At 41.1% G+C, this 229,718-nt stretch overlaps 5 protein-coding genes, 1 long non-coding RNA gene, 2 other non-coding genes and 1 pseudogene across 43 annotated transcripts; 3 read left to right on the top strand and 6 right to left on the bottom strand.

Annotated features, from left to right (window-relative positions):
* Positions 1-3,136: 3,136 nt before the first annotated feature.
* RBBP9 (RB binding protein 9, serine hydrolase) lies at positions 3,137-13,019 on the top strand. Its single transcript, XM_009436890.5, has 5 exons — positions 3,137-3,382; positions 4,575-4,617; positions 5,713-5,818; positions 9,296-9,381; positions 9,786-13,019. The coding sequence occupies exons 1-5, from the start codon at positions 3,284-3,286 to the stop codon at positions 10,010-10,012; spliced, it is 561 nt and encodes a 186-aa protein (XP_009435165.1). The 5' UTR covers positions 3,137-3,283; the 3' UTR covers positions 10,013-13,019.
* Positions 13,020-15,042: 2,023 nt separating this feature from the next.
* On the bottom strand, positions 15,043-32,609 carry POLR3F (RNA polymerase III subunit F). Of its 2 annotated transcripts, XM_003316843.7 has the most exons (9): positions 32,155-32,609; positions 30,663-30,780; positions 26,801-26,868; positions 26,252-26,319; positions 24,524-24,636; positions 19,516-19,659; positions 19,188-19,295; positions 17,879-18,070; positions 15,043-16,202 (listed from the first exon to the last, which is right to left on the bottom strand). In XM_003316843.7, exons 1-9 carry the CDS (start codon positions 32,214-32,216, stop codon positions 16,125-16,127), a joined length of 951 nt encoding a protein of 316 aa, XP_003316891.1. In that variant the 5' UTR covers positions 32,217-32,609; the 3' UTR covers positions 15,043-16,124. The 2 variants fall into 2 exon arrangements, with proteins under 2 accessions (XP_003316891.1, XP_054530809.1); XM_054674834.1 differs by lacking the exon at positions 19,516-19,659 and having other exon boundaries at positions 32,155-32,284.
* MIR3192 (microRNA mir-3192) lies at positions 28,999-29,110 on the bottom strand. Its single transcript, NR_106629.1, has one exon. It is a non-coding gene; the product is annotated as a microRNA mir-3192 (primary transcript).
* On the top strand, positions 31,860-119,203 carry DZANK1 (double zinc ribbon and ankyrin repeat domains 1). 10 transcript variants are annotated; one of them, XM_054674829.2, is made up of 21 exons: positions 32,064-32,727; positions 34,271-34,493; positions 39,426-39,579; positions 44,311-44,425; positions 45,843-45,939; positions 46,917-47,041; positions 50,585-50,670; positions 56,260-56,377; positions 65,962-66,075; positions 72,572-72,664; positions 87,032-87,154; positions 87,969-88,133; positions 89,706-89,913; positions 103,949-104,052; positions 106,029-106,103; positions 108,221-108,317; positions 108,758-108,858; positions 112,096-112,176; positions 112,727-112,854; positions 117,472-117,546; positions 117,998-119,203. In XM_054674829.2, exons 2-21 carry the CDS (start codon positions 34,385-34,387, stop codon positions 118,161-118,163), a joined length of 2,334 nt encoding a protein of 777 aa, XP_054530804.1. In that variant the 5' UTR covers positions 32,064-32,727; positions 34,271-34,384; the 3' UTR covers positions 118,164-119,203. The 10 variants fall into 10 exon arrangements, with proteins under 10 accessions (XP_063658591.1, XP_063658593.1, XP_054530804.1 ...); XM_063802517.1 differs by having other exon boundaries at positions 32,548-32,727; positions 34,356-34,493; positions 46,974-47,041; XM_063802520.1 differs by having other exon boundaries at positions 32,654-32,727; positions 34,356-34,493.
* Positions 78,207-79,672, top strand: LOC134809137 (beta-1,3-galactosyl-O-glycosyl-glycoprotein beta-1,6-N-acetylglucosaminyltransferase-like; annotated as a pseudogene).
* Positions 119,204-121,089: 1,886 nt separating the features above from the next.
* LOC134809189 (uncharacterized) lies at positions 121,090-121,792 on the bottom strand. The gene has a single exon (XM_063803169.1). The coding sequence runs from the start codon at positions 121,701-121,703 to the stop codon at positions 121,206-121,208; it is 498 nt and encodes a 165-aa protein (XP_063659239.1). The 5' UTR covers positions 121,704-121,792; the 3' UTR covers positions 121,090-121,205.
* A 17,277-nt stretch (positions 121,793-139,069) lies between these two features.
* LOC107969961 (uncharacterized) lies at positions 139,070-143,327 on the bottom strand. 2 transcript variants are annotated; one of them, XR_010154287.1, is made up of 4 exons: positions 143,295-143,327; positions 142,608-142,745; positions 141,117-141,216; positions 139,081-140,050 (listed from the first exon to the last, which is right to left on the bottom strand). It is a non-coding gene; the product is annotated as an uncharacterized LOC107969961 (long non-coding RNA). The 2 variants fall into 2 exon arrangements; XR_001712138.4 differs by lacking the exon at positions 143,295-143,327 and having other exon boundaries at positions 139,070-140,050; positions 142,608-143,019.
* A 12,412-nt stretch (positions 143,328-155,739) lies between these two features.
* LOC112206594 (small nucleolar RNA U13) lies at positions 155,740-155,839 on the bottom strand. The gene has a single exon (XR_002941011.1). It is a non-coding gene; the product is annotated as a small nucleolar RNA U13 (small nucleolar RNA).
* A 23,834-nt stretch (positions 155,840-179,673) lies between these two features.
* Positions 179,674-208,432, bottom strand: ZNF133 (zinc finger protein 133). Of its 25 annotated transcripts, XM_063803154.1 has the most exons (6): positions 208,081-208,164; positions 206,607-206,786; positions 190,868-190,994; positions 190,282-190,377; positions 189,928-189,969; positions 179,674-181,601 (listed from the first exon to the last, which is right to left on the bottom strand). In XM_063803154.1, the coding sequence occupies exons 2-6, from the start codon at positions 206,709-206,711 to the stop codon at positions 179,854-179,856; spliced, it is 2,118 nt and encodes a 705-aa protein (XP_063659224.1). In that variant the 5' UTR covers positions 206,712-206,786; positions 208,081-208,164; the 3' UTR covers positions 179,674-179,853. The 25 variants fall into 25 exon arrangements, with proteins under 25 accessions (XP_063659224.1, XP_063659227.1, XP_016792997.1 ...); XM_063803157.1 differs by lacking the exon at positions 206,607-206,786 and having other exon boundaries at positions 208,081-208,422; XM_016937508.4 differs by lacking the exon at positions 206,607-206,786 and having other exon boundaries at positions 179,674-181,598; positions 189,860-189,969; positions 208,081-208,174.
* Positions 208,433-229,718: the final 21,286 nt, after the last annotated feature.

The raw sequence follows: 229,718 nt of genomic DNA, 5'->3' as shown, positions 1-229,718 counted from the left end.
TGTACACCACCATGCCTGGCTAATTTAAAAAATTTTTGAAGACATGGAGTCTTGCCATGTTGCCCAGGCTAGTCTCAAACTCCTGGGCTCAAGCAATCCTCCCGCTTTAGCCTCCCAAAATGCTGGGATTACTATTTTTAAATTTGAAAGAGCTATATTGAGGTATAATTGATTTACCTTAAGCTGCACATATTTAAAATGTACAATTTATTAAGTTTTGACACCCATCACCACAATCGAGATAATAAACATATATATCACCCCCAAAAGTTTCATGCCCCTTTGTTAATGGTGGAGGGTGTCCAGTTTCTTAGCGTCTTGAACAAACAATTAGACAAAACGCACAAAGAAAGGAAGGAATGAAGGGTTTCATTGAAAATGAAAGTACACTCTACATTATGGGAGCAGGCCTGAGCATAAGGGCTCAAAGTCCCCATTATAGAATTTTTGAGCATTTAAATACCCTCTACTTGGGGTACACCCTATGTAAATGAAGAGGATGAAGTAAAGCTACAAAGTCATTTAGTTGGCCTACACCCTGTGGAGAGGATATTTCCTGTCATAACTGAAGTGTGAATCGGCCTTCTGTTCCCTGCCTCCAGACCCTATTTTCCTGGCTCATCTGCCCGCTGAGAGATGTGATCCCCATAAATCTTTATGGGAGGCAGAGGGACTGATGGTCTTTTTTCTGTAACTGCTTCATGCTGGCTTGGGGTGTAGTCCCTACCTACTGGTGATCATGGAACTCGCCCTGCTCTATCTAGTGGAGGCAGGGTAGTTTCTTGATGGCTAGGGGTGGCATCTTCACCTGGAACTGGCTGGAACCTTTGTTGCATGATCATCTGAAGCTTGATGGTCTCCAGACGAGAGGAAATTAATTTGGTTAAAAGATTTAATGGGAACTTCAGGGGGTGGATACCTACGCTGTCAGAGATGTTTGTTATAGAGATTCGCAGAAAAAAACACAAAACCTAGTCTGTTCTAGAATCTATGTTTCCTTAAAGTCTTAGCGCAAGCAACTCCATTTTGGTTTGGTTTGGTTTGTTGGGGCCTAATGCATGAGCTTAGTCCAAAACAATGGCCCCACAAAATTTTGTGGAAAAAATTCCCCCGGTTTGGTCAGGTTCTCACTTAGGTGAGAGTGTGACCAAAACTTAGGGCCTTAGCGCCACTCTCAGTTACCATCATTTTGGGTTTCGGTCTCAGCACATCATTTATAGGTTTTGGTGTTCTCATGGTTGCACATTTCTTTCAGCTTTTGTCATTCCAGTTGAAGAGAGAACATCTGACGTTCTAGAGATGACCACGTGCAAACATTTAAAACCTTTGAGAGAATACAGCACACCAGGGAGACTATTACTATAAATATTGGGAGGATAACACCAAGAGTTTGGGGTATGCTCCTAAACCCAAGGCCCCGATAAACCAAACCTCCTAAAATCAAATAGATCAAAGAATGAGCTAGATAAAGGGTTTACTCACTTGACTAAGCAATTTCTTTGTTAATCCTCTACCACTGAATTTCTTTATTTTTTTCTTTTTTCCTTTCTTTTTTTTTGAGAGGGAGTCTCGCTCTGTCGCCCAGGTTGGAGTGCAATGGCACAGTCTTGGTTCACTGCAACCTCTGCCTTCTGGGTTCAAGCAATTCTCCTGCCTCAGCTTCCTGAGTAGCTGCGATTACAGGCACCTGCCACCACGCCTAGCTAATTTTTGTATTTTTAGTAGAGACGGGGTTTTGCCATGTTGGCCAGGCTGATCTCGAACTCCTGACCTCAGGTGATCTGCCTGCCTCGGACTCCTAAAGTGCTGGGATTACAGGCGTAAGCCACCGCGCCCAGCCAATGAGGGATACATTTCTAATCATTGCTTCTTTTACTTCAAACCATGGTAAAAGGACCTAACAAATGATGCCTTTCTAGAAGAGTGAAGGCCTCCTGGCAATGTTTTCTTTAACCCATGATGTGGGTTAGAGGAGTGAACCAATGTTTTGTTTTTGACTGATTATGAAGCAACGCATGTACCATTAAAGTTTCTTACCTACTTCGGGCCTTCATCTTTTATCTATCAAAGTATAAGTTTATCCATGTATAAGGCTGGCTGCAAACTCCTTCACAAATAAAAGTATACCCCATAAGTGCACATAACAGACCCCTTTTCCACTTCTATTGTTTGTAGAGGCATAAGGAAGACAAAAAATATTGAAAGATATGAGTTTCATGGTAGTAGAAGTCTTAATCTGTGAACTGGGGAAAAGCTGTTCACATCAAGGATGCCATTTTCTTCTTGGGAGAAATTTCCCAGGGTAGCTTTACCTCAAAAGTTCCAATGGGTGCACTGTTCCAAAAGTGTGGAGGGACCCTTCTCATTTGCGAGACCATGAACCCAAAGCCCAAGGTCCTGAAGTTTTGTTGTAGTGTGGATGACAAGGACAGTCTTCTCCAATGTTTCCAGAAAATTCAAACCATAAAAAGCTTTCTTTACCGGGGGAAAATACACTGTAGCATAATAATCTACTGTTATAACATCAGCCCTCTTGCATGGGAAAGCTTTTATACAACCAGAATGACAAATTGGAATTCAAATAACAATTGAATGAAATCCCCTTACAAAATGTTTAAATGGCCCATCCGGTGACCAAATGTACATGAAGCTTTGATTGTCTTCCCAGGAATATGGGACTAAGCATTGGTTATAAACTATTTTAAACAACTTCAGTATCAGCTGGTTTAATATGAAAATCTGACGAAGTATTTTCTTGGTATTTAATTAAATTTTTGCTTGTTTTACTTGGGTTAGTAGCTTTATGCAAGGAAATTTCATTCAAAGCAATGAAAAACAACAACCAGGGCTGATACTGACTACTAAAAACTGTTTTAAAATCAGAAGGAAAAATAATATGGATTTCAGGCGTTCCCAGGTTATAAATGGGTTTTCTGTATGTTTGAAACCAAAAACAAACTTTCCTATAGAAATATCAGTAAATCTAGCAAAGAAATAACACACCCCAACCGTGTCATAGCCTGTCTTAAATAAGGGGAAAACACGAGAGCACTAGTAAGAGGCAAGTAAAGGGTGCTTTGCTTTACAATTGATGGAAGCTCACAGGCTTTGTTCTTGGCTGCCCCACGCAGCCAGCGGAAGGCAGGCCAAGGAGGAAAGAGCCCGGCCTCCCCGGTCCTCGCAACTACAACTCCCAGGATGCCGCGGCGCAGGCTCCCTGCGGGTGCAGGCTGGGCTCAGCTCCGCTGGACCCGCGCTGGGGAACTCTGGCCTCGCTGCACTCATGGCTTCTCCTAGCAAGGCAGTGATTGTTCCCGGGAACGGAGGCGGGGATGTGACCACCCACGGCTGGTATGGCTGGGTGAAAAAGGAGCTGGAGAAGGTAAGCGCCCAACGCCGCTGCTCCGTGAAGTCAGCCTGGAGGGAGGGACGGCGGGAGAGGACTGAGGGCTGAAGTTTGAATAGGTGTCTAATCCCCTCCAGCAAAGCCCTGTGTGTTTTCCTGCCTCTCCCCCGCTGCCTTCTCTTAAAGTCTGAGCTAGTGGTCGAATTTTGACTGGTAAAACTGCCTGGAAGACTTCTCTGAGGGCTCAGCCTTTAGAGTTAAAGGAACCCCTTTGAACTACCGAGGCTGAGCCCCCGAGCCCCGCCCCCCCCGTATCTGCTGCTGGTTCAGATTTGGGACTTCCCAGATAATTTTACATGTTCACTGCTCCCCGCTTCAGCTTTTAAAAAATTAAATATGCTATACTTAATATATACAAAGGATATACGTAACATGCGTCTACATTATGAGGCATAATGTAATGAATTACCAAACTAAAATCTGGGACATTGCCTATACATCATCTTCCAAACGACCCGTATGTCTGTCTACCCATTTCAGTCCCGTGCCATCCTGAATTTTTTCATCTGCTTCTCTTTTTAAAATTAAAGTACTTTTCAACCTATGAATATACCTTTTAAACAATAGACTGTTCTATTTGGCTTCTTGGTGAGCTTTATAAAAGTGGCATCTTACTGTAGGCTGACCTGTGCCGTTTGATTTTTATTTTTTAACCCTCTTCTGTAACCGGGCGGTAAGTCGGCTCCCTGGGTTGCTGTCCTCTAGAGCGGGTCTCCAGAATAGATTGCAGCGCTGTGGCTGAAAACCCTGGTCAGAGTTACAACCCCAAAGGTCAGGGCTGGAGCTTCTGAGAGTATGCTGTCTCCAAATTTCTGTATCACGTTCCTGTGCCACGTTTTACCTACTCCCTGGCACACAGTCTATTTGGCTCCAGGTCGGTCTGTCTAGAACACATTTGTTCATGCCTCTCTATAGATGCAGGCCTGTAGAGGCAAATATGGGTGTACAAATGCAGATATAGGTCTCTCTATAGAGATCCCAGAGCTGCCTAGATACAGAACTACAGATGGAGTTCATGCGAAAGGATGGTCACTTAACCTACTTCATTTCATAACACAAGTTAATATTGAATTGGTAACGATCATATCAGGTGCCTCATTTCTTATTGGCAAAGATTAGTTGTAATTAAGCTCTTTATTATAGCTTTTTCTCCCCCCTCATATCATAGATACCTGGTTTCCAGTGTTTGGCTAAAAACATGCCCGACCCAAGTAAGTTTTAAACTTGTTTTTAAACAGCCTCATCTTGTTGGGTTTTGATATTACCATTTTTGTGGTAGAGAACAAGAATATCATAGTGGAGGAACCAAAGATGCGTATATACCTAAGAAAGAATAAGGCAAGCAGCTTGGGGAGGAGGGTGTGAACCAAAAGCCATAGAAAATTCTAGTAAGGATCAGGAAAGCACCTGGGCATGGTAAAATTTAATTTTCAACTTTGCACCAACTTGATTTTTCCCTTCTATATGTCTACAAATATTTTCAGGCAGAATTTGTGGGTATTATACTTGAGGCATAGGTATAAAACTTTACAGCATCTGTTTGAGATCCTAATGTTTAAAAATGTCATATTGCTACTTTAGTTCTGGGTATGCCTATGACTTGTCTCAGGAATCCCCTTTTTGGAAAGAATGAATAAATGTGTGTGAATTTTAGAATGTTGCAAGAGTTTTTTTGCTTTTTTTTTTTGAGATGGAGTCTCGCTCTATTGCCCAGGCCAGAGTGCTATGGCGTGATCTCGGCTCACTGCAACCTCTGCCTCCTGGGTTCAAGTGATTCTCCTGTGTCAGCCTCCCAAGTAGCTGGGATTATAGGCATGTGCCATCACGCCTGGCTAATTTTTTTTGTATTTTTAGCAGAGACGGGGTTTCACCATTTGGTCAGGCTGGTCTCGAACTCCTGACCTCAAATGATCTGTCCACCTCAGCCTCCCAAAATGTTGGGATTATAGGTATGAACCACTGCACCTGACCAATAGCTTTTTTTTTTCAAGTTTGAAAGTTTACATTAAAATTTCAGAGTTATATTTTATTATTTCCTTAGTATTTTCTTACAAGAACATGGTAAACAAAAAAAAAAAAAAAAGAGAGAGAAAAGAAAAACTATTTACCAAAACTGTGGACTTGGGTCTTTCAAGTAGTAATACATAAATCTTTGGCTCTGTTAATACAGTCTGGTCTCCTGCTGTGGTCCTGCAGTTTTAACAGTTGTGAATTGCTGAATAGTTGCCTGTTTGAAAGGTGGGGCAGTGTTGGATTCAGACTACCACTATCAAATGACAGACTTTTTCTTTACCCTGAACCTTAAGTTACAGCACGAGAGAGCATCTGGCTGCCCTTCATGGAGACAGAGCTGCACTGTGATGAGAAGACTATCATCATTGGCCACAGTTCTGGGGCCATCGCGGCCATGAGGTGCGATCTTTGTTAAACTGCTATCCCCTTTGTGGGCTCCAGTCATGCTTGCTTGAGAAATACCTTGCGTATATCTTAAATTTCTGTTGCAGAGGAAACAGTGCTGACCTCTAAAGTGGTAACATAATCTGTCCTAATTTCTTCCTGGTTTTGCTAGTGGATTGAAAAAAAACAAAAAATCTGCTCTTATTGAGATGCAGTGATCCTTTTAAAGCATAAGTGGCTGCAAACCCCAGTGGCTTCCCATCAGTCAGCTCTGATTCTGTCTCTACAGACTCTCCTTCTCTCCTCCCAGCCAGGTTTACTGACCTCATTGCAGTTCCTGGAACATGCCAAGTACATGCACATCTTAGCCTGCTGTCATCCTTCTACCTGGGATACTCTGGCCCTAGACACTGCATGGCTTTCTATTCCCCTTGAAGTGTCTGCTCAAATGTCCCCTTTTGGTGAAGCCTTCTCTAATCACTCCATATGAAACGGCTTCCTCACTCTACTGGCTCCTATCTCTTTTATATCTTATTATCTGCAGCACTTTTTACCATCTGACATCCTGTTTATTTCTTGTCTGTCTCCTGCCAATAGAATGTAGACTCCATGAAGGCAGGGCTTTGTTCACTCTGGCACTGAAACCCCATTGCCTAGAAGAGAGCCTGGCATATGGTAGATTGTGTCTGCAGTGTTACTCACCTGCGAATCCCCAGTCCTTAGGATTCGTGGGCACATCCGTACTGCTCTCATTAGAATATTACATCTCCCCTTTTAGCCTTATAAGGCCTAGTGGGTAGGGACTTAGCTGGCTGAATAAGCTAAGTTTAGCCTATAAGCGTTGAGTTTCTTTCATATTTGCTAGGCAAAATGACAAAGGATAATAGTTTTTATTTGTCCCAAGCAGTCACTTAGGCTGTCACATGAATTGCATGTCAGGGAATCTTGCCAAATTTCATAACCTTTCAGCCACACTGATTAAAGTTACAAGAGTATTTCAGGATGGAGCTACAAAATTATGGTACACTCCTAGTGTAAGGATGTTTATATGTTGCCAGGGGTTGTCTGGAAAAGGAAGAACTCCTTGTATTATTGAATTCTGTTCCAACTCAAGGCCAACTGCATTTTTCTCAAGCCATTGATTAGTAAAGATGTGCCTGGTTTTAAAGATCCTTGAACTCACTGCAGGATTATTAGCAACCTTCTAAGAATTGACTTCTAAAGTTAAGGGAGGCAAGGAGAAAAATGGATGCCAAAACGATTGGGTTAAGGTTGTAGAATTTCCTATTGACAAAATCATAGAGGACTACCCTACAGATGACTCTAATCATGAAAGGGAAATCGTGCCTTTCCAATGGAGAAATCAGGTGGATATCACTTTAAGCAAATGATCAAACTTAATCTCACCAATAATAGACTGGCATCATGTGGCCCCTGATGTGATGGCATGGGAAGGACACAGCATCACCTATGTAGTATCCTTGCCAGAAATGTTTACCTCAGTCTAGTTAGGAGGAAACAGACAATCCTATTTAGAGGATAATGTACAAGACAACTGGCCTAAACTCTTAAACAATGTTAATGTCATTTAAAACAAAAAATTTTAAAGTGACTGAAGAGCCATGAAAATAAAATGCAGTGCATAATCCTTGGCTAGATCTAGGATTGTAGAATGTTTTAAAGGACATTTTTGGTACAGTTGGGGAAAAATGAATACAGATAATATTGCTGTATCAATGTGAAATTTATTGGGTGTAATAGTGGTACCATGGTTAAGGGAGTGGCCTTCTCAGGAGATACATGCTAAAGTACGGGTGAAATGTGACAAAATTAATGAATCTAGGTGCTTGTTCTTTTTTTTTTTTTTTGAGACAGAGCCTCCCTCTGTTGCCCGGGCTGGAGTGCAGTGGCACAATATCGGCTCACTGCAACCTCTGCCTCCCAGGTTCAAGCAAATCTCCTGTCTTAGCCTCCCGAGTAGCTGAGACTACAGGAGCCTGCCACCACACCTGGCCAATTTTTGTATTTTTAGTAGAGACGGGGCTTCACCATATTGGTCAGGCTGGTCTTGAACTCCTGACCTCAGGTGATCTGCCTGCCTTGGCCTCACAAAGTGCTGGGATTACAGGTGTGAGCCACCGTGTCCAGCCTAGGTGCTTGTTCTTTCAACGTTTCTGTAGGTTTGATATTTTTCAAAATAAATGGGGAAAAAAGTTTAGGCCCAAGAACAAAATACCAACCCTAACTCTTTCTTGGTACAAAGGCCCCTTGAAATTATTACTACTATGTGTCTTTCCTTATCCCAGTCTTTGCTGAGGGAGACTGCTCTCTGCAAATATAACTGTGGTTTTTGCCAATAAAGGAGACTCACTCTACTGGCTCCTATCCTCTTTATATCTTATTATCTGTAGTACTTTTCACCTAGATCTAGTCAATCCTAGATCTAGTCAAGGATTATGCATTGCATCTGACATCCTGTTTATTTCTTGTCTGTCTCCTGCTTACTTTTAATGGCAAAAACTGCAATTACTTTTGTACCAACCTAATAGTTAGCTGGGTGTCTACTTGCCAGGCACTGTAATGGGCACCAGGAACACAAAGATCAATAGGACTCATGCCTGCCCTTAAGGAGCTGACAATTTATTGAGAGAAATGTACATAAGACAACACAAATGAAATGAATAATATAAGGCAATGTGGAGTGTGTGGTAACAAAGGTACATTTCTGGTATTATACAGTGTTTCTTAAAATACAGTTCAGAGACCACTTGCATTAGAGTCATCTGGGTTGAAGGAGGGATCACGCCTTAAAATGCAGATTCTAGGCCTTAATGCCAACTTTCTGAATCAGAGACTCTGGGTCTGAGCCTGAGAATCTGCATGTTCACCAACCAAGTGACACTGATGCATACTAAACGTGGATGGATTACACATTTTTTGTTTATTGGGAAAGGTTTGCACAAGTTTCAACTACCTTGAAAAATGGGTACTGGCTGGGCGCGGTGGCTCACGCCTGTAATCCCAGCACTTTAGGAGGCCGGGGTGAGTGGATTATTTGAGGTCAGGAGTTCAAGACCAGCCTGGCCAACATGGTGAAACCCAGTCTCTACTAAAAATACAAAATTAGCTGGGCGTGGTGGTGCATGCCTGTTATCCCAGCTACTCAGGAGGCTAAAACAGGAGAATTGTTTGAACCCAGGAGGTGGAGGTTGCAGTGAGCCAAGATTGTGCCACTGCACTCCAGCCTGGGTGACAGAGTGAGACTCTGTCTCAAAAAAAAAAAAAAAAGAGAAAAATGAGTAGAAGCTCATCCAGTAGCCAGGGTTGGGCTTATAGTTCTGCAGTTTCCTTGCCATTTTTCACATCAACCTCAACAGCAGGTAGCACGTGCTTTCTGTAGGCTACCTCAAATGAGTTTTTAAGTAGTTTATTGACTTTTTGGTGATCAGAGGTAACATTATATATTAGCTGACATCATTTTTCTTTCTCCAGGTATGCAGAAACACATCGAGTATATGCTATTGTATTAGTGTCTGCGTACACATCAGACTTGGGGGATGAAAATGAGCGTGCAAGTGGTAAGTCCAAAGGTAGAAATCTGAGCAAAGCCCTTCTCTAGACATGGGGCTGTCTGTTCAGGTTGTAAAAACAGTGCTGCCTTTTAGATAAGCTAAAAAATTCTAATAGCATATGAGAAAGATTTACCACCTATCTTTGGATATAAGTTTGCACTTTGATTTCTTCCCAAGCTGTAAGTCTAGAATTGAACCCTAGAGGCCTGGTTTTAGTTGAACCATATACCACCTCTTCATGAGTAACTGTGGTATCAAGCCCTACAGATTTGAAAACAAAAGAAGTGCTTCTAACTCACACGGAGGCTCTGCTCCTTTGTGTCCCTATGTGGGTCGCCATTAGGTATTTTAGAATATCTAGAAGGGAGATTATCCATGGGCACTGAAAGATCATTTTTTTTTCCCCATAGGATACTTCACCCGCCCCTGGCAGTGGGAGAAGATCAAGGCCAACTGCCCTTACATTGTGCAGTTTGGCTCTACTGACGACCCGTTCCTTCCCTGGAAGGAACAACAAGAAGTGGCTGATAGGTTGGAAACCAAATTGCACAAATTCACTGACTGTGGCCACTTTCAGAACACAGAGTTTCATGAACTGATTACTGTGGTAAAGTCTTTGCTGAAAGTACCAGCATAGACTGTATGATTTCTGCTATTTTGCATCCCAATATAGGAGTAGAATAATATCTACTATCAGCTGATTACTAGACACATAGAACATCCAGTTAAGTTCCATAAGTGCCTGAAAAACAAACACAAGTTTCAACATTCAATCTAAGTTACAAATAGCATTTCCATTTTCCATAGACTCTAAAACTCCCCAAATTGCTATGAGCTACCACAGTATTTTCCTCATTTGATAAGAAACATAAGGACAGCTTAACTACCCTTCTCTATCCGAAGTGAGTCAGAAACAGAACCCAGGTTTCCTGATTCCCAATCCTGAGTAAAATTAAATAGGTTTTATGTATGTTGCAGGTATTGCACACTTTTCCTCTTTGAAATCAAACTTTTCTATTTCACTGGGGAAAGAAAACATGACTGAAAGTCCAGAGTGTTAGCTTAGAGCTCAAAATACTAGCTGCTGTTTCAAGCTGGCCCCGGACATTAAACTCAGACTAGGGCCTTCACCTCTGACACTTGCCCCTAAGTCCTTCAGACATGTTGAGAGAGACTGAGACAGGAGTCTTCCAGAGTCAGGCAGGAAGGAGAAGCACAGCAATATACATTCATAATATACGTACAACTGACTAGATTTGTTTGAGACAAGAGTGGTGGGATCAGAGCCATGTGGAGAGCTCATGGCCTGTCTAAATTGTTGCCATGTGGAAATGGGGCAGAGTGTTGCCAATTTTCTGATTTTTGTGTGGAAAAAAAATCTCCAAATTGTAGTTTTTAAATTTGGGGAATGCATATATATATATATATATATATATATATATATATATATATATATACACACACACACACACACACACACAATCCATATAATATACACACACACACACACACACACATACAATCCATATACATATGGAGTATGTAAGTTGGCAATAACAGTATACATCAAAAAATTTACAAACACTGCAAGACAAATAAAATCCAAGCCATCCATTTGTGACCACAGTCATAAGCATTCACTTAGCCAGGGGCTTTTAGATAATTATCTGTGAAGTCTGAGAAAAGACTAAGATAACCAAGATGAACATAATGTCAAAGGACGAAATCATGGGGACAATTTGGATTTTGTTCCAAAGACAAGTGTTTTTAAAAAGAACCTTTCCATACTTCATGTTCTGTTCTATAGAGTTCAACCTTTTAACTTCCATGGCCCTTTAGATCTCTTTCAAGCACATTCCATTTTCTTCTGATCATACTTCCTCAGAAAACCTTTTTTTGGCTGGGTGTGGTGGCTCATGCCTGTAATCCCAGCACTGTGGGAGGCTGAGGTGGGTGTATTGCTTGAGGCCAGGTGTTTGAGGCCAGCCAGGGCAACATAGCAAGACCCCATCTCTACAAAATATTAAAACATTAGCTAGGCATGGTGGTGCACACCTGTAGTCCTAGCTTCTTGGGAGGCTGAGGCAGGATTGCTTGAGCCCAGGAGTTTGAGCCTTCAGTGAGCTATGATCGCGCCACTGTACTCCATCCTGGGTGATGGAGTGAAGAACCTGTCTCTTAAAAAAAAAAAAATTTTTTTTTAATTAAAAAAACACACGCTTTTTCATTTCCCAACATTTTTTGGCTATTATGATCGCTATGTGTTACTTCAAATAATTTCCAGTGAATCCACACTTGATGTTGCAAAGCCTAAGTTTGCTGCAGAAATATAATTTCCTACACTTCATGCCTAAAGGAGATTCAGAGCTATCGCTCAAAACCAAAAGTCTTCGTTTTTAAATGTGCTTAGACAAAAAAATCAGGAAAGGTACCCTAATCGTTCAACAGCAATCATCTTTGGGGAATGGGCATTTTGGTAGGTACAGTGTGGTGGACGTCCTTATTATTATTTTTGAGACAGTGTCTTGCTCTGTCTCCCAGGCTGGAGTTCAGTGGCACAAATCTCAGCTCACTCTAACCTCCGCCTCCTGGGTTCAAGTGATTCTCATCTCAGCCTCCCAAGTAGTGTGAACTAAAGGCATGTGCCACCACGCCTGGCTAATTTTTGTATCTTTAGTAGAGACAGGGTTTCACCATGTTGGCCAGGCTGGTCTCGAACTCCTGGCCTCAAGTGATCCACCCACCTCAGCTGCCCAAAGTGTTGGGATTACAGGCATGAGCCACCATGCCCGGCCCCTTATTTTACTTTATCCTCCTGATTATTTGAATTTGTTACACTAAGCATGTATTTTATAATCAAAAATAATTAAGACTATAATCAAAATTAAGACTATAATTAAGATTATAATCAAAAATAATATTTGACTACTAAAAAGCAAATTATATAAATCAGTTGAATAATAATGTTGTTAAAGAGGCTGTTTAGCACTAATTTGACCAAATCTATAGTCAAAGTTTGATTCTACTTGAATTTTTTGGAAATTTGCTGTTGTGTTACTTATTCTTTGCCTTGTTCTCTGTGAAGTCCTTTCCTAAAAAAAAAAACTTATACAATTTAGTTCACAAAACTTTGTTGACCTCTTTCTCTGTAGAAATGAAAACTAAATATATATAATTGAGAAATAATTCTGATACTCTTCATTCCTATAAAAGTAATTAAGATAGACCTATAGGATTGTTGAACTTTGCTGCCAAATATAGTAACCAGTAACCACAGCTAGCTGTAAAATTGAAAATTCAGTTCAGTCAAACTAGCCATATTTCAAGTGCTCAACAGCCACTGGTGGCTATTGGTTACCTTACTGACCAGCCAATATAGGCTATTTCCGTCATTATAGAAAGCTCTATTGGACAACATTGGTCTAGGACATATATTTTGTATTTTCCCCTCACCCACCATCCAATAATGAGTAATAGCACAAAGTAAAAGTGACTTAATTTGAAATTACTTCTGTTTGGCTAGTTTGCTTGGCTGATCACCACCAACATCATAGGTCTATAAATCACCCAACTAAGATCAGGGGTGTTTCATGGGAAAATCCACACAAACTATTCATTAAAAACCATAGAGCCATGGACTGTCATTTCTGATTTCTGTTTGATTCTTTGTGGTCATCATTGAATATACAGGGCCCTCTATACACTCTGGGGAGTATCTATTCTCAGGTGAGCAAAATACCGAATACTGAATGGAAATCAACTGTAAGTATTAGGACTTCATATGCAACTTGAATTTTTGGTGCTGTCCGGAGTCTAGAGCCCCACAATCTGTTTTGGTTACAGTTTATCCCTGTAGGATAAATGATCCATTTAACTATTCATCAGAGGTGCTGTAATTTTAAATTGTCTCTTGTCTCCTTCAGTTAATTTTCAGAATTAAAAACATACTATGGGAAAAAAGCTTGAAGTTTCTCTTTATTGGTGAGGTAAGGAATACTTTTGTTTTAGCCATTGAATGTTAAGCTCTAAAAACCAATCTTTAGCTATAAAGACATAAGACAAAGTCTATATTTAAAACATATAAGCTGGTTTCTTCTCATTTCTAGCTCTCTTCCAAGTTCATTTTTCTTACTACATAAAACTAGTGCCTTTTTGATAGGCCAAGTCCCAGGAAGGACAGACATTGTTCCCAGATCCTTCATATATATATATATATATTTTTTTTTTTACAGTCCAGAGATCTTTTATTAACACTTATTATGCCATGAATTCATACGGAATAAGTTCCAGCAGCTCAGGCTCCTTCCCATTGGTTCTCACAAAGTGTGCTTCTCTGGGTGGAGCAGGCTGGCACTTCAGTTGAACCCAGGTAACTTTCTCTCTTTATTTTTTTTGGAGACGGAATCTCGCTGTCACCAGGCTGGAGTGCAGTGGCGCGATCTCAGCTCACTGCAACCTCCGCCTCCCAGGTTCAAGCGATTCTCCTGCTTCAGCCTCCTGAATAGTTGGGACTACAGGTGTGCGCTACCATGCCCAGATAATTTTTGTATTTTTAGTAGAGACAGGGTTTTACCATGTTGGCCAGGATGGTCTCGATCTCTTCACCTCGTGATCTGCCCGCCTGAGCCTCCCAAAGTGCTGGGATTACAGGCGTGAGCCACCGTCCCTGGCAAACCCAGGTACCTTTCTCTTTGGCTTCTTTTTTTTTTTCTGATCATTTTCCTCATGCATTTCAGGAAGCTATCTCGGCTCTTAGAGTGCTTCATGTGCTCAATATGCACATTAATGCTCTTGGCAAGAATATTGCCCTTGTTTATTTACAACAATGCCAACAGCATGCTGGGTAACACTGTAGACTCTTCCAGTTTTGCCATGGTAACACTTGTGGGGCATTCCTTTTTGAACAGTACCCATTCCCTTGATGTCTACAATATCACCTTTCTTATAGATTCGCATATACGTGACCAAAGGAACAACTCCATGTTTTCTAAAAGTCCTAGAGAACATATATCGGGTGCCTCTCCTCTTTCCGTTTGTGTTCATCATTTTGGCAAATTACTGGAAGATGGGGGTTCTGGCCAAAAGGCTGTGTATCTTATATATGTATGTATATCCAATACTTGAAATAATTTTTGTTACAAAGAGCTAGTGTCATCAAATGCTAATTCACAGAATGTGGCCTGAATTTTATTTTACTGATACCATTTATCTTAAAATAACTCTTCTGATATCCACTTAGAGCATCTCCAAACTGGTATTAGAACCCAACCCTCAGTACTAGTGGAGCCTGAATTCCTTTCCATGGGTCCCATGTTTTTGGCTTGGATACAGAAACTTCTAAGTGGAGCTACAAAGTGAAAATATGAAGCTGAAATTCTAAAAAGCCGCACAGTCAACTTCTGTGCAACAATACATCAAATAACCTAGTGTTTTCTATGTGGCTGACCATAGGAACTGAAAGTGTTATTAGAACTGAGGACAATTATAATGGCTTTCTGCTTAGACACATCACACCATGATTTAGAACAGAATAAGGAAGGGAAATAAATCTAAAACAGAGTAAGAGAAAAAGAATGTTATCCCCTCTCTCAAAATAAAGTGTGAATGGAGGGCATGGAGTATATTTAGTTTCAGTTAATGCTATAACAGAATACCATAGACTGGTGGTTTATCAACAACAGAAATTTATTTCTCACAATTCTGGAGGCTGGGAAGTCCAAGATCAAGGTGTTTACAGATTTGTTTTCTGGTGAGGACCCACTTCCTGGTTCGTGGATGTTTGTCTTCTCCCTTTCACATGGCAGAAGGGGTGATGGAGCTCTCTGGGTCTCTTTATATAAGGGCACTAATCCCATTCATGAGCGCTGTTACTCTCCTGACCTATCACTTACCAAAAGCCCCACCTCCAAATACCATCACATTGGAAATGAGATTTCAACATAAGAATTCTGGGGGCACACAAACATTCAGTCTACTGCAGACATTAAATAAGAATCTAGGGTAAATTCTAACAAAGAATACATTTGAGTTAAAGAGTGAAACATAAGACTTTAAGAAAGAAGGAACAGTGAAAATATTCTTTAGAATGAAAATGATAGTATTTATGTACTGAAAATATGTCCTTGACAGTAGTCAGTGGGTTTGAAGTAAGTATGGTAGCATAATCTCCTAAAAGAACATTTCTGATATAAAAAGGAATTAATATTGTGCGGAAAAGGCATGTTCCACTCTCCCCCAGTCATACCCCAAGTTTGCACTTTTTGCTATTCCTGCCTTTAACCACTTCTAATTTCTTTTCAATGAAACCACTGAGAAAGTAGGAAACAGAAATGGTGGTAGTGAACCAGATATAAAAAAAAACTTCCAATGAAGAACTTAATAAATAACTTTAAAAAGAACATTTTTATACTCTAGCCATTATCATAGTACTTGGTAAATACGGGTTATGTTGGCATCTTTTTCCTTGACCCATCAGAAGTCTTGAAAGATGTGGTCCTCCGGAGTTTCAAAGTGTTTTATTTATTGAAGAATGAATTTCACTACTAACCTTATTTCTTTCATACTCTACTGGCTATTTTACCAATATAAATTTAGTCTTCATAAATAAAAAAATGTTTTCATAGCAGCAAGTCTACGTCCATTATTGTGAAGTTTGCTTTCAAGGAGATTTCATGTTCCATCATGAATTAAATTATCTGCTCCCAAAGTAACTTCATTTGCAAAATGTCAATAAAGTTCATAGCTCTCTATTAAAATTCGAGCCACTCTGTCATGTAAATACAGTTAGATGGTGAAATCTCACCACCTTCGTGGCAGTCATCAAAAACCTTTAAAAAAGAAAAAAAATTATATTCAAATTAAAGTTTTAAAATATCTAAGACCCAACCACTTATTTAAAGCAAGATTAAAAACAAAACTTTCAAACTGAAAGGGACTAGGACTGTATTTAAGAACATATTATAGCCGGACGCAGTGGCTCACACCTGTAATCCCAGCACTTTGGGAGGCCGAGGTGGGCGGTCAAGACCATCCTGGCTAACATGGTGAAACCCCGTCTCTACTAAGAATACAAAAATTAGCTGAGCGTGGTGGCAGGCACCTGTAATCCCAGCTACTCGGGAGGCTGAGGCAGGAGAATTGCTTGAACCTGGGAGGCGGAGGTTGTAGTGAGCCAAGATCGTGCCACTGCACTCCAGCCTGGGCGACAGCAAGACTCCATCTCGGGGGGTGAGGGGGGAGCGGGAAGAACATACTATAATAGTGCCTGCTTTGTGATCATCAAGTTAGGAGTAGTAGAGAGGCTTTTTTTACTGTGGCATTAAGATGACCATGCTCACCTGTCTGCTGGGCAAAAGGCTATCACCAGGTAACACAGGAATATGGGCAGGGAGACCTATACATATGAATGACTTAATTTTGATTAACCAAATGTTTCATGTTTAGCTACCTTTTTGTGAAGGGTGCAAAACAGAATTCCTAATATGTTAGCCTTTTGTCTAGGGACTGAAACCAAGGCATAGAGAGCTTAGGCATATAGACAAAGGTTGGTATAATGAAATAAAACACACACAGGCTCATGACTATAAATGCCATGAGGACTGGGACAGTGTCTCTTGCTTTCTCTTGTATCCTTAGTGCCTAGAGCATAGAGTTGGCACTTACAATATTTGGGAACGAATGAAGGAGGAGTGCTGGGGCATGCTGCAGGGGAAAGACATGATCTCTGGGTTTGAATCCCGGTTACTTCTAAGCTGTATGCCCCTATGTCTTCCTAAGCCTAAGCTCCCTCACTTTTAAGGGGAAATAACACCACTAGCTTCAAGAACGTAAGGAGGATTAAATGAGACCGCCTATGGAAATCATCAAGGACATATCTGGCCCAAGGTAGGTTCTCAACAAATCTCATTTTCTGCCCTATTTAGGTGAAATGATTAGCCCTCATCAAAAAGTGTCCATTTCAAGGCCAAGAGCAGAAAACGCAAATATCCTTAATGTGGTTGTTCCAAGAAAGAATGTAAAGCAGGGGGCCGGGTACAGGGGCACATGCCTGTAATCTCAGCACTTTGGGAGGCTGAGGGGATCACCTGAGGTCAGGAGTTCGAGACCAGCCTGGCCAACATGGTGAAACCCCGTCTCCACTAAAAATAAAAAAAATTAGCTGGGCATGGTGGTGGGCGCCTATAATCTCAGGTACTCAGGTGGCTGAGGCAGGAGAGCTGCTTGAACCCGGGAGTTGGAGGTTGCAATGAGTCAAGATCATGCCACTGCACTCCAGCCTCGGTGATAGAGTGAGACTCCGTCTCACAAAAAAAAAAAAAAAAAAAAAAAAAGGAAAGCAATGATGTGTTCATTAAAGGTCTGTTCATCAAGGTTTCATGGAGGTTTGAATAGCTCTTGGTCAACCCTAAGAGTCTGAGAAAACTGGGCTGTGCTTGCTCTGTTTCTTAATGTGGCACTTGTACCCGCAGGCAGTCAAGTGTAAAGTGAAGCCACTTTAACTCACCGGGCAGAGTCCACAGGGTGCCCGGACCAAACCCGTGGGAGGGATGATTGGATTGACTGCCCTGTACAGTTTCATGTGTCCATCTACACTGCCAACTGTGCCTTCTTTTGCAGCAATAATCGTCATCTCCACTTTTCCATCATAAATGAGTGTATTCAGGATGGTTTCAATGTCTTCCATGGATAACTCTACCTAAAAAAGGGATACATCAGAAAGGACACAAGTAGGATAGGGAGACATCCACTTGGAGGTTGTTAAAAACAGTAAAGGGTTGCTGGGCGCGGTGGCTCACGCCTGTAATCCCAGCACTTTGGGAAGCCGAGGCAGGTGGATCACTTGAGGTCAGGAGTTCGAGACCAGCCTGGCCAACATGGCAAAACCCTGTCTCTACTAAAAATACAAGAATTAGCTGGGTATGGTGGCGGGCACTTGTAATCCCACCTACTCGGGAGGCTGAGGCAGGAGAATGGCTTGAACCCGGGAGACGGAAGTTGCAGTGAGCTGAGATCGCACTACTGTACTCCAGCCTGGGCAACAAGAGCCAAACTCCATCTCAAATAAATAAATAAAACAGTAAAGGGTCATAATTCTGCTGTGAAATGGGAGAAACATTATGCTGGGGTGGAGTAATTTAAAGCACAAAGAGGAGGAACAATAGTCCAAGTTAGCACAAACCACTGAGGTGCCAGGGACAGAACTCTAAGCTCATGCTGAGTTTGACACTTTCTGGTATCTTTACTTCCTAAGTAAAATCGAGAAATCTTATAAAAAATAACATTTCTTTAGCAGGAATTTATTGGAGATTTATAAAATGCTTGAGCAGAAAGGCTCTTTAGACATCAAATAGTCCAAGTTCCTAGTTTTTATGAGAAATCTGAGGCCCAGGAAATTAAAGTGACATGTCCAAAATGGCCACTTTGATTTCTTCACTGTGAAAAGCATCAGTGTCCTTAAAAAAAGAATTTCAAAAGGCTAGGGTACAGTGGCACTTTGGGAGGCCAACGCAGGAGGATCACTTGAGTCCAGAAGTTCAAAACCAGCCTGGGCAACAAAATGAGACCCTACCTCCAAAAAAATAAAAAAAGCATCAGTGTCCCAAGCTGAGTATCAGTTCAGACAATGCCCAATGGCAGTGACTGCCTTTGCCTAAGATACAGGACAGTATTTTCCCAAAGTGGATTCTGCAGAATGTTCGTAGCTATCATCTCAAAAAAAAAAAAAAAAACAATGTGGGTCAAATACATGTTTGGAATACATTGTATGTGACAAAGAATAAGTTTTAAAAAATAAGATGAAATTCAGTTCTGACCTTACTGATTCCCAATTCACAGATATATTTCCACACTTCATGTGATGAGGCAAATGAACTATTTCTTTGTATCATTGGGTTCTGTTTGCTTTCTCGTGCTGTTTCTGCCTATAAGGATTGAAACATAAGAAATGTAAATAAGAATATTGGTGTGTTTTCTGAATACACTTTATACTGAGTCAAACCAACAGCAGAACATATTTAGTTTAGTAAAAATTCCCAATTTCAGGTTTTTAATTCCTATAAAATATGATAAATAGATTAAAATCCTTTGTGAAAAACTTTTTACAAGAGGGTTTGCAGTGATGTTTCCTCAATCATACCTCACCTTGGACTGTAGGAATTTAAAACACTGTTGGTTAAGCACCTCTACAAATTCAGATTCAAAATCCTGGTCACTGTACCAGGCTCCACCAGTCACAGACCGGTCTGGCTGCAGGTTATAGAGCATATACACCTTCTTTTTTGAGGCCTAGGAAAGAACATGCACAGTTCATGTGTTTATAAGATAACAATTTCCAAAAACAAAAACACCTATATTTTGGAACAGTTTAAGATGTACAAAATTATTGCAAAGATAGTACACAGAGCTCCTATATACACCATGCTGTTTCCCCTATTTTTAACATCTTGGATTAGTGTGGTACACTTGTCACAATTAATGAACTAATATTGATAAATCATTACTAACTAAATGCCATAATTTATTCAGATTTCATTAGTCCTAATGTTCCTTTTCTGCTCCAGGATTCCATCCAGGACATCATACTACATTTAGCCATCTCTCTCAGGCTTCTTTTAGTTGTGACAGTTTCTCAAACACCGTATTTCTATCACTATGGACTCATGAGTATTTATTTTATACTTTGATTGACATTCAAATACTTCATTGTTATTCCCACACTGGAAGCTTTGGAATGCTTTGGGCATTGGAAGCTTTTCACTTGGTTCCTGTATCCCTTTGCTATGCTCCCATCGTGTGTGTGTGTGTATTTTAGCACTTTTTTTTTTCTTTTGGAGACAGGGTCTTGCACTGTCGCCCAGGCTGGCGTGCACTGGTGCAATCTTGGTTCACTGCAACCTCTGCCTCTTGGGTTCAAGTGATTCTCCTGCCTCAGCCTCCCGAGCAGCTGGGGCTACAGGCATGCGCCACCATGCCCAGCTAATTTTTGTATTTTTAGCAGAGACGGGGGTGTCACCATGTTGGCCAGGATGGTCTCGATCTCTTGACCTCGTGATCCTCCCGCCTCAGCCTCCCAAAGTGCTGGGATTACAGGCATGAGCCCCCGTGTCCAGCTATTGTAGCACTTTCTTACTTTCTAGCACTACAAGATGTCAAGAGCATTTTCTTTTCTTTTCTTTTCTTTTTTTTTTTGAAACGGAGTTTCGCTCTTGTTGCCAGGCTGGAGTGCAATGGCACACGATCTCAGCTTACTGCAACCTCCACCTCCCAGGTTCAAGCGATTCTCCTGTCTCAGCCTCCCGAGTAGCTGGGATTACAGGCGCCCGTCACTACGCCCAGCTAATTTTTTTGTATTTTCAGTAGAGATGGGGTTTCACCATGTTGGCCAAGCTGGTCTCTAATTCCTGACCTCAGGTGATCCACCCTCCTTGGCCTCCCAAAGTGCTGGGATTACAGGCATGAACCACCCTGCCCAGCCGTCAGGAGCATTTTCTACATGTTCATTTTATTGCATGATAGAAACCACGACTTGGGCACTAGATGTGTTCATTGCCATCGGGATGTCATCACTTCTAGGCCTTCTCAGTTGGCGGCACGAGATTTATGTGCGCATATTAACCCTTGTATATATACATAGCTATACTCAATATTTCTAAATATAACCATCTATATTATTTATATTAAATTACACAAGAGTCCATACTGATGTTTTCAAGTCTAATCCATTACTACATGGATCATTCTAACTTTCCTTGTTTGTCTGTAACTGCTCACTCCAACACTGAGGAACCCAAATTTCACTGGGTTGTAAACATGAAGAATTTGGGCCAGGCATGGTGGCTTATGCCTGTAATCCCAGCACTTTGGGAGGCTGAGGTGGGCAGATCTTTAAGTCTAGGAGTTCAAGACAGGCCTGGGTAACATAGTAAAACCCTGTCTCTATAAAAATACAAAAATTAGCTGAGCATGGTGGCACGTGCCTATAGTCCCAGCTACTTGGAAGGCTGTGGTGGGAGGATGGCTTGAGCCCAGGAGGTTGATGCTGCAGTGAGCTGTGATTATGCCACTGCACTCCAGTCTGGGTGACAGAGCCAGACCATGTCTCAAAAAAAAAAAAAAAAGAAAAAAATTTGGCTAGACTTTGTCCCTTTTTCCTAGGAAATAACTTCTACATCTTTGGAATTTCCCAATAGGCCTTGTTATTCATGGTGAATCCCTTAGATCACACCTGGGTTTATGCTAACAAGGTGACTCCTGATAGGACTCTAAATAGTTTCAGGATAGGAGTTGTCCATGCTGGAAAGACCAACCGCATGATTAGAGGGTTGGGGCTTTGGGCCACATGACATCAGTCCAATCTCTTGGGAGAAGAGAGGAGCTGGAGATTGAATTCACTCACGTGACCAAGGATTCAATCAATCATGCCTGTATAATGAAACCCTAATAAAAACTTTGGACAGCAAAGCTTGGGTGGGCTTCCAAATTTGGTTAATGCTTCTGTCATACAAAATAATTTCACCACCCTAGAAGTATTTCTCATGCTTCACCTATTCAACTTTCCCTACCATCCCTGCCCTCACCCCGATCTTTTTAGTCTGTCTAGTTTTGCCTTTTCCAGTATGTCATATAGTTGTAATCATATAGTATGTAGCCTTTTCGGACTGGCTTCTTTTACTTAGCAATATGCATTTAAGATTTACTCATATCTTTTCATGATAGCTTATTTCTTTTTATAACTGAATACTATTCTGGTTTGTCTATCCATTCACCTATTGAAGGATACCTTGGTTGCTTCCAGTTTTTGATTATGAATAAAGCTGCTGATTACGAATAAAGCTGCTATAAATATTCACGTAGTTATGTGGACATGAGTTTTCAAATCAGTTGGGTAAATACTTAAGAGCTTGACCTTTGGACAATGTGGTAAGACTCTGTTCAGTTTTGTAAAAACTGCCCAGTTTTTTAACAAAAGGACTGAAAATTTTGCACCTTAGCAATGTATGAGTGTTCATCTTGGTCTGTATCTTGTCAGCATATGGTATTACCAATTTTTAGATTTTAGCTATTCCAATAGGTGTGTAGTGGTATCTCACTATACTAAATTTTACTTTAATTTGCAGTTCTCTAATGAAAAATAATGTAGAGCATCTTTTCGTATGCTTATCTGCCATCTGTATGTCTTCTTTGGTGAGGTTCAGATCTTTTGCTCATTTTTAGTTGGATTATTTGTTTTCTTTGTGTGTTTTTTTTTTTTTTTTTCTTTTTTTGAGATGGAGTTTCGCTTTTGTTGCCCAGGCTGGAGTGCAATGGTGCAATCTTGCTCACTGCAACCTCTGCCTCCTGGGTTCAAGCAATTCTCCTGCCTCAGCCTCCCAAGTAGCTGGGATTACAGACATGTGCCACCATGCCTGGATAATTTTGTATTTTTAGTAGAGACAGGGTTTCACCATGTTGGTGAGGCTAGACTTGAACTCCTGACCTCAGGTGATCCACCCGCCTTGGCCTCCCAAAGTGTTGTTTTCTTATTGCTGAATTTTAGGAGTTCTTTGTATATTTTGGAGACAAGTCCTTTATCAAATATGTGATTTGCAAATATCTTTTAGTATGTAACTTGTCTTTTCATTCTCTTAACGTGTCTTGCAAAGCAGAGGTTTTCAAAAAATTTTGATAAACTCCAACTTATTAACATTTTCTTTCATAGACTACTATTGGAGTTATAGTCCAAGAATTCATTAACAAAGCCAAGGTCATGTAGATTTTCTATGTTTTCTTCAAAAAGTTTTATAGTTTTGCACTTTACACTGAGATCTAAGATTATTTTAACCCTTAAAAGGACACAGAAGTTCACCAACGGATGAATGAACAAAAGGTGATATACATCTATACAATGGAATTTTAATTGGCAATAAGGAGGAATAAAGCACAATATGGATAAATCTTGAAAACATCATGCTAAGTCAAAGTAGTCATACATAAAAGACTACATATTCTATTATTCCATTTATAGGAACTGTCCAGAATAGGCAAATCTATAATAAAGGCAGAAAATAAATTATTCGTTTTTAGGGCCTGTGGAAAGAGAGGCTGGGAAACAAATACTAGTGGCCACATTTGGGGGTGATGAAAATGTTCTAAAATTAGAACAGCGGTGATGGTTGCACAACTCTTAGCTTATAGTAAAAACCAGTGACTGTAAATCCAAAGATTTTACACTTTAAAAGGTTGAATGAATTCTGTGGTATGAATGATGAATTATATTTCAGCAAAGCTGTTATTAAACATAAAGATGTAGAAGGAAGACTGACAAAATGAGGCTACATGATAGGGTTTTATTATATGATTTTTTCTACCTTTGTATATATTTGAAATTATCCATTAAACAATGTGGAAGGGAAATGCTATTCTGATAAATAAAATCACTAACAAGCATCAAATTCTTATAAGTGATGTTATAATTCTTATAATTCTTGTTTTATTCAAAAATAAAAACTTGAAGCAACATATGTAAGTGGATATTTGAGGAAAGGTCTACTCACTGCCACAGACCTAACAGCTCTGAAATTATAAAATTTAAATTATAGCTGTAATTCTTATGAAATGTGTATTGAAGCAAACTTTATTCTAGGGGAATCTCAGTTCCTCTGATGTCTAAATCAGTGAGGTCAGGGGCAGATGTCCCAGAGGGAGCCAGCTCTGGAGCAGGGGTGGGGCAGGATGAGGAGCAGGAAAAACACACGTGTACTAGAAGAGAAGCTCCACCAAGGCAGGGATCTTTCTACGACTTGTTCATTAATGTATCCCAAGCACTCAGAACAGTGTCTGGCACACAGCAAACACTCTTTGTTGAATGAGAAAGCTAATATGTCGGGATAAAGTAAATTATCTTACACACCACAAAATCTAGGAAAAATGTTCACAGTTCCAAAGATTCTTCACTGAAGACAGTAAAGTAGTTTTAGATTTTTGAGTGGGTGAGTGAGACACCAAGAACTAACTGTGTAGGGACAAGTCTAAGCAGTATCTCCAAACCAATCCAACATGAGCTAAATTTTTAAGTCTTTTTTGACCAGCTGTTCTAAATCATGACATAACTTCAAGAATAAAAACTTGAAGCAACATATGTAAGTGGGTATCTGAGGAAAGGACTACTCACTGCTACAGACTTAACAGCTTTGATAAGCTTTTTACTTTCCAGATTCTTCAGAATTTTGTTGATTTCTGTTAATGGCAAATTACTTTTATAGCGGATATCTCTGCTCCATATTCCTATAAGAAAGTAAAGTAAAATAAGTTGAACTATGGTTTTCATGGATTTTTAATGTTATTCCTCTAACTTGTGTCTCATTCCAAAGCTAGCAGTATAAAGCTAACAGTAAAGAATGCTGGCTAAAGTAGCAAAAGTATGCTAAACAATAAATAAGTATAATGCTTTGTAAGACTTACTATAATGATTTATAATTTCTAACTAGAAATTTCTTGGAATCCCAGTGTGGCAAACTTTTAAAAAACTTATGGAAAGGGCTGGGCATGGTGGCTCATGCCTGTAATCCCAGCACTTACGGAGGCCGAGGCAGGTGGGTCACCTGAGCTCAGGAGTTTGAGACCAGCCTGGCCAACATGGTGAAACTCTGTCCCTACTGAAAATACAAAAATAATTAGCCGGGCCTGATGGCATGCACCTGTAGTCCTAGCTACTCGGGAGGCTGAGGCATGAGACTCGTTTGAACCCGGGAGGCGGAGGTTGCACTGAGCCGAGATCACACCATTGCACTCCAGCCTGGGCAACAGAGCAAGACTCCATCTCAAAAAAAAGAAAAAAAAATTATGAAAACGACGTTTTTATAATGGAAGGAAAAATCATGGATGCAATGGAATTTTATCATCTGTACCCTTATCTCTGTTTTCTGATATTTTCATTTTAGATTGTAAATGTGAAATACAAACTTAAATTTGGGTCAAGGTCAACTGCCATCCTCAAGTGGGACAAAAACACTCTTTAGATGAGTGTCTGCATGCATGTAATCCATTATTTATACAACATTGTATTTATGAGATGGAAAAGGAAGCCTAGGGTTCTTATGGCTGCTAAAAGCCCTGTGTGAGAAGCAATGATTTCTTTTTCAAAGAAGGAAATAAGTGTTATATATGGAAAGGGAATGTATGTAAATATTTTGCTTTATTTTCTTCCCAATGTAATGGCATATGAGATAGGAAGATTAAAAAATATGCAGAATGGCTTTCTCACAGGACTATTTTAAAAAATGTTAATTTTAATAAATATAAGAATTAGTTCTGTAATTTCAGATTACATCTTAGTTTTTCCAGCTAATATCAATGACTCAAATAGATCCCAAATTATTGTAACTTAGGATTGCAATTTAGATACAGTTCTTCAAGCGGGTAGAAGAGGAACTATAGCTGCTGAGGGACATCTGTTAAGATGCTGCTACACCACACCGGCTTTCCTTTTGGTCCTTGCAAAAACGAGAGGTGTCAGCATCCACAATTTATAGATAAGATAAAGAAACTGAAGCTCACAAAGTTTAAGTAACTTGTCCATGGTCATATAGCTAGAAGGTACAGATTTAAAAAAAAAACTTAAATTTTATTTATTTTGAATAGATAATACATTCATGTGACTCAGAATTCAGAAGTCTTTTTTCATCCCTGGACACAGCCCTCTAGTTCTTGTCTCTTTCAAGGCAACAACGGCCTTACTCTTGGGTGTCCTTCAAGCACATGCATGTTATATTTGTATGTTCTATTCCCTTCCTCAGTATACTCTGTCCACTGAGTTCTACCCTGGGAAGCTGAGATCTGGGTCCCTATATCTAGTTCCAAAGACAATGTTTTTTTTCTGCTTCATCTTTCACATGCTTACCTTTATTTCCTGCATCCTCTATGATTTGATATACTAGTTTTTCTTGGTTATCGGATCCCTTCATTTTACTGTAGTGGAATAAAGTAAAATTAGTAAGGTAAGGACTATAGGATAATCTAATAATCTACATCACTACTTAAACAAAATTAGCAGACAAGGTCACCACAGTGACATATTTACCAAAAGAAAGGCTTACCTTAAAAAGAATGAGACAGAGCTGTGTGTACCAACATGAAAAGATGTCCAAGATACAGTAAGTGAAAAAAACAAATTGCAAAACAGAATGGATAGCATGATTCCATTTTTGTTAAAAAAAAAAAAGAAAGATTATATATAAATATATAATCATCTATGTGTATTTATATATAGCTAGAAGAAAGGATATATACTAAATTATTAAGAGCAGTTACCTCTGGGAAATGGAATATATCATAGGAGGCAGGGATGATACACAGGACAGGTTTATGTAATTTTGTATTAGCTTTATTCCCAACACATACGTTTGCAAATAATAAACATTTTCTTAAAATTAAAAAAACAAGTACTTACCCAGCATTCTGAGAGTCCTTTATTCTATATAAAAGGCCCGTATTGCTCCTTAAGAGATCCAACTGACCCTAGTTTTTAAGACAGTAGAAAACAGGAGTCAGTTATTTTGGAGATATGTTAAATCAAATGACAAATGTTGATGCATTCTTTAACATTCTTAATTTTTCAAAACCTGCTCTTTAATCTCAAAATTTTTCAAAATATCACTAACAATTTCCTGTAGGCTAGATCTTGGCTTGGTTATATGATCAATGCATAAAAAATTTTTAAAAAGCAGCTTGAGAATAACAATCTATATTAAAAATCAATATAAATCCAAATTACGTATATAAAATAAATAAAAATATAATTTATATAAATAAAAAGTTGAAATAAAGACTAAATAGGCATATTCTGTTGCACAGTGAAAAATAAAATTTATAAAGTTAATGGCTGGGCGTGGTGGCTCACACCTGTAATCTCAGCACTTTGGGAGGTCAAGGCAGGTGGTCCATTTGAGATCAAGAGTTTGAGACCAGCCTGGCTAACATGGCGAAACCCTGTCTCTACTAAAAATACAAAAATTAGCCAGGTGCAATGGCATGCGCCTGTAGTCCCGGCTACATGGAAGGCTGAGCTGAGATGGCACCACTGCACTCCAGCCTGGGCAACAGAGCAAGACTCCATCTTGAAAAGCAAAAAACAAACAAAACAAAAAACAAAAAAAGTTAACAGTGACATTTACTGAAGTCAGCCAATGAATAAAAGGACTAGAGTAGTATTGTTTTTATATAGCAAATCAAAAGTAAAATAAAGTATGTCTGTCATGCTCCTGAATTTCCTTGGGTCCGAACTTAAGAGAACCCAGATAATTATACCACTAGGCTCTGGAAGTACTGGAAAGCCACAGTTGAGAGGGACGCTATTCCCTTGTTTATTTATGTATTTATTTAGAGACAGAGTCTCACTCTGTCACCCAGGCTGGTGTGCCGTGGCACAATCTCGGCTCACTGCAACCTCTGCCTCCCGGGTTCATGCGATTCTCATGCCTCAGCCTCCCAAGTAGCTAGCATTACAGGTGTATGCCACCATGCCATGCTGATATTTGTATTTTAGTAGAGATAGGGTTATGCCATGTTGGCCAGGCTGATCTTGAACTCCTGGCCTCAAGTGATCCGCCTACCTCGGCCTCCCAAAGTGCTGGGATTATTGGCAGGAGCCACTGTGCCCGGCCCATTCCCTTGTTTTAAAACAGACACTCATGACTTGGAAATGGATTTACATACTGAATGAACAGTGACACACTCCTGTTCCCTGACCCCACGAAGTGGCAAAGTAGGACTACAAGGCCCAATCCAGAGGCTCTGGTCATTTATCCAGCTTATGAATATTTACTGAATACTTGTACTGTGCCAGGTGTTATGATAGGTGTTTGGGGGAACAACATTAATTCTAAAAGGGAAACACACCGCTGACTTCAATACCCATCTGGTTGGCATTAAGATAGAGGTAAGTAAAGCCACCCTGAACTCCCAGATTGGGTACTCGGAGAACAGGCTGCGGCCCAACCTGGGGGGGTTCAGTGACTTCCTGGAGACAATGGCAGAGTTGAGTCCTAATGAGTTAGTCATCTGTAAAGAATAAGAAGAACCTTCTAAGCAGGGGAACAACATGAGTCCTGTGGCACGAAACAGCATGATGTGGCCAGAAACCAAAAACAATCTGCTCCTCCTGAAACCTAACTTTTGAAGTAGAGTGGTGGAGATGAGGCTGGTGAGCAATGCAGGGACTCAGTGTGGGAAACCCAGGAGTTTGAACTTGAATCTCCAGTATAAACAAATTGTAGGTGGTAGAGTGCCTTGGTCAGACCTGCATTTAAGACATATCAGGGGCCAGGCTCAGTGGCTCATGACTGTAATCCCAAATCAGGCTGGCTTCTCTGAGACAGATGGAGTCATGGAAACCAGTTAAGATGCTACTGCAGCTGTCCAGGTAAAAGCCATGAGCCTGAACATGATGCAGTGCCAGGGATAGAAATGGAGGGGGTGTGGACAGCAAATTTAAGAACTGTTTTTAAGAGCTAAAATCAGAAACATTACATGATTTATTAATAATCACTCCCTTTCTTAAGATCCTTTGATAGCTCTACTACTGCCTGCATACAACCTATAGCCAATAGGACTCGCAGTGGGTGGGTGGTGGCAGAGGTGGTAAAAGAGAGGTGCTGAAGATGATTTTCAGTCAGAAGGAAAGAGCTGAGAGGGCGATCAGAGGAAGAAAAGAACTTTTTCCACTGCTACAACCTCCCAGAATCCCTTCCTCTGTCTTTCCTAGAGCTGAACACCTTCACCACAGTGAAATAACTAGAAATCAGCAACATTCCTTTGTCCTTGGGCTAGAACAGGGGTGAGCAATCTGCTCCACAGCTTGTTTTTATAACTAAAGTTTTGCTGGAACATGGCTGTAGCCATTTGTTTATGTATCATCATCCATGGCTGCTTCTTGCTAAAATGACAGTGTAGTTGTGACAGAAATCATATGGCTCACAAAGCCTAAAACATATACTGTCTGGCACTTTATAGAAAAAGTTTGCCAACTCCTGAGCTAGAAAATTGATGGGAAAGGTTTAAGAAAAGATTCATCGGACCCCAAATCTCCACATCCAGAGCCCTTGGAAATCCAACAAGGCTAGTAGACTTAAAAAACAAATCAGTCATTCAGATGAGGCCTTGGCGTAGAACTCTTTAACCTAACTGCTACTAAAGCCAAACTGAAATGCTGTTAGGAAAAGGATGTTTTGGTGATGAGGGAAAGTAAGGGAGATTTAGAGCATCGGCACCACTTGGTGGGTTTTTAGACAGTCTTGCTTGTTTGTTTCTGGACAGATGGAGAATGGCTTCACTGATAAATTCCATTGCAATATCACTGGGGGCTAAGGCTGCACTTCCTCCCCAAAGCCCAACATTCTTCATTCAACTGGACTCATTCTTGCTTCCTGAAATGCTCAGAGTGACAATGTGGAGAATGAAACCCTGATGACCGGGCTCTGTGACAACTCATAGGAAAATCGGGGGGTGGAGGGGGGTGGTATATTTTATAGGAAATGGCCCAACACCAGCAGTAGGAAGCAAACAGAAGGTGAGAACAGACTAGGCCTATGTATGGCAGTGGCAATTAATAAATACAACAGTTATACCATAATACATTTATTTCATTTGTCTTATAACGCATAATTATTTCTTCTTTTTTCAATTCAGGTAGTTTGAGCTGTTTCCTGGTTTACAGTCTTATCAGTCAAACCTAACACACTTTCTCGTTTTATGACTGCTGTATTAGGGTTCTCCAGAGAAAAAGAACCAATAGGATACACCTCCCTCTTGAAAGATTCATCAGAAGGTATTTGCTCTGTGATTATGGAGGCTGAGGAGTCCCATCATCTGCCCTCTGCAAGCTGGAGACCCAGGAAAGTTGGTGTTGCAGATCAAAGGGCTGAGAGCAGAGAGCTGATGGTGTAGATACCAGTCCAAGTCTGAAGGTCTGAGAACCAGGAGTGCTGAGGGCACAAGATTCATAGCCCAGCTCAAGATTGAATTCAAAGAGTGAATTCAATCTTCCTCTGCCACTTTGTTCTATTTAGGCCCTGAATGGATTGGATGATGCTCACCCAACTGGACCCATATCTACTTTACTCCGTTCACCAATTCAAAATGCTAACCTCTTTCAGAAACACCCACACAGATACTCCAATAAAATATTTAACTAGATATCTAGGAATCCTGTATCTTAGTCAAGTTGACATGAAATTAACCATCACAACTACATAATAAAAACCAGTGATAATCAGCATATCAGTAATTATGCAAAATAGTTAGATTCACCTTACCATAGACAACAACCTATTGATGGCTACTGCCCGCTGCTGGGCTTCTATATGAGGCATTTCATTCTGAATTACTTGGTCTGTGATTCCATGAGGGAACTGGTGACATAATTCTATAATCCTAGAAACAAAGGTATTAATGTTATCCTTCATGGTTACCTGTTTCAAGAGACAGTGGGGGTAAAAATACAAGTAGAATAGTTTGAAATTGTGCCTTTTTCACATTTGGCAGACAATCTGGATTTCTGTGATGGTTTTGGATCAAAGCATGTTAGAAATTGAAGAAGATGATTTCTAAATACATGTTTACAGTATTATTGTTATTTAAGAATATTTCTTTTCCTCACTAATAAGAACTTTAAATTAGAGCAAAAGTCTAATGAAATCACAGAAAAAATATTAAAGCTGAGACTTCAGTTTTCTCGGGTGTAATAAGCATGACAAAGTTAAGCCATAAATCTGCAAGCTGGAGACAAATGCAGATGTTTCTGGTGGGAAGCCAAAATTTGTTATGACAATTCACCATAATGGGGCCTGTTTTTGGAATTATACCTACCAAACAAAAAAAGTCAAAATCTTCACCTAGTCAACATCAACAAATGTATTATTCCTAACAGTCTGAGAAAGTTGAGTCTTTTAAAACTACGTGAAAATCTAAGAGTGGCAGTGCCTCGGTAAAATATAAAACTGGGCCGGGCGCGGTGGCTCACGCCTGTAATCCCAGCACTTTGGGAGGCCGAGGCGGGCGGATCACGAGGTCAGGAGATCTAGACCATCCCAGACAACATGGTGAAACCCCGTCTCTACTAAAACATAAAAAATTAGCTGGGCGTGGTGGCGCGAGCCTGTAGTCCCAGCTACTCGGGAGGCTAAGGCAGGGGAATCGCTTGAACCTGGGAGGCGGAGATTGCAGTGAACCGAGATCGCGCCACTGCACTCCAGCCTGGCGACAGAGCGAGACTCTGTCTCACAAACAAACAAATAAAAATAAAAGTGGCAGAGGCTTTGGGTGTCCTAAAAGTCTTGAGTTCAATACTGCACTGAAACCACCTGGCTTAATGTTACTTCGTAATCTCCAACTGTGCCCTAACTCCGCCTAAACGTTTTGTCATAGACGTTCCCTTAGTGACAAGAGCGATCCTGGATCAGAACATGTATTCACAAGTGTTCTACAGGGAAAGAAAGCCGAGGGCTCCTCTCAAAGCACTGATCGCGTCAAAGTAGGAAGGCAGCACGTCATCACAACTTCCCCAAAAGTATCAGGTCAAAGCCAGCCAGCTACACAAAGCTGCAAGCTGTCAAACCCATTTTGAACTTCTTGAGTTCTGCTCTCCCAGGATGGGAAGGAACAAGTGGGTCCAGAACCCCGCAATCGTTTTCCCGCGTGCTCACCTAACCCGCTCCGGCCACTCCCAAGGGATCCCGGAGAAGGGGTCCAGCTGCCCAAATGACTGGGCGCCTGATGGAGTGCCAAGCCGGAGCCTCACTGGTTTACCTGTTTTCTATTTCGACCGGATCCGCGTCGGGCGGCTGCACCTTCACCTTCACCTCCGCCATGAGGGCGCAGTTCCTGACGCCTGGGGGGAAAGACGCACGGAGCAGCCCGATAGCAAGCCAGGGAACCCGGGGAACCAGGGGAGGATAGCGCTCTGCTGAGGGCGAGGGGCCTTCTTCCTCGTGTCGCAGCCGGTCCTTCCTTGCCTTTCGGCGGGAGGTGGCCAAGCCGCGCCTGCTCCGGCCCACTTACAGGCGCCGCTACAGCTTCTTATTCTTGTTTTCCAGAATGTCAATGCCCATCGGACGCACAAGCCTGGTTCCTTCATTCTGAGTTGGGAAACCAACTTTTAGCACTTGGCAACTCTGTGAAGGAATATTCTTAGATGCCTATGGGAAAGCACTGGGAAAGGAACTCCAGGCGGGTACCAGGCTCCCTGCGGAGCGGCAGGGGCCGGTCTAGTTGCTAAGAAGCTGAGTTTCCACCAATCATCTGCCCAGCACCCAGTGGGCGGGGCGCGGCTCGCAGCGTCTGTGGTAACCCGGGCGGCGGTGAAGGAGGAGGCAAGAGGCGGTGAGAGGCCGGCGGCAGGGTTGGGCGCGGCAGAGATGCATTAGGGGTCCCGATCCCGGGCCCCGCGGTTAGAGGAAGAGGAGGGCGGCTAGAGGAGGGGAAGAGCTTCCCTTACTCCAGCCGAAAGGATGCAGGTGTCCTTGGCAGCCCCTGATGGGCGGGGACAACCAAACGGGGTTCCGGATCCGGGCTGCGAGGGGGCGGTCCACGTTGGGAGAGTTGAGGGGTCTGGGGATCCTGTTGACTGCACGTTGCCATTTGGGCCTGGCGGATCCGCCTTTTTTCTTGATTCCCTTTGCGTGGGGCCCACTGGCCACCCCATCTTCCTAAGGGCAGCTGCTAGTTGACGCTCGCGAATTACTTCCTCTCCTACATATTTTTTATTTAGAATTTTTCAACTATTTTTATTTTATCTGCCTTTCACTTGAATGGAAATGCGACTATGGGCAAGTCTCAAGTCCAGCCACACTCCCGTAGGAGCTATTATTGTGCTGTCAGTATCTGTAGTTTATATTCTTGGCCCTAGATCCGGAACTATCCAACAAGGCATTAAGTTCACCCCTTAAATTTAGGTAACCCATTTTTGAGAATACAGTCTGTGACAAAGCTCAAACTGCAGACATGTTCAGATCAGCATTATTAGAACTGCAACAGGCAAAACTAAAAAGAAACTAGAAATAGCCTAAATGCCCAGCCACAAATGGATAAATAAGTACAGGGAAAACTAAATAATACAGTGAGAATGCAAGAAGTAGACTATAAAAATGGAATGAATATGTAGATTATAATTGGGCAAAATCTATGGATTATTAATGAAATTTGAAAAGGCAATACAGAGATGTAAATGGTTGTTGTGTTAAGGTGAGCGTTTTTTCCCCCTGAAACCTTCTGTGCATTAATTATGACAACCTTCCTCCCCACCCTCACCTCCAAAAAGACCAGTAAGGCTTTCATACTGGTAGTTAATTATTAATACCAGGATTTATAAATACAGTAGATGAAACGGGAGGCTTGTGTTTATTGGTCACTGTTTATATTCTTGCAAACTTCCTTTCCACTGAGAAGTAGTACTCTGCAGTCCTTCTAAAGTGTCTTTGCAGCTTTCAAATACTAGAACTGCTCTGGTGATAATGGCAAGGCTGTGAACCCGGAGCTTTCCCAAAAAAGTTAGCTCTAACTAACATTTTGTGGTACACACAGAATTACTTCTGTTCCCCTTGTATGATGACTTGCCCTGAAGCCAAGAGAGCTGACACACACCAGAGGCAGGAAAAGGCGATAATGATTTACAGGGAACTCAAGTCAGAGCGTTAGTGATAGTCTCTGTTTTGCCTTACTCATTTAATTTGCCCTTTTAAAGTAACTTCTTTCTTTTCCCCATCTCATTCATTCACGCTCCTTTTGCAGAAGTGAGGTATTTAGATAATCAAAACCCCACACAAGACCTCAACAGCAAATACAGATGAAATGTAATTATTATTTCAATTAAAAAGGGAATAATATTTGTAGTGTCACGTTAACAGTATTCTCTCGTTTTAACTAGTTTTGCTGCATTTAAATTAAGTGCTGCTCTTCAGCTTTTGTGTACAGCTATAAGTGCACATTGGAATTTATATATATATATATAGAGAGAGAGAGAGAGAGAGAGAGAGAGAAAATGACTGCTGGTTCAGTGTGTGTCCCTCAGATCATACCACTACGAGTGCCTCAGCCTGGAAAAGCTAACCATGAAATTGATAACAATACGCTTTTGGAAATGAAATCAGGTAAGAATCATATATGTTTGAAATTGTTTAAAATAACATTGTCATATTTCTTGTGTTATCTGGTTGCTGGTTTATCTCTTTGCCTGCTTTCTCACTCTTTGCTCAGCTTTTTGGGAAATTTGTAAAACTTCTAAAATTTGAAACAGTGCTGTACATTGATGGTTTATAGAGTGGTATACATTTAGATTAAAATGGTTAGCTTTGACCAACCTTTCATTTGTATAGTTTCAGCAATGTCTTGACTTACCTTAGCCAAGGTAAGACGTTCCAGTGGTGGCCGGGCGCGGTGGTTCACACCAGTAATCCCAGAACTCTGGCAGGCTGAGGCAGGTGGATCACTTGAGGTCAGGAGTTCAAGACCAGCCTGGCCAACATGGCAAAACTCTGTCTTACTAAAAATACAAAAATTAGCCAGACATGGTGGTGGGCACCTGTAATCCTAGCAACTCAGGAGGTTGAGGCAGGAGAATTGCTTGAACTTGGGTGGTGGAGGTTGCAGTGAGCCGAGATCGCGCCAGTGCACTCCAGCCTAGGCAACAGAGCAAGACTCCGTCTCAAAAAAAAAAAAAAAAAAAAAAAGTCCCGGTGCTTCCCCAAACTTTTCCAAAATGTTCATTATTTAGCTGGTATAATAAATTTGACCTACTGATACAGGCTTTCCAGTCAGACAGGTTGGAGACTTAATCCCTGCCTTGACAACTTCTAGTGACCTTGGGTACATTACTTAGCCTTTTTGAGTCTGTTTCCTCACTGTAAGACAGGAATAATAATATCTACTTCTTAGAGCCATTGTGAGGATAAATAGGTTCGTGTATGTATGAGGTGCACAGGGTTTGGTATATAGTAATGCGAAAATAAATCTCAACTCTAACTACAGAAATAAAGCAGTGAGGGCCAGGCCTGGTGGCTCATGCCTGTAATCCCAGCACTTTGGGAGGCTGAGGCAGGTGGATCACCTGAGGTCAGGAGCTTGAGACCAGCCTCCTGTCTCTACTAAAAATACAAGATTAGCCAGGCATGGTGGCCAATGCCTGTAATCCCAGCTACTCGGGAGGCTGAGGCAGGAGAATTGCTTGAAGCCAGGAGGCGGAGGTTGCAGTGAGCCGAGATGGCGCCACTGTACTCCAGCCTGGGAGACAGAGCAAGACTCCATCTCAAAAAAAAAAAAAGAAAAAGAAAAAAGAAATAAAGCAGTGATTGTATATCCTGCTAATACTTATTCTTCAAAATCTTAAATATGTGTGTATATCTACACATACACATATATATACATACACATATATAATTAACATAAGGAAGGAAAGTTTTACAGGTAAAACATATGAATAAATAGATGTGTAAAAAAGACTTTGAAATTCCAATTTTTGCCTTTTTTAAAACCAATTATATATTTTAATAACTGAAATGTGTACAAACTATCTGCATTTATGGTATGACCCCTGTGCTGCTTAGACCAAGAGTTCTAACTAAGCATATGTATTATTATCTGTGTTCTCCTTTAGCTTAAAAGCTGATACAATTTTTTAAACTGTCAAACCAAATTAAACATTTTAATATATGTGCCCATAATTCTTAGGAGAAGTTGGGTGACTATTGACAAAAGATGATATGAATGGTAGGGTATCAAAATTCCCTAATATGTAAATATCAAATAAATAAATAGTTTTCACAATTCAGTAACAAAAAGAACAGTAACCCAGAGGAAAAATGGGCAAAGGATATGAAAAGACCTTTTTTTGTTTTTTCTTTTAAAACTTTTATTTTAGGATTGGGGGTACATGTGCAGGTTTCCTACCTGGGTATATTGTGTGGTGCTGAGGTTTGGGGTATGGTTGAGGCCATAACCCAGGTAGCAAGCATTGCTGTAGGTTTTCAGCCCTCCCCACCCTCTGGTAGTCCCCAGTGTCTATTGTTCCCATCTTTATGTCCATTTGTACCTAATGTTTAGCTCCCATTTATAAGTGAGAACACGTGGTATTTGGTTTTCTGTTCCTGTGTTAATTCTCTTAGGATTATGACTTCCAACTACATCCATTTGCTGCAAAGGACATGATTTCATTCTTTTTTATCACTGCATAGTATTCCATGGTGTGTATGTACCACATTTTCTTTCTCCATTTCACCATTGGTGGGCACCTAGGTTGGTTTCATGTCTTTGCTATTATGAATAGTGCTGTGAGGAACATATGGGTGCATGTGTCCTTTTGGTAGAACAATTTATTTTCCTTTGGGTACATACCCAGTAATGGGATTGCTAGCTTGAATGGTATTTCAACTCTTATTTCTTATTTCTTTTTTCTTTTTTTTTTAAGACCGAGTCTTACTTTGTTACCCAGGCTGGAGTGCAGTGATGCAATCTTGGGTCACTGCAACCTCCGCCTCCTGGGTTCAGGTGATTTTCATGCCTCAGTCTTCGGAGTAGCTGGGATTACAGTTGTGTGCCACCATGCCCAGCTAATTTTTGTATTTTTAATCTGCCTGCCTGGGCCTCCCAAAGTGCTGGGATTACAGATGTGAACCACCGCGCCCGGCCTCAACTCTTATTTCTTTGAGAAATTTCCAAGCTGCTTTCCACAGTGGCTGAATTAACTTACATCCCTGCCAATAGTCTATAAGTGTCCCTTTTCTCTGCAACATCTGTTAGTTTTTGACTTTTTTAACAAAGGCCATTCTGACTGGTGTGAGATGGTGTGTCACTGTGGTTTTGATTTGCATCTCTTTGATGATTAGTGATGATGAGCATTTTTTCATGTGTGTGTTGGCCACTTGTATATCTTCTTTTGAGAAATAATGAAAAGACATTTTGTAGGAAAGGAAATATAAAGGTCTCTTAAACATATGAAAATATTTCTTCTCCTTACACTTCTCTCTGCCGCTTCGTCTGCTTGCTGAGCAGAACTTATCCCTGCTTCACCTCCAAGCACTTAATCACCACCTGACAAACTACATTTCCTTGTTTGTTTACTGTTTCAGTGTCCTTCCTAAAACATAATCTCCATGAGAGCAGGGACCATTCTAGGTACAGGGGATATGCAAGGAGCCCCTCAGATATACTTTTGCATATCCCCTATACCTAGAATGATGTCTGGTACATAACAGGTATTCAGCAAACATTCGTTGTAATGAATTAGTGAGTTTTACTCAAAATGCAAGAAAGATGAATTGAAACTACAAGATAGTATTTTTTTTAACCTAGGAAATTAGGAAAACTAAAAGAAAAATGGATAACACACTAGATGAGGAAGATTGTGGTCAAATAGGTGTTTTCATGCATTGCTGGTGGCAGTGTAAATTGCTTAACCATCCATGGAGGGCAGTTTGGAAATATTAATCAAGATTACAAATGCTGGCAGGGCACGGTGGCTCACACCTGTAATCCCAGCACTTTGGGAGGCTGAGTGGGCAGATCACCTGAGGTCAGGAGTTCGAGACCACCTTGGCCAACATGGCAAAACCCCGTCTCTACTAAAAATACAAAAATTAGCTGGGCGTGGTGGTGGGTGCTTGTAATCCTAGCTACTCAGGAGGTTCAGGCAGGAGAATCGCTTGAACTCGGGAGGCAGAGGTTGCAGTGAGCTAAGATCGCACCACTGCACTCCAGTCAGGATGACAGGAGTGAAACTCTGTCTCAAAAAAAAAAAAAGATTACAAATGCATGTATCTTTTGACTCAGCAGTAACTAGTTCTACATATTTGTCTTGCCCATATATTTACAGAAATAATTCTTTACAAAATTATTTATTATAGTGCTTATAATTGCAAAAGAAACAAAGAAAAGGAAAAAAGAAGACAGCCTAAAGATCCATGTGTAGGGAATTGGTTAAATTATTGTTCATCTATATAAGAGAATGTGGTGCAGCTATAACAAATAATGAGGAAGCTCTTTTTTTTAAAAAAATTTAAATTTATTTCCTAGGAAGCTCTTTATGTAACAATATAAGACATACTGATAAATGAAAAAAGAAATGTGTGGAACAGGGTATAGTATGCCATCATTTGTGTCAAAAGAGAGGGAGAAATTATGTACATAGATGCTTGTATGGATATAAAATATTTTTGAAGGTTACTGAAGATACCATTGATAACCTTTGGGAAGCTGGTGTCCTGGGTTGGGGGAGACTTTTCACTGTATACCCTTTTTGACCTTTTGAATCTTGAATCATGTTTGTATCAGTGCCCTGTTGGAGAGGCAAAAGAGCATAGTGGTTCAAGAGCAGGGGCTATGTATCCAACCTAGCAGAAGTCAAATCACAACTCCTCTATTATTTAGCAACTTTATTAATCTCTCTGGGACTCAGTTACCTCATCTATAAGATGGATGTAAAATAGGACCTACCTCATAGGGTTGTACAGATGAAATGAGCTCATTCATGTAAAGCACAATGCTGGTACAGAGAAAGAACTGCATTATTGCTATTACTATTCATTTCCATTATGTATATATAATAACCTATAGATCAGTTATTTAAGGAGATTAACACAATCTTAAATCACAACTTTTTTTTTTTTTGAGATGGAGTCTCACTCTGTTGCCCAGGCTGGAGTGCAGTGGTGCGATCTCAGCTCACTGCAAGTTCTGCGTCCCGGTTTCTGGCAATTTTCCTGCCTCAGCCTCCTGAGTAGCTGGGACTACAGGCACCCGCCACCACGCCCGGCTAATTTTTTGTATTTTTAGTAGAGATGGGGTTTCACTGTGTTAGCCAGGATGGTCTCGAACTCCTGACCTTGTGATCCGCCCGCCTCGGCCTCCCAAAGTGCTGGGATTACAGGTGTGAGCCACCTGCCTGGCCTAAGTCACAACTTTAAATCTTAACTTAAATCACAACTTTAAATCTTAAATCACACACTTAGATCTTAAACTGACCTATAGGCATTATTCAGGGACTTGCTACTTTGGTGTTAATTATAGTTATCCTGTTTTGGATTTTTCAGACACTCCAGATGTCAACATATATTATACTCTGGATGGCAGCAAACCTGAATTTCTAAAGAGAATTGGTTATGGGGAAAATAACACATTTAAGTATATAAAACCTATTACTCTGCCTGATGGAAAAATACAAGTTAAAGCTATTGCTGTCTCTAAGTAAGTTAAGAGCATGGTGATTAATTTAATTTATGATATAATAACATTATGTTCTAATTTTATTCATTTTTTCCTATCAGAATCAGTGCTGCATTAGAAGGACACTACTGAAACGTTATTTTAATTTCAGCATACATACGTAACATTTGTGTTTTACTTGCCTTTCATTGAGGCATACCGTAAGGTGCAGAAATCATAAGTATACAGCTCAGTGCAGTGTTATGTATATTAATACTGTTTTTATTTTAAATTCCACATTGGGGTTTCAGGAAGGAAGATCCTTTCCAGGGCCGGGGGCCTCTAAAGAGCTCCATCTGGCTCTGAAGAAAATACTGTGTTCGCGGAGTGGCTCTTTTATTCCCCGGGATGCAGCCTACAACCACCGCCGTCATTCTCGATTTCGTTTTGTATCGACTTAATTGGCCTTCAAAGCTACTGTCATTTCAACTTGTTGGACATTAGCTACCATACTTTTTTCTTTATCCTTTTTTTTCTTAATGACTTTTCCCCATTTTCAAATATAGAAACACTATTTAATTTGGCAACCTTCACCATGTGTTGTAGGCTAGGAATTATTTTTCCAGCAATGCAGGTTTGGCCACATTTTGGGAACATTTAAAAGCCCCAAACCAAATGCAGTACCTGGCTGGCCCAGGTACTTTGAAAGGACTCTAGCCCCACCCCCCACTGACTGAATTACTGCATGGCTTTTTGAGGAGAGCTGCACATTCCACAGCAAACATGATTGCCTTGGCATCTGAAAATTATAACAAATAAAATGAAACAAAACAACCCCTTTATGCACATTATTATTGTTTTAAAGTGTGTTCTGCAAATGGAGTATATGCACGTTATTTTTCTTTATAAAATGTTGTCACACTTGCCAGGCCACTTCTATCGAGGTAAGTCATCTCAATTATTAAAAATTAAGAACCTCAATACTCTGGTGGCCAAATGCTGTAAAGCAGGCCTCCTTAGAAGCTGCAAGTAGTAGTAAAATGAAGAGGCAATTTAATGACTGACTATGCAGTTTGAAGGAGTTAATAAGGCTTTCAAGAGAGAGTAAAAAATAAAGTCATTCTTTATGCCTCTCACTGTTCTGCTCTGTGCCCACTAAGTGTCTATTCTGAAAGGTGCTGTTAGTATTTCAGATGTGCTCAGCTTAGGGAAAACATTTATTTAAAAACGTTTGAGTTTTCAACTCAAAAGGTGAATGCCTTAGCTGGTTCCCCAAGGAAGGGCCAGCTGGGGTGGGGGAAACAACCTGGATCTTAGGGGGTGGAATAGGTGGATATGAGCCAGGCCTCTACTCATGTGACCTCATGTGGGGTTGTAAGTGTGTGTTCCAGGAGCCTCACGACCATCCAAGATTCAGGTGATCCCTGGATGGAGAGGCTTGTGATGCCTGGGAAGTGTGTGTTAACAGGAAGGACAATTGGATCTTGAATGACAGGCCTGGGGCCAAAGGTGAACATACAGATGAGATGGATGCTGAGGCGAATAAGTTAAGGAAGTGGTTCATCTAAAAGATCATCTATATCTGTAACCAGATTTATGAATCTGTTTAACATTAAACAACATAGAAGTTTTAAGCTAACTTTCTTGAAGATGGAGAAAAAAATTCCAAGAAATACACAATTCATCTAAATAGCCACTACCTATCTGTGAGTGACAGTATTTAGAAATAACATCTCAGCTTTCTGTGATCAGAAGACACTTGCATGTTCACTGGCTGGAGTGACTCATAGGTGGCTAAATTTCCCTGTTTAAATCTCTTCTTTAAAAAAAACAAAACAAAACCAGATTTAAAGATTCATAAATCTTCCCCTCTAAGATCCAGGGATACTTATTTACTTAAAGGTTCAAAAATTTTAAGAAATATAAAAGTTGGGCATGTAAGAAATCTGAGCAGTTGCTGAAGAAATGCTAATGAACCAGACAATATGTATTAAAGATCATATGAAAATCAGTAAGGGCAAAGCAGACAAAGAACACTGAAGAAAGAAGATAATTGGAAATATAAAAAGTATTAAGAGTCTGGCCAGGTCAAATAGAAACACTGGCTGTGGTAACCTTTGAGCCATAATCACATGGAAAGGATAGCATAGGAAAGGTGAGCTTTCAATGCATTTGAGGAGGGGTGAGAGTTAAACACATCAAATAAATCGCCAAGCGTGGTCATGATGACGTGGCAGAGGCTGCTGGATGTCCCCCAATATCTGTTTTTCCCTTTAATAATAGGGCCCATGATTTTTAGCCAGGCACATGGTTGCCTAGAAGATATTTCCCAATCCCCGTTGCAGCTAGTTAGAGATGTGTACCAGGCTGTGGCCAGTGGATACATGTAGAAGTGATGTGTTCAACTTTAAGATTGTGCGTTTAAAGAGAAAGGGTGGGCTTTGCTTCCAATTGGCTGGAATGTGGATGTGGTTGGCCAGTCAGGTTGGGCCATGAGGATAAATGCAATGTCGTAGAAATGATGGAGTAACCAAGTAGAAACTTGCTATCGTGCTCCTGTCACCATGACACCCCTATACCTAGCTCTAGACTGCTTATACCCTATTACTTCTGTCTTGTTTAAGCCTCTGTTTGTTTGTTTGTTTGTTCATTTGTTTTTTGAGACAGGGTCTTGCTGTGTCACCCAGACTAGAGTGTAGTGGTGTGATCTTGGGTCACTGCAACCTCCGCCTCCTGGGTTCAAGCAATTCTTGTGCCTCAGCCTCCTGAGTAGCTGGGATTACAGGTGTGCACCACCACAACCCAGCTAATTTTTTGTACTTTTGGTAGAGATGGGGTTTTGCTATGTTGGCCAGGCTGGTCCTGAACTCCTGGCCTCAAGTGATTCGCCTGCCTTGGCCTCCCAAAGTGCTGGGATTACAGGAGTGAGCCACCGTGCCCTGCCATAAAGCCACCATTGTTTTGATTCTGTGTTACAACGACCAAGCCTATATCTTGATAGACAAGGGACAAGTATCAAGCAAATACCTACAGAGAACATGATCAAGAGTACAGGTCATCAACAAGGCTGACAATATGAAGTGTCAGCAAGTATGTGGAGAAGCTGGACCCCTCAGCTACTGCTGGTGGGAATGTAAAATGGAACAGCCACAGTTTGGCAGTTTCTGAAAATTAAACACATACCTGCCATATGACCCAACAATTCCACTCCTCAGTATCTATTGAAGAGAAATGAAAATGTGTCCACATAAAGACTTATACATGAATGTTCATAGCAGCATTATACATAATAGCCCAAACCCAGAAATAATCCAAATGACCATCAGCTGGGGAATGGACATAAAAATTGTGGTATATCCATAAAATGGAATACTACTCAACAATAACAATGAACAAGTTACAACAACGTAGATGAGTCTCCAAAAAAAAGAAATAAATAAAAAATACAGACACGTAAGATGACCACATATGTATAATTACATTTATGTTAAATTTCTAGAAAAGACAAAACTATAGAGATAGGAAACAGATCAGTGGTTGCCTAGGAGGTTGGATAGGAGTGACTGCACACAGGCACAAGGGAATTCTTTTGGGTGATGGAAATGTCCTAAATATTTCCACTGTGGTGATACTCACAAAATTGTGTACATTACATTGACTGAATTCCGTTGAACCAGATACTTAAAATAGATGAATTTTATGTCATGTAAATTATACCTCAATAAAGCTGTTAAAAGATAGAGTATAGGTGAGCTACTGGTACTGAAATAACATCACCACTAGTTTTTAGTCATGGGCACTGCTACATTGTCTTCTTATGAAGCTCTTACTGCATCAGAGAACAAGATGAATTGTGAAATATTATGAATGAATGGAAAACATGATAGTATTTGAGTTACAGAATCTACCAGAGCAGCATATATTACACTGTCTACAGCTGAGACAGGGAAAATGCTCTTGATTCATGTGGAATGACCTAGGCAACACATTTTTTGTTTTAGAATAGTTTGAGCCTTATGGTCTGATATCTTTATGATGAATGTGGTAGATAGTCTTCAAAAATGGCCCCCAATGAACTATGCCTCCCAGAATTTATGCCCTTTTGTAACCTTTCTGCTGGTGTTGTGACTTGCTTTTGACCAATAGAATGTTTCAGAAATGATGCCAAGGACTTCTGAGATCACAAGAAGTATTGTAGTTTCTGCTTTGGTTTCTTGGGACAAAAACACTGGCAGGGGGTTGGGGTAGTCAGGTACTATGGAGGAAGTCTGACTACCTGAGGCTTCCATACTGTGAGGAAGCCCAAGCTAACCACATGAGAGAGAGAGGGAGGGACAGAGGGATGGAGATTGAGTGAGAGTGATGAGTGGCGAGCCCCTAACTGTTCCAGTTACCCCAGCCCAGGCTTTGCATATTTGAGAGAAGTCATTTTGAACATCCAGCCCAGTTGAGCCTTCAGTTGACTCCAGCCCTTGCTGATGTTTGATGGCAGCCACATGGAAGAGCTCAAATGAGACCTACCCAGTGGGGACCGTGAATCCACAGATTCATGTTTTAAGGCACTACCTTTGGGGTGGTTTGTTACATAGCAGTAAATAGCCCAAAAGGAAGGAGGTCAGGAAAGACTATAGAAATTACATTTGATTTCTTCAATTTGAAATACAATAAATTTGGTAGCTAGACTAAGGCACTTTAATAAAATCATCTTGTTAGCCACTTTTTAAAAAATCCTTGTGTAACACAGACTTTTTCTTTCTTAATAATAATTTTCAGAGACTGCAGACAGAGTGGCATTGTGACAAAGGTGTTTCACGTAGACTATGAACCACCAAATATAGTCTCTCCTGAAGACAATGTTGAAAATGTTCTCAAAGATTCTTCAAGGCAGGCAAGTAATGAAACTATAATCCATTCAGATTGTCACTGTATTTTGGTTCCTTCTTTCTCAGTGAGCAGATCTTGCCTTTTATTACCTTACCTCTGCTCACAGTCAGGTCCTTATAACTGAAGTCATTATCAACCATTGCAAAGCATCTTTACTGATTTCTCAGCCTTTTGTTAGTCTCCTATCCACCCTGAAGATGAGAGTTCCTGCTGAGCATTGGGGTCCATGCTCCAGTGTCTTCAGTGGCTCTCTCTTACCTACTGAAAAAACCAGAAACCTTTAGCCTTCCATCCAAGTCATTAGTTTCTGCCCTTGGTCAGCTTTTCCTGGTCTGTGAACCCCCTGCATATACTCCAACCAAACTGGACTGTGTTTGCTATGCCCTATCACTGCTATCCTGGCACCCAGGCCTTCTTTTATAAACTGCTTTGAGCATGTGATTACTTTGTTCCTTGTTTATCTTGCCTATGCATTATAAGCTCCAAGGTGGCATGGTTGCCATACTCATTGCCTTGCACAGGAGCAGGCAGGAGAGGGTGGTGAGTGTGTATTTGCTGAATAGATGCATTAAGTAGAAGTCCTCAGTGGGCATAGAATTCTTTTATGTTGAAATCTTTGTTCCCAAATATCTACAAAGCCTCCCCACTGTGAAGAGTCAATTAGATCCATCTGAGAAGGATGTGTGACGCTTCAGGCACTGGGTGTGAGCATCGATAAGAAAGATTCAAGGAGTTAGGCCAGAGGATGGGCTAGCCTACAGTAAGGCGGCCAACCCAGAGGTCTTGGTCACAGGGATGTTGTTGGGATTGACAGAGGAAGTTTATAGGGGTTTCACTTAAGCTTGACCATGAACCTGATGCTAGAGAGGAGGTTGGTAGATGCAGGCATGGGTGGGACTCAAGTGTGATCAAGGCAAGGATCTACACTGGGCAGGGGCCGCCTTCGGGGGCTAAGCCCACATATATCAGCAAGTGCTTAGGCTTGAATCAGGTGTGAGGGACCAAGTCCATGGAGAAAGTCCAGAGAGAAGAGTGTTTAAGGACTGTGTGTGGGCAGGTGGTGTGCAGAAGTCTGATTTTGGTCTGACCCTACCCTGCCTTTGCCCTCTGGACTTGGTGGTCCCTCTGTTGTTACCCAGACTCCCACGGTTGTAACATCCTGCCTGCATGTGCTGCTCCCTGCCTCCTGCCTTGGCCGCTTCACCTGGTGAGGCCTACATCCAGATGTGCTGCCAGCTGAGCAGCCCAGTCCAGATACAAAGCTGCATGTTTCCAGAATAAAGTGAAACGGGTCACTTTGTACAAATGACTGTAAACTCTTTCAAATAAGAAATGCACACCATGACACTTTCTCTATCATGCAGCTTTAATTCTCACATGGGAATAACCAAGTGATTGATATGCAATCTCTTCATTCCTAGGAATTTAAAAATGGATTTGTTGGATCAAAACTAAAGAAGAAATATAAGAACTCTGAAAATCAACGCAGCTGGAATGTTAACCTTAGAAAGTTTCCAGGTATGATGTGACAGAACAAAGACAAGGTTCTGTATTCTGAACCCACCGAAGAGGTTCATGGCATGTTTGTTGCATGTTTTCTTGTCTGGAGAAGTGTCGGAATAAGAAACACTGGGGCAGGAAAGTATGCTGTACTTTGAATTTTAATGACGTCCTTGCTAACAGCTTAAGATCAGGAAGGAGGATCAAGCAGTCCAACCAAGTTAAATTTCTTGACCCACCGCCGGGAGCCATGGGGGCATCTAACCAAAGAGAGGAAATGCTGGAGTTGTAGGGTTTGGGGGAAGGGTGGAGTTTGGGTGAAATATAAATGAAAGCAGAGTTTTGATAGTCTCAAAGCGAAGCTGGTCTGGGTGTGAAGGGATCAGCATCAGGTATGGACTGGGAAGGGGACCCAGGGTTCTGTTGCCTTAGAAACTACAAAGATACATGGGGAATACTGTGTTCAGAAATGATTATCTCTGCACCAGGGTTGGACATTGAAGCTGCTTCTCTGTGTCAAAGTGGCCTAGATTCCCCAGGCAAGAGTTGAATGTTTCGTTCTTACTGAGAATTTCAAACAGCAAAGTTTCTGATAATCTGTGATTTAAGAGAACAGGATTTCTCAGTGAGTAAGAAAGACAAGGCATGCAAAGAGGGGGCTGCTAACGACATTTTACAGCTGCAGTGTGTTCTTGGGAGATATGATATTTCCTGCTAACTTTGCAACTGGATTGATCTGTCTGTTTTCCCAGCCTGATGTGGAATATTGTAGAATGCAGCGGGGAAGATGATCTTCTCAGTCTGGGCTTGTTTTTTCTCTCTCACTTCTAATGCATTGAGTGTGTGGCGGGAGCTCTTTATATAATTGTTACTTCTAGGGAAGCAATGTGGTGACAGTGGTTCTTTATTAAAAGGTCTCCCACTGTGAAGATATCTTTGTGTGATTATGTATAATTACAGATGCTCAAAGAATAATGTTTTTAATATCATTGTAGACGTCCAGGTAGGTGAAAGAACTGACCCTAAAACTTTGAAAGATCTTCGCTTTTCAGAGAGTCCATTGGAAATCCCAGCTTATGGTGGAGGATCAGGTTCTAGACCACCCACCCGCCAGTCCCAGGTAACTTCTAAGGACAATCTTTAGGGTACTCAAATACCTCCTATATTTTTAATGCTCTCCATGAAATACTTTAAGACTGCACTTCCCCCACTTTTGACCATGTGCCAGGCACTGTTCTAGTGCTGGGAATACTGTGTTGGACAAGAAAAGTCCCTGTATTCATGGAGCTTACCTTTTATTGGGCTTGGGGGCAGACACATAATTTTAAGTAAATAAACAGAAAATTTAAAATGGTGGTAAGCGTCATGAAGAAGATAAAATGGTAATGAGATAGAGCAGTGGTTCTCAGAGGCGATCCCCAGACCTGCAGCATCAGCATCACGTGGGAACTTATTTGAAACGCACATTCTCAGGCCTGATGAGCAAGGTGGGAGATGAGGAAGAAGGTGGCTGGGGCCAGAGTATCTAGAGCTGTGGTTCTCAAACATGGCTGCACGTTAGAATCACCTGAAGAGCTTCAAACCAATCCCCAAGGTTTAGCGTCAGAAATTCTGATTTAATTGGTCTGATGTGGGGTTTGAGCATCGTTAAAAAAAAAACCACCCCTAAATGATTCTAACGGTCAGGTATGGTTGAGAGTCACAGATACTAGTCTGGCCGTAAGAAGTTTGAATTCTATTCTAATTGTAAGTGGTATCTGTTTGGCAAGCAAGACACAGTCCCATTTACATTTAAAAGTTTTCTGTTTGGCCACAGTATGGAGATTAGACCATGGAAGAGGAAAGGGAGAACATTATTTAGGAGGCTTTTGTTCCAGGTGAGAAATGATGGTGACTTGGACCAAGGTTGTAGAGGTGGTCAGGATAGGAGGCGGGCCTTGCTGAGGGATCCAACGGTTGAGAGGGAAGGGGAGGAGCCAAGTCTGCCTCTCAGGGTTTGTCCTGAGTATCTGGAGATGATGGTGCCATTGACAAAGCTGGAAAAGATGAGAGACGAGCAGGTGTCCAAGGGCACATTAGACATCCAAGTGGAGGTGTTGAGTAGACTGTTGGATGTGCAAGTTCACATATGGGAGAGGTCAGAGCTGGACATATGTACTTAGAAATATGGAAATATTCAATATGTTGATGGTATTTGAAGCTTAGGTCTGAACGAGATCACTAGTCAAGGCTGAACAGAAAGTGAAGAGAAGGAAAATGAAGAAAGTCCTCAACTTAGAGGTTGAGCAGGGGAGGAGGAGCCTGAAAGTAGAAAGAAAGCCAAAAGAATATGTTGCCATGGAAACCAAGAGATGGAAGAATTTCAAGGAGAAGATCATCTATGTCATATGTTACTGAAGGTTCTAATTAGATAAAGACAGACAATTGGAAATTCACATTGGCCTTGACAAGATAGAGGTGACTTATGACCTTAATAAAAGGCATATTGGCTGGGCGCGGTGGCTCACGCCTGTAATCCCAACACACTGGGAGGCTGAGGCAGGCAGATCATGAGGTCAGGAGTTTGAGACCAGCCTGGCCAATATGGTGAAACCCCGTCTCTACTAAAAATACAAAAATTAGCCAGGCATAGTGGCACGCACCTGTAGTCCCAGCTACTCGGGAGGCTGAGGCAGAAGAATCGCTTGAACTGGGGAGGTGGAGGTTGCAGTGAGCCAAGATTGCGTCATTGCACTCTAGCCTTGGCAACAAAGTGAGACTCCATCTCAAAAATGAAAATAAAAATAAAAATGAAAGGCATATCAGTGCATTCTTACTACTATAACACAAGAAAGATGCTCTTACACTAGTTGCCTACTATACTATTATAGTGCTTTGGTTTTTCAATGTTTATAAAATCCAATTTGGACTTTTGGCATCTAAGGGCAACCCAGGAGCCCTTGTTCTGTTCCTCCTATTTGAGTCCCAAGTTTAATGTACCTGGAGTCACATTTTCTGTGTAACCACAACTCCTTCTTGTGTGCCCATGATTCCATGGCTGCTCACACTTACCATCAAGTATAAAGGAGAAAAGCGTGGTTTCCAAACCCAGTTGCATATCAGAATCACCCAGGGACTGAAGGCTCAGTGTTGCTACATCCAATGAATTTGCATGAGAAGGCAGAAACCTACATCTTTATGTGTAATAACATAATTTAAAGTTTTGACTGTTAGTTCAAATTTTGAAACACTATGGGAGCCAATGCCAAATAAAACTCAATGGCAGGCCAGATTTGGCTAATAGACCACCACTTTGAGACTTCTGGTCTAGGTCATGTTATGTTTTTATTTATTTGTTTTTCTTTTTGTAGAGATGGGGATTCACTATGTTGCCCAGGCTATTTTTGAACTCCTGGCCTCAAGCAATCCTCCTGCCTCAGCCTCCCAAAGTATTGGGATTACAAATGTGAGCCACTACACTCAGCCTGGGCCATGTTAGATGTGGCACAAAAGCAATGAGAAACCTCTGACTGCTCCCTATTGCCTGCAGGATAGAGCCTGAAGTCCTAAGTTCAGATTTTTGAGTTTCCTAGAGATACAGTTTTTGAGAAAAATAGATGCTAAAGTTTGTTTATTTGTTTATTTATTTATTTACTTACTTACTTACTTACTTATTTATTTGAGACGGAGTTTCACTCTATTGCCCAGGCTGGAGTGCAATGGCATGATCTTGGCTCACCACAACCTCTGCCTCCCGGGTTCAAGCGATTCTCCTGCCTCAGCCTCCTGAGTAGCTGGGATTATAGGCATGCGCCACCACACCCTGCTAATTTTGTATTTTTAGTAGAGATGGGGTTTCTCTATGTTGGTCAGGCTGGTCTCGAACTCCCGACCTCAGGTGATCTGCTCACCTCTGTCTCCCAAAGTGCTGGGATTGCAGGCATGAGCCACTGTGCCCAGCTGAGTTTATGTATTTATTTTTACTTTTTTTTTTTTTTGAGACAGAGTCTCACTCTCATCCAGGCTGGAGTGCAGTGGTGCAATCTTGGCTCACCACAACTTCCGCCTCCTGGGTTCAAGTGATTCTCCTGCCTCAGCCTCCCTAGTAGCTGGGATTACAGGCACTCGCCACCATACCCAGCTAATTTTTTTTTGTATTTTTAGTAGAGATGAGGCTTCGCCATGTTGGCCAGGCCGGGATACTAAAGTTTTTAAATCCTAAAATCTGGTCTGTCTCATGGTAAATTCAGGTATCTTTTATTGTAAACTCTCATTTTTGATGAAATATAGATATATGATTGTGAATAGCACTTTAAATAATTTAGAAATGTTAGATACTAGAGTAATAATTACATTACTCATAATGATTTTTTATTTTTATAATTTTTTATTTTTATGGGTTCAGGGGGTGCAGATTTGTTACATGTATTGTATAATGGTGAGGTTTGGGCTTCTAGGGTAACCTTCACCCAAATAATGAACACTGCACCCAATAGGTAATTTTTCAGCCCTTGCCTTTTCCCACCCTTCCCACTTTTAGAGTCTATAGTGTCTATTATTCCTCTTTATATGACTATGTGTATTCACCCATAATGATTTTTAATGGAATTTTACTATACCATAGCATTTACCATGTTATTTTGACTATATGACTCTGTCTATATACCTATATTCTTAATTTTAGTCCCCCGGTTTTGCACACGTAAGCGGTCAGAAGTGTTTGACAAGCACGGAGATAATGAGAATTCAAAGGGAGACAGACTTTCTCAAGTAAGTATCACATTCTCTTTACTCTGTCTTAAATCCTACAAAGATACATCATGGTCAAAGAGAATTTAAAGATACGACATTTTTGCCCACCTCCAACTTTTTTTTTTTTTCGAGACGGAGTCTTGCTCTGTCACCCCGGCTGGAGTGCGGTGGTGCAGTCTCAGCTCACTGCAACCTCCGCCTCCTGGGTTCAAGCGATTCTCCTGCCTCAGCCTCCCGAGTAGCTGAGATTACAGGCACGCGCCACCACACCCAGCTAATTTTTGTATTTTTAGTAGAGACAGGGTTTCACCATGTTGGCCAGGATGGTCTTGATCTCTTGACCTTGTGATCTGCCCGCCTCGGTCTCCCAAAGTGCTGAGATTACAGGTGTGAGCCACCACACCCGGCCCCAACTTTTTAAATTAAATATTTACAGCCTGTTAAAAAGTATAATTGACATACAATAACTGCATATGTATTTAGAGTTCATTTGACTCTGTATGTATGTATGTATGTATGTAACCATGACACTGTCACAATCAAGAAAATGAGTAAGTTCATCCCCGCCAAAAATCTCCTACATTGTACCCTATTTGGTAACCCCTTCCTTTTACCCCCCCCATCACAGGCAATTATTGATTTGTTTCTTGTCACTATAGTTTAACTTGCATGTGATTCAATATGTCAACGAAGTGACTTAGTGTGTACTCTTTTCTGCTGGACTTCTTTCACTCAGCATAACTATTTTGAGATTCATCTATGTTGTTCCTTGTAACAAACATCCGTTTCTTTTTATTGCTGAACTACAGTCCATTGTATGGATATACCACAGTTTGTTTATCCATTCACTTATTGATGGGAATTTGTGTTATATCCAATTTTGGGCTATTACAGATAAAGTTGCTATGAACATTTGTACAAAAGTTACTGTATATACAAAAGTGATCCAGTCTCATATCTGGTCTCTAAATAAATAAATAAATAAATTGATAAAAATTAACAGATACAATAAAATAATTTTTAAAACCCCAAAGTCATTATGTATACACGTTTTCATTTCCCTTGGGGCAAATACCTTGAAGAGGAATATGATAGGTATATATTTTTTTAAGAAACTGCCAATCTGCTTTCCAAAGTGATTGTTCCATTTTACATTCTCACCAGCAGTGGAGGAGAATTCTCTGTATCCTTACTAACTTTTATTTTTATTTTGATCATTCTAATGAGATTGTAACAGTATCTCATTGTGGTTTTTATTTGCGTTTCCCTAGTGACTAATGATGTTGAGCCTCTTTTCATGTGCTTATTTCCATCCATGCATCTTCTTTGGTACAGTGTCCTTTCAAACTTTTTGCCTTTAAAAAAATGCATTAGAGGCTGGGTGCAGTGGCTCACACCTGTAATCACAGCACTTTGGGAGGCTGAGGTGGGCGGATCACCTGAGGTCAGGAGTTCAAGACCAGCCTGGCCAACATGGTGAAACCCCGTCTCTACTAAAAATACAAAAAATTAGTTGTGTGTGGTGGTGGGTGCCTGTAATCCCAGCTACTTGGGAGGCTGAGGCAGGAGAATCGCTTGAACCCGGGAGGCGGAGGTTGCAGTGAGCCAAGATTGTGCCACTGCACTCCAGCCTGGATGACAGAGGCATGTGCTGCTATGCCCGGCTAATTTTTGTATTTTTTTAAGTAGAGATGGGGTTTCACCATGTTGGCCAGGCTAGTCTCGAACTTCTGACCTCAGGTGATCTGCCCCCCTCAGCCTCCCAAAGTAGTGGGATTATAGGCATGAGCCACCACGCCCAGCCAAGTTGACGAAATTTTTACCTGTTTCCAATTTGCTGAGAGTTTCTTTTTTAAAATCAGGAATAGATGTTGGATTTTGTCCAAAGCATTTTTTCTGTTTATTGAGAGGATAATTTAGTTTTTCTTTTTCTGTTCATGTGGTGAATTACAATGATTGGTTTTCAAATGTTAAGTCAACCTTACATTCCTGAAATATATCTACCTGAAGTATTATCTATTTTATGTAATGTTGAATTTGATTTGCTAAAAGGTTTTAAAGAATTTTTTTTGCCAGCATTTGCATAAGGGATGTTGGGGGATTTTCTTTTCTTGTTAATGTCTTTGTCTGGTTTTAGTATCAGTATAATTCTAGATTCATAGAATAAGTTAGGAAGTGTTTTCACTCCTTCAACTTCTGAAAAAGTTTATGTAAAATTGGTGTTATTTCTTCCTTACATATTTGGTAGAAATTCACAAGTGAAATGATTAGATCTGGAGTTTTCCTTCAGGAAGATTTTTTTTCAGGAAGATTTTTAACTACACATTAGATTTGTTTAATAGATATAAGTACATTTATATTTATTAATATTTCTTTTGGAGTAAATTTTAGGTTTCATTTGTTCTTTTTTTAGTTTCTTTAATGGGAATATGAAGTTACTGATTTGAAGCCTTTCTTCTTTTCTAGCATAGGCATTTAGAACTATACATTTCCCCTGAATACTGTTTTACTTGCAGTCTCTGAATTTTGATATGTTGTGTTTTCATCTTCATTCAGTTCAAACAGTTTCTAATTATCCTTGTTATTTTGCGGGGAGGGCAATGGGTTAGTTAGAAGTGTTTTATTAAATTTCCAAATACTGGAGGATTTTCCTTGTATCTTTTGGGCCTGTCTGCCTTCTTTCTTTCCTTCCTTCCTGCCTTCCCACCCTCTGTCCCTTCCTTCTTTCCTTCCTTCCTTTCATCCTTTCTTCTTTCTTTCTTAGGGTCTCACTCTGTCACCCAGGCCGAAGCGTAGAGGCCCAATCATAGCTCACAGCAGCCTCAAATTCCTGGATTCAAGGCATCCTCCTGCCTCAGCCTCCTAAGTAGCTGGGACTATAGGCATGTGCCAGTACACCCAGCTAATTAAAAAACTTTTTTTTCTTTTTTTTTTGGCTGGGCATGGTGGCCCATGCCTATAATCCCAGCACTTTGGGAAGCTGAGGTGGGAGGATCCCTTGAGGCCAGGAGGCCACTTGAGGCCACTTGAGGCAAGGAGATCACTTGAGGCCACTTGAGGTGGGAGGATCACTTTGAGACCAGCCTGGCCAAAGTGGCAAAACCCCGTCTCTGCTAAAAATATACACACACATAAAAAAATTAGGCATGGTGGCACACGCCTGTAATCCCAGCTACTCGGGAGGCTGAGGCACAATAATCACTTGAAGCCAGGAAGTGGAGGCTGCAGTGAGCCGAGATCGTGCCACTGCACTCCAGCCTGGGCGACAGAGCAAGACTCTGTCTCAAAACAAAACAAAAAACCTTGTATCTATATATTTTTTTTGTGGTGGGGGTGGGGTTCTCACAAAGTTGCCCAGGCTGGTCTTGAACTCCTGGCCTCAAGTGATCCTCCCACCTCAGTCTCCCAAATTGTTGGGATTATAGGTATGAGCCAGTACACCTGGCCTGGTGCTTATGTCCAATTTATTTACTTTTGGTCAGAAAAGATATATGATTTGATTGGTAAATGCTCTGTGTACACTTTAAAAGAATGTGTATTCTGCCAGAATGAGTGTACTATAAATATCAATTAGGTTGAATTAGTTGATGGTATTAAGTCTTCTCTATCTTTACTGATTTTCTGTTTATCATGTAATCAGTTATTGAAAAAGCAGTATTGAAACATATGACTGTAATTATGAATTTGCCTATTTATTCTTGCATTTCATTTCTATCAGTTTTTCTTCATGTACTTTGATACTCTGCTATTAAGTACATAAACATTTTGGATTCTTTTGTCCTCTTGCTAAGTTGACCCTTTTATCATTATGAAATAAACTTCTTTAACTCTGTTAATATTCTTTGCTCAGAAACCTACTTGTTCTGATGTTAATGTTGTCACTCCTGCTTTCTTTTGATGTGTGTGTACCTCCCTTTATTGAATCTATTTATGTCTCTATTTAAAGCTGGTTTCTGGCTGGGCGCGGTGGCTCACGCCTGTAATCCCAGCACTTTGGGAGGCCGAGGCGGGCGGATCACGAGGTCAGGAGATCGAGATCATCCTGGCTAACACAGTGAAACCCCATCTCTACTAAAACTACAAAAAAAAAAAAAAAATTAGCCGGGCGTGGTGGCAGGCACCTGTAGTCCCAGCTACTCTGGAGGCTGAGGCAGGAGAATGGCGTGGACCCGGGAGGCAGAGCTTGCAGTGAGCCCAGATCATGCCACTGCACTCCAGCCTGGGCGACAGAGCAAGACTCCGCCTTTAAATAAATAAATAAATAAATAAATAAATAAATAAAAATAAAGTTGGTTTCTTTTCAGCAGCATATAGTTAGGCCTAGCTTTTTAAAAAAACCATACCTGACAACTCCTATGTTCTAATTGGAGTATTTAGAGTATATATAGAGTATTCTAACTGATACCTCAGTAAATATGAATTTTTTCCACTTTGGCTGGTGTAAGCATGAGCTTCCCAGCCCTGTGTGAATCCTGAAGACTGTTTTCTCTGTTACCCTTTGGTGTTCACTTTCTAACCTTGAGTGGTTTCTTCCATCACATGCACTCATCAGTAGTACCCAGGTGAAGACTTGAGGGTGACCCTCTGCAAAATTCTGAAGCTCTCCCTGCAGCTCTTCTCTGGTATTCTTTCCTGAAAGCTCCAGTTACCTTGACCTTCTGAGACTCCCAGCTCTATGTCCTCAATTCAAATCAGTGGAATGAGATAGTCAGATTACACTTCATGAGCTTTGGGTATAGAAAAGAGGGAACTGTTGTTGCTCTGGCGGGTGGGCCCATGCCAGACAGATGGTGAAACCTTGGTGCCATGGTACAGTAATGAAGGATTAAATAGGATAAGAGTGTGGGAATGATCTCAGCTCCAACGTGGAGACTAGTGTGGGCAACCAGGCAATCCGGTGCACAGTATCCAAGCCTTCTAGTTGCTGAGGAGCTGTTCAGATCAATGGGTCACAGGATCAGGAGCCAACTTGTCTGGAAAGGCATGGCAGTAGCAGGAAAGGAATTAGGGCAGCCTAATTCCAAGAATGCTCTCACTTTGGCAGATAGCCAGAACCCATTTAGATGAGTGGGAGCTAAACGATGGGTCCAGCTGCCTAAGAAATGGGGCCAGATGCTGCTGGGGCAGGGCCTGAGGACTCTAAGCTAAAGTGAGCAAAGAGAAAGGATGGGTTTGAGGCACAGGCAAGAAGGCCTGTCCCTCAGACTGGGCTCAATGGTAGAAAGTCAGAAAAACATAATGTAAAAATTGCTGGAATTCCCAGGGCTTACCCTCATACACATCAAATCCAATGTGACAGGACAAGCCAGAGCCCGAGCAAGAAGTGGGGCCAAGGCTGCTGATAAACTTCTTGCCATGATCAAGAAGTTATATGGACTTGGCCTACGCAGAAAGGGCACCAGAGGGTCCAGTTGCAAGGCCACTATTCCAATAAAATGACCAAATGACCTAGAGAAGTATCTCCTGTCTTGAACTTGTTCCATAGCCATTGAGAGCAGTCTGCTTTTGTTTTGTGTTTAAAACTGTTTGAACGCTTTTAGATTTTTATCAGTCTTCTTAATGTGGACCCACCAGAACATGGCCAATCGGGAACCTGTTTTGTTGTAGGTGTGCCCACTGCCTTGCCCCCCGGCCATCAGATCCCTTTGCTCGCTTCTGTCAAGAATGTGGCTCTCCTGTCCCACCCATATTTGGCTGTCGTCTCCCACCCCCAGAAGGAGCTCAGGTGAGCAGCAGAATTCTTAAAAACATCTTTCATTGGTTGATCTGATCTTTATTTGCAGCAGTAACACAGTGCTTGGTACACATGAACTGCACATATAAATACTTGTTGAAGAATTACTGGCTGATTGAACTCTTACACATTCCTACTTAAGCATGGAAAAACTTACTTGCAATGCTGTGTCTTTTGTGTGGCCTGCCAGAAACACGGGCTTAAAAAAGATTGGAATCTTATTGTTTTAATGAGGCACGCATGGATAAATAAATGTTTCCTACTCATTTGATAGCTCTGCTCATATCCTGGGTATAATAAGGAAATATATTCTAGAAATAAATAAAGAGAAGTACCAATTACTTTATGTCTCTATATATCTATATACCCATAAGATGCATCATTCTGTCCAAAGAATCTATAGATTGATCTGTATATTTAAATTTAAAAGCTTTGGCTGATTTAGGATAGATAATAATTGATATCTCACTACTAATTTTGTAGATAGTTAAAAAACATACCATACTTGGCTTGCTAAAAATTAAAACCTTCACCAAAATGTGTTCATCTTTTAAGCACTTGATATTTTGGGGATTTTTTTTGGACTTGGAATAAAGGGATGAAAATGAAATAAAGGGATCTGTGATATTGAGTGAAAAATTACAATTTTTAAGAAGATAGTTACTAAGAAAAAGTCACTAATTAAGTGAGTTCCAAGTCCAGAGTTTTAGATTGGAGTTATGCCTCAAGCAAGGGGTCAGGTAATAAATGGCTGTTTTAATATTTTTCTAATATATTGCTCAAGATTTTTGTAGAAGTTAATTTAATTTACTTCAGTGATACATTTTAAACTCCTTAAAGATTTTGCTAATATATAATGGCAGAATCTTAGGGAATAAGGGTGGGAGTCGATTTTAAATAAAAACAGACTATAACACCAAATTGGGCCAAATTCATTGATATGTTTGCAGCTTGTAGAGATTCTGGACTAAATATGTTAGCAAAAGAAGACGTTACAGAAAACAAAATATGAACAAGTCCCATTGGTTGATTTTTCTCTGTTTATACTAGTTGGTGCAATACCAAAATTATTTTCTACTTGCCTGGAAAGGGATTTTCACAACTAACTTCATTTTTACAGGGAGGAAAGGTTATCAGTGATTATAAATATTTAATATTATGAACTTTAAAACACCTAGATTGCCCCCCAATTATATTTCTATTAGTGCAACAATAGACTATAATGTATAACAGCTTTGTAATTTAAGCTAACAACCATTTATTGAGTACTACTGTGTCCTGCTCTGAGCTGGGCTTCTAGGATTCAAAAGGGCAGGATCGTACTTAGACCCATGACTCGGAGAGTCTCAGTAAAGAGATGCAGAGGTGTGTGCTCTCCTGTCTCTTTGCTCTTGCCATGTGAGCTAACCTGTGGGACACCCAGTTGTGCTGAACCCTGTGAATTTCAGTGTTGTCCCATGGATGCTTCTCAGTTCCACTGGCACCCCAGCCAGCTTCCCAGATAGTCTTTGGGGCATCCCAGTAGCAACTTTCCAGCAAGTTCCAGCCACATCTCTGTATCTGACTTCCCAACATGTTCTGCCAGTTCCCTAGATGAGGAATTCCTAATGAGTTTCATTGGATCCCAGTGGGTGGCTTTTTCCTTGCTGGCTCTGATCTGTGTCACCTCAGTGAACTTCTCTGCCATCCGGTGGGTGACAACCACACTCAATTCAATGAAGTCTGATTTCAGCCTTGGATGTGGGGCAAAGTAAGTGCCTCTTCCAAATTTGATCCTCCTTCGGCTCTCTGTCTCAGCCACAGAGGTAGGGGATCCTCCCTATGTTTGGAATTTCTGTATATGTAGAATCTGCTTTACCCATTAGTAGTTAATCCCTGGATACCAGTTAATAACTATTTATATGAACTTTTCCTGTTCAAATTAGTTGTGGTTTCTTTGTCCTGATTGGACTCTGACTGATACAGAATTGGTAGTGGGATTGGTCCCAGGAAATAAACCGGCAAATGGGATTTTGGAAGTGGTTTGGTCTTGTCCTTTACTTGGGAACAGTGCCGAGCTCCTTGCCAATGGGAAATGGGACACTGGTGATCCATAGCATGAGGGGGCATCACAGTTACTCAGGCTGTCACCTGTGGCTGATTGTGATGAAGTGCCAATTGAAGCAAGTGTCTTGAGTGGCCAAGTAACTGCTGCACTTGACTCTATGGCAGTGACAATGACTACAAAAACTGGTGGAGGATGTATTCTCCTGAGTCCATGGGAGCATTCACAGAAAGAAAACGACAAGCTCAGGACCTTTAAGTCATGGTGCGGGAACCAGAAGGCTCCTATGACAGCCCAAAATAATATACTTCTTGTAGCTCCAGGGTTATATTGATGAAAATCAAACAAAAATTATATTGTATATGTTGAGGACTTATAATGTCTGTTAAATTCACCTGATCACCAGATTTCTTATTTGAAAGTTAGGCCATTAATTGAGAAAGGATGGGACCCTGAAACTCAGAGAGAGATGGCAGGTGGGACCCAGATGAAACTGACAGTCTTGTTACCCTTGTCACTCTGTGCCTCCTGCCCAATGGATGTAGTTTGCCCTTATGTCTGAGGATGCCCTTCTGTCTGAGGATACCAGCCTTCATTTTCTTGAAATGTTTGTGATAACCTCACCTGGGCAGATGGCTTGAAAGGGGATGTTTATTCTCCTCACAGGGGGTTGTGGGTGGTTTAAACCCATCACAACCACCTGTTGCATTCTAGGGACCCAACCCAGCATGCTACAGGAGGACAGGTGCATGCTGTGATCCAGGAGGAAATAACTTACACACACAAAGAAGAGGAAGATTTTACTAATATATAGTGACAGAGTCTTGGGGAATAAGTGTGGGATTAGAGTTTAAAAGAAGACAATATGACTTGAAATTGGTATAAATTCATTGATATGTGCACACCTTATAGAGATTCTGGGTTTAATGTGTTAGATAATGCAGCTGCGGTGGCTATAACAGCTTGCTTGGTTGACTGCTTAAAGCTTGGCCTCAGTAGTGGCCTGTGTTTAATGAGATTGGGATAGCAGAAGTTTCCCAGGTATATCAGTTTGCTAAGGTTGCCACAGCAAAACCCCACAGACTGTGTGGCTTAAAGAACAGAAATTTATTTTCTCATAGTTCTGCAGGCTGGAAGTTTAAGATCAAGGCGCCAGCAGGTTTGGTTTCTGGTGAGGCTTCTCTCCTCAGCTTTCAGACGGCTGCCTTCCTGATGTGTCCTTACTTGGCCTTTCCTCTGGGTACACATCCCTGGTGTCTCTTCCTCTTCTTATAAAGACATCAGTCATATTGGATCAAAGTCCCACTGTAATGACCTCATTTAACCTTAATTACCTCCTTAAAGGACCTATCTCCAAATACAATCACATTGGGGGCTGGAGCTTCAATATAATGAATTCTGGGGGGCACAGTTTAGTCCCTAACACCCAGCATCATGTGGAGCAGGGAATACAGAGACTTAGGCAAATAGGAAAGTTGGAGTGGGGTTGATACCTGTGTCCTGCATCCCTAACTCTTACCTACGTTTCACAAGAAGGCCCAGAAGACACTTCCATCACTAAGATATCAAGGAATACATTAGTGAGAGGAGCAGCTGCATCCTTAAAAAGTTCTGTGGCTGCTTTCCTTTGTAGGCCAGATATGATCGTGGGGGATGCTGCTATTTAGATGAGCTCCCTGATCTCATTGGAGCTAGTGAGATCCCAGAGTAGCAGAAGTTAAGTGGCAGTACTTAACTGCCAAAGACAAGGACAGTAATGATGTTTCAGTAAGAGGAATCTGACATGGCATTCCTAGGAATGATAGATGGGCAGCCTCCTAGTGTATCGCCTGGTCTATATAATTGAAAAATGCTAGGTCATGTAGCTTAAAACTGACTTGAGTCACTGCATTGGAGCAACCAAGTTTCTCCCCCAGTTTCCAGACATAAATCAGTTCACAAATTCAGTCTCTTGATTTAAGGGGAGACTGGATCTCCTTAGGGAAGGACCCTGGAGCTTTGCAAGTACATATCATAAGTCTTCCTTGAACGCTTCCTCAAGGGGGCTTGTTGCTTTCAATTGAGTGACTGTGCAGTGGGGAAAAGGAAATGCCCAAATCTTTGAGGGATTTCTAGATACTGGCTCTAAATTCATGCTAATTCTTGGAGATTCAGAACACCACTGTGGTCCCCCAGTAAAGCTGGGACTTTAGGTGCACAGGTGATAGATGGAATCTTAACCTCAACTCTGACTTGTAGCTTTTGCTTCATGTATTTTGGGGGTTTGTTGTTATGTCCATGCTATGGATTGAATCTTTGTGTCTTGGCCAAAATTCATATGTTGAATTCCCAACCCCCAAGGTGATGGTGTTAGAAGGTTGGGTCTTTGGGAGGTAATTAGGTCGTGATGATGAACCCCTTATGAATGGGATTAGTGCCCTTATAAGAGAGGCTCAAAGGAGCTTGTTTGCCTTCCACCATATGAAGACACAGAAGGTACCATCTGTGAAGCAGAGGGCAAGCCCTCACCTGATACTGAATTCGCTGGCATCCTGATCTTGGACTTCTCAGGCTCCAAAACTCTGAGAAATAAATTTCTGTTGTTTACAAGCCACCCACTTTATGGTGTTTTGTTATCGCAGCCTGAACAGACTAATACAGTCATATACACTTATAATTGCTCTATCTTCCTGACTATTGACCTTCTTATCATCCCCAAATGTCTCTCTTTGTCTATGCTAATATTTCTTGTCTTAAAGTCCTTTATTCTCTGATATTTATGTAGCTACTCTAGCTCTTTTATGGTTACTGTTTGCATTGTAAGGCCTTTTCTATGCTTTTACTTTCAATCTATTTGTGTCTTTGAATTTAAGGTGTGTTTCTAGTAGACAGCATGTAGTTGGATCTTGCTTTTTTATCCATTCTGAATAACTTTGCCTTTTGAATGTGATATTTAGTCAATTCCTATTTAATGTCATTATTGATGTGGTTAAATTTACGTATGCCATTTTGCTATTTGCTATTTGTCTCATGGCTTTTTTGTTACTTTTTCCCTCGTTCACTGCTTTCTTTTGTGTTATTTCTTTTTTTTTTTTTTTTTTTTGAGACAGAGTCTCACTCTGTCGCCCAGGCTGGAGTGCAGTGACATGATCTCAGCTCACTGCAAGCTCCGCCTCCCAGGTTCACGCCATTCTCCTGCCTCAGCCTCCCAAGTAGCTGGGACTAGAAGCACCTGCCACCATGCCTGGCCAATTTTTTTGTATTTTTAGTAGAGACGGGGTTTCACCATGTTAGCCAGGATGGTCTCGATCTCCTGACCTCATGATCCGCCCGCCTCGGCCTCCCAAAGTGCTGGGATTACAGGCGTGAGCCACCGCACCCGGCCTTTAGTGTTATTTCTTTTGTGTTACTTTTAATGTGCCATTTTAATGCTTCTGTTGACTTTTTAATTATTTTTAAAGTTATCTTAAGCTCTAGAGATTACAATATGGACCTCAATTTATCACATTCTATTTTATTTAATTTTGATTTTTAATTTTTGTGGATACATGGTGTATATATTTATGGGTACATGAGATGTTTTGATACAGGCATGTAATATATAATAACCACATCATGGAAGATGGGGTGTATCACAGTCCATTTTAGAGTAATTTAACTCAATTCTACTGAAATATAGAAATTTCATTCCTTTCCTCTTTCTTTTTCTTTTCTTTTCTTTTTTTTCTTTTCTTTGAGACAGAGTCTCCCTCTGTCATCCAGGCTGGAGTGAGCGCAGTGGCACAATCTCGGCTCACTGCAACCTCTGCCTCCTGGGTTCAAGTGATTCTCCTGTCTTAGCCTCCTGAGTTGCTGGGATTACAGGTGTGCACCACCATGCCCAGCTAATTTTTGTATTTTTCATAGAGATAGGGCTTCACCATATTGGCCAGGCTGGTCTTGAACTCCTGACCTCAAGTGATCCGCCTGCCTTGGCCTCCCAAAGTGCTGGAATTACAAGTGTGAGCCATCGCACCCGGCCCCTTTCTTTCTTTTTCTTAACATTGCTTAAATATCATCCTCCTTTCTTTATCTTTTATGTAATAACCATAAATATTGCTTCTATATATGTTATAAACTGAAAAATGTGGTGTTATACAATCTTATGTCATTTAAAGAAGATGAGATAAAAGTTCTATGGAGTCATTTGTATCTGCCCTCATATTTATTATATCTGGTCTTCTCACTTCCTCCTGTGAACTCAAGTGATCATCTAGTGTCATTTCCTTTCAGCCTGAAGAACTTCCTTCAGTTTTTCTTGTAAGGCATGCCTGATAGCCATTTCTCTCTGTCTTTGTGTACGTCAGAATGTTTATTTTGCCTTCATTTTTGAAGGATGGTTTGCTGCAGATGTAATTCTGGTTTAGCAATTATTTTCTCTTTCAGCTCTTTGAATTTGTCATTCTACTGCCTTCTGCCCTCCCTTGTTTTTGATGCGTAGTTTTTTCTCTTGCTACTTTCAGTATTTTCTCTTTGTCTTTGACCTTCAACAGTCTGATTATAATGTGTTTAAGTGTGGGTCTCTTTGTGTTTGTCTTTCTTGGGATTGACTGAGCTTATTGGATGTGCTGAGTATTGGTTTTCCTCCAATGTGGGAAATATTGGCCATTGTTTCTTCCATTCTTTTTCTGTTCCTTTCTCTCTCTCCCTTACTTGTTGCTGTGCTTGATTTTGCCCCATAGGTTTTTGATGTTCTGCTTATTTTCTTCAGTCTTTTTTCTCTGTTCTTCAGATTAGATAATTTCTGTTGAGCTATTTGTTCAAGTTCACTGATTCTTTCTTCCGTTATCCGATCTGCTGTTGAGTCCCTCTGGTGATTTTTTTTTTTTTTAATTTTTTTTTTTGAGATGGAGTCTCGCTCTGTCCCCCAGGCTGGAGTGCAGTGGTACGATCTCGGCTCACTGCAAGCTCCGCCTCCCGGGTTCACGCCATTCTCCTGCCTCAGCCTCCCAAGTAGCTGGGACTACAGGCGCCCGCCTCTGGAGATTTTTAGAATTTCAGTTACTTTACTTTTCAACTCCAGGCTTTGACTGAATTCTTTTTTTAAAAAAATAATTTCTGTCTCTCTATTGTGCTTCCCTACCAGTCAGATCATTGTCATCATACTTTAATTTTTATCAAATGTGGTTTCCTTTAGTTCTTTGAACATTTTTTAAAAATAGCTGCTTTGAAATCTTTGTCTACTAAATCCAGCATGTAAAGGCACTCAGAGATAATTTCTGTGGACTATTGACTATTTTTCCTCTGAGTGTAGGTCACTTTATTTTTTGCATGTCTCATAATTTTTTTCTTGACTGCGTCAGGTAGTATATTCTAGCAACTCTGGATTCTGACTTTTTTCCCCGAGGTTTGTTGTTTTGTGTTTTGTTTACTTGGATTAAATCCTTAATGTCTGCCTCCCCTGCAAGGCATGGCCACTAGTGTCAGGCTTTTTACTTTAAAAAAATTTTTTTTCTTAATTAGAGAAGTAAATAAACAAAAGAATGGTTACTCCATAGACAGAGAAGCAGCTTTTTTTTTTTTTTAATTATACTTTTAAGTTCTGGGATACATGTGCAGAACATGCAGGTTTGTTACATAGGTGTACATGTGCCATGGTGGTTTGCTGCACCCATCAACCCGTCATCTAGGTTTTAAGCCCCACATGCGTTAGGTATTTGTCCTAATGCTTTTCCTCCTCTTGCCCCCTACCCCCAACAGACCCCGGTGTGTGATGTTCCTCTCCCTGTGTCCATGTGTTCTCATTGTTCAACTCCCATTTATGAGTGAAAACATATAGTGTTTGGTTTTCTGTTCCTGTGTTAGTTTGCTGAGAACGATGGCTTCCAGCTTCATCCATGTCCCTGCAAAAGACATGAACTCGTTCTTTTTTGTGGCTGCACAGTATTCCATGGTGCATATGTGCCACATTTTCTTTATCCAGTCTATCATTGATGGGCATTTGGGTTGGTTCCAAGACTTTGCTGTTGTAAATAGTAGAGCAGCAGCTTTTCCTTTCTCTTATATTTAAGCCTGATGTTTACCTTTGGGTCAGCATATCTTAGTGTTCAATTGGCCAGAGATTGTACACAGGCAGCTCCATCCAGGAAGGCCTCCACTCCCTGCTGATGGATCTGTGTGTTGGCTGGGTAACATTCAAACTCAAGGCTGTTTTCCAGCCCCAGCTTTTACTCTATGCCGAGCTCTCTTGCAGTTCTCTATGTGCAGTTCCCATCAGCCAGGGCTGTGTGGGTGGCTTGGGCCTACTCTGGTTTATGTTGCTTATGTGCATAGCCTCCTGTCAACTAAGGCTATGTGGAGAGCTATCAAGCCCCTATCATTGAATTACCTCCTGGAACTCCATGTTAAATCCTTGGCCAGTTTGCCAGTCAGTGCATCGATTACCCCAAACAGGCTCATTATCTCAGACTAGGGGACCACTGGTCTTCCTTGTTTGCTTGCCACCAAAATTGTCACCTTAACAGTGCTCTAAATCAAGTGATCCCTGCCCATCAGCAGCCACAAAACTTCTGGTTTTCACAGCCTGCCCTGCCCTGGTGGAACTACCACACTGACAGAGTTAGAGGAGGTGGGGGCAGCCCAGGCAACAACCACCCAGAGCTTAGTGTTCTTTTCTGCAGTTCAGTCATTTTTAGGAACTTCTGTTTGTTATCTGCCTTTCAGTGACATTCAGGGTGCTGAAGTGGTTGCTTTTTGACAGCAGTATCTGACTGTGTGATTGCTTTTTTTTTTTTTGAGCAGGAGTCTCGCTCTTGTCACCCAGGCTGGAGTGCAGTGACGTGATGTCGGCTCACTGCAACCTCTGCCTCCTGGCTTCAAGTGATTCTCTTGCCTCAGCTTCCCAAGTAGCTGGGATTATAGGTGCCCGCCACTACGCCCAGCTAATTTTGTATTTTTAGTAGAGCTGGGGTTTCACTATGTTGACCAGGCTGGTCTCGAACTCCTGACCTTAGATGATCCACCCACCTCGGCCTCCCAAAGTGTTGGGATTACAGGCATGAGCCACCGCACCCAGCCTGTGATTCATTTTTGGGGAAGAGGATTTATAGACCTCCTCATTCCATCATGCTACAATTTCCTATGGATATTTTTCTTTTTTTTTTTTAACATCTCTCTTTTCTACAATGAACATGTTTTTACTCTTAATAGGAATAAAATAATAAATGTAATTGTTATTTTATTTTCTATTATTTACTTTTTAATTGACACATAGTAATTGTACATATTTATGGGGTACATAGTGTTATTTGATACAAATAATGTGTAGTGGTCAAATCAGTAATTAGCATATCCATCATAAAGGTAATTATTTAAAAAATTGTTTTACAAAAACAAATCAAACTTTACATTCTTCCACCAAGTACTAACCAAGCCCGACCTGCCTAGGTTTTGAGATCAGATGAGATCGGGAATGTTCAGGGTGGTATGGCCGTAGACCAAACCTTACATTCTAAGATCTATTCATACCTTCAGTTTTTATGTGCAAGATAAACCAGACCTTTTCCTTGTGCAGATGGGCTTGTGTGCAGAATGCAGAAGCTTGGTACCCATGAACACTCCCATCTGCGTGGTGTGTGAGGCCCCTCTTGCTCTACAGCTGCAGCCACAGGCAAGCCTCCACTTGAAGGTAATGAAATGTGATTCTGTAAAAACATGAATGAAATACCTAGTAATGTTTGAACAGGTATATGTCCTTTTTCAGCTGGTGGGATGGGGTAACAATTTTTTTTTTTTTTGAGACAGAATCTTGTTCTGTCACACAGGCTGGAGTGCAGTAGCGCAATCTCAGCTCACTGCAACCTCCGCCTCCTCAGTTCAAGTGATTCTCCTGCCTCAGCCTCCTGAGTAGCTGGAACTACAGGCGTGCACCACCACGCATGGCTAATTTTTATATTTTTAGTAGACATGGGGTTTCATCATCTTGGCCAGGCTGGTCTCAAACTCCTGACCTCAGGTGATGCACCCACCTCAGCCTCCCAAAGTGCTGGATTACAGGCATAAGCCACCATGCCCGCCAGGATGGGGTAACAATTGATAAGCTAATATACATGAACAAAATCCATTCTATTTTTAGTAAGGTATGCTGTCCAAGAGTTTAATTTGCCAATAGGATCTATAATATTAAGAGAGATATGTAGGATTGTGTTCCCTGAACATGGATTTGGAGGGCAAATTGCACTACAGCTGGCAAAGACAATTTTTTACTTCATATATTTAAACTCCAACATTGCAGTTAGTATTGATTTATAATTTTGTCCTTAAAGTGGCTTCATACTTTTGTTTCCCTTATTTGATTATAGGTTCTTATTATGGAGAAAAAGAATGACTAGAATTAGTCACATGGAAGAAAAAGTTATGTATCATCACTTACATCCAAAAAACTTTGCTCAAAAAATGCTATCATACTGTGACCATTTTTTTGATAGAATCTTTAAACATACAACTAAATATTTTCTCCATTCTTCAATTTACAGTCCCATTTACTTCCTCTTTAATCCCAAGTAAAGGTCACTAGAGGATAAAATAGATTTAATAGAGGGAATTTGGGGAATTAAAAAACTAAGAATTTTTAGCAATAAGGGAAATGCATGGCATTATGTACAGGCCATAACACTCCTAAAATGGCCTTGTGGGTTGTATATGGGCAAAATGTATTCAGAGAAAAGATAAATCCACTTTTTCTTTCACCTTCAAGCTCCCTTTAGCGTGAAGAGTTCACAAGTGTACAAGGCTGTGTGAGCCTTCAGAAATGAGATTTTGAATAACTGGCCAGGCCAAAGTCAGGTAGAGGAAAATTTACTAATCTTTTTGTTCAATGACTATTTTCAATCTTAAGATGCTTAAAAAGCCACTGCAGGAAGCCACTATACAGTCCTGGAAGTCTGTCTCCAGACTTCTTATATATGGGAGAGAGAAATCTATTTTTCTCTTATTTAAGCCTGTGTTATTTTGGGTGTTCTGTCAAGCACAGCGAATCTATTCTTATTAATACATTTATTCAGGATGTTTGAAGATAATATCACTGCAAACTCTTTGGACTATTCAGAACAGGAAGAATAGGGGTAAGTGTTAGTTGTGACCCAAACTCAATATATATAATATCATCTTCAGTATTTGAAATCTAGAGTTCTTCCCATTTTATGGGAAGGCAGAAAGACACAAAAGTCCATGTAAGTAATTTTTCCCTTCAATTTGTTGTAAATCCTATATTGAGAATAAACACAGGACTTCTACAGTGATCAGTAGCATTAAATCCAGGAATGGCCTCTTTCTTGCAGGGCAATTTTTATAAGAGACATTTTTATAACATAATAAGTTATAATAGGAATAATTTTATAACTCATTTCTATTCCATAGGTGAGACAAAGTTAGAACATATAATGAGGAAATCAATAATGAATTCAAAGATGAGATTTAGAAAATGTGCCTCAAAACTTTGCAAGGAGTTTGGTTTTGCTGGGCTGCAACAATGCTGGGGTGCTGTGGGTTATGGGAGATGGCACCTTCTCTACCAGACTTTGTAGCTCAGATTTTTCCCTGTGGGTCCTGAAGGTTGAAAGTGGGGACAGGTTTTTAACCAGACTTGATTTGTAGAGAGACTTTTATCATCATAACCTCTGATCCTGGAGAGAAGTGTGTGACTTTTTATGCCAGACAATCACTATTACTGCTTCTGCTTACAGAAGGACATCTGTTTGGAAACCCTGGCCTGACAATGTTCATTCCAGTGCCTCTTCCAGATGTCATAAGGGTGACAGGTTTTGAGATGACATTCTCACCCAGACAGCCACCTCTGAAGTTGGTGGGAATACTCATGTGAACTGCTCAGGGAAGTCAGCAAGCCTTACCTCCCGGCAGGTGGCAGCATGCCATCGACAGCTCCCGTCCCCTTTCTGCGTTGGTCTCTAGCTCACTCCACTGAGTGCAAAAGCACCATCTGCGCTCTTCCTTCTATGATGAAGACAGATTCCATGGTAGTTGCAGTCTTGTGTGGATTTAAGGCACTGTTAATGCTGAGGAATTTTGCTCTATCAGATTTTTTTTTTTTTCTGCCGGGATTAGAACATACAGTAGCAGAAGTTTCTGTATTTGACCTCTGGCAAAGATACCTATTTCAGAATAAGAGAAGATTTTACAACTTATTTATTTAAAATAATTAATACCTAATTTTTTGTAACAAATGAAATAATCCAAAGATATACCAAAAAGTGTATAATTTCTTCACCCTACCTCCATTTTTATTTCTCTGAAATAACCAGCGTTAGCAGCTTAGAGTGTCCTTTTATGTATTTTTCTAGATTCACAGAAACATATTATGTATATTCATACATTTAGATTTGGTTTGGTTTGGTTTTTTAAACAAAATGAAATCATGTTATATACTTTTCCTCACAACTTAATTGTTTCACTTAACAAATGCATCTATGGGTCATTTCTTTTTTTATTTTTATTATTAATTTTTTTTGAGACAGGATCTCACTCTGTCGCCTAGGCTGGAGTGCAGTGGCACGATAATGGCTCATTGCAGCCTGAACTCCCGGGATCAAGTGATCCTCCTACCTCAGGCCCCCAAGTAGCTGGGACCACAGGCATATGCCACCACGCCAGGCTAATTTTTCTATTTTTTGTAGAGATGGGGTTTCACCTTGTTGCCCAGGCTGGTCTGGAACTCCTGAGCTCACATGATCCTCCCACCTTGGCCTCCCAAGGTTCTGGGATTACAGGCGTGAGCCACTGCACCTGGCCTCCATTGGCCGTTTTCTAAAGTTGAAAATTAATTTTAGCATCCCTGTTCACCAGAAGATGTTAACTAAAGACATTTATCAAGAAGAGCTACTACAGTTTCCTTTGGGATTTTACGAGCAACCTGCAATATACCTCCAGGACTTCAGTCATGTTTATGGTTCTTAGAATTTGTGAGGCTTAGGTCTGGAATACTCCTGAAAAGATCTGATAATTCCTGTGCCTGAGGCACAGGTGCCTTCAGTGAGTCCCAGCCTCTCACACCGTGATTTGGGGTTAAGGCCAGTGTAACCATAACTCCACATCAAGCAGAACTTTATCTTAGTCAGTTTTGAGATTAAGTTTGCAATGACCTACTAGTTTGTTTTCAATATTCTTCCTTTTTAATTGTGTCACTTAAAGCTTATTATCACTTGGGAGTTTGAAAATTGTTCTCCTCTTCCAACTATTTTAAAAGGGAAAGTTTTATCCCAGTGACTAAGTGGCTCTGTTAAATAGCTTAGAATCATTCAACTAGACAGTATGTTGCAAAGGCTGTGGATGAAATAGCAACTGAGGATATTGACTTTTTAAAAGTTCTCATCATAGGTGTTTGCCATCCCCATTAAGGACATCTGATGGTAGCCTCAATTCCAAATCACCTCCATAGACATCTATGAATTTATGAGTGTAGTGGATTGTGATATAAAATGATTTCTAACTGTGGGTCGTGGTCACTGCTCTAGAAAGAAGTGAGCCATGGCATGGTGTCAAAAGTCTCCACAAATAAAAACATGGAAAAACCTGTCAACCAAGAAAACTACGTTTAATAGACCTGATGCAGTAAGGTAGACCATCACTTAGACAAGTTCATAGTAGTATCTCAGAAGAAAGAGGGCAGGGAAAGGTATTTAAACGGAGTTAGTGCTGGACCCTAATGTAAACCATGGGCTGTGGGTGATAATGATGTGTCAGTGATGTTCATTGGTTGTGACAAATGTACCACTTGGGTGTGGGATGTCCATAGTGTGGGGGAGGCCGTGTCTGTGGCGTGGGACAGGGTATACGAGAATCTTCTGTAATTTCCACTCAATTTTGCTGTGAACCTTAAACTGCTCTAAAAATAAAGTTTAAAGTTTATTAATTAAAATTTTAAAAAACGGGGTTTTGTAAGGCAGGGCAGGGATTGGGCAGAGTATGCACTGGGCAAAGTTATGAGAAGCAGTTTTGGCTTATGAGCCCTGCAAGGTGAGGTCTTGAAGGAAGCCGCTGGACTTGAGAAGTAAGCAATTTTAGTTGTTCTCCAGTTTTCTCTTCCTAGAGGAAGTATTTTCTGTAGCACACAGAAAGATTACTTTTATTTGATCTCAGTATTTTTTAACATGGAGACAGGAAATTTGTCTCATTTCTCAATGGGTTTCACCAGATCTTTTCTGAGGCAACATCTTCAGGACAGTCACGGCCCTAAATCTCATAGATAAATGCTGGCCAATTGCTGATTATGCTGTGGCAACTTTAAGTAACTTTGAAGAATGTTGGTCCCCAGGGAGTTTCAGGAACCATTGAGAGCAAGAGTGTGATTCTTTGCCATTTTTAATAGCAGTCAGTTGGCCTCTGCCCTTTAGGAGTTGTTTAGATTGGCAACTGTGGTGCGTTGGCTCAGTGCCTAGGAAAACTTTGGAATCTTCCACTAAAATGGAGTTAACCAGACTTTGAAAGGCTGGGACTCCATAGAGCTACCTGGTGGTAGTGGAAATAAAACCCTGGGAGCTGGGCTTTCTTTTTCTTGATCATCCACTTTACCTGTATCAGCTTCTGAACACACTGTTTGATATATTAGTTTCAGGACACCTACGGACCACAGTGCTGGACTAGAAAGGAACACTTGAGCACCACTGGTCATTATCAATGGAAAAAGATTGTATCCTGAGAGAATAGTGGTCAGTAACTAAACGTGTTAGAAAACCTCTGATAGCTGAACTCCAGACTATTTTTACCATCATTTCTTTGTCTTTTGTTTTTCTCTGTGTTGCAGTGTAACCCCAGGGTCCTGGCTTAGAAAGTTGTACTTACGGCTGGGCACGGTGGCTCACGCCTGTAATCCCAGCACTTTGGGAGCCTGAGGTGGGCAGATCACGAGGCCAGGAGTTTGAGACCAGCCTGACCCATATGGCGAAACCTCATCTCTACTAAAAATACAAAAATTAGCCAGGCGTAGTGGCATGCGCCTCTAGTCCCAGCTACTCGGGAGGCTGAGGCAGAAGAATCACTTGAACCCGGGAGGCAGAGGTTGCAGTGAGCTGAGATCTCGCCACTGCACGCCAGCCTGGGTGACAGAAGGAGATTCCGTCTCAAAAAAAAAAAAAAAAAATTAAGTTGTACTTACCACTCTCTTTCTTTTTTCTTTTTTTGAGACGGAGTCTTGCTCTGTCACCCAGGCTGGTGTGCAGTGGCGAGATCTCAGCTCACTGCAAGCTCCGCCTCCCGGGTTCACACCATTCTCCTGCCTCAGCCTCCCCAGCAGCTGGGACTACAGGCGCCCACCACCACACTCGGCTATTTTTTTTGTATTTTTAGTAGAGACGGGGTTTCACCGTGTTAGCCAGGATGGTCTCAATCTCCTGACCTTGTGATCCGCCTGCCTCAGCCTCCCAAAGTGCTGGGATTACAGGCATGAGCCACTGCACCCGGCCACTACTCTCTTTCTTTGGCAGTCTTTTCACTTCTTCTATTTCTAAGTAAAAACTACAGATCAAACCTAAATTCATATTTAACATGAAGCCCCAGAGGGTAAACCCAAGTCCAAGAACCAGATTACTTGTAAACACACAGATAATCCCTTGCTGGTCTAGGGTCTTTCTGTTTACTGTTTAAGCCGTGAAATGGAACGTCTACTCAGTGTCACGGTTTTCACACTGGAGAAACACACACACACACACACACACACACACACACCCAACCTTACACATAACCAGTGCAGAATTTCCAACTTACCTTTTGAAAACCAAACGAATACTCTTTTCAGTGTGTTTGTTTGTTTGTTTGTGGTTTTGTTTCTTTTAAAACTACATTCAGGCTGGGCATGGTGGCTCACACCTATAATTCCAGCACTTTAGGGGGCTGAAGTGGGAGGATCACTTGAGGCCAGGAGCTGGACACCAGACTGGGCAACACAGTCGGATCCCATCTCTACAAAAACAAATGGAAAAAAAAAAAAAAAAAAAACCTACAGATATTTGTCTGACACTATTTACAGTAACTCCTAAACCAATCCAGTAGTCAGGGCCTGGGTGCAATAATAGGGCCTGTAGCTGAATGACTGACAGAAAAGACTGGTTGATGATTTCTTTGCACAGTTGTTTGCTCAGAGGAACATGTATGTCTTATTTTTTGTTGTTAAGGAGAAGGTAATTTGCCGGGCCTGTGGTACAGGAAATCCTGCTCACCTGAGATACTGTGTCACCTGTGAGGGGGCCCTGCCTTCATCACAAGAGGTAGGTTGATTGCATGTGCCAATCCTATATTTAGTGGCTACTATGTCAATGTTAATGATAATAGAGAAACAGAATCTGCTGAGGGGATTGGGGAGAGAGACCAAAAAAAGCTTCTCATGGTAAACTGAAAGCAAGATTTCCATATGTGGGGAGAACTTTATATCAGTACAAATTGTTTTCAAAGTCTTAACTTCAAGAGGATTCAGTAAAATCAATAATTTCTTATGATTTTGTTTAATAACTTTGCATGGGAGGCTGGCATTAGCCTGTGGGGAAGTGAACTCATTCACATTTCATTTACAGACAGGTATGTCTTTGTCATCCCCTCCACCTTCCCACACCCCATAGTCCATTGTCTTCGTTGACTCTGTATGCACACTGCTTTTTGAAATTGAGAACATTGTAGCCACCTATTTCTTGGGTTTCCTGCCAGCCTATTTTGAATGTTGAAGGGAAGAAATAGGAGTATATGCACTTTAAATACAGTGATGATCTATTTTATGTTTATAAAACGTTTCTGATGAAAATTAAAATTACTTCCAGGTGACTCTTGCTTTGTACCGGAAGAAGCTGGCACTTACTAGCCAACTTGCTTCTTTTGGGTTGCTGTGCATGTTTCCGATTGTTTGTGAGGTTTGTTCTCATCTCAGACAGATTCCTCATGAAACTGGACAATGTGGTTATTATGGTCTACAGCAGCAGTCCCCAACCTTTTTGGCACCAGGGACCAGTTTTGTAGAAGACAATTTTTCCACGGACCTGGTTGGGGGATGGATTCAGGATGAAACTGCTCCTCCTCAGATCATCAGTCATGAGTTAGATTCTTATAAGGAACGCGCAACCTAGATCCCTCGCATGCACGGTTCACAATAGGGTTTGCACTCCTATGAGAATCGAATGCTGCCGCTGATCTGATAGGAGGCGGAGCACTCACCTCCTCCTGTGTGGCCTGGTTCCTAACAAGCCACAGATAAGTACAGTCCATGGCCCGGGGGTTGGGGACCCCTGGTCTACCTGATTGGTATCAAATGGGTGTGTACTAGTTTCCTAAGCACCATCAACTAGGTGGCTAACAACGACAGAAATCTATTGTCTTACAGCTCTGGAGACTAGAAGTCTAAAATCAAGGTGTTGGCAGGGCCACACTCCGTCTGAAGGTGCTAGGGAATGAACAGTTTCATCTTCTCTCCCAGCTTCTGGTAGCCTCAAACTTCCCTTGGCTTCTAGATGCAGCACTCCAGTCTCTGCCTTTGCCATCCCGTGGAGCTCTCCCTCTGTGTCTGCCTGTGTGTGTATGCCACTGTGTCCAGATTTCCCTTTTTCATAAGGACACCAGTCACACTGGATTAGGGCCCACCCTAATGACCACATTTTAACTTGATTACTTCTGTACAGACCTTTTTCCAAATAAGGTCCCATTCTGAGGTACTGAGAGTTAGGACTTCAACTTATCTTTTTCTGGGCGACAGAATTCAACCTATAGCAGTGGAGTTGGACAAGATACCTTTTTTTTTTTTTTTTTTGAGATGGAGTCTCACTCTGTCACCCAGGCTGGGGTGCAGTGGTGCAGTCTCGGCTCACTGCAACCTCCGCCTCCCTGGTTCAAGCGATTCTCCTGCCTCAGCCTCCTGAGTAGCTGGGATTACAGGCACATGCCCTCACGCCTGGCTAATTTTTGTATTTTTAGTAGAAACGGGGTTTCACCATGTTGGCCAGGCTAGTCTCAAACGCCTGACCTCGTGATCCGCCCAACTCGGCCCCACAAAGTGCTGGGATTACAGGCTTGAGCCACTGCGCCCTCTGACAAGATACCTTTTAATGTCGTCTAATCACAGACAGTCTAAGAGTAGTTGATTTGAGGGAACTCCTTTTATTTCCAGCTTTATTGAGATATGATTTATATGCAATAAAATTCACCTATTTTAATTGTACAGTTTGATGAATGTTGGTAATTATATACAGCCATTTTAACTACCACCACAATGAAGATATTTAACAGTTCTATTTACCCTGAAAAGTTTTCTCATTCTTCTTTCTAGTTGAGCCACTTCCCTGGTCACCAGACCCAAAAAATACAGATCTGTTTTGACACTATGATTTTGTCTTTTATGGAAGTATGTAGTTTTTTGTGAGTGCTTCATTTCCTTCACTTAGCAGAATGTTTTTGAGGTTCGTTCATGTTGTTGCATGTATTGATTTTTTTTTTCATTTTGATTGTTGAGTACTATTCCTCAGTATGGATCTACTGGTTGATTCATCCACAGGTACTCATGCTGTTTCCAGTGCCGGCACACTATGAATAATGCTGCATTACATGCAAATCTCTTTGTGGGCATAGTTTTCATTTTCCTTAGGTAAATACCTACGAGTAGGATTGCTGGGTCCTATTTAAGCGCATGTTTAATTTTATAAGATACTGCCCTATATGAAACTGGAACCTTCATATATTGCTGGTAGGAACACAAGTGGTATACATTCATATATTGCTGGCATATCACTTGTGTTTCTACTAGCAATATATAAAGGTTCCAGTTTCTCTACATCATCTCCAACACTTGATATCACCTGTCATTTTTTTCTTTTCTTTTCTTTTTTTTTTTTTTTTTTTTTTTGTTGTTGTTATTGAGACGGAGTCTTGCTCTGTTGCCCAGGCTGGAGTGCAGTGGCACAATCTTGGGTCACTGCAACCTCCACCTTCTGGGTTCAAGCCATTCTCCTGCCTCAGCCTCCCAAGTAGCTGGGACTACAGGTGCCTGCCACCATGCCTGACTAATTTTTTGTTGTATTTTTAGTAGAGATGGGGTTTCACCATATTGGCCAGGCTGGTTTTGAACTCCTGACCTCAGGTGATCCGCCCACCTTGGCCTCCCAAAGTGCTGGGATTACAGGCATGAGCCACCGTGCCCGGCTGGTATCACCAATCATTTTAATCATGATATTCCCTTTTTACCATTTTAATGTATGTAGGATCTATTCCCCTCTTTCATGCCTGATATTTGTAATATGTGTGTTCTTTCTTTATCATTCCTTCTCTCTCTGTCTGGCTTGTAAATTTTATTGATCTTTTCAAGATCTAGCTAGATCTTTTCAAAGAACTAGCTTCTGGTTCATTCATTTGCTCTATTTTTTTGAATCCTGTTTTTTTTATTTTGCTCTTTATTTATTCTCTTTTCTTTGGGTTTAATCTGATTTTCTTTTTCTAATTTTTAAGATGAGAACTCAAATTATTCATTTCAAATTTTTCTTATTTTCTAACACAAACTATAAATTTCTAAGAACTTCTTTGGCAGCATCCTATGTATTTTCACTATAATTCAGTTTAAAACATTTTCTCATTTATCAATGATTTCTTCTTTGACCTATGACTTATTTATTTGATTCCAAAACATATGCGCTTTCTCTACTTATCTTACTCTTATTGAGGTCAAATTTAATTCCATTAATGGTCAGAGAGCACACTCTGTATAATTTCAGTTTTTTTAAATTAATGAGGTTTATTTTATGGCCCAGCATCTAACTTGGAAAACATATCAGGTGCATTTGAAAAGAATGTGTGTTCTGTCATTGTTGCATATTCTATAAATATCAATTAAATCAATGTGGAATGTTGCACAGATATTATATCTCTTTGCTTATTTTTGTCTAGTTTTTCTAGCAAATAATGAAAACGGGGTATTGGAAAGCTCCAACTATAGGAAGTGAAAGACTTGTACATTAAAAACTATAAAACATTGATGAAGGAAATTGAAGAACACACAAATATAGTAATGCATCACTTAATGACAGGGAAACATTCTGAGAAATGCATTGTTAGGTTGTTTCATTGTTGTGTTAGCATCATGGCATGTACAGTACTTTCACAAACCTAGATGGTATAGCCTACTGCATACCTAGGCTATCTGGTATAGCCTATTGCTCCTAGGTTGCAAACTTTACTCAGTGATCTAGGCACTTGTAATACAAATCACAAGGTGATAGAGGTTTTTGGCTTCTATAAAATATGATGGGGCCCACTGTCATATGTGGAGTTCATCATTGACCAAAATATCATTATGTCGTACATGACTATAAATGGAAAGATATCCCATGTTCATGGACTGGAGGAATTAATATTGTTAAAAAGTCCATAATACCTAAAGAGAGATCTACAGATTGAGTGCAATCCCTATCAAAATTTTGCTGACATTTTTCACAGAAATAGAAAAAAATCTTAAAATTTGTATGGAACCACAAAAGACCCTGAATAGCCAAATCAATTTTGAGAAAAAAAAAAAAAAAAAAAAAGAACAAAGCCAGAGACATCACACTTCCTGAGCTACTATAAAGCTATACAGGCTGAGTATCACTTATCTGAAATGGTTGGGACCAGAAGTATTTGGATTTTAGGTTTTCTGGACTTTGGAATATTTATGTATTTATAATGAGATATCTTGATGATGGGACCCAAGTCTAAACATGAAATTCTTTATGTTTCTTATACACGTTATACAAATGGCCTGAAGGTAATTTTATATAATATTTTAAATAACATAGTGCATGAAACAAAGTTTTGACTGCATTTCAACTGTGACCCATCACATAGGTCAGTTTGGATTTAGGAGCATTTTAGATTTTAGATTTTCAGATTAGAGATATTCAGCATATAGTAATCAGAACAGCATGGTACTAGCATAAAAACAGGCATGTAGACCAATGGACAAGAATAGAGAGCCCAAAAATAAATTCATGCATCTACCATCAATTGATTTTCAACAAAAGTGCCAAGAACACACAATGGGGAAAGGATAGTCTCTTCAATAAGTGGTTTGGGAAAAACTGGATATTTACATGCAGAAGCATGAAATTAGATCCTTATCTCACACCATATACTAAAATCAACACAAAATGGATTAAACTGAAAAACTTCTACCGGAAAACATAGGGAAAAAGCTTATGACATTAGTCTGGGCAATGATTTTTTTCGGATATGACCCCCAAAGCACCGGCAACAAAAGCAAAAAAATAGACAAACAGAATTACATCAAACTGAAAAGCTTCTGCACAGCAAAGGAAACAATGAACACAGTTAAGAGACAACCTACAGAATGGAAGAAAATATGTTCAAACCATACATCTGATAAGGGATTAATATCCAGTACATATAAGGAACTCAAACAACTCAATAGTAAGTAAACAAATAATGCCATTAAAAATGGGCAAAGGGAGCAGTCCTGCATGGCTTCTGCTAGCAGAAGCTGCATGGTAGGGCAACCTGCTGTGCTCTGGGGCCAGATGATGCTCCAGGGTGGATGAGGCACCTGCAAATCCAGCTGAGCATTGCAAGCCACCCAGGGAGAGATTTTTTCAAAAGCCTATGGGACATACCATTATTCCTGGATGCCTAGTACATTTAAGATGCCTGACAGCATGAAAAGTACTTGGAATAAGTGCAGGATGTCACCTGGAATCAGAGTCCTAAGTGATCTGGACTTTCCTTAATTCTAAATGCGGCATTCTTCATTTCAAGGTGCCTTTGAGCTTCTGATAAATGCAAACTGACAACCCTCAAGGCCACAATGGAGGGGAAATAGTTGGTGCTTAAAGCCTAGAAGACTGCCCTTAACCAAGCAAAGTCCCTGATTGGCATTTGAAATGCTGAGGCAGTTGCTGTGGAGGAGACATTTTTCTTATCCCACTAAATACCACTTTGTGGTTCTTATTTTTTCCCTAGTCACCTCCGTTTTAAGGATTCATCAAAAGCCCAAATCTGTAAGCGTCACATATGTGGAGCTTGTTGGAGAGAATCCTAGTGGTCATATTAATTGCACCAAAGTTTTACAGGGGGATGTAGATGAAATCCAAAAGGTAAAAGTTGAGATGCTAACAGTGAAATTTACAAAGTGCCCTTGGTGTATACCTGACGGCTTTATAAACATGACCAGTTATGTACTTCTTCATGTACTTCTTTCATCAAGAGATGTAGATATATTGTAGAACCCCTTAAGAAGGAAGAGGTGAGGTTTCCAATAGCATATTCTATACTGGTTCATTATAAAACTGAAATGCTTGACAGGCTCCAGAGAGCCATCTATATGCCTCAGAATTTCTATTGCATTCATGTGGACAAAAAAATCAGCAGATTCCTTTTTAGCTGTAGTGATGGGCATAGTGTCATTTCAGCAACATCTTTGTGGCCTGTCAGTTGGAGAGTCTGGTTTATGCCTTGTGGAGTCGGGTTCTGGCTGACCTCAACTGCATGAGGGACCTCTGCACAGTGAGTGCAGACTGGACGTACTTAATACATGTTTGTAGTATGGATTTTCCTATTAAAACCAACCTAAAATTGTCAGGAAGCTCAAGTTGTTAATGGGTGAAGACAATCTCAAAGCCAGGAGGCTGCCATCCAATAAAAAAGAAAGGTGGAAAAAGTGGTATGCAGATATTAATGGAAAGCTGACACACATGGGGACTGTCAAAGGGCATCCTCCGCTGGAAGCACCCATTTTTTCAGGCAGTGCCTATTTTGTGGTCAGTAGGGAGCATGTGGGGCATGTGCTAGAGGATGAAAAAACCCAAAAGTTTACGGAGTGGGTGCGAGGGACAGACAGCCCAGATAAGTATCTCTAGGCCATCATCCGAAGGATCGCTGAAGTCCCTGGCTCATTCGCCTTAAACCATAAGTACAAGTTGTCTGGAATGCATGCCGTTGCTAGGTTTGTCAAGTGGCAGTACTCTGAGGATGATGTTTTCAAGAGTGCTCCCTACCCACCCTGCAGTGGGGTCTCCATGCACTCAGCATGCATTTTCAGAGCCAGCAACTTGAACTGGATGCTGTGTAAACACCTATGGGTGCAAGCTCATACGTTCGACATGGATGTTGACCTCCTTGCCACCTAGTGTTTGGATGAGCATCTGAGGCATAAAGCTTTGGAGACTTTAAAACACTGACCATTATTAGCAATTTTGGGAATAAGAAGAAGGATGCACAAAATGCCCGCTATCTCATTCCTCTTCCTTGTCAATAAGCATCAGAAAAGTTGTTTGGGGTCCTATTTGGGGCAGGGACTTTAAGTTTTCATGTCAGAGAAGCTGCATGTTTTCTGCAGAGTACAATTGGCTAGAAAGGTGTTATAATTTCTACTTTAAACAATTATAAGGGCTTGTAAGGGAATTAAGAGGAAAAAACCAAAAAGATTGGTGTTTTTTTGTATTTACACCAATATCTATTTTTACCATTTCTGATGTTCTTTACTCTTCTCTGTGGACCTGAGTTTCTGTCTGGTATCATATCCCTTCACACAGAGGAACTCCCTTTATCACTTCTTAGAGTGCAGGTCTGCTGGCAGTGATTTCTCTTGGTTCTCTTTTACCTGAAAATGTCTTTATTTCAACTTCATTCTCAACGAGTATTTTTGATGGATATATAATTCTGCGCTGACAGTTATTTTCTTCCCGAACTTTAAAGCTGTTCCACACTCTTTTGACCTCCATGCTTTCTGCTCAAAAGTCAAATGTAAATCAAATTGACATTTTCACGTATGGGATGTGTCATTTTTCTCTTGCTGCTTTTAAGATTTGCTCTTTATTGTTGGTTTTCAGCAGTTTGGCTATAATGTGCTTTAGTGTGAAGTAATTCTGGTTGGTGTTCATTTAGAATCTTGTAGCTGTAAATTTCTGTCTTTCATCAGATTTGGGAATTGTTCAGCCATGATTTCTTTATTTTTCTACTCCACTCATTTTCTACTCTCCATCTGGAAGTCCATGTACACACCTGTTGAATTGTTTGATATTATCTAATAAGTCCCTGAGGTTCTGTTCTTTTTTTTTTTTTTTTTAAGATGGAGTCTCGCTCTGTCATCCAGGCTGGAGTGCAGTGGCGCAATCTCAGCTCATTGCAACCTCCGCCTCCCAGGTTCAAGTGATTCTCCTGCCTTAGCCTCCCAAGTAGCTGGAATTACAGGTGTGCACAACCAAGCCTGGCCAATTTTTTTTTTTTTTTTTCTTTTTTATTGATCATTCTTGGGTGTTTCTCGCAGAGGGGGATTTGGCAGGGTCACAGGACAATAGTGGAGGGAAGGTCAGCAGATAAACAAGTGAACAAAGTTCTCTGGTTTTCCTAGGCAGAGGACCCTGCGGCCTTCCGCAGTGTTTGTGTCCCTGGGTACTTGAGATTAAGGAGTGGTGATGACTCTTAACGAACATGTTGCCTTCAAGCATCTGTTTAACAAAGCACATCTTGCACCGCCCTTAATCCATTCAACCCTGAGTGGATACAGCACATGTTTCAGAGAGCACAGGGTTGGGGGTAAGGTCACAGATCAACAGGATCCCAAGGCAGAAGAATTTTTCTTAGTACAGAACAAAATGAAAAGTCTCCCATGTCTACCTCTTTCTACACAGACACAGCAACCATCCAATTTCTCAATCTTTTCCCCACCTTTCCCCCCTTTCTATTCCACAAAACCGCCATTGTCTTCATGGTCCGTTCTCAATGAGCTGTTGAGTACACCTCCCAGATGGGGTGGTGGCCGGGCAGAGGAGCTCCTCACTTCCCAGTAGGGGCGGCCGGGCAGAAGCGCCCCTCACCTCCCAGACGGGGCGGCTGGCCGGGCGGGGGGCTGACCCCCCACCTCCCTCCCGGACAGGGCGGCTGGCCGGGCAGAGGGGCTCCTCACTTCCCAGTAGGGGCGGCCGGGCAGAGGCACCCCTCACTTCCCCGACGGGGCGGCTGGCCCGGCGGGGGGCTGACCCCCCCACCTCCCTCCCGGAGGGGGCGGCTGGCCGGGCAGAGGGGCTCCTCACTTCCCGGTAGGGGCGGCCGGGCAGAGGCGCCCCTCACCTCCCGGACAGGGCGGCTGGCCGGGCGGGGGGCTGATCCCCCCACCTCCCTCCCGGACGGGGCGGCTGGCCGGGCGGGGGGCTGACCCCCCCACCTCCCTCCCGGACGGGGCGGCTGGCCGGGCGGGGGGCTGACCCCCCCACCTCCCTCCCGGACGGGGCGGCTGGCCGGGCGGGGGGCTGACCCCCCCACCTCCCTCCCGGACGGGGCGGCTGGCCGGGCGGGGGGCTGACCCCCCCACCTCCCTCCCGGACGGGGCGGCTGGCCGGGCAGAGGGGCTCCTCACTTCCCAGAAGGGGCGGCCGGGCAGAGGCGCCCCTCACCTCCCGGATGGGGCGGCTGGCCAGGCGGGGGGCTAACCCCCCCACCTCCCTCCCGGACGGGGCGGCTGGCCGGGCCGGGGGCTGACCCCCCCACCTCCCTCCCAGACAGAGCGGCTGGCCGGGCAGAGGGGCTCCTCACTTCCCAGTAGGGGCGGCCGGGCAGAGGCGCCCCCGCCACCTCCTGGACAGGGCGGCTGGCCGGGCAGGGGGCTGATCCCCCCACCTCCCTCCCGGACGGGGCGGCTGGCCAGGCGGGGGGCTGATCCCCCCACCTCCCTCCCGGACGGGGCGGCTGGCCGGGCGGGGGGCTGACCCCCCCACCTCCCTCCCGGATGGGGCGGCTGGCCGGGAGGGGGGCTGACCCCCCCACCTCCCTCCCGGACGGGGCGGCTGGCCGGGCAGAGGGGCTCCTCACTTCCCAGTAGGGGCGGCCGGGCAGAGGCGCCCCTCGCCTCCCAGACGGGGTGGCTGGCCAGGCGGGGGGCTGACCCCCCCACCTCCCTCCCGGACGAGGCGGCTGGCCGGGCAGAGGGGCTCCTCACTTCCCGGTAGGGGCGGCCGGGCAGAGGTGCCCCTCACCTCCCGGACGGGGTGGCTGGCCGGGCGGGGGGCTGACCCCCCCCACCTCCCTCCCAGATGAGGAGGGAGGACGCTCCTCACTTCTCAGACGGGGTGGCTGCCGGGCGGAGGGGCTCCTCACTTCTCAGACGGGGTGGTTGCCAGGCAGAGGGTCTCCTCACTTCTCAGACAGGGCGGCCGGGCAGAGACACTCCTCACATCCCGGACGGGGCGGCAGGGCAGAGGTGCTCCCCACATCTCAGACGATGGGCGGCCGGGCAGAGACGCTCCTCACTTCCCAGATGTGATGGCGGCCGGGAAGAGGCGCTCCTCACTTCCTAGATGGGATGGCGGCCGGGCAGAGACGCTCCTCACTTTCCAGACTGGGCAGCCAGGCAGAGGGGCTCCTCACATCCCAGACGATGGGCAGTCAGGCGGAGACGCTCCTCACTTCCCAGACGGGGTGGCTGCCAGGCAGAGGCTGCAATCTCGGCACTTAGGGAGGCCAAGGCAGGCGGCTGGGAGGTGGTTGTAGCGAGCCGAGATCACGCCACTGCACTCCAGCCTGGGCGCCATTGAGCACTGAGTTAACGAGACTCCGTCTGCAATCCCGGCACCTCGGGAGGCCGAGGCTGGCGGATCACTCGGGTTAGGAGCTGGAGACCAGCCCAGCCGACACATCGAAACCCCGTCTCCACCAAAAAAATACGAAAACCAGTCAGGCGTGGCGGCGCACGCCCGCAATCGCAGGCACTCGGCAGGCTGAGGCAGGAGAATCGGGCAGGGAGGTTGCAGTGAGCTGAGATGGCAGCAGTACCGTCCAGCCTCGGCTCGGCATCAGAGGGAGACCGTGGAAAGAGGGGAGAGGGGAGAGGGGAGAGGGGAGAGGGGGGAGGGGGGAGGGGAGAGGGGGGAGGGGGGAGGGGAGAGGGGAGAGGGGAGAGGGGAGAGGGAGCTCTATCTACCACACAGTCCCTTCACAGTCTCTGCACCAATCGGCCAATTTTTGTATTTTCGGTAGAAACAAGGTTTTACCATGTTGGCCAGGCTGGTTTCATACTCCTGACCTCAAGCGATCCACCTGTCTCAGCCTCCCAAAGCGCTGAGATTACAGGCATGAGCCACCGCGCCAGGCCTGTTCATTTTTTAAAAATCTTTTTTTCTCTTCACATTGTATGATTTCTGTTGATCTATCCTCCAGTTCACTTACACTTTCCTTTACCATCTCCTTTAGCTATTCAGTCCGTCTAGTAAATATTTTATTTTAAATATTATCTTTTTCTATTCCAGAATTCTCACTTGTTTCTCTTTTTATTGTTTCTATTTCTTTGCTGAGATTTCCTCTTTTTATTCATTGTGGACAGAATATGCTTTAAATTTCTGGTTTGCTTCTTTCAACATCTGATTCATCTTAGGATCAATTTTGTGTGTGAAGCACTAGTTATAGTTCGTTCCAGGCAGCACATTCCCCAAAAGCAAGCATATATATCATTGCCTACTAAAACAAAGCAAACAAATAACAAAATCCCCAGAGTAACAGAATCTAGAAAGTACCACACCTGAACATTCATAATGCTAGGGTACAATTTAAAATTCCTCAACATACTGAATACCAAGAAAAAAATTTGAGGGGAGGAGGGACAGAAAGTTTGGTCTCCATTCAGATATTTTATCTTTAGCTGAACTGCTTCAAGCCTATTCTGTACATATGTTGTTCAAGTATTGGTAAAAGATCTGAATACACAGAGAAGATCTTCTCTCTTGTTTCTTTCTGGGAGCTCCCTGCCTCTTCAGCAGCCAAATATTCCCCAGCTTCAGTTTTCTGGTTCTCTTGGCCAGAAATACTGCCTTGTGCCCACCGCTTCACATGCGCTATGTAGACTACCCTTAGCTCCAGGCTGAAAACTGTGACGATGGGAACTGACTTTGTATAACTCCCCTCCTGCTTGTATGTACTTGCTGCAACTCTACCTGCTTCTGTTCATTCTCTACTGCCTTCATGTATTATCAGCAGATTTTTTTTTTTTTTTTTTGAGACAGAGTCATGCTCTGTCGCCCAGGCTGGAGTACAGTGGCATGATCTTGGCTCACTGCAACCTCTGCCTCCTGGGTTCAAGTGATTCTCCTGCCTCAGCTTCCCAAGTAGCTGGGATTACAAGCATGTGCCACCACGCCCGGCTAATGTTTGTATTTTTAGTAGACATGGTGTTTCACCGTGTTGGCCAGGCTGGTCTCGAACTCCTGACCTCCAGTGATACACTCGCCTCAGCCTCCTAAAGTGCTGGGATTACAGGTGTGAGCCACCGCACCCGGCCTATTATCAGCAGATTTTATAGTTGTTTTTTGTGTGGGAGTCATTTATTATGGTCTAACGCTATCATTACCAGAAGGAAAAATCTGTAGTTTTTTTTTTTAAAAAAAGATGATTTCTGTTACATACGATGTGTTTCTTTTTCAGAACTGAGACTAAAAACAAACTAATGAGGTGTTGAATTTCATCAGAAAACACATCTATTTCCACATCAAAGCTGATGTAATTTTAGGGTTGTCTTTTGTTGAGAGTTGTCTATTAATGTGGTTTTAGACTTGATATCACTCTCTCATCATAAAATGACACTCTATAATTTTTTCCAAGGCACCAGAGAGAGTAATAGTGAGATTGGGAAAGCATAAAAATAGAAAACAGTGGAACTTCTGGAATTCTTGAAATATTCTTACAGATAGATTTCAGTAAATTGCCAGCAAAAGATTTTCTCAGACACCCTTTCCTCAGGCATTCAGGACTTCTTATGTAAATAATAAAACCATTTAAATTGATTTTGTTAACTGTCAGTGATGTAACTGTTTCTGGGTCTCATCTATCAACAAAACTATTTTCAGAACAATCCCAAAATTGAATTTGTTCTAAAAATTGTATTTCTATCTGAATGGTATATCAGAGCTTAGATGCCACAGGATAATACTTATCTCTGTAGTCCATAGAAGTAACAATGCATGTTCATTCTGATAGCTTTATGTCTTTTCTTTGTTTAGCAGCATTAATATGATGGGGTAAGATAACTTTTCTTTCTCTTCTTTTTTTTTTTTTTTTTTGTTTTTTTGATCAGTAAGACTACCAGAAAGATAACTTTTCTTTCTTTAAAGCAATGTTATGTTTAAAAGCCACTTGAACAGTCAGTACATTTCAATGAAAAGTCTGAAGGCTTTGTATTTAGAAACCAAGGTCAGCAACCTTTATGCCAAAATCCTGTTTTAAGAATAGGATAATTGAAATGTAAGTTCTGAAGCAAAAGTTTGCAGAGAATTTCTCTTTGATTTACCTGAAGGAGTTTCCCTCTAATTGCACAGAAATGAAGGCAAGCGCACACAAAGAGGCCCTCTGTTCTCGGGTGTCTGTGAATGCTGGGGGCTGATGTGGCCTCTCTTGGGTAGGTTTCTATTCTAGATAACAGAGCGGTCCCTGAAGCAAAACGGGATAGAGCTGGGCAGATAGAGTGAACTAAAATGTGTGTCTTTAGGGAAAAGTGCCCTTAGCAAATGTTTTCCCTGGTGTGTGCGTTCTTAGTATTGTGCCTGGCATATGTGGTAATACACATTCAGTTACCAATTGAATCAGTCATTCATTGACTCAGTAAAACCTTTTGAATGACTCCCATGTGCCAAGGTACCAGGACTGTCCTAGTCGGGGGAATAAAAGTGAAATTATAGTCCTTTCTCCTGAAGAAATCAGGGTCTAGTGGAAAGCAAGGTGGGACCGGAAGGAAGCTGGCCGGTGGAGCTGGGCCCTGTGCTAAGCATTCCTATCCACTTAACTGTGGGTAATCGTCTGAAACTCCCTACAGACCTGGGAGGAAGCTATTGTATTGAAGGGGCTGTATGGAGTCAGGGAGAGAAGCCAGGCTTTAGAGTCAGATGGCTCTAATCGTGCATCTCACCCTCTCTGTGTCCCCAAGCTCTCCCTCTGTAAGATGGGGACAATGACAGCACCCACCTCCCAGGTCTACAGTGGGACTGACGTGAGGGTGCAGGGCAGTGTGGGAATGGAGCCTGCACATGGTGGGTGGTCAGGTAGCAGCCACTGTGCTGTCACTCCCATTTGGGAAGTGAGCAAGTCTCCTACCAGGCAATAGTGAGGAAGCAACAGATTCAAATCTAGGTTTACCTAACATAGTCCCAGGAATTCTCACAAAACAGTTCTGCCTCTGTCCCCAATATAAAATAATTGTTCTCATGTGTCAAGAATGGGAAATGAAGTCACATTTTTCTATGGAAACCAAAACTCCAAAGGGTAGAAGATAAGCCTCAATCATGACCCCTCAGGTAGCTTAGCTCTCATCTTCCTTCATTAATATTGTTCTGTTAAATCAACAGTAGGGCTTGCTATCCCTGATATTAAAGATATTGAAAAATATTAAGATGTGCAAGGCACCAGTTTCATTGACTTTCTGTTATCTCCATGAAGGAATGTGAGCTCTATGTACTAATTTATTAATTGATGAAACTCATCATAGCTGTACTCCTTTGGGAAAAAACAAAACAAAACAAAACAAAAAAACACTGTATTTCCGGGGCTCATCTTGTCTGGGAATTTTTTATCTTTTTTGAATTGGGAGGGGGATTAGAGAATATAGTACTGATCCTGCCTTTAAATGCCATTTCATTCACCAGTCGATGTGCAGTGGGGATAAAGCCCCTCCTCCACCCACTCAGAAAGGGGGGACCATTTCCTGCTCTAGATGTGGTCGCTGGAATCTCTGGGAGGCGTCCTTCTGCGGCTGGTGTGGAGCCATGGTGGGTATTTTAAAACTGAGATTCTGTATACTGAGCACCTCACCACTGGCCTGGAGGGAGCCAGGCACTTCTTCCATGGCCTTGCAGAAATCACTTCTTGTGATTTCGCTACTGGTACCTATAACCTAAGAATCTGGAGATAGAGATAATTAATTATCTTACATTGAGAGCCATCTCTGATGACTGTTTTGACTTGCATTTCTTTGAGGTTAAACCTTTTCACTCATTTATTGACTACTGGCATTTTTTAAAATGAATTATGTCTGCCTGCCTTTATAATAAAGCACTCAAGGCTGTGTATTTATTTAAGTATCGCATGCAAATAACAAAAAAGTTTTAGAGTGACAGGTTAGTCTCCTCTCTCTCTAAGTCCCACAGTTCTCCTCTCAGAAGCAATTGCTCAGATCCAGTTCTTGGGATGTTCTTTCAGCTATTCAATGCATGTATAAGTAAACTGGTGCTATGAACACTGACCCAATTATTTTCACCTAGCAAGGTGTCTTGTTAGTAACCTCCTCATTCTTTTCAGTGGCTTCATAATCCATTGTTTGTATGTATGTACTGTGTTATATTTAGACCATCCCTATTGCTGGACATGTGTGTTGTTTTCAGTGATTTCTTTTAAAACCACAGTGTTTTAGGGGTTGACCTAGAGTACACTTCTTTCTGTACTTGTCCATCTGTAGGATAAATTCTGGAAGGTAGAATGGCTGGGTCAGAGAGTCTGGGCATATGTTAATTTGTATGGTATGAGAATAATTTACATGAGGAAATTATAACTCTAATATTCATCAAGATATTTTCTGTCCTCTAGCTCGGCATTCCTGCTGGCTGTTCTGTTTGCCCTAAATGTGGGGCCAGCAATCACCTGTCTGCCCGATTCTGTGGCTCCTGTGGTATTTGTGTGAAGTCCCTGGTGAAACTTAGCTGGGACAGAAGCCTGGCTCTAGCTGCTGAGGAACCTCGCCCTTTTTCTGAGGTGAGGCCTCCCCTGTAGTAAGAACTGGTACCCAGGAAGAGGCTGTAACTCTGAATGTGTGTGCTCCACCCTGTGAATCAACCCGGGGAAGAGACCCAAAACTTTTAGAACTTTCACATGGAATTTCAACTAGGTGTGTAAATAAATGCAGTCAATTTAGATTTTAAACACTCGAATGATTTCTTCAGAAATCAAAGATCTAAATGGGCATATTTGTGTGTAGTAAATTGAGGTCTATGCCATTGCATTTGGAAGGCCGTAGACATAATGCTACTTTAGTGGCTTTAAAATACATGAGACAGAATGCACTTCTCTTGAATTTCTTATGTAGCATTCTGAGAACTTTTCCTTCCCCTTTTTTATATTTTAGAAAGCTTAGGGTATATAAGATTGCTTTTGTAATTTATAACAGCTGGGAATAGTTTGAGGACAAATCTCACCGGGTTATTTTCAGAAGTACTTAAGCTCTAACAACTGGCTTTGTGTTAGATTTTTATAATTTTATACATTTCTCTAAGCTGGATAAAGACTTTCCATGTTTCTTCTTATCTCTTTATTATAAGAAGTTAAAGATTGATCATTATTAGAGGATACACTCAGCACTTTGTATGCAGTTTTAGGGAGTTCATGACCTTCTTTTTTTTTTGAGACTGAGTCTCGCTCTGTTGCTCAGGCTGGAGTGCAATGGTGCAATTTTGGCTCACTGCAACCTCTGCCTCCCAGGTTCAAGCAATTCTCCTGCCTCAGTCTCCTGAGTAGCTAGGATTACAGGCGCGTGCCACCATGCCCGGCTAATTTTTGTATTTTTAGTAGAGATGGGGTTTCACCATGTTGGTCGGGCTGATCTCGAACTCCTTACCTCGTCATCCACCCACCGTGGCCTCCCAAAGTGCTGAGATTACAGGCATGAGCCACCATGCCCAGCCGTTCATGGCTTTCTTAACCCAGTTTGAAAGATTTAAATCCTAAACTGCCACTAGCCCTTATTCCTTTGTGCAAATGAAACAAAGGTGTTCTTTTCTCAAGACACTTGACTGCCATCTATTGGAAATTGCTTGTAATATACTGGTTTCTCTACTAGAAAAATTACCCCAATACATATGCAAATATATGATGTTCACCATATGAATGGTACTACTTTGAATGCAGTGACGTTGTGCAACGCACAACCTTTCATGGTAGTCCTCTCAGGTCCCCAGGTTTAGATGCAGGAAAGTATGTTAGAAAAAATGTTGGTGACCAGTGGCTGAGTGTGGATTAGTAGTGAAGTCTATGCTCTATTGGATTACAGAGCTGAAAAGGATAGATATCTTCCAGGCATCAAGCAGGCCGGCAAACACCCCTTGATTTGCTGACTTTTAGATAATAAATGGCTAATCCTGGATCAGGCTGGAAGTTGCTGAGAAAGATAGGAGCAAGGAAGATGAGGCAAAGGCTGGAAAACCCTATTAGTTCAAAGTACACTTTTCTTGAGATACTTTTTATTCTGATTAGAGTTGTTTTCTATAAGTAAAATGCAAGATTGATTAAATTATATTCTGATTTTAAAAATGTCTTCTGCCTCACTCATAGCCCCGATGTGCCTGGCAGTCCCTGAATATTCCTTTGCCCAGATCTGATGTTGGGACTAAGAGGGACATAGGAACACAGACTGTTGGCCTCTTCTACCCATCTGGCAAGCTGCTAGCAAAAAAGGAACAGGAAATAGCCTCTCAAAAGCAGAGGCAGGAGAAAATGAGTGACCATAAACCCCTCCTCACAGCCATCAGCCCAGGAAGAGGTAAGGGGGAGGATGCCCTTTCTTCTGGTCGGGAGGGAATTCACTCTTTCTCTGAAAGAACATTTCATTTTCTCTTCCTTTTAGATTTATTTGTATGTGTAAGAAGTAAGTTTCTTTCTTTTCCTCTTTTTCAAGTAATTTTCTTTGTACTGGAAAAAGAAGCTCTTCCTGTAAGCTCCTTCTTAAACTTTCAGTATTCTGACGTTTTAGCTCATAGCCCTGCTCTCTAGTTCCTCAGTCACATGGCGCATGTGGGTTTCTTTTGTCGTGACAGGCATGTTGTTAGTGCGCAGTGCTATTGCTATCTGCCGTTATCCCTTTTTTTAATTGTAAAATTTAAATAACATAAAATTCACCATTTTGACTATTTTTAAGTCTATAATTTGGGCCAGTTGTGGTGACTCATGCCTGCAATCCCAGCACTTTGGGAGGCCAAGGCTGGAGGATCTCTTGAGTCTAGTCTGGCCAACAAAGTGAGACCCTGTCTCTACAATTTTTTTTTTAAAGCAGTAATTTGTGGTGGTGCATGCCTGTGGTCCCAGCTAGATGCTTCAAATTTCATTTTGAAATTTAATCTCTATTGTGGTGGTATTAAGTGGTGGGACCTTTTGGAAATTGATCATGAGGATGGAGCCCTCATGAATAGATCAGTGCCTTATGAAAGGGCTGGAGGGAATGAGTTAAGGCCCCTTTTTGTCCTTTGGCCCTCCCTCCATGTGAGGACACAGCATTGCCCTCCTTTGGAGGATGCAGCAACGAGGCACCATTTTGGAAGCAGAGAGACCAGGCCCTCCCCAGACACCTAACCTGCAGGGACCTTTATTTTGGACTTCTAGCTTCCAGAATGTGAGAAATAAATTCCTGTTCTTTATAAATTACCCAGTCTCAAGTATTTTGTTTATAGCAGCACAAATGGACTAAGACAGTTTGCTAGTATTTTCTTGAAGACTTTTGTGTCTATATTTATAAGAGATATTAGTCTGCAGTTTTCTTCTTTCCTTCTACTGTCTGTCTGATTTTGGTATCAGGATAATGGTAGCCTTATAGAAACACTTCTTTTTTTTTGAAGTGGTTATGAAGAATTGGTATTAACTATTATTTAAATTTTGGTAAATTACCTGTGAAGCTATCTGGATCTGATGTTTGTCTAGTGGGCAATTCTGATTACTCTTTACTTTTTATAGGTCTGTTCAGATTTTCTATTTCTTGTTGAATCAGTTTTGGTAGTTTGTGTTTTTCTAGATATTTATCTATTTCATCTGATTAATTTATTAGCATACAGTTGTTTGTGATACTCTTTTATAATCTTTTTTATTTCAGTAAAGTTGGTGATAACATCTCCTATTTCATTTCTAATTCTAGTAACTTGAGATGTCACTTTTTTTGGTCAATCTTACTAAAGGTTTATCAATTTCATTGATCTTTTCCAAGAACCAACTTTTGGTTTTATTGATTTTCTATTATTTTTATATTCTGTATTTCACTAAATTCCACTCTAATCATGATTTCCTTCTTTCTTCTTACTTTAAGTTGACTTTGCTCTTCTTTTCCTCGTTTAAGGTCAAAGATTAGGGGGATGATTTTGAGATCTTTCTTCAGAATGTGAACATTTGCTGCTATAAATTTCTGTTTGAGCTTTGCTTTCACTGCATCCCATAAGTTTGGTGTACCTTCATTTTCTTTCTTTCTTTCTTTTGAGATAGGATCTCACTTTGTCACCCAGGCTGGAGTGCGGTGGCACAATCATGGCACACTGCAGCCTTGACCTCCTGGGTTCAAGTGATCCTCTTCCCTCAATCTATTGAGTAGCTGGGAGCACAGGCACAAGCCACCACACCTGGATAATTTTTAAACGTTTTTGTAGAGATGGGGTGACACTGTGTTGCCAGTGTTGCCGGTCTCAAACTCTAGGTGTCAAGGAAGCCTCCCACCTTAGCCTTCCAGAGTGCTAGGATTATAGGCATAAGCCACTGTGTCCAGCACCATGAATCAGGGTTTTTTGTCCATTCTGACGATCCCTGTTTGTTTTTTTTTTTAATTGGATTGTTTCATCCATCTACATTTAATGTTATTATTGATAAAGTTGGACTTATCATTTTGCTTTTTGTTTTCCAAATGTTTCTAAATGCCTTTTTTGTTCCTCTGTTGCTCCTTTACTGCTTTCTTTTGCATTGCATATTTTCCAGTGTAACATTTTGATTTATTTAATGACTTTTTCACTACATACTTTGAGTTATTTCCTTAGTGGTTACTATAGGGTTTTCCTCATACATCTTAACAGACTATACTTCAGGTTTCTACTAAATTAATTCCAATGAAATATAGAAATTCTACCCCTATAATTCAATTCCCTCTTCCCAACTTTTGTGGCATTATTTTCTAATATAACATTATGTTTATGTTTACATATATGTTATAAACTCTCAAAACACTGTTACAATTATTAGTTATAACATGATGTCTTTTAAAAAAAGAACTATTATTTATGGCTTTTGTTATATTAGCCTTCTTTTCCCCCATTTATAGTTCTCTTAATTTATTCCTTTGGATTATTTCCTAAGCCCAATGAAGCTTTGCTCTTACTCACCTCCCTTTTTTTTTTTTTTTTTTTTTTTGAGACGGAGTCTCGCTCCGCCACCCAGGCTGGAGTGCGGTGGCGTGATCCCGACTCACTGCAACCTCCGCCTCCTGGGTTCAAGCGATTCTCCTGCCTCAGCCTCCCGGATAATTTTTTGTGTTTTTAGTAGAGACAGGGTTTCACTGTGTTAGCCAGAATAGTCTCGATCGCCTGACCTCGTGATCCACCCGCCTTGGCCTCCCGAAGTGCTAGGATTACAGGCGTGAGCCACCACGCCTGGCCTCACCCACCTTCTTTGTGTTGTTATTGGTCAATATATCTTATTTCTATATGTTATAGGCCAAACTTTATAATTATATTCATATTCATATTGTTTTACATACTCTCTTTTTGAATCTGTTGAGAAGAAGGGAAAAGAAATATGCATTTATAATGTCTTTTATAATTACATAATTACCTTTACTGGTGGTGATGGTGGTGGTGGTGGGGTGTGTGTGTGTGTGTGTGTGTGTATTCATATTACTCTCTAGGGTCATGTGCTTTCAGCCTAAAGAACTTCATAAGTATTCTTATAAGGTGGATTTGCTAGCAATGAATTCTCTGTTTTTGTTAAACTCTACTAGCTATAAGATTCTTGCTTTACAGTTGTTTTCTTTGAACACTTTGAATACGTTGATCTACTGTCTTCTGCCCTCCGTTATTTCTGATGAGAGTTCTGCTGTTATCATACTGGGGATCCCTTGAACCTTAGGAATCACCTCTCTCTTGCTTCTTTCAAGATTCTCTTCTTGTCATATTCTTTCAACAGTTTGATAATGTGTCTCGCTGTGGATCTCTTTGGGTTTATCCTACTTGAAACTTGTTGAGCATCTTTTTAAAAATTTTTTAAATTTTTTATTTATAAAGTTTTTGTGGGTACATAGTAGGTGTATATATTTATGGGGTACGTGAGATATTTTGGTAGAGCCATGCAATGCATAATAGTAACACTGATTGCATAAACAAACAAACTTGCAAAATGGAAACTAATAAAAACTCTAGATTTAATCCCCCCTGCTTTTTAACTTTTTGTTTTTTCTCTTTAGTGTTATTGTACTGTCTTAAAAAGTTGTAGTTATTATTTTTGATTGGTTCATAATTTAGTCTTTCTATTTAAGTCAAGAGAAGTTCACACACCACAATGACAGTGTTATGCTATTCTGTGTTTCTCTGTGTGCTTACTATTACCCGTGAATTTTGGACCTTCGGATAATTTCTTCTTGCTCATTAACATCCTTTTCTTTCAGATTGAATAACTCCCTTTAGCATTTCTTGTAGGACAGTCTGGTATTGACGAAATTCCTTAGCTTTTCTTTGGGAAGATCTTTGTTTCTCCTTCATGTTTGAAAGATATTTTTGCCAGACATATACTATTCTAGGGTAAAACTTTTTTTATTTTTTTCAGCATTTTAAATATGTCATGCCACTCTCTCCTGGCCTATAGGATTTCTGCTGAAAAGCCTGCTGCTGAAGGTATTGGAGGTCCATTGGATGTTATTTGTTTCTCTTCTCTTGCTGCTTTTAGGATACTTTCTTTATCCTTGACCTTTTAGAGTTTAATTATGAAATGTCTTGGGGTAGTCTTCTTTGGATTAAATCTGCTTGGTGTTCTATAACTTTATTGTACTTGAATGTTGATAGTTTTCTCTAGGTTTGGGAAGTTCTCTGATACTATCCATTTGGTTTTTTTGTTTGTTTGTTTGTTTTTTTGAGACGGAGTCTCACTCTGTCCCCCAGGTTGGAATCCAGTGGTGTGATCTCAGCTCACTGCAACCTCCACCTCCTGGGTTGAAGCGATTCTCCTGCCTCAGCCTCCCAAGTAGCTGGGATAGTGGGCGTGAGCCACTATGCCTGGCTAATTTTTATATTTATAGTACAGATGGGGTTTCACCCTGTTGGCCAGGCTGGTCTCGAGCTCCTGATCTCAAATGATCCACCCACCTTGGCCTCCCAAAGTGCTGGGATTACAGGTGTGAGCCACCGCATCTGGCCTGATACTATCCCTTTGAAGAAACTTTCTACTCCTATTTCTTTCTCTACCTCCTCTTTAAGGCCAAATACTCTTAGATTTGCCCTTTTGAGGCTATTTTCTAGATCTTATAGGTGTGCTTTGTTGTTTTTTATTATGTTTTCTTTTGTCTCCTCTGACTGTGTATTTTTGAATAGCCTATCTTCAAGCTCACTTTAATTCTTTCTTTTGCTTAATCAGTTCTGCTATCTAGAGACTCTGATGCATATTTTAGCATGTCAGTTCTATTTTCCAGCTCTAGAATTTCTACTTGATTCTTTTTAATTATTGCAAACTCTCTTAAATTTATCTGACAGAATTCTGAATTCCTTTTCTGTGTTATCTTGAATTTCTTTGAGTTTCCTTAAAACAGCTATTTTGAACTTTCTGTCTGAAAGGTCATATATCTCTGTTTCTCCAGGATTGGTCCATGGTGTCTTATTTATTTCATTTGGTGAGGTCATGTTCTCCTGAATGCTGGTGATGCTTGTAGATGCTCTTCAGTGTCTGGGCCTTGAAAAGTTAGGTATTTATTGAGGTCTTCACAGTCTGGACTTGTTTGTGCCTATTGTTCTTGGGAAGGGTTTCCAGGTATTCGAAGGGACTTGGACCCCAAGCCCCATAACACTGTGATTTTTGCAGACTTGTAGAGGTACTGCTTTGTGGTCTTAGATAAGATCCAGAAGAATTATCTGGACTACCAGGAAGAGATTCTTGTTATTTTCCCTTCTTTTTCCCAGACATACAAAGTCTCTCTTTGTGTGCTGAGCCACCTAAAACTAGGGGTATGGTGATGCAAGCACTCCTGTGGCCACCACTATTGGGACTGAGTTGGGTCATACCTGAAGCCAGTATAGCACTGGGCCTTGCCCAAGGTCCTTCCCTTCCAGGTGGTGAGTTCTACCAGGCCTTGAGCATGTCCACAGATGCTGTCGGGAGCCAAGGGTTAGAGTAAAAAAACATAATTATTTACTTGATGTTCTATTATATTGCAGCTAAGCAATCAAATCATAGAAAGTCTTTCCTGCTCTTCCCTCCCCTTTCCACAGGCAGAGGAACCTCTCCCTTTGGCCACCACCACTACTGGTCCACATGTCCACAGGGGATTCTGCCAGGCCACTGCCAATGTTTGCTTGAAGCCCAAAGGCTCTTCTGTTAGCTTGCGGTGAATGCTTCCAGGCCTGGGACTCACCCTTCAGGGCAGTGGGCTCCCCTCTGGCCCAGAGCAGATCCAGAAATCCTGTCCAAGGCCCTAGGCCTAGACTCGGGGACCCCAAGAGCCTGCTTGTTGCTCTCCCCCACTGTGTTCAAGCTGGTACCTAGGGTGCAAGATGAAGTCCCCTTTACTTTTCCCTCTGCTTTTCTCAAACAGAATGAGTCTTGCACCATAGCCACTACAACTTGGAATGTGCTGGGTCTTCCCCGAAGTTAGCACATATCAGAGCACAAGGCCCACAGCATACTCCCTGGGTATTGCTGGTGGTTATTTGGGCCCAGGGGCCCTTTAGTCAGCAGATGATGAATCCTGCCAGGACTGGGGCCTTCTCTTCAAGACAGTGAGTTCCCTTCTGGCCCAGGATTTGTCTAGAAATGTCAGCTGGGAGCTAGGGCCTAGAAGGGGGGCCTTACGGCTCTGCCTTGTGCCCTGTCCTACTGTGGCTGAGCTGGTATCCAAGATACAAGACAAAGTCCTCTGTACTCCCTGCTCTCCTCTCCTTAAGTAGAAAGGAGTCACTTTTGTTGCCATGAGCTGCACTGCCTGGAGTTGGAGAAGGGATATTACAAGTCCTCCTTAAACCATGCCAGCTGGTGTCTCCCTAGGTCACGTGCCACCCGAGTTTACTGCCTCTGAGCCTAGCCTAGCACTAGGAGTTGCCTAGGAATTTCAGTCTTTGTGTCCTAGACTGCCTTTCAAGTTTACCTATGATCCCAGAGCACCTCGGCCACCAGTGGCGAGGCTTGCTGAGAAATTCAAGTTCAGACCACTAGGATGAGCAATTTCCCTCTGGCTACGGTTGGTCCAAATGCTCCCTCCATGTGCGGGCACTGGCTGAGCCCAGCACGGCTTTATTTTCAGCTGTGACAGGGCAGTACCGAGTTCAGTGTACAGTCCCCCAGTCACTGTGCTCTCCCTCCCCAAAGTGCACACATTCTCTTTCCATGCTGTATAGCTGCTGCTGGGGGATGGGGAAGGATGGTATCAGTGATTCAAGACTGTCTCTCCTGCCCTTCTCGATGCCTCTTTCCACAATATGAAGTTAAAACTAGGTATTGTGATTGCTCACCTGATTTTTGGTTCATGTAATGGTGCTTTTCTGAGTACAGATAGTTGTTAAAATTTGGTGTTCCAGCAGGGAGGATGAATGATGTAGGCTTTTTCTGCCATCTTGCTCCACCTCCAGCTTTTTGAGCTTCTTGGATGTATAAATTCATGTCTTTTATAAAATTTGGGAAGGGTTTGGCAATCATCTCTTCAAATATTTTTTCTGTCCCATTTCTCTGTCTCTTCTTCTTGGGGGATTCTCATGTAGATGTTGGCATGCTCAATAGCTTCCAATGGGTCTCTTAGGCTCTGTTCATTTTTCTTCATTCCTTTTTCTCTCTTTTTTTTACGTTGTATAATATCTATTGACCTATTTTTCAGTTTGCTAATTCTTTTTTATCCTACTTCACATTTACTGTTGAGCGCCTCTTGTGAATTATCTATTTTAGTTATTGTACTTTTCTGCTACATATTCTTATTTGGTTTTCCTTTCATGTGTTTATTTATATTCTCTTATTTCAGGAAGAATTCTTCCTTCTTTTTTTATTTTTATTTTTTATAGGCAGAGTCTTGCTCTGTTACCCAGGCTGGAGTGCAATGATACAAATCACAGCTCACTGCAATCTCAAACTCCTGGGCTTGAGCAATGCTCCTGCCTCAGCCTCCCAAGCAACTGGGACTAGAGGTGCACACAATCATGCTTGGCTAATTAAAAAAAATTTTTTGTAGAGATGGGGTCTCACTATATTGCCCAGGCTGGTCTCAAACTCCTGGCCTCAAGCAATCCTCCCACCTCAGCCTTCTGAAATGCATCATAATTTCTTCTATTTTTTTTTTTTTTTCTAAGAGTCAAGGTCTTGCTCTGTCACCCAGGCTGGAGTGCAGTGGTGCAATTATAGCTGACTGCAGCCTCCAAATCTTGGGCTCAAGAGATCTTTTCATCTCAGCCTCTCGAGTTGCAGGGACTACATGTACATTCCACTACTCCTGGCTCTTCTTTTACTCCTTTTAAGCATGATTTCCTTTAGTTCCTTGAGCATATTTATAATGGCTGCTTTGAAGTCTTAAATCTTCAACTCTAGTTGCTATCACAGGCAGTTTCTATTGCATGTTTTTTCCCCTGTGTTTGGGTCAGAGTTTCCTGTTTCTTTGCATGTCTCATGATTTTTTTGTTGGAAACTGGATGTGTTAGATAATATATTGTATCAACTCTGGGTACTGACCTATATTCCAGGCTTGTTATTGTTATTTGTTTGTCTGTTTGTCTGTTCATTTTAGTGAACTCTATTTCACCCCCACAGTATGAAGCTTCTGATGTGACTCCATGGAGAGTGTAGCCTTGGCATGCACCCTGTCACCATAGGATGATGGTGGTTTGGCAGGGCTCTCTTTGTCTCTTTCCTGACCACACCTAGCCATTAAGCTCTGCTTATTGTTGGATGATTCCTGTATTGTTTTCAACCATGACCTGGGGCATAAATTGCTTCACAGACTGGTTTAATTAAATTTGGCATCCTTTACAGCAGGGGTGTCCAATCTTTTGGTTTCCCTGGGCCGCACTAGAAGAATTGTCTTGGGCCACACATAAAATACACTAATGCTAATGGTAGCTGATGAGCTAAAAAAAAAAAAAAAAAATCTCATAATGTTCTAAGAAAGTTTAAGAATCTGTGGCCTGGCGCGGTGGCTCACACCTGTAATCCCAGCAATTTGGGAGGCCGAGGTGGGCGGTCTCAGGAGTTTGAGACCAGCCTCGCCAACATGGCAAAACCCCATCTCTACTAAAAATACAAAAATTAGCCGGGCATGGTGGCAGGCATCTATAATCCTAGCTACTCGGGAGTCTGAGGCAAAAGAATCTTTCAAACCCGGGAGGCAGAGGTTGCAGTGAGCCGAGATCATGCCACTGCACTCCTACCTGGGCAACAGAGTGAGAATCCATCTCAAAAAAAAAAAAGAAAGAAAGTTAGTTTATGAATCTGTGTTGGGATCCATTCAAAGTCGTCCTGGGTCACATGTGGCCCATGGGCTGTGGGTTGGACAACCTGGCTTTACAGGGATTGTTTTTTAGGTCAGTGTTTGAATATTTTTCTTACCTCAGGAGGGCTCTTCTTAGCTGTTTATTTCTCTGATCCTCTGAGGTAAACTGGCTGGCCTATTTAGCTCATATCTCTAATGAATCTTCTAGTCTTCTTTTAACTGCTTTTTAACACACCCTCCATTGTTTTGAAAGCAGCCTTAGGCTTGAACTTTCCCACACTTTGTTGCAAATGAAGTCTGTTTCTTTGGGGAGAGATTCTGAACTCTGTTTTTTGACCTGCCTCTTCCCCTGGGCAAAATCTCTGAGCCAATACTCTGGATGGAGACAATGGCATGTTTTTTCAATGTGGCACCATTGCTTTAGGGGCTGGGTAAGCAACAGAGCATGTGCAGCTGTAGCCTTTGTTCTTCATGACTTGCTTCTCCCAACATTGGACTTGTGCTGAATGAGCCAGGAATAGGTGGTCTGGACCCCAGTATTCTCAGTGTCCCAGATCAAAGGTAGAACATCTATCCCATGAGTGGTAACTGAGCAGAGAAAGGGAGCCCCCATCTCTTGACCACACTTGGCCAGAACTTAGCCTGTGCAAAGGGCAATTGGGACAGGATGAGAAATACTGAAGTCCCTGACCTTCCTGGGAAGATACTACACCCCTTTGGGAACTCTGAGGAGAGGGAGCCCTGTGTACTCATCTGCACCTATATGGAGTGGAGCTGAGAAGATGTGGAAGGGAGTGGCCCATGGTTCAAACACCACAGACTCTCATGATTCTGAGTTTTGGTATATTTTCATTAAATGTGTATTTTCTGTATGGCTTTAGAACCATTTCTAGATGGCTCTAAAGTACTTGTGATGGATTTTGCTGTTTTTTTAAATAGTTTTGTTAGCAGTGGCAAATTCTTACAGGTCTGCAGCAACCTCAGTTCTTGCTTCCAAGAAGGAAAGAATTTGGCCGAGAGGCATGAGGCAGAGTGAGAGACTGAGGCAAGTTTTAGAGCAGGAGTGAAAGTTTATTGAAAAGTTTTAGAGCAGGAACGAAAGGAAGTACACTTTGAAGAAGGCCAAGCGGGTGACTTGAGAGATTCAAGTGTGCTGTTCAGCCCTTAATGTGGGGCTTATACATTGGCATGTTTCCAGAGTTTGCATTACTTCTACCCTGATTCCTCTTGGTGGGCTGTCCCCATGTTCAGTGGCCTGCCAGTACTTGGGAGGGACCACATGCACCGTATGTTTATGGAAGTTGTGTGCATGCTCACTTGAGGCATTCCCTTATCCATTGAGTGTTCCTAGAGAAAGGTCATGTACCAGTTAAACTCTGCCATTTTTCTTCTTAGTGCACATGCCTGATCCCACTCGTCCAACTCCTGAGATCTCATCGGGAAGCTGCTGATCACCAGCTTCAGGTGTCTTCTATCTATTGGGAGACCTCTGTCCCCTGGCACCAGCTGCAGCCAATTGTTATTTTAGAGAAAGTTTAACAACTGCCTGACCATCACCTGATGGTCACCTGACATTTCTGGGGGTTGGGGGAGCCTTTCCTGCCCTGCTCATGTCTCCTTAGCTACCTACTCTAACAATTTTACTGGGGAGTAGGTCCACTCAAATCCCTAGGCTGCCATGCCAGAAGTTGGTCATTCCCAGCTCTTCTTTGCCCTCTGGATGTCCTTAGTGGGAGTCAAAACCCAGCCCACAGTCTGACTGAAGTCTTCCAGATATAAATGTGGTATCAGACCTGTGGTAGATTGTCTGCAGAGATGACCAGAATCACTCCTCACATCCCTCCTGTCCTTAGGAGGAAGAGGCTGTTTCTCTTCCTTTGGAATCTGGACTGACCTTGTGACTTGCTTTGACATAGAGAGTGATAGAAGAGACGCCGTGATAGTTCTGGGCCTAGGCCTTACGAGAGCTGAAAGCTTCCACTTAACTCTCTAGGAAGTCAGCACTGTGTAAAGAAGTTCAGTACAGATTACTGAATTAGAAGAGATGCCACATGAAGAAGAACAGAGCACCTGAGCCAGCACCCAACCCAAAGACTCCAGACATTTGAATGAGTGCAGGTGAAGGCTGAGCCATCCCAGACAGCTCCCAGTAGTTTGTGCCATCTTCGCTGAGGCCTTAGCCTTGTGGATGAAATAATCTTGGATCCCATAGCCCTATTTGAGATGGCTCAACTGACACCATGTGGAGCAGAGATGAACCGTCCCTGCAGAGCATTGACCATATTCTTGACCCACAGAAGTATGGGCAGTAAAGTGGTTGATGTTTTAAACCACTAAGTTTTGGGGTGTTTTGTTTGGTAGCAGTGGATAATAGAAATAGGTTTTCAGTTTCCTGTAGCAGAAACTAGTCCCTTTGAATCCCCTTGTTCAGCCTGGGGACTCACAGTCTTACAATGACCCTTTCCAAAGGACTTCCTCACAAGGTCCTTACTCAGTGCTTTTTTGAGAGTTGAGATTTCATTTTAGAAATATACATCTAGGCCAGGCTCGGTGGCTCATATCTGTAACCAGAACACTTTGGGAGGCCGAGGCAGGCAGATCACCTGAGGTCAGGAGTTTGAGACCAGCCTGGCCAACATAGCAAAACCCCATCTCTACTAAAAGTACAAAAATTAGCCAGGTGTGGTGGTGGGTGCCTGTAATCCCAGCTACTCAGGAGGCTGAGGCAGGAGAATGGCTTGAACCCGGGAGGCGGAGGTTGCAGTGAGCCGAGATCATGCCACTGTACTCCAGCCTGGGTGACAAGAGCAAGACTCCGTCTAAAAAAAAAAAGAAGTATAGATCTATTGTATTGTAGCTTCTCAGTCAGAACCTCATTTTTAACATACTCCTACATACGTATTTATTTATTTTCATATTATCTGTGTCCACTAAGAATGTAAGATCCTTGAGGGCAAGAACTCTGTTCACTTCTGTATCCTAGCCCTAGAATAGTACATGACCAATAGTAGGTGCCCAGTAAATATTTGTGGGATAAATGGCTACTTTGTGTCAAACAGTGCACTAGGCTCAGTATGATCTCTAGTGTTGTCTCGATTACTCATAGTGGACTCTCCAGATGCCCTGAGCCAGATCTCAGCCTGCTTGTTTTCAGTGCAGCTGTGGTGGATGGTTTCACCCATCATTGCTAGCATGCCTCATCAAATGTGCCCCATTCTCTCTCTCGCTGTTTTATTTAAATAATTTTATCTCTCTTGACTTTGCTGCCTCCAACTTCAGAGCAGGAGAAGGCTGCCTATCCGTACACAGGTGCAACCCTGAAGCACTGGGAGTTGACACTACTTGGGCTGCCCTCACTCATGGGCAAGGGAGCCGGGGAGCAGATCCCCTAGCTTCTCTGTCCTTCAGCAGACAACTGTGAGACATGTTCTCCATGGTCCCTCATATCCCCAGCAAGATCGGGCCCCAGTTGCCCAGGGTATTAACCAGTTTTTAACGCATTCGTTCTTCCTTCCCTTCTTTGTCCTGCTCTTTATACGCCATCATTTGCATGTCCCACGGTCACCTTCCAAAGAAACCACCTGTCCTAAGTCTTTATCTCAGGTTCTGCTTTCAGGGGAACCCAAGTAAGAACACTTAGGTTCTCTTGTCACAATAACACATGAGGTAGGGGGTATTAGTTCCATTTTATTAGGTAAGAAAAGTAAGGCTTAGGGAGATTTAAGTGTCTGGCTCAACATCACTAAGCTAATAAATGGTAGATTTAGGATTTAAACGCAGGCTTGTCTGAACTCCAAATTATGTTCTCTTTCCACTGAACCATGCTGCATGACCTTGGAAAATCCCTCTGATTGCTTTCAGCTTAGTGTCTTCATTTGTTGGTGGGATCCAATGTGGGTTTGCAGAGTCAAGTGGCCACAGGGCACAGCAGGGGCTGTGGCTGGCTGGAGAGCCTGTGCCCTGTCCAAAGCAGCCAGCTGCTCCTTGGCCTCAGGTGGTCAGCCTGTGTGGGAAGGTGAGCCCAGTGCCCCTGCATCTTCCGCCTGCATATGAGAAACCGGGCATCAGACTCACGTGAAATCTCTCAAGTTTTAAATGGTGGCAACTAATTCAAATGTGTCTTAAACCCTATGCAGACTGGAAAGGGACCCAAGAGAAGTTTTTAGAGTGATGGAAATGTTTTATGTATTGATTGGGGTGTACACGTTTGGCAAGCCCCAAATGGTACATTTAAAATATTGTGTAAGGGCTGGGTGTGGTGTCTCACACCTATAATCCTAGCACTTTGGGAGGCTAAAGCAAGCAGATCACTTGAGCCCAGGAGTTTGTGACCAGCCTGGGTAACATGGTGAAACTCCATCTCTATAAAAAATACAAACACTAGCCAGGCGTTGTGGTGCATGCTTGAATTTCCAGCTACGTGGGCGGCTGAGGTGGGAGGATCATCTGAGCCAAGGGAGGTCAAGGCTGTGGTAAGCCATGATCACACCACTGTACTCTAGCCTGGGCAACAGAGTGAGATCCCATCTCAAAATAAATAAAATAAAATATTAGGTAAGTTATTGTAGGTGGGATAGAATCATAGAAAAAGAAAAGACCCTATGTGTGGCAATCAAAATATGTTCTTTTAAGTTTCCTTTTTTTTTTTTTTTTTTTTTTTTTGAGATGTAGTCTTGCTCTGTTGCCCAGGCTGGAGTGCAGTGGTGCAATCTCAGCTCATTGCAACCTCCGCCTCCCATGTTCAAGCGATTCTCCTGCCCCAGCCTCCTGAGTAGCTGGGACTACAGGTGCACGCCACCATGCTCAGCTAATTTTTATATTATTAGTAGAGGCAGGGTTTCACCATGTTGGCCAGGCTGGTCTCGAACTTTTGACCTCAAGTGATCCACCTGCCTCGGCCTCCCAAAGTGTTGGATTACAGGCGTGAGCCACCATGCTCGGCCTCTTTTGAAATTCTATAATAGTCTATGATTAATTACATGTAACAAGCAGTTATGGAGGAAAATGGAACTTGTTCCAGAGCATAGTTGAGGTTCACTAAGGAAAGTCCATCACAAAGTTTGACAAAGGAAATTAACCTCTCTGAGAACATATGTTCCATGCTATCATTTTTCTTTCTTAGTCTCAGGAGAATCATCCAGATGGCGGGGTTTCTCTTCTTTCTTAGGGTACTGGAGAAGACAGCTGGATCACATCTCTGCTCACCTCAGGTGTTATGCTCAGAACAACCCTGAATTCCGGGCCTTGATTGCAGAACCCAGGATGGGAAAGGTGGGTGAGATGAAATTTCCACTCCACAGGTGTCCACGGGATCAGGCTGAAGGAACCCTCCATGGATTTTGCCTGAAACTGCATCTTGCCTCGCTCCTTTCCCTTTCCTGCTCTGCTTTCTACACTTTCTTACTCTTCTGCCTTGTGAGCTCTGCTCTGATAAATCACTTGCACATGAATATTGTCTCAGAGTCTGCTTCTGGGGCACCTGACCTAAGACAATAAGATTCTGAACATCTCATGCTCAGATGTCACATTGGAAATTCGAACAGTCAGAATGAAAGGTCCCAGAACAATTTAATCCATCCAGATCGTGCACTTAAATCATACACTGTTAATATATAGCAATAGTAACATAACAGCTGCCATTTTACGGTGCACTCAGCATCAGCATTGTATTCATCATTCTTGCCTTCACAGCAAACCTGCAAGGGAGGTGTATTACCTTTGTGATCACTTTAAAAAAAATAACCACAAATTCCTTGACTGTCTTCCCCTCAAATGGTAGAATCTGTGTCCCCTCACCTTGAATCTGGGCGGGTCTGTGACTGTTTGACTAACGGACTATGGTGGAAGTGATGCCATGAGACTTCCAGGGCTTGGCCACATAAGGTCATGTGGCTTTCTCTTGCTTGGCACACTCACCTCCAACACTTCTTGGAGCTCAGCCACCCTGCTATGAGAAGCCCAAGCTACATGGAGTGGCTGCATGTAGGTGCGCCAGCTGAACCCAGTCCTCGAGTCATCTCTGCTCATGAGCCACATGAGTGACTAGACTCTAGATGATTCCAGCCCCCAGACATCCAACCACCTCTAGCCATTTGAGTCTTCCAGCTGAGGCCTCAGACATGTGGAGCAAAGACAAGCTATCTCTGCTATGCCCTCTCTGAATCCATAGCATAATAAAGTGGTGGTGGTTTAATGCCACTAAGTTTGGGGTGGTTTTTCACACCGCAGTTGATAGTCAGAAGAAGCCTTATTTGACACCCAGGAATTTTGAAGCTCAGAGAGGTTTGGTGACCTGCCCAAGACTACACTGCTGGGTCTCATGGGGTTCAAGATTTGAAGCAGATCTGTCGGACCCTGTCAGAGTCCCATGTCCTTTCTTTGATACTACATTGCCATTATAAAAAGACAGCTCTGTGAGAGGACCTTTCCTCTGTTTGTCGCAAGACTAGAAGGAACTTTATGAAATAGGCTGTGTACTCTTCTGCTGCCAAATAGGCCAACATCAAGACGATCTCATTTTCCAGTATTGCCCAATTTCCTTTGATAATCTATTTTGGTAGTTTATGAATTTCTTCAGCCTAATCCAGAGATCTGCAAACCGTGGCGGTTGAGACAAATCTGGCCCGCTGCCCAATTTTATAAATAAAATTTTATTGGATCACAGCTGCACCCATTCCTTTACTTATGTGGCTGCTTTGTGCTATGACAGTAAAGTGTTCACAATACAGAACATATGGTCCACAAGACCTAAAATATTTACTATCTGACCCTTCATGAAAACATTTCTTGTCCCTTGGCTTAATCTAAATTCCTATTGCTACTTACACAGAAAGCTGCTCAACTGTGATACTTGTCCCTTAATTACCAAGCCCTGTCCCCGCCCCCTACCAGGATACCTTTTCCAAGGTGATAACATCTAGTCATGTAGTTTGATTAAAGTGCATCTCTTGAAGAATGCATAGATTTGGATCTTGCCTTTTTATTCAATTTGGCAGTCTCTTTAGAGTAGTTTATTTATAATTAGTAGAGTTTAGATATGGTTGGATTTGGATCTGCCATTTTGTTCTTTGTTTTCTATTTATCTCATCTAGTTTTTGTTGCTCTGTTTTTCTTTTCCTACTTTCTTCTGTGTTAATTAAGTATTTGGTTAAATTTAGAGTTTGACATCTCAGAATTTGTACACTGTTACTTAAGGCAATGAGTCCCACACCCACAGTTATGAATTCTCTCTACAACTCTTTTAAAAGCTTATCTCTGCTACTGTCCACGAAGATGGTTGTGAAGTTAGCATCAGACTGAATTATAGTCAAGTCTCAAACAAGGTGAGTAAGCCTCCAGAAGTTATTCATTTGAGAACTGACCAATTAGTAAATTGAGACAATTTATAGAAATGCTGCTGTGTAATCCATAGAAAGGAAAAGTTTCACATATTATGAAATGCTACTAGAGGCAAGCAATTTCACAGAATTAGATAAACAAGTTAAACCTCAGACAGGCACATGAAGATATAGCGAGAACAGGAGTTGTTCTGTAGTTCTCAGGCTTATTCAGACTCACTGAAGTCCGATGGCATGTCTGTGATATAATTGATTTGGGGAAAGACTAACAAAAATATTTGCTGATATGCCCTTTGGACGTATTTTCTTCTATAAAATAAACCAAACTTTGTGGCCATGTGTCCTTGATCTTCCCTTTTATATGGTGACGGGGGCATTGCCACAGAGCCTGTAAGTGTGTTTCAAACATTAATTGATTGACATTAGCAGCTTTAGTTTCACTGGACAAGAAGTCAGAATAATTAATTAATCAATTGAGAAGCCAAGGAAAAGGAGGGAAATTAACATTTATTAGGCCCTGGCAAGGTGCTAATGGTGTTGTTGAAATTGGGATAGAAGCATGGGCCCTGTCTAACTCATGGGGAGGCTGGGAGTATCTAACGAGCTAATGCACATGAATGTGCTTTGAAACCAAATAAAGCACTAACTGCTCTTTTTAATTGTTGCGGCTAGAGCAGAGCTTGGGTCAGAGAGGAACTTCACGGGAAGGGAAGTGAGAGAAGCAGGTCAAGGAAGGGGAAGGGACTGAATGAGCAGGTAGACAAGAGCAAAGTTGAGCTTTAGCCTGATCCAAGGGGAACTCTGGAGAATGAATTAAACCACAAAGTTGTCCCCAGTTGAGGCAAGGAGGAGAGGGAGCATAACCTCTAGGGCAAAGCAGCATCCACCTACTGAGGGCACTTTGCTGGGGAAGGAGGTCCAGCAGTAAGCTCTTAGCAGCTACACAACAGCTGGGGTGAGTAACCTGGCCAGCTAGTGGGAATGGGGCAGGCCACCAGCAGCACCTCCAATGTGCTAGCTATCTCACAAGTAGAATTGGAGTAACTGTTCCCAGGTCATTGTTTTGTTTTGGTTTTGTTTTGTTTTGTTTTGAGACAGATTCTTGCTCTGTCAACCAGGCTGGAGTGCAGTAGCACAATCTTGGCTCACTGCAAACCTCCCCCTCCTGGGTTTCAGCAATTCTCGTTCCTCAGCTGCCTGTGTAGCTGGGATTACAGGGTCACGCCACCACACCCAGCTAAGTTTTGTATTTTTAGTAGAGATGGGGTTTCACCATGTTGGCCAGGCTGGTCTCGAACTCCTGGCCTCAAGTGATCACCTGCCTCAGCCTCCCAAAGTGCTGGGATTACAGAAGTGAGCCACTGCACCTGGGCCCTAAGTTTAATAAATCTTTTCTTAGCCTGCATGTTCTAGTGTTCAGGAAGTAGCAGGCTCTTCCCTGGGACAGGAGCAGGCAGCCACGTGAGGGTGCAGGGGGATCAGTCCGGGTGCACACAGACTTCTGTGTCTGGCCTCATTATATAGACGCCCATTTTACTGCATTTTGCTTTCACGACATGCCATTGAGGTAGGTCATATTATTTCCACTTTCCAGGTGAGGAAACTGAGGCTCAGAGAAGTTAAGCAACCTGCTTCTTCCAAGGGCACTAAGTTAGTAAGTGGCAGACCCAGGATTCACACTTGGCAGCCTGAGACCTTCCCATCATGACACCCTAATTCCAAGACATTGAAGGACTTTAGGCAGAGAAATGACACAATCACTTATAAAGGATATAAAGGTGACTGGGACAGCCACATGCAAGGAGGCTGGCAGACCCCTGTTGAAAGGCTATTGTGATGGTCCCAGTGTGAGACGAGGGGGCTGGGGCTTCAGGGAGGGAGAGGAGGAGGGGCCAGACTGAGCCGTGGGTAAGGGGCAGAATGGACAAGGCATGCTGGGGAGGTGAGGAGGAGTCAGGAAGGACATCCAGGTCTCAGGCTCCACTCTCTGGGTAGGTAGAGCTGTACTTAATAAGGAGGAGCAGGTTAGAAGGGAGATCCTTCTTTCTAGTGGGACAAAGCAGCCTCATCATTCATGGTGTTTAAATGTTTTCATTGGCCAGAACCTTTACCTGAACAAGGCAGTGAATTTCAGCAATCACCTTCTGAGCAGTGCTGCCGAGGGTGATGGGGGGCTGTGCGGCAGCAGGTCCAGCTGGGGTGAGTTATTCCCTTCTGGCAATTTTAAAACAACTGACCAGGAACACATGGACTTGGCAGGGATAGCAGAGAATTGCTGAGTTTGACAGCCCAGTCACAGATCTTGCAGTTATGTTCCAGACGTTTTATTTCTCTGGCTTCTCTGAAGTCAGAGATGAGACTTTTGAAGTCCTTTACAGGGCTTGGGGGAATTCATTTGTGGGGTGCACTTTTGGACCTAAAAACTGAAGTCCCTCTTTTCCTCTCCTTCCCACCCTTCCTCTGGTTCCTGCACAGGGGAGTGGCTCCAGGAGTCTCTCCTGCCGGGTTTAATCAAATAGAAATTTCTGTGATAGCCATTTTATCCTCTGACTTTTGAGGGACGTGGAAGTAAGAAGTAACTGTTTGTGTGGGGAGTTGGGGGAGGGGCATCATTTTTTTCCCCAACTGTGTCATTTCAGTGAGTGACTACAGCCAGAGTACCTCAGATACTATTGAAAAAATCAAAAGGATGAAGAATTTCAAGACCAAAACTTTTCAAGAAAAGAAGGAGCAGCTTATAGTAAGTGTCTTTTTTGGTCCTTGTGGATGTTGTCTTCAGCCTGTGATTTTCAGGTTTTATTCTGACCTTTTTTAAAATGGAAGAAGAATTTCTCATTTTCTGTTCCTTTTTTATGAGGTTTCTCATGGCATCCTTGTCCTTTAGACTTCTTTAAAGTATCTCAAGATTATGAATTAGAGTTATTTCAAAGTTCCCATCAGTTTCCTGAATCATCTCTGTGTTTCCTCTGGGGTCAGTTCTGTCTGCCTATCTTTCGACTTTGGTTTGCCTCAAATATGGAACCTTGGTTGTCTGGTCATTTGACAAATGAAGACTAGTTGGGTAGTGCAGATGCTGGCATGGTGCCCAGCATTAGGATGGACCCTGAAGTCCCTGTGTGAGTGGACGGGCATGTCGTGGACAGACGTCCGTGGAGGGAGTGTGGGCAGGGAGCAGGAGAAAGCCTTCAGATCCCCTGTGTTGCTGGTGGGAAAGGTCTTCCTCTGGTGGTGAGGGTGTTGGTGTGTGAAGCGCTTTCACGGGTTTCAGCTTGGGATGAAGCTTTTTTCCTTCCCCTCTACACCCTCCCCTGTGTCTGTCATGGAGGTCTAGGCTCTGCCATTCTCCTTTCTTGGGCCCCAGTGCACCAAGTAGAAGCCTTTGTTGGGCAACTCTTATGCTTTCTGCGAAGTAGTTATCAGGGCAAAGTGCACAAGCCTCCTGCCCTTCTTACATGGGGAAGAAGGGGTAAGGCACTAGCGATCTCAGCTATTCACCACGGAGCCCTTAATAATCTACTCATGCATTCAGGCTACGCCCAACACCTAACCTCCATATGGATTAATTTAAGCTTCTGCAGGGCTCCCCTGGAAAGAAAACACTCCTACCTCTGGTATCTTCAGCTGGATTTTTGTTTGTTTGGTTTGGTTTGGTTTCCCTGTCAGATTTCATCTACTTTCAGTCTTCTTGGAATTTCTCAAAATTACTAATTCACCGATGGTCAGTACTGTTTTAGAGTTTCCCACATCTTTTAGAGTTTTGTGTTTTAAAAATATATGCCAAGAATAATTCTAAAAGGAGCTTTGGAGAAAAGGGCAGTGGATGCCACCTGCTCCATCCCCAACCTTGCCTTTTAATTGGTCCTCTTTGGCTACAATACAAAGAACAGATGTGATTAGCAGCAAGCCCCAAGGCCTGGGCCCAGGTCCGAGCTGGACACTTGCATGATGCCGTGTGCTTCCCTCCATGTGTGGTTCCAAGGCCAGGCCCTCAACGCCGCCTTGTCAGTGCACTAGCTGCCCAGCTTGCATCCTGATTCCTCTGGAGGCAGGGACTCTGTTCTTTATCTTTTTGTTTCTTCTACCACATGCTTTGTATGTAACAAACACCAGTACATTTGGAAAGAATATGTTAGAATTGTTTTAACTTTTGTAGTTTAGGATTTCTTGTACTCACCACCTTCTCCCAGTTTGAAATATTGTTATTGAGTATAAAAGCATAGAGTTCCATAAACTGAACAGCTTACAATTTGGGAGACTCTACCTATTTACTCTGTGTATAACCTGAATTTTCCACTGTATATGGCTTTTTTTTCTCATTTGCACTTAGGGGATAAGTATCAGAAGCTGTAACATTTGTTCACTCATTCAGTGATTATTTTTGAGCACACATGTACCAGGCACTGTTCTACGTGTTGAAAATAAAACCTAAACAAAAGACGTAAAGGTCTCACACCTCCTGAAGCTGACATGCTACTGCATTCTAGTACACATTTCCATGAGGAATGGAAATCATGTAAACAAGTGCTCCCCAAGACCCCTGCTGGGGGTTTACTGATTAGAGTACTTGGTTCTAAGCTATTCATCAGTAAGATGGGGACAGCGAGAAAGGAGGCAGCACCGCCTGAACCAGGCATCATCTTCTGAAAGGCTCAGAGGCCTTGACCAGTGTCCTCATGGCCATGGCTTCACAGGAGCAAGGACAGGGAAGGTATTATTTCCACTTTACAAATGGAAATAGTGGTCCTGTGACCACCCCGCAGCCATGCCTGGGATCCAGAGGCAGAAACATACTAAAAGCAATGTCTCTTGCTTTCTTAACAGCTTCCTTCAGTCTTTCAGCATTTGAAATTCTTTATATATAAAGATGAATGTATGGCATTTAAAAATACAAAAAGATAAGTTACTCAGCCAGGCCCAGTGACTCACGCCTGTAATCCCAGCACTTAGGGAGGCTTAGGCAGGCGGATCATGAGGTCAGGAGATCGAGACCATCCTGGCTAACATGGTGAAACCCCATCTCTATTAAAAATACAAAAAATTAGCCAGGCATAGTGGCATGTGCCTGTAGTCCCAGCTACTCGGGAGGCTGAGCAGGAGAATTGCTGAAACCTGTGAGACGGAGGTTGCAGTGAGCCAGGATCGTGCCACTGCATTCCAGCCTGGGTGACAGAGCAAGACTCCATCTCAGAGAAAAAAAAAAGATCTTGAAATTGCTGAGAGCTTTTTCTTTGTTTTGTTTTGTTTTTTGAGACAGAGTCCCACTGTGTTGCCCAGGCTGGAGTGTAGTTGTATGATCTCCGCTCACTGCAACCTCTGCTTCCTGGATTCAAGCGATTCTCCTGCCTTAGCCTCCCAAGTAGCTGGGATTATAGGCAGCTAACACGCCTGGCTAATTTTTATATTTTTAGTAGAGACACGGTTTCACCATGTTGGCTAGGCTGGTCTCAAACTCCCGACCTCAAATGATCTGCATGCCTTGGCCTCCCAAAGTGCTGGGATTACAGGTGTGAGCTACTATGCCCCGCCTTTTTTTCTAAAGAAGAAGTCAATTTATTGGCTCATTCATTCCTCAGGGGAGTATATTTTCTGAACTGTCATACTTCGGCTGACCTTGAACACTTTATAAAGTATGCAAAATAAATTTTAGGATTCACCTGATTGCTTTTCCTAGAGCTAGTCATAATAAAACTAGTGTGGAGTTTCTGGGTTTTGTGAGGTTTCTCATGGCATCCTTGTCCTTAATATAAAACAGTGTCCGTGCGGTAACCTTGCCTGAAGCAAGGTTTTGGAGCAGCAAGATTGATATTAGATGTGGATATCTGTGCTGTGGGCTATTAAAGACCACTCACACACTCACACATGCACACACTCATAGTCACCTGTCCTTGTGACTTAGAATTCAACGTTGGAAAGAAAGTGTTTGCCTTGAGTGAATATTTTGAAGTGGGGGAAATGACCACATTCTGTAATCCTGCAGCCTGAAAACAGACTCCTGCTGAAGGAAGTCGGACCCATGGGGGAAGGAAGAGTCTCTGTGATTGAACAGCTGCTGGATGAGGTAAGTGTTGCCAAAGGAGCCAGTCTCTCTGAAGAGTTCAGCCTGGCATTCCACCTCTGTCTCCTTCAGATGAAAGTTTTGTTCAATACTGTGAAAATTACACTGCCCTTTGATTAAAAACCTGGGATGTAGTGAATGGCTAGTCAAAAGCTTTATATTAATTGTTCCCTGTTGCTAGTTTTTATATCAGAGAAAATAGGCAGAGAAGCACAGATGAGACTAAGGAACATGCATGAAGCTGGATAGAATCTCTGGCCCGTGACCCCATATTACCTTTATCCTGGGTTTCCTAAAGAAGCAAGGTTGTCAGGGTGCCTGCCCTCCCCTCCCCGCACATGTGGGGAACAGAAGTTTTGTCACCTGGGTAACTTTGTAGCTCTGTTCATCGTAGGTCAGGTCTTGAGGTTCCTGATTCTCCTCTCCTTTGATCTGAAAGCACTTTAGTTGCATCAGCTCTGTAAAGGACATCTGTTATACTTCATAGGATGGCGACTGGATGCTGTTGAGTGCAGGGTTTTTTGGAGAGTTTGTCCTTTTCCATTTGCTGCAGGGAGCAGACCCCAACTGCTGTGATGAAGACAATCGACCCGTCATAACCGTGGCTGTTATGAATAAGCACCATGAAGCGATTCCAGTTCTCGTGCAGAGAGGAGCAGACATCGACCAGCAGTGGGGGCCGTAAGTGAAACACATTGAAAGGAGAGCTAAGGTAGCAGCAGGCTGACTGCTTGGAGCTCCACTGCAGCAGAAGCGGTCTACACACACACCCTGTTCAGTTTCAGCCACTTTAACCATTTTAACCTATTTCAGCTTTAATAAGAGGCTTAACGCCTTCTGTTTTCCATAGCTGGGTAAAGCGAAGTTTTAAAAATGGACTGTTGGGTTGCCTAATTTAGTGGCTTTTATAAATGATGATACATTTTGTTAATGCATAAACTTATACTGTGTGGGGCCAGTAAATCCTTAGCCCTTGGGGTGTTAATCAATGTTTTCATCATGAATTGAGAAAACACCAAGGGAAGACAGACTTCAGTGTATTCCCCATGAAAATATCCCCATGAAGTTAATGCAGAAAGAAAATATCATACGGTTGTCTCCAGATCTCACACCACTGCAGAGGAGACTGGTACATCTGAGGTCACCACATGGTCTCCTGCTGCCTTGCTTTCCCACCCGTGATACAAAACAGAAAGGTACCAAGTCCTGTTACTTACTCTCCCAGTCTTGGTCCACTCCTGTCCGATAACCTTCTCTTCTAGCCGTGTGCTTCTGTTGTTCTTTCAAAAAGTACTTTGAAAATATGGGGTGAAAATTCCTTGAGCATGAGTCATTCATGTTAACTGCTCATATCTTGCCGACCACGTTGTTGAAATGAGTCTTCTAGGGACATCACAGGCATCTAACACTCCTACCTCCTGAAGTCTTACTAAGGCAAGGTCAAGGTCTGTGTCAGTGGAACATTCTGCTGTGTACTTCATGCTACCACAGAGGCCAAAATTTCAGTAGCTTTGCTTCTGTTATTCTCTGTTTCAAAATTGTCTCTAGTGTTAGTGTTCAAAATATAATCCTGTTAATTTTTCTATATGCATTTTACTAATGTCTGCATTTTAATAGTTTCTGCCCCCCTTTTTTTAGTTTTATTTTACAGCAGAATGTTTGGTGTGTTGGTGTAAAGCTTCGATGCTTGGAATTTATTTTCTCAAGTTTTCTTAGAGTTTACTGTGTCAACTTATTTATTTATCCCACACTGTTGTATTATTGTCATTATTAATAAAATGGTGCTGCCTTGTTTTGTGTTAAGGCATATTTTATATTTTTATAATTCAGAAAAGCTTTTTAAATAGCATTTAAGTATGTTTGTGGTTGATACAGAAATTACTTGAGCGCATTTTGAATTGAAGTGTAAGCAGCGTGAGTCCTGGCTTTATGAAGAGTCCAGCTAAGAGGAGGAAAGTGCCCTGGGCATTGAACAGATTGCCTTTTTATTTTGCTGTGCCTCAGCTTCCATGTTTGCTTCACCACCATTCTATAAATTGGTATTTATCCACATGTGATCTCATTGCATGTCTGTAAAGTCTGACACTGCGGTTATACCTGTCTATCTGAATGGTGTGTAATAGCCTTTGTCACCCCCCTGCAGGATCATGGTGACTGTGGGCAGTATGTAGCTCACATGGTTGTGGGGAGGAAAGCTAGAGGGTTGGCCCTCTCTCACATAGAGCGCAGGGATCTCTTCTTCCTTTCCAGTGCATGCCGGTAGAGGAAAGTAGCATTTCCCACTGAGAGCCACATTCTGCCAAGTCTGGTTTATATCTGTTAGTTTCAAGAGTTTGGGCCGGGATCAGCCCAGCCTCTGCCCCATAGCTGGACCTCTGTAGACCCAGGAACATGGCCTCAAAGTTCCATCCATCCTATTGCTTTTAGGCATAAGTCATCCAGAGATCTGGTTTTACTGTAAAAGAGGCTCAGCGAGTTGTTCCTTAGCAAACAAGAATTAAAATGCTCTCTCCCATCTGAGCATGTATGGCTAGTGGAGCCTTGGTGGTCTCTTCACCAGGTAACTTCCATTAAGTAGCTTGGCAGGTGGCAGAAAGCTCTTTCCTAATTTCCTAGTTCCATGTTTGTATCATTCCTACCAGAATGAACTCATATTCAACAAAAGGGAATGGCCAGGAGAAATTCACACCCTCCACCAAAGCTCATTCCTCTTACTAGCAGATTTCAGAAACACAGATTCAGGATCTCACTAGGTGAGAGGCCCAGAGAAATGCTGTTTGCTTTTGGACAAGAGCTGCCCTTCCTCACTGCATTGGCGATTCCAAACATGCCATCCTCTGGCTCTGCCCCAGTAGCCAGGTGAGGAAGATGCAAGCATCAGTCTACTTCTTAGAGGTTCAGCTGTGGACATTTATTCCATTAGGTAGTTTAAGGAGAGAATGTACATTAATCTACCATGATACTTAGATTTGAGTAAATAGTTTGAATTGTTTGTATATGAATAGTAAAGTTTCTTTAAAATACAAATTCCATGGCAGAGTCACCATTCAGCATTTTCCAAAACTGAACTGTGGATACATAGGAAATAGCCAGCACACAAAATCTAACCACCAGCAAACCCCCAATGCAATACATAGAATGAACCCTCTGCTCTCAATATGGGGAGAATTGTGAAGAAAGATCTTAAGTCTACTTAGGAGATGTGGCAACCCTATGAATATATCCCAGTTCAAATGGTGAATGCTTTATAAAGGCCCAAGGAACCATAGGGGTGAAGTGACAGACAGTTAAGCTCTATGCCACCAGTGAGGAAGAAAGGATGAAAGATAAGGAGGAAATCAGTCTTTTCCAGACTAATTCCAGTTAAACCTCTTTCTTTTGTAAACTGCCCAATCTTGGGTATGTCTTTATCAGCAGTGTGAAAATGGACTAATACACTGGCACACAGCATAGCCCATGAACATTCTATGGCAAATTCTTCATTTGTGACCTGTTTGTTTGTTCTTTCTGAAAGCATTTATCCTTGATGTTCTGAAATTCCACAAAGGTATTTTTAGATGTGCTGTTTTTGATTCACCCAGTTGGCCTTTTCAATTTAAAAAGTCTTATGTTTCTTTAGGTTAGGAAAAATTTGTTCTATTATCTCTTTGGCATTTTCTCCCCTCCATTTTTCTATTCTCTTTCTAGAACTGTTAGTTGGACGGCGGACGGCTTGAATTAACTCCCTATGTCTGTCTTTCTTTTCTGTTTTTCCATAGTTTCATCTATCTTTTTCTCTTCTGTCTTTCGAGAGATTTTCCTAACTTTGTTGTCCATTCTTCCTATTGAATAATCGTTATTCTTTCTAGGAGCTGCTTTTGTTCTGATTGTTTCTTTTTCATAGTCTCATACTTTTGTGCAATATTATCTTGACTCATTCTGCAGATACCAGTTAGATTTTTGTCTTGTTTTAAATTCCTTGTGTTTGTGTATCGTGGTTTTCTCTTTGATTCTGCAGGTTTTTCTCAGATGTCTGTGAACCTTTGTTGTCCATTCACATTTGAGAATGGAGTTTGGGCTACATGACTGGTAACTCTGTGTATAAGAGAAGGGCTTTGTCAACCAGGAGGCTTTCTGGGTATATGGAGCTACTCCCAGGCTGGGACCCCTGGGTGCCAGAAAGTGAAAAGCTTCCCTCTGATTCTCACCAGTGGTTCTCTTTATCTTCATCAGAGAAGAAGCCACTCTCCTTTTTCTCCATAGGGATCAATGCATGGCTGCAGGCACATCTGCAGATGTGGGGGATGAGGGTGATGGCGTCAAAGGAAGGAGCAGGGGCAGAGAGAGTTCAGACCGTCAATGCCTATCTCATTTCTTCTTCCAGTCATGACTCCTGCCCTCCTTCACTCCCGCCACCTCTGCATAGGAGCCTTTCAGGAGTCCTGGCGCCACCCCAGCCTCCATTTCAGTTGCCCACTCCTCCCCTCACTAGGTCAAACCTGACCAGGAAATACGGAGAGAAACCCTGGCATTGCAGCAAAATATGCTGTGTCTGACCTCTCAGGCCTGCCCCCTGGTTTCTAAGATTGGTGTTTATTTTCATATCATGTAAGCCCAACTCACTGGAGCCAAGGTCATTTTCCCCACACAAAAATAGGAGCTTCAGCCCTGAGAAGCTACTATCGTGCCCAAGAGGTCCAAGCCAAAGTTAAGACTGTGTCCTCCCAGCACTTTGGGAGGCCAAGGCAGGTGGATCACGAGGTTAGGAGACCGAGACCATCCTGGCTAACACAGTGAAACCCCGTCCCTATTAAAAATACAAAAAAATTAGCCAGGCATGGTGGCATGTGCCTGTAATCCCAGCTACTTGGGAGGCTGACGCAGGAGAATCGCTTGAACCTGGGAGTCGGAGGTTGCGGTGAGCCGAGATCACGCCACTGCACTCCACCATGGGTGACAGAGCAAGACTCCATCTCAAAAGAAACAAGACTGTGTCCAATATGTTGCATAAACTCTTGCAGGCAATTTAGAACAATGGTATTTATTAGCATTTATTAAATCAACTACCAACCATATCCTTGTGGGTTTCTCACATTAAAAAATGAATGTGTTTATAACCTTTGCACTATCTAGTATCAAAGCTTACCCTCCATCACAGTATTCCTCCAAGAGAAAGGCAGAGAGAGGAGACTCAAGAGGTTTCCCAGGTTAGTTAAGTAGGTCGGTGAGCAAAACCAGGACCTTGGGTCACGTGCATCCTCTCCAGTTTCCTGATGATGCTAACTAAGGATTTATCCAGGATTTTTTCCCCCTCATTAGGCTCAGAAATACAGCTCTTCATGAAGCAACTCTGCTTGGCCTTGCAGGAAGAGAGAGCATCGCCACTTTACTGGGGTATGTCCCCTGGCCTCTGATGGATACTTTTGAGGGCCACAGGGATCTCCCTAATGGCCTGTGATGATTTTAAGAGGGGCCTTGGTTCCTGAATTGCTGTCCCTGTCCATGGGGACCACCATCCCACCATGGCTTCCGGGGCACTGAGGGCTTTTCAAAGCGCAATGAAAATGTTGCCCCCATTAAACACACTCAGTTGTAGGACTTTAATGCAATGGGAACCAATGGCCAGGATTAGCAATTGGACATTTTGAAATCACAGAGCCTCTTTAAAGGTTTCAGGGTAGAGCCACCTCTGAGAACTGAAGTCACTGTGACCTCTTGGGGAGAGGTTTGGGGAGGTGGGACCAGGAGGGGCCCAGCCTGGCCTCCATGGTAGGGTAGAGTCAAGCTCTTAGGGTCACATGTTCAAGTCCTTCAGTGCACCTCCATTTCTCCATTTCCTTTGCAGATGCAATGCAAGCATCCAAAAGAAGAATGCAGGAGGCCAGACAGCATACGACCTGGCTCTGAACACTGGAGATGACCTTGTCACCTCACTCTTTGCTGCCAAGTTTGGCCAAGGGCTTGAGGACCAACTCGCTCAAACTAGGAGCCTCAGCCTGGATGACTGTTAGACCTGAGGCCTCCACGGGACTTCATTTAAGAATATGTGCATGGCTGGCACAGTGGCTTACGCCTGTAATCCCAGCACTTTGGGAGGCTGAGGCTGGCGTTATCACCTGAGGTTGGGAGTTCAAGACCAGCCTGACCAACATGGAGAAACCCCGTCTCTACTAAAAATACAAAATTAGTCGGGCGTGGTGGTGCATGCCTGTAATCCCAGCTACTCGGGAGGCTGAGGCAGGAAAATCGCTTGAACTCGGGAGGCGGAGGTTACAGTGAGCCAAGATCGCACCATTGCACTCCAGCCTGGGCAACAAGAGCAAAACTCCATCTCAAAAAAAAAAAAAAAAAAAAAGAATATGTGCAGCTCTGGCTATTCTTTAATCATGTCTTTCTGAAATGTGTATTTGAGATTAGAAATTGAGGTTGAGAGGAACTCAGGAGATTTTTTTTTTTAATCATATGACAGTATAAGCCATCAGTACTAAATGGACAGCTCCCAGTATACTGTGGACTGTGATAAAATGAATGTATGTTTTTTAATGGTTTATTGCTGCAGGTTTTTTGTGTATTTGATTTTTAGTTTTTAACTTATTTTTCAATAGGTAATAATTGCATGTGGTTCAAAGCTAAAAGGTATGAAGTATTATGTAGGGATATGTCCCTCCCATCCTGTCCCACAGCCACCACCTCTCTCCTCAGCCAGCAATGACATCAGCATCGACTTGCCTTTCCCGGGGTTGTGCAGAGTTAGATATGCACATACATGTGGTATAAGCACATGTACAGAAGAGTACACATAGAATATAAACGTGTCTGTAGCACATATATATTCTTTCCCCTCTTTTAAAACAAATGGTAGCAAACCAACCACGCACTGTTCTGTATCTTGCTCTGTTTGCTTGATACATCTTGTAGGTGGCTCCTAATTACTATGTAAAGATTGACCTTATTTAAATTTTTTTTGTTGAAATCATCAATATTCTCATCATTATGGTGTGTTCTTTGATTGACAAATAGCTCTCAATAAACCACTTACAAGAATGTGTAATTTTGACTCGTTCCTTTCTTCACGTCATTATTTTAATCTTTGGGTGGTAATGCTGCAGTTGTGAAGTCCCTAACTAGTTTGTGTTAACATAAGTAATAGAATATTTATTAATTTGCTATAATTAATTCAGCACAATAAGTAATGGGCCTTCTTGAGGTGGTTACTGTTATCACCACCTGCTGGGTGGTGATACTTCCCTAGACTGGGCAGCTGCCTGTGGGAGGACAGAGGGTGCAAAGTCGCGGGAACACAGGCCCCTGGGCAGGCGCCGGCACTGCTCCTACCCCTATCAGCCCCTCAGCCACTCGTGTAAGGGAGACTGCTGCATGGTGGCCAGTGTCCAGGGAGACTGGGGAGTGTGATCATCTGGTCTGGGGCCTGTGGTGGTTTGCCCTGTGTCAGCTTGGCTGGGACTACTTTGCCCAGAATTCTCTTCCCTTATGGTTCTCTTCAGGGTTGGCCCCAAGAAAAACTGCATGAGATTCAGAAGATAGAAGAAAAGCAACAGCAGTCATGCTTGGATGGTGGCTATAGGGCACCAGGTGCCTCTGCCACTCACATCCTGTGTGAAGGAAGGGATGGAAGTGCTTGCCACCGCCGAGCAGCAAGCCCTGCCTTTGGGATGGAAGAGGATGGATGTTTATTGGGATCAACACTTGTGAAAAGATGTGCAGAGGGAGAAGTCAAGTGGGGGGTAATGGGGTTCAAGGCCATTTTCCCCAGACCTCAGGGAGCAGGGAGGGCCTCATGGACCCGTGGGTTCTAGAAACAATCGCCTTGGGGTTCTTGGTGGGGAACTTTTGTGCCCTGAGTGCAGGAACCACGCTTTCAACGCCTCTTAGGTTTTCCACACTCCCTCTTGGAGGATTCTACCTTCTGAAACCAAGAGAACCTTCCAGTGCCGGCTGGCCAGACTCAGGGATCTGTAAATCAGGCATCTGACGTCTCATGCTAGGGTCCTTTCCTTTCTCTAAAGCTCACAGCCTACATTCATCACCCTTGAATTTCACTCTTTCAGAATCAAACATCCGTTAAAATAGGACTAAAAAGTGAAAAGACAGCCTAATATTTAACACTTTCTGATGAAATCCTACAGGGTCATATAAAATGTTCTATTAATATTAAAGTACATATTTTTGGGAAAATTAAACACATTTTAAGGCAGAACATTTCTGATGTCAAAAATCATGTTGTTTTTTGTCCTTTCTAAAGCTTTCTTTTTCTTTTCCTGATGACAGGGCTTGTTGAGGGAACAGAGCCACTTTAAGTGAAAGGGAATGAGATTTTTAAAAATTTTTTATTTTTTAGAGACAGGGTATCTCTCTGTCACCCAGGCTGGAATGTAATGGTGTGATCATGGCTCACTGCAGCATCAAACTCCTGGGCTCACGTGATACTCACCTCAACCTCTGGAGTATCTGGGAATTACAGGCACAAACCACTGCCCTCAGCTAATTTATTTTATTAAAAGCTTTTTTTTTTTTTTTTTTTTTTTTTTTTTTTTGGTAGAGACAGGGTCTCCCTGTGTAGGCTGGTCTCGAACTTCTGGGCTCAAGTGATCCTCCCACCTCAGCCTCCCAAAGTGCTGGGATTATAGGCGTGAGCCACCACGCCCAGCCTGGAACAAGGAATTTATTAAAGGAGTTAGACTCTCTTCAGTGCTTGAGCTGGTTAGTTTGATGGTGGGCCTGAAGATGCTGTACCACAGCAGGGCTACATTCAGGAAGTACAGGTGAGCGTGAAGGGGACGAGCAGGGACAAGCTGGAACTCATGGGGACACATCTCTCTCCTCCACCCTCATGGTCACAGGCAACTTGCAGGAGATGCGCCCTTTCCCATGAAATTTGCCCCAGGCTGGGCTCTCTAGAAGCAGATGCCAAGACAGTTTGGGATGGAAGAGGATGGGTGTTTATTGGGATTAACACTTGTGAAAATATGGTGGAGAGGGCAGTCAACTGCTATGTGGCCCAAGAATGCCTCAGCCACCAGGTGGTGCTCCCATCAGCCAGAATTGCCCATCATGGTGTCCACTGTGCTTTTGTAGCCCTCTGGCAGATGGGAGCTTCCCCAGAAGGGACGGGACCTCAGGCAAGGCAGCTCTCTGAAGTTGCTGATAGCTGGAGGCCACCTGCTGCCGCACTCGCTACAGCCAGGGCAGCAAGCCCTGCCTGGAAAGAGGATGTGGGTGGTGCATCTCTGCCTGCCATAAAGCTGCCTAGGTGCCTGACCCAGGCTGCAGGACAGCTGAAGGCAGAGATCGGGGGGAGCTGGTGAAGCCACGGGCCTGGCTGCTTCCCACACCTGCCAGATGAGCCAGGGGTTAGTGACTGTGTCTTCCCTGGATCTGGTCCTAAGGCCATGTCCTCTCAAGGCCTGGTTGCTCTTCCTGGAGGGGCCGTGTCTGCTTTGCGGCCTTGTCCTATGTCCCCAGTGGACTTCAGTGGGCTGGCTTGCCATTCCCTCCTTTCCACTGAGGTGAGTGAGTTCCCATGCACTCATTGCCCATTTGGGTTTCTTCTATTTTTCTTATTGGCTTAGAGAATTTCTTTACATCCTCTTGAATCAGAGCATCTTCTAGAGTCCAGACAGTGCTGTCCAATAGAAATACAATCTGAGCCACATATACAATCATAAATTTTCTAGTAGCCATACTTCTAAAAGTGCAGAGAAACAAGCAAAATTAATTTTACTGGGATACATGGACAGATACTTTTCCAAAGAAGACATACTTGTGGCCAGAAAGCATATGAAAAAAAGAAAAAGCTCAGTGTCACCAATCATTAGAGAAATGGAAATCAAAACCACAGTGAGATACCATCTAACACCAATCAGAATGGCTATTTTTAAAAAGTCAAAAAATAACATGCTGGCAAGGTTGTGGAAAAAAGGGGATGCTTATACCCTGTTGGTGGGAGTGTTTAACCGTTGTGGAAAACAGTATGGTGATTCCTGAAAGAGCTAAAAATAGAAATACCATTCAACCCAGCAATCTCATTATTGGGTATACACCCAAAGGAATATAAATCATTCTACCATAAAGACCCATGCATGTGTATGTTCATTGCAGCACTATTCACAATAGAAAAGACATGGAAACAACCTAAATGCCCATCAATGACAGATTGGATAAAGAAAATGTGGTACATATACACCATGAAATAGACTATGCAGCCATAAGAAAGAACGAGAGCATGTCTGTTGTGGGAACACGGATGGAGCTAGAGGCCATTATCCTTAGCAAACAAACACAGGAACAGAAAACCAAATATCACATGTTCTCACTTATACGTGGGAGCTGGCCAGGCACGGTGGTTCACGCCTGTAATCCCAGCACTTTGGGACGCCAAGGTAGGCAGATCACCTGAGGTCAGGAGTAGAAGACTAGCCTGGCCAACATAGTGAAACTTCATCTCTACTAAAAATACAAAAATTAGCCCAGCCTGGTAGTGGGCGCCTGTAGTCCCAGCTACTCAGGAGGCTGAGGCAGAATTGCTTGAACCCAGGAGGCAGAGGTTGCAGTGAGCCAAGATCTTGCCGTTGCACTCCAGCCTGGGCGACGAGAGTGAAACTCCATGTCCAAAAAAAAAAAAAAAAAAAGTGGGAGCTAAATTATGAGAACAAATGGACACAAAAAGAGGGACAACACCAGCCAGGCGCGGTGGCTCACGCCTGTCATCCCAGCACTTTGGGAGGCCGAGGCGGGCAGATCACGAAGTCAGGAGATCGAGACCATCCTGGCTAACATGGTGAAACCCTGTCCCTACTAAAAAAATACAAAAAATTAGCTGGGCGTGGTGGCGGGCGCCTGTAGTCCCAGCTACTCGGGAGGCTGAGGCAGGAGAATGGCGTGAACCTGGGAGGCGGAGCTTGCAGTGAGCTGAGATCACCACTGCACTCCAGCCTGGGCGACAGAGTGAGACTCTGTCTCAAAAAAAAAAAACAGGTTGGGGGACAACACCCACTGGGGCCTCTCAGAAGGTGGAGGCTGGGAGGAGGGAGAGGGTCAGAAAAAATAATGATTGGGTACTAGGCTTAGTACCTGGGTAACAAAATAATCTGTACAATAAACCCCCATGATATGAGTTTACCTATATAACAAACCCTGAACCGAAAATAAAAGTTTTAAAAATATTTTACTAGAATAAATATTATTTCAACTTATAATTCATCTAAATTGTTAATGCAATATTCTATATATTTTATGTTATTTTTTCACACCAAGTCATTGAAATCTGGTGTGCATTTTATCCTTATAGCACATCTTAATTCAATTCACCACATTTTAAATGCCCCCTACCTGCACATGGGGGTTGGCTACAGCATAGTTCTAGAACCTTCTACCTATGTAATAACACACATCGAGGTCATTGCATTCTGATTCCCACCCCGCTAGGATACTAGCAGCGCAGATACGCTCACTTGAAGCTTGCATCTCTGTGGTTGGTGGGTTTTCCATGTTTAATTCAGAAGAGTTCCTCCCCATCACCTGTGCAAGGCCACAGCTCCAGGTGCCATGGTCAAGGTGCCCAGTAGGATAAAGAAAATTTACAGGGTCATTTATTTCTGTTGTCTCCAAGACATCTCTTCGGAGGACCTCAAGAACGCACATCACTTGCTTCTTTTCCAACTTCTATTTCTGACTGCTTCGGAGCCAGGTTTTTGCTTTTTCCTGGCCAAACAGAAAATAAAGAGCATCTCTTGGATTCTCATCCACCTTCCCGTTCTTCAAGTAATTGCAAACCCAGCCTCCCTTTGTGGTTTTCTAAGGGTATGGTCTTGTGGGAACATAGAACAGGCAAGGTAAAGTGACTCATTCTCTACTCTCCCCTCCTTTTCATTGTAGATCCCAAAAAGAGAGCCAAAAGGCCACATATACCTTTGTCCCTCAATGAACAGGAAATGAAGTGTGTTACCTTCTCAAATGCACACACGGATGCAGTTAACTGCTGTGTGTTTTTCTGAATGGAAGGAAGAGGGGCCTGGGCCCACAGAGCCATCTGGGAGCCGCTTCTGTGATGGAGAGGAGTGCCCAGGTGGCTGCTGCTTCTGCCTCTCCTCGCTGCTGCTTCTGGTCCTGCTGCTGGAGGCCAGATCTGGGTGAACTGAGTGCTGGGAATTCAACCCGGAATCTAGATTTAGACTGCTAAGTATGTCCACAGAGTTCCCGAAATACATCAGCACCTGCTTCTGGAAGGCAGAGCATTTGGACATTCCGTGGGAACGCTCCTGAGATGTCTTGGTTCTTACTTGAATTGCCAACAAAAACACAGTTCCATCTCTCACCTCTTCCCTCTCCTTCCCCCATCTCCTTCTTCATCCCCTCTCCCTCAACTGGTTTTTCTACCCATTTCCCCCAAATCCTTACCTAACCCCAAAAACTCCCTCTATGTGCAATCCCTTTCCTTCTGCCAGGTCCCTGCTTTCCTGTCCACATCGTCTCTTGGCCTTTCTTTCTCTCTTGGGAAGTGATGGAAATGCATGGTATTATTTACCTAAATTAATTGACTCAAAATTTCCCTTTCACTTTCAATGAACCCTACTCTTTTAATGAAATAGTGACATTTTCTGTTTACCTAGACTACATAAATTTTACTTGTTGTATTTCTGTTAGTAAGGATATAAATCCCCTAGCTTTAATAGAACGTTGTAATTATAAATAAAATACTAGTTATTTTTAAATCTTTATGCATAAAACTAGAATAAAATTTTTATAGTGAAAATTAAGAATAACATTTTGAATATTATACAAAAAGTGGAAGTCCTATTTCTGTGGCTCTCATAATCCCCAGCAGTAACCACTGTTAGTGGATGTGCTGGCCGGGCGCGGTGGCTCACGCCTGTAATCCTAGCACTTTGGGAGGCTGAGGCAGGCGGATTGCATGAGCCCAGGAGTTCGAGACCAGCCTGGACAACATGTCGAAACCCCGTCTCTAAAATAAAAAACAGCGTATGTGCAGGCTTTGGAAACCTTTATCTTTCTCTGCAATTTAACCCCATATAAAATATATAGTTTTCTTAAAGTTTGAATACAATGTAATTATTCTGTAATTGGTTTTATTCATTTATACATCTTGGGGACCTTTCCATTATTTGTGAATTGACTAAATTCTTTTTAAGTGTTTTTTTAAAAAATATAAAACATAGACATACACCATTATTATTTTAACAGATTAACAGAGCTAACCAACATTTCTAGTCATGTGTCAATATTTTGTGAAGACAGAAGAAAGTAAAATCACTGGATTTAAGACTATGCATATTTTGAGTGTTGAAAGATATTGCCAAAATTTCCCTCATAAGAGTTGACAGTCCCACCAAAGTATGCCTTTCTCCACACCTCCCCAATTTTGCAGATCAAACACACATCATTGCCATTAGTTAGTTTATTTATTTATTTTTTTGCCTGTTCCTGATTTCTTATTAAGACTATCTCTTCCTGGATTAAGCGTTGGTAGGTACTTCCATGACTCACTCATCCATGTGCTTTGCCATTTTTTATTGGATAATTTCTCACGGGATAATTTCTGTTGGATAGTTTCTCATTGCTATAATGTCAGATTTCTTTACATATTCCTTACATATTCTGGATAATACAGGTGTCTTGTCCTTCTTGCCTTTTCTTTATGTATATTGTATACCGTCTAATAAATGCTTTATAGATTTGTTTTGTCAAATATTTTAGTTTTTTTAGGACTTCTGAGGTCTTTGACTTGCTGAAGTTCTTCACTATTCCAAAATCAAAACATTTTCATCTTATATTTTCTTCTAATATGTAAATACTTGTCTGCTTTATTTAGCTTTTTAGTTTATTTCCATTTATATTTCTAAAGGATACACGGACTGAAGTTTACTTTTTCCCAAGTGAGCAACCATCCCTTGTGCCAATACAGTTTTGGGGTCACTCATCTTTTCCACACTAGTTGAAAGGCCATCTTTATTTAGCATACCCTGAATTTAGCATACCCTGAATTCTCTTGTGTACAAAGGTCTGGCTTGATTATTGCAAAATGCTCTATAAATATCTTTAAAGTAGTCACTCCTATTGTCCTGCTTCAAAAAATCCTCTCCCTCTCCCCTCCCCCTCCCCCTCCCGTCTCCCGTCTCCCCACGGTCTCCCTCTGATGCCGAGCGGAAGCTGGACTGTACTGCCGCCATCTCGGCTCACTGCAACCTCCCTTCCTGATTCTCCTGCCTCAGCCTGCGGGTGCCTGGGATTGCAGGCGCGCGCCGCCACGCCTGACTGGTTTTCGTATTTTTTTGGTGGAGACGGGGTTTCGCTGTGTTGGCCGGGCTGGTCTCCAGCTCCTAACTGCGAGTGATCTGCCAGCCTCGGCCTCCCGAGGTGCCGGGATTGCAGACGGAGTCTCGTTCACTCAGTGCTCAATGTTGCCCAGGCTGGAGTGCAGTGGCGTGATCTCGGCTTGCTACAACCTCCACCTCCCAGCTGCCTGCCTTGACCTCCCAAAGTGCCGAGATTGCAGCCTCTGGCCGGACGCCACCCCGTCTGGGAAGTGAGGAGCGTCTCTGCCTTGCCGCCCATCGTCTGGGAAGTGAGGAGCGCCTCTTCCCGGCCGCCATCCTGTCTAGGAAGTGAGTAGCTTCTCTGCCCGGCCGCCCATCATCTGAGATGTGTGGAGCGCGCCCTGCCGCCCCGTCTGGGATGTGAGGAGCACCTCTGCCCGGCCGCAACCCCGTCTGGGAGGTGAGGAGCGTCTCTGCCCCGCCGCCCCGTCTGAGAAGTGAGGAGCCCCTCCGCCCGGCAGCTGTCCCGTCTGGGAAGTGAGGAGCGTCTCCGCCCGGCAGCTGCCCCGTCCGGGAGGTGGGGGGCAGATCCCGCCCGGCCAGCCGCCCCGTCCGGGAGGTGGGGGGGCGCCTCTGCCCGGCCGCCCCTTCTGGGAAGTGAGGAGCCCCTCTGCCCGGCCGCCACCCCATGTGGGAGGTGTACCCAACAGCTCATTGAGGACGGGCCATGATGAAAATGGCGGTTTTGTCGAATAGAAAAGGGGGAAATGTGGGGAAAAGATAGAGAAATCAGATTGTTGTTGTGTCTGTGTAGAAAGAAGTAGACATAGGAGCTTCCATTTTGTTCTGTACTAAGAAAAATTCTTCTGCCTTGGGATGCTGTTAATCTACAACCCTACCCCCAACCCCGTGCTCTCTGAAACATGTGCTGTGTCCACTCAGGGTTAAATGGATTAAGGGCAGTGCAAGATGTGCTTTGTTAAACAGATGCTTGAAGGCAGCATGCTCATTAAGAGTCATCACCACTCCCTAATCTCAAGTACCCAGGGACGCAAACACTGGGGAAGGCCGCAGGGTCCTCTGCCTAGGAAAACCAGAGACCTTTGTTCACTTGTTTATCTGCTGACCTTCCCTCCACTATTGTCCTATGACCCTGCCAAATCCCCCTCCGCGAGAAACACCCAAGAATGATCAGTAAATACTAAAAAAAAAAAAAAAAAAAAAAAAAGAAATTGAAAAGAGAAAAAAAAAAATTCTTTACTATTCATAGATTTTCTCCTCTCCACAAACTCGAATTAGTCTATTAAAACTCTTAAAATTCTTCTTTAGATTTAATTGGGAATATCATGGAATTTAGACATATATTTGAGGGAGAATTGAGACTCTATTAATCAAAAACCATGGTAATCTTTCTATTTATTCTTGACTTCTTTTATATTCTCAGTAAAAATGTTAATTTTCTTCCTGTAAACACTATGTGTTTTTTTGTTCAGTTAACTTTTAGGCTCTTAATATTTTTGTTGTTTTAAATAGTATTTCCCTTAGTGATGTTTTCTTTTTTTTTTAATTTTTAACTTAGTTTTTTAAAATTTAACTTTTAAGGTCAGGGTACATGTGCAGGTTTGTTGTATAGGTACATTTGTGTCATGGAGGTTAGTGTACAGATTATTTCATCACCCAGGTATTAAGCCTAGTATTCAACAGTTTTCCTGATCCTCTCCCTCCTCCCATCCTTCACCCTCCAATAGGCCCCAGTGGGTGTTGTTCCCATCTATGTGTCCATGTGTTCTCATCATTTAGCTCCCACTTATAAGTGAGAACATGTGGTATTTGGTTTTCTGTTCCTGCATTAGTCTGCTAAGGATAATGGCCTCCAGCTCCATCCATGTCCCTGCAAAGGACATAATCTCATTCTTTTTTATGGCGGTGTGGTATTCCATTGTGTACATGTAGCACATTTTCTTTATCCAGTCTACCATTGATTGGCATTTAGGTTGATTCCATGTCTTTGCTATTGTGAATAGTGCTGCAATGAACATATGCATACATGTGTCTTTATAATAGAATGATTTATATTCCTTTGGGTATATGCCCAGTAATGGGATTGCTGGGTTGAATGGTTTTTTTTTGTTTTGGAATCTTGCCTGGACTGGAGTGCAGTGGCACGATCTCAGCTCACTGCAACCTCTGCCACCTGGGTTCAAGCGATTCTCCTGCCTTAGCCCCCAAGTAGCTGGAATTACAGGTGTGCGCCACCATGCCCTACTAATTTTTGTATTTTTAGTAGAGACGGAGTTTCACCACATTGGCCAGGCTGGCCTCGAACTCCTGGCCTCAGGTGATCCACCCGCCTTGGCCTGGGATTACAGGCATGAGCCATCGCGCCTGGCCTGGTAGTTCTGTTTTTAGGTCTTTGAGGAATTGTAACACTGTCTTCCACAATGGTTGAACTAATTTACACTCCCACCAACAGGGTATAAGCATCACCTTTTTTCTGCAAACTTGCCAGCAGGTTTTTTTGTTTTTTCTTTTTGACTTTTTAAAAGTAGCCATTCTGATTGGTGTTAGATGGTATCTCATTGTGGTTTTGATTTGCATTTCTCTAATGATCATTGATGTTGAGCTTTTTTTCACATGATTGTTGGCCACATGTATGAAAAGTGTCTTTTCATGTCCTTTGCCCACATGGAATTGTTTTTTCTTCTTGTAAATTTATTTAAGATCTTTATAGATGCTGGATTTTAGACTTTTGTCATATGAATAGTTTGCAAAAATTTACTCCCGTTCTGTAGGTTGTCTGTTGACTTTGTTTGTAGTTTCCTTTGCTGTGCAGAAGCGCTTTAGTTTAACTAGATCCCATTTGTCAACTTTTGCTTTTGTTGCAATTGCTTTTGGTGTCTTCATCATAAAATCTTTGCCTATTCTATGTCCAGAATGGTATTGCCTAGGTTGTCTTCCAGGGTTTTTATAGTTTTGGGTTTTACATTTAAGTTTGTAATCCATCTTGAGTTCATTTTTGTATATGGTGTAAGGAAGGGATCCAGTTTCAATCTTCTGCATGTGGCTAGCCCATTAAGCACCATTTATTGACTAAGGAGTCCTTTCCCCATTGTTTGTTTTTGTTAGGTTTGTCAAACTCAAATACTATCAAGTTTTGACTCTATTTTCTCACCTGGCTCCTTGCTGAAAACTCTTTTTTGGTGCTAACAATTTTCTGAAGTTTTATAATTACTGAGAAAGTAAAAATTAATTCAGGCTGAGAAAGTAAAAATCAGTCTGGACTTTCGTCAAGCTGGGATAACAGACACAGATAAAGCCAGCTGCAAATTTAGAGCAGACGACTTGTCTTCTGTGAACAAGCCACAGCTGTGAAATGCCATTAACAACCCTCTCTTTGAGTGACTACTGGTTTCTTACTATGGAGGAATTTTGTTCTCAAAAATTATAGACTGCCAGGAGCTTTGCTATTTGAAATTAAATCAGTATGAATGAAACATCCCACTCTTGCCTGGGGGATCGAAGTCACTTTGACACAGAGAAGCAGCCTCAATTTCCAACCCTGGTGCAGAGCTTCAGCACAGAGGTTTACAGACACAACTTTTTACATCTCTTTTAACTTTGTAGTTTCCAAGAACATAAAACCCTGGGCCCATTTTCCAGTCCAAACGTGGTGATGACCTTTTACATATAGCTCTGCTTTATTCTGAGCCTATCAAAAACCTGTGTGTTTAAATTTTGACTAAATTTCATCCTTCTTGAGAGTCCTGGAATTACTAAATCTTTTCCTTTGTTTTTCCTGTGAATGGACTCCTTGTTGCAATGAATCAAATAAACCTGACTTTGTGAGACTACTGGTTAGGCTGGGACACTGCTTTAACTTTGTTCGTAAATCATCTGAAAAAATGAAAAAAAATACATGTTGACTCTTGTCCATTTTAATATCATGCCTCTCACTTATCTGTAATCCTGGAAGCACTACAGCTTCTAGTATATCACTAAATAGAAATAACGGGCATCTTTTAACTAACTCTTAAATTGTATTATAAATATTTCTAAAGTTACTTTAGTAGAATGTTATTCAAAAATTCTGGTAAATACTTTTTTTTAAAAATTATTGTGACAGAATCTTGCTCTGTTGCCCAGGCTGGAGTGCAGTTGTGCCATCTCAGCAAACTGCAAGCTGATTTTTGTATTTTTAGTAGGGACGGGGTTTCATCATGTTGGCCAGGCTGGTCTTGAATTCCTAACGTTAGGTGATCCACCCACCTAGGCCTCCCAAAGTGCTGGGATTACAGGTGTGAGCCATCACACCCAGCCTCAAGTACCTATAATTTTGTTGTGGTAGGAACATCTAAAGTCCACTCCTAGCAATTTTGAAATATACAATACATGACTATTAACTATGGTTGCCATCTGTGCAATTAATCACCAGAACCTATTCCTCTTACCTACCTGAAACTCTGTAATCTTGGACAAAAGTCTCCCTTTTCCCCATCCACCTCTGCAACCTCACACCCTGGTAACCACCATTTTACTTTATTCTTCTATGAGTTCAACCTTTTTTTTTTTTTTTTTGAGATGGAGTTTTGCTCTTGTTGCCGAGGCTGGAATGCAATGGTGCAATCTCAGTTCACTGCAACCTCTGCGACCTGGGTTCAAGCGATTCGCCTGTCTCCAGCCTCACAAGTAGCTGGGATTACAGGTGTGCGCCACCATGCCCTGCAAGTTCAACTTTTTAAGATTCTACATATAAGTGAAATCACGCAGTATTTGTCTTTCTGGGCCTCGCTTAAGGAAATTATTATTTTTTGTGTGTAAATTTAAGGGATACAAGTGCAGTCTTGTTACATGGTTATATCGCGTAGCAATGAAGTCTGGATTTTTAGTGTAACCATCACCCAGATATGTACATTACACCCACTAAGTAAGTTCTCATCCTTCATTCCTCTCCCATCCTCCCACCCTACTAAGTCTCCAGTGTCTATTATTCCACTCTCTATGTCCGCATGTACACATTATTTAGTGTCCACTTAGAAGTGAGAACATGAGGTATTTGACTTTCTGTGTCTGAGTTGTTTCACTTAAGATAATGGCCTCCCGTTCCATCCATGTTGAAGAAAACGTGATTTCATTCTTTTTTTATGGCTGAAGACTATTCCACTGTGTGTGTGTGTGTGTGTGTGTGTGTGTGTGTGTGTATCTCACATTTTCCTTATCTAGTTATCCATTGAAGAACACTTAGATTGATTCCATATCTTTGCAATTGTGAATAGTGCTATGATAAGCATATGAGTTCTGGTGTCTTTTTGATACAATGATTTATTTTCTTTTGGGTAGATACCCAGTATTGTGATCACAGGATCAAGTGATAGCTGTATTTTTAGTTATTTGAGAAATCTCCATACTATTTTCCATAGAGGTTGTACTAATTTATGTTCCCACCAACAATGTCTAAGCGTCCCTTTTTCTCTGCATCCTTGCCAACATTGGTTATTGTTTGACTTTAACTGATAGCCATTCTAACTGGTATAAGGTGATATCTTATTATGGTTTTAATTTGATGATTAGTGACCTTGAGCATTTGTCCATATACTTTTTGGCTATTTGGATGTCTTCTTTTGAAAAAATGCCTATTCATAGTCTTTGCCCACTTTTTAAAAAAATATTTGACACGTGTACTTTATTTTATGCCAATTCTACCTCAATAACACTGCTTTTTTTTTTAAGATATGGGGGAACCTTAAATATATATTGCTAAATCAAAGAAGCCTATCCGAAATGGTTACATACTGTATAATTACAACTATAGGACATTTTGGAAAAGGCAAAACTATAGGGACAATTAAAAGATCAGTGATTAACAGGGGTTCGGGGGAAGAAGAAAGGGAAGAATATGTGGATTACAGGAGATTTTTAGGGCAGTCAAATTAGTGTATGATATTGTCATAGTTGACACTTTTTTTATTATACTTTAAGTTTTAGGGTACATGTGCACAACATGCAGGGTTAGTACATATGTATACATGCGCCATGTTGGTGTGCTGCACCCATTAACTCGTCATTTAACATTAGGTATATCTCCTAATGCTATCCCTCCCCCCGCCCCCCACCAACAACAGGCCCCAGTGTGTGATGTTCCCCTTCCTGTGTCCATGTGTTCTCATTGTTCAATTCCCATCTATCAGTGAGAACATGCGGTGTTTGGTTTTTTGTCCTTGCGATAGTTTGCTGAGAATGATGGTTTCCAGCTTCATCCATGTCCCTACAAAGGACATGAACTCATCATTTTTTCTGGCTGCATAGTATTCCAAAACAATAGCAAAAACTTGGAACCAACCCAAATGTCCAACAATGATAGACTGGATTAAGAAAATGTGGCAAAATCTTTGCCCACTTTTTAATAGAGTTGAGAGGTTTTTGTTGAGTTGTTTGAACCTCTTGTAAATTCTGGATATTACTCTCCTACTGGATGTATAGTGTGCAAATATTTTCTCTTGTTCTGCAGATTGTTCAGTCTGTTGATTATTTCTTTTGCTGTGCAAAAACTTCTTAGTTTAATTAAGTTTCATTTGTCAATTTTTGTTTTTGTTTCCTGTGCTTTTGATGTCTTAGTCAGGAATTCTTTGCTTTGACCAGAAAAGTTTTCCCTAGGAATTCTTATAATTTTTTTAGTTTCTGCTTTTATATTTAAGTCTTTAATCCATCTTGAGTTTTTTTTTTTTATTTTTGAGGTAGGGTCTTGCTCTGTCACTCAAGCTGGAGTATAGTGGCAGGATCATGGCTCACTGCCATCTCAACCTCCTGCCTCAGACTCCTGATTAGCTGGGACTATAGGCTTGAATTTATTTTTGTATATGGTGGGTATTAGGGAGTCCAGTTTCATTCTTCTGCATGTGACAATCCAGTTTTCCCAGCCACATTTATTGAAAAGGGTGTCTTTCCCCCCAGTGTATGTTTTTGTCAACTTTGTCAAAGATCAGCTGGCTTTAGATATGTGGTTTTATTTCTGGGCTCCTATTCTATTCCATTCATCTGTACATTTATTTTTATACCAGACCATGCTGTTTTGGTTAGTGTAGCCTTGTAGTATAACTCAGGTAATGTGATGCTTCTAGCTTTGTTCTTTTTGCTTAGGTTTGCTTTGAATTCAGGCTCGTTTTTGGTTCTAGACCACAAAGACAAGCAGATTAAGAAAAAAAAAAACCCACAAAAAATACTAGATAACAACATTATGTCAGGAATGAAACCTCACATATCAATATTAATGTTGAATATAAATGGGCCAAGTGCTCCACTTAAAAGATACAGATGGGTAAAATAGATAAGAAAAGCCTGCACCAACTATATGCTGCTTACAAGAAATTAACCATACTGATAAAGATGCTTATAAACTGAAGGTAAAGAGATGGAAAAAATATTCCAAGCAAATGGAAATCAGAGGTGAGCAGAAGTAGCTATACTTGTGTCAGATGAAATGGACTTTAAATAAAAAACAGAATAAAAAAAGACAAAGAAGGTCTTACATAATGATGAAAGGATCACTTCAACAAGTGGATAACAATCCTAAATATATATGCATCTAACACTGGAGCACCCAGAATCATAAAACAAATATTACTAGACCTAAAGAAAGAGATAGACAGCAATAAATCATAAGCTGTGGGGAGGGGATTTCAATACCCCACTCACAACACTAGACAGATTATCAAAACGGAAAATTAACAAAGAAACACTGGACTTAAGTTGGACTTTAAATGGACCTAATAAACATTTACAGAACCTTCTACCTAACAACTGCAGAACATAAATTCTTCTCATCGGCACATGGTACATGCTCCAAGATAGACCATGTGTTAGTTCATCAAACAAGTCTCAATAAATTTTTAAAAAAGAAATACCTAATGTAGATGATGGGTTGATGGGTGCAGCAAACCACCACGGCACATGTATGCCTATGTAGCAAACCTGCATGTTCTGCACATGTATCCCAGAACTTAAAGTATAGTTTAAAGAATTGAAATCGTATCAAGTATCTTCTCAGACCATAGCAGAATAAAACTGGAAATCAATACCAAGAGGAACTTGTGAAACTACACAAATACCTGAAAAGTAAACAACACATTTCTAAATGATCTTTGAATTAATAATTAAATTAAGATGGAAATTTTAAAATGTTTTGAAACAAATGAAAATGGAGACACAACATAGTAAAACCTCTGGAATTCAGCAAAAGCAGTGCTAAGAGGAAAATTTATAGCATTAAATGCCTACTTCAAAAAAATAGTTCACTCTGTAATCCCAGCACTTTAGGAGACTAAGGCAGGAGGATTGCTTGAGCCCAGGAGTTTCAGATCAGCCTGGGCAACATAGCAAGACCCTGCCTCTAAAAAAAAAAAAATCACGAATTAACAACCTAGTGTCACATCTCAAGGAACTAAAAAGAGCAAGAACAAAGCAATCCCAAAGCTAGCAGAAGAAACAAAATAACAAAGATCAGAGCAGAACTAAATGAAATTGAAACCAAGGAAATTATTCAGAAGTAGAGAGGTATTAGTTCATTCATTAATTACCTTGATTAAAAAAAAGTTTAGCAGACATTAATTCAATATTTATTTATTTTAATTTTTATGAGTGTCAGTTCCCAGGCCCCTGATTTAATGGGTGGTGATAAATGGCTCAGTTTTTAAATTATTCCTTCCCAATGTAGTGAGAGCCTCAGAAATTTTACTACTGATCCAAACAATACTAACAATTTTTTTCCTCTCCACCCTCAACCTCCACTTTCTCCCCTTTATCTTGCCTCTCCTCAGCAGAAACTTCCTCCCTGCAACCCCATCAAACAGAGAAGAGAAAAAGGGGAAATTTGGGATTTGGGGAAACCTTTCCCAAACATGATTAAATCTCCAGCAGGGAGAGGCATTCTTGAACTTGATTTTATATAAATCAAGCTTGATCCACACTCAAGCTTGATCCACAATCCCACTGCCAGCTGTTGTGGTGTTTTAATTATTTCTTCTTGCTAGTTCCAGCCTCAAATGTTCTTTCCCTTTTTCTCAAAGCATGAAAAAAGAAACTGATGAAATCTGGGCACTTATTCTTTCCTTTTCTGAGTAATGCCAAAGACTCTCCTTGACTAAACTTTAGTTAGGCTCATCTAAGCCCTCTAGGCCTCAACCTTGGCTTTCGTCCTTCTTGGGCCTGCATTGCTGAGTTTTAGTGAGAATCTTGCTAAGTCAGTTTAGAGAGATATTCCCCACCCCTCATACCTGATCACTCTCAATATCCAATCAAATTCCTCATCCTCCAGCATCCACCCCAAGTAATATGTGATTATCCTGGCCTGCCTTCAGCAAGAATCCTATTGAATCTGTTTAACCAGGAGGCCCCTTTCCTCTGATGTCTTCTTAGGAATTTCCCGTCCACTGACCTCCACCCTGCTCCTGGCTTATTCCCACTTATCCTCACTGTGTTCAGAATTGAGTCCAGTTCTACAGTGCGATCTCTCTTTCCCTGTTGCAGTCCTGAAGAAAATCTGTTTTTACCGCTTTAACTACTGTCCAGCTTTGGTTTGCTTTGCCGGTATGTAGTTGTTAGGGAGGAGTCACCATTAGAGGGACATTCATGTATTTTGTTTTAGTAAGTGTGTTCCCTCCCTCAGTTGTTTTCCCTTCAAATTTGGGGAAGTATTAGAGATTTTTAGAATTTGACCTTTCACATTCTTCCCCTAGGCTGCTTTGATGAGGGAGGTGACATGTTAGCCTCATGGAGTATGAGACACATAATTTCTAAAAATGTCTGTTTGCCTCTGAACACCTCCTGCTCTAACGTTTGAATAGAGTGGACTTTTTTAAAAATAAAATTGTATTAGATTTAGTGGGTGGGGGGGAGCTGGTTTGATGCCACCCTCTTACCCCAGCAGCCCTATACACTCAGAACATCTAGACTCTTCTCTTACTGCTCCAGCTGACATTTCCACCAGAGCCTCCACAGCTCACCCAAAGACACTCCACTTCAGAGACGCTATACCAGCAGGGAAGTTGCCATCTCTGTTCTTTCTCTATCCAGACCCAGGCCTGGCAAACAATAGAAGGTCAGTATATATTTAAGCATTTATTGCTGCCTAACAAATTACTCTAAAATTTAGTTGCCTAAATTATAAAAAATCATTATCTCAGTTTCTGTGGATGAGAAATTCAGAAGCTGCTGAATTGAGTTGTTCTGGTTTGGAGTCTTTCATAAGTTTTAGTCAAGATGTTGGCAAGGGCTTTGGTCATCTGAATGCTTGGCCAAGGCCAGAAGATATGTTTCCAAGAGGACTTGCTCACATGGTGCTGGTTACTGTCAGGAGGGCTCAGTCCCTCCCAGTGTTGACCTCTGCATGGGCAGCTTGAGTGGCATCACAACATGGCGGCCTGCTTCCCCTCAAGTGAGCCATCCTAGAGACAGCAAGACAGAAGCCTCTTGTGTTTTATCACTTTACCTTGGAAATCATCAACCATCATTTCCACCATATCCCATTGTGGTCATCTCTATTCAGCTGAGAGGCAACCACGTGAGGGCACACATGCCAGGAAGTAAGGATCACTGGGAGCCATTTTGGAAGCTGGCTACCACAGTGAGTAAATAAATAGAATGAATAAATTGGAGTCAATTAGTAGATTATCTAGAGAATAAAGGGTTTGCATTCCATGGTAATTATCAATAAGCTTCAGAAAACGTGGTTTTTACTTTTTCATAGTCGACTACCTGAAACGGAAAGTTATTATGTAGATAAATATAAAAATATAAAAAGCACATAACAGTAAAATGTATAAGTCTGTGTCTCTCCCAGCACTTTCATACTTCACACATGGCAGAGAGAGTGGAGTAGGAATTAGATGAGATCTGAGAATATCGGCCAAGGCTCTATGGACATGCACAGAGAAACGAAGCTTCACATGAGGTTTCCTATTTTCCTCATCCTAGCCCTTCCGGCACCTCACCCCAGGCACCACACCCCTCTTTTGAAAAGCTGCTTTAATTTCTTGTTTTTTCTTTGCTGTTCCAACCATATGTGCCCTCTCTTATTTTTCCTTCAAACTGGGTATACAAAGTGGTAAAGCCCAGATGTGGTTGGCAGAATTCGAAGATGCCTCTCAATGAGTCACACTCATATATATCCCTCCTCCCATTCCTTCTTTTCCATGAGGGGCCTGTGAATATGAGATGTCATACCTGTGAGTAGGTTATGTTATATGGCAAAAGAGAAGGGATTTGGGGCATAAAGCGAGTCCATAATCAATGTACTTTAAGTTAATCAAAAGGGAGATTATCTTGGGTGGGCCTGACCTAATCAGGTGAGCCCTTTAAAGGGGCATCTAAGGATTGGAGACTCAAAATGCTGAGATTATCTTCTGTTCATCTTGAAGAAGCAAACTGCCATGAGTGTAGAGGACTACGTTGCAGCAACTGCCATGCGGCCTCTAGGAGTTGGAGGCCTCCATTCTATAACTGCCAGGAACTGAATTCCACCAACAACCAGTGAGCCTGGAAAAGAATCTCGAGCTCAAATGGGATCACAGCCCCAGCCAGCACCTTGATTGCAGCCTGGTCAAACCTTAAGCAGAGGACTCTGCTAAGCCATGCCCAGACTCCTGACCCACAGAACCTATGAGATAATAAGTGTGGGTTGTTTTAAGCAGCTAAGTTTGTGGTAATACGTTATACAACAATAGGAAACCGTGAAGAACCATGGCTCTTCAAAAGGAGGTCTGTGTAATGCGTTTTGTCAATAAACTTGATTCCATGTCAAGAAGTTGAGAATCTTGTTTTAGAATGTGGAACAACCAAGTCACAAGCACATGCTTTAGTCTTGTTGACTTTGCAACAAAACTTTCATGATCAAGGAAGTAGAGAGAAGTTTCTGCCAAGAGCAAGAGGTCCACGTGACCTCTCCTCTTGCAGGCCATGGTGGAAAGGGGGCTGTGGTTGGTGTATGTTCCCTTGGACCCCCTCCTGCCTGAGGGGTCTGAAGACACTGGATTCCTTTGCCTTCCACCAGGTAAAAAGTCCTGCTCAAACTGCCTCAACCAGTCACTAGCGTTCACTCCCTGCATGATGAGATAAGCATCTCCCTCTCTGCAGCATCATCCTGCACCTCCAGGTTCAGGCCTGCCAGAAATCCCTGCATGTTTTCAACCCAGCTGAGGAGCCACTTCCTCTGCTGAAGTTATTCCTCTAGCCCTAAGTCCTGTCACTTTCCCTGTGGCCAGGGTTGCAGCATGTGAGAGTTATTGGGTTAGATCATGGGTCCCCAATCCTTGGGCCATGGAGTGGTCTGTGGCCTGTTAAGAGACAGGCTGCACAGCAGGAGGTCAGCAGTGGGCAAGTGAGTGAAGCTTCATCTGTATTTACAGCTGCTCCCCATCGCTTGCATTACCTCCAGAGCTCTGCCTCCTGTCAGATCAGTGGTGGCATTAGGTTCTCATAGAAGTGTGAATCCTATTGTGAACAGCACATGTGAGGGATCTAGGTTGTGCACTCCTTATTAAAATCTAATCCCTGATGATCTGTTACTGTCTCCTCTCACCCCCAGATGGGACCATCAGCTTTCAGGAAAACAAGCTCAGGGCTCCCATTGATTCAACATTAAGGTAAGTTGTATAATTATTTCATTATATATTGCAATGTAGTAATAATAGAAATAAAGTACACAATAAATGTACTGCACTTGAATCATCCCAAAACCATCCCCCCACAAGCCCCTGCACCTGGTCAGTGGAAAAATGTCTTTCATGAAACTGGTTCCTGGTGCCCAAAAAGTTGGGGACTGCTGGCTTAGATAACTTCCACCTCTAGGCGTGGATCAACACTGCACAGTTCCTATCCTTAGTGTGAGTTAGTGTATAAATCAGTGAACTTATCACTTTTACTTCTTATGTTGTCTTCTCTTGCCTAATACCTTTCGCTCCTACCTTGGTAGGCTTTCGTTTAACTTTGCTGTGTCTCCACGAGCTCTGCTCTCATTCAGATGCTGGCCTCAGGGACATCCAGCTCTTCTCTCTTGTGCCTCCAGCTGCCCCAGTGGACTTCCCCTCCACGCCAGCTGAATGCCTGAGCTCTAGGAACCTGACCACTATCTTTGTAACTCCTGACCCTGTACCTGCTCAGGCTCCCATCTGCCCTCACCGGTCTCAGCCGGGCCCTGCGCTTGGTGGGCATGAGCCTCCTTCCTCATGTCCTCGTGCCCTGTGTCCTGCCCTTCTCTGGGTGGCCCGCGATGTCTTCCTGAGAAATCCAAACACCCTTCCCGACTTGGCTGGCGACTCCGTGGTCCCCCACGTCCCAGCCGTCACTCCCCATGGTGACTGTACCTGGGTATAAAAAAGTTCCCCAGGGATGTGCTCTTTACCCTGACTAATGTGAACATGGCTGCCTCTGCCTGTTTGTCTCCACCACCCTGCCCCGAAGACCAGATGAGGGCTTCCCCTCTGTGTGCCCCAAACCACCTCTAGTTCTCCCTCCAGCAGAAACCATCGGTCCGGGTAGTTCTTGCCTGGTCAGATGCCATCTTCCCAGAAGACTGAAAATATGTTGGTGTGGAGTCTTATGTCAAATTCCAGTTCCTGGCACAAAGTAGATTATCAGGAAATAATTATTGAGAAAATATACTGTGTTTTTGATATGGGCAAAAGATTTTCTAGCCAAAAATCAGGCTTTGCAGCAGGGATGTCTCGGCTGTTAAGCATGAAAAAACACATAAAAACAAATCTGATAGTTCTGATGTAAGATTGTAGATAAAAATAAAAATACTTATGCCAGTTAAATTAGGAAATATTTGGGTATCAACTGCTTATAACTTAAAATTTCAAAATAAATATTTAAAAATTCAAATCATATCCTGGTTATGTGGGCTTTTGTGTTGTAAGGTGGGTAACATTGCAGGATGTGTTGCCTCTTGGACACATTTGTAGTCATGAAAACATTTAGGTTCATCAAGTTTTGACCGACTAAATGATTTACTATTTCTCCTATTGAAATAATTTGTGTAAAACATTACATGTTTATTGTAAGAAATTAATGCAGAAAATTCAAATCAAGAAAAATTACTGAAATATTGTCCATACATTATTAATTTATTAAAGGTCTCTGCATAGACTGTTTTACATAAAGACTTTACAGGAAATCTATTTTATTGTTAAAAAAAATCCTGATTTTAATCCATGTACCAAGAAACATGTTACCTGCTGTGAAAGCAGGAAGCTTATTTCACCTCCTTCTCCTACTCTCTTCTTAAATTCCTTAATATCAGGACCAGCATTAAATGGAAATGATGCAATCTAAAGGTATTTAGTGTGTGTCTATTCCTTTGGAGGTAAAGGAATAAAATGTGACCTCTATGCATGAGGATTTGCCGTGACACTGAGAGAGAGAAGGAATTAAGTGCACACACCTGTCAATCAGTGTTTGTCTTCTGCCTAGTGGATCATGAATTGGATCATCCCTAGGGGAAGGATGCCCAGATTAACATTATAGCTAAGATCAGGTACCTTTGTCCTTTCAGGCTTTTGGTATTGCATGTAGCTTTGACCATCCCTCCCTTTGTTTGAATCCTTACAATATTCTTTCTTAGTCTGTTTTGGCTGCAAAATACTTTAGACTGTGTAATTTACAAATAACATTATTGCTCACAGTGATGGAGGCTAGGAAGTCCGAGATCAAGGAAATAGCAGATTTGGTGTCTGGTGAAGGTCCATTCCTCATAGTTGACACCTTCTACCTGTGTCCTCACCTGATGGAAAAGGCAAATAAGCTCCCTTAGGACTCTTTTAGGAAGGCATTAATCCCATCCATGAGGGTGGAGTGTTATGACTTAATCACCTCCCAAGGGCCCCACCTCTTAATACCACCACATTAGGGATTAGGTTTCAACGTATGAATTTGGGGGGCTGTGATCACAAACATTCAGACCATAGTAAATATCTTTTTAAATATAAGACCTGGGCAAATAGGCACCCAAATGCAAGATTATTTGCACAATGGACAGGCCTCTCTGTGAGGTCTAACAAAAGCTGGAAATTCCTTCTCGAGTTTCTTCTTATGTGTCTTATATTTTACATTTAAAAGTTCTGAAAGAAGAGCACACGATAACTTTGCATTTAATTGAAGTGTGCATTATGCCCAGTGGTGCTCACCTTTGAGCCATGTTGCTGATCTGCTTAGGTGATAGCACATCCAACATTATTTTTCCATGCTTTTCCTTTCTCTAGGGAAGACAGCAAGTAGCACCATGGAATTTTACTGTTTTGGTATTTATTATGCTCTCAAATCATTGCAGCCTTGTATAAGCAAGTGTGTGACTTTTTCCTCCAGGGAGGTCACTCAGAGGCAATGGCAAAGGGAGGCTCTGGGGCCCAGCACACTTGCTGCCTGGCTGCCTGAGTTCATCCCCTCAGCGTTCTCTGCTATGCTGTGTCAGCAGGTGAGCTCTAGTCCTGAGGCCCTGCCGTGTCACCTCTTCTCTGACTCAGCTGGTCTCACCCAACATGCCCAAGGATCCTCCCTGACAGTCAGCCCAGCTCTCCCTCCTCCTCCCATTCACATCCAGTGCCCAGCCCTGTGGGTTGCATCTCCTCAATTGTTCCTGGATCCTTTTCCTCCTCTTTATTCCTACAACAGCCACCTTAGACCAAGATCATCTCTTGCAGGTTTGATAAAATCGCCACCCTACAGATCTCCCCAACCCTGTCCTTGCATTCCTCAACACCATCCTTTCAGAGCTGCCGGAGTGGCCTGCACAGAGGGGACCATGACAGTGACGGCTTAGAAAGTTTCTGTGGCCTCCCTCCACTTGTCAAGAAAGACAAGCCCCTCAAAAGGCCTGCCTGGGCTTCACTCAGGCTTCTTGTCTTCCCTTTGCCCCAGGATCCTGTAGGGGCTCACATTCAGCAAAGCTGGAGATGTGTCTCCCCATAAATACCAAGCAGAAGCTGGAGGCCTGTGTGCAAGATGTGAGTTTACCCAACTCCGATCCAACAGCTGGTCACAAGCTAGTGAGAAGAGGAAAAGAAAGCAGATCTATGCCAAATTCAAGCCTTAATTTCTCAGCTCTCTTAGAAATCATATTTATTTCCTGGTTTCCAGAAGCTGGGAGTCACTATGTCAGTGGACTCATTTACTTACCTATCCAAGCCCTGGAGGAGAAGCCTGAGGCTGGGCAAGCTGGTGGCAGTGTGGCTGCAGCTCATCAGACAAGCCACCAGGTGCCATTCACACAGAGTTGGGGTGGCTGAGGATGGAGGTCTTTATGTGTCAGATTTACTATAAATGTAAAAAAACCCCACTAATGTAAAGTATTAACTTATTAGATGTTCCAAAAATATGTATGCTAAGCATCAGATTTTTTTGTGTGTGGAATGACTATTGGAGTTCCAGGTTTTCACAGTGGTTGGCGCAATATTCATTCTGGGAAGACAAGCTGCTAGCCCTGTTCTGCCTTTCTGTGCTTGTTCGTGGGATTTTGACATCCATTCACTTTTCAAAATAATAACACATTTATAGAGCACACGCTGAAAGTGATGTACCATATTAAGATATTTCCAAATAGTTTTCTTGAGGATTTAGGGTGTTATGTGATGAATAATAAATGGAGAAAAGGAATTTTGACATTATGCTACAGTGACAGAAAACCAAGCTGCCTGGGTTAAGTTAGATCATCACTGGAGAGGCTTTTTCTCTGAAAACTGTTCTAGTGAGTTGCCAAAAATGGCATGAGGATATTAGGTAGAAAACATTGTTTAAGGACTTCTGCAAAGTAAATCCTTCAAGTCATCTGTAACTTAGAACATTTTTACTTAAAATGGTGCTCACTGTGGTTGGTTTCCAGAGCAGCCACAGATGTCTACTCCCATGGGTCACCTGTGCTTATGTGTTCTAGAACCTCCTGTTTTAAGTCATAATATACCTAGAAGTCCCTGCATTCTGAGTTCCGTGCAACTAGGGTACTAGGAGCACAAATGCTCCAGTGTGAAACTGACTTCTCCTGGGGATGGTAGGGCTTCCTCTGTGGTCCAGTAATGGTGACGTCCCTAACTGGCAGCCTGGGCCCCAGCGTCAGGAGTTGGGCTCATGGTGACACAAAGGTAAGTCTCTCCCTTGCTGGAATGCATCCTTGTCTCATCTTTCTCCAATTTACCACTGCAGGGAGTCCCAGGAACTCACTCCAGTTGCTTTTTTCCGTTGTCTATTTTTAAATGCCTCAGAACCAGGTTTTTGCTATTCCTTGGCCAACTACAAAATTGAAGAGTTTTTTGGTTCTCTCCAACACGCCAGCACCTCAAAAACATTCATAACAACTTCCTGAAGGTTTCTTTTACATAAAAGGCATGGACGAGCCATCCTTTCTCTGCTCATCTGTCTTCATTTAGTCCTGAAGTGATAGACAAAAGCATACAGATATTTTCAGGCTTTCCTTAGACAAAGAACAGACAGTCTTCTGCCTTTCCAGGAAAGAACTCAACCCCAGAAACTGATGGTTGTTTTGTCCCAGGAAAGAACAGGTCTCTCGGGAGCGGTGCTGGGGCCACGGAGCAGCATCCCAAGGAGAGGAAGGAGGGACCATGTGCTCTCTCCCTCCACCTGTGCCCCATGCTTCTTTCCTCTTCCTCCTTTCCTCCTAGGTTGAAGACTGTTTCTTGGTGAATTGGGAACAGGGAATTTGCTGGTAGTGAGAGATGGTAACTTGGGGGTGGCACAGGACTATCATTACCCATGGCTGGGCAGACTGTGTGTTTCTTCAGGGACAGCTCTGAAATACCTTGAGCATCTAAAGACAAAGGAAGCCTAGAATTGAACACATTTCTTAAAACATACATAAATTTATCAAGCTTTTTATTAGGATACACACCCAGACTGACATGTTTTGGCTAGGGCCTAATAAACATCTCCATGGAATTCACTAAATATTTCAGACTCTGCTTTGCCCCCATGTGCCCTAAATTTCCCTTCGCAATCTCCTACCCAACCTCCTTCCTCTAGACTACCTTCATCCTCCTGTTCATCCTCTGGTCTCCAGTCTCCATGTCCTAACCTTCCCTCCCTCTTCCTCCCCCAGCCATCACCTCCTTTTCCTCTCCTATACCCCTCCCTCACCCTCTTTTCCTCTCCATCTTTCTTTTTTAAGAAAAGAACATTGCTATTTACCTTAATAAAGGGACTAATTGCCTTAATGTGTCCATATCTCTTTTTCAGTAAAGACTTCATATCAATGTTTCATGGAAAGACCTCTTGTTTATTTAGGGAGTATGAATTTGAACTGGCACTCTCAGTTCATATGGATATAAACTTGCTAGATTTAACAGAAAAGATATGTAAATTATCCTATTTGTTATCTTCATTTCTATTTTCACACAATATAAAGATCCACAGTAATGAAATATATAAAAGCGTATGGTGCATAGTTTTATGCCTGGAACTCTCACTAATCTCCCCCATCCACTCACCAAAGGTAACAACTAGAAAGTTTTTAATTTTCTTAAACCACATGGACATAATTAAATATATGCGAATGTGGCTGCCAGATGTGATGTGCTCACCAATATGTCTGTTATATGTAATATGACTGATTTTGCTCAGTGGCTGGTGGGCCTTTGTGCATAATCAGTATTATTAGTAAGTCGATGGCTAGCGAACAGGAGATTGTTAAGTACAGGCACTTACTCCTTGGGTTAGGCTGTTCTTTTGTTGCTAAAAAGAAACACCTGAGGCTGGGTGATTTGTAAGGAAGGAGGTTTAATTGGCTCACAGTTCTGCAAGCTGTGCAGGAAGCATGGCAAAGGCATCTGCTCTGCCTCTGGTGAGGCCTCAGGAAACTTTTACTCATGGCAGAAGGCAAATGGGGAGCTGGTATATCCTATGGCAAGAGCAGGAGTAAGAGAGAGTGGGGAGGTGCCACACAATTTAAACAACCAGATCTCTGAGAACTCACTCACCCTCATGAGGACAGCACCAAGCCATTCATGAGAGATCCACCCCCATGATCCAAACACTTGCCACCAGGCCCCACCTTTAACATTGGGATTCACATTTCAGCATAAGATTTGGAGAGGACAAACATTCAAACTATATCACCCCATTCTCAGTGACACTGCTTTGGCTAAGGGGACTTGGGAGTTATTTCTCAGGCTTTGTTCTAAGAAGGACGATATGGAGCAGGTGGGCAGGTTATTATTTCCCCATGCCTTGCTATGGAATGGGTAAAGGAATTTACCTTATTTCCGTTAGGGTGAAGCCAACTTCCTTACTGTTGTCCTGTCCACATGCTTTGAGGTGGCCCAGAGTGTCTTGGTGTTTCCCTCTATGCCTCTGAAGCCCTTATATCCATACTAAACTTTTAAAAAAATCACTAATCAATCTCTTGTTATAGGTCTGTTCATATTTTCCATTTCTTCTTTTTTCCAATTTGTAAAATTGTAGTAAAATACATACAACATAAAAGCTACCACCTTAACCATTTTAAGTGTACAAGTTAGTGGTATTAAATACATTTATAAAGTTGTGCAACCATTACTACCATCAATCTCTAGAACTTTTTCATCTTGTAAAACTGAAACTATGTACCCATCAAACATTAACTCCCATTCTCCCAGCCTCCAGCAACCACCATTCTACTTTCTATAATTTTGACTACTCTAAATACTTTATATAAGTGAAATCATACAGTATTTGTCTTTTGTGATTGATTGACTTTTTAAATATAACCCTCATCTCACATACATATGTAATATATGTATGTATATATATACATATGTGTATATGTATATATTATTGTTGTTTAATTCTTATTTGAAAAATAGAATTATGATACATATATACCTCCCAAATATAATATTTTACATAAAGAACAAAGACTTTGATAGAAAAGGGTAATTTCAATTTCTTTTTGTTTTTACTTTTATTTTAGGTTCGGGGTACATGTGCAGGTTTGTTATATAGGTAAACTCGTGTCATGAGGGTTTGTCATACAGATTATTTTGTCACCCAGGTACTAAGCCTGGTATTCAATAGTTATTTTTTTCTGACCCTTTCCCTCCTTTCACCTGGCTTTTTTCACTTAGCATAATGTCCTCAAGTTTAAGCCACATTATATACTATATCAGAATTTACTTCTTTTAAGCTGAATAATATCCCATTATATGTATATACTGCATTTTGCTTGTCAATTTTTTCTGGCAATGGACACTTGGGTTGCTTTCATGTTTTAGCTATTGTGAATGACGCTGCTATGAACATGGGTGTACAAATATCTATGTGAGACCCTGCTTGAAATTCTTTAGGGTTTTATAGTGTTATTCAGTTTCCTATTTCCTTGATGATCTACTAATTGTTTTATCCACTATTAAAAGTGGAATATTGAAGTCTCTGATGATTATTGTTGAGTTAGTTCTCCCTTTAATTCTATCAGTTTTTGCTTCATGTATTTTGAGACTCTATTGTTAGGTGCATACATGTTTACAATTGATATATCTTCCTGAATAATTGGCTGTTTTATTATTACAAAATGTCCTTCTTTGTCTCTAATGACCTTTTTTTTTAACTTAGTCCATTTTTTTTCTGATATTGGAATAGCCACTCTATCTTTCTTTTGGATACTGTTATAGTTATATCATAGTTTCTATACATTCTGCCAATCTCTAAAATTTAATTGGAGAGTAATCTATTTACATTTAATCTAGTTATTGATAAGGTAGGATCTATGTCTGCCATTTTAATATTTGTTTTCTGAATTTTCCATGTTCCTCTATTTCTCAATTACTGCCTTTTATGTTAGACTTTTCCTAATGTATCACTTAATTCTCTCTTTGTTTCTTGTAGAGTCAGTCTATTAGCAATAAACTTGTTTTTTGTTTATGTGGAAATATCTTACTTTCTCCTTCATTTTAAAAGGATTATTTTGTTGGATACATAATTCTTGATTGACATTTTTTTTTCTTTCAGCACTTTGAATATGTCAACTCATTGCCTTCTGACTTCCATTGTTTCTGATGAGAAATCCATTGTTTTTCTTATTACAGATCCCTTGTATATGATGATTTGCTTTTCTCTCTGATTTCAAGATTCTCTCATAGTCTTTATCTTTTTGACAGTTTATTATGTGTCTACATGTTGATCTCTTTGAATTTATCCTACTTGGAGTATTTTGAGCTTCTTGAATATATAGATTCACGCATTTCATCAAATTTGGGAAATTTTTGGCCATTACTTTTTCAACTTTTCCTTCTATTCCTCTATTACTCCTTCTCTAGGACTCCTATAATGCATGTTGGTCCACCTGGTGGTGTTTCTTAGGCTGTCTTCACTTTTCTTCATTCTTTTTGTTGTTGTTTCTCATACTATGTAGTCTGAATCTGTATTCATGCCCATCAGTTCTTCTGCCTGCTCAAATCTACTAATTAACACCTCTAGTACATTTTTAATTTCAGTTATTGTAATTCTTAACCAAATAATTTATTTGGGGTTCCAATTAATAGTTTTTATCTCATTGATATTTTCTATTTGGTGGGACATCATTCTCATCCTGTCTTTTAGATCCTTTTTATAAGCAGAAAAAAAATTTGTTTCTACCAAATCAAAAAGTATGAATAAATCTTCAAGCAAGATAATCAAAATGATCAATAATACAATTAATAGGATAACATATACAGATCACACTGCAGGTTTAGATACTTTGCATTAAAGCACATATACCGAAATGAAGAGAGCCAGCAACTGTTGCACTGAGGAAAAGTACTCTGCCTTATGGTACATGCATGACCTCTGGGAAACTTTAGCTGACATTTTACAGGACAGTAATCAAAGAGACAGGTCATCATTGAGTTATAGAGCTGATCTGAGCTTGACAGGGATCACAGTGAAATGCCATTGTAACTCAACAATTTCCCCAGAGATCCATTTATCTCAAAAACAGGAATATACAAAAATCAGTAGTACAAATTCTCATAAAACTAAAAAAGCCCTCTAAGCCCTACTATCCTTGGAGTTTACATAAAGACTGAGTATTCATTTTTCTTCCCTTTACTCTTCTCTAAATACAAAATAGTTTATTTTTATTTGGTACACTTTTAACTTTTTAGCAAAGGCTTAAAATGAAGAATGGCTTAATAAAATGAATTATACACCGACCAAACCTAAGGAGAATCTCCAACATGGTCTGCTCCTTTGAAAAGTTTTAAACAGGAAATCTTTTATTTAAAGAATGACATTGTGCTTCCTGGAATAACCTAATTATTACCAGAGGAAGGAATTCATATCTATGCCATATAAGAACTTTCACTTTTTTTTTTTTTTTTTTTTTGAGATGCAGTTTTGCTCTTGTTGCCCAGGCTGGAGTGCAATGGCACGATCTTGGCTCACCACAACCTCTGCCTCCTCGGTTCAAGCGATTCTCCTGTCTCAGCCCCCCGAGTAGATGGGATTACAGGCATGCACCACCACGCCCAGCTGATTTTGTATTTTTAGTAGAGATGGGATTTCTCCATGTTGGTCAGGCTGGTCTTGAACTCCCGACCTCAGGTGATCTGCCCACCTCAGCCTCCCAAAGTGCTGGGATTACAGGCGTGAGCCACCACGCCCAGCCAAGAACTTTCACTTGTTGGGAAATGTTTTACTAAATCTTTTTCAAACCACACACACACACACACACACACATACACACACAAAATGATCAAATTGAGGTATACAGATAATGGCAAGGGTAATGGCATTGTGTGTTTCAGAGACACAACACAATGGACATTGAAAGGGAAGGCGAGGAACATGAGCTTGCCTCCTCCACAGATGAGCCTGGACCCAAGCCCAGCTGACTTTACAGCCTTTTATTTCTATTATAAATGGGGACTTAGGGAGGAGGATTAAGGGCTGAGACTCTCCACTAGTGCTTCCTTTGCTTAAGCCAAGGAAACAACAACAACAGTGTCACACAGAGGTGAACATCACTTTGGTGATCTCTGCTATTCTTGATGTGAGGTCACAAGCAGAACCAAGCCGACTGAGAACTCCGGGTTGTTTGGGACAGGACACAAGTAGTTAACATCCTCCTGGATGTTCAGTCTTCTGAGTTGGGAAAGCCTGGGCTGGAGTCCCAGCTCCACTGTTCACTGGCAGCAGAAGCCTGGCCAAGATGCTTCACATCCCCAACCTTTCCTTCTTTGTTTATAAGTGTGGAATCATGCCTCTCTCATAGAATGCTAGGAAGATTAAATGAGATGTTTTTAAAGGTCCTAAAACTACACATTTTACTCATTTGGCCTTCAGTAATTGGTACCTATCATAAGTTTGCGTCACTGTTGCAGGGTGTTAAATAGCAGCATTTCCAGGTTCTAAATAAGTGGAAGCCTGTTAGGATAATGGAAGCAAACTGAATTAAGAGCTGGGTAGAATGGCAGAATGTGAGATCAGGTCGAAATCTTAGAGACTATCGAAACCACTCTCTTTGCTTAAAGGTGAAAGTACTGCACATGGGGCCGTAGAAGGAAAACCAAGAAAAGATGTCCCTTTAATTTTACTTTTTGTCAAAATATTTTTAAGATTACTAATTTTTACAAAATCTTTTTTGTAAAAAGGGAAAACTAGAGAGTTTGTTGAAGAAAACCAGGACGGGGATTTTTTTAAGCCACTGACCATGAAATAAGCATCATCTTTCAAAGACCATGGAAAAGGGCCAGGCATGGTGGCTCACACCTGTAATCCCAGAACTTTGGAAGGCCTAGGCAGGTGGATCACCTGAGGTCAGGAGTTCAAGACCAGCTTGGCCAACATGGCAAAACCCCATCTCTACTAAAAATACAAAAGTTAGCAGGGTGTGGTGGTGCACGCCTGTAATCCCAACTACTTGGGAGGCTGAGGCAGGAGAATTGCTTGAACCTGGGAGGTGGAGCTTGCAGTGAGCCAAGATCGTGCAACTGCACTCCAGTCTGGATGACAGAGCAAGACTCTGTCTAAAAAAAAAAAAAAAAAAAGACCATGGAAAAGGTGTTTGTCTCCTATTGGTCTCACCTAGCAAAGGACCCTCAACTACTGAGCAATCTCAGCAAAAGCAAATGCTGTTGAGACTTATTGAGTGACTCATTGATGGGTAGAATTGTCTATCTGGAAGGGAAGGATGGAGGGGGAGTAAAGTATGGAATCAGGGATCAGCCCATTTCTTATACCTCATCCAAACTCCAAAGGCAAAGATCACATTGGAGGGTCTGCTAAACCCAAAAAGAAGAAAGAAGTTTGAATATTTTTCTGCTTCTGAAAAAGTACACACTTTCCTCTTTTGACTTATCCACATAATAACTTCAGCTCTACTTTTCCTAGTTTGCAGAAATCACTTACATGGCAATACTACTCTAAATTGTGCAATTTTCCTCATATCAGACTTGTTTTTCTCTATACCTGGTTCCCCAGGAAACCTGAACTTTATCTACCTGTCTGATATGCACTCTATCTCCATCAGCTGGCATTCAATGGCAGCTCTAAATTCTGAAGTGTTCAGAGTCAATGCAATGCACTGATGTTTCATTGACCTGAATGGGGCACTTTCATCCCGTAAACGTAAAAAGTAAACAATCTTATTTTGTTGTAATTGAGAGGATAAGGAGGAGACAGATCTATATTTCCGCTAAGGTAGCCGAAGAACACTCACATTAAAGGACAAAGGGAGAGGAACCGGCAAGAGTCTGGGCAGTATTTATAAGGAAGACACACTCGTTATGGAACAGGATATATGTGGCAGTGAATTGACGGGGGACTCGCTGGGACATCTTCAGAAAGTAAATCATGGGTTTCAGCATCGCTAACGGGATGAAATAGGCTTTCTTTTTCTCACCAGTGTGGAGGATTACAAGTCACTCCTAGAAATAGAAAAGGACATTCTCTGAGGCTAGTCATGATGTATGATTTTTAAGGCAGGAATAAATTCCATTGTTCTTCCCAGAAGACAGCAAGAATTATTCAAGGTGGCCACCAAGTCAGGAAACCAGGCAAATCTTTTAAATGGTTTACTAATGTTGCATTACAATGAATGACAAAACATTATTATCTAATTCTAGACTTTATGGCCACCTCATAGAATGAATCTTTGGAATAGAAAATAATTTTGTTTTCCCTTAATCATGAAGCTGTTACACTCAGTCGAGAAACAGCTAGTGCAACATTTGTTCAACCTCAAAGTCTCCATTCCCTTTACCAGCTATTTATAATATTCTTGGGTCACTCACAGGAGAAAAACACTATCAGCATTGAGAGATAGCAGCATTTTCAAAATGCGCTTTGTTGTCTTAAACAAAATGCTTAACTATGCTACTAGTCCAGTAATTCCATATGGTCTTATCACTTTTATTCATAAGACATAATCTGGCCAGGTGCAGCGGCTCATGCCTGTAATCCCAGCTCTTTGGGAGGCCGAGGCGGGCGGATCGCCTGAGGTCAGGAGCTCAAGACCAGCCTGGCCAACATAGTGAAACCCTGTCTCTACTAAAAATACAAAAAATTAGCTGGGCATGGTGGCGGGCACCTGTAATCCCAGCTACTAAGGAGGCTGAGGCAGGAGAATCGCTTGAACCTATAAGGCGGAGGTTGCAGTGAGCCGAGATCACGCCATTGTACTCCAGCCTGGGCAACAAGAGCAAAACTCTGTCTCAAAAAAAAAAAAAGATATAATCTTTCAACATTTATGTAGGTGAATACTTCTTATGTTTTTTGAGAAGTCCCAAAAGACTTTGAGAGTTCCCAAAAGACTTTTAGGAGTTTAATTTTTTCACAATAAAAGAAAGGAGCAGTGTCAATCTATGAAAGTCAGACCAGCCGTTTAAAGAAGACCCTCTTCATAGCTGAGTTACTGGTGCATGAAGAGATTCAATACAGTCAATACAGTCCCTTTGCTCTCAGTTATTAGAAAGAAGGATTTGAGAGAGATAAGAGCATTAACTATCCACATTATTTGATAGCTTATATTTAATAGCCTAAGAAGAGAGAAAACAGATGTCAAAAAATACAGTCTAAAAAAAAGGGCCGGGAGCAGTGGCTCACACCTGTAATCCAAGCACTGTGGGAGGCCGAGGGGGTGGATCACCTGAGGTGAGGAGTTCAAGACCAGCCTGGCCAACATGGTCAGGCTCTACTAAAAATACAAAAATTAGCTGGGTGTGGTGGCAGGTACCTGTAATCCTGGCTATTTGGGAGGCTGAGGCAGGAGAATTGCTTGAACCCAGGAAGCAGAGGTGGCAGTGAGCCGAGATCATGCCATTGCACTCCAGCCTGGGTAACAGAGTAAGACTCCATCTCAAACTAAATAAATAAATAAATAAATAAATAAATAAATAAATAATAAATGAAAATTAAAATGAAAAAAATAGAAGTCAAATCCTTTCATCCCAGGATGTCTGAAAAGGAGAGATTCTGTGAAGCATGGTTGCAGAAAAGGAGTTATACCTACCAGAAAAAATGAATTGTGGACACAGTCACTCAAGACCAGGGAAACAATTACCTGATTCCTCAGGGGTTACCTATTCACTTTATTCGTCATTGTTATTTTTACCAGTGTTTTCATATGTATTCAGTGACCTGGAAAACTTTTTGGTGAACTTTTATTTATTTCTAAAGAAAAAGATTGTTAATTGATTAGTATAAATAAATGCTATTTGTTTTCTCTGCCATCATTTAGACAAGGCTTATCCCAACCTCAGCTCTATTGACACTTTGGGCCCACAAATTCTTCACTTGAGGGGCCTTGTATTGTGCACTGTAGGGCGTTTAGCAGCATCCTGGGTCTCTACCATGACAATAGAAACCCCTTACCCACCCGAAGTTTTGACAAAAATGTCTCCATACTTTGCCAAAAGTCCACTAAAGGCTGAAATTGCCCCTGGTTGAGAATCACTGGTGTAGACCTATTTCCCAAAAACCCTCTTCCCCAAGTAGGAGGGCTGACTGTGAGGCCAGTGTAAGTGGGTGGGCTGTGACAACCATCACACATCACTATTGAAAGTGATTCCATGTCATTCCTCTGGGATGCCTCATTGTCCCTTCAGTTATTTCCTTCCAAGTTTGATGGCGTACTTAAGAATTTTGTCCATTCACAATATTTTCCTCATAGTGCTCACATAGGGTGGAAATGGCCTTGGAAGTAGGAGCCAAAAAATTCCTGGAATCTTCTGTCCCTCTGTGACCATTATGTACATATTTTAACTAAGATGTTTAAATGATACTGATAAATATATATATTTTTTTCAATTTTGCTTGATTTTATTAGATGTAGAGAAAGAGGATTTGTAAATTCTGCCATCTTATCCTAGAAATACCCTTTATCCACAGAATAAAGTTGAAATTTCTTATTCTGATATGTAATACTCTTCATAGATTGGTACTTGTTTTCTTTTTTCAACCTCAGTGTTCAGAACTTACCCACACATATCCAAAAAATGTCCATACTCTTTGAAGCTTGCAATTTGTATTCATCAAAGACGGCTCATTCTATCCCCTAGAAGCATCCACTGCTGTTGACATCTCACTGCTTGGGTCTCTTGCCAGGAAATTTACTAGGAGACACCAACATATACTGTTAGATAATAGCAATTATTATTATCTAATAGCAGTCTTATAGAAAGCTCTGTAATAGTAATCTCATAGAAAGCAGATGATATTCCAGTGAGCAGCAGGTGAAGGTAGCATAAGCAAGTGTTTCTTTGGAGCTGTAGGTGTCTTAATCTCTTAACATTTTAAGAAACAGAACAAATAGCTGTCATAATCATGACACTTCCAGGACATCCTTCGTTATCAGATTTTAATTAATAATTAGTTCCAGAATACTTTGGTTCTCATATTTTCCTACAATTATATTATTAGAATAGCCATTCAAATAACTTCCCATCCTCTGGCTTTATTCCAGTAAATCCATTTTTCCATAGCTCCAGAGTGACCTCTCTAAAATGTGTCTACTATTTGAAGCTTTAAGTGGTTTCCCAATGCCTATTAGTTAAAAAGAAAACTAACATGGCTGGTAAGATCTCTCACCATCTGTCTCGTCACTTGGCGCTCTAGCTGAATGTAATGTCACTATTATCTTGTACAAGTCAGCAGCATAGCACTGCATGGTTTCCGTTACCCTTTAAGACAAACCTGCAGCAGGGAAGTGGCAAGAGGCGGCCTCAATTCTGATTGAGGACTGAATACAATTTTTATTCTAATAAGACTGATATTAATCATGTTCTCCTATTTTTACTTTTTTTCAGCTATTTTCTCTACATGATTTATTATATCTTTATTTCAACAAGTCCTACAGAACACATGGAGTTCACAAACTTGTATGGAAACTGGAGTCTTAAATGTTTGGGGGAATTCAAAAAAAGAGCAAAGAAACTTCATGCTATGCTGCATTTACAGAAAGAACTGTCTGGGGCAAGTTCATTTAATTTTCTCGGAAAAGTTTTATTGAAAATGCCTATAATTATTGTATATCATTTATATACAATGATATAAATTAAAAACTCAGGAATATTGGGTAGAAATAAATCTTCAAGGGTGCCAGTCCAGAATATTAACTTTTAGTTATTAACTTGAACATTAGTTATTAACTTGAGTTAATATAGATCATTTGTAAGTGAGATTGTCTCTTAGGAATCATATTCATGGTGGTTAGTCTCCAGAGCAGCTCACAGGTGTCTCCTTACTGCCTTACTCATAGTGTTCCAGAATGTTCTTCCATGAGGTACATGTATTCTGTGTTCCAGGCTCCTTGGATGCAGGAGCACAAACACCTCAGTGTGAAGGTTTCCTCTGGAGAAGGAGGTAGGAGTTTTTTCAGCTGTGATTCGGTAGCAGTGACAAGGGTTCACTCGGGGTTCCTGACAGTAACCTGGGGCAAGGGTTCTGGCATCGTGTGTCCTGGCCTCCTTCCTGTAAAGTTCAGGGCTTGTCCTTCCAGGGTAAACTTCTAGAGGCATAGCTCATTGACCTCTCAGACTTCCCTTTAGCAGAAATCTACTTACTACCTTTAGTAGCTGCTAAGAACCTACCCTTCCAGAATTTAAGTTAGGGAGTACTATAAAGTGGGCAACCTAACTTACCTTTTGCAAAGGATAAATATAGCTTGTAACAACACTTTAAAAGTCTTTCATTTTCGCTCTCTTTGAAATGCAGTATTTGTCATTAACTGAAGGCCCATATGTATAGGAGTCTATCTTAATTATTATGGCTTACAGTACAACTCTGACATCTTTTAAAGGAAGTCTCCTATTCTTTTTTCTTTTTATGTCCCTTTTTTTTTTCAAGTTCATGTTGGATGGGTAATGTGATGACATCATAACAAGGTTCAAGGGTGGCACAGCTCACACATGCGTGTGAACACCCCATCATCACACGAACTACAAAAGGATCTTCCATTGTTCTTTAACAAAATTTTATTTGCTCTTCTCAGAAATTTTATCTTGTAAATGAACTTTAGTATCCAAATCCACTAAAAATCTCAAGTTAAAAAAAGTTATTGCATTTATAGATCAATATGCACATAAGAAAAAGGAGGAATTAACATCTTTAAAGTGTTGAATCTTTTATAGAAATCATGTTTGCATTTTTAAAATTATATGTGCTTTTAGAAATATTCTCAGTAAAGTTTTATAATTTTCTTCTTGTAAATCCTAGATATTTTTCCATAGGTTACTTGCTAGGTACTTAAAGTGTTTCCTGATGTCCAAATGACGTATTTTTAATGATGTTGTGTCACTGGCATTTGCAGATATGTAAGAATGTTTTCTTTCTTTCTTATATGGTTTTCTTACCAAAACTCTCTTTTTAAAAATGACTATTTTTAGAGCAATTTTTCAATTTACAGAAAATTTGGGCAAAAAAGGAATTCCCATAACCCCTTCTTCCTTCAGTACAGTTTCTCCTTTTATTAACATTTTATATTAATGTGGAACATTTGTTACAATTGATGAACCACTATTGAAACCTTATTAACTAAAGTTCATAGTTTACATTAGTGTTCTTTCTTTGTGTTGTAAAGTTCTGTTTTTTGTTTGTTTTGCTTTTGAGACAGTCTCACTTTGTCACCCAGGCTGGAGTGAAGGGATGCAATTACAGCTCACTGCAGCCTCAGCCTTCCAGGCTCAAGGGGTCCTCCCGCCTCAGCCTCCTGAGTAGTTGGGACTCCAGGCATGCACCACCACACCTGGCTAATTTTTGTATTTTTTTGTAGAGTTGGGTTGCCCATGCTGGTCTCAAACTCCCAGGCTCAATCAATACCACCCCTTGGCCTCCCAAAATGCTGGGATTACAGGAGTGAGCCATCACGCTGGGGAACGATCCACGGGTTTTGACAAACGCATAATGTCACGTACCTGCCATTGCAGTACCATCCAGAAGAGTTTTGCTGCCTTGAAAATCCCATATGCTCCTCCTATTCATCCTTCCCTTCCTCCTCCTGAGTCTCTGGCAACCACTGATCATTTATTGTCTCTACAGTTTTGCCTTTCCCAGAATGCTGTATAGTTGGAATCATAATGTATGCACCCTTTTCAGATTGGCATCTTTCACTTAGGTTTTCAGTTTCTTTCATCGCATATTTTGGAAGATAACATTTGCAATTGCTGAGGGTTTTGTTTTATTTATAACTTTATATAACTTCATTATAACATAATTATAAACCTTATTTCTTTGTTCTAATGGACTGAGTTGGGACCATAATAGTGGACATCTTCTGAAGAATTTTTAATTTTCTCATTTATTCTAACATTTCACTATCCAACAAAATGTTTATTCCAGGATTTTGGTTGATTTCATTAATCAGGTAAATATCTTCTCTCTTCCAGTATTTCTAAAATTTCTCTGCTCAGGTATGGCATTATTTTGTAAGGGATAATTTTACACTATCTATTAAAATGTTATTTTCTTTTTAAAAGTCAATTCCTTTAGGAAACTACAGTGATAGGTTTTTCTAATGTTGAACTGTCCTTACACTTCTTGGTAAACCCAATTGGCTGTGTCAGTCTTTTTACATTGCAGGATTTGTTTCTCTGCTATTTTAGTATATTTATCGTTATGCTAATAAGTAGGATTTAGTTGTTTAGTTGTTTTAGTTGTTCTTGTTGTTTTTAACTAAACAAATGCTTTGCTAACTTTCCACCTTTTCATCTATTTCTGGACCCATTGATTAAACATTGGGATTATAGAGCAAATTAATTTTGGTAAAAATTTTAATAATACCTCAAAGGTATGGTGTCTTTGAGATAATTTTTTGTCTAACTTTTCAATTGTTGTGATTTTGGTTTCTTTTTATTTTTTAACTTGCTTTGTTTAAATTTTGATCAGCTATATTTTCCTAAACATCTATTTTATCTAGATTTTCAAATCTAGAAATATTTGTGTATTTGTGTTTGTGTATGTATATATAATTTTGTAAACATGGAACATATGTTTTTTAAATCTTTTGCAGTGTAATATTTATTTTTCTTGAAATTGATGACTTTTAACTTAATCTGAACTACAAATGATTGTCTGCCTCAGCAATATTGTGGATATTACTGATAAGGCCTACATTTTTATTATACCAATTTGTGTAATACTTTGTCTTTTTTCTTAGGTTTATTTGGCTGATTTTTTCCTAGGTTCTTGATTTGCACACATACTTTTAAAATTTTAGCCTTTCTTGTTCCCATTTAAGGCTAATAATTATTTTTTGAGGACACTTGGCTAAGAAGTATTTTCAATTTATAGTGTCACCAATATCTTTAATTTTGAAATCTAATTTCAGATGTGACATTATTAACCCAAGAGATCATGAGAAATTATTAAATTTGTGTGCAGGCAACAAAAACAAAAATAGACAAATGGAACTTAATTAAACTAAAAAGCTTCTGTACACCAAAAAAAAAAAAAAAAAAAAAAAAAAAAAATCAGCAGAATAAAATGACAACCTGCAGAATGGGAGAAAATATGTGCAAGGTATATATACAACAGGGGATGAATATCCAAACTATATATCCAACAGGGGATGAATATCCAGAATTTATAAGGAACTCAGACTACTAACAACAGCAAAAATAATCTCATCAAAAACTGGGCTAAGGATATCTATAGACACTTTTCAAAAGATGGCAAACAGGCCAGGCACAGTGGCTCAGGCCCATAATCCCAGCACTTTGGGAGGCTGAGGCAGGCGGATCACCTGAGGTCAGGAATTGGAGACCAGCCTGGCCAACATATAGTGAAACCTCGTCTCTACTAAAAAAATACAAAAATTAGCTGGGCATGGTGGCGCAGGCCTGTAGTCCCAGCTACTTGGGAAATGGAGGCAGGAGAATAGCTTGAACCCGGGAGGTGGAGGCTGCAGTGAGCCGAGATCGCACCACTCTACTCCAGCCTAGGCAACAGAGCGAGACTCCATCTCTCAAAAAAGAAAAAAAAAAAAAAAAAAAATAGAGCTACCATATGATCCAGCTGGGTATCTACTCAAAGGAAAAATAATTAAATCAAAAAGATACCTGCACATAGATGTTTATTACAGCACTATTCACAATAGCAAAGATATGGAATCAACCTAAGTTTGCATCAACCCATGATTGGATAAGAATATGTGGTACATATATATATGAATACTCTTCAGCCATAAAAAAGAATGAAATCATGTCTTTTGCAGCAACATAGATGAAACTGGAGGCTATATATATATATATATATATATATATATATATATACATTTTTTTTTTTTTTTTTTTTTTTTTTTTTTTTTTTTGAGACGGAGTCTCGCTCTGCCGCCCAGGCTGGAGTGCAGGGGCGCGATCTCGGATCACTGCAAGCCCCGCCTCCCGGGTTCACGCCATTCTCCTGCCTCAGCCTCCGGAGTAGCTGGGACTACAGGCTCCCGCCAACACGCCCGGCTAATTTTTTTGGTATTTTTAGTAGAGACGGGGTTTCACCATGTTAGCCAGGATGGTCTTGATCTGCTGACCTCGTGATCCGCCCGCCTGGGCCTCCCAAAGTGTTGGGATTACAGGCGTGAGCCACCACGCCTGGCCTGGAGGCTATTTTCTTAAGTGAAAGAATTCAGACACAGAAAGACAAATACCACATGTTCTCACTTCTAAGTGGGTGTTGAATAATGTGTACACATGGAAGTAGAGTGTGGAATGATAGACAATGGAGACTTAGAAAGGTTGGTGGGGTGGTGAGAAGAGGGTTGGCTGAGGACAATGAGAAAGCACTTAATGGTACAATGTACATTACTCCAGCGATGGATACACTAAAAACACTGACTGCTCTATACAATTTATCTATAACCAAATTATACTTGTACCCCATACATTTATACAAATAAAAAGTAAATTTAAAAATTTGTGTATGGATAGATTTTTTTCTTACTGATACTGATTTCCAATTTATTACAGTTTTCTCAGTGAATATGGCTGAAACCATTTGTTTTAGAAAATCTGAAGCAGAAATGTGGACTTATAAATTTTCTTGAGTACAGAAGTCAGGAGAGCCTTGATATTTACACTAACTTCAATACAGGCAGCTTTACCACATACTGTTAAAATATCTAGACACTGCCAAGGGTGGTGGCTTATACCGGTAATGCAGGTACTTTGGGAGGCCAAGGCAGGTGGATCACCTGAGGTCAGGAGTTTGAGACTAGCCTGGCCAACATGGTGAAACCCTGTCTCTACTAAAAATACAAACATTAGCTGGGTGTGGTGGCAGGCGCCCGTAATCCCAGCTACTCGGGAGGCTGAGAAAGGAGAGTTGCTTGAACCCGGAAGGTGGAGGTTGCAGTGAGTTGAGATCATGCCACTGTACTCCAGCTTCGTGACAGAGCAAGACTCATCTAAAAAAAAAAAAAAAAAGATGGGGTCTCTCTTTGTTACCCAGGCTAGTCTTCAACTCTAGGTCTCAAGGGATCCTCCTGCCTCAGCTTCCCAGAGTGCTGGGATTACAGGAGTGAGCCACTGCGCCTGGCTTATGTATTATCTTTTTCTCTGTTGAAAACAATTGAAAGGCCTAACATTTTAGGATTTACCAAATGTGTGTAAGTTTTATTTTACATTGATAATTTTAGACCTCAAATACTTTTGTGGCACCAAAAAAAAGTAAATGCACAGCTCTAGATTGTTTTGTTTTGGTTCTGTTATTCAATCGCCCTGTTTATAAGATTTAGATGGCTACTTTTTTTTTAATTGAGGTAAAATTAATATAGAATTTATCATTTTAAAGTATACAAGTCAGTGGCTTATATACTTTAAAGTGTACATGGCAGTGACAATCACAGTGTTCTGCAGCCATCATTGCTATCCAGATCTAGTACATTTTTGCACCCCAAAAAGTGACCCTATGCCCATTAAGCAGTCACTCCCTATTTCCCCTTTCCTCCTGGACCCTGGCAACCACTAATCTTGTCTCTGTGGATTATTCTATTCTGAATATTTCATATAAATGGAATGTAGTTTGTTCTCTTCATTCTAATAATGTGGTGTACTAAATTAATTTTCTTATGCTGAATCAGGAACTCACTTGGCTGTGCTGTATAATCCTTTTAATGTACTCCTGGGTTTGGTTTACTAGTATTTTATTGAGGATCTTTTCATCTATATCCATAAGGGATATTGGTCTCTATTTTTCTTTCCTCGTGATATGTTTGCCAAAGTTTGCTCTCAGGGTAATTACTGGCCTCATAGAATGAGTTAGGTATTGTTCCCTCCTTTTCTACCTTTTGGAAGAGTTTAAGGAGGATTGCTGTTAATTTTTCTTTAAATGTTTGGTAGAATTCACCATTGAAGCCATGTGGTTTTGAGGTTTTATTAGGAGATTTTTCATTACCGACTCAATCTCCTTGCTAGTTATAGCTCTGTTCAGATTTTCTATTTACTCCTGATTAAGTTTTGTTAGTTTGTACGTGTCTAGCAATTTGTACATGTCATCTATGTTATCTAATTTCCTGACATACAATTATTCATAATATGCTCTTATAATCTTTATTTCTGTAAGGTCTGCAGTAGTGGCCCCACTTTAATTTCTCATTTTCTGGCCCAGCACAGTGGCTCATGCCTGTAATCCCAGCACTATGGGAGGCCGAGGCAGAAGGATCACCTCAGGTCAGGAGTTCGAGACCACCCTGGCCAACATGGTGAAACCCCATCTCTACTAAAAAAAAAATACAGAAATTAGCTGGGTGTGTCGTGGGTGCCTGTAATCTCAGCTACTTCGGAGGCTGAGGCAGGAGAATCGCTTGAACCCAGGAGAAGGAGGTTGCAGTGAGCCAAGATTGCACCACTACACTCCAGCCTGGGTGACAGAGTGACACTCTGTCTCAAAAAAAAGAAAGAAAGAAAGAAAGAAAAAAATTCTGATTTTCATCTCCTTTCTTTTTAATCTTGGTCAATTGAGCTGAAGATTTGTCAACTTTGTTGATTTTTGCAAAGAAGGAACTTTTGGTTTTATTGACTTTTCTATTGTTTTCTATTGTATATTTCTATAATTTCCACTCTGATCTTTCTTCTTTCTTTCCTTCTTGCTCTAAATTGAGTTTGCTTTTTCCTTTTCTAGTTTCCCAGGATCAAAGGTTAAATTATTAATTTGAACTCCTTCTTTTTCTTGTAGGCATTTATAGCTATAAATTTTTTGAGCATTGTTTTTGCTGCATCCCATAAGTTTTGGTATATTGTGTTTTTGTTTCATTCATCTCAAAGCATTTATTGTTTATTTTTATTTTTATTAAAGAATCATTCATTTGTAGCCAGGCGTGGTGGCTCACGCCTGTAATCCCAGCATTTTGGGAGGCCAAGGCAGGCAGATCACTTGAGACCAGGAGTTTAAGACAAGCCTGGCTAACATGGTGAAACCCCATCTCTACTAAAACTACAAAAATTAGCCAGGTGTGGTGGCCCATGCCTGTAATTCCAGCTACTCGTGAGGCTGATGTATGAATGAGAATGGCTTGAACCTGGGAAGTGGATGTTGCAGTGAGCTGAGATTGTGCCACTGCACTCCAGCCTGGGCAACAGAGTGAGACCCTGTTTCCAAAAGAAAAAAATAAAATCATTAATTTGCTTTTAATCTAAAATAGTTTTGATATTTATGCTTCTAAAGTAGAATCAACCAGAAGGCAAGGGCATGAGGGAAACAATTTTCCACTTCTAACATAAACTCAAATTTGAGATTCCTTTTTCTTTTTTGAGTAAAACCAGTTATTTGCTGTTTATAAGGTTATTTCTGAGTTGCAAAAATTACCTGCCCCCTCCATGTTTATGTAGTTTCTATATTGCTGCATTCAATCTTAGCTGTCATAATCAGACAGAAAGCATAAAGCTTTTTTCTTGCATCTGTGGTAGGGACCTTAGCAGCAGACAGTGCCTCCAGTCAAAGCATTTTTAAATTTCCCTTCTGTTTTCTTCTTTTATCCACTGGTTGTTTATGAATGTGTTAATTTCCACATATTTGTGAAATTTCCAGTTTTCCTTCTGTTATTGACTTCTGCTTTCATTTCATTGTGGCCAGAGAAGATGCTTTGTGTTATTTCAGCCTTTTTATACCTATTGAAGATAATTTTGCAGCCTAAGAATATTTGAAGAATATTTCATGTGCTCTTGAGAAGCATGTGTAATCTGCTGTTTTGGGTGAAGTGTTCTACATATGTCTATTAGGTCTAGTTGGTTTACAGTGATACTTAAGTCCTCTGTTTCCTTATTAATCTTCTATCTAGTTGCTCTATAGCTCAATAATCCATTAGTGAAAATGGGGTACTGAAGTCTTCAAGTATTATTATAAAATGGCCTGTTTCTGTTTTTAATTTTGTTAATTTTTGTTTCATATATATTATGGGGCTCACACTGTTACACATCTATGTTTATAATTTTTCTAACTTCTTGATGGATTGACTTTTTCATAACATATAACATAACATAAACATATAATATCATTCTTTGTCCCTTGTAACAGTTTTTGACTTAAATCTATTTTGTCAGATATTAGGACAGTCACTCCAGCTCTGTCTTGGTTACTATTTCCATGTAATATATGTTTCCTGTCTATTCATTGTCTACCTCTTATGCCTTTGGATCTAAAGTGAGTCTCTTGTAGATAGTACACAGTTGGTTCATATTTAAAAAATTCATTTTAGTGATTTCTCTTTTAATTAAATAATTTAATACATTTACACTTAAAATAATTACTGATGAGGAAGCATTTACTTCTGCCATTTTGGGATTTGTTTTCTATATGGATTATATATTTTTCATTTTTCAATTCCTGCAATACTGCCTTCTTTTGTGTTTTTTATTTATTTATGTATTTATTTATTATTATTATACTTTAAGTTTTAGGGTACATGTGCACAATGTGCAGGTTTGTTACATATGTATACATGTGCCATGTTGGTGTGCTGCACCCATCAACTCATCATTAGCATTAGGTATATCTCCTAATGCTATCCCTCCCCCCTCCCCCCACCCCATAACAGTCTCCGGAGTGTGATGTTCCCCTTCCTGTGTCCACGTGATCTCATTGTTCAATTCCCACCTATGAGTGAGAACATGCGGTGTTTGGTTTTTTGTCCTTGCGATAGTTTGCTGAGAATGATGGTTTCCAGTTTCATCCATGTCCCTACAAAGGACATGAACTCTTCATTTTTATGGCTGCATAGTATTCCATGGTGTATATGTGCCACATTTTCTTAATCCAGTCTATCGTTGTTGGACATTTGGGTTGGTTCCAAGTCTTTGCTATTGTGAATAGTGCCGCAATAAACATACGTGTGCATGTGTCTTTATAGCAGCATGATTTATAATCCTTTGGGTATATACCCAGTAATGGGATGGCTGGGTCAAATGGTATTTCTAGTTCTAGATCCCTGAGGAATCGCCACACTGACTTCCACAATGGTTGAACTAGTTTACAGTCCCACCAACAGTGTCAAAGTGTTCCTATTTCTCCACATCCTCTCCAGCACCTGTGGTTTCCTGACTTTTTAATGATCGCCATTCTAACTGGTGTGAGATGGTGTCTCATTGTGGTTTTGATTTGCATTTCTCTGATGGCCAGTGATGGTGTCTTTTTGGCATCCACAGTATCTGAAGAAAAATCAACTGCTAATCTTATTAAGAATCTCTTGTAAGTGATGAGCCTCTTCTCTCTTCTTGCTTTCAAGATTCTGCTTGTGACTTTTGACAATTTGAATACAACGTATCTCAGTGTGAATCTCTTTGCATTTACCCTACTTGTGTAAGGTTGGTGGAAAAGTAATTGTGGTTTTTGTTATTGAAAGTAATGGCAAAACTGCAATTACTTTTGCACCAGCCTATATAGTTCACTTAGCTTTTTCAATGTGTAGATTCATGTCTTTCATCAAATTGGGAGAGTTTTTAACCATTATTTCTTCAAATATATGTTCTGGCCCTTTCTTTCTTCTCCTTCTGGGACTCCCATTATATGTATGTTGGTATGCTTGATGCTGTCCCATAGTTCTCTGAGGATTGGTTCATTTTTTTTAAACAGCTTTATTGAGACATCATTGACATATAAAAATTATATATATTTAAAGTGTACAATTTGATGTCTTGATATGTGTACATTGTGAAATGATCACAACCAAACTAATAAACATATCCAGTACCTCTACATAGTTACCATTGTACATGTGTGTAATTAGATTTAAAATTTATCCTCTTAACAAATTATCACTATACAATGTTGTTAACTGTCATTACCCTGTTGTACATTGAAACTCCAGGAATTATTTATCTTTGCTAATTCTTCTTTATTCTTCTTTTTGCTTCATACAATAGATAATCTCAATTAATCTTCCTTCAAGTTTGCTTATTCTTTGTTCTGTTGTTGAACCACTCTAATTAATTTTTCATTGCAGTAATTGTACTTTTCAGCTTCAGAATTTCTATTAGGTTGTTTCTTATATTTTGTATAGCTTTATTGATATTCTCTATGTGGTGACACATCATTCTTCTGGTTTCCTTTAGTTCTTTGTCCATGGTTCCCTTTTAACTCTTTGAACATATGTTAAGACAGTTGATTTAAAGTCTTTGTCTGGTAAGTCCAGTGTCTGGGCTTCTTCAGGGACTGTTTCTATACATTTCTTATTTTCCTGCCAATGGGCCATAATTTCTTGCTTCTTTGCATGTGTCATAACATTTTGTGGAGAAGTGGATATTTTGAATAATATGACAACTTTGGAAATCAGATTCTCCTCCTTCTCCAGAGTTTGTTGTTGCTGCTTGTTGTAGTTTGTTGTTGTTTAACACTTTAATGGTTTAGACACTTCTCTAAACCATTTTTGTTAAAGCTATATTCCTTGTCATTGGCCACTGAAGTTTTGTTATTTTAGCTTAGTGGTCAGCAAGTGATTTGAAGAGATTTCCTGAAATAGTGAGAGCCAAAAGTATAAAATACTCTCCCAGTCTTTGCAGGTTGGCTTTGCATGAGGAACTCCTTCAATGCTTGGCCAGGTTGTTTAAAACTCTGCCTTAACCTTCACTCCCTCCTTGTGTGGAGCCTAAAAGTTAGATAGATGTTAAAGATTAGAGTCTTTTCAGGTGTCTCTGGGCATATGTCCAGCCTGGGCATGTATGTGACCTTCTGGATTTCTTCATATATACAGAAGCTTTTCAAAGTCATCATTTCTCCAAGTATCTCCATGTGTGCTCTCTTTCTTCCCAGACTTTTCTTGTTGCTTGTTGCTTGCTCCAACTGTCATCCTTTGTCTCAGGTGGCTAAGGCTAATACATTTGCTTTTACATGCTTTCAACAAACACCACCTGGAAACTGCTTATGCCTTGGAGAAAGTTTGAGTCAGGTAAAAGAAAAGCAAGCCCTTGTGCCAACCCTTCAGGGAGCCCAGACAGATCAAAACACACCACCATGATTCCTTGAAAATAAGTCCATATTTCTCCCTCTGATGCAACCTGCATCTGGAATGTGAGCTGCTGTCTTAGCTGCTACCAAGCTGATGATGGGGCATGGTAAGCAGGTAAGTTACAAAGCCACAGCACTTTTACCAAAATTCAGCAGTGTCTTTCTTCAGTAAGCATTCCCCTGCTTGCTATTGTTGTTTTTTAATAGATCCCCAGAGTTCCAAAAAATTTGATTCTGACAGTTTTTGCCAGATTGTTCATTGCTTTTGTGGAGAGACAGGATTTTAGAGTTCCCTACTCTGCTATTTTCAGTAACATTACTCCTGGATGACTAAGTTTAACTTGTTTACAGGTATTAGAAGTGAATCATTTCCTTTAAAAAAAATGTTGACTGGGTGCAGTGGTTCACGCCTGTAATCCCAGCACTTTGGAGGCCAAGGTGGGTGGATCACCTGAGGTTAGGAGTTCGAGACCAGCCTGGACAACATGGTGAAACCCCGTCTCTACTAAAAATACAAAAATTAGCTGGGCGTGGTGGTGCCTGTAATCTCAGCTACTCGGGAGGCTGAGGCAGAAGAAATGCTTGAACCTGGGAGGGGGAGGTTGCAGTTAGCTGAGATCGCGCCACTGCACTCCAGCCTGGGCAACAAGAGCAAAACTCCATCCAAAAAAAAAAAAAAGTCATAAAAAAATAAAAAGCTCAGAACCAGAGACACTCTTAGGTAATTTTTAGTATATAAGTCCTTGCATAAACTAGGTGTTCAATACTGTCAAAGCAATTTAAGAATATAAGAAACAATACCAGGTCCTAGAAAGAGCAAGTATGAACAAAAAAGTATCTGATAAAGCTCTCAATCAATTTAGAAGCTTATTTTGCCAAGGTGAATGATGTGCTTGGGAAACAAGTCTGTGCCTTTCTCCAAAGATGACTTTCAGGGCTTCAACATTTAAAGGAGAAAAGTGGGATAGAGAGGAAAGAGGGAGAGTATGGTAATCCACATATTGCAAGAGAAAAGGAGCAAGCAAGGGAATAGTCAATTATGTATTGGTCTCACACTCAGTAAATTGACACGTTACATAAGATAAGATGAACATAAAGTAGCTACCTGTGGAAATATTTAACCTTTTATCTGTAGTTATCTACTTAGGAACAAAAGGAAAGGTAGTTGCTTGCATGACTCAGCTTTCAGCTTAATATTTTTCCTTTGGCATAGTAAATTTATTTTCTTTTCACAATTCTCACCGCCACTTTTTAAAAAGCCAGTCAAATTTAGCAGTGGGGGGGTCATATACCAACTTTAGTGACACTAGTGTTAATAAGTTCTGATAACCCACTACCATTGGACCAACCTCCCTATTTTTTCTTTTAAACTCTTTCAGAAAATGCATTTTAGAAGAAAATGAGTCTCTGATCTCAGGTTTTGTCTGATCTCTCACGATTGGGATGGCCTATTCCTAGAGGGGTAAGGTCCCACATTGTTAGGAAAACTCATTTTTAGCCAGTTATGAAGTCTTATATTCTACAAAGAAAAAATAGGTGAAGGACAGAGAAAGGAAGCAGAGGAAAGATGAGAAAATAACAAATATTTTGTAAAAAGGGGGAACAATCCTGGAAAACTGATATAGGCCATATTACTCCAAAGTCAATACATCAGTAGGTAGGTATAAAATTTGTTTATATATAGAGATACATAAGTTTACGTTGTCTAGCTTCAGTATTTAAAATCAGGAAAAATGGCAGAAAAAGGAAAGGAGAGAAGAAAAAAATGAAAACATTATTTTGGAAACTTGTAGTCATGAAATATTTTAGAATTCAGTCCAAATTGTAGAATACAATAAAAGTCAAAAAACACTTGACAACGTTAGAATCCAATAACAGGTGTACTAGAGTTTATTTTGAAACATGATTTTTCTCTCTCCAATTCTCCCATTTTATTAAAGACAAAATCATAGTAGGACCACTTTATTTGTAAAGTAAGTTTTAGTCTTATTATTGGCTTGTTATTTACATAAAGTGCAGCAAAAATAATCATTTGCCATATAGGCTTTTTTTAAAAAATTTGGCTTTGCTGGAAGTTTTTCCATAAGGAATCTGAGATTAGGCCTTTTCTAAAGCCATGAGGCCAGTCAAGGATTTATCTGTGCCTGCAGATACCTGTGTAAATGGAATAAATTCCTCTCTTTTTGAGGTCTCCAAAAAACCTTGGGGTTCCTAGGTATGTCTGAAAGTAACATTCTTTACTTACCACAGGCCAGGACCCTGTAAATAACAAGGTATAAGGCCAATCTTTCCAAGGGGTTTTTAGTGGCTCTAAAAGTTAGCCTTATTTTCTCAGGGCAGTCTGAATATATGTCATTCCAGTCAAAGCATTGGTAAACTAACCAGTATCTCCAATTACATCCTGTTATAAAAGAAAACAGATTCTTATTGAGCTTATATAAATAACTATATTGCCATAAATTAAGAATACTTACAAATAATTTCCAAATTTTGGGGAAATGAGGTAGAGAGAAAGAAATTATGTTTTAAATTTTGCTCACTAGAGTATAATTTACTCAATTGTTAAAAGCTGTACATAGCTTAAAAGAAGAGAAACTTTTCTTAAATCTGAAAAATAAAACAAAAAGAATTGGCAAATTTTTAAATAAAAAGCCATAAAGGATTATTGTAATTATTTCAATCTTCTATTAGTTCAGTCCACGCAATTAACTCCTGTTAATCGACTAACTTCTCAATAGTCGATCAACAACCCTCATGAATACATCAACTTTCCATGAGAGTTCTGGAAGTTTTTCTCTTTATTCCAATTGCACAGTCTCTAATATTATCAGAAACTCATATTTAAGAGTACTCCTCAGAGTTCTATAGCTGATTATAAACCACTCTATAAACAGACCAAAGTAAAACCACAATTGTGGATAATGAAAGTCTTAGAACGGTCATGGTTAAAGACACAATTTACAAGGAAATTTGGTTACTCCTGCAGCATACAACAATTTGACATAATAATCATAATTACTACTGATAACATGTACTAAGATGTATCAGAATCACAGGAATCTCATATAATTTTGGAATACATACTAATAACACATTTATATAAATATAATCCAAAGAAGGTTAAACACCATTTCATATTTGATGATGCTTCTTGTATGGTTTTATTATGCCAAATAAGCAAAATATGTCTCTTTTGGACTTCAGGGGACCTAATATCAAAAAATTAAAAGGTCAAAGGACTGAATTTAGAACTTGATTTTGGAAAGTTTGTCAAATATAAAAAAAGTTTAAAACACTTGATATCATAAATGGGATCACAGGAAATTGTAAAATAAGTCATTCATTCAGCCAAAGTGATAACTCAAATTTTTTTTTTAAAGGCAAAAGCCTTATTCTTTGAGAGAGGAGACTTAATTTCCCAAACAATAAGTACTAATAAAGAAAGCATGAGGCCAATTAAATCTGCCTGAAGTCTTATAAACAAATCTATTAAATTTTAATCTTGACCATAAGATTTAATTTCCCTAAACCTTTTTATAACTTTTTCTAATTTTTTAAAGAGTAGGTTAATGCTCCAAGAAAAACCTTGTCAATCTGACACAGGGGCCCAGATGCTGGTCTTGCATCGGTGTTTCTTTGATTATTAATGTTTAATCTATAGAGAAACTCTGATATAATTTTCTCTCTCAAAATTGGCCCTTACAGTCTCACACACTCACCTTTTCTTCAATAGTCCCTGGGCCTAGAGGGGTTGAATAGTTTTAATTTCTGGCTCTGTGTTTCATGAATGCAGTTTATTTTTATTGTTATCATCTCCTAAGTCTGAAGATGAGCCTTTAACTGCTGTCAGTGTTTAAGATTCAGCAGAACTTGGTCCTTTTTGCATCCAGGAGTCAAAACCCTATAACTCAATAGCACAAGGATTTTAAAAGTAATACAGAAAGTTACATGTAGGTAATAGCCTTAATTAAAAACAAAATTAATCTCAGTTTTCCTAAGCAAATCAAAACTTAATAATGATGTAGGAATTATTTCAATAAAACATAAAATCTGTTTGTTAGTCCAGTTACCAAATGGCAAAAGCCCCAAAAATAAATCTTTTTGCAGTGTGACTGCTGTTCCCTGTGGGGAGTCCATTTAGATAACCTGCAAGTCACAACTAATGAAAAATGGGTACTTGAATTAGTTAGACATAGGAAGAGTGTGTCCTAAGTGAAGGTTTTCTTTTTCTTTTTCTTTTTTTGAGATGGAGTCTCATTCTGTTGCTCAGGCTGGAGTGCCGAGGTGCAATCTGGGCTCACTGCTGCCTCCGCCTCCGGGGTTCAAGTGATTCTCCTGCCTCAGCCTCCCAAGTAGCTGGGATTATAGGCGCACACCACTATGCCTGGCTAATTTTTTGTATTTTAACTAGAGATGGGGTTTTGCTATGTTGGCCAGGCTGGTCTAGAATCCCTGGCCTCAGGTGATCCGTCCACCTCGGCCTCCCAAAGTGCTGGGATTACAGGCATGAGCCACGGCACCCAGCCAGGTTTTCAATTTTGTAAACCAATTTAGACATATTAAGAAAAGCTAAGAGCACAGAATGTTATATTGGAAGAAAACATTTCCTTTAAACCTTTAAGATAAAACATTTTTAGCATTAGGTCACAACAGCATTTAGAAACTAAGGATAAAAAGTTAGAGGAGCTGATGAAAAAGTTGGAGTGAATTATTATCGCAGGCCTTCTCAAAGGGGAGAGAAAACTGAAAGCAGCAAGACACAATAAAAGTTAAATTTTGGGGTTAACAAAAATCTCCTGTAATTTTATTAAGAGTAAATCAATACCTTAAGAAAATTTTGTTGTTCTAACCAATTCTTTTGAGTATTAGGGTATTTTAATATCAAAGTCTAATCTCTACAGAGACTTTTAGAAATAATTTTCTTTTAACTATAGCCAACTTGATCACATAAAGTTTTTTTATATAAATTCTCCTTTTACAAAGTTTATTATGACTTACACAAACCATTTATGATATATGCCTATGTTCCCAGACCAAACTGAGGGTCGGGCTGCTATTTCTCGTGGCCCGATAACAAGATGCAGATGAACTGGGGAGGAAGAGAGTTTTTATTTCTGTAACCGGTTACAGGGAGAAGACCTGGAAAACACTGCTAGACCAACTCAAAATTACAAAGTTTTCCAGAGCTTATATGTCTTCTAACCCATATGTCTATGTGTAAGTATGCATTCATCTAAAGACATAAGTGATTAACTTCTTTTAATCTGTAACTAAGATCTGAGTTCTGAAGACCTTCCTCTGGAGCCTCAGTAAATTTACTTAATCTAAATGGGTCCAGGTTCCGGGGTGATTACCCGTATCTTGTCTCCCGCTAAATCATGGAGGATTGGGAAGTTCCTTCAGACCCCAGTAAACTTGTTTGTGGAGGCCTGGGGAGTTTCTTCAGACCCCCAATAAAACTTGCTTAATCCTAAATGTATCCTGCTAAGAATTCCTTCATTATCTTGTCATGTTTCAAGGCCAGGAAAGGCTTAGGCAAAACTCTTGGTGGGCTTCTGTTACAGCCCAGCCTTTGCATAAGGTCACTGGCCCTTTCAGCTTTTAATATTTAACTTAATCAGTCAGTGCTGAAACAGTTGTTATGAAGGCCTGCATTAGTGAGACCTGGCCTGCCACACTTGGACTTCCTGTTTTATCTTAAATATCACTCTTTCTTAAATAACCAGTCATTTTATTTTGGGACAAAAAATTTACCATACAAATTCTTTCTCATATAAAATTATTTTCCTTTTAACCTTTATTATCTTTTGCCTTGTTTCATAAATAACCTTTGAATTAGAAATTATTTCCCTTTAATAAGAACATTTTTTAAAGAAAAATGTTTGCTTGCTATAATATAATTTTTAAAAATCAGGTAACAATACAAAAGCAAGCAGTTTAAGATCAGAGGGAACCTGTCTGTTTATATTCTTGGGGTTCCATATGGAAGAACAGAGATTTCTCCCCAGAAAGGAGTCTGGTGCCTTCTCTCTTTTCTTTAAGGAATCCCAGGCTGTTAAAAATTATTTAGATCCTTCATGCAGCAGAGAGTGGCAAGAGGAAGGAGAGACAGGCCAAAGTAATTTGAGGAAACAGAACTCAGTCAACTGAGAAGCAAAAAACTTTTTCTCAAAAAACAAGATCCTAGGACAGAGAAAAAGCATAAAGGCCTTATATTCATACACACACATCTTGGATATTAGCTTTTAATTAAGCTGAGAACCACTGAACTCTTAAAAATCCTTTTAAATCTCTTTTAACCATGTTTTAGCTGGGACAACCTGCTGATATTTCAAAAGTATTAATAACACAAAATTTAAGCCAGAAAGGACCTGATTCAGGAACCAAACCCAGGCTGCTACGGTGAAAACAGGCAGAACCTTAGCTACTGAACTACGCTGTGGGGCAGCCACCATAGTTCTTTCAGTTTGGGCTTGGCTAGCGAAAGATGGCCTTATTATGTAAATAAAGCCCCTCAGGTAGTCAAAATCTTTCTTTTCTTCCTTTTGCTGGCTTTTTTATTTTTATTTTTCCAGCTGCAGGAATGTAGACAATTCAGAGGCCTTGTTCCCCATAATTTGGAACTTTCCTTCAGATTTGACCAAGTCGGGTAGAGATGATCAAATCTAATGGGAAAAAGACTGAAACAACAAAAACAGAAACAGGCAAACAAAACCAGGTAAGCAAAACAAAAAAATGGTCACACAATTCATACAATTACTGAGTGCTCTAATGGTAAGAAGAAATTAAAACCAGCGGATTGTTAATCTTAACTTTTAGTCATTACGGAGAATTTCCAAGATAAAACCCCAATTCAACTACAGTTCAAGACAGTTGTTTGCATGACCCAGCTTTCAGCTTCATTTTTTTCCTTTTGGCATAGTGAATTTATTTTCCTTTCACAAAAGAAACTCTAGCCCCAAACCATATCAAGACACTCATTGGAATAGAAGGTGTTCAGTCCCACACATATTTAGAAATATTAACTCCCTTAATAAAGCCATTTTCAGATACTGAGAACTACTTATATTTGGGGTATATGTGAGAACTAAACTCTGATTTTTTTTATCTTGCCCAAATTCCTATCTAAGGGGTCTGGGGAGTCATGCCCTACAAATCATAAATTCTCATCAGATGGGTTTTATTTAACCCTGTATATCGTGACTTATTTTCCAACCTGACTCTGGCATAACATTATGAGACAAGGAAGAAAATCAAAATATTTTACCCCAAAACATGTTTCTTTGTCATATTTGGAATGGCCCTGCAAAGCTATTCTTTGTGGGGAAAAATGTGCATCTGTAAAGAATCTCTATTAACATAGCTATATATTTTTCTTCCAGACCCCCCCAATCCTAAAAAGATTAACTAAGATCTGAATAGGAAACATTTGTCATCTATTGTTCCTAAGGGCAGCCACCATAAGACTTCCAGAGAACTTTGGTCTCCACAATCTTTTATCTTAACCCGAACATTCCTTTTCTATCAATCCCGGGTCTTTAGGCAAACTCAACCAATTGTCAACCAGAAGATGTTTAAATTCACCTATAGCCTGGAAGCACACCTCACCCTATCCCGTTTTTGAGTTGTCCCGCCTTTCTGGACCAAACCAATGTATTTCTTAAATGTATTTGATTGATGTCTCATGCTTCTCTAAAATGTATACAACCAAGCCGTGCCCTGACCACCTGGGGCACATGTTCTCAGGACCTTCTGAGGGCTGTGTCACAGGCCACGGTCACTCGGCTCAGAATAAATCTCTTCAATTAGGTAAGAGTTCAACTCTTTTTGTCGACATATGGTATGGATTTGTGTGTATACTTCTTCCCCAGTAATTCACTAGTGACACAGTATCCTGATCTAAACAGTAATTCACTATGCCAGGACTTGAAAACAAGTGAACTACAATGGAAACAGCAGAAATCTATGATTTGGGTGAAAAAAAAAAACCATATTTCCAGGCCATTTTAGAATAATCTGGCATGGATTTATTTCCAAACTAACCTATAGTCTGAGCCAATTTGAATGAAAGATCATGTTTCTGGGCCATTCTAGGGGAGAAAAACTGCTTTAAATCTTATGTTAAAAAAAAAAAAACCTAAAAAAACTCCACAATTTTAATGAATATGGATAAATAAGCTGCATGTCTGTGTCACACTGGGAAAAGATTATGGTGAGGACTTCATGTCTACTACCTGCCCCCACCTAAGACTTAGCAGATTTGGATTAAATATTTTTTACACCATTTTAGAAGAAAAATATGGCATGCAATTATGTCCAAAATTACATTTCTGGCAAGTCTGAATGAAAAAAATCATCTTTCTGAATCATTTTGGAAAAACATTTTTTGCATCGGACTTATATCCAAAAACCTTCCACTTTTTGGAAGAAAAAGCTGGCCTAGGGCTGATGTGCCAAAAAACTGGAGTAAATTTGGATTTTTTGAAAAAAACATGTTTGGGGCCATTTTGAAAGAAAGTCTGGGACAGGACTTATGTCTAATAAACCTCACAATGTTAGTAAATTTTAAGAAAAAATAATATTTCCCAGCCATTTACAAAGAACAATCTGGAATACAGCTTACCCCAAAAATCATAATTTAAGGAAATTTTGATAAAATATCACATTTTTAGGTTACTTTGGAAGAAAATTCTGGCATAGAAATTATTTCCAAAAAACTTCATTATTTGAGCCAATTTGATTGAAAAATCACATTTCCAGGCCATTTAGAAGAAAAGTCTTACACATGATTTAGATCCAAAGATCCTAAGATTTCAGTGAATTTGGATAAGAAATGACATTTTCTGCATATTTTAGAAGGAAAATCTGGTGTAGGACTTAAGTTCCAATAAGCATCCAAATTTGAGCAGATTTGCATGAAAATATCACATTTCCAGGGGGATAGGAGGAGAAATATCCAGCATATGACTTACTTCCCAAAAACCCACTATTTATATAAATTTGGATTTTTAAAACTCAGGTTTCTTACTCATTTGGGGAGAAATTTGACAAAGAATTTGTGTACCCTAAAACCCATGATTTGAATGAATTTGAATGAAAAGTGTATTTATTTCTGGGGAACTTTGTAAAATAATGTAGCATAGAGTTTATGACCACATGTCCTAAAAACTTGAACAAATTTAGATGAAAAGTTACATTTCTGGGTCATTTTAGAAAAGCCTGGCATAAGAATTATTTCTAAAAACTCATAAGACTTAGTGAAGTTGGATGAAAAATAATCCTGCTTTCAAGACCATTTTGGAAGAAAAATATAATATGGTATTACATCTAGAAAACCCTACTTATGCAAATTTGAATGCAAATTGTCTTTGTGGGCCATTTTAGAAGAAAATTCTGCTGTTGGGCTTATATTTTTAAAAAAACTACACTGGTTATTTGACTACTGGAGCTATATAGTAAGTTTTGAAATTCGGAAGTATAAGTTCTCCAACTTTGTTCTTTTAAAAATATGTTCTTTGATTGCCTCTTTTTAACCTAAAACTTAGCACCCTGGACACAGTGTTCTCAGACTGTTTGTCCCATCCCTCCTCCCACTGATTAATCTTGGTGATTCTTTCATATAAGTACATAGTGATGCTTCTCATTCTTTGTTACGACAGCATATTGTCCGTTTGTGCATGATTTATATTTAATCAGTTCTACTGAACATGTTTTTCTTTGCTAAAATTTGAAATTACTCATGACTGCATTGAATAACTTATCTAAGTCATTTTGCACATAAACATACACAGCTATTAGATAAATTCATTAAATTAGATTTTGGGCTCAAAGGGAATATGAATTTTAAATTTTGAGAGATATTACCAAGTTGTCCACCAGAAGACTTGTGGCAATTTGTATTCCCAAGACTAATGTAGAAGTGTGCCTGCTTCCACCATCTACAATACTATGTCCAAATTTTGTAGTCTTTGCTAATCTGGCAGGTGCAAATATCTCTGTGTGGCTTTCATTTGTACCTTTACTGATGTCAAGGATATTTTCAAATGAAAGAAGACTTCTCTTCCTATGCTGTGATCTGTCCTTGTATTTTTTAGTATCTTCGACTGTGTTTTTGATTTTTAAAACTTCATTTCTAATGGTATTATGCAGATAGGAAAGACAGCATCTCTCAAGTTTGTCTTTTGTTTTGTCCGTAAGTGTGAATTGCCTTGCAGAATTTATTTTTGTATAGACAAATCTGACCTTTTTCATTATGACTTTGAGAGTTTGAATCAGTTAGGAAGTCAGTCCAAGGTTATATGTTCCAATGATCTATTCCTGTATAACAGACAATCCTAAAATTTGAGGCTTAAAACAACTACTATCATCATGCCTCAGTTCTATAGGTTGACTGAATTCAGCTGAATGGTTCTCACTTGAGGTCCCTCACTTGGTTGCAGATGTCACCTAGGGTTTCAGTCGTCTGAAAGGCCTGACAGGGCAGGCCTCCAAAATAGCTCTCCCGTGTGACTGCAGTTGAGGCTCACTGTTGGCTAGCTCAGCTATGGCTGATTACCAGAGTACCTCTATGAGGCCTCTCCATGTGACTAGAAGTTTTCACAGCATGGCAGCAGGGTTCAAAGTGTAGAAGCTGCAAGGCTTCTTATGAATTAGTCTCAGAAGTCCCATAATATCATTTCTGCTATACCCTCTTGATGAAGCAAGTCACTAAGACCAGCCCAGATACATGGGGAAGGTAACAGGTCACTCCCCTTCACCCCATCTCATAATAAAGATATAGGGAGGGATGAATTGATTACGTCCATCTTGGAGATGATTTTCACACATCCATTCCATGTGAAATATATACTCATCCGTCCTAAGATGCCTCCAAAGTCTTATCCCACTATGGCATTGGCTCAAAGATCGGGATCTCATTCTCTAAATCAGGTCAAGGTGTAGATGATGCTTTATCTGAAGACCTGGGAACCAAAGCAGCATATCTAACACCCAGTGTAGATTCAGGGATAACTATCCCTGAAAAAGTGCTTCTATCAAAAAATGGGGAAATAGCAGGTACTGGTTCATAGAAATTCAGCAGTTCAGCTGGGCACATGCCACCAGTTACCTTAGTAGCACAGTACTGCCCCTGAGAGTGATTCTCCATGATGTCTGCAGTCCAAGTTATTCCTCCTTTTCCATGAGAAATGGCCTGTGCTTGCAGCTTAGTAGGTTTCTCACCCTGCCTCCCTGCCCATAGAAAGAGGTAGGGGCTTTTCTGTCCTTTTCAGAGCAAGCTGGTGTTCCTGTTACAAACGTTAAGGGTATGCCTCTTATTGAAGCTCATTCCATTAGACAAAACCCATATCCACAAAGCTCTTCAGGACAAGCCTCTCATTTGGGCTGAGTGTCAAGGTGCTATGGGATGATTCCCTTAAAATTTAGAACCATTTTGTGTATAGTCAAGGAGCCACACACTTAAATATTTCTGAAGTCTTAAAAAGGGGTCTTACAGTTGCACCCTTGAGATGATCTTTACCTTGAAGGACACTTATTTTGAGCAAAACCAGACACTGAAGGAGGTATGGTTAATAATATTTATGTAGGGTTAAATACATTAAGCCCTGAGATAGGATAACTATTGAGACTGTGTGGCTTAAAGACCTTAGATCAGTTACCTGATGACTGACATGGGGACTGGGTCCTGGGATAGAGGAGCATGATTCAAACTCCTAAACACTGGTATTACAGGACTGATTGTGGAATGTGGCTTCAAGGGTTTAATCTCTGTTATTGGAAGGCTGAGGAAGACACATGGTTAAAGATTGTCATATACAGTCAAGTGTTGCTTAACAAGGATATGTTCTGAGAAATCATTAGGTAATTTAGTCATTTTGCAAACACTATAGAGTGTACTTACCAAACCTAGATGGCACAGCCTACTATACACCTGGGCTATATGGTATAGCCTATTGCTCCTAGGCTACAAACCTGTGCAGCAGGTTACACCGAGTACTGTAGGCACTGAGTACTGTGGGCAACTGTAACACAATGCTAAGTTATTTGTGCATCTAAACATGGAAAAAGTAAGGTAAAATACAGCATAAAAGACAAAAAAAAAACGGTACACCTGTAGAGGGCACTTACCATAAATGGTAAGTTGCAGAACTGGAAGCTGCTCTGGGTGAGTCTGTGCATCTAAACATAGAAAAAATAAGGTAAAATACAACATAAAAGCAAAAAAAAAAAAGGTACACCTGTATAGGACACTTACCATACATGGCAAGTTACAGAACTGGAAGTTGCTCTGGGCGAGGCGGTGAGTGGTGAGTGAGTGTGAAGGCCTGGGACATTACTATACACTACTACAGACATACATACTGTACCCTTAGGCTACACTCAATTTATTTTTAAATTTTTCTTTCTTCAATAATAAATTAGCCTTAGCTTACTGTAGCTTTTAACTTTATACACTTTAAATTTTTTTACTTTTTGACTCACTTGTAACTTAGCTTAAAACAAAAACACACTGCACAGCTGTACGAAAATATTTTTTGTTTTATCCTTATCCTATACGCTTTTTCTATTTTAAAAATTTTAAATTTTTGTTGTTGTTGTTGTTAAAAACTAAGACACAAGCACACACATTAGCCTAGGTCTATACAGGGTCAGGATCCATATCACTGTCTTATCCACCTCTGTATCTTGTCCCACTGGGAGGTCTACAAAGTCACTAGGTAACGGGAATTTTTCAGCTCCACTATAATCTTACCAGCCCACCACTGTATATGCAGTCCGTCGCAGACGAACATTATGCAGTGCCTGACTGTAGTTATGGAGGTGCTGATGAGGTGGTATAGCTGGGGGTGGTTGGAGATTATCCATTTTCTTGGTGGTCTGATATGGGTGTAACTGAGATCCAAGGCTCTGCTTGGTCACAGCTGCAAGACCAGGCCCTGGGACTGGAGTGCTGGGGACAATGTATTGGTGAGAGGGCCCCCGATGGAAGGACCAGGGACTAAAAAAGTCTGAGAAACGCAACAAAGGTAGTCAGGGGCAAAGGCAACAACGGAGATGTTTGAAAGCTGGGAGGAGAGAAGCAGGAAAGGGGCTGTCAGAGCCAAGGGATGGGGGTAGCTGCAGACTAGAGGAAGCTACACTTTCTGGAAGATCCCCTCCCATCCCGTGAAATCTCTTTGTGTAGTTCCTAGATTCTCTCCCCATACAAAGGTCCAGTCTTTCTAATAAATCTACAAATGATTTGGTTCTTGTTTTCCGAGGAAATGAATTCCTGTGGAATAGCGGACTTAAGGGTTTCAGATGTCTGTATCATTCCTTATCCCTGTTATAGATGAGTGAATGAGGGACACAGGCACAGTTACGGATGTATAAAGAAGCCAAGTTTATTACAACTGAAGGCCACAAAACATGGAGAAGACTTAGTGTGGAGAAAGTAAACAGTCAAATGTCCTTTGACCACTTACAGAATGCATTTCTCTACTCCATTTCATCAAAGTGTCAACATTCTGACTCTTAGTCCTTGTCCCCATCTTTGCCTTCAGAGAGAGTATAAGGAATCCGAAGGTTGCCCTGCACACGGCTCAGGGTCGGGCTGCACTGGCAGTCTGTGGTGGACAGACGTGGTCTTCCTGTGTCTGCTGAGGTGAGACTTGAGGCTGAAGCCCCGCCCACACGTCTTGCACACATATGGCTTCTCCCCCTTATGTGTCATTTGATGTAAGGTGAGGTGTGACTTTTGGAGAAAGCCTTGGCCACACTCTCTGCACACACAAGGCTTCTCTTCCGAGTGAGCCCGCTTGTGTGTGATTAGAGCTGACTTATTGCCAAAGCCCAGTCCACACTGCCTGCACATGTAGGGCTTCTCCCTCGAGTGCTTCCGCTTGTGCCTGATGAGACCGGCCTGGTGGCTAAAGCCTCGCCCGCACTCCCGGCACACATACGGCCTCTCCCCTGAGTGCGTCCTCTGGTGTGCAACAAGGTTTGACTTCTGGCTGAAGCCTCGCCCGCACTCCCCACACACCATGGGCTTCTCGCCTGAGTGCGTCCTCTGGTGTCTGATGAGGTTGGATTGCTGGCTGAAGCCCCGGCCACAGTCCTTGCATACAATGGGCTTCTCCCCTGAGTGTATGTTCTGGTGTCTGTTGAGGTGTGACTTGAGACTAAAGCCTCGCCCACACACCCCACACACATACGGCTTCTCCCCAGTGTGCGTCCGCCTGTGAGAGATGAGGGTTGAATTCTGGCTGAAGCTGTGCCCACACACCCCGCACACATAGGGCTTCTCCTTTGAGTGTGTCCTCTGGTGGTTGACAAGGGTGGTCCTCTGCCTGAAGCATCGCCCACACTCCTTGCAGGCATAGGGCTTCTCCCCAGAGTGCGTCCTCTGGTGGGAGATGAGGTTTGACCTGTCGCTGAAGCCCAGGCCACAGTCACTGCACACGATGGTCTTCTCCTCCAAGTGTGTCCTCTGGTGTCTCACGACAGCTGACTTCTGGCTGAAGCCTTTGCCACATTCCCGGCACACGTAAGGCTTTTCCCCTGAGTGTGTCCTCTGGTGTATGATGAGGTTTGACTTCTGGCTGAAGCCTCGCCCACACTCACTGCACATGTAAGGTTTCTCACCGGAGTGTGTCCGCTCGTGTATGATTAGCGTTGACTTCCGGTTAAAGCCTCGTCCACACTCCCTGCACACAATTGGCTTCTCCCCTGAGTGTGCCTTCTGGTGTCTGGCGAGGCTCTTCTTTAGGCTGAAGCCCTTCTCACATACCCCACACACGTAGGGCTTCTCCCCTGAGTGTATCCGCTGGTGACTGAGCAGGTTTGTCATCTTGCTGAAGCTCAGTCCACACTCTCCACAGTTGACTGTTCCAAATCCTAAGACTTCTATCCTCTTCAACAATTTGTCTGTTTCCTCAGGGTTCCCTGTCTGAGCTGGGCTGGCTTCTAACTCCACCCCTCTGAGGCCGTTCCGAGAGCTGACTGGCTGCCTCTGGGGTGGCCTGGAGAACGCTCCCAGAGTCCTTTTCTTGGTTCTTCCAAACAAAGGCATGGCACCTTCTCCCTCAGGACCTTCTGCTTGATCACTCCAGGGTCTCCCCTCAGAGGCTTGTTGCTGCTTCTCCTGGTCCCCTGGGCCCGGATCCCCAGGCTGGATGTTACCTTCTGCACACAAGCATGTGAAGATCCAGGGGGGATGATTACACAGCACATGCTGCATGGGGAATTTCTGACTGGAGAAACCCGGAGGGCAGAAAGGATCGAGGTAGAGCTCTGGCTCTGGATCTGCTGCAGAGAGAAAACTGTGAGTCACAACTGAGTCCTCAGTGGGCAGCCTGAGCAATCAGCTTAGTCAGATCCCCTAGGCTTCAAAACACTTAGGCCTTAAGTGCCATCCAACCGGGACTTCCTTTACATGGCCTACTCTGCAGCCTACCGCTACTTCTTACGTCTAGCATTACAATCTAGAAAACCCACTCGTTAAGACCTGCTCTACATATAAGACTACACAAGCATCCCTGGCATTTTTGGGTGTGTAAATAGGGCCAGTATGGAACAGTTCCCCCTCATCTTCAATACAATTAATTACCTTCTAACTCACAACCATGCACACTGAGATAAATCATGTCCACAAGTACTTTCTTCTTTGATGGAAAGATGTCTAACCCTAGGACTCATGTGGAAATGTCCTTCCTTATTTCCCTATGAGGACAAGGGGATGGATTGAGAAAGCAGTTATTTGGAGTGAACAGAGAAGCCCTGGTGTAGGGAGGAGCATGAGAGGGTAGTGAAACAGTATGTGACACACCCAAACTGCTGTCTCCCTACTCAACAAAGATTTGTTAGATTACTCTATGCCAGAATTTCTAGGAGGCAGTAGGCTTTCAGCAATGGACAACACAGAGCCCAGGTCCCCAATGACTTTAAAGGATGCTCCCTCCTGGTACCCCCAACCTATTTCCATAATTAGTGTAAATAAAATTTTCCCCAAAAATCAGTGTAAAAGAAGAAATTTCTACTTATAGTGCCTCTTGTGTAGGAGATGTCAACATTGAGTATATTGTTTTATCACAACTGGGTCTAGTCAGCTGAAGGCAATCAATGACCAGGCAATATGAGTAACCAGGTAGAGATCTCGATGGATCTACCCGAATGCTCTTTTCTTGACCAATGAACAATCAAGCTTATTAAAAGTGTACACATCCACATTCCAGAATTATTCCATGCTACGCGAAATGCTACTTTTCAATCCTAATTACAATGAGCAGAACCACCTTTTCCTAACACTTAAAAATTCCTGACTCTTCCTACTCAGCAAACTGCCTAAGTGAATGTCTTCCCTTCTGTGTTTCACTGCCTGGCCAGTAAATAAGCTCAACTTTTCTCCTTTCAGTAGCTCTGGTGGCCTTTACCTCAGGCTTTGATGACAGACAGAGGAACCAACAATCTAACCTGATGCCTGCCTCTCCCCACGCCAGTGCTGAGGAGCTCCTGCAGAGAAAGCCTGCTCTTCCAGCCCTTGTATTCAGGACAGGTGCCGGGTGGTCCCTCAAGACCCTTTTTCAGCAGTAAATCCTAGCTGCTTTCACTGAGTTCTCACTAAGTTTATTTGGTTTAATCTAGGTTGTCTGAGGTTCCACAACTCATAACTGATTTTGTGTTCTATTTCTGGCCAGCAACTTCCTTGACATTATGGAAACTTGAGTTGGGTGGAGTTGTCAGATTTGATTTATTGGCTATTTTGTTTCTCTTGAATACGACAGGAGAAGGGAAGCAACTGCTCATATCTCCTTGGCTTACCTTCATACATATTAGGGCATAGTCATGGGTAAGTAGGTCTTTCAGCAGTAAAAGGAACTCCTGTGTCTGTCCTGAGTTAAGCACAGTGACTATAATTTTGACACAGGTAATACCTCCCACCCACCCTTATAAGAACCAAGGCTTCTGATATGTAGGCTTATTACAGCCCTAGCTGCTGTGCCTATGTGTAAAGTGGCAGGCTTTTATTTACACTAAATGTATTTCAGAATTATAGAAGCGCCTTCAGAGAAATCTTAATTCAACATGGTTTTAACATTTATATGGAGTGACAGAAGAAAAACAAAACTTTAATTCTCCATTAGTCAATTTTTTCAGTTGGTCACCAAATTTGGCATTCTGTGTATACACTAGGAATATTTAGTCTTAGAAGAAATTTTAACACAAAATATTACCAGGTTAATGAATTTATTTATAAAATATTTTAAATCTAAGGTGCTCCTGCACTGATAGGTTTATAGAGACTAATGGGCACTGACACAAATTTAAAATTTAAAAACTCAAGAATAACTAAATTAAAAAAAAAATCAGGCCAGGTGTAGCGGCTCACGCCTGTAATCCCAGCACTTTGGGAGGCTGAGTCGAGTGGATCACTTGAGGTCAGGAGTTTGAGACCAGCCTGGCCAACATGGTGAAACCCTGTCTCTTCTAAAAATATAAAAATTAGCTGGTTGTGGTGGTGTGCACCTATAATTTCAGCTACCCAGGACGCTGAGGCAGGTGCTTGAACCTGCGTGGCGGAGGTTGCAGTGAGTCGAGATTGCGCCACTGCATTCCTGCCTGGGCAACAGAGCAAGATTCTGTCTCAAAAAAATAAAAAATAAATAAAATTGAAAATTGAACTCCTAATGATTCAAATATGCCAGTTTCTGAAGGAAATCTTTCTTGCTGCAGCTGAAGCTCTGGCTCTGAAGAAAAAAGTTTAGCTGTGAATTAAACCAGGCACCTTGCTTATTAGGTTGCACGATAAGAAAGAAATGTGAGGCACTCAGAGCTTATTTACTACAATATGTAAACAACCTTACTAGCTGGTATGTAACTAAAGGGTGGAATCAATATTTCAAAGTAAGATAAAGCCTGCAAATAAGACAAATGCAATGTCTTTTCTCTTATTTTATCAGTGTAAATATAACATTAGCATAATATTCTAGTGATATAAAACTTGGTTCTGATATGTAGGCTTTCTCAAAGAAAGTTTAACTAATCTAAACTTCCAAGACTAATATATAGGTTCAGCATCCCTAATCTGCAAAGTTCCAAAATCTGAAAATCTTTAAGCACCAACATGCAGCCACAAGTAGAAAATTCCACAGCTGATCTCATGTGACAGGTCACAGTCAAAACACAGGCACATAAAATTCAGTTTATTCAGCATCCTCAAAGGAAAAATATAATTACCTTCAGGCCAAGTGTACAAGGTGTACACAAAACATAAATGAAATTCCTGTTTAGACTAGGGTCCTATACCCAAGATATCTCATTATGTTTATGGTAATATTCCAAAATGCAAACCAACCAACCAACCAACCAAACAAACCCCAAATCTGAAATACTTATGGTCCTAAGCATTTTGGATAAGGGAGAGTCAACCTATACTGATTTTAAAAATCAGATAGGCTAATATTGCCTTCATAAATATGTAAGATTAGGCACATGTAGATATATGTGTCCAACTAGTATCTTATAATTTACAGACAGTGCCAGAAATTATGTGAATCTACAATTACTTTACTCAAAGTAAATACCAGAAATGGCATATTTTTCAGGCAGTTTTTAACTTAAGACTGATTAAGTTGTTTTTCAATTTCTAAGATCTCTGTTAGGAAATCATTATAAGAATAAATATTTTTGTTAAAAAATTCAAAAACAAAACTATACAAAGTGTTCCCATGCAATAATTTTACTTGTATTTTTGCCTAAACTAATGAGATCAGCCTTATGTTAATTATTTGAGACTGAAACTTAAAACTTTAAATACCGTCCATCAACACTATATATGCTTAAAAACATGTACAATTATTTAGCTTGCCAATAAACAGAAAAAAGCTTAAACTTGACAATAATACTGGTAACTAAAAAAGAATTATAACTTGGTGTATTTCTGTCCTCCATATGAAAAATAACTAATTTTTGTCTTTTGTATACTCAACTTAGAAATAAAAGCTCTATTTTTACCTCACCAGATATCCAATTTCTCATTCTTTATTTTTTAAATTTCTTACAGATAGGATCTCACTCTGTGGCCCAGGCTGAAGTGCAGTGGTACAATCATAGATCACGTAGCCCAAATTCCTGGGCTCAAGCAATCCTCCCTCCTCAGCTTCCTAAGTAGCTGGGACTACAGGCACACAACACCTCACCCTGGCTAATTATAAAAAATTTTTTAGAGACAGAGTCTTGCTATGTTGCCCAGGCTGGTCTTGAACTCCTGGCCTCAAGTGATCCTCCTGCCTTGGTCTCCCTCAGCCTCCTGAGTAGCTAGGAATACAGGTGCAAGCCACAGCACCTGGCTTTAGTTCTCATTCTTAGGCTTCTGTGTTACCTCTTACCAGGCTTCTTAGTCAATATAAATAACAAGGATTAGTCACTTCAGGAGGGCATATAATTCTTCATAATTATGGTAACTCCTGTTACTTTTAAAAAACTAATTAATTTTTAAATTGACAAAAAATGTATATATTCATTGTGTACATTTTGAAATATATATACATTGTGACATGGCTAAATTGAGCTAATTAACATATTGCATCACCTCACATACCTATCATTTTTTGTGATGAGAACACCCAAAATCTACTCTTAGTGATTTTCAAGAATACAATATATTGTTATTAACTGTAGTCATCATGTTATACAATAGATCTCTTGAACTTATTCCTTCTATGTGAAAATCCTTTGACCAACATCTTCCCCAACCACCCCCATCCCCTAGTAACCACCATTGTATTCTCTGCCTCTATGAGTCCAACCTTTTTAGACTGCACATATAAGTAAGATTGTGTGGTATTTGTCTTTCTGTGACTGGTTTATTTCACTTAACATAACATCCTCCAGGTTCATCCATGTTGTTGCAAATGATTCTGTTACATTTATTGAATTAGCATTCTGATTAATGAAACAGCCAAGAAAATTAAATACTTTTCTTGTAACTAGCCTATTTTGAGGATTCTGATATTGCCTGTCTTAAATCCAAGTCCCAAATATAGAATAATGAAACCGTTAAGATGTATTTTATACCTAGAACAGTCTTCCTCCTGTTACACATATATTTTGGGTTTCCAAGACAGCTTCCTGGGCAACCACAATGACTTGCTCCTTGGATTGTACAGCATTCTTTTTAATGTGCTCAACATCATTGTAAGAGCTGCTGTTTTTCTTTAAATTAAAACAAGGATTAAAACCGAGACAAAAAAGATAGGTTTCGCTTTAAGACAATGATAGGTAAGCTGCCTTGTTATTAATATAAATGTTTTGATAATTCTATACTTTTCAGGTTGAGAAAACACATATTTGTGTAAATGTACAAAGGTCAGGGTGTACAGCATTTTCCCAGCCTCCACCTGCCAATTCTAGAATGAACACACAGGTCAGATAATGCCCCTACATCCTCTCCTTCTCTGTCCAACATTCATTCCATGTCCTTGGCTAGACACCTCTCTTGTTCCTTGAGAGGAAGATTTTTGTAAGATTCCCTCAAGTAGATAGACAGCTTCTTCCTTTCGTATCTCAAGCATTACACAGTGGGATGAATGTCCTTGTTTTGTAATGTGGCTTCCACACCATTACCTACCATACTTTTTAAGGACCATCCACAGGTCTCCTGGTTTCACACACTGCCCTGAATATTTGATCACCTACCAGCCTCACATCCTCTCCACACCAATACCTGTCAGCACTCTCAGGGTGCTCCACAGGGCTGAGCCTCTGGCTAAGACTCCAACTTCTCAGCAACACTGACCTCACCTGCACTGTGAATGCTGTTCACAGACACTGCACAATCTTCACATTCTCTCCTGTGCACATTCCCTTCTCTGACACAGCCTTTTCTTCTACCTTCTGACTCACTTTGCTCAAGCACCATGGGCACATTGGTTCCTGACCTTATTTGGGGCTCCAATCCATGACCTTTCAGCTTATACACCAGTCCCTCATCTTTACTCCTTCATACAACTGAGATCCAATGGACTTATATATCCAACTGACCTTTTATGGAACTATATATTCGGCGGAGAGTCTATGAAATCACTATGGTGCTCTCACAAGGATGCTGTTATGGACTGAGTTGTGTTTCCCCCAAATTCTTATGTTGAAGCTGTAATCCCTAATGTGACTGTATTTGGAGACAGGGCCTTTAAAGAGGTAATTAAGGTTAAATAAGGTCGTAAGGGTGGGCCCTAATCCAATGGGGCTGGTGTCCTTTTAAGAAGAGGAAGAGACGACAAAGATGTGTGAGCATTGAGAAAGGGCCATGTGAAGACACAGGGGGAAGGTGGCCATCTGTAAGTTCAGGAGTGAGGACTCAGAGCAACCAAACCTGCTGACAACTTGATCTTGAACTTCTGGCTTCCAGAACTATAACTAAATGAATTTCTGTTGTTTAAGCCAGCTAGTCCACAGTATTTTGTCATGGCGGCCCAAGGTGACTAATACAGATGCTTTACTTCCTTTGCCCTGACCTTCCTTCTTTCCTATTGCTGTAGCAAAACACCTACTCATCTGCCTCAGTCAACCCCTGAGCAAGTCTCATGAAATTTATCAGTTATTAAGTAAAGTCACTATTAAAAGTTAACACCACTTGGTTTGACAGCAAATGCAACACCAGCTACATGCTGCTGCTTAAAAGCAAAACACCCAAATGACAATGTTTTTATTTTAAAATAAAAGGATGAACAATAAAATACCAAAAAGATGCACCAGAAAGTACAGTGCTAAGACTAAAAAGAAATAAAGAGGAAGTTAAAGGAAACAATAGCTCATGGAACTAAGATAATTTCAGCATTAAAAATTTCATTAATGAGTAAGATAAAAATATCCTGAACCTTTCTATACCTAATAGAACAATAAAGTGAAATATAACACAAAAACTTAGAAATAAATGGAGAAGTTGATATAAATTACGACTGTGGAGAGCTTTAGGATTCCTTCTAACAGATGAACAGTAAGGATACAAGCAAGTTGAAAAACAGCGACAATTTATATTATGTATGCTATGGTCCCTCAATTTGAAGACAGAATTAATCAATTTAATAAAAACAAGAGGAGAAAATTTCTTACCCAGAAAAAGAAAATATATACTTCTGTGCAAACATTTATAAAACTGTCAAAAGAATTTTAAAAATTAAAGCACATATATAATTTCTTAAAGTTATCTATGTGTCTGTCATTTAAAAATAATGCAAAGTAGGATGAAAAATTCTCAGCAGCCCCTTGTCCAACCCTCCCCAATTCTATCCCCATAGAGGTAACCACTAGTAATGGTAAATAACAACAGACTTCTATGTTCACATAAACATATGGATATATACTCTTTCATACACTTCTCTTTGTTTAACAACAAACTCAACTGCATAGTATACAAAATCCTATAACTTTTTCACTTAATAAGTTATCCATTTAGTGTCTGATTTAAAGAAGATAAAGTAAAATTTAATTATAATTAGTGAACAGATAGGAAATCTCACCACAAAGAAAAGTGTAGTAAAAGTGAATGGAAATTGCAGAACTGAAAAATAAGTGAAATGAAGGATTCACTGGCCAGAGCTTAGCACATTGGAAATGACAAATGAGACAGTAAACTTGAAGACAGACCAACAGAAATCATCCAGTCTAAAGAACAGAGAGAAAAAAAAGATTTAAAAATATGGAAAGGATCTGTAACCTGTGGGATTATATAAAAAGGACTAATATACATGTGCCTATAGTCCCAAAAGGGGACAGAGAGATTCAGGCAGATAAAAACATGTAAAGGAAGAATGTACTTAAGGCAGTCACATCACAGTGAAACTGCTGAATACCAAAAGTACGGAGAAAAGTAGCCAAAGGAAATAAAGCTAAATTATGTTCATGGTGACTTCTCCATCAGAAACAATGGCAGGCAGAACAATGGAATGTTATCTTTAACGTGCTGAAAAAATAACCAATGTAGAATTCTACATCGAGCGAAGATACACTTCAAGAATGAAGGTAAAATAAAGACACTTTCAGAAGCAATAGAGAATACACTGCCACTTGTACCATAAGAAATGCCAAATGAAGTCCTTAAGGTTCAAGAAAAATAATACCAAAGGTAAACTCGGATTTTCAAACAAACAAAAAGAACAGAAAATGATAAATTATCTGGATGAGTTAAAGACTATTTTTTCTCTTAATTAAAAAAATACATTGTAGAAAACAAATCCAGATGAACATTTAAAACAAACATTTTAACATTGTAATAAGGAGTGTATAATACAAATGACAACTATAGTACAAAGGATGTTGGGAGGAGGGGGTGATTGGAACTGTGTAATTGCAATGCTCTTACATTTTATATTTTACCCAGATTAAGTATGAATAGAATATAAAAAGTTAAGGCTATGTATTGTACTCCCTTAGAGCACGGGCCAGCAAACTTTTTCTTAAAGATAGTAAATAGTTCAGGCTTTGATGGTTAAGAGGCAAAATTAAGGATATTATATAGATATTTATATGACATTATAAAATGTAAAAGCCATTCTTGAATAGCTCACAGTTTTTTTAGAATTCCATTTCAATTTCTCTATTGGCTTTTTAGATTTCTTCCTCCCACTGGGCTTGCCTTCTTTCTTTAGGTCACAGTTGTTTCCATATTCTTGATGATCTTTTTAAAAAACAGTAACAAGAGAAAGAAGCCCATAAATATGAAAGAGAACTGAGTGAGCTAGAGAGGAGAAACCCACTGGGAGGAAAAAAGGCTTCCTAGTGGAGGAAGGAGACGAGACACCAGGAAAGCCCCGTCCATACTCAAATGAAGATGGAGATCTGGAAGGGAGGCCGTGTCAGGCAATCTAAACAGCAGCCCAGGAGGTCAGGGGAACAGCTTCCCTCCCCAGCACCTGAGCAACGCCTCCTCTCCCCCAGTCCTCTGAGCTGCTGAGCTCATGTCTCATTTGCCCAGTGTTTTCCCACTCACCTGGACAGGTTGCCGGTGAACATTTTTTTTCCTCTCTCCAGGTCTCTTTCCCTTGCTCCAGCTGGGTGATGAGTTCTGGTTTAGAAAATGAAATTCCTGCTCACAGAAAAAGAAAATAAGTAACTAGGTTATGGGCTCAAGAGCCCATTCAAGAATTCAAAGCTAAACAGCCTAGGAAACTTCAAAGGTAGTACAAAGCCCTGAGTTGGAAGGGGTGAGTGGGGCTCTCAGAAACGGAAGGGATGGGTGGGCAGTGAACTCAGACGAGAGTACACTGATTCTATTCCATGCCGAGTAGATGAACACCCCTCTCATTTAAAACAAGTTAACATAGGATGAGAACCCCAGCCTGAGGAAAAAGGCCTAGAAATGCAGAGTAGCACACACAATACACATATGCACACACACAACAAATCTACCCATTTTCCACTCTGCCAAATCAGACCCTCCCTGGGGAAACACGAATAAAATGTAGTTGCTTTTTGGTCCAACCCAAAGGTCAAGTAACAAAGCAAGATGGCTGCTTCAAGCATAGCCTAAAATTCCCAGCAATAAGAATGGGAATCCTAACAGATATCAGGCTTACCCAGTGAGACCAGGTTGCTGTAGTTCTCCAGCATCACCTCTCTGTACAGAGTCCTTTGAGCAGGGCTCAGCAGCCTCCACTCATCCTGGGTGAAATCCACAGCCACATCCCTGAATGCCATGTGTGCCTGTAACACAAAACTGAGCCCTGCTCACTCAGAAGCCAGCCTTGCCCATGGCAGGGTGAGGGGCAGGGAGAAGGCTGCCCTGGGGGAGGCAGGTGAGATATCAAGATCCCTGCCTTTGACAGTGACCCTGGTGCCATGTGTTCCAAGACTTTTAAATCCCTGTCTCAATCCAGCCAGTGGCATTTGTGAACCCATACAGTCAAGGTCCTGGGGGGCCACACAGGGTATATGTGCACAAAATGGAGTCCCTACATTTTGGGAACTTTAAATCTAGGCAGACAGAAGAGCAAGCAACATATAAAATGTAAGCAACAATAAAGGATAACAGATTTTCCGAGTTTTAAGAATTTAAAAGATCAAATAGTCCACTATAACTCAGTAATTCCTCAAAATCCTACGGCTTGGCTTTCTCGGGCCTGATGGTCACAAGCAGAGAGTAGTGAAGCCCTGGAATCATGGTGCCTGAGTTTCAGACCCACCTCTGCCACCAACTAGTATCCCAGTTTTCTTACCTGTGAAATGTAGAAAACAGTTCATTAAACTTCCAGCCTTAGACTGTGAGTGCTCACCATGGAGCTTCTTGGCCACTCAGTCCAAAAATTCATCTTTGCATCCTATTCTCATGCCCCTGCCCAGTTTTATTCTTTTAATTTTCTTAGCACTATTTCCAAATGGAGGACACACTGGAACAGAGATTAGAAAGGGTTTTCTAAGACAGGGCATGGCAACTTGGTCTTGGAGAATGGGTTGGAATCAAGGGAAGAAGAAAGTGCTAGGAACTACAGATGAGGCATGTGGGGAGCAGGGACAAGGACATTATGAGCAAAGGAAGACAACGCCAAAATGTAGGCAGGGAGGGCCCCCCAGGAGGAATAAAAGCCACCTACTGGTAGAATCCAGAACTTTTTCATCATCCCACATTGAAACACTGTAACTATTAAACAATAACTTCCCATTCTTTCCTCCCATTAGATCTTGGTAGTGACCATTTTGCTTTCTGTCTCCATTATATATGTGGTTATTCTATGTAGCTACAATAAGTGGAATCATATATGTCCTTTTGTGTCTGACTTATTTCGCTTAGCATGTCTTCAAGATTTAGCCATGTAGAAGCATGCACTCAGAATTTACTTCCTTGTTAAGGCTAAATAATACTCCATTGTGTGTATATACTACATTTCGTTTATGCACCTGTTAATAGACATTTGGTTTGTTTCTAGCTTCTGGCTATTCTTCCATGCACATGGTTGTATAAATATTTGTTGGAGTCCCTTCAGCTCTTTTGGGTATACACTCAAAAGTGGAATTACTGGGTCAAACAGCAATTCTATAGGAACCACCACACTGTTTTCCACAGCAGCTGTACCATTTTGCATTCCGACTCGCAATGCACAAGGGTTCTGTTTTCTCCACAACCTTGTCAACACTTACTGCTTTCTAGTTTTGGGTTTTTTTAAAAGTAATAGCCATACTAATTGGTATAAGGTGGTATCTCATTGTGGTCTTCATTTGTATTTTCCTAATGTGAGTGATAGTGAACATCTTTTCAGGTGCTTATTGGCCACATGTATATCTTTGCAAAAATGACTATTCAAATCCTTTGTCCATTTTTAAGCTGGGGCGTTCTTCTATTGTTGTTAAGCTGTAGGAGTTCTTTATATATTCTAAATATTAATCCCTTATCAGATATGTGACTTGCAAATATATTCCCTTCCTTTGATGAATGAAAGTTTTAAATTTTGATGAAGTCCAAGTTCACTATTCTTTTCTTTTATTGCCTATGTTTTGGTGTCATTTCCAAGAAATCATCACCAAATCCAATGTTATAAAGATGTTTGCCTAGGTTTTCATCTACAAATTTTATAGTTTTCACATTTATGTTTAGGTCTTCGATCCATTTTCAGTTAATTTGCGTATATGGTGTTAGGTAAGGGTTCAACTTCATTCTTCAGCGTATAAATATACAGTTTGCCCAATAGTGTTTGTTGAGTATAGTCTTTTTCATATTGAATGGTCTTGGCACTCTTGTCAAAAATCATTTGACCATATATGCAAGGGTTTATTTCTGGGATCTCTATTCTGTTCTATTAGTCTGTAAGTCTGTTTTTATGCCAGTACCACAGTTTGGGTTACTGTTGCTTTGTAGTAAATTCTGAAATAAGGAACTGTAAGTCCAACTTGGTTCTCTTTCATGATTGTTTTAGGTATTCAGTGTCCCTTGAGATTCCATATCAAGTTTAATATGAATTTTTCTATTTATTAAAAAAATTGTTATTTTTATAGGGATTACATTGACTCTGTAGATTGGTTTGAGTAGTATTATTATTTTAACATTAAGTTTTCTGGCCAGGTGCGGTGGCTGACACCTGTAACCCCAGCACTTTGGGAGGCCGAGGCAGGTGGATCACCTGAGGTCAGGAGTTCAAGACCAGCCTTGCCAACATGGCGAAACCCCGTTTCTATTAAAAAATACAAAAATTAGCCAGGTGTGGTGGCAGCACCTATAATCCCAGCTACTTGAAAGGCTGAGGCAGGAGAATCGCTTGAACCTGGGGGGTGGAGGTTGCAGTGAGCCAAGATCATGCCACTGCACTCCAGCCTGGGCAAAAGAGCAAAACTCCGTCTCAAAAAAAAAAAAAAAAAAAAAAAAAAAGTTTTCCAGTCTACAAACGTGATGTCTTTCCATTTATTTACATCTTTCTTTCAGCAGTATTTTGTAGTTTTCAGTGTATGTCTTTCATCTCCTTGGTTAATTCCTAAGCATTTTTTTCTTTTTGATGCTATTTTAAATGAAATTGTTTTCCTCATTTTCTATTAGGATTGTTCACTGTTAGTGTATAGATATGCAACTGATTTCTGTGTGTTGACTTCATATACTAGTTCTAATAGGTTTGTGTGTGTTTAGTCTTTAGGGTCTTCCACATTTAAGATCACGCCACCTGCAAACTCAGATAACTTCGCTTTTTCCCATTCAGATGGCATTTGTTTCTTTTTCTTGCTTATTTTCTCTGGCTAACACTTCCAATACTCTTGGCTATAAGTGGCAAAAGTGGGCATTGCTGCCTTATTGCTGATGTTGGAGCTTTCAGTCTTTCACCATGGAGTATGTTAGCTGTGAGATTTTCGCATTTGGCCTTATTATATAGTGGTTTCCTTCTATTTCTAGTTATTTTCTATAAAAGGGTGCTAAATTCTGTCAAATACTTTTCTGCATTGAGATGATCATGTGTTTTTTTTTTTCATCTGTTAATGTGATATTTTATATGCATTGATTTTTTTTTTTTTTTTTTTGAGACAGAGTTTTTGCTCTTGTCACCCAGGCTGGAGTGCAGAGCCATGATGTTGGCTCACTGCAAGCTCTGCTTCCTGGGTCCAAGCAATTCTCTTGCCTCAGCCTCCAGAGTAGCTGGGATTACAGGCACGTGACACCATGCCTGGCTAATTTTTTTGTATTTTCAGTAGGGATGTGGTTTCACCATGCTGGCCAGGCTGGTCTCAAACTCCTGACCTCAGGTGATCCACCAACCTCGGCCCCCCAAAGTGCTGGGATTACAGGCATGAGCCACCGTGCCCGGCCATATACCCATTTATTTTTGTATGTTGAACATCCTGCATTTCAGGAATAAATTCCACTTGGTCATGGTGTATAATTCTTTTCAAATGCTTGTTGAATTCAGTTTGGAGTATTTTGTTGAAATTTTTTGCATCAATGTTATAAACGATGTAATTTTCTTGTAGTGTCTTTGTCTGGTTTTGGTATCAGAGTAATGCTGGCCTCACAGAATGAGTCCGGCAGTATTCCCTCCTCTTCAATACTTTTGGAGAAGTTTGAGAAGAACTAGTGTTAGTTCTTCTCTAAATGTTTGGCAGAATTCACCAGCAAAGTCATCAGGTCCAGGAGGACCTGATTCTTTATCAGGATGGTTTTGATTACTGATTCAATCTCCTCACTAGTTATACACTTATTCAAAATTTCAATTTCCTTATGATTCAGTCTTGATAGGTTTTGCATTCTAAGAATTTGCCCACTTCATCTAGGGCATCCGATTTGTTGGCACACAATTTATAGTTCTCTTGTACAATCCTTTTTACTTCTGTAGAAACAATAGTAATGTCCTCACTTTCATTTCTGATTTTAGTAATTTGAGTTTTCTTATTTTCTTAGTCAATGAAGCTAAAGGTTTGTCAATTTATTTAATCCTTTCAAAGAACCACTTTAAGTTTTGTTGCTTTCTGCTATTATCCTTCTATTCTCTATTTCATTTGACTCTGCTCCAGTGTTTATGATTTCCTTCCTTCTGCTAGCTTTAGGTTTAGTTTGTTCTTCTTTTTCTGGTTCCCTAAGTTGTAAAATTAGGTTGTTCCTTGGAGATTTTGCTTTCTAATGTATTTCAGCTAAAAATTTCCCTCCTAGCACTTTACTTCATCTCATAAGTTTTCCTATGTCGTGTTTCTTTTTCACCTGACTCTAAGTATGGTCTAATTTCCCTTGTAGTTTATTCCTCTACCTACTGGTTTAAGAGTATGTTCTTTAATTTTCACGTATTTGTGAATTTTTAAATTTTCTTTCAGTTATTGGTTTCAAGCTTCATCTTGTTGTGGTAGAAGATACTTCTTATGATATCAGTCTTAATTTGTGGCCTAACATTTAGTCTATCCTGCAAAATGTCCCATGTGTACTTGAGAAGAACATGTATTCTATTTTTGTTGGGTACAATGTTCGGAATATGTCTATTATATCTATTTGATTTACACCTTGTTCAAGTCTTCTATTTCTTTACTTATTGTCTTTCTTATTGTTCTATCCATTATTTAGAGTGGGGTACTGAAATCTCCAATTATTATTATAAAACTCTACTCCCTATAATGCTGCCCATTTTTCTTTATATATTTAAAGGGTCTGTTATGAGGTATATGTGTATAATTTTTATATCTTCTTGCTGTAGTAAACCTTTTGTATTAATGTCTTCCTTATCTCTTGTAGCCTTTTTCAATTTAAAGTCTATTTTTTCTGGTATTAATGTAGCCACTCCTACTTTCTTTGGTTTCTGTTTGCATGAAATGTCTTTTTCCATTCTTTTACTTTGAAACTATTTGTGCCTTTGGATATAAAGTGAGTTTCTTGTAGACAGCATATAGTTAGATCATGTTTTTTTAAATCCACTATGCCAAATTGTTTTAGAGTTTAAAGCATTTACATATAAAATAATTACTGATAAGGAGGGACTGATTTCTGCTATTTTGCTCTTTGTTTTCTACATGTCTTGCAGATTTTTATTCTTAATTTCCTGTATTACTGTCCTTTTTTTGTCTTTGGTTGATTTTTTCAATGCAACTTTTAAATTCCCATCTCATTTGCTTTTCTCTACATCCTACAGATATTTTCTTTGTGGTAACCAAGGGGATTACACTTAATGTCCTAAACTTTAAAAACTGAATTTGAACTCATCAGCTTAACTTCAATAGCATATAAAAACTGTGTTCCTATACAGCTCCATCTCCAACTCATTACTGATGTCACAAAATTACATCTTTATGCACTGTGTGGTCAAAAACACAGACTATTTTTTTTTTAATGTAGTAGTCTCCTAAGTCTCATATAGAGAACAAAAAGTGAAGTTACAAAGCACAGTTACAGTAATACTAGCTTATATTACTACCTGTGTATTAACCTTTAATGGAGAACTTAATTTTTTTATATGGCTTCATGTAACTGTCTAAAGTCATTTTATTTCAACCTGAAAGACTCTTGTTAATATTTCTTGTAGGGTAGGTCTAGTGGTTGTAATCTCCACCAACTTATCGAGAATGTCTTAATTTCTGCCTCAGTAATGAAGGGCAGTTTTGCCAGATACAGAATTTTTGGTTGGCAGGCTTTTTTGTTTGTTTGTTTTCTTTTAGCACTTCAAATATATCAACCCACTGACGTCTGGCCCGAGAGGTTTTTCATAAGAAATTTGCTAATAATCTTATTGAGGATCCCTTGTATGTAGTGTTGCTTTTCTCTTGCTGCTTTCAAAAATCCCTCTGTCACCTTTGGCTTTTGATGCTTTGATTACATTGTTTCTCAGTGTGAGTCCTTTTGAGGTTTTCCTACTTGCAGTTCATTGAGCTGCTTGGATGTTTATATTCAAGTCTTTCATCAAACTTGGGAAGTTGTCAGCCATTATTTCTTCAAACAATCTCACTGTCCCTTTTTCGTCTTCTCCTGGGAATCCCATAAGGCATAGTTGATCCACTTGATAGTATCCCATAGTTCCCTTAGGCTCTGTTCACTTTTCTTTAATCTTTTTGTCTGTGTCCCTCAGACTTGATAATTGTCCTATCTCCTGGTTTGCTGATTCTTCCATCTGCTTAAATCCACTTCTGAATCCCTCTAATGAACTTTTCTTTTCAGTTGTACTTTTTAAATCCAAAATTTATTTTTGGTTTATTTTTATGTTTTCTGTCTGTTTATTGATATTTCCATGTTGTTCTTACATTATTTTCTTGACTTTCTCCACATCTTCCTTTAGCTCTTTAAGATGGCTGTTTTAAAGTCTTTGTTTAGTAAGTACACCATCTGGCCTTTGTCAGGGATGTTTTCAGTTTATTCATTTTTTTTCCCCTTTGAATGGGTCATATTTTCCTCATTCTTTGTATGCCTTATGATTTTTGTCAAAAACTGGACATTTAAATCTTATAAAGCAGCAACTCTGTTAGAGTCTCCCTTTTGTTTTGTTTTGTTTTTTTTTTTTAATATTGATGTAGGGTGTCTCCATGCTAAGGATCAGCCTGAGGTGTAAGCTTAAGGTCTTCTCAGGTGTTTTCTGAGCCCGTGCCTTTCCATGGGTATACCTTCTACATTCCCCCATATGCAGTTGCTTTTCAATATACTAGTCCTCAAATATTTGGCTCTCAAAGGGGAAAAAGAGAACTTCATTGGGGGAAAACAGACTCTGGCTCCTTAAATCCCCTAAAAGCAACTTTAGCCAGTGGGGGGTTGCAATTGGCTGAAGTAGCTTTCAGGGGATTTAAGTGGACCACCTCTGTGATCAGAAACAGCAATTAACAATCAGAACACAGATCCTCAATATTTGGAGTAAAGGGTCCTTATTGTCCACCATGTCTCCCACAAGCCATGTAGAAGCTGATCTAGGAATATAGGACAGCTACCTGCCATAGGGCTGGCATGGTGGATGACAGGTAGCTGCTACTATACTAAGAGCTAAAATTAGCTGTGACTTACCCTCTATGCTTCCTTCCCCCTGGGAACTGGAGGCCTTCAACTAGACTCCAGAGTTCCAAAATAGGTACATCTGATAGATCCTGCCAGTATAATCGTTGTCTAGGTGGGGACACAGATTCCAGAATCTTCCCATTCCATTACTGTGATGTTACTCTCAGGCAGCAGAACTTTTGAAGCTGAACAAAGAAATGCAGACTCTATCTCAAACTGTAAAATTGTGTGTTGTTCAGTTAACTACTAGGTGAATAACTGTGTCATGGGTTGTGCAGAAAGTGATGCTGAGGCAGGGGAGCAAGTAAGAGGAATTGGAGCTGAACTCTGCTAGGCACCAATAAGGCAGTCAGGGTAAGAGAAGGGAATGTGTCCATCCTGTTACAGCCAGTAATGGAGACAGGAAACACTCACCATTCCCCTGGCTCTCCGGGACCCTGTGGCTTTTTTTCCTTGTCTCCCTAAAGAAGGATGATATCTCAGAAGGTAGATCTGGGTAAGGAAAACAGAAATGAGAGGGTTTCAGGTGGAAATGCTCTCCCCGTGAGTGAAGCAGGGCCTGTTCTTTAACCCCACAACTGGGGGAGCAGTGGCATAATGGGGAAAGTATAAAGCCAGGAAAAGATTCTGCTTGGAAACAGCAAAGGAAAAGGAAAAACAAGCAAGAGAGAGTAATCCAGGGTCTTCCAAAACAAAAGAGAAAAACAAAAAACAACAACAAAGAAACCCCAAAGGATGCACCACCTCTCCTTCCCCTGCAATCCAGTAAAGAAACTGTACTTTGCTACACTGACAGAAGCATTTTCCTGAACTAGGGAAATCTGAAAAACACTAGAATCTGACAGTTCCGTTTACAGAAATGCAGACACGCAAACAGTTGTAGTCTATTAAAAAAAATGAAAATGAGAATCCAAACAATTCAACTAAAGAAAATTCCACCAAAAAAAAAAAAATGGTGAGACAGAAAAAAAATTAACGAAATCATAGCATTAAGCTAAATTAAATATCTTCAAACAAACATTTTGGGATATGAGATATATCCCAAATATGAGATCATAAATTAAAAATTCAAAAACTAAGAATAGAAATGGACAAAAAAAGTAAAGAAACAAAAAGATTTTAACAAACTTTTGAAAGAAATCAAAGAAAAAGACAATATTATATGATAAATGAAGACAAACTTATAAGACACTCAAGGAGGAATAGATTGAAATGAAAACATGACGAGCACTTAGTAATAGCCAGAAAACAAGAGAATGAAGTGAAATAAGAAGCAAAAAGGATCAGAGAGAAAGAAGCTGGAAAGGAAAACAAAGAAGTAATATTCATATAATTAGTTCCTAGATACCAAAACAACGGAAATATTTAAAAGTATAATGTAAGAAAACATTTTAAAAACAATTACCTGCATCTAAATATGAAAGGGCCTATGGGATATGAGGGAAAAGTTGACTCATAACCACCAACTCTAAGACATGCACTAGAAAAACTATTAGACTTTAAAGAACAACAACAGGAATCCAAAGTGACTCTAAGCAAAAAACATGAGTTCTACCAGAGTTTTTGAAATTATCATTCAACCACTGCATACTGCTGGTGGGAATGTAAAATGTAGTATACCCACAAACCAGTATGGTGGTTTCTCAAAAAATTTAAAATACAATTATTATGTGATTCACCAATTCGACTTCTGGCTATATACGCAAAAGAACTGAAGGGAAGAACTCGAACAGATACTCATGCGCTCATGTTCATACCAGCATTGCTCACAATAGCCAAAAGGTGTAAGCAACCCAAGTGTCCACCAATGGATGAATGAATAACAAAGTGATACGTACATACAATGGAATAGTATTCAGACTTAAAATGAAAGGAAATTGACACATGCTACAACATGAACCTAGAAGACACTGTGCTAAGTGAAATAAGCCAGAAGTAAAAGGACAGTAAGATTCCATTTATATGAGGTACCTAGAATAGTCAAATGGTGGTTGAGGAGAGGTGGTTGGGGTAAGGGAGAATAGGGAGGTATTGTTTAACGGGTATGGAGTTTCAGTTTGGGAAGATGAAAATATTTCTGGAGATAGATAGTGGTGATGGTTGTACAACAATATGAATGTACTTCATGCCATTGACTCAAACATGTTAAAATGATAAATTTTATGTTATGCATATTTACCACCAGAAAAAAAGGTCTGGCCAAAAATCATCATTCAAAGCAAGACATGATGGGAAATTTAGCAAAAAGACTGATGATGAGCATTTAATATACATAATTGTAAACTTAGCACTAAAAGGGGGAGAAGAGAGAGGAAGAAAACATGTGCTAATGTTATAGGGCATTGTGTCCTGATAAGGTAGAAATGCCACTCAAATAGAAGACACAGGGGAAGAAGAAAGTAGAAAAAGGTTGCTGATCATATCATAGGCAATAGGCGGGAATTAAAGGGAATACACAAAATGAAATTATAGAACTACTTAAAAATAATGGTAATAAAAAACACTACGTATATACAGGATTTATTTAACACAGTGAGGTAAGGGAAACTATAGCCTTAAGTACTTTTACAAATAAAAAGGAAAGAAAAAAATCCAGCCTGGGCAACATGGTGAGACCTCATCTCTACAAAAAAATTTTAAAAAATAGCCAGACTTGGTGCATACATACACCTGTATGGTCCCAGCTACTCAGGAGGCTGAGGAGGGAGCATCACTTGAACCTGGGAGGTTGAGGCTGCAGCGAGCCTGACTGCATCACTGCACTCCAGTCTAGGTTAGAGAGTGAGACCCTGCCTCAAAAAATAAATAAATAAATAAATTAAATTCCAAGCTCAAAAAGCTAATAAAATAAAGTAACCCAAAAGAAAGCACAAAGACAGGAATTAATAAAGATGAAAGCATAAATTAATGAACAGAAAGCAGTAGATCTAATGAGCCAAATCCTACTTTGTCAAAAAAAGTAGACAAACACTAGCTAACTGAAAGAGAGAAAGCATAAATATTCAACTAAGAAGTGACATGGATGTGAGGGCGATCTGGCTGCGACATCTGTCACCACATTGATCACCAGTGTTGATCCAGCTGATCTGGCTGGCTAGGTGGGTATCCCCTTCCTCCCTCATTGCTCTATGTGCATCCCTCTGGAAGCTGCACACTCGGTCAAGGAGGATGACCATCCCACATAGAGGAGGACCAGTCTTCGGTCAAGGGTATATGAGTAGCTGTGCTCCCCTGCTAGAACCTCCCAACAAGCTCTCAAAATAAGAAATAAGAAAGGCAAAGTCACCAAAAAACATCTTCTTAAAAGTCATGTAAGACTACTTTTCAGACCTTTATATAAATAAATGTGTAGACCTAGATGAAGTGAATAACTCTCAAAATTAACTCCAGATGGTCACAAGGAAATTCTATCAAACCTTCAAACCAGGTAGTCCTTATGCTCCAAATACTGTCCCAAAGCATTGAAAACTAAAGGGAAAAGTTCTCATTCATTTTATAAAGCAAGGATACCATGAGGACCTTAACTTGAGGACAGTTCAAAAACAGAAAATTACAGACTAATTGTCACTTACAAATATTGAAGCAAAATTCTAATTAAAATGTTAGCAAAAAGACTCCAACATCGCAATAACAAAATATTTCACCATGGCAAAGAAAAGTTTACCCAGGATTGCAAGACTGGTTCAATTTTAGGGGATCTTTTATTATAATACACCACAATAATAGATGTAAGGAGAAGTCATGATTGCCTCTCTACATGTAAGATACTCTTTACCAAAACTCAACACCCCTTCTTCAAAAAACAAAACAAAAACTCAAGAATATAGAATTGATGGATTTTAAAAACTTTTTATTTTATACTAATTTTAGACTTACAAGGAAGTTGCACAAATATCAATTCCCATACCTTCCACCCAGCTTTCTCTAATGTTAACATCTTAGAAAACGATAGTACAATCATCAAAAGTAGGAAATTAACATTGACACAATACTATAAACTACAGACTTTAATTAAATTTTGCCAGTTTTTCCACCAATGTACTTTTTCTGGTCCAGGATCCAACTGGGGTTTCCACATTGCCTTTAGTTGTCATGGATCTTTAACCTCCTCCAATCTGTGACAGATCCTCTGTCTTTTCTCATCTTTCACGAACTTGGCGCTTTTGAAGGGTATCCCTCAGTTTTGGTTTGTCCGATGTTTTTTCATGATTAGAATGAGTTTTTCACTTCTGGTTAGAATACCTCAGATGTGATGCTGTGTCCTTCAACATATCAATGAGTTCATGATATTGTTATGTCTTTTTACTGGCGATGTTAACCTTGATCTTGATCACTTGGTTAAGGGGGTGTCTTCTGAGCTTCTCCATTGTAAAGTCACTACATTTCCCTTTATAATTAATAAATATCTTGAGGGAGATACTTTGAGATTATACAAATATCCTATTTCTCTTCAAACTTTCAGCCACTAATTTTAGCATATATCTGTGGAACCTATCTGCAATAGTTATTACTGTGCTGTTTACCAAATGACAATGTTCTTTTTCCCCCTTTCATTCTAAATCCATTAATTAGAATTCTTCTGTCAGAGCTGTTCTGTCTCCCCATTTATTTGTATCCAGTTATTTACTTATATCAATATGGATTTATATCTTATCCTATGGGTTATAATACAATAGTATCACTGTTTATTTTGCTGTTAAAATTATTCCAGCTTTTTCCCCCTTTCATTCTAAATCCATTAATTAGAATTCTTCTGTCAGAGCTGTTCTGTCTCCCCATTTATTTATATTCAGTTATTTATTTATATCAGTATGGATTTATATCTTATCCTATGGGTTATAATACAATAGTATCACTGTTTATATTGCTGTTATAATTATTCCAGCTTTAAACATTGGGAGCTCTTCCATTTTGGCCTTGTTCCTGCTTTAACCAATAAATTTGACACAAGTGACACTGTGCCAGTTACAGGCTTAAGTCCTAAGAAGGCCAGACAGCTTTCACTCTTGGGAGCTCTAACATACCACGTAACAAGTTCAATCCTGCTGGAAGCCCTTACACTACCTGGAGAGAGTGAGGCCTGCTGTCCCAGCTGACCCCAGCCTTCCAGCCAACCCACGAAAATATGTGATGGAACCCACGAAAATATGTCAAATGTGTGACGGAACCATCTTGCATGTTCCAACCTAAATGAGTCCCCAAATGACTGCAGCCATAGCAAGATGCATCGCTCACATCTCAGCTGATCACATCCGCTTTGGGTAAACCTAAAGAACTGTGGGAGATTAAAACATAGTTGCTCTCCTAAGCCACTTAGTTTTAGAGTGGTTTGCTGTGTAGCAGTCAATGACCAGAACCCTTTCTGGTTATTGACATACTGCGCCCTCTCTCTTTCAGCTTACCTGATAACAGAAGCATCTTCCTGTCATCCATGGCACTTACTCAGTCCCATGACTACTTCTCTCTACCTTCCATATCAAACCAATTATCAAGGCAAATGGATTCCATCTCTGCCAACTCTCTCAATTCCTCTCCACCCCTACACCAGTTGGAGCACCAGGACAATGGCAAAAGCCTCCTGCCAGTCTCTGTAGACCATTTCCCAACATCCTAGTCTGCCTCATCCATTACTCCTATGGATTATGCCTTCATTTGGCAAGTATTTATTAAGCTCCTACTGTGTGATAGGCACTATTTTAAACCCTGGGGATACAGAAGTGAACAAAGACAAAAACCTACCCTCACTGACATGAAAGTCTAGAGGAGGAAGATGGGCCAATTACATGAGTAAATAAAATACACAATGTATCAGAAAGTGATGAGTGGCATGAAGAGAAATAAAGCAGGGAAGGAGAAATGATAGTCACAGAAGTGGGGTGAGGTTTTAGAATTTTAGATAGGGTGATTTGGGAAGGCATCTCTGAGGTGACTGAGTAAAAATCTCAAGGATGTGAAAAGCCCAGGGAATGACTTTGAAAAGAACATCTAGGGCAAGAGAACAGTCAGTGCAAAGGCCCTGATGCAAGGAAGAATCAGGCTGGCATGGCCAAGGGACGGACAGTTCACTGTGGCTGGTGTGGAGTGACTGAGATAGTGTGGTACAGATGAAGGCCAAGAGTAAATGTAGGGACATCAGACCTAGCTTTGTAGGATACTGGTTTTGACTTTGGTTAGGATGAGAAGCCACTGGAAGATTTTGAGCAAACACATGACATGATTCGATTTACATTTAAAATCTCCTTCTATTTGCTCCACTGATTCATGTACCTTAGCGGGACATAGGCAGAAACAAAGAGATCACTCAAAGGCTATGATCATCCAGATGAGACGGTGGCCTGGACCATGGTGGAAACAGCAGGGCATGGAAACTGTCGGAGTCCAGATTTCCGTAGTGTGGATGAGGGTATAAGAGCAAGACAGGATCAAGGATGACTCCTTGATGACTCCAAGCAATCTGAAGGAAAGAGCTGAAATGCCTCTGCTCCAAGATAAACTCTTGAAAGAATGGTCTATATACCACTGGGGTGGAACATGTTCAGGGAAGGTGATCAGAGTGTCTTGTTGCACACATTAGTTTTGGGATGCCCATAAGATATCCAAGTGGGGTGGCACACACCTGTAGACCAGATACTCAGGAGGCTGAGGCATGAGAATCACTTGAAGACGGGCAGTGGAGGTTGCAGTAAGCCGAGATTGTGCCACTGCACTCCAGCCTGGGCGATAGAGCGAGACTCCTGTCTCACTAAAAAAAAAAAAAAAAAGAAAAAAAAATCCAACTGGAAATGTGAAGGAGGAGACAGTAGGGGATCAGGATATGAGTTGCGCGCAGAGCTCTAGGCTGAGCCTCAGACAGATGGCATTTAAAGCCTTGAGAATGAACGGGAGAACCAAGGAGACAGTATAGCTGAAGAAGACAGGAGGTCTAAGAACTGAAGCAGGGCCTTTTCCACGGTGGAAATTTGGGAGGGAAGGAAGAGCCAGTAAAGGAGACAGAGGAGGAGCGGCCTGTGAGTTAGGAGGAAAACCAGGAAGACCTAGTACCAAGAGCAACTGTGTGAAAGGATATATTAAGAAGGAGGATGTAAACAATTACATCAAATGTTGCTGAGAACTGATTGTGGCCTTTAGACAAGGAGAACATTGGTAACCCTGACAAGAATATTTTTTGGTGTCACTTGAAAAAGCCTTACTAAAATATTCGAAACATAACAGAAGGATAGCAACGCAGACAACAAACATAGATAATTCTTTCAAGGAGTTCAGGCAAGACAAGGCAAGAAGGTGAAGAAGAGACAGGAAGCTAGGGCAGTGCAGAAATGGAGACAAAGGGAAAGAAAAGGAATCGAGAAGAATGCACAGGTGGAATAGGAGGATACAACTTTTGTTTTGTTTTGAGGTGGAGTCTTGCTCTGTTGCCCAGGCGACAGATTCTCCTGCCTCAGCCTCCTGAATAGCTGGGATTATTGGTGTGTGCCACCACGCCTGGCTAATTTTTGTATTTTTAGTAGAGATGGGGTTTCACCATGTTGGCCAGGCTGGTCTCGAACTCCTGACCTCAGGTGATCCACCCGCTCTGGCCTCCCAAAGTGCTGGGATTACAGGTGTGAGCCACTGTGCCCGGCCAGGAGGACACAACTTCTAATGGGAAGTAAGTTTGGAAACAAGGATGCAAGGAAAACTCAGAGGTCCAGCTTATATCAAGTTATAAGGCTGTCAACACAGATCAGCAAGATCAGAAGAAATAGGAGGAGAAATGAGGCAGAGATAGGGAAAACTGGGATGCTGTTTCCAGATACTTTTCCCTCTCCTGCCTCTGACCAGGGCTGTTCTGACTGGTGGAAAAAAAAGATTTTTTTTTTAACAATGGGGGAAAACAATATGGGCTAGATATTAAATGATATTAATGTTATTAATTTTGTTGGGTATAACAAAATATAATTGTAACAATGTAACTGTATAACAATGAAATTGTGGTTATGTTAAAAAAAGAAGTCCTTATGTGTTAGAGATGCCTCCTGAAGTGTTCCCAGGTGAAATGATATAACTGGGATTTGCTGCCAAAACTCTAGCAGGGAAAAGAGTAAGTGAGAGTATTGGAAGACAGAAGAACAGAATGTTAACAACTTCACAGGACCTGACAAGCCCTGGGAATGAGCAGTCTGAACAAATACTGAAAGAAGGAATGTAGGGGAAGAATATAGGTGTAATGAATGAGAGCATCAGCTCTGAAAAATATTCCCTGTGAAAATGATCACTCTTAAAACAAGCCTAGTTTCCTGAAGGAACCAGCTGAGGCCCTGATCCCTGGATGGGACACTGTAGAACACAGATATCAAAGCTGAGCAAAAGAAACCCACTCATGGTTCGAAATGCAAAAGGTAAGTGGCACCCACCTGAAGCTGGGCTGTCAGGAGCTCAGGAGTACCCCCTTTCCCCAGCAGACAGTCCTCTCTGGGCAGACAGGAGCCACAGGGAGGCAGAAGAAGAACAAAAAGCATTCAAGAAAATCAAGGGAAATCCTCAAACTCCAGCAGGGCAGTACCTCCTCTTCCTTAACAGCATCAGGAATGAACCTGCCACAGAAGAAAAGGAGAAAAGAACTGCGGGCAGCTTCCTGGGAACACAGCTGGGGTACAGGTTGAAAGCACGACCTGCCCTGATATGCTGTTGACGCTGAGCATGAAGCGACCTTCTCTGTGCCTGTTATTAATGAAAGGTAATATTCACTGAGCACTTAGTATACACCAGAGACTGTTACAGCCACTGTAGGAGTTTCACCTCATTCTATCCTTTCAACAACCCAATGCGATAGATGCTATTATCCTCTTTAGGATAAAATCGAGGAAACTGAGGTACAGTGAAGTCAGCATCTTGCCCAAGGTGACACAGCTATAAAGTGACAGAGCCTAGAGGAAATGTGGCTGTGGAGACCGTGCTCTTACACAGTAAGGGCAGTGACGGTGAACTCTGGATTGCAAGGATTCTCTGTGTCCATTCTGAGATGAATCAAGATTGGTCATAAGGTGTTAAGTGTTGAATCTGGGTGATGGAGATCTGGTCTATAGAGTTCTATCTACTTCTGGCTGTTTGAAATTTCTCCGCAATAAAAACTTAAATGGAATGTAAAATCCCAAAGCCTGGCCACACCAGGGGCCTGGGAATCCGTAATTCTTGCGATCAATGACGGTCCCTGGGACCTTTGGAAAAAACCTGTCCTGTGGGTCCCAGCCAGACTTCCTCCTCCAAGGCCCGAACTCGGGGGTGACCAACCAAAGTGAAACCCTAAGATCGCGGCAAAATGGCCACCCCAGATCCAGTCTAACCCTGGCTTGTTTGGTCAAGCCAGACCGCTCCTCATTCCACTCCAGCAAAGCCGAAGAATAGTGTGGCCCCAAGAGACTAGCCCTCAACCGACCAATGCCTCGGGGACACATGGCCTCAGGGATGGTTCCCATTCCACCACCTGGGAAATACCATTCCCCCAAAAAGCTTATTTATTCAACTCCCCCAAAACCGGGGACTTATGGCATCATCGACTCCCTTTCCCAATACCCGATTTCAGCCAAAGCCGAACCTGTCCCCACCCACAAGAACCCTAGGAGAGAGAGCCCGATCCCCCACTCATCACCATCCAGTTTCACGGATGGGCTTCACCCAACTCCCCTGGAGATGCACGCCCACACCCCCAAAATAAGACATCTGGGAGAGGACGGCCTGCCCCACGCCAGCGCGTTCCCACCACAATCACCACCCCCGCACCACCCGCACGGTCCCCAAATTCAGCCCATAGTCCAGCCTTTCGGGACCTTCCTTTTCGCGCAGAAAAGGGTACGGCTGCGGCAAGGGTCCCGCGGGAGCCTCACTCACCAGCGCCACCAAAGAACAAGGGGTCGCTCCAGCCACCAGCTGGGGAGCTCCTCCAGCGGGGCGCCAGGACTACACTACCCCGAATCCTCGGCACAGGGCCCGGACCACACCTCCCAGGATGCTCGGCGCCACCAGGCGCGCCCTGAAGGCCGGCAGCTCCCATTGGCCTCTGACGGATCCGTTTCTGAGTAACACGCTCCGGTCACTGGAGAATGGCCACTGTGGCACCTGAATTCTCCCTCTTTTTTCTTAACCACGTGTATAAAACACGTAGAAGCTCCCGAGAAGAGTGCCTGGCCCTACTGTGACCCTCCCTCTGAGCGCCTCTGTCTCGAAAACTACACTTCCCAGTGACCCCTGGAGCGACTTCCGCACCCGGTACCGGCCCCGCCCCTTGGCGCGCGGAAATGACGTTTCGGGGCGCATCTGTTCGGCTTCTGGGGTTGGCGGAGGTGTACGGCTGGCTGACCGAGCTTGTTCAGCTGCTGGTTTGTGTTGCAGCGGCCTGTGGTCTCCCTGGCTCCAGCCGCCTGCTTGGAAAGTCACGCCCCATATTCCTAAACACTGGGTGAACGTCATGTCGTATACCGTTTAGCTCTATTTAAAGCCTTGAAAAGGCCGAGCAGTCTTTCCGAAGTCTCACATCCCGTACGAGGTAGACCCGATTCTGAGCCCACGCCCTCAACCCGAATAAACCTTTTCCGGTGCCCTGAGACCTTTTTCTTCTTTTTGAAATCCACGAAGTTATTGTTAAACTCTCATCTCCTGAGAAGCAGAAGCCTCAGTCTCGGGCCAGAGCTTGGCCTGCCGTCGGCTTGAATCTCTAGGTCTTTGTCCGGGATCCTGGTTGAGAACAAGATTGCGCTGGTGCCATCTGGGACTCCCCAACTGGGGAGCTCGAGGGGAAGGCCCACGTCACTCTTGAGAGGGCTTTTCCACCCGTGCACCCTCTCACTGCCCTTCACCTTCCTCAGTCAGATAGGCTTTCTGAAACTTTGTTATTCTCTTGGAAGACCAAGAAAATGACCGCTGTCTGAAGGGCCAGGGAGATGAGAATTTCCTAAAATTCTTTTTTAGCTCTCAGAGGGTGAATCCATTCCCTTCTCGTACCCCGAGGCTACATTATTTATTGTGAATGCAGTTCAGTCCTGGCTCCGGAGACATGTCCAGTGTCAATTGGATTCATCCCTCAACATCATTCTCTGCCTCATGAGTCAGTCATCACCAAGAAATTAGTTGTTAATACACATAAAGGTTCAGAACAACAATGCAGGGATGCCCGTGTTCAAGTGTTCACTTGTGCTGGCTGTACGATAAAGACACAGATGGCTGACATCTCTTAAGCCTGGAAATGAAGACTTACAGGATGAGGTGCTGCCTGAGGAATTAGGCAAGATGAGGAGTTGGAAGAACACAGACGAGTAAGGAAGAGTGTAGGAAGTGTGAACAGAATCTCAGGGTCTGAGCCACTGGGTGGACTGTCGTGACCACAGTGAGATTTTCAGCAGCGCGTGGTCTTGCATCCAGCTGATTTGCGTATAGACAGGGATGCTAGATGTCCACCGTCTAGATGTACACCTCTGTCATACAGATATTTGGTGTGTCCAACCTCCAGTTTCATCTTTGACAGACCTCAGCATTTAATAATTAGGAGTTTCCATCTAGAAATCTGGATTGCCTGCTTTCTAAAACACTCTTTGCTGCCATGTCCTCTTTTTCTCCTGGCACTCCATGCCATACCTCGTCTGGAATACCCTTAGCTCCTCTGAATCCATCTGGTCCTTCAAGACCAAATACCTAGCTCTCTTTCATGAAACCTTCCCTGATCACTATCCTATAGTGACTACTTGAGACTCTTCTAACCCTGGCTGTACTTGGGAGCTTCTAAAAATACAGTGCCTGAACACCACCCCAAGAAATGAGTTTGCAGTGGAGCCTGGGTATCCATTATTCATAACAGAGCTGTTTTCCTCTTGAGAAGGGAAGATATTGTGTAATAACGTAGAAGAGAGATCTTGTTTTGGAAAATCAGAAGTTTAGTTATTGGTTGTTGCTATTTCTGAACCATATACCTCGGTAGATCATTTAACCCAGCGCTCTCAAAAACATGCATACATGTCACTTGGGATCTTGTAAGCAGCAAATTCTGAATCAGAATGCCTGATGGAGCCTAAGCATCAGCATTTCTAATAAGCTTCCAGATGATGCTGGTACTGCTTGTCTTCAGACCAGACCGGGTAACAAGGCTTTAAACCAATCAGGGGCTCAGATCTTTAAATTGAATATAAGCAGCTAGATTAAAGAATCTCCAAATTCCTAAATCTCAGAAAGACCATGATTCTATACTTATATTTTCTTTTAATATGTTATCTATTAAATGTAAAGCACCTCAAGGTTAGGAATTGTGTTTTCATTTGTAAAGCCCATAATAGCCAGACTAGGATCACAGCAAATGATGCTGGTTGGATAGTGAACAGGGTTAATGGTCTTGGAATCCAAGCTCCAGAGTTACAGTCAAAAGCAGGACCTAGATATTTTACCTATCTTCCCCAAGGCAGCCCTCTTGCTCCCTTGTTTTCAACATGGGCACACATGTCAACAGAGTGAGCGGAGCTGTGTTTGGCATAATGGTTTTTCATAGTATTCAAGGTTGTGGCTGTGGATTTCATCTAAGAGGTATGAAGGCTGTGGAGTCCTGCTCAGAAGGACCTATACTGGGAGATGGTGCTGGAAAACTATAGCAATCTGGTCTCACTGGGTGATAATGGCTTCTCTTCCAGCTCAAAATCTGACCCACTGAGCAGCTTAAATCCCTCATGCAGGAAAGGCAGTGCATGGAGCAGCTGCCAGATATAGCTGACTTTTGCCTTTTGAACTTGAAAATAAAGACAGGTTATTCATATTTCCCCAGGGAAGGTCAGGTTTTTTTGTTTGTTTGTTTGTTTTGGTATAGTTGAGAATGGGTAGGTAGGTGTGTGTGTGTGTGTGCGCACACACACCGCTCTTGAGAATTTGCTTTGTCTTTGGTTCTCAGCAGTTTGACATTCATGTGTCTAAATCATTTGTTGTTGTTTGGTATTAATCCAGTTTGAGGTTTATTGAGATTCTCTAACCTGTCAGCCATTGTTTTTCATTAAATTTAGGAACTTTAGCCGTCATTATCTTTAAATAATTCTCAGTTTCTTCTCATTTTGGATAATTCTTTCTCAATTTCTTCTCCTTTTGAGTCTCCACTTACACGTATGTTAGACCATTTGATATTGTTCCCGAAGCTCTATCCAATTTTCTTCAGTATGTTTTTCTGTTTGCCAGATTGGTTTCTATTGACCTGTCTTCAGGTTCACTGAACCTTCTTTTGCCATCTTCAATCTTTTAAGCCCATCTAGCAAATTTTAAATTTTTATTTGTTACATTTTTAGTTCTAGAATTCCCACTTGTTTCTTTTTAAAATAATTTCCACCCCCATTTGTTTCTTTGTGATGTGTGTATTTTTCTTTAATATGTTTATGCTAGTTTCTGTAAAGTCTGTGTGCTGAAACCTCTGGACCATCTCAGGATCTATTTCTGTGACTGCCTTTTTTTCTTAACAGTGGGTCACACTTCCTGTTTTTTCTGCATGTCTAGTAATTTTAAAGTTTTTTATGCAGGACATTTTTTGTGGCATGATTCTAAATTCTCTTATGTTCGTCTGAAAGTGCTTTTTATACCTGTAGGCAGTTTAATTACTGGATGAATGTTTTGAACTTGTGCAGGCTTCATTTTATTCTTTGTTAGGATAGATCTTTGAAAGGTCAAAGTGTTTACCAGGCTCCTCTAACTCGCAAAGGACTCAAACTCCAAGTTCTTTAACCCATGCAGATATTTTTAAGTCCTTAATTTAGTTCCAGTTAGAGCATATCTTGAGAAGACCTTACTATAAGATGTGGTCCTTATTTTATGGCATGGCCTCTCTGGTTTCTCAGCTGAATGATTGAGGTGTTAATGAGGTTTGTTTATTCTGATTGGGCTGGAATGCCTACACTTGCCAGCCCTGCTAAACTTCTAGTATTTCCATTCTTTTCTCAAGCAGCTGTTTTCTGGTAATCATTGCATATTTGCCCTGCACAAGCAAAGCTCAACTTCGGCTGAGGTGGGCTTTCCCCTCTTTGCACAGCTGCCTCCTTTCTGAGACCTACCCTACCAGTGTCATCTGCTTCACCATCCCCAAAGTCTTTTTTGCCTCCTCATCTCGGTGAGACTAGTGTGTCTTGCCCCCACCATCCCGTATCATGGTCAGGAAATTGTCCCCAAGCAGTTAGCCAGGGCAAACGTAGAACTCATTTTCTGAATTTCCCATCTCTCAGGGATCACAATTTTGTGCAACCTATAGTCCAGGGCCTGAAAATAGTTGCTTTATACTTTCCCCAGTGTTATGGTTATTTATAATGGGAATGATCATCTGATACCAGTTATTCCATCATGGTCAGCAGAACAAGTTAATTTGATAACTACTGTAAGTCACAAAATTTATATTTATTTCTCTGGCTATCCTAGATCTAGGACAAATCCTCACATATGCAGCTAATTTGTTATAATCAATAAGACCATAGTTACATAAGGAACTTTAACTGGTTGTTGGATTTGTAGCCCTTTCTCTGAAATGCTGGCGAGGTTCCTTTTATTAGAATATTGACAAAAAAATCAGCTGCAAGTTTAATAAGGTTCATCCATTTAAAAAGTCAATTTATGTTTCTGCTTAACTCACAGAAATATACCTCAAAGGTTAATGATATTCAGTAACCAGTTCTGAAGTAAAATAAAATTAGTTTAAAGGGTTAAAAAATTTTAAGATATGTGATTGGTATTACTATTCTTGGAAATACAACATGAGTATTTCAACTACAAGGTCTTTTACCTTTTCTGTAAAGACATTGTTCTGATGATTATGGGACATAACTAATTATACTCTTTATATTCAATTAGTCGGTGTCCTTGTGCTGGTTGAATTAATTACACTTTTAAATTGTAACTGCAGGCATATTTTGTTACATCAGCCCCCTGCCATCTGAGAAATACACTTAAAGAATGTACCAAATTTACTCTGGTTATATCCTTCCTGGCTTGAGGTATTCATGCCAAGGTATGATTACCACACAATGTCAGTCTTGGAAAGAAGAAGGAGTCTGCCCCTGAGAAATGGTTTTATGTCAATATTTGATTTAGTGTATCTACACTCCCTAGTGAGATCTCAAATGACTTAATTCTTTCTCATCAATGTACCTGTTGAAGTGCAGACTTCTCAGGAGTAGTTGGAGATACTGATTTTTATTGTTTTGTGTGCGAGTTTCTCTCTTAGTTCTGAGTGCCTGAATTTAGTAGGATACATTTGAAGCCTGACCCTTACAATGGCAATTACTGCATGTGTAATCTGCGTCTACTGTACAAACTCAGCAGAAGAGCTTTATGTCATTTGCTGCAAAGATGTTATACAAAGGCATTGCCTTGGGATATTTATGGACCAAACAAGGTGGCATTTGTGTGCTGGCTGTCACTTCTGATTGTATTTGAATACATGCTTCTGAATAATAAAGTTCAGAAAACAGGCCGATTTGTTGTCCCAGAAAGGATACATTCAGCTGTTGGATTTTCTTTGTAGCCTGGTTTGGCCAAGTAGGAAGTTGGTTTAAGGAGTCACTGCAAATGTTAGTTACACTATTTTTGTCTTTGTTCCTAATTGTTGCTGCTGTCAAGTATGTTGTTAACAGGGTATTAGTACTTTGGCAGAGCTACCAACTCATCAGTTCTAACCACAGATGATTCTGTATCAAAAAGAAATTGAAGTGACTCTGATAGAAACAAATCATGTGAGAATGATACAAAAAACAACATGGAGATGTAGAACTGGAAACCTGATAACTTGGCTAATATTTGTGTGGTCATCCAATCATTTTAGGCAAAGAAAAGAGCAAAAGAAGAGACAGTAAAGGAAAAGATTCCATTTACAGCAGCACCTGCTTAGAAAATAATAAAGCAATGTCATCTCCCCTCAGCTATATCTGTTAAGAACTCTAAACTTTGAGTGACCCTAGTAGGGCAAAACTACTTGGCTGTAACTCAATAATTTTTCCTGACCTCTGAAAAATAGAACCCTTTAAACCAATTATGTAACAGTACTATGGATTCATTCTGACCTATCCAGAGTGCTAGTTTTTAATCCATAATGAACACAGCCACAATGAAACTCTACCTCCTAACATTTAAAAACACTGAAATTTCCCCCTCAGTGAACAACTTGTGAAACTTTTTCAGTGGTGTGTGTAGTAACTCAACCTTTTCACTTCTTTTCTTAAGCCTTGGTAGTTTTTGTTTTACATTAGAAACAAAACAAGAATACTATATATGAAAACCAAAATTCTGATCATAGCAAATCCATTGTATTTAATGACTTTATCATTGAAATAAAAAATTTAAGAGGTAAGGAAACAAAGTCTTCAACCCAAGCTTGAAAAAATATAGCAAAAAGAAACACAAAGGCATAAATGAATACATTGGAAAACAGTGAAACTGTGATAATACTTGTGAAGCGATTTGGGGCTCAGTACCTGTTAGCCAGGATTCATTATTGCTGCTTCCTTATTCTCCAGTGTATGTTCCATTTCACCTTGTTCCTGGCAGCTTCTCACAAGCTCTATTGCAGTTTTTTTTTTGTTTTTTTGTTTTGTTTTGTTTTTTTTTGAGACAGAGTTTTGCTCTTATTGACCAGGCTGGAGTGCAATGTCACAATCTCGGCTCACTGCAGCCTCTGCCACCCAGGTTCAAGCAATTCTCCTGCCTCAGCCTCCCGAGTAGCTGGGATTACAGGCACATACCACCATGCCTGGCTAATTTTTTTGTGTGTTTTTAGTAGAGACAGAGTTTCACCATGTTGGCCAGGCTGGTTTCAAACTCCTGACCTCAGGTGATCGACCCAGCTCAGCCTCCCAAAGTGCTGGGATTACAGGTGTGAGCCACCGCACCCGGCTGCTCTATTGCACTTTTTTTTTTTTTTTTTACTGATAGCGTGATTTACCTGTTTAAAGAAACATGCCTTTGGGTAGGTTATTTTTATATTTAAATATATTTTTATTTTTATATATTGAAATGGTTATTTTTTTAATTTAGAAAGAAATACTTTTTTGTAAATTTTAAACCTTTTATTTGAAAATAATTTCAAATGTAACAAAGTTGCAGGTGCAGTACATGTAACACTGATGCAGTACTTTTAATAACCTACCATCGGTATTCTAATTTGACAATTGATAATGTGTTTTATAACTTTTTTTTTTTTTGCATTCTAGTATGGGATCCAGCCTAGGATTAGGTTTAGTTGTCATGATTCTAGTATCCTTTAACCTGGAATATTTTTCTTAGGGTTTGTTTTTCTGTCTTTTAAGAACAGGGTCCTCCTTTTTGGTAGCTGAATGTTTTATTTGGGGGTTGTGTGAGGGATATCACATTTGGTAGTGCCTGATTTCTGCCTTGTACAGTCACTATTTTTTTCGTTTCTAAGACCATCTCTGAGGAGACAATTTAAGACCGTGCATCCATTAATGATTCTTGCCTAGACTAGTTTTTACCCTAATAGTTACAAAGCTGTAATTTCCAATGCCAACACTCACTCCATATTTTCCAGTCAGCACTAGGCATTCAGGTAGGATGTTATTTTATGAAAGAAAATACAGTATTCAGGTAGCAGTGAGAGAAGGACAGGCAAATCACTGATCCTAGTGTCACCAGAGCTATTCAGAGGTGCAGAGAGCTGTGAGAGCTTGGAGAAGGGAATATGGGGTGCAGAGTGGCAGAAGGCAAGGTTGGGGCTACATAAGCTTCCTCACCTGCCTGGCCAAGGTGTCTTGACTCGATTTTGCATGTGGCTGAGCTTATAAAATCATAACAACACAAAACCTACCAGCTGAGAAAAGAAACCTTATAAATTTTTTAAAATTTAAATATGGTAGTTCCCCTCTCCTGCCATCCAAGGGGGATACATTCAAGACTGGTTGCCTGAAACCTTAGATAGTACCAAATCCCATATACTGTACATATGTTTTTTGCTATACAAAAAAACTGAAGATATGGTTTAATTTATAAATTAGGCACAGTAAGAGATTCATAACTAATAATAAAGTAGAACAACTATAACAATATACTGTAACAAAAGTTATGTGGATGTGGTCTCTCAAAATATCTTATTGTACTATACTCACCTATTTTCAGACTGTGGTTGCCCCTGGGTAACTGAAACCTCAGAAAGTGGAACTGTGAATAAGGAGGACTACAGTGCTGCATCCACGTGTCCATATATTTAGTATTTTTAGAATAGATTGTCTATAAGTTAATTTTTTTACCATATTCATAATTGAGCAAGTCTGAGCATTGCGTTAATATTTTTTAATGACAATAAAACCAGTAGCACTGAGGGCAGATCCTAAAGAATGAAGAAATTAAAGGCAATAAGGAAGACGAAGAGAGTCAGGGATGACTTGTAGCTCTGGTAAAGACAAGAGAGCTTTATTATCAGTGGCAACAGGGAGCCATTAGAAAACCATCTAATGTAGACCAGAGCTTCTCAAACTTCAGTATTCTGGGGATCTTGTTATGATGCAGATTCTGATTCAGGGGCCCTGAGCTTTCTAGTAAGGAGGATGCTCCTGCCCCAGGACAATGTTTGGAGATGTTGGTCCTCAGGACGTACATTGCAAGTGACAGGTCAGGTGTGGATAAAGCAAACCAAGACAGCAGCTGAAGTTTTGTCCTAGAAATGGGTTGACATGATACCTCAGTCTTGATGAAATGAAATAGCCATCATTTAGTGATTCCTTTGGGAATTTGTCCTCCAGTAGTTCTGTTAGGGCCCAAAGATCCAGGTCTGCCTCAGTCTCAGGCACAGGCTACTATTTTTGAAGTTCTTTTCAGGAGCCAGATACTGTGCTTTAGTCACATCACCTCACTGAGCCCTCCAGACAGTCAAATGGAGATGACTTCCTTTTTACGGACAGGACATGGAAGCTCTGTGTTAGTGAGTACGTTGCCTAAGGTCATGCAGCCAGTAAGTTGCAGAACTCAAATCTGAACCCTTCTGACTCAGAAACTCTGCTCTTACCACATCTTAATTAAGTGCCCACCACAAACACATGGCTCATGAAATGAATGCCTCGTGCTCCCTGCCCTCCAGCAGCACAGAGTCTAAAGGGAAGGATGTGTCGCAGGTAATTACCATCCAGCCATATTGGTGGAGAAGAGTACCACCAAGGTATTAGCTTTCCACTCTGCAGGCTTCTTTGGTTAGAACTGTTAAAAATGTCCTTTTACAAAGCAGAAGCTCGAACATTGAATAAGTTGGCATAACATGTTTAAAGGTAATAAATGATTACATCTACCTTAATTCTTTTCATTCCAACATATCGTGACAATTTTCTAATATAAAAGTTGAGAGAATCATACAGTGAATATCCAGATGCCCGCCATAGTTATTTTTTACTATATATCTTTTGTTATACTTTCTGTCATCCCTGTATCCATCCATCAGTTCATCCACATTTTTTGATGCATTTCAAAGTTGCAGACATCAGTTCACCCCTAAATCATTCAGCATACATGTCATTAGAGTTCAGTATTTGTTAATGGTTTTTTTTAAAAATTTAAAACATACAACAAAATGCACAGATCTTAAGTGTACTATTCGATGAATCTTGACAAATGCAGACACCCATAAAACCCAAACCCTTCTCGAGATGAGAATATCCCCACCATTCTGGAAGGTTTCCTCATGCCCCTTCCCAGTCAAACTCAATTCTGTTGCCTCAAAGGCAGTCACCAAATTAGTGATTCCTGTTCTAGAACATCACATAAATGGAATTAGCTTTTTTTTTTTTCCTTTTAGAAGCCTGTGGTCTTAGCAAAGAGTTGCAAACATTCAACACATCCTTACTAGGCTCCAGCTATCTATCTGTAAGAATTTGTTTATAGGATATGTTTGTTTTAGTGGAGTAGCAAGAAGGCTTGAAGGACTGCCGAGGACACACCCTTCATACCAAGGCACCCACATCAACGCACTAGATGAGAGAGCATCACAATCCCATGTAAGGGCAGAGTAAGCCCCCCACCCCAGGCTGGGAGATTAATGGGTTACAGCAGTTGGCCCCAACCTAGGGATCTTTGGCTTCCAGGTATCCCCAGAATTACCTTTGAACTCCACTATTATTTTTAGTATTTCAAAATATCAAATTGAAATGATACATTAATCTTCCATAGGGCTGCACAGACTAACAAAAGTACTTTTTTTCTTTCTACTGTTGATTGTTATTGTACAATTATAATAGCGAACATCTCTGGCATATTTATAATGTATCAATCACTGTTTCAAGCATTTCACATTTTAAATTTCATTTGATAATATCAGTAGCGTAACATCTCATACACGGTCATTGTTTCTGTACTTTTTAAAATGAGAAAATGCATTTTTACTCTAAAAGTGTGGCTTGCTTGGTAGACTAAAAACCTTCAAATATGAGGCCTGTGGAGAAAAATAATGAAAGGAATGGCTGGACTAAATAGAGGCAAGTCGGCTGGGCGCAGTGGCTCACGCCTGTAATCTCAGCACTTTGGGAGGCCGAGGCGGGCGGATCACAAGATCAAGAGATCGAGACCATCCTGGCCAACATGGTGAAACCCTGTCTCTATTAAAAGTATAAAAATTAGCTGGGCCTGGTGGCGGGCGCCTGTAGTCCCAGCTACTCGGGAGGCTGAGGCAGGAGAATGGCTTGAACCCGGGAGGCTGAGGTTGCAGTGAGCTGAGATCATGCCATTGCACTCCAGCCTGGGTGACAGAGCAAGACGCTGTCTCAAAAAAAAAAAAAAAAAAAACAAACAAAAAAATAGAGGCAAGTCTCTCTTTGATTCTTAAGGAAATCTATGCTTGGGGAACCTTTGTTAACGTATTGAAAATGTGAATAGTGACATTACATGAAGTTGAAGGTATAAATCATAAGAAATTGGCACTATAGATTTGTGATTAATTTTTCTTGATTTTTACAAAGGCCTAAGAGACTGGAGTTACGAGTTCATTTTCCTCTTGTTACTGAGGGGTCTGGGCCAGGGAGTCCGGTTTCTTCCTCTTTCGAGATTTAACCAATTGTGTGACCGTGGATGAGGCATTTGACCCCTTTGGGCCTCAGTTTCCCATGTGTAATGTGTAGTTTGAACTAGTCATCTCTAAAGCCCTTTCCAGGTATCAAAGTATGTGGTTCTCTGACGTTTGCTCCAAGATGCTCATTCGCTGAAAGCCTTGCCCTGGCTCCACGGGCTTCAGCCCTTTGAACAGAAGAGGGCGCCCTAAACATGGTGATTCCTTCCTTTCCCTGCGGGCCCTTTTGGCAATTCAGGTAGAGGACCGGCGCAAGTGTTCTCGTCAGGATTCAGTTGTCCAGAGGCCAGCATTTTCCCTGGACAAGGGGTAGCTAAGGCCTCAGAGGAAGCCACTGACTTTGCATCTTTCCAAATCTTGTGAGGTTGAAATTTTAATTATATTTTAACTATGGATATAATTGAAGAAGATGGAAAAAAGACACTATTGTAATTCCATAGTCAGTTACTGATCTAAAATAAAATGCAGATAAGTAATATAGCCATTCTCGTTCTTGTTGACTGGAGGGGGTGGGGTATGGACGTGTCACGTATTGTCTCAGGGCTCTCAGGGCATGGCTTCATTCATTCATTCCGTATTTTCCGAGGGTCTACTTGGTGCCAACTACTGTTTGTTTATAGCGTCAACCAAACAAAGCCCTTGTCCCCATTGAAGCTAATATTGTATGAGCATTTTCAAAATGGTGGGCTGAAATGGATCCTCAGGCCTCGAAATGCATGCATGGAGCCATATCTGAGCTAACTAAGGGTGTGAAGCTTCCATACACCAAGTAGTTTCCAAAGGAAACTGCCCAGGGACAGAACATCTGCTTATCAGGAGTTTTGCCACTAGCAAAATGGAGTAATTGGGAAAATGACTGTTGAACAAGTTAAATGTACAGGTACAACATTCTTTCTTTCTTTCTTTCTTTCTTTTCCTGAGACAGTCTCCCTCTGTCGGCCAGGCTGGAGTGCAGTGGCGCAATCTCCGCTCACTGCAACTTCTGCCTCCCGGGTTCAAGTGATTCTTCTGCCTCCACCTTCCAAGTAGCTGGGATTACAGGCGCCCACCATCATGCCCGGCTAATTTTTGTATTTTCAGTAGAGACGGGGTTTCGCCATGTTGGCCAGGCTGTTCTTAAACTCCTGACCTCAGGTGATCCACCCACTTCGACCTCCCAAAGTGTTGGGATTACAGGCGTGAGCCACCGCGCCTGGCCCAACATTCTTGAAAGAAGGACAAGAAAGCTACCTGCATTTGTCCACACTGCTCAGTCTCAAGGTAATAAAGGGAGTGGAAGGCTATTAGCATTCAGGCAAACGCAGCAGCTAAAGCGCCTGTTATGGGCAACAGCACAGGCTGTAGAGTGAGGCCGCCCAAGTTTCAATGCAAGCTCTGCCACTCACCCTCTGGCTGAACTGGGGGAAATTTCTTAACCTGCATGAGGTTCTGTGGGTCATGTGGGGATTCAATGGGTCCACATATTTAAGCCATCAGAACAGTGGCCTCGCACACAGTAATTGCTCAGTAAATTTTCACCATACTTACTGATGTGATTATCAGTATAACCTTAAATTGGTCCCGTTCCTGATTTCTTTTCATTCTGACTAAATCCTTTTAAATCTTGGGTTAAAAGGCTAAATAAATTTGCTTAGCCAGAACAAGAGAAAGGTTTATTGAGCATCTGCTATTCTACTGTTCTAGGAACAAGGATTTGGCAATAAATGAGATAGAGCCTCTGTCTTCTCAGGAGCTTACAGCAGACAATAAATACATTAAAAAGCAAACAAACAAGTTCAGATGTAATGGATTTGAGTAGTATTTCTCTCTTTGGAATGAATTATAACCACATTAAAATCTTACTTGTGATGTTCTTGATGCTACACATTCATGTAAGAGAACATCTTCCACTTAAGGAATTGATGTATGAATCCTAGCAAAAAACTGAGTAAGTCAGGATATCTTCTGGCTTTCTTTTCCAGTTCCACAAGATGTAAGCAGAAACTGGAGATGCTACACATTCTCTTTTGGTAGAAGAGCATTGCACTTGACTACAACAAGATTTTAAGCCTGATTATTATATCTTGAATTGTATTTGTTCACAATTCAAACTGGCTAAAGACTGAATTCCAGGCTGATATTCTTAGTGTGGTTCCAGCAACTGGAAAATGGATTGTGTTTCCTTTCAGCCTTCTAATTCCTGGGTGAAATGAATATACAGTCATGTACCACATAATGACATTTCCTGACTGCATATATGACGGTGGTCCCATACGATTACAAATACCGCACATTCACTCTACCTTTTCTATGTTTAGATATGTTTAGAAACATGAATGCTGTGTTTAGATATGTTTAGACAAACAACTACTTAGCATTATGTTACAGTTGCCTACAGTTTTCAGTATAGTAACAGGCTGTACAGGTTTGTAGCCTAGGAGCAATAGGCTCTACCATACAGCCTGGGTGTGTAGTAGGCTATGCCATCTAGGTTTGTGTAAGTCACTCTATGATGCCATCTAGGTTTGTGTAAGTCACTCTATGATGTTCGCACAATAAAGTTGCCTAACGATACTTTTCTCAGAATGTTTCTTCGTCATTAAGCAACACATGACTGTATGTTACTGCTGTTATGTTTCATAGCAGCCAACCATCTTCAGCAGGGAGAGTTTCTAGTAGCCCAGACAGTATCTTTGTGCAAATTAGAAAAAGATGCCCCCTTCCTTAAGGTATTTTTCTGCCATCTACCTGAAATTTTTTATAATAAATATTCATTTCTACAAATATTCAGTGCACACCCTGCTCAACCATATCAAGCAGCTCTCCTAATAGGTCTAATGAAGTCCTTCAAAGAGAGAAGCAGTACAATTTATATTATAACTTTATTTTTAATTGCCTTCTTTTTACCCTTTCGCCTTGTAACCAGTGTGACAAAACACAATCTTGTCGCCTCCAGGCAGACAAAAAGATGCATACCAGTGATTAGTAAGTCTATACCAGATCCTAGGAATTGAGTACATCCTTGGGAGGGGGAGGAGACAGTCAGTTAATATCTAGAGGACCACAACAAACAAGGAAATAAAATTGCAATTCCCTCCAAAACACAAAGAACCCCTAAAACAAAATCAAAAAATGTCTCAGTCTGACCTGGCACTGGGCCGTCTTTTTCAGCTGCCAGATTAGCTTTCCTGCTTTTATCCATCAATAGAAGGAGTATTGCTCCATTGTTTTGCAATTACAATGGCTCTGTGATCTCTTGCATCAAAATTGAACTTTGTCTTCTTGTGTGAGAGAATACAAGATCCATCCCATATCAGTTTTCTGGAGCTCCAGATCCATTCTCTAATGCTAGGCAGACGTCTCTGCTAGACTGACCATTAGGCACTTTAAGCTGAGCATGCCTCAAACTCACCCCGTCCTTTCCCTCCCAAACCTCTTTCTCCTCCTGTAGTCCCCACATCTCCATTGACTTCCTGACTCTTCTCTCAGTTTCACAAATGATTAAGTACCTTCTTAGAGTTCCTTTCCCTTCACCTGACACACATCAGTCTCCACCACCTGCTGCGTGCTCTGCATGTGGACATCTGTCGGGATCTCTCTGTTCCCATTGCCTCAGCATTGGATGAAGTCTTGGGCCCTCGTCATTTCTCCCTGGGACTAATGCAGTGGCTTCTCAGCTAGTGTTTTAGCCATTCCCAAGTCTCCTCACCTCTTTTCAATTTTCTGCTCCCCTATTATCTGAACAGAACTGGGACCATTTACCCGCACTGCTTATAAACCTCTAGTGGCTGCCTACTGCCTTCAGGATCAAATCTCCACTCTGTTCCAGTCTACCCCAACCTGCCACTAGTTTTAACCACTATTCACTGCTCTCCTTTCTGCTTCTCCTCCCTATCCCACGGTATTCCCTGCCACTTTTCACTACTTAAAATTTTAGAATTCCCTCAAAATGATGGGCATCAAGCCTCCTGTACTTCATGGATTGAATACCACCACGTTCTTCCTCTGGCAAACATTTTTTTAAATATTTATTTATTTATTTATTTATGACACAGGGCTCTCTCTTTTGGCCAGGATGGAGTACAGTAGCTCAGTCGTGGCTCACTGCAGTCTCAACCTGCTGGGCTCAAGCATTCCTCCCACCTCAGCCTCCCATAATGCTGAGATTACAGATGTGAGCCACCGCGCCCGTCCCCTCTGGCAGCTCTTATTCATCCTTCAGGTCCAGCACAAGTTGTCGCTGCTTCTCTGAAGTTTTCCCACCCCCACCCTCTTCCTTTGATTTTCCTAGCACATTTTATAAACTTCTGTCTTGATATTTTTGTCATGATGTGCTGCAACATGTTTCCCCTCCCAGGGGATATGCCCGGTCTCACTTCTTTCCCTAAGGCACTCAGGGCTGACTCGGTAAGGACTGTACTCAAGGGTTGGTTGAAACCTTGAAATGGGAAGATAAGGACAATGAGACAGGCACGTGGTTCTGCGGGCTGTTGAGCAACTCTTGATGAGCTTCAGGGACACAAGTGAGGAGACTGTGGGTGCCCTGGTGGCCACTAGTTGTTTGGACAGCTGGAAAACAGATTGTTAAAAATAAAAATTTTCATCAGAATGTTTTCTTCTTTTGTACACATGACATTCTGCGCTTCTAATGAAACTGGGCCTTTACAAAATGAAATAAAAGGATCTGTGCTATTATTGACTATAAAGTGATCATCTTTAAAAAGACAGACACTAAGAAAGAAATTACTAATTCAGTGAATTGAAAGTCCAGAGTTCTAGAATTGATTTATGGGTTCCAGCAAGGATCAGATATTTAAATGATTAGGTTTTTTATCATCTTCCAACTTCTTATTGTTCAAAATTGTTACAAAAATGAATTCAGGCTGGGCACGGTGGCTCACACCTGTAATCCCAGCACTTTGGGACGCCGAGGAGGGTAGATCACCTGAGGTCAGGAGTTTGAGACCAGCCTGGCCAACATGGTGAAACCCTATCTCTACTAAAAATAATAACTAAAATATTAGCTGGGCATGGTGGTACATGCCTGTAATCCTAGCTACTCAGGAGGCTGAGGCAGGAGAACTGCTTGAACCTGGGAGGTGGAGTTTGCGGTGAGCCGAGATTGCGCCACTGCACTCCAGCCTGGGTGACAGAGCAAGACTCTGTCTCAAAAAAAAAAAAAAAAAAAAAAGTGAATTCAGTCTTGCTTATATATTTTGAGTTCCTTAGAGTTCAACATTCTACTGAAAATATAAGATGAATGGGTTTCATTATCTTGCCTGCTTAAATTTATTGATGCAGGGGTAGAAGCAGGAAAAGAAAAATAAGAAGAAAAATAATTAATTGATGTGCAAGTTTGTGGGGTTTTTTTGCCAGGGAACAGATTTTTTTCAGGACTGTGTCTTTTTTTTTTTTTTTTTTAAGAAACAGGAAGGTTATCTTGGATTATGACTAATTAGATTAATTTTAAAAACAAAATATATATTAATTATAAATATATTCATTTATATAAGAAATATATTTATATATTTATAAATACATTCTGTTATATTAGTGTGACAACATGCTATAATGTATGTAGACAGCTAACAGCCATTTATCAGGGGTTTACAGTGTCCTGCTCAGCTGAGTCCCTGGGATTCAAAGGGGAGGGACCCTGCTCCTGGACCCAAGATGCTCATAGTCTCATTGGGGAAATGACGAGGTAGAAAAAAATAATCACAAGGCAATGTAGTAAGTGTAAAAAGGCCTTTAACATTCTGTTGGCACGCAAAGTTCAATCAGATATTCTCTGCTGATGCAGAGGCACATGTCACAAAGGGGGACACAAGCTGGCTCCAGGTGTGGCCAAAAAAGTGTGCAGTGATGTTCTCTAGTCTATTTTTTTTCCTTTTTCTCTATTCTGGCTTCTCAATATGATGTCTAGTCTAATCAAGCAAGTTCACTTATAAGCAGGTGAAAGTTCAAGAAAGGGGCCTCAGAAGTCTTCTGGTTTGGCCCATTCCTTTGTGATGAAGGTTCTAGACATAGGGACTGGGGTTTGTGTGAGGTCACCCAGGTGACTGCACAGCACCAGCCCTCAAAGCCAGGTCTAGGGCTCCATCCCACTTCCCAAGATGCCCTGAAGTCTTGAGGTGTCTACTAGGAAAGCGTTGCATTACTGGGCCAGGTGGAAACCAAACTCTAAAATCAATGCTGTAGAGAGATGCTTTCAATTTTATTTTAAAACTGTGTTTTGATTACATTTGTCATTAACTTTTCTGACTTAGGAAAGAAGCTTCATATTACAACAGGCTGACATGTTTTTAGCTCAAGAGTAGAGACTTCTGTCAATCATGTGGGATCATGAATGCCTCAAAGGTTGGAGGTCCATGCGTTGACCAAGAAGAACTCCAGCTGCTTCAGATTGCTTGATTGTCACTGAAAAGTACACCCAATATGAAGAAGATTGCAGTTAACTGGAGATTAAAATTAGATGTCTTAATAAGGCAAATCATTTCAACGTATGTCTTCCCTTTCTTTGATTTCCTCTCATGTGTATTATAACACCTCTTACTAGAGGGCTCCAGAAGGAACTGCTCTCACCCTTACCTGCACTGTTTTGTTGAAAAGGAATGTTTCTGATTTTATCTCCTCATTTTTACTACTTCTTCTTATCTTTTTTTTAAATTTTATTTTCATGGTATGACACGTGAAAGACCTCAGGGCTTTTGGCATGTGTGTTAGCCAGAGATGTTCTACAGTTTCTTTAGTGATATAAGACAATCTTCTTTTGGAGAGTGTTTCAAGCACCGAAGGCTTAATATTGCCATTTTCACATTTGGATGGCATTTTTCCAAATGTCTTGTGAGCCTTGCCAGTGGTGGCAAGCTGTAATCGGTCAAAAATGAAAGTGAAAACTTAATGAAAACTAAGTTTCCAGTCTCATCTTTATGGCCAATTTCCCAGGTAACCTTGAGGCAGTCCTCATTGCATGAGGCATAGTGGGAATGATAATAGCCCACTTATGGATAGGCTTGTTGTATGGCTAAATGAAGTCACAACTGCAAATGATCTCAACTTCTTAGAAAAGGATGGTATTATGGAGCCGTGATGATTACAGCAGCCAAGGCTCTGATTGTTTGTAGTGATATCTGCTCTGGTGTACTTTGTCTTGTCTGTTTCATTATAACCAGCAGCTTTTTAAGGGAAGTCACAATGGGGTGCAATGATGCACTTTCCTTACAACTATTCTTTAACATTCTGGTCCTGTCATGTCCTGGTAGGTTCATTCCTGTATTCCACAGTGAAACCTTCTGCTTCAGAGGGTGCCTCATGACGTAGCCTAGGACACTGGTCTAGGTTGATGCATATTTTTAATGTCTTAGAAAATGGAAGACAGCATAAGTAAATGTGGGCCACGGAAACCACATTGTTTGTCCATTTCCACTCTAGGAGATTTTGACTTCAACAACCTGAGCAATCCTGAGGCTTCTGGACAATTAGTTGGTTTCAGAATCCCCACTATGCTTCTGGACCATTCTAGGGCAAAGGGGTTCAGGCTGCTGCTGCTTCTCCTTCTCCTTCTTCTTCTTCTTCCTTCAGACAGAATCTCTCTCTTGTTGCCCAGGCTGGAGTGCAATGGCGCGATTTCAGCTCACTCCCAGGGTTTCAAGCGATTCTCCTTGCTCAGCCTCCCAAGTAGCTGGGATTACAGGTGCCTGCCACCATGCCCGGGTAATTATTATTATTATTTTTTGTATTTTTAGTAAAGATGGGATTTCACCATGTTGGCCAGGCTGGTCTCGAACTCCTGACCTCAGGTGATCCACCTGCCTCGGCCTCCCAAAGTGCTGGGATTACAGGCGTGAGCCACAGCGCCTGGCTAGGCTCAGGCTTCTTTAAAGGGACCACATGACAACTGCGTGAGGACGGGACTTTCGTTGACTGTGCCCTCGACTCCTAGGATTTCCCAGTATTTTTCTGCCAAGACTTCTCCCCGGAGCTTCGCCGCCTGGCCTGTGCCTCCAGCGCTCAGCCTTAGGTCCACAGTGGCAGCACCTCATGAAGGTCATTCTCCATAGAGGCCCCTCTCTGGTGGCAGAGCCACATACTGCAATGTATGACCTGGACTTTCGGGAACACTGCTGCGGGGAGAACACTGTGAAACCATCAAAGATGTGTTGTGGGCATGTGTGCAAGCATCTTTAACCTCCCCTAGTGTGCTGTATGTCCCTAAGAGAATGACATGAGCATGAACTTGAATTCATCACTAAGCAGACTAGTGACCACGAACTAATCCCCACCGTGTGCCAGGCTCTGTCTTCACTCCTCACAACCATCCTTGAAGTGAGGCGTGTTATCCCTTTTTACTGATGAGAACACTGAGACCTGGGTGAAGGAAATAAAACAAGGACTCTTACAAGAGAGAGAAGAAAAACCAAAGTGTTTTTTCCTCCACGCTGATGCACATGTCACTCAACACAACACTTCTGACACCTGGGGTTGGGGGTGGGTTCCCACACACACGAACCAATTCTCTGTGGACTCCAGCTGGGCGTCCTATAATTCAATTCTGACACTATTCACCTGGAGAATCAGGTCCCACAGGTGGAGGGCTTGGTCCCACAAGATTGCCCCCACTTCAGGTGCCAGTTGCACATAGTAAGTTGTCACCTCTACCTCCACTGGCCAGCTCAGATTTGGATTTGGGGCTCCCACGACGTCCTCCTTAGGTTTGATTAATTTGCTAGAGCAGCTCACAGAACTCAGGGAAACACTTTACTTGCATTCACCCATTTATTATAAGGCTCTGGCAAGGATACAGTTGAGTGGCCAGCTGAAGAGATGTGTGGGGTGAGGTGTGTGGGAAGGCGCACGAAGCTTCCCTGCCCTCCCTGGGCGCACCACCCTCCAGAACCCCCAAGTGTTCAGCTATCTGGAAGCTCCCCAAACCCAGTCCTTTGGGTGTAGGGAAGCATCATTACCTAGCCATGACTGATTAAATCATTGGCCACGGGTGATCAACTCAGCCTTCAGCCTCTCCCAGCTCCCTGGAGGTCAGGGGTGGGGCTGAAAGTTTCAACCTTCTAATCACAAGGTTGGTTCCCCTGGCAACCAGCCCCCATTATGAGGCCATCCAGGAGCAAACCACGCGTCGTCCGGTCCTGAGAACAAAAGATGCTCCTGTCACTCAGGAAATTCCAAGGGATTTAGAACTCTGTGTCAGACGCCATCACTGAGGAAATTACAAAGGCCTTAAGGAGCTCTGTGTTAGGAACCAGGGGTCAAACACCAAATATTACAACAATAGATTCTCATCGTGTAGAACAATGAATTCTACATACATTTGTGTGTATTATACATCTCTCTCTCTCTCTCTCTCTCAATACATCACTACATCATATTCTTCTCTAACAAAAATTGGCGTATTTTCCAGAGAAAGTCAAGGTTCCTCCTATATTGGGTCCCCTTCTTCCACCTATCCCCAGGGAACAGATCTTAATAAACAATAGCATAGGAAATCCACACCAGCCTCAGCATCCTTTACATACATTGGTTAAGGAAGGGGCTGAGGGTGGTAAGCTAGCAGTTGGAACTGAGCTTCATTCAAATGCCATTCTCTGTGTAAACGTCACCCTTGTAGCTGCATCTTTTTGCTTCCCCAACTAAAATTCTAAGATGAGAGTGAAATCTTTAATTGGAAGCTTGAAACCTAATTATTTGGATATTTAATTTGATTTCATTTTAATTTATCCCTAGTTTTATTAAGGTATAATAGAGAAATAATAATTGTATATATTTATGGTGCACAATGTGATGTTTAGATATATGTATATATACACTGTGAAATGATTAAATCAAACTAATTACCATATTTGTCACCTCACATACTTACCATTTTTTGCTGTGAGAACATTTAGATCGACTGTCTTAGCAATTTCCAAGTATACACTGTTATTAATTATAGTCACCTTGCTATACAGTAAATCCTTTATACACTTCGACCAATATCTCCCCATCCCTGTCCCCAGCCCCTGGCAACCACAATTCCATTCTCTGCTTCTTTAAGTTCAACTGCTAAAAATTCCACATGTAAGTGAGATCATGCAGTATTTGGCTTTCTGTGCCTGGCTTATTTTACTTAGCATAATTTCCTTTATTTGGGTATTTTATATCTTGCATTGTTATCTATCTTTTATCTTTTATCATGTCCTGAGGAAGATATTCTGCCCTAATAGTCATTACATAGAAAAAGAAACTAAGGGATAAAGAATATAATTACTTTAATATTTTTAATTAGGCCTTTTAATAGGCACTCAAAAATACTAACATAGCACAATGAGATCACTTACTCTAATTACACAGAAGGATGAGGGCCAAACTTGTGTGAGGATTTAGGCTTTTTGGTACCTACATACTAATCATTTCTCTTCTCTATTCTACTTTTATACAGTAGAAACAAGAAGTATATAAATATCTGTTAAATGAGTAATCTTATCTGAAATTAAATCCC

This window comes from Pan troglodytes, chromosome 21 (assembly GCF_028858775.2).
Source record: "Pan troglodytes isolate AG18354 chromosome 21, NHGRI_mPanTro3-v2.0_pri, whole genome shotgun sequence".
NCBI lineage: Eukaryota > Metazoa > Chordata > Mammalia > Primates > Hominidae > Pan > Pan troglodytes.
The sequence above is the reverse complement of the archived record's forward strand: the minus strand, read 5'-3'. Positions and strand labels throughout refer to the sequence as shown.

Excerpts from the sequence above, each read along its gene's own strand:
- DZANK1 (XM_054674829.2), top strand. The coding sequence starts at position 34,385 with ATGACTGCTGGTTCAGTGTGTGTCCCTCAGATCATACCACTACGAGTG. Across the intron at positions 89,914-103,948 it reads AGCCATCAGCCCAGGAAGAG|GGTACTGGAGAAGACAGCTG; the intron begins GTAAGGGGGAGG and ends CTTCTTTCTTAG. Across the intron at positions 108,318-108,757 it reads CGGCAGCAGGTCCAGCTGGG|TGAGTGACTACAGCCAGAGT; the intron begins GTGAGTTATTCC and ends GTGTCATTTCAG.
- POLR3F (XM_003316843.7), bottom strand. The coding sequence starts at position 32,216 with ATGGCGGAGGTGAAGGTGAAGGTGCAGCCGCCCGACGCGGATCCGGTC. Across the intron at positions 30,781-32,154 it reads CCGGTCGAAATAGAAAACAG|GATTATAGAATTATGTCACC; the intron begins GTAAACCAGTGA and ends CTTTGTTTCTAG. Across the intron at positions 19,660-24,523 it reads AAGCTGTTAAGTCTGTAGCA|GCCTCAAAAAAGAAGGTGTA; the intron begins GTGAGTAGTCCT and ends GTTCTTTCCTAG.
- ZNF133 (XM_063803154.1), bottom strand. The coding sequence starts at position 206,711 with ATGCTTTTTGTTCTTCTTCTGCCTCCCTGTGGCTCCTGTCTGCCCAGA. Across the intron at positions 189,970-190,281 it reads TTCACCGGCAACCTGTCCAG|ATCATCAAGAATATGGAAAC; the intron begins GTGAGTGGGAAA and ends TTTTTTAAAAAG. Across the intron at positions 181,602-189,927 it reads CTGTGACCTAAAGAAAGAAG|CAGATCCAGAGCCAGAGCTC; the intron begins GCAAGCCCAGTG and ends TTCTCTCTGCAG.
- LOC134809189 (XM_063803169.1), bottom strand. The coding sequence starts at position 121,703 with ATGAGTGCATGGGAACTCACTCACCTCAGTGGAAAGGAGGGAATGGCA.
- RBBP9 (XM_009436890.5), top strand. The coding sequence starts at position 3,284 with ATGGCTTCTCCTAGCAAGGCAGTGATTGTTCCCGGGAACGGAGGCGGG. Across the intron at positions 3,383-4,574 it reads TGAAAAAGGAGCTGGAGAAG|ATACCTGGTTTCCAGTGTTT; the intron begins GTAAGCGCCCAA and ends CTCATATCATAG. Across the intron at positions 4,618-5,712 it reads TAAAAACATGCCCGACCCAA|TTACAGCACGAGAGAGCATC; the intron begins GTAAGTTTTAAA and ends CTGAACCTTAAG.